The 230369-nt window shown below is 44.9% G+C and overlaps 2 protein-coding genes across 3 annotated transcripts; both read right to left on the reverse strand.

The window, feature by feature from the left end:
* Window positions 1-11666: 11666 nt before the first annotated feature.
* Window positions 11667-210058, reverse strand: LOC146866980 (caspase-7-like). Of its 2 annotated transcripts, none has more exons than XM_085603348.1 (7): window positions 209897-210058; window positions 168128-168225; window positions 148317-148465; window positions 86350-86478; window positions 34754-34929; window positions 29004-29142; window positions 11667-13201 (listed from the first exon to the last, which is right to left on the reverse strand). In XM_085603348.1, exons 1-7 carry the CDS (start codon window positions 209915-209917, stop codon window positions 12978-12980), a joined length of 936 nt encoding a protein of 311 aa, XP_085459474.1. In that variant the 5' UTR covers window positions 209918-210058; the 3' UTR covers window positions 11667-12977. The 2 variants fall into 2 exon arrangements, with proteins under 2 accessions (XP_085459474.1, XP_085459475.1); XM_085603349.1 differs by having other exon boundaries at window positions 148317-148462; window positions 209897-210010.
* On the reverse strand, window positions 177543-178602 carry LOC146866981 (gametocyte-specific factor 1-like). The gene has a single exon (XM_085614733.1). The coding sequence runs from the start codon at window positions 178548-178550 to the stop codon at window positions 177849-177851; it is 702 nt and encodes a 233-aa protein (XP_085470859.1). The 5' UTR covers window positions 178551-178602; the 3' UTR covers window positions 177543-177848.
* Window positions 210059-230369: the final 20311 nt, after the last annotated feature.

Below are 230369 nucleotides of genomic sequence, written 5' to 3' on the forward strand. Positions count from 1 at the left end.
ACAAACCCTGGGTACCTTTAGAATCCTCAGGATGTTGGAAGAAAAGGACACAAATTTGGCGTGGATACCGTATGTGAACAAAAAGGTATGGGGGGGCTAAGCCTGAACTACCCCAAATAGCCAAAAAAGGGCATGGCACGGGGCCTGGCAGCAAAAGGGTTAAACAAAGGGACCCAGAGTTTATGATCGGCGACCACCAGAACTAAACTCAGGCAGATCATGTCATCTATGGGGGTAGATCGGGACATTATTTTACATTTGGGTAACCACCACAGGGACAGTGCAGTGGTATTCTATTGAAAAGATGTGAAGTTCACCCGCCATTTTAAAATTCAAAGAGGGGTGCGGCAAGGTTGCATCCTGGCCTTATTCCTTTTTAATTTGCATGTTACTAACCTGGAGCAGGTCTTATCTGGCTCAAAAGTAAATTGTCCACAGGTGGGGCCCAAGTGTCTGATTGTGTTATTATTCGCCGGCGGCATGGCCCTTATGGCCAGAACCGCCAGGGACCTGCAGACCTTACTGAATTCCTTTGTTAATTTTATGGAGGAGCTGGATTTATCGGTAAACGATGAAAAATCTTTTGTGATGGTCGTAGGCCCCTGTTCCACCAAATTGCTTACTTTTAAAGTCGGGTCTTCCCCAGTGTTAAAGACCAGTGTTTTTTCTTATTAGGGTCTGTTGTTCAACTCTGCTATTTAATTTTGCAACACGATTGGGCACTAGACCCACTGGTGCTCTCTTACAGATTTACAGGGCTAAGTACACCTCCCAAGCAGTTTATGGGAGTGAAATCTGCGGATACACCACTCAGAATTAGTTGCAAATTGTTGAAAAAATATTTTGAGACATATTTTGTGTCCCTCAAGGTACCCCAACTTTCTCAGTGCAGGAAGAAATGGCAGTGGCTTCTCTCACTGGCATCACTGCCTTTCGCCCTCTCTCCCTTTGGATAAATATCTGGACCAGGCTGGGATCCAATTGAGCAAGTAGATTATATGGGATTGCCTGGCCTTGGATCACTTCCTTTATATTCCCTGGTTCAAATACATCAGGGATTGTTTTTTGAATTTAGGTAGGGGAGACTTATTTAGGAATCCAGATAGTATCTGTATGCAGGATCATAACTGGGTGAAAAACACTTTTTTAGAAGACGGCAGTTGGACAGGTAGGAGGGCGCTTTAATGAAGTCTAGTGTTTGTCGATATGTTATCTTGAAAACTGTGCCCTCTACTTAGCCTTACCTTTTGTGTGTGAAGAGTAGGCATGACCGCTTTTTATTAACTCGTTTTCAGTTGGACCTATTGCCCTTCTTGTTAGCCTACCCTCTTTGGGTGAACAGGGGTATTAATCTCACATCCTGCAGTTGAGACAGTAAGTCTCTGCAGGACACACTATATTTTACTATGTTTTGGAACTTTTAGATAATGCCTAGGAAACATTATAATCTCCCGGTATTGAAAAAGGCCAATTTTACTTGGGTTTACCCCACACTCATATACAGTGGCGGCTGGTGACATTTCAAAGTGGTGTGGCAAGCAAACAGGCTGTACAGAAACACCCAGGCTGGTGCTATTGAGGCAGGCTCCCTTTCTGCACGCACAATGCTTCCAAACCCTCCCGGATGTTTTAAAATCCACAACTCTCCGGTGTACATAAAATGGCCTACCTGCAGATCACCAAGTCATTCTCTGGCTCAAGGTGGTCATGCCTGTCTTGCTCGGTGCGCTCCCTCTACGTGCGGCGCAGTGACGCACCGGCCTATGGTGTCCTCCATCCACGGTCACATAGTCAGGGCCTATACCAAGTGAGTGTTGTTTCAGGACAGGAATGCGTGCGTGCTGTAAAATATTTCACTGTGGTTTTGATTTGCTGCAGAAATGGAGCAGTCATTGCTGCTCGAGATCACAATGCTGTAATGTGGGAAAGTCAGCACCGGAAATCCTGATCTTTGGGTTCACAGTCAGAAAATATCCCAATGCAGCTTCGTGTCTGCTATAGAAATATTGGCGAGCCCGTAGCTGGCCAAACTGCAGATATATTTCATTCACGATGTGATTTTTAAATTATGAAAAAGTACTTAGACATGGCAAATCACAGTCGCGGACATCATGACGGGCAGGTGGCGGGGGGGTTGGGGGTGGAAATAGGGTCGCAGGGGGGAGGCGGGAGGGCTTTAATTAAAAAATAAAATAAAACTTACCGTCCGGCGCCACTTTAGCTTCTGGATGGGTCCCTCTCCCGCCGTCCTGCGTTTTCTAATTCCCATTTCCTGCAGCTCTCATCGTCATCTCAGGAAAGGCAACCTTGTGATTGGTGAGGCGCAGCGGAGAGCTCCCCAGCCGGGCCATTTTCTCTATGTAGGCTGCTGCATGTAGCAGACTACATAGAGAAAAAGGGAGAGTGGGCGGTCCTGCTCGAGGGCAGGGGGGGAGTGGTTTGCCCACTGTTATGGATACTGACTGTTTGGTCGGCCCCAGGGCCGACCAAACAGTCAGTACCCACAACAGTCATCAAGCCACTCCCCCCCTGCCCTCGAGCAGGACCGCCCACCCCCAACCAGGCACTTCTGGTTTCTCGCAGTGCGAGAAGGAGAAACATAAATGGTGGTAGTTATTACCATTTATGTTTCTGCCTTCTCGCACTGCGATAAAGCAGTGGGGCTACGCCCCCCACACCCCAATGGGGGAGCCGCCACTGCCTATATACCTGCAAATGCTCTCGGGAGATATCTCTTCTTAATATTCTTAGCTTTTTAAAAGTTGCTGTTAGGCTGAGAAACAGCTGTGAATAAACCCCTTTGGTGTGCAGGATAGTCACCAACTTTTTAGATCTTTCGTAGAACTCTTAACTGTGTATTTATCTTTTTTTAATGTATTTTTAAATTGATTATATTGAGGATGACTTGTATCTGATGTGTATGTTATGACATGTATTACTTTTATGATTTTTATCTTAAAAACCGAATAAAGTTTATATCGATTGATTGACTGATAAAAAAATCACACTTCTGTTCTTTTCTCCCAATCAGATACATATTACCAGTGGAGAGTAACCCAAATATCGGCTTTCTGAGCACCTGATTGTGAAGAAAAAAAAGTTGTCAAACGCTTAGGGATGGAATACGATCGACTTGAGAAGAAATTTCCAAGGGTAATCTAGTCAAAACGAAATGAAGGGTTGTGACATGGGCTTGATGATTCTAAAGTTTCCTAACATGGCACAGAATATTATATCCATTTCGGAAGCAAAGAACTTCAAAATGCTGTTCTTCGGCTCAGTTATCAACCTTTGTATCAGTGGAATGTGACACCTGTTCTTGGGGTCTTAGACAGTCAGTGGTTGCCGTGCAGTATCAACTGTGTATATTATTGATTACCATTGGTGTCTGCTGCCCACCAGCTCTGGTGCACTCCAATTGAAGGACCAAGTTTCTTCCTTTGGGCAACTGATGCTCCAGGTGCTAAGGCTAGCACTAAATGCTTACCCAAGGTGGTGATAAGGGCAGGAAAGTCAGATAATCTACAGTAAATTTACAGTGAAGTCAGTGCTAGACCGTCAAAGAACAATAAGACATTATTTGTAGGTAGGTAAGATATGAAGGTTAAAACTGTAGTGCATACAAAAACAGTGCGAAAATCTTCTGTTGGTATGCTATGAACGTAAATACATTTACAGTATTTACAAGCTAAACATGACATTTTATTTAACAATGGAATTATCTAAAATCATTCTATGGAGAAGTTCTCAGTAACCTTTGGAACTCTACAGACCCCTGAAGAGTTTATTTACTTTAGCTAGTTATTTATGCTAGTGGCTTTGCTGAATACCAGGGCATCCTAGTCTTAATTCTACCTCCTGCCGCTTTCCTCCACCAACGAATAGTTCTAGTTTCTATAGCTGACACTTAGAGGCTCTTTTTCAAACCTGCTTTTTTTCTTTTATCAATTTTTATGTTCCTTCTTCTTTCTCCTTTTTCTGTCTTTCTCGCTCTTGCTCTGGGTCAATGTATAAATATGAAAAATAGGCTCCAGTCCCCAAAAATGAGTTCTGTGGCCTTCACCTGCACAGTTATGCGCTGTCTGTCAATCCCCAGGCATCCACCTAGCCCTGCATTCCTGGTTCTTTGTAGTAGCCATAAATGCGATATAATACCTCTCACAGATATTGGAAGTAACACCTGACAGTGACATAGATCAGGTGCATGTAATATTAGGCAAGCATAGTTATCGCGTTTTGTGGGCTGCCTTTCGTGTGCATATTGGTGTGGCCTTGAACTCCGTTGGCTGAGTGCCCATCTTGTAGTTTGTATGGTATGTGCCCATTCTTGAACAAGGTGGCCTGAACTCAAGTGCTGGAGTAGAGTAAAAGACAATGCACAATTTCCAGTCCTCCAAACATGAAGGAACTGAGATAGTGGAGAAGGTGAAGTATGTAGAGCCCAAAACAACATTAAGGGGCTTATTTTGATGTTGGGCCTTCTGCCCGACACCAACGTGGCCATGGGACCAACCAACACCTGGTCGGCGGTCCGACACACGGTCGGCAGCCCCGACGGACTAATTTCAATGCGACTGAACACTGTTCAGTCGCATGCTCCCTTTCCTCAATGGGAGCTCGTGTTATGGCCGTAAACTGTCCATAACACAAGCTCCTATTGAGGAAAGAGAGGTGCAGTTCTCCCTGCACCCTGTGGCGGGCACCTCAAGGTGCCTGCCACATGGGGCAGGGACCAACAGGAGGGCATCATATATTGACCCTCTGCCTCCAATCAGAGGCCATGTGCCAAAGGCTGCTGGTGGCCCTCAAACACGCTTTCTGACATGTCGGAAAAAGTGCATTGTTATCTCAAGGGCGGGTATGCGAGCCGGTCAGAATTGACCAGTTTACTTTCCGACCGCCTCTATCATAATGAGGTGGTCGGAAAGTAAACTGAGCGGCCCATTAACATGCAGTCCTAAAGGCGCTGACCAGAGGTCGGAGCTTTTAGGGGCTGCATCATAATCGGCTCCTAAATCAGAGGTGTATCACAGGCCCCCGCAGGCCCCACGGTGCGGGGGACCCTCACGCTCCAGGAGACCCCCTCAGCACAGCACTTTGGCTGCAGAGCTCCTGATTGGGGGCCCCTCCACGTGCCTTGCAGGGAGTCCCCCTCGAGTTTCACTACGCCAGTGCCCTAAATATACCTTTGAAAGAGGGGCACAGGAGAGGGTAAAGGGTTCTCTTTACACTGAAGAATGTCAGCATGAAGAAACCCAAAGAAGTGATAAGTATGTCTGTAACTTGATGCATCATTCTAAACTGATTCTTAGATGCTCTGCGTAGGGTTAAGCTGTTCATCCCTAGAATCACGCCCAGCTAGCTTATAAGGTTTGCAAGGTGGAGGAGTGGCCTAATTCATAGGAGAAGGAGGAGTCAGAAGTGGAGAAGAAACAGAAAGAAAAGAACGGAGAACCCTGCACTAAAGAAGAGTACGTTCAGGGTTGGCTGCATCAGTGGAGGGTGAAACTTTTTTTGTGTCTTGGTGGATGTCCACATTGTTGACTTAAATATTGAGGAAACACCGCCTTGTATCAAACAGTGCCAATGAATAAGGTGCACCTTGAACAATTAAAAGAGTAAGGGTGTTGGAGGCCCGACCTTCATATTCAAAATAGTGGATTTATAGGACAGAGAGAGAGAATGCCATATTTTCCTACTTAGCCTTTGAAACGATGAGGAGAGGGAGGTTGAACACAATCAAAATAGTTTTGCGAAGAAAGGTGTCTGTTCTGCTTGGGTTTTCGGATCAGATAGAACCCGCTCATCAGAGCCTCACTAACCCAGCCAGAACGTTACCCCCTCCCTAGAACCTATTTACAATAGTGCAACCACATATATCTATCACCTAAGGACAGGGAATTCCTACTATACATACCAAGACCTCTTATAATCGGCGGCCTCGCGATCCCATACGGATCCAGACCTCTCTACCCAGACGGTAGTCTCAGCACAATCGGCGGCCTCGCGATCCCATACGAATCCAGACCTCTCTGCCCATACGACAGTATCACAAGTGGCGGCCTCGCGATCCCATACGAATCCAGACCTCTCTACCCAGACGGCAGTCTCAGCACAATCGGCGGCCTCGCGATCCCATACGAATCCAGACCTCTCTGCCCATACGACAGTATCACAAGTGGCGGCCTCGCGATCCCCTACGAATCCAGACCTCTCTGCCCATACGACAGTATCACAAGTGGCGGCCTCGCGATCCTATACGAATCCAGACCTCTCTACCTAGACGGCAGTCTCATACGACAGTTCATCCTATGATCACCATAACATACAAAAAGGGAATCAGTCTCACTATTCATCAGATCACACAAGGATTGCCAGTTCGAGCATAGCCTGTTCTCAGGTTCGAGGGGCTCCTCTTTCCCTTATTCAGTTACCACTTACCTGATCAGGGTTAACATCTGTTCATGTAGCCGCAGCTGACTAGAAGAATAGGCTACCCTCTCATACAAGAACACGCAGCACATGTTGGTTCACTACAAACTGGGTACTTTATTACTCATTACATACACAATCACATAACATTACGATATAACACATAACCTGCAAAGAAAAGTGAAAGATTAAGTTGTACACTCTAATAAGAAAGGGTCGACATCACCTTAGTAGTATGTAGCCTGCACTCAGTGGTCATCTAGGTTCCCTTCTCGTCTGTGCCTCGGCTCGCCTGGAATCACCCTTCTCCGAGTCACTGGGACCTCTTCCTTATCGGCTACTCTCTCCTCTCTGGCTATTCTGCTAGGAGAGCATCTGTCTCTCGGTTCTTCTCCGCCTTCAAGATGGCGTCTGTCTTCCCTGGAATAAGTAGTAGCTTTACTGCTAACGGCTAGATGCCGCCTACGGACTGAACATGTAACTGTCTCAGACTTTCACTAATATAGAGGTGCGTTTCCTCATGGAAAATTCCGGCCCGTAACCTGCCGCCCACCAAATTCTTGTACCTCCCCGTACCAAGGACACGTTCCCAGCCGGCCGGCCTGATGTAGTGTCTTCGGCATGAAGAAAAATACAATCCTTCGATAAGGGCCGGCCTGAACCGGTTCTCTCCAAGCGAATAACACCTCATAACTAAAACATTACATTTGACCTAGAAGCATCCCAAGCTGCCGGAGCAGAAAGAAAGATGGAGTCTCTCCCGTTTGAGGCCTACCAGGCCTGAATTCAGCACAGCTCCATGAAATACCCTCACTACAGGACAGGTTATCCCTAATACTAACGAATCTATCCCCTAGACTATGTGTGCAAGCCCTGATATATGGGGAAGAGCACAGAATCATGTCGAAGTGCCTAGTAAATAGGCTCCATTCACTACTCTAACCCTTAGACTTGAATGATAAGAGACTGAAGTCACATTCCATCATTGTTCCTCACAAGAAGGCCGGGAAAATCGAGCAGAACAGTGTCCAAGTGCGACAATTCTGCCCAGCCAAGCTGGGTGTGTTCCGAAGAGAAAATGACCCTCTGTTGTGGAACCATGAGATGGTTTAAGGTTTGTTGAAGTATAATAGAAGAGGGAGTGAGACGAAGAGGGTTCTTGATTTATTCTATAAAATAAAATGGGTTATATATTTGAATCAGGGTTTACAAGTATCATGAGATGTTTGGCAGATGGGCAGGACCACCAGTATAAACAAGTGTATTGTAAGTAAATTGCAAACAATCTTCCCCTATCATTCCACTCAGTGTATTTTATAATGTGGATTAGCTAGCAGGACGCTAGTATTCTAAACTGTGATATTGTTGACCTGAGCTGTCTTAGCTGGGAGGATCTGTTTGGTTAAGAGTTTTTTCCCTATAAGTAGAAAATACAATAAAGATAATTTCAAAATATAAAGCAACATTGCCTAATTGACTACTTGCGAATTAGTTTACTTATTGGTTTCTTCGCAGTTCAACTGCTGAGATGGGTGCTTACCTTAACTCGTGTGACTGGCAGATGGAGCTAATACTCTGTATGTTTCTTAGACCTTGTATGTACCTGGGGACTGCTAAACACAAATAACATAACATGAAACAGCTCATTTTTATGGGTGAAAGCAGCATGGTTTGTTTGGACTTTAATGGTCAGAGGTGTGCTATGCTATGGACATGATTAATAAAAGGAACTAACATTCTCATGAAACATTATTTCAGACACGTAGTGTGTTATTTAATTGAGCTTTCATCTTGTCAGTGTTGACTTTTATCCTGTTGTATCAGGTGGGCATGATTAACATATTTGTTGCACTGTGTTTAAGATGGCTGACAATGGATTGGGAGCGAATTGGTTGTTACTGATTATCACGATGGGTAACAAATGTTCCAGGTGATGGAAGTCAATACTTATCTATCTTGGAGATTATCCAGGCTTGCAGTAGATGCCTATCATACTGGGTTGTAGATCACTCACATTTTGTATAGGTAGGATTTGGCGGATGCTAAAGAAAAGAAAAGGCTGCAGCAAGCCAATGTCATGAATATCATGACTATCCACTAACTTTTGCTTGCAAGTACTAATAAGAAAAGGAGGCTGAATTTGTCAGAAGCGTGAGTACAGTGAATGAATGAATGAAAGGAGATTTATAACGCGCAAACTAAGCCCAAAGGCATCAAGGCGCCTAACAATGTAAAATCAAATAGACACAGAACCAAAATCACGGATATGCCTTGACAAAAAGCCATGTCTTCAATGCCTTCCTAAAAAGAGAGACAGATTGTTGGGATTTAATTTCAGTAGGGAGGGCATTCCACAACATGGGGGCTAGAGAGGAGAAAGCCCTTCCTCCCCACTTGACTCTCTTGAAACGAGGCACTGATAGCAAGCTCTTTCTAGAGGAGCGAAGATTTCTACAGGGGGCATAGGGTGCCAACAGGTCCCTAACACCCCCCACTCCAAGACCAGATAACGCCCCGTAGGTCAGACAGAGGGTCTTAAAAGTAATCCTGGCATAGATTGGGAGCCAGTGCAGACTCTTCCTAGCAGCAGTAGCCGAGGAAAGCCTCGGGGCATCAAGCACAAATTTTGCTGCCGCATTCTGGGCGGTTTGCAGGCGTTGCCCAAGACCTTTATCTATGCCAGAATAAAGGGCGTTGCAATAGTCAAGCCGTGAGGCAACCAATGAAATCACAATTTGTTTGCGAGCCTGTGGGGCTAGGTAGTTTTTCATTTTCCTAAGGATGTTAATGATGCCCCAACAGGTGGCAACCGTCCTATTTACCTGCTGAGCCAAAGAAAGAAGGGGGTTGATCAGAACTCCTAAATTCTGGGCCGAGTCCGTAGAAATAGGACAAACTCCCAGAGTAGGAGGCCACCACTCAGAAGTCCAGATGTCCCTCCTACCACCAAAGACAAGAACCTCGGTTTTTTCCCCATTCAGCTTCAGTGAGTTATATATCACCCACTGAGAAACTGCCTCCATGCAATTCCTAAAGCTGAGGGCTGAGGAATTGTCCGAGTGTGAGAGGGACACCATGATCTGGGTGTCATCAGCGTAAGAAACCACCTCCATCCCGTAAGATCTAATTAACCTGGCAAGTGGGGCCACATAAATGTTGAAAAGGGTCGGGCTAAGTGCCGACCCCTGTGGGACCCCACATTGTACCGGCAGGGATGGAAATAGAAACTCGCCCAATTTGACCCTCTGTTCCCTCTGATCTAGGAAGGAGGCCAGAAGGCTCAAGGCCGAACCTTCCACCCCTATCTCCATAAGACGAGCTGTTAAAATCGAGGGGGATAGGGTGTCAAAGGCGGCTGTCAGGTCTAGCAGGACTAGAAGAGTAGTATGGCCCTGGTCAACCTCCGTACGAATGTTATCTAGCACAACCGTGAGAGCCGACTCCGTGCTGTGAAACCTCCGGAAACCGTGCTGGGACTGATCCAGGAGGCCCGAAGAGTCAAGGAAGGCCGACAGATGTTCATTCAGATGAGTCTCCAGCATTTTTGCAGGTGCAGGGAGCAATGAATAGGCCAAAAATTCTTAAGAGTTTCAGGGTCCAAGGTTGGCTTTTTTAAAAGCGGCTTGACCACAGCACTCTTCCATGGAGTGGGGAAGCTGCCCTCCTGCATTGCCCTGTTCATGATGTCCAGAAACAAGGGCAATAAGGTTTCCCTGCAATCCTTAAAAACTTTAAGAGGACAAGGGTCCAAAGGGGACCCCGACCTGGTGTTACTCAACAGCAAGTCCAGTTGATATAAGGAAAGCGGGGGAAAACTAGACAAGCTCGCCGCGGGAGTCAAGCTTCCGTTTGCTGGGGGGGATGTGACAGAAGTGGGAAGGCATCGATGCCCTTTGCAGTTCAAGGGCAGAATAAATGTCGGCTATTTTGGAATGGAAAAACTGGGCGATCCTATTACAAAAATCTTGGGAGCTAACAATAGGGTCGGGCACTTGCAAGGTGCACAAAGAATCAACAATTTTAAAGATATCTTTGGGAGAGGATAACGCATTAGTTAACTTAGAAAAGTCGGACGGGCGCAGACGGGCTGGACTCTGGCACGACTCCGGCGCGAATACAACGCGCCCGCTGCGCGCAAACACTGCGCGCTTGCATAATAGCCTTAAATAGAGGTCTAGCAAGTCAGCCTGCCTGCTATACCGCTACCCAAGATGGCGCCCGCTATCCGTCCCTTCCTACCCCCAAGATGGCGCTAGGTGTCAGTTTCACCGCGCTGGGGATCCGCTGAAGCCGCGGTGTGTATAATAGTTTTAATGTGCAGGTATGCGGATTTAAAATCAAGGAATAATGCAACTAAAAAATAAATGAAATAAAGCCAAACGGGGTACTTTTAAAAAGATCCAAATAAGGCACAGGACCTAAGGAATTAAAGCGCTCAATGCCGAGGGCACTAGCGTGATATGGTTACCTTGTCAAGGCTCACCCGCAAGCTTCACCGCCTTAAATACACTTCCAGCGAGTCAGCCTGCCTGCTATACCGCTACCCAAGATGGCGCCCGCTATCCGTCCCTTCCTACCCCCAAGATGGCGCTAGGTGTCAGTTTCACCGCGCTGGGGATCCGCTGAAGCCGCGGTGTGTATAATAGTTTTAATGTGCAGGTATGCGGATTTAAAATCAAGGAATAATGCAACTAAAAAATAAATGAAATACAGCCAAACGGGGTACTTTTAAAAAGATCCAAATAATGCACAGGACCTAAGGAATTAAAGCGCCCAATGCCGAGGGCACTAGCGTGATATGGTTACCTTGTCAAAAGGCAAAAGTGCAGGCATAGCTATAACATAAGCCTACAAAATGGCTGCGGTTAAACAAAATGGCATTTTCATTATACCCAACATGAATCAACATGAATCACTGAAAAAGGTAAAACTAGTTCACTAAAAACCACGGACACTAGTGTACAGATACAAATATATTGTATCCGGACCAGACACAAGCCATAGATTCAGTTCACCAATGAGGACTTCCTGAGTAGCGTTGGGGTATATAACTGTTTATCAGATGGACACAACATTTTAAATTATAAGAACTTGTCATACCACTGTCTCACTGACTTTATCCATGGGAGACAAATGTAATTCTCTTTGATGTCACCTTTGGTCACTGAAGTGTGCAATGACATACAATTACAGCTCGGTATTGCGCATAAATAACTTGTCACAAACAGCAGAAATCTTTAGAATCTTCAGTTTAATGCATAAGATTGTAAAGTATTCTCTTTTGTGAGCATTGACAAGACAAGGTTCTCAGATATTACATAACTTGTAGGTCAAAGCTAAACATACAGCTGCAAATACATGCACAGAAATTAATGGGTTGTAGAGCTTCTCCATATTAAAAACGTAATGTTGGGAATAGTTTAGAAAATAGGTAAGATTAGTCCAAATAACTATCCTTACATGCGTTGCAAATCATTATTGTAAACTCATGGGTTGTAAAACTACAGTTTTACAAAATGCCTTTAAAATGCAGAAAAGTGAACAGAATTGTGACAATCGATAATCAAGCATGGGTTGTCAAAGCCATTAAGTTTCGCCTTTGGGACCTATTGGCTTTGCCAGTGATGTTAGTGATGCTGTAACATAACGTGTATTTATGAAGCACACATTCACCCACGGGCATCTTGGCGATGAATAACAAATTTTTATTGTTACCCAACGGTCCTTATTTTATCGAACTCAGAAGGATGAAAGGCTGAGTGGACCCATGAGTTCGAACACAGGTCCCTACAGTGGACATATTAGTTAACTAAGTCACTAGATCCGGCCTTATGATGTACAGCATCCCCGATGCTTTGCAGCATGGCTAAAGAGGTGAAAAAAAGTCTTATGATGCGACTGGCTGCGATATTATGCAGGCATGAGCGCCATGCATGCACGCGCCCTACAAAATGACATGGGTGCTTTTTTTCTTCTTTTTATTTACTGATCAGAGTTGAATTGGTAAATTAAAAAAAGAACAAAAGCTTGTTTATTGAAAGCAGGTAGGGGACGGAGGCAACACAGAGGGTGTCGTTGGGGGTCAACACGGAGGGCAGGGGGGAAGCAAAAGACAGCCAAAAACAGCAACATGGAGCTGACGGCTTGAAGCCCACAAAGCTGAGTGCATAAAAGAGGGGGTGGGGGAGAAATATATGGCAAAAGGGAGCACAATGGAGTGTGATGGAGGAGGGAAGAGAAATGGACAAGGGAGACAGCCGGTATAAACATATGCACACTTGTGGAGCCCTTAACCAAAAAGAAAAAGTAAAAAGTGCCTGAAAAAGGAGCAGTGGAAGGACATAGGTAATACGTTCAAACGCCAGGGGAGAGATGAATAGAAGAAATAAGCCCACACAAGTTAACAAATAAAAAAAAGCAAATGAGAATGACATTAAAGCCAGCCAATGGTATGCAATCCGTGTGCTTTAAGTGCACTGTAAATTGACTTTTCTTAAACAAACATTTTACACTGACTGGCAGGAAAGACCTGCTCCATATTGAATTCATGTTTTTAAGTAAAGTTCTTTAGTCAGCATTGATGTAATACAAGGCACTTGCTTCTTTTTTTGGTAATCAGGGTGTTCAGACTCATAATCAGTGGCAACCATGCAGTTGACTCTGGTCAGGATCTGCATGATCTCCAGTTGTCTCCCATGTTCTGTGATGACTTTGCAAAGAGATTGAATGAACCAAGATCCACGTTGTTCATTCCTCCAAGCATAGTAACCTAAAAGAAACACAGTTTCAATGTAGTTAAATTACTTACTGATGTTTTCCACTTCCTCACAAAAGACATTTTTTTAATGAATATGGGCTTCCAAACAGTCAAGGAACTATCTGTCCTGGACATGTTGACTTTCTAGTCAACAAACAATATTCAAGACAGTAGAATGGCAAGTTTTCTCCAAGGTGATTATATGGCACTTTTATTAAATATTCTTTTTCATCCCAACTGTTAATCTAAAAGGGTTAATCATCTTGTTGAAACAAACGTCCACACTCATGAAGGCCTAAGATTACTAATGAATGTTCATATATAAGACAGTGTGGACTGAAGTGTCTCTTTGGCATTGTTCTCTTTTTTATTGATACCAGATAGAATACAATGTTCAGTTGATTTTGCTGGGATTTGAACATTATCTCCAACTTACTTTTCAATGGCCAGCATTCATTCATAAACTTTTAACAGTAATGTGACTCCTCAGCTGGATTTAGCATTTCGACTCTGGGTGCGGTTCTACAACCCAGTGGCAAATAACTTTATGTTAGAACTGTCTTTGATTTTCAGGGTTTGAGACATCTACTAGTGAAAGTCAGTGCACATACATAATAGAGCTAGCGTACATCTATCCGGTAAGAGGGACATTTGTAGAAACTTCCATGCGCGCTTTGTCTTTCCAAATTTACTACCATACCCAGAACACAACACATCAATGAGCATTCATATTATCAAGTGAGTATCTGTAACTGCAGTGTCTCAGCACATAGGACAGTCTGGTCAAACAAGTGCAAGCATAAAGCAGTAATGTAACCCTTGAGTACAGTTTAAACTGTAAATTTCAAACTGTATAATCCGTTGGGATTTGCATGAAACTGGCTTCCTGGCAGTATATCCCCTATTCATGTGGGTGGAAACAATGCTCAATAAAGCTGTAACTTTACTACTGAATAGAGCTATAGTTGTGGAAGTAGCAAGCAACAGGCTGTCAAGAGATCTCCCCTGAAACCACGAGGTGCCATAGTTGGATTATCTATGACCCCCACATTCACTCGTCTCCAGACCAAGGGGTAATAAATTAAAAGGCACAATACAGCCATGCCAAGGTTAAGTAAGCAGGCCCTGGGTCAGAAAAGAAAGGGCAGTACAATTTCTCAAAGGTCATTGTGTGAAGAATTTCCTTTGAGCATGATTGTATCTTCTTAGTACATATCCAACAGGATCCTTTCTGGGTACACAACTTGCAGAATGGTTTTACATTTACTCAATCTGAGGGTTTGCTTGAGCAGAGGCATTACTTATATAAATATCAAGAAAGTGCTGACTGTGCTGTTAATGAGCCCTACGTTTAGGTTATCCATTTCCTCAAAACATTTGCAAAAACAAAAGTGAAAATAAGTCTTGTCTATGCCCATTATACAAAGAGAGAAACTAGAAGTTGGTTGCAATATATTACTGTGAATAGTGATCCCTAGTGGGGCTAATAATCTCTTTTACATTATTGATGAAGTCAAATACCTTTCCCCAGAATACCTTGAGTGTTGGGCAATGAAAGATAAGGTGTGCTAGATCCCCCTTCACTTTGTTACAGTTCCAGCAGAGGGAGTCCTCCCTGAGTCCTAGTGTGTGTAGTTGGGGTGGGGTCCAGAAAGCTTTGCGGAGCAGCCAGAGTTTAGTTAATTCGCCTCCCTCACAACGGTGGTTATACACACGAATTTTAGCTCTGAGCGGGATAAAGATCTAATAGACCTTTTACTGACAGCAGCGGTTAAAGTGGTACTAACCAACTGGAAAGATACAAGCAAAACTAACTACAAAAGATGTATCAACTGGGTCACACACCTCAGAGGAGTGGACAGCATCGCGCTACAGCACTCACCCTGGAAAGCGTTCTCGAGGGGGTTGTGGGAAGCTCTGGACACGTACCTGGATCCTTATAAACCCCCATAAACAACTGGCCTCCACACTTAGCTGACCGATCCTCGAACCAAATGCGCAGACCACAACAGAGCTCATAGTCTCATAGACTCATAGTCCCTGAATATCTGAAAGTCGTAATGCAGTTTGTATAGCTTTCACCAATGTAATGCCAAGAGACTGTACCTCTCTATATGCCTGTCCTATCCCTCTTTTGCTTCACCTCTATTTTTTTCTGTCCTTTCCTCCTTACACCTCTTTCACTGTCAAAAGATAAGAAGTAAGGGGTAGCTACATATGCATCAATGTACAAACGATCTCTGCCACTCGTGGATAACCCTGCAACAGTACTTGTGATTGTATACTGTATATAAAAATAATAAAAAACATATAAATGAATAAAAATAAAAATCTCTTTACATGCCTGTGAACAAGGAGCTGCTGCTCCAAAATGCGTAAGGCTCAAGAAATAATTCCAAATGGAAAATGCTCACTTCGACTCAATAAGAAATCGATTGAATTCACCTGCCTTTGTGTGCGTCTTCGAATAGAGGATAAATTGCAAGCATTTTTTTCACAGTAGTCCAGCTGGGAAGACTGCACCCCCCACAATTGAACAGGGGACCACAGGACATGGAAATGTTCAGAGTCTGTCAGTGGAAAGGCAGACAGACATATACTATTTGAACACTTTTCATTTGGGAGGCCCACTGGAGGGCTAGGAAACAGTACGAACAACATGGGAAAAGCACAGAACCCACTGTTGGGTAACAATTTTTACAAAAGCACTACAGGACCTGCATGCAACATCTGTTGGACTCACCTGCAAAGCACACTTTGGCCAATTTAAACGAATCACATGCAGAGGGAAGTGCTTTTGAAACAACACTGCGCAATCTCTTTACATGCCTGTGAACAAGGAGCTGCTTCACCAAGGGAATGTTTACTATAACCAATGACCATCAAGGTGCTAGCCTAAGATGCATTCTTTTAGGAAAATATGGTAAAACTATGACAATTCAGACTACAATGTTTTGGTTATTGTTCTTCTTTGACCTTGAAATTGAGATAATCAAAGCACTTGTGCCAGGCTGATGTTGACTTGCGTGTCTTGTTGATGTCTATATCTAAATGACAACACTTTTATAGGTTCTTGGATAGATCAGGACAGACAACATCTCTGTCAATGGTAGACATTGATGATTCTGCAAAAATACAGAAAATGGAGTGTCGGCCTACTTAAAATGAAGTTACATTATATCAAATTCAGGGAGAATGTATGAATAGCCAAAGAACAGTCCTTTAAATTAATCTTGTTTGTCTTGTATTCTAAGAGATTCACTTTCTCCTTTGTCAAGTACTCTCTTTCTGGAGGCAAAATGCTCTTGGCAGGAAAATCCCAGGATGGCCCAAGGTGGACCGTCTTAAATCATATATTGCATACTTATTTCATTGTTCTCTCTAGCCTCCAAAATCAGTCTTGACCCTGCTCTGCATGGGAACAGTCCAGCCAGAACTGCCAGGCCAGGTTCTCCCTGGACCGGAAAAAAGCATTCTAGGACCGGTTTTGGGGAATCACCCCTCATCAGCCGTGCTAGCTTAAATCCAGTGGCACAGTGAGCACGGGACCCATGGAAGCCTATATTATGTCCTTTGATGACATTAGATAAGTGCACAAACACGTAAGTGGCACCATTCTAATTTTGTCATATCTGTTGGCAGCGTTTGACACTGTCAACCATCTAGTGGTCATAAAGAGGCTTCAAAATATGGATATTGTCTGTGCAGCACTCAAAGGAATGCAACCGTTATTAACTTTCACAAGCTAGCTATCGCTCTACTTTTAGATGGAATCTTAAACCTCTTACAACCGGAGTTCCACAGGGATTGTTTCTCAGTCTGTACCTTTCTAAGCATACGTAGCCCTCATTAAAATGTATGACTTCTGTTTGCCCCGGTGGATGCTATTTCTACAATCAGGCTGCATGCTGATGGACCTTCTTAAATCCATCTAACTCAAAACTACCAGCACTGTGAAAAGTCTTCAAACTTTGATCTTTTCTCTAGAATTCTGCTCCAGGAGTCACCAGGACAATCAAGGTGGTAACTGTGTGTTATCATATCGCAGCAAATTATTAATAAAACAATCAATAGGCCATATAAACTGAATCTTCTCGGAGGGTGTCCGTGATGATCTTGGATTGTTGATTGAAAAATTGCAACACTGAAGAGTCCTAGAAGAATAGTCAATAGATCTCATAGGTAGATAAAAATTGGAGGCAAGATTTGTGACACATACTTGGAGAGCTGGGCTGAAGTGCAACAACAAGAACTTGTATGGGTAGTACGTAATTTGTAAGGTCAAACTGAGAAACTGTCTGAAAGCCTGCTGGACCGGCAACAAACTAGTCTGTGTCCTGGCAGTTCTAAGAACACAACCAGTTGTTGGTATTAACAGGTGTGAGCACCTTAGCCAGTGTAAACATCTTAAGCTTTAGCAGGTTGAAATCAAACAGGTCCCCTTTCAGAGGGTGGGCAACTCTTTGTGGTCCCTAAAAGAAGAAGTCTTTTAGCTCTTCATCCAAAAGTTGATAATTATAACAGCAACTTCGAGTGCAGAGCTTAACTGATGCGAACCACAGAAAGGAAACTTCATTAGTAGTGGAAGTAGAAGTTGTACCATGACACCCTCTCTTTCCCATGCTGTACTTGTTGGAGATAGTGTTGTGTGGGAAATTGGGTTATTGGTCGAGGAGGGTGAAACCCTACTCAATCAACAGCCACAATCCTGGTCAGGGTGAACCACAAAAAGTCACTAAATTAATCTGTACTTAACCCTCTGATAGTTTGGCACAAAAGCATTCAGGATTAAGTCAGAGGCAATGTGTAAAGAATTTAGGCAGCACACAAACAGCAACAAAGTGAAAACACAACACAAGAAATTAAACACACCAATTAAAAAAAATAGAGTAAAATATAATAAAGTAAGGGCAAAACAACAAAAATCACATCAGTAAAACTGGCATTATGCAGTTTCACAGTTTTAGTGAAGATAGCGCTTAGAAGCAAATAGTGGTAATTATGATTATCTGGTTACGCTGAAGAGGGACAGAATTGCAAGTTCTGGCCAACAGCGATGGACCGCAGGCTGGGTACAGGACAAGGATTGCCCCACTGAGGTAGTACCTTATGTCCTTGGAATAAAGATACGAAGTGTGCATAGGCTTGCAGCACACTAATTCGGGGACCCGTCGAGCAGGAGCTGCGGTGAGTAGTTCCGCATTGAGATGCATTACGCTGGGTTGGTGCTGTCGAAGCCATTGATCAGAAGTTGCGATGCTGCCATCAAGATGTGTCATGCTGTGTCGGGGCAATGAAGCCACTGGTCAGGGGCTGCATTGCAGAGGCTCGCGTCAAGATTTGTTGCGTTGGTCCAGTGCTGGGTAGCCACTGATCAGGAGCTATGATGCGAGGTCCGGCATCGAGGTGTGGTGCCCAGCGTCAGTTCCATTGAAGTCACCGATCTGGAGCTGGTGATGCGAGGACTTGTGTCGCACTGCATCAGTTCTGATGAAGCCGTCGTCCTCAAACAGCTGGGAACTCCTCAGGCAGCAGAGCAAACCTTCTTCTTGTAGAGTCCACAGGTCCAGGAGAGTTCTGAAGAGTTGGTCTTAGGTTCCAATATTTATAACTGGTGCCAGCTTTGAAGTGAGAGAAACTTCTAGACGTCCCCCACATCTGGCTCTAGAATTTCCTTCCATCCCCTAACCAGGCCCCAAATTGTCTGGGGTGACAAAAGACTAGTATGAAGTTCTTTATTAGTTCAGGAGGCAGCCCCTATTGAAGTGCAAGTGTGGTTGTTGACAGCTTCACCCTCCCCTCCTCCCCCATCACGTCAGGATGGCCCATCCGTCAAGACCCATTCCCCCTTTGTGACACTCTCTGGGAGGAATACACAAAGGCCAACTACACCGAGGCATGTGACCCAGTGTGCAGGCTCCATGTACCAAATGGTTAGGGCAATAAAAGGCCAACTTACTAAAAGTGGCATTTTCTGAATTGTGACTAAAAATCAGATTTCACCATTAAAGAGGGTTTTAAATTACAAGAGACCAAACATGATATTTCCTGTCCCCAAGCAAAAGGTATCCCTTATTAAATGTAATAAGGTCACCCCATTTTATCCTTTGGGAGAGGTAAGCCTTGCAGTGGTGAAAAACAAAATTAAGAGTTTTTCACTACCAGGACATGTAAAACTCAAAAGTGCTTGTCCAACTTTTGAAATACAATGCACCCTGCCCTATGGGCAGGTTAGGCCCTACTCTAGGGGTGACTTACATGTATTAAAAGGAAAGGTTTAGGTCTGACAAAAGGTTTATTTTGCCAGGTCAATATGGTAATTTAAAACTGTATAAAGGCAGCAATACCTTAGCCTGAGACATGTTTAAAATGGCTACTTTAGTGGTTGGCAAAATATGTGCTGCAGGCCCACTAGTAGCTTTTAATTTACAGAGCCTGGGTACAAGTATTACCACTTGGGACCTGCAAGTAAATTAAAGGTGCCAATTGGGGGTAAGCCAATTTTACTGATTTTAAAGGAGAGAGCACAAGCACTTTTAGCAGTGGTAAACTGCACAGAGTCCTAAAATCAAACAAAAACAGGTTCCGAAACCAGGAGGGATAAAGGCAAAAAACATTGGTAGTAATCCTGCAGAGAAGGAAAACTCCAACATGTTGCTACAGTGACATTATTTGCAATTCTAGGCCTCATTAGTAGGCATGAGAGTGGGCTTTATTTTTTCCACTGAAGCACCTTCTTGAGGATTTCAAGATCAAGGCAGGTGAAGAGTAACCAACAACCAAATATTTTGTGTGAAAGGAATCCTTAACTTTAAAAGATTTGAATGCTAAAGGAGGTTTGAGATATGGCCTCTACCGACTGGATAAAACTCAGCAATTTAGTCATTACTTTACCCGTTTTGAACTGCAGGACCTCTTCAAGCATCAAGGGCAAACAAAATGTTCCCATCCAAGGTAAAATGATGACTCCATCCTGATCCCCTCCTTTAAGTCTGACGATTTCCACCATATTTGTCTGCATATGGAAAGACTGGGGTTCGTGGATCAGAAATATGTGTCAATGAAGGTGTTTCTTTTACTTGGCTACTTTCTTATCCACTTTGAACTTAAATCTATTCTTCACTATGTCATAAGCCAGCAGGAAGAATGTGTACCATTCAAAATAGTGCCAGAGCTGGACACCAGAGCTGGCCGTGATAGCAATAACATTAGTTAGATATCTAGCCTCCATGTCAATGTGAACATGTGATAAGGTGAAGCCTGGAGAGCTTGCATATGCCATCTGGCAAAATCCATGAGCAGAATGCAGAAGCCAACAGTCCCAGAAGCCTCAGAGCCATCCTCACTGAGGCACAGGACTGACTGGAAAATTTTGGGAGAATAAAGTTTATCAACTGATGAAAAAAGTAGGAGCTAGCTTTGGATCCGTGTACAGAAGTGCGGAAAGAAAGGAACTGACATTAGAGCACTCGGGACAGCTCCAGTTGTCATATAGTACAACAACAGTTATCATACCAGGTGAGCAGGACACAGGTCAAACGGATACAGTGATAATTTCATCCGGCGGACAAAAAGTGGTGGAAATACCGTGGAGTGCAGGCTCATTCCAACTGACCTAGCCAGTTCCCCCAGACCTGATCATGTCTCAGGGGCAGCGCCAGGCTTCGTATACAGGCTGCTCTTGCTGTGCGCAATAGTCCATGCCACGTCTTCATTGCGATATGGTGGGGTCAGGATTTTTCCATCGGGTGGCTATGTCACATTTGGCCACCATGAGAGCTGTACACAGGTACGCCCAGGGCTCCACTCGAGGCCCTGGAAACCTCCAAGACCCCCAGCAAGAGCATCACGGGGGAAAGGTCCACCTCCCATCCCAACACGTTAGTTAATTCCGCTAACACAGAAGACAAAAATTCTTGGATCTTGGGGCACAGCCACACCATATCAAAGAAATCAGCAGGGACATAGGTGCAGCAAGGGCAGGCTGGCTCAGAGGGAAACCCTGTCTGATGCAGCTTGGCCAGAGTGAGATAGGCACAGTAAAGGTAGTAGGTCTGAACCAGATGCAGCCTGGAGGACATGGTGATAACCCCAGGAGCCATCAGTGCATCACGCCAGTCGCCATCCTCAAGGGTACCCATCCAACTCTACCAGTGGGCCCGGAGGTGGTGCAGTGCGGCTAGGGAATTGATTTTTAATATTCAATATATTTGGGAGACACCACATTTACCTTGCGTGCCCATGAGCAGTTTATCCTCCAGTGGGCTGAACTCAGGGAGAGGGGCATCCTGAAGCACATGGATGTGAAGTGCATGCCGGAGCAGGAGGTATTTATTAAATGTTGTGGATGTAAGAGTATAGGTAGTTTAAAGGTCTTGAATGGACCGTATGTGGGTCCCAGACCACACATCGCCTAGCAGCATTATACCTATAAGATCCCATTTCCCAAAACCACCCAGTGCTGTCACTTCTCACAACCAGGTGCCCTGTCAGAGGGGAGTCTGCTGGGTAAGTCTCTTGTCCCAGTGAGTGTGGCAAAGTGCAGCCCTCCAGAGAAGGAAGACCACCCTGGTCAGTGCAGGAATGGCATTCAGAATTGGAGCAGCATAAAGTAGCACCAGATTTGGGGGAAAACCTAGCTGATAGGTTAGATCTGCCAATCCTCCATTAAGCCAATCATTAACCACCAATAGTTGGATGGCAACATAATACAAATTAATGTTGGTCATCCCCAGACCTCGGTCATATGGGCCTCACTGACAATGAGCCATGGTCAAGCAGGGCCTGGACCTATGCTAGAGGAAGGTGGTTGCAACTTTTTCTAGGGCACTGAGCCAAATCCACTGTGGAGGACCGGGAGTTTCTGAAAGACATGGAGGCATCTCGGCAAAATTATCATTTTACACAGGGCTATACAGCCCATCACATTCAGCGGAAGAGACTGCTATTTGTTGAGATCTTCTTTGGCCCTATGTGTCAGGGATACAAGGTTGAGGGACCAAGTGAGCTCCGGGTGAAGTGACACCCAGATACCCATATAGCAAAAGTTAAGATGGTGTAGTCTCGCCCCGGAGCCAGAGGCACCAACACTGACTTGGTCGGGTTCACTCGGAGACCTGAAACTGTCCTGAAAAGTAGCAGGATTTGAAGGCAGCTGAGTCCACTCCCCTCAGGGTCTGTAAGTTAAAGGAGGACATACAGCGCTATGCCGTCTTCATGTGCTTCAGGCCATCTCCATCCACGCAATTGGGTGTCACATTGGAGAAAACACTCCAGTGGTTCTATTGCCAGCGCGAAGGTTGAGGGGGGCTGCTTCTTCTGGATCACTGCAATAGTGGCTGCATCTAATTACGATGAAAAGTGCCACTTCATTATAAAGGGCAAGGAGCAGGGAGGGTCAGGGTTTCACTAAAGGTCTTGTAATAATCTGCGGGGAATCCTTTGTGTGTATTCTTGGAGGCCACCACAGAGATGGCCGCCCCCAACTTCTTCGGCCATGAGCAGTTCATCAAGCATCTGAATCTCGATGTGGGACAACCGAGGGAGGGACACTTCAGCAAGGATTTGGGAGGCATGACCAGGATCTACTAGGGCAGGTTGCCATATATAGGTGGCCGTAGTAGTTGGTGAATGTGCAAGCTATATCAGGGAGACTGGGGTGAGTGACACCAACGTCATCCATTCTTTCAGGCACTATGCCATTCACCAGTGGATGGGAGATCAACCAATATAATAGCTTCCCATTTTTATCCCCTATCAGACTCTAGCTGTGGCTATGGGCCACAGATGTTTCGCTACTTCTAGGGATTGGAGGCAGATTTCCTTGCGGACATGATTCAACAGTCAGGGCACCTCACCATGAAGGTCAGTCACGTGTCCTCTCTCTGGAGGGAGTGCATGAGCCTCTAGCTGAGTGATGTGGAGGGAAGGAGTCGCTCTTACGCCCAAACATGCCTACCCTCTGATGGTCATCACAGAGGGCCTGGGTGAAGGAGTCCTCTTGGAGGTACCACATGTTGAGATGCCACATGGGGTGAAGGCTTCTTCTGGGGGAGGGGGGGCAGGGTAAAAGAGAAGAGGGGCTTGATCTGATTTGCCATGAGGAACGATCTGGGTGCTCCAGACCGCTCAGCAGTCTGGGACCGGCATGAATATAAGGTTGATGCGAAAATGTTTATGATGGTCTGCCGAAGTGTGAGTGCATTAAAGCTGTGCAGGTTCTACACCCTCCAGACATCACACAGAATAAGAGCGGTAGCCCTATCAGAGAGATGGTGCACCTCGGCACGACGGGAGGTGGAGGGAGGGCCAGTAGCATCCATGTCTGGTGCATTGTAGTCTCCTCCAATTAGTGTCAGTCCATTTGAAAGGTCCCAGCACACAGTCTCAAAGGAGATATCAAGGGCTGTTGGGGGTGCATAGACGCACACAAGGTTAACAGGCTGACCCTCAACTGTGCTAGTGAGGGCAATGTATCGACCCTGAGGGTCTTTGACTTCTTGGGTGATGGCCTTAGGGAAAGAGCGACGGAATAGAATAGCTGCCACACAGAAACTCAGAATAAAGCCCCAATGAAAGACCCTGTCATACCCTTTGCATGCCAGGAAGGGACAACGATTCTCCTGGAGGCGAGTTTTATGGAACATCAGCACCTTGGGAAGGAAACGATGAGCACACCCCAGGACTGCAGTGTGTTTTACGTGGTCCAGCAGTCGGTTAACATTCCAGGAAAAGACTCGGAAGGATGCCATCACCGGGAACGGAAGTGTGTATAGGTAGAGGGAGGCAGGGGGTGTCGTACTCCACCAAGGAAGGCAGCTGGAGTGCGTGCCAGAGGTGCATGCTAATTGACCATTTACCTGAACCATACCGCTGAGGATAATATGTAAGTGTATGTTTGAATGCAGTGGACAACAAATAGATAAACAAACATTGCAAAGCTGACAGCAAAACAGTCTCCATCCCCACTGCAACCCCTCCTAACCCACACTTTCACCCCAGAAGCATGTCGCCCTAAAATCAATAACTAAGACCCAATACGACTTGAAATAGGGAACAGAGTGGTGGACCCCTCCATGTTGCAGGATCAATGGTAGCCATCAAGAAATCGCATGAAGCAATTTGTCAGGAATTATTGCTGCTGAACACTTTGCAGGGAGCAGTTTACAAAGGGTTAACCCTTTCAAAGCAAAGTGCCCATAGCTGGAGATTTAGATCTTGGGGCTCTGAGAAACATTGGCATCAGCCAGGAAATTAGCAGGAGGAGTAGAAGTTGTGGCAAGGAGATCCCCCTGGTTCGATGAGGGTGCCACCACATTGGTGGGTATAGTGGGGTATGACTGGGGATGTGGGCAGAACTCATGGTCAAGAAGATTGTGAGAAGGAGTTGGACCGTTTTGTGTTGCGCCCTCATCTAGAACAGGTGCAATTTCTCTTTGGCTTCGGAGCTGCAGCCGTCATGGCCCGTCCGGAGGGCCCCTCCACCAGATGGAGAGATCCGCTCAGTCCGGTGAGTGGACGATTCCATGCACTAGGGTATCCAAGATTACAGCTGACTAATAATATTATGTCCTCAAAAAGATTTTCTTAGGCAGCTAGCAATATACACGATCTATGAGCACTCTGGGGTGTTTGACCCTCAAAGCACAATGGGTTATTCTACCCTCTGTTAATAACACTGTTTCTAAGCAGACCATACACAAAGTAGCATCGTTACATCCTCTAGTTCACATCTCCAAAATTGACTAACTGAACAGCTTCTAATCTGCCTTATGCCCAAAATGCAGCACGGAAACACCAACCCTTGAAATCCTATTTGACATCCTACGAACATTTTAGAAGGTTGATGGATGTCTATTACTGCTGCTTGACTTGTCCTGAACAATTGTTTTTTTTATTTATTTTTGTCCTCATTTGCCTCTTTCACACCATTTCTCTTTTTCTCTTTTTATCTAGCCGAAATGCTCATAACCTCAAAATGCTGACATGAGTAGCTTGGGGGGAGTAGAGTCACATGTAAAAGCACCCTGAAATAGTGGCTCTCACCCCCCAAAGGACACCCAATATACACCGATTCTTTGGTGGAGGGGAAAGAAAACCTACCACCTTGAAACAGGTGCTTTTCAGCCGAGGGCAAGAGAGGCTTAATCATAGGACTCCTAATTCAATTAGTTAGTTGGTTAATTCCACCAACACAAAAGGGGTACCCAAAATCCATGCCTGCGGCCTCCGTTGACTGACATATCCAAATTTGCCACTCTCTTCACAGATAATCTCCAGTCCTCATACCTTGGTGGAGATTGAGATACCCAAAGTTTACAAATTTCTCTACGGGCCAGCAAAATTGTGTAAAAAATCAAATCTGCATTGTTTTTACTTGTTACTATTTGTCCGGAACAATTGTCCTCAAAATCTCTATCAGGATGGGAATGGACAAGCCTTGAAATTGTTTTATCCTTCCTATTGCCAGTGGTCGCCCCACTGCTTTCAAGCAGTGTGAGAAGAGGAAACATTAAATGATAATAACTTTTAGTTATTATCATTTTATGTTTCCTTCCTTTGTGGGCAGGCAGGTGGGCGGGGCTGCTCTGCTCATGGAGCAGTGCAGGGGAGGAGTGGTTTGCCCACTCCTATGTGCACAAGGACTGTTTGAACGGCCCTCTGGGGCCGCCCGAACTAGTTATGCGCACTTTCCCCGTTCTCCATGCAGGCTGCATTACAGCCTGCGTGGAGAACATGCCCAGGCCTCCATTCCCTGATTGAGCGTCAAAGCAGGATGCTCAAAACCAATCACAACGCTGCATTGCAGCATTGTGATTGGTCAGAGACGCCTGGGTGCCTACTAATCACAAAGCTGAATTGCAGTGTTGTGATTGGTCAGTGGGGCCTGGCTGTGCTTCCTGTTTCCTCAGGAGCAAAGACGGAGGACCCGGCGGGTAGGTAAGTAAATTGTTTTATTTTATTATGCGCATCCTCACACTACCCCCCTGTGCCCGCGACCACCCCCACGCACCCGCCACCCACGAGCCATGCCAGCCACCACTGCCTATTGCCAATATTAATTTGTAAAAATAGGCTTGTTTAGATCACCCGCCCTTTCACTAATTAGTGGAGTATCACATGGTTCTATACTTTTTCCCTCTCTATGCAATCTGGATGAGTTAATTCTTCCTAAAACTGATTCTGACCAAAATATAATTAATTTCCCTTACCAGAACTTTACACTTCATTCCAAAAATAGCCAGAGAAGCTATCAAATCTATGCATTTCCCCAACACTGGTTCCCTTTGCAAAAGTACTCAACGTCATCACTGATCAGAAGATAAGAAAATACCCCCCAGTGACCACACATCTCGCCAAACTGACAAATACGGTCTAGTTTTCAATTATTTCTTCTTGGACAATGCTAACCCCACTGATTTCAGAGTAACTGCCAAAGCACAAGTTGCATGCATAGCCAGTGACAATTCTCAAGATGACCTACCAATGCCTTCTCTAGCTTCTTTTCAGAGCTAATCTAACATCAACACACCAGACCAAAGTAGTAAAGAATCTGAAGCCAGAATCAACTTCAATCTGGGGTGCATCACAGCAAAGCTCTGTATATCAGCAAGCATAGCTACCTGAAAAACAAACTCCATATCAGGGTTTAAGGAACAACACTAGAAGCATCCAGTCGTTTTCTAGGAGTCATAAAAATAGAAAAAAATTAAAAACTCTGAATTAGTCTCTGTCATGTCAAACTCCTCCAAATTTGAATCACCTACTTGGAGAACTCAGGAACACACTGACTGGAACACACAAAACCCCTCTTCTTCAGGATGTACCTAATGAACTATGGGCCGTATTTAGAGTTAGGTGAACGTGGGACATCTGCCAAAAAATGGTGGATGCCATATCTGCCCCACATGTAGAAGGCATAGAGGTCCTATACACTAATAATAGGGCGGATGGGACATTTGCTTTTTTTTTTTGACAGATGTCCTGCAATCCATCAAACTCTAACTAAGGCATTAAGAATGTTCATGTCTGTACTAATCTTTATGCTAACGCTGGTTGATATATTTTATGACTAAATTGTCATTTGTGAAGTGGTCCTGCTGCCAATGAATCTAGATCCACGTAATGAATAAACAAATCAACAAATGACCACTATCCTATGTTTGTTGGAGGGAATTCCATTGGATGATTTTCTATCGGTGGTAATCCCACCTCCTTTACCAATCACATGATTGTTTGTTACCACTACACTCTACTTCAGGCCCCAGATGTAGTAACCATATATGAACAGTTTCCATTGTATTATGCATACACACACTTCTTCATATACACTTCTCCGTATCTCTCTTTTATGAACACAGCACTCTGCTGATCCTTCAAGCTATCCGTATAACAAATAAAAAAATAAAAATAAAGATGCTAATTCATTCTGTAATGGAATATATATAAACCACAGTAGTATATAAGGACTTCATCTTACATTTCACAACTTTATATTCACGTACTGAATCACCTGTGCTCCAGGGCACTGTTTTTTTATATATAAGTGTGGTTATGTTTCTCAGACATATGCCTCGAATATATCAGTGATCTGTTTAGAAAAGATGGTAGTGTGTCTCCTCAAAGTTCTTTCACATGATGTTAATAAAGACTAGATCCTATGCAATCTTCAAATAAATAACTCTATTTGTCTTTTAAAGGTGGAAGTTGCTGCGTTTACCTTCGACAGATGTTGCTTTGGCTTGTGTAGAGGACATGTTAGTGCTTGCCTACTACACTTCGTCTGGTCTTGGGCACATCTTAGAGTGTGGAAGTAGGCACTGTGCTGCATCTTAGATATTGGCTAAGAAATTGCAGCATTTGTGGATATCAATGGCCATTTCTATATGGCTGGTGCAATGATTTATTCTAACATATTATAATTTTACTTCTGTCTTCAGATTTTCAGAAGTTTTTACAAATGTAATTTCTGTAGTATTTGGTTTCCCAGGAATTAGCTTATAGTTCCCCCTATAGGCGTTGCCCAGCAGCTTGCTCATAATATTTAAAGTCAACTACAAATTAAGGAAGATATGACAGATGTGTTCAAGTGTAAAGTATCTGGCTTAAAGTTCTCAAGGAAAGAAAACGAAATAGTTTACAAATATTTTGTTCAACTGGTCTAGTCAGTCCTTACACATTTTCTGTAAATTAAGCTGCTTGATCAATGCTATAGAATATATTTAATAAATGTCTCAGACAAGCCATCCATGTTGCTGCGCATCTATACGGTATTTTAATGCTTGAGGGTGGCCGGAGATGACAATACTGAGTGACACTGCGAGGACACTACTTGCACCTGTTTGGAAGTGCAGTCTATCCAGCCACCATGATACAGCCCTAAAATTCCACTGGTTGGTAGAATCAACTTCGCTGCATTAGGTCTACTGCACAATAACCACAGTCCACTGCTCCTGGTCACTGGCCATGCACAAAGGGTTTTGCAGACTCTGGGGCCAGGTGCGGGGCATGACCAGAACCCATGCACTGTGCCTACAGCCTGCTGTGCACATCCTTAGGTTTTCCACAGCAGGTTCTGAGGGTACAGCGCTTGGCCCATGGCATGGCCAGCTCCTGGTCGAATTGTGTAAGACCAACTATGAGAGCTATAAGGGCTACCCCTGCTCTAAATGGATTAATGGTAGGTTATGCTTTTTTAATATGCTGAAATCCCACCAAAAACAGACACTTTCGAGAGAAGAAAAGACAAAAAACATCTCCCTGGACTTAAAACGATCAACAGGATATTTTTACACAGAGTAAAACCTGTAAATACCTTCCACAGTGCAATAAGCCAGCAAGAAATCAGCTTCAACGAGAATCTCGTTTTTAGGACTTGTTTCATCCTCCTCTGAGTCACTGGCAGACGCGGCATCAGCTTCTATCCCTGTATCCAATTGTGTTCCTCTGCAAGCCTGATCAATGAAAAAACAATAAGGCCAATCTTAATTGAGAGAAACATAATCAGTAGGTTGGATAACGAAGAAAAAGCATGCTACTTAGCTGAAGAAAAGGTTATTTACCTTCTATAATGATATTTCTGGGGGATCTGTAATCTTCACGTAGGTTCCTCACCTTTGACTATCCTTCAGACATTAGCCTTGCTCTGGAAACTTGTTCCCCAGCAATAGCTCTCCGCTATCGTCAGATTGCACCACGCTGCTTCAACTAGGGCTCCACTCACGGATTGTAAATACATTGGACTATAGAGTTGACAACTGGTCGACTAGCATCACTTTCTGGTACTTCTTTCTCACCCCATCAAGGTGTGTGGAGAGGAACCAGGAGAGCATCAGCACATCACATATCATGTTTCCATTGCTATGAATTTTATTAATCAATCTCTGCACTAGTTCACAGAAGAGGAGTAGGGGTGGGGAGGAATCCGCAGGAAGATTAAGGGCCTGATGTAGACTCTGGAGGACAGGTTACTCTGTAATAAATGTGACAGATATTCCACCCTCTTATTACAGGAACATTATATCCTATGGTACTTGTAGTAAGACAGACAGGATATTCGTCCACCAAGCTATAAATGAGGCCCTTTGCATCAAACAGAAATATCATTACAGAAAGTAAATACGTTTTTCTTTTGATGGGTACATGTTGCTGCAGATTTCATGTCAAGACCGGAGGCTAGCATTATGCATAACCCTTTATTGCCACTCCAAACTGCAGCACTTTAAAGCATATCACAAACCATACTTAAAATTCCAGGATTAGAACTCAACTACAGACTACAGTCTATATAAACCAAAGCCCAGCAGCCATTTTCCTCTTTTATTCGCTGCTCCTCTTCAGTTAAGTATCTGTTAGCATTTATTTATAATTATTTAAATGTCAGAAGTATTTTACTGATGGAAAGCTTTATTGTTATTGTCTAGATGTTTCATTACGAATCTTATAGTTCAGGATTGTTGTCTTTTGTTCGGATCTCAATTTATTGGATTTATTTAATTTTAATGGGCCTTGTGTTTTTCAATTTGTTGGGCTTCGTTGTGTTTATCTGTACAGCTTTATAGGTTTAATTTTAAAAGAATAGAAAGAAAGAATTCCCTCGTTCTCATATTGTGAAGCGAGGGGAGTTGAAAGGTAAGTTATTACGTTTCAAATTTTACCTCGAGGCAGCATAGTGGTACAGGGGCTTTGTTCCATTGTGTGGCTGTCGCCACATGAGTGCGAATACAGGCGGGCCTTCGTAGTGGATTGACGTGTGGCGTATGTGTACGTGATAGCGTCATTGCATTACGTGTGGCCATTTTTAGGTCTTGCCTGACCCAGCGCATGCGCTGGTCTGACGAGACTTTTTGTGAGGGCTCAAAAAAATGCTACCATGGCCAGCCTAGAGCTACAGTGCATGTGTGCGGGCGCGCGCTTAAGAGCAGAGGCTGGCAAACCTCGTCATGCTCATTAAGCGCCCGCGATCACTTTCACTTTCGCCCGCGATCACTTTCGCAGTGCCCCTTTGATGTTCTCGTTCAAAGAACATCAAACATCAAAGAACATGTTGTGTTAATGCTTTGCTGCGCCCTTTTGACTTACAATGTGCTTTCTCATTCCACAAACTCGATGTTTGTGTTCCTTTATTTTGAGATGCTTTTAGTATGACTGTTTTGTGACTTAAAGAACATTAAGGAAATGTTACTGTGAAACTGGACAACGTTCACAGTGTTTATTTCTGATAGCAGCGGCTGCTTCATGTCCGTTGCACCATTCAGGGAGTCCTTTCGTTGGCGCTTTCATGAGGACAGGATGAGGAAGCTGGAAACTTTTGGCACATTCTCTTTAAATGCACAGCATGTTGGCGACTGGTTAATCGATTAGACCTATGTAGTGCTTTAGATCTCAAAGCGCTATGGTGGGTGCAGCAGTTACAACTCATGAAATATGGGATGCAACTCACAAGGATGGGGCAGGTTTGAGTGCACATTGGCTGCAATCGAACTCTTAAGATGATGGACTGTGTGTATCCATTATCAGCACTCAGTCTTCGCTGAGTGATCTTGTTTGTTTTGTTGTTGTGGTAATGCTTTGCTGCGCCCGTTTGACTTACAACGTGCTTTCTCTTTCCACAAACTCGATGTTTGTGTTCCTTTATTTTGAGATGCTTTTAGTATTACTGTCACACCCACAACCACACACACAACCACAACCACACACACAACCACACAACCGCAACCACAACCACACATACCACCACACACACACACAACCACACACACATACACACAAACACACCCACACCCACACACACAACCACACCCATAACCACACCCACAACCACACCCACAACCACACACACACAACCACACTGAACCACACAACCACACACACAACCACACACACACACGTACAACCACACACCCACAACCACACACACACAACCCCAACCACACACACAACCGCAAACACACACACAACCACAACCACACACACAACCACACACACACAAACACACACAAACACACACACAAACACACACACAACCACACACACACAACCACACACACAACCACACACGACCACACACACACAACCACACATGCACAACCACACCCACAACCACACACACACACAACCACACACAACCACAGCCACACACAACCACACACACACAACCACAACCACACACAACCGCAGCCACACACAACCACAGCCACACACAACCACAACCACACACACAACCACACATACAACACACACAACCACACACACACAACCACACACACACAACCACACACACAACCACACACACAACCACACACACACAACCACACACAAATGTACAACCACACAACCACACCCACACACACAACCACACATACAACCACACACACACAACCACACACAACCACACACACACAACCACACACACAACCACACCCACACCCACAACCACACCCACAGCCACACACACACAACCACAGCCACACACACACACAACCACACACACACAACCACACACACACAACCAGACACACAACCACACACACACACACAACCACAACCACACACAACCACACACACAACCACACACACAACCACACACAAACGTACAACCACACAACCACACCCACAACCACACCCACCACACACACAACTACAACCACACATACAACCACACACACCCACACACAACCACACCCACACAACTACACACACACTTACACACAAACACACACAAACACACACAACCACAACCACACATACAACCACATACACACCCACACACAACCACACCCACACAACTACACATACACACAAACACACACCCACACCCACAACCACACACACAACCACACACACAACCACAACCACACATACAACCACACACAACTACACACACACACACACACACAAACACACACACAAACAACCACTCACACACGACACCCACAACCACACACACCACACCCACAACCACAACCACACCCAACCACACCCACACACAACCACAACCACACACACAACCACACACACAACCACACACACACAACCACACACCACACACACAACCACACACACACACACACACACAGCCACACACACAACCACACATACAGCCACACATACACAACCACACATACAACCACACACACACACAATCACACACAACCACACACACAGACACACAACCACACACAACCACACACACACAACCACACACACACAACCACACACAACCACACACACACACACACACAACCACCCACCCACAACCACACCCACAACCACACACATACAACCACACCAAGCATTAGCATAGCCAATAGGCCTTAGGGACCTTATAAGTGTTTAGCCACGCAACAGTTGATGTGGTTGCACCAAGGATATTGTGCTGCATAACTAAATACTTAGAAGGTCCCAAAAGTGAGACCTATTGGCTATGCCAATGCTTGTTGTGTTATGGGGTTGCTCTGAGACAAGGTTCTCAGCAGTCTCGTAAAGCGAAGTATCTATCGGCAATCTGTAGATTTGTGATGTTGCGCACGGTTTTCTACGCTGCAGCGTTGTAGGACCACGGACGGCCTTCTTGTATACAGGTTGCAATTGAGACAGAGGTCTTGGCAAACCTGAGACGAACGAAATTTCAGAGCGCTTAGATAATTACGGATGAAAGTGACATAAAAAAAATATATATACAGAGATTTATTACTTAGGAATTTGATATTAAAGAACTAATAATTAATTTTAGATATAGGTTTGTAAAAGTACAATTTAAAAAGGTTATTTTAAGTATACGGTGATATGTGTGAGGAAGGAGAGCAAATAGTTAAGGAGAATTATAGAGATCTAATGAAAAAAATGGTACAAGAGGAAGTAAGATCCTCAGTTAAGGAGTTTTTTGGATCAGTTCACAGAAAAAAGGAAGCCTACAGATATTTCTGAAGAATTTTGGTCTTTAGAAGAGGAAGAGAAGGAGCAGGCTAGAACTATTAGTGGGAAAAGGGAGATGAAGAAAATTGTTGAAAAAGAGGATGAAAGGTTTGTGGCCTGGCAAAAATATGGTCTTGGCACCACACAGAGAGAAGATGTCCAATGCGGCACAAAAGAGGGTGCAGCACAAATGTGATTCAGGAGGGTCCTGATGATGAAGATTTATACAACCGGTGGTGGTGTTGCATGGCTGAGTGGCTCTGCAGTGGCGACACCCATTTAGTGACCATGATGACAGCTGAAACTGTATTGCAATGAAATCTCATATTAGGATGACTATATAAAGTCATTTCTTCAGAAATTCCTTCTGTATGAAAATGTCATGATAACCATGAAGATCTTACAGAAAATGGAGAACATTTCCATGATTTCCTGGAACAAACTCCCAGTGTGTCAGGGACATTATGAATATAGGTCTTCTCAAGGGACGTTTCCAGGTTCCACATCGGTCCAGGAAATAGCAGTGGAAGGGACCACAGTGAGGTATCATGAAAAAAATGAAAAAACAAGAGACTCACTCAGAGAGTTGTCCATGTGGACGATACATCATCCCCATGGGCAAAATAGGCTGGAACCTGCCACGTAGATGTGTTTTTTAATGAATGTGGAACTCCTGTACAAGGATGGTTGTCAGCTTATGGCCGATGTAGTAGAAGTCTGTACTGCAATGGTGGTTTGGAAGATAGTTTGCCTAACTGCTTATGAGGGTGTTAGCGTCTAATGATCTGGAAAGCCTCCTAGCATATTACTCAATATACTGTTCTAAAGGCCTCACCAGGTTGGCACATGGATGATTATATAGTGGTCCAATACTGCAGTATAAATAGTTTTGTGCTTCATTTTGATCCCCAGTCTCTCACTAGTTATTACCTCAAATTCACAAACAACATTACCGCCAGACTGATAAAAGGGACAAAACAAATAAATAGTGTTTGTGTTGTGGCTAATTTCAGATGTAGTCCACTGTCCCATCTGAAAGTAGCAATCCACCAGAAAATGTTTGTTTACATTAGTTATTGATTATACATTTTCTGTCAAATAACGTAAAGTCACACACCAATAATGAATATTCATAGCATAAATAATTACCTGGATGAAGAAAAGCTTGGGTTTCCCAACAAGACTTGTACACCGGTCTCTTCTGAAAGGTGTAGTCAGATCCTTTATTGCAATCATTCCATCCGTCCCATAAATAAATCCCTCCTCGCCATGGCTTAACAGGACGCAAGCAAAGCAGGCATTATCACTGTGATCCTCTTCAGCAACTGCAAAGCAACAAGGTAAATATATTTCAAAGTTTAAATTAAAGTCTTGCATAAGTATGTTCCTGCACAGGGTTCGCAGAGCAGCTAGTCCAGGCATGCACAGTTATAAAATGTATAGAGGGCTACTGAGTAGAGGTGTGCATATTTATGCAAAGTTTTAGGGAAATTACCTGAAATTACATGAGCTGCAAACCTGGCATTTAGCACTATTTTTTAGTAAGGAATGCGTCTGCACATCTATTTTGGACATAAAGACGCATTTTGCACACATAAAACACTAAATTGCACATACTGTGAAAAGCAGTCATGCATTCAGTTTGTTCGTGTTGATCTGTGCTTCCCTCACAGGATTTTTCCCCGGACTGAACTTTAATCAATGTGGCATAATGGCATGATTTCAGACATTTCTAGTAATAAGCGCAACACAAAATGCTGGAAATTAGGGGGCGGATTCAAGGCGCCATGAACGGCTGAAGGCCGTAATGTGAGTGCCAAACCAGCTTATGATGACCTGCCCTGGCCTTAATTCATGCTCTCCCTGGGTGGGTGTGACAGAACCTGGTGCCAGAAGATGAGAGGACAGCAGAGGCGACCAGGAAGAATCATAAATGGTGAAATTTGGACCGGAATCAGGGAACCAGCATTGGTGGCTGTAAACCTAGATGGCAGTCGGCTGGTAAAGATGGACAGGGCCCATGGAGCAGGACTGCAACGGAGAGCCCTGTTGATTAAGCGGGTGGGAAGGGACCCCTTTGATGACAGTATATGGCCCCTGTTGAGGAGACACGTGAGTATACATTGCTGTTGAGCCATCATAGCACCATCATGTCAACACTCCCCACCCCCAAGCACATAGCATGCATGCAAAATAAGTACACACCACACAGATTTTGTTTTGGGAAAACTGCTCCAGGTTTATTACATACAACGTTATGTAATCTGGTGGGTTAGCTTACGGGCGATCCAAGGGCAGGCAGCCTTCTCGCCACCTGCCCGCCTGATGAGCCTAGCAGCACGGTGGTGAAACACCTTTGTACTGCACCTTCTGGTGATCCTCTTCCCGGATCACGTGACACATAGTCCCTTATTACTCACGCCCCTTTCAGGGCGGAGCGTAGCAATGCAAGCCCCCGGTTGTTCAGGCCCACAACCGCCCGAAGGACTAACGGGGCGCCGACACGGTTTTCCAGGAACCTCCCATGAGGCTCCTGGGCTTTGGCTCTGGCACCCCCAGTGGTGCCGCGCAGAGGTACCCTTCTGTACCCATTTGCTTCCAGATCGCCCTGTAACTCCGCCTGCAATGAAAGAAGTACAACACTACAACATTCTCACCATACTTCCTGCCACCAACCACGCCGGGAAAGCGGTAGGGTGGGAGATGGCGTGTCCAGCGAGGCAGCGACCACGGCGTGTCCGGTGCGACAAAGAGGCCGTCAGCGTGGTGGGGGGACCTATAAACCCCTCACCCCGCCTCGCGCACCGGACATGACGCAACTCTGCCTGCGCCCAGGAAGGGGACTCCGCCAGAGTCTCTGCCCCCTCGGGGGTAGTGAGGTGCCCGATGCCCCAGAGAGCTGCCCTCTTGAGTGGCCTCCTGCGGTGGCCTCGGGCAGCCGCATAGCAGCCTCATGGCAACACTTCCCACCCCTAAGCACATAGCATGCATGCAAAATAAGTACACACCACGCAGATTTGTTTGGGGGAAAACTGCTGCAGGTTTATTACATACAACGTTATGTAATCTGGTGGGTTAGCTTACCGGCGATCCAAGGGCAGGCAGCCTTCTCGCCACGTGCCCGCCTGATAAGCCTAGCAGCACAGTGGCGAAACTCCTCTTCCCGGATCACGTGAAACATAGTCCCTTATTACTCATGCCCCTTTCAGGGCGGAGCGTAGCAAGGCAAGCCCCCGGTTGTTCAGGCCCACAACCGCCTGAAGGACTAACAGGGCGCCGACAGGGTTTTCCAGGAACATCCCATGAGGCTCCTGGGCTTTGGCTCTGGCACCCCCTATGGTGCCGTGCAGAGGTACCCTTCTGTACCCATTTGCTTCAAGATCGCCCTGTAACTCCACCACAGCTCTGGAGGCAGCCACCGTCGCCGCCAGAGCCTCCCACCAAAACAGCTATAGTCTTGCCTGCAACCTCTCCTCTCTAGCGTCACCAGCAAATCTAGAGGAAAGGGATACATCCCTACCGGAGATAAATGAACCTCATCTATCTCACGATGGCCCTTGACATAGCCCGAATAAGCTTTGGCCTGTGACTTGTGCAATTGACTATTCACCCTTCAGCGTGAAAGTTCCACTGTCTCACATGACTCCACCCCGTGCCAACTGTGGGCGGAAAGCAATCAGACACTGTGGCACACATTGCCCCATCAGTTTGCTGATCTCACCAGCTGCCGCCCTTCGAGCACCGAGTGTGCCTGAACACCTGCGTGCCCCATATATGGGACAGCAGCCCACTTGCTAGGTGACCCCTCCCCCAACCCACCTGCCTTCTTTGGCTATATGGCGAGAAGGAATATACTTAACCCTAGAACAGTCCCTGTGCATGCTAGGTCATGACGCACAGGAGTGTTCATAGCTAGAAGTGTGTAACCCCTCAGATAATCTGTCTGATTTAGACAGTGTGCACTGACTGTAAATGGTGCCTAACATTGAGGATTGACTAAGTCCTACTTTACCCCACCTAGAATATTCCCAAATAGGGGGGAGGGGGAGTACCCTCTGCCACCCGGAGCATCCCTGGCGGGGAAAATTATCTGCTCCGTTCAAGTTTAGGTTTAGTTGAACACTGGACGTGCCAAGTGTTCTATAGACATAGTGGCCCATTGTGCCTGACACCTTGTTACACCGATTATTGGGACAGCAGCACACTGTTATATTATGTTATGTTATTTGCACTTATAGAGCGCGCGATTACCCTTGGGTGCCCTGGCGCTAAGTACTGGTTACCTGGGAAGCTGAGGAGCACTACTGCAGGAAAAGCCAAGTCTTCAAGCCCCTACGAAAGGACAGAAGATCCGGGGCAGTCTTAAGGGAGAAAGGAAGCTCATTCCAGGCTCGGGAGGCACAGAGAGTGAAACTCCTACCACCCCAATTAACTTTTTTAGCCTTGGGGATTTGCACTTGTTTAGCACTGGTAGAGCGTAACGTTCTGCCAGGTACATACCAGTGGAACTTTTGCTTAAGAAATTCAGGACCGATGCCATTAACGGCCTTAAAAACAATGCAGAGTGCCTTGAAGCGAACTCTTTGTTTTATCGAAAGCCAGTGTAGTTTCCTTAGTTCTCCTTTCACAGAAGTAAATTTAGGTGTTCCGGACAGCAGTCTAGCTGCTGTGTTTTGGACCAATTGGAGCCTATACATGTGCTGTTTTTGTATATTCAAATAAAGGCTATTACAATAGTCCAGACACGATGTTATGAGAGCCATGACTACTGTCTTGAGATTGCTCTCGGTCAAAAACGGTCTTAATTTTCCTAATGACTCTAAGAATCATAAAGCAGGCTGAGGTCACTAGGCTTACTTGATCGCCCAAAGTAAGTGTGTTATCAACTATCACCGCAAGGTTTTTAGCCTTCCTGGAGGGTATGGGGCAGGATCAAAGATCTTCCGGCCACCAATCCGGTGTCCATACAAGAGGATTGACCCCGAACTTTAGGACCTCAGTCTTGTTGGAATTGAGCTTCAAGCAATTAGAGGACATCCAGCAAGAAATGGAACTCATGCATTCAAAAAACCGGTCCCCAGTTTCTTTCTCATTTCCCTTAGCCAGTGACAACACTATTTGTGTGTCATCTGCATAGGAGGTGAGCTGAAAGCCAAAAGATCTCATAACTCCTGCCAGTGGTGCCACATAAATATTGAAAAGAGTTGGGCTAAGCGAGGATCCCTGAGGCACCCCGCATGGGAGTGTAAATGGTCTAGTTGAATGGCCGTCCAGCTCCACAGTTTGGGATCTGTCGGCTAGAAAAGATTGTAAGAGTTTCCAGGCTATGCCTTTGACACCAATCTCAGACAGCCGGTCCATTAATAACTTATTATGGACAGTGTCAAAGGCCGCGAACAGGTCCAATAAAATTAATACTGCACTACCTCCTCCATCAACGGCCTCTCTGATTTCCTCACTGGATTTCAGCAAAGCCAACTCAGTGCTGTGATCAGCCCTGAACCCATATTGTGAAGGGTCCAATGAGTTATTGCGATGAAGAAAAACACTGAGTTGGATGTTCATCTCTTTTTCCAGGACTTTGGCAGGAAAGGGGAACCGCGAGATTGGCCTGTAGTTGTTAGGGACCTTTGGATCCAAATTCTGTTTTTTCAAAAGTGGAAGGACAGATGCCTGCTTCCAGATACCAGGAAATATACCAGAGGAAAAAGCATCGTTTAACAAAGGGGTCAGAGCCTTTCCAATTACTTCAGGCCCTTGTTTAGTGATCCACGCAGGACAGGGGTTGGTAGGGGCTCCAGAGCGAATCGAGGTCAAGACCTTAATTGTCTTAGGTATCTCCAGTGATGAGAATTGGTCAAAATCCAGGGACGAATTAGTACTGCCAACTTTGATCATATTGGAGTTCAACTGAGCTATCTTATTAGCTTCCGTGAGGGAGGAGAATATGATTTCAACTTTAAAAAAGTCGGCAATTTTATCGCAAAATGTTAAACTGCTGTAACTCCTCGGGGCAGTTGGAATTGACAATTTTTTAATGATGCTAAAAAGTTCCTTCGAATTGGACTTGGCCAATGCTATCTGGGTAGATAAAAACTTTCTTTTCGCTTCCAATAGCAGTTGTTTATAAATAGTGATTCCTTGTTTATATTCTTTCTTATCTATTTCGCTATATTTTTTCCGCCAAGCCCTTTCTAGCAATTTACAATCTAGTTTTTTAGCTCTAAGATCTTCAGAATACCAGGGGGCCGACGGTGTCGCTAGTTTGGGAATCCAAAGTTTCCTAGGAGCTAATTTGTTACAGGAAGAGGCAAGCCATTGGTTATAAGCCACCGCGGCCTTGTCCACTCCCAAAGGGAGGGGCCGCATAGAGCTACTAAGGGAATTATTTAGTTTGTTAATATTCAGTTTTCCCCATGCTCTGGTTACAATCTCCTGTACTGGTTTAGTGTTATCTCGATGACTTCTACAATCATTCAGTTCAAACTGAATGGCAGAGTGATCCGACCAAGAAATAGGAAGGACTGAGGTGACGACAAGCTCATGGTTGTTTGAGTAAATACCATCGAGGGTATGACCTTTTTCATGCGTAGGGCTCTTAACCAGTTGTTGGAGGCCTCCGGCGCCCATTGTTTGCTCCAGCCGATTGGTATCCGAATCCAGGTGGTTTTCTAAGTGAAAATTAAAATCACCCAGTACTGTGTAGGATTCCAGACAGAGTCCCTCTTCAATCAAGGAGCCCACTGTCTCCACAAAACCGGTCTTCGGACCCGGTGGGCGATACAGTAGAATGCCTTTAAAAGTTCTAAAATTTACTGCATGAATATTGAAAGCTAGGGCTTCGCATGAGGTGTTAGAAATTGTGAGAAAGTTAGGCTCCAAGGAATCGACAGGCAAGCCCTCCCCCTTTTTTATGTGGCCTGTTTAGCGTATGGCAATGATACCTTTTTTATGTGGCCTGTTTAGCGTGTGGCCTGTTTAGCGTATGGCAATGATACCCAGCAGGGGTTGCTTTCACTAGGTCAGGTCCGGAGGTACTGTCTGTCCAAGATTCCGTGATAAAGGCCAACTTTACCTGAAGGTCCTCCAACAGTAATGCCCATTCCGTGCTGTGCTTAACTAGGGATCTAGCATTAAATAGGATGCACTTTAAGGCACCTCCACTAATTGAGTCCATCTTGTTACCTATCTGAGCACTGGGACCAAGCGCTGGTAAGTTAAAAATGGAGGGTAGTTGTAGTTGGCATCTAGGGCAGGGAACGCTCTCTATGCCTTTATCATTGTCAGTTGAAGGAAAAAAAGGGACAGCATGACCTGCCTTTAGCAGGGTTTAAACCATGTAGCTCCATGTTGGCTGCCCGCATCCCCACAAGCGTGGTAAGATTGTCAGAATCCCAGGTTCCCTGTACATGCTAGCTGTCGTACCCTTCCAGTGGAACCGCTGGGAGATACCACTAACCGCATTGGTCATGACAACCTTAAGAAGCACCCAATTTTCGCCTGGGCGTACCTCTAAATGGAGTTGGATTCACAAGCTGAAAGGCCAGAGACACACCTCTTAGACCTGTTTACTGGTTTATGCTACTTGGCACCCCTGTGGTTTAAGCTCTGTGTTTGTGCAGCGCGCGTGCCCCCGGGGCTCGATGTTGGTGAAGAGCCGGTGTCTGTTCCTACACGCTGACCTACTATCGCTAACTGCCCATGCTTAGATTGAAGGAAAGCTGGATCTTCCATAAGGCATGTAGACTTAATGCTCCCATCTAGTTTGACCCCAAAACGTAGGGAAAACCCAAGTAGTAATCAGGCCCTTCATGGTACAACTACCCCAGCGTTGACTATCAACGTGTTTGGGACACCGGGGCAGGGGATGCCACTTCAAGTCTCGGGTTCTAACCCATCGACGGATAAACCAGGGGGCAGACAAGTCTGTGTGAACCATACGGGAGCGTACAGAGCAAATAACTGCCCTTTCCTAAGTATTATAATGCCGAATGGTCAATAATACCCTGTCAACATTTGGCTCAAACAAAGCAATTACCGGACTATTTAGCACCATAGCATGCTTGTCAGCTGACCCCTACACCACCCGCCTGCTGCCCTCGCTAAAGTGCGGGTGAATACTTCTTAACTGAAGCGACCTGAAACCTGCCCTTGCTTGCAGAAGAATGCCCCCCAGTGTATATCTGTAACTGTTTCTAAATGGTGCCAGCAGGTGTTCCTCCCTAAAGGCCTAAGCTTTGGGTAGGTGCTAAGCTTAGTGTGCTGCCGGCTGACATTTTGCGGCTTCTGACATTGCCTCACGATATATAATACAAGGCCACGCTACACCTACCCTACAAAAACGCCAGTACCAGTCGCTTAACAATGCTTGTTATATTGTATCAGATAACTGGAGCCACAATTCTGGATTCGCTGCGTAGCATATTGAAAATGCATCCATTCTGAAAGGGTGGGACTGTCACCCTATGTGTTTGGACAAGCATTAAATGCCTCCCTTCAAAAAAAGGCAAGCTCCACCCTGGCTTGTGCAGCCACACTGCGTTGCCAAGCAATCGATATTATACTAAATAACGTGCCATGTAGGTAGAGCTGTGGACGAAATGGAGGTCTAAAGCATTAGTGCCAAATTAGAACCGCCAGGAAACCTCAGCATCATGCATGAACTGGCCAAAGGGCCACTTCCCCGAGAATCGGCCACGAACCAATATGATACCATGATATCGCATCCAGACATACACCCGGGAGGGCACACAGGCGACTCTTTAAAGGTGAAAGAACGTGCAAATTCAATCCTTGCCACCCGGGCATAATACTATGTTAGAACACCACATTGACATAATGCCAACAAACGGACAGCCGGACACAGCCGTGCCACCTCCCAGAAGAGCCTGCTACGGTTCAAAGCCCCCTGAGAGGAGAAGTACAGCTCCTGCCTACTTTAAAACCAACAAAACTTAAAAGAAGGTGGACCTCACTGGAGCGCCCCACCTTGTCCCCACTGACATTCACGAGTGCTAGTATAGGGCAGGCAAACCATGACCAACCGGGTGGCCACTCGCAACACCGATTCGGTTGATCGCCCAGGCAAAACTGATATTGAAACAATTGCAACCTACATGGGCCACGATTAACTCAGGCGCCATGAGACGGTCTTGAACAAGGACCAGTGCACAGCGAGTCAGCTGATAGTCAGTCAAATATTGATGCATTTGGGACAAAGGCACCATCCACTACTGAAGCAAAGTTGGCGAGAATAGTTCTATGGCGAAAAGCATTGAAAGAGTCGCTCCTCAAAGTAAAGGACATAACTACACGCTGAGGTCTACCTTGCTGGGAAGGATGGAGCGGTGCCCATTCTCGGAATTAGTGAATGAAGACATTATTCATTCATGAACAGCCAAATTGAGATAGACTGCCCCCAAAGTGGTCTTCCCGCTTAATGGCCCCCTGGCAGTACAAGTTGTTTAGAGCACCCATAATTAACCCCAACTGATATACTGATTTGCCCCACCCAGGGCACCCTGTCCGGTAACCACCAAAGCAGACGTACCGCAATGTCAACTGTAGGCAGAGTAAAACACAATTTCTGACCTTGGGATGTTCGCGGCGACACGTACATAGTGACGCCCGGAAATGCGCAAGACTAGGATCCGCATACGTGCGCGCTACATACATGCAAATCTGGAGGCAGACGTCATCCTTAAGCCTGGCTTTGGGGTGGGCCCAGTCTGCTGCACTCAGAGCGTTGTCCTAAGAGCTGCAACGGAGCTCTCTGAATATCCCTGGAATCCAATGACGTCACAGTGGAAAAGTCCCGAAACATGCAAATCGCGATAGAGGTTCATTGAAAATTCTGTGCGGTCACAATAGAGATCTCTAGGAACACAACTGCATCACGATAGCGCTCAGTGAAGTTCCGTTAATTATACAAATCTCTGGTGCCTCTGACGCAACACAATCGTAGCCGCTAAGAAGCCACTGTAATACCAAAGGCTTTAATTTCGAGGCCAGTGGGAACGCAACAGCATCGCAACAGCGATCGATGGGAACTTGGTGTGCTCTGAGGGGATAGGTGAAGGGACTCTTAATACAAATCTGAAAGCATCTCCAGTAATTTCACAGTTCTGACCTCAAACCTTGAGGATGCCGTGTCAGCGCCCTCCAATCGTGCTGAGAAAATAGCTGTGCCTTGCCCTTGCCTGGTATTTCGCCACTATGCCAGTGCATCCCTATATTTAATACAAAAGGAGCACTACACCTACAACAAGTTCATATTTTGGCTTAGTCCATGCATCTATTTGCATCAGATAAATGAGCCCAATTCTAACTCATTTGCATAGCCAACCAAGAGCTAGCCGCCCCCATCCATAGTTGCCCCTGATTCAGTTTGCTATGTGTGACACTTTCATCATTTCAGTGCAACTATGAGTGACATCTAAAGGACTATGACTGACACGTTCTTGCGAGCAAAATCAAACCATGAAGATGAGGGAGACATATCGATATCAGTAATTACACCCATTAGACCAACGCAAAACTCTGAGACCACCAAGGTTTAAGGCTGCTTTTGTGCGCATATCCGGGCTTGGAGGCGCCTGAGCGATGTACACATGTTCCATAACCCCTGGCAGCACAAGGACCTTGTTGGCCCAACAACGACAGGGGGGTTAGCTGCGTTTCTCAAACTAGCTGGATGTTGAGCTGACACCGAGTGTCGGACCGGGATTCCCCGTGCCAAAGTCAGCACTTTTGGCCATTATGCCACTACCTCTCCCAATGACTTTTACTAAAGCACTTAAAAGGGTACCCTTTCAAAGTGCCTATCAAGTTTGCAGGGCACCTGCAAACTTAAGCTCTGCAATTGTGCGCGCACACACGGGGATAGGAGGCAAGAAAGGTGCGCTGGAACGCTGGAATGTCTTCCTGGTCTGAGGATCACCCACGCGCCCTCTCTACCGGCACGGAAAGGCATGAATCCGGACTGTCCAGAAAAACCACGCCATTGTCAATCAAAGTAGGGGGTGATATCCCTGCAGTATCTCCTAGGGGACTTTCCTTTCCCTTACACTTCCTGTGCAAATGCCTGCTCATCGTCTGCCACACTTGGTGAGGCACACCGAGCCGTTTACTCTCTTCTTACCGCCCGGACACTCCAGATCCCGCTGCGGGAGGGAAGTCCTCTGGTAATTACTTGCAGTACACAAAGATGACCGCATGGCCTGGACAGTCAGATTGTAGCTCCAGGCCAGAAAGTCCATCATGCCCAAACAATAGTCCCGCCTACTGTGGTTTTCGTTCCAAAAGCAAGGGGTGGGGGGGAAAAAGAGATGCACATATATATATATTCACTTAAAAACCATAGGTTTCACACATGTTATAGTTAGGTGGACATTTCACTCGTGAAATGTCCACCTAACTATAACATGTGTGAAACCTATGGTTTTTTAAGTGAATTTGCAAGGTTTTTTAAATGCTAATTCCTAACTATAACGTGTGTGAAACCTATGGTTTTTTCAGTGAATTTGTACGGTTTTTTAAATGCTAAGTTATGTATGTATTATTATATTTGTGTATATATTTATTTTACAATAATCTACGTATTAACATTTAAAAAAAAATAAATTAAAATGTTTTTTCTGCCTTCGGGGTCCTTCAGGGACCCCCTGACAAAGGCTAGGGGGTCAGGAACTCTCTACCCTGCCCCCTTTTCACGTTCGCCCCCTTCCTTTTCCGCTATCTCCTTCGCTACTTTGCGAGTCTTTATGTTTCTTGAAAATTTCTGTGGCTGCCTCGCGTCGGGCCTCTTCATCGAACATATTATTAAAGCTTGTATTTGCTTTTACGTGTGTTGCGTTCTTTCGATCTGCCGAGAAAAGTTCAAAAGCTCAACTGAGCGTCCTCAGAACACATTTAATGTTGTCCCGCGCTTTCAGTCAATTTCCTCTTTGAAGCGCCAGCTGCTGCGTTTCCGATACAGCTTCTACGGACTCGATGATACAATGTTGCAACTTACAGTTCTCGGCGGTGAAGGGAATCGTTTATCATGCTCTCACTCCGTCTTTGTAAGGTCTTGTTTTTTGTTTAAAAAATGAGAGATCATTGGGTTAATTATTATGAAAACACATAATAGGATACAAGCCCATACAGGGCATGATTGTAATGTTTTCTGTTTTTCATGCATTTAATGACTATATTATGTTCTTTATATTTTGCAATTTGATTTAGCCCATCCAGGGCAAAATAGCTATGTTTATATAAGGCATAATGCATATAACTAACCCATTCAAAGATGGATGACACCTTCACTGAAGTAAGTGTAGGTGTCCCTTGTTGATGTCTCACAATGCAATGATACTTAAATCTGTGAGAAACTGGCGCCGGCCTCTATTGACAAAGGCGGCAAGCCGAAACGCGTCTAGTGTGTGTGTTAACCTTTCGAATAAATATCTGAAAGGTACGTTCTTACGAGTGCTGGTATTTTTTGCCGCGAGCTGGGGATTTGTAATCCGCACGGTTTCTGTCACCGTGCATGAAAGCACCCGATCGCGAGTGCAGGGACCAAGACGGAGTGAGAGCATGATATATATATATATATATATATATTATTATTATTATTTTTTTTATATACTGATTATGGCTTCTATTAACCCCGGTTTCCTGCCGCGGCCAATTCCTGTACTTTACAGAGCAGCATCGTGGATTGTCTTGAACTGCTACTCTATAAAGCGAGCGCACATATTGACACGCACATAAAGGCCCAGAGTCCCTTACCAAATACCATAACTCATGGCGGTCACCTCGATTAGTCGGAGAAGAAACTGTCTCTCCACTCGTCTCGGTCCTTGGGCAATTAACCCCCTCCTGAAGGCCCGGACGCCTGCGTCCGTTACCAGTTGATTTATAAAGGACAATAGCTAAATTAATACTAGAAAGGCCAAAATTCACTCGCGTTTGATACCTTTGTTCTTTTCCCGGGATCACCCCATGTCTGTATACTCATCCGTGGCATGGACAACGTGCCCTGGGTGAGCAACCCCACTTCCAAACTGTGAGCTGGAGGCTGAGGCGTAGGTAGTAACTTTGAACCCTGCACCCACCAAAAAGGTGACCTCATTATGGATGACATTCCCTCCCAGCTCTACGTTTGCGCATGCCGGAGGAAAAAGTGCTGGAAAGTGTGATGACTGTATCTAATCCCAACTTTATCTAGGATTTTCTTCACACTCCAGCAACCAATGGGAAACGAAAACTGTCAAGTTCCTGGCTGGTAACAGCATTCGCACTGTTGTGTAAAGGCGCCATCTTGTGGAATGCTTCCGAAGCAGAATAACCTGTTATTTTACCTTCGCTAAAAGGATGTTTGATAAACACACAAACCAATGATACGTTTATGGGGAGCTAAGGATAAGTTACCTGATATACTACAAAGTTGGCAGTACACAGTAAAGGCATACTTTTCCTTTGGATCGCATTGCCGACGTACTCCCCTGAATCCCTTATTCATGGCCTTATTCATGGGGGCTGTTTCCCAGACTACTTAGACCCCCGCTGCGTTACATTGCTCTGTAACCAGAGGCTCCCGATGGAAGTGGACTTGGCAGTTCGGGCTGGACTGTTCCCATGAGGCACAGGGTCAGACTGATTTGCCTATGGCCATGTCTGAACTGGGGTGGCAGAGTGGGCTAAAGAACGGTGATGGATCAAACCCGCATCTGTTGACTAGATGTGAGTGTTTGATTGGTTCTGATGCTCCGTCCATCACCACCCCCTTTTGTACCGCTTTGGTATTGAACCTAGGTCCTAATACATGCGAGGCATGCGCTCCACCACTGCTACATCCCCTCACAAGGACGGCAACTCCTTCGTTTGGGGCAAGGCTGCGCGGCCTGCAGCCGCGTAACCAGAACCCCCCCTAACCTGCCAGCTTCACAATCCCTCAACACAGCCCCGACCGCGGGCACAACCCGGCGGTCCTCCACGTGGTTGGGCCTGAAAATTGCCAGGGCTCCACCCGGGCCATGGCCAGCGTGATGAGGGCAACCCGCAGCACGACCAAACGAGGGCTATACAGGGGAACCAAACGAGGCACCAGGGTATGCCGCCTCGGAATGCGGCCGGGAGTTGGACCCCCCCCCGCCCCAGGTGCTGACTACAGCCGCCCCCAGCGGGACCAAGTCCCGGGACGCGCAACTTTGGCGGGGTCCCCCACTGCTCATGGCAGTATGGTGATACGGGGGAGAGGGGGTGACCATTAGAGGTATTGGGTTCACCTCAAATCAACTCCACTCGCCGTCCGCACGACCTCCGAAACTCGGAGAAGTAGTCCACAGCGGCTGCTAAAGGACAACAGCGAGACAGGCAGCAGTCAAGAGACGGCGTGTCCAGCGACCCCGGCGTGTCCGATGCGACAAAGAGGACGTCAGCGTGGTGGGGGGACCTATATACCCTTCACCCCGCCTCGCGCACCGGACATGACGCGGCACTACCCGCACCCAGGAAGGGGACTCCGCCAGAGTCCCTGCCCCCTCGGGAGGGTAGTGAGGTGCCCGATGCCACTAGAGGGCTGCCCTCTTGAGTGGCCTCCTGCGGTGGCCTCGGGCAGCCGCATATACTGGAGAGATCCTGTGTGTGGTCCAGTCACCTAACACCACGTGAGGCCTAAACTAATGGCAGACCAGAGAAGACAAGGATGTTGTGTTGAGGAGAGGTCTGATACACACTGGCTTAACACTGCGCTGACACTGGGGTGCCGATGCTCTGTGGCATGCGCAGGTAGGGCCTACAAGACACAGTAAATACGGCCACACGCAAAGTATAATAGACACTGCAGCGCGGGGTCCTCTAACTGAGAAACAAGCCAGCAAACCTTTATTTTACGTGCCCATGTAACATGGGGAAGCCAACATTTCATACGCCACGGGGTGAGCCGAAGCACACCCCTAGCTATACTAAAAGTTGTCGTCATTTCCCAACTAACGTATCGTGATGGACGATACTACATTCCTTCCAAAAAAATGAAAAACATTTCAGACATGCTTAACAACATGAACTATGAAGTATGCACTCTGACCACAATCCCTACAGGTCACTAAATACGGTACAGTTCCAATGTGCAGCAGACTTTGAGTGACCTTACACTGTGTCGACCTCGACTGTCGCCTGGCTCCGTGGTTCAAAGACAACCTTCTAGCAGCGGTAGTCTCTCAGTCTGCTTGACGGCTGAGGGTTGCTCCTCAGCCCATACCTTGTCTGTGGCACATGACTTGACTCAATCTGTGTCTCTGTGCTTGCAGGATTTTCTCGGGACTCCTTACTATTGAACCCTCCTCATCCCATCGCCACCCAGGGATGTCGTACCTCAGCAGGGATAGAATTTCTTGAATGCTGAGACGTTCCGCGTTATTGACTCTTGCCCCCTACGGGCCACGACTTGGGTTCCTCTCATAAATGGCAGCCTAAACATGCAGCCTGGATATCGATCTTGGACTAGCACAAGATCCCAAACTTTCAGATTGGAACTTTTTGCTCTGCGGTGATGACTGGCTTTGTCATTCGACCTCTTCCTCCGACTATACCCTTCTTGGTCATTAATGGCCACAGGGATCCACTTCGGGTGATGAGGGATGGAGTCTACAATTTCTCTCTATATGGAGAGATGACCCAGGGCTCAACCGGTGGTGGAATGAGAGTTTGTCTATAGTCCCTCAAGAATGAGTAAATGTCTTGTTCAGGGGACTCACCACTGGCAGTAGCAATTCTGATTACTTTATTCAAAGTCTTCATGAAGCGTTCAGCCTCCCCATTGGCTTTAGGCCACTTGGGAGTGATTTTCTTGTGGACGATCCCTAGCGAGGTGCAATAGAATACAATTTCCTGCCCTTGGAAGGGAGGTTCATTGTTGGCCCTCAGCTCTTTAATTAGCCCATGGGTGGCTATAATTTTTTCTAGCTTCGGTATGACTTTAGAGGCACTAAGGGAAGATAATACTTCTACCTCCGGATACTTAGAGTAGTCATCAATTACCACTAGAGTGTGTCTCCCATCCATGCTGACACATATCCAGGGGCCATGGGGACCTTGTTCTGTCAGTATGGGTGCTGAAAGGCTTGATTCCCCAGTGGCTTCACACCATGAACAGGACCCTACTGTTCCCTCTACTTTCTCATTGAAAAGAGGGAACCACACCTTGGTTCGGAGGTGTCCCTTAGTTTTCACCGTCTCTTGATGTCCAGCATGGGCCAGTTGGATTACTCGATTAGCCAACAAGGCAGGGATGACTAGGCGATGGCCTTGCAACAGGTAACCATTTTGATCCGCACTCAGTTCCTGTCGCATGTGGTACAAGCTTTGAAGCACAAGCCGTGCTTCTGGGGTGAGAAGAGCCCATTCACCTTTGAACTGATGTCACTTGTTTGTCTTTACTGCCTTCAGAGTTGTTTGCAGACACTCATCCTGAGAAGTGCTTGGCACAAGTCATCAAGCGAAATGGGCATCGCGCGGGAACGGTCCACCACATAAAGTGCATATTCCTCAGTCTCTTCCACATCCCCTTCTTCGTTGGGTATGGCCGCGCGAGGATGCCAGGACAGGTAGTCGGTGGGGTTGTTTGCTCCGGGGTGATACTTGACCCTGCAGTTGTACTCCTGCAGTTGAAGCATCCATTTCTCTATTTTGGGTGGAGGTTTCAACACAGTCCCCATGAATAGGGGAATCAAAGGCTTGTGATCAGTAGTGACCAGGAAGGGCTTTCCATACACATAAAGATGGAAGTGGCGACACCCCCAGTGGATTGCAAAGGCCTCCTTTTTGATCTGAGAATACCTCTGCTCGCGATGGGCACTGAAGCCCATACTTCCTCCTCGCCTGACCGCTGCATCAGAACTGCTCCCAGTACTCGAGGACCAGCATCAACTGCAATTAGGTTATTTTGCTGAGGATCAAAATATCGCAAGGTGGTGGAACAGGAGAGGACGTCTTTAGTGGTTAAGAACAAAACTTCTTTATGAACCAGCCACAGTAGTTGACCATGCCAAGCAAACTGCGCATCTCGGTCACATTGCTGGGTGCAGGGGCATCTTTGATATCTTTCACCTTCTACGGATCTGGGGCCACTCCCTCTGAGGAGAATATGTATCCAAAGAATTGTAGCTTCTGCTGGAGGAACTCGCATTAGTTTCAGTGGCGAGTGAGTCCCAAGTCCTGAATTCTTTGAAGCCCTTGTCATAGCCTGGTGTTGTGTTCTGGTATTGACTTTGCGTGGATCAGAATGTCATCGCTGACGTTGACCACTCCCAGAAGATCAGTGAGGAGCTCTTGGATGGTGTTCTGGAACACCTCTGTGGCACTCGACACTCCGAAGCTCAGCTGCCGATATCGCCTTAGGCCCACGTGTGTGGACAAGGTATTTATGTACTTTGACTCTTTATCAAGGACTAGCTGGTGATATTTTGAGTGGAGGTCAAGTTTGAAGAACCAGTTGGCGCCACTGAGCTCGCCAATGTGGTCATCAATGGTTGGAGTGAGATGCGATTCCATTTTAATCGGGGCATTAGGAAGGCGCATGTCCACGCAAATCCTTTAACCTGCTCTATGATGCCTGCTGCTTCCAAGTTGTTCAGTTCCTTTTCCACCAGAGGCCAGAGCTGAAATGCGCTGCGCCGGTGTTGTGGGGTAACTGGTTGTACTAAGAGGTCGATGTGCAGCTGTATCTGTTTTCCTCGTAGGCATCCAATGCCATTCAATACCTGGGGAAATTCATCATGGATTTGATTGATTTCCTCTTCGTGATAATCCGAAGGCGTATGTGACAATGCCCATGGGCTCTGCTGATAGGCACCTCAGAAGCATGTTGTGACCTTCTTCTGTCACATACACCTGAGACTCGATGGCATTTTGTTCATAAGCGAGGGTGGTCTTGAATCAGCTTCTGATGATAAGCGGTCATTTCTCCCCACATTCAAAAACTTTGATTTTTGCTGGGGCTAAGGACGGCGGCCAGTTCATCTCCCCATACACTTCTAAGGACATTATGTTAATGGTAGCCCCCGTGTCTACTACTGATGTGGAACGGTGTCCGCCCATTAGTATTTAGCATTGGGGTAAACACCTCGACGGCTGAGATGCCGTGCCAATGGTGAAAACTGAGTGGACGGGGTGTTCTTCACTGTCATCATCGTCCATGTCACTGCTTCTTTCTCCGGGATGTTGTTGATGGTTGATCGAGGGGTTCATCCTTTGCTGGCGCGGCATACCTTTATGAAGCAATTACATTTTTCACAAGCTGTGCACTCTTTACCCCCTTCCAGGCACTCAGATGGATGATCAGGGGGTACACCACAGTACCCACAAGACCGTGTTCTCTGGTTCCTCATCCTATTTGATTGCGACGGGTGCTAGTAGTGATTGCGTTGACTGGCTCCATCTTGACAGGCTTTTGAAGGGCAGGCTCCATGTGCGCTGCACGCGCTCTGGATAGTTTTTTGGTCCTGCCAAGGGTGAGGATGTCAGCTAGAGGGTTTCCTGACTCTTCCGGAATCCATTTTCACAGTTTAGCTGAGGCACACCCCTGACTTATCTGCCCCCTTAAATCTTCCTTTTCATCTTGAAAACCACACCTGCTTGCTAACTCTTTCAGGAGTACATGAAACACATCAAGGGATCCTTCTGGCTGTTGCCTCGCCTGCCTGAATATGAATCTTTCGCAGTCTTGATTGGCCATGGGTTAAAAATGAGCTGTTAGAGCTGCAATGAGGGTGAGGTGCGCCTGTGGAGCTCCTTTCTCAACTGTCTTGGATATTTTGTAAATGTCTCTTCCTACCAGAGGGAGCTGCATGGCTCGCTTTTGTGCATTATCAATTTTTGTGGTTTCAAAAAACAGAAGGACTCTCTCCACCAACTCCTTCCACTTCGGCGCTTGAGCTGATGGCGCCAGCCTCCACAATAAAAGGCTCAAGTGGAGGAATCTGGGTCATCTTAACTGATCTATAGTTACTGTCCCTTCGTGTGCTTTGCTTGACGTGGTTGTACACTGTGTAGCACTTACTCCAGATGTGGGTGTTCCTTCTTTATTTGGATAGCCTCTTTTGTTTTTGGAGTTTGCTCTATGCCCTTGTGTGTTACTCACAGTTGTGCGTCTATATCCTCTCATGGGTGTTTGTAGTGGTGTCACTACAGGCCCTGGTTCAATTGAGCTCCGTTCTGTTTATTCTCCCCGTGGTTGGGGCTTCCTGCACTGTGATCCGATTTGCTGTGCCGGTGAAAGGCCTGTCCTGAGGACGTAGACATTGCCTGAAACCCTTGGGGCTTGAGGGTGTGGTCCCCAACCGCAGCAGGAGCAACGCCCACACGTGCGGACTGCGCAGTCGCTATGGGACACAGAAAGTGATCCAAATCGCCCTTGTTGCTAATGTTGTGTTGAGGAGAGGTCTGATACACACTTGCTCAACACTTTGCTAACACCGAGAGTGCCGATGCTCTGTGGCATTCGCAGGTAGGGCCTACAAGACACAATGAATGAGGCCACAAGCAAAGTATATTGAACACTGCCTCGCGGGGTCCTCTAACTGAGAAACACACCCACGGCTGTAAACCTTTGTTTTACACGCCCACAAAACATGGGCTTAACCAACATTTTACACACCACGGGTTGAGCCGAAGCACAACCCTGGCTATACTAACCGTTGTGGTCTCGCAGAAAATAACATATCACGATGGACAATACTACAACGGGCAGATTCAGAAAATAAGCAGACGTGGGGAATTAACGCCGTACGAAGTCTGATACCCATGCTCTAGGGCAAATCTGATCTTGGGTGTGGATGTCATGCTGGGGACCACTGCCCGTCTGCTCGCTTATGCCATCATTCTTGACATCTGGAGGTATCGGAGGGACATTAGCACGCATACTCTGGGAGGGCCAGAAACCAGGACCTCAACGCCATAACCAGAAAAAGCCTCAGCATATGATGGGGTAAGATAATCTGAGAAAAACAGGCACAAACAAATAATATGGACAAATACGCCTTTAGGAGTAGGGCGGTGAGCAAAGCAGGGGAGATGCAGTCTATCCTGAAGCATGTTAGGCGAGTGCATGGAGGGATGTTTACAAATGAGAACCTTCACTCAGAGCGTGCTGTTAGCCGTCAAAGAAACCAGAACCCGCTGATTTCATTAGAATAATCAAAACAGAAGTTTGCCATCTTAAAAAGAGAGCACACAACCTACATGCTTGGGTAAAAGATAAGGAAGAGAGATTGAGGTGCAACAACATGTGCCTTGTGGTCATCTCTGAGGAAGCAGAAGGCACAGCGGTGGAGAGATTTGTCAAAGATTTTCAGCTTAACACAGTTAAGCTGAGTGACCTGTCATCTCACTGTGCCATAGAGAGGGCATACCTGGTACCTGGGACTCTGCTAAAACTTAGGGCTAGACCGAGACCACTCATTGCTTGCAACCTGAACTTCAGTGACTGCAACACCATCCTGCAAGTGACCAGCCAACATTTCTCACTGCAAATTGAAAATCAAACAATAGTGATATTTCCAGATTATACATAAGAGCTACAGGGCATCTTTTGATACTGTTAAGACAGGACCTTGGGAAACAAAATCAGCAGCACATGATGATTTCTCCAGAAAAATTGAGAATCTTGGCTTGAGGAAAATCCTGGTTCTTCATTTCCCTGTAAAATGACTGGGAGTGGACCGGGGAGTGTCTTGAGGAATCGTGGATGATGGGTGCAGGAACGCAGTAGTGTGCGTACGTTGCTGAGGAATGTGGATACAAAGGGACCAATAGTAATTGAAGAAGCATTGTCAGAACAAATCATGGAGAAGGAGACTGTGAAGTTGTCCCCGCTCCTCCTGATAAACCCTGGAGACCCCTCGCAACAGAAGTGGCTGATACAAATGACATACGACAATGCACTCAGGCAGAAAACAGGGCAAGACCATGCAACCATAAGAACTAAGTGGCACTCTTTCGCTCAGGCAATAGAAAGTCTGGAACATTAGAGTTCACAGACAGATTTGCTGAAAGGAATTGATGGGTGACAGACACCTCAGGCATTGAGGAAGTCGGTTATTTCAAACCTGATGCCTGAGGTAGTAGGGAAGTGGAAGTTTTCAAGGAGAGGGAAAATGCTGACATGACAAGACACATGCAGGGAGATGATCGAGTGTGATGCAAAGTGAAATACAACGCTTACAGTGATCATGATCACGCAGACATGAGATGCTAGGCTGTAACCAGGGCCCACCTTTGTATCTTGGAACATCATTGGCCTGGGAAACAGGCTGAAGAGAGTGGAGGTATTTCAATTCTTGTGTAGGCATAACATGGATATGATCCTACTGCAAGAGATCCAGTTAATAGGGAAGAATTGCAGATTCTTGGTACGGGGAAGATGTAGTGACTCGGCGTATGTGGGATTCACATTAGGTCATGAGGAGTCAGGATTTAAGACTGTAGGTCACTTACTCTGCAGGTCACCAAGAAATGAGTAGACCCAGGGGGCTGTTTTGCTGTGATACATGGGGCCTGGAATGGAAAGCAGTTGAAGTTGGCCTCTTGGTACTTTCCACCATGGTTACAATCACAGCTACTGATGGAGCTGGGGGACTGGCTTGTTTGGGTTCCCGACATGCCTACTATTATAGGGTAGATTTCAACCTCATGATGAGGAGATAATGGGATATGCTCATCAAGGGAAAACAAAAGGTAGTTGGAGACAAACGTATGCAGAATTTCACTGAGGCCATGGGATTGGTAGACCTAAGGAGGGAGGAACATCCGAACATCAAGCAGTATACCTATGTGTGGGGCATGGTGGGCTTGATGCCCCAGCTAGAATATTTCTTCATTCCCCAGACACAGGAGAGATGTTTCTGTGGCAACTGACATGGGGAATCTCCGATCACTCTCTGCTGAGTACACACCTCAGGCTACTGACCTTTTCAAGGATTCAAGAATGGAGATTGGACCCTGTGGAATTAACTGACTGGCACCCAAAAAACAATATTGGTGCAGATACTGAGCAGTATTTTAGAGAAAATGCTGAATTGGTTCAGTTTAGAATTATAGAAACATACAAGACGGCGATCATTCTCCTCTTGATAGTCCGCATTGTCGGGGAAAAAGAATGAAACTCAAAATGATAGCTGAGCTAATGGACAGACATAGCGTTTAGAACCAGAGAATATAGCGCAACCATCCCATGTCTTAATACACCAAATTGCAGTTGAAAGAGGCGACTATAGGAGGATTGTACCGGGTGAGGCAAGGGCACACTATAGAGTATAGAACTAAACAATATAACATCTATGAAGTAGGAAATAAGGCAGGCAAACTGCTGGTCTGACTAGCACAAAGAGAAGAGGGCCAATGTTGGATACATAGGGCCCTATTAGGATGGCGGGAGGATCGCCCCCGCCGGGCCAGCAGTAGCCATCGCTGGCCCGACGGAGGAGATCTGCCCGCCTTCCTTGCCTGATTGACCCCTGCCATATGGCAGGGGTCCGCGGCGGACGGAAAGACCGTCCGCCGCTTTTCCGCCGGTCGACTCGTCGACTGGGCGGAAAAAGGGCATAATATGGTGGCGGTGTCTGCAAGACACCGCCATCCATATTATGATGCAGGCGGTGACTCGCCTTTCGCCATGGAAAGGCATGCGGTCGTTGCTGTTGGGGGCCCGTAGCAGACCTCCAGGGTGTTGGGGGGTAGGGGGTGTACATGGGGGGTAACTATGGTACCCCCCTCATTGCCATGCACTACGTGGCAGGCACCACATGAACTACATGGCAATGCCGTGCACAGTCCATTTACATTGCGAGTGGGTCTGCAGCCAGCAGATCCAACCGCAATGTAAAGGGGCCAGGATGCACCTGCCAGTGTGGCGGGCGCATCCTAATATACATGGCGGGACTGCCACAACTTCGGCGGTGAGTCCCTGGCTCCCTTGCGATGGCGGGCGGACATTGTAATGGATCGCTTAGTGTAGAAATGGAATATGGCTCAGAGATGACATGGCTGAGAAGATAGCTGAGACTTTTGAGATGCATCTGGTTGACTTGTATCAGCCTAAAGTGAGGGAAATGCCAGAGGATCATCTGTGTTTTGTTAATGATATCCCAACCCCAGTTTTGGACAGTATAGACAGAAGATCCTAAACAGCAACGGATCACTGACAGAATATCGACGGACCAAATATTGACCTACAAGATTATAGAGTCTAGAATATCGATGGACAGATTATCGACATCCTATTTTTAAAAAGGTAAGTACAAAAATATCGAAACCAAAATATTGTTGTTTAAAATATCGTTGTACAAAATATATATTTTTTAAAATGTCTTAAAAATAATATAAAATTAACTAAATACTAAATATAATTGATAAAAACATTGTTAGAATTGTTTTTTAAATGATAAAAATGATAATGTTACATTAATAAAAATTAAATTAAATATACATTTTTTTAATAAATATTACCTTAATAATATTAATAAATAATTATTTTATTTAATTATACAGTGTTAGAAACATAAACATTATAAATATATATATATATATATATATATATATATATATATTACCTACTGGCGGTCGCCAGTAGGTAGTTATAGTTAGGACCACGTTTCCATAGGAAATCCGCAACATTCTATTTTGAATAACTTTTGCGCCGGTCGACGAATCCTCGCGAATTTTTCAAAATAGGTGGGGCGCTACGCTCCGCTCCTACCCTGAAAGTCTCAGGGGGATTCGTCAAGCGGGGGCTGAGATAAAAGGGGGGTCCCAAAACGCGTTTTTCCCATGCATTTTTCCATAGGACCTTTAGACACAGCTACAGCCCGAACGGCTGAACAGAATTACTTGAAATTTGGCAGAGAGGTAGTCCTCAGGTCAAGGAAGTGCCTTTTGTAGGTTTGGTGTAAATCTGTTCAGTAGATTCTGAGAAAATAGCCTTTAAATCAATATATATATCTGTGACAGCTTACGGTGCGCTTACCGTACGCGTACGGTGACGTGCGCGAGCGCGATTCTGATTGGCTCTTAGATCTTAGTAAACATTCGAATCGGCCGAAACCAGGAAGCTGCGGCCGCCATTTTCTCTCTCGCACTCTGAGTGGGGCAGCATAAATGAAGCCCAAAAATGTGTAAAGGGGCAGTATATTGAGATAATAATCACCCAGCAGTGATATACGGGCCCCCAAACAACCCCCGATTTTTTTTTCGAAAAATCACCGATTACGCTTACCGTACGCGTACGGTAAAAATTTTGTTAAAAAAAAAAAAATTATCCACACTCTCCCCACCCCATGTGCAAATGGTGCCCGAAGGGCACCTTTTGTGCATGGCATATAAAATCAATATAAAATCGATATAAAATCAAAGAAAATAATAAACAAAACATTTCACAACGATGCGCATAATATGTCCCCCATGTGCGCACGGTGCGCGAAGCGCATCGTGCATACATGGCCCATCCCGCATAATGTGGGCACGCGGTGCGCGCAGCGCACCGCGTGACCACCGTGCATGCATGGCACTAACTGCGTAAAGTGGGCGCGCGGTGCGCAAACCGCACCGCGTGCTCACTGTGCGCGCACGGTGCGCGCACGGAACGAACTGCGTTAACTGGGCGCGCACGCCACGAATGGCGTAAAGTAAGTTAGCATTTAAAAAAACGTACAAATTCACTGAAAAAAACATAGGTTTCACACACGTTATAGTTAGGAATTAGCATTTAAAAAAACCTTGCAAATTCACTGAAAAAACCATAGGTTTCACACATGTTATAGTTAGCTGTACATTTTACTGATAAAAAACCAATGAAATTCCCCCGTTATAGTTACTGTAGGCAACTATAACTCACGCGACCGTAATCCTCTGCTGATGACATATGTGTCTTTATGAAAAAAAAATATTTGTAATATATGTATAGCTAAAATTTAATGGAAGAAGACATGGGCAAATAAGTGTCTAAATACAGTATTAGCATCAGCAGAGGATTGCGGTCGCGTGAGTTATAGTTGCCTACAGTAACTATAACGGGGGAATTTCATTGGTTTTTTATCAGTAAAATGTACAGCTAACTATAACATGTGTGAAACCTATGGTTTTTTCAGTGAATATATATATATATATATATATATATATATATATATATATATATATATATATATATCCACCAAAAGATTGCAGGTAAACCGTGTCTCTCCAGACCGAGAGGGCGTGTCACAAAACCAGCACCTGCAAGCTGGTAAAACATGAAGCCCAGATTCTCTCTTACTGAAGAAAGAGAGTGACACAGCTCCGGGGGAATACACAACAGATTTATTGATTTTCCGCGCTGGCAATAGATGTCCCTGAAACGTTGGGCAGACGCGTTTCAGCCATAGATTGGCCTCCTCAGTGCCCGTCTCTGCTGCCTTCTCGCTGATCCCAGGGGTCCGTTATGGCGATGGTTAAATCTGTGGCCACTCCTGATCATGTGACCACTTGCCCCTCCTTAGCCCCACAGGTGTAAAGCATCTCGCGCTCTCCTTCAGTACCGTTGCATGCTGGGCGCTGAAGTCCTCCGTTAGAGCCCATACAGTGAAAGGACTACTAAAACACCAGGTGGTGCCTCCAAACGTGTTTGGTCGGTGCTTCCTCGCCACTGCAGCTGGATTTGAAGGTAAATCTGTTCTTTGTCCCCCTTATCAGGCAACGCACATTTGCCTCCTCTCTCCCCATGTGTTAGTCTCCTCCAAGTGGGAATCCAGCACCGGGGGGGCGACGCGTTTAACAATCCACCAAAAGATTGCAGGTAAACCGCGTCTCTCCAGACCGAGAGGGCGTGTCACAAAACCAGCACCTGCAAGCTGGTAAAACATGAAGCCCAGATTCTCTCTTACTGAAGAAAGAGAGTGACACAGCTCCGGGGGAATACACAACAGATTTATTGATTTTCCGCGCTGGCAATAGATGTCCCTGAAACGTTGGGCAGACGCGTTTCAGCCATAGATTGGCCTCCTCAGTGCCCGTCTCTGCTGCCTTCTCGCTGATCCCAGGGGTCCGTTATGACGATGTTTAAATCTGTGGCCACTCCTGTTCATGTGACCACTTGCCCCTCCTTAGCCCCACAGGTGTAAGGCATCTCGCGCTCTCCTTCAGTACCGTTGCATGCTGGGTGCTGAAGTCCTCCATTAGAGCCCATACAGTGAAAGGACTACTAAAACACCAGGTGGTGCCTCCAAACGTGTTTGGTCGGTGCTTCCTCGCCACTGCAGCCGGATTTGAAGGTAAATCTGTTCTTTGTCCCCCTTATCAGGCAACGCGCATTTGCCTCCTCTCTCCCCATGTGTTAGTCTCCTCCAAGTGGGAATCCAGCACCGGGGGGGCGACGCGTTTAACAATCCACCAAAAGATTGCAGGTAAACCACGTCTCTCCAGACCGAGAGGGCGTGTCACAAAACCAGCACCTGCAAGCTGGTAAAACATGAAGCCCAGATTATCTCTTACTGAAGAAAGAGAGTGACACAGCTCCGGGGGAATACACAACAGATTTATTGATTTTCCGCGCTGGCAATAGATGTCCCTGAAACGTTGGGCAGACGCGTTTCAGCCATAGATTGGCCTCCTCAGTGCCCGTCTCTGCTGCCTTCTCGCTGATCCCAGGGGTCCGTTATGGCGATGTTTAAATCTGTGGCCACTCCTGATCATGTGACCACTTGCCCCTCCTTAGTTAGTACACCTGTGGGGCTAAGGAAAATCAATAAATCTGTTGTGTATTCCCCCGGAGCTGTGTCACTCTCTTTCTTCAGTAAGAGAGAATCTGGGCTTCATATATATATATATATATATCAAGAATTAATACTTTGTTTACATCTCCCATTTGCTATTTTGAACATATTTATGAACCAGACCTAATATGAAATTTTATTTGGTTTGTGTTATGGGTTGAGGTTTTTAATGTTTGAAACATATTATATTTGTTTTAAATGTTTTTACCACATACATTGCTTTTAATAATATAGAATGGCTGATAACATTTATTTATTACCGTCTATTTTATTGAGCATTATTTAAAGAATTGTAAACTTGTTCTCTTGTTCATTTGTAAAAATTGCAGATGTTTTCTATATCTATGCCTTATGACGTGAGAAACTATGCATATGCACTGTCACTTTAAATTTGGGGAAGCACTCCACATGCGCGTCATGTGATCAAGGGCACTCTGCTGCCCGAAACGCGTCATGGCGGTGGTGCAGGGCGTTTACTACAAATAAATTAAATATTGCACCGAATTTGGGTCTGCGATCGTCATTTGGATGTTATGACAGCGATACCAGGCGAAGAAATAAACACATTTTACAGAGTCTGCTTCATTGGTATCCACAGACCCCTCCTTCAATCTGGGCAGGTCGGCAAGGAGCAACTTCCTGGTTCTTTCCGGGTGTGTACACAGCACTCCTGCAAGGAGTAGCCGCGGTAGCCCCCAGACGAGGCAAGAATCCTGCCGGTGGATCAAAGGACGAAGCCCGTATCGGAGGATACGTGTTACGCCGGGATTTTCAACCAAGGTAGGGAAACGCCAAATGTTTGGAGAAGGAGTGTGCGTGGTTTAGGCAAAGTTATTCAACAAGTGGCTTAAACACAAAACTAATTTCAGCAATAAGATCCGCCCACACGTCTGCACCATGTCAGCCGACGCGCTGAGGAGTCGCGAGGCGGCGGCCACAGATATGTTTAGTAACCTTCCCAGTGGGGAAACAATAATGGCATTGAACTCGAATTCGGCACCCATAGCCAACCAAAGTATTAAGGAACTGTTCAAGAAATTAGAGAAGCTCATGAGACAGGATCAATCAAAATGGTGGGAGCATAAATCACTTACCCTATACCTTGAAGTCGGAAGAGTCTCAAGGGGATTAAGAATAATGTTAGCCCCAAGTTATGAAAATCCAGACCCTCGAATGCTAGCAGAGTGGGCTGAAACTAATCTTGACTCTTCACGACGCCTGGTAGAAATCCTGGTAAAGTATACCGAAAGTGACCGATTAACTCTACAAACTAACATCGATGAGATCAATGAAGAAATTTCTAAGCTAGAACAAACGGAAATAATATCAAAACATCGTAATGAGATGCTTGTCAGATTACAGAAAGAAGAAGACATAATAAAAAAGCGAAAGACCTTTCAATTTTACCAGGATAAATGCGATTATGAACAGGGACGGGTGTTCACATTTGTGAAAAAATTTGACAATGTAAAAACGACCAACATCACAGTCCCAGTGAGAAATCCACAACCTAGTTATAGTGGCAATCCCGATTTACAATCTTCGACATCGGAGCTAAGCTCTGCCATTGATAGCGAATCTGATAATGATCAGGCAAGAGCATCAAAAACAATGGGGTTTCCAAAACCAACCCTGGCGCAGGAAGTCGATTACCTGCGCCAGGACAGACGACAAACCCTTAGATCAAATGTGCAACATGCAAGCACATCACGAACAGGAACCAAAAGTGGAGAGCAAGACGCCGATGTTGCATCATACGCAAAGCCAAGCAACAAGAAAAAAACTACCAAAAAATGGCAACGCACATAGCGGCGGATGATGCTAAACCAAGTACAATAATCAATCTGACCGATACCAAACTAAGCAATGATGAAATGAAAACTTTGTCACTGGGATTATTTTACAGCCCACAAGCAAATTTTGATTATGCAACCACAAGGATTGATGTATATAAGTTTGTGCGTAAACTCAAGCTGCGCAAATATCATACAATGCGAGGAAGCAATATAGAAATTCAAGCGGCTGTACAAATACCAACTATAGATAATCCAAATGAATTATCAACACAGGAAGATATGTTACTTAGAAACTTGGAGGAACTACATGCTGAAAGTAACGTGTGTATGTAATCACCCCATCATGATGATCCAGAAATAAGAAAAAGTGAACATTCCCCATTCACGCCCAAATCAACATTTTGCCCCATTATGCTGAGAGACAATTTGGACCTATTCAATGAAAAGTTTACAATGGAACTTAAATCCCTTTACTATAAAACAATGCACTCAGAGAGGAGATTTAACAAGCAAAATAATGATTATTACAGACTGATGAAAAAACTTCGAGCACAAAATAAATCATTATCCGACAGTCTGATAAAGGGGGCAAAATTGTATTATGGCCATATGAAATGTACATGGAGGAGGCGCTCAACCAACTAAATGATAGGGATTGCTACAAACGAAGTAACTCACAATCAGTAATTACAGCACGCAATGAATTCTACAAAAAGCTTGTGGCATGGAAATCAGCTGGTTTACTTTCTAATGATGAATTCAATTTTTTTTTAAATGACCACCCAAAAATTCCAGCAATTTACTTCATCCCGAAAGTTCACAAGTGCATCACCAAACCTCGGGCAGGCCAATTATATCGGCCTGCGGCGGTTTACTGGAGAATACCTCACTCTATGTAGACTTTTTCCAACAAAACCACGTTAAGAGTCTACGATCGTACATACAGGACACGGGAGACTTTTTGAGAAAATTAAGTGGTGTTGAATGGAAAGATGACTATCTATTAATAACTTTAGATGTTACAACACTCTATACCAGTATCAATCATCGCGATGGTATTAGGGCAGTGGAATACTATCTAAATACAAGATTAGAGGTTATGCACTTGCACAACAAAATGTTATCCACCATGAGTTTAACCTGTCTTGAAACCAATTTCTTTTTATTCAATAACCAGATTTTTAATCAAATCAGAGGTGGAGCAATGGGGGCCTGTTTTTCTCCCAGTTATGCGTGTCTCCATATGGGGTACTGGGAGGAACAGGTCCTGAGAACTGAATATTTGGAGATTTTAACAAGTCAGGTTTTATGTTGGTATAGATTTATTGATGACATTTTTTTGATCTGGAAGGGAAAAGAAGTAAGCGCTCAGAGATTTGTGAACAATATTAACTGTAACAATTTTAATCTAAGTTTTACAGCAAAAATGAGCAGAGATACAATGTGTTTTTTAGATGTGGAAATATACATTGCAGAGAATAAGGTGGAAACGAGATTACACAGAAAAGTAACTGCTGGAAACACAATTTTACATGCCACTAGCCATCATCCTGCCCATTTGATTACCAGCATCCCTTATGGGGAGATGCTTCGTATCCACAGGGTATGCAGCAATGATAATGAGTGCAGGATAGCTCAATTGCAGAGTAAGAATAGGTTCCTGGATAGGGGCTATTCAGAAAAGATACTTGATACTGCTATGGAAAAACTTCGATCTGCGATCGTCATTTGGATGGTATAACAGCGATACCAGGCAAAGAAATAAACATATATATATATATCTATATACATAAACGTGTCATATAAATATAAAAATTATATATATATATATAATAAATACACATATTTAAATTAATAATTATTTGTAAAACGATAATTTACAATACATCAACTATAACGGTAAATAAAATGTTGGATAGCGTAGGGGATAAAATTACTATTCCCACTCCAGAGAGTGCAACAGTAGGGAAATTGTTGGATAGCGAAGAGGAATAATTTACTATTCCCACTCCAGCAATTGCAACAGTAGGGAAAGCGTTGGATAGCGGAGGGGAATAATTAATTTACTATTCCCACTCCACTGAGTGTAACACTAGGGAAAGTGTTGGAAAGCAGAGGGGTTAAAATTACTATTCCCACTCTAGTAATTGCAACAGTAGGTAAAGTGTTGGATAGCGGGTGGGTCAATAAATGACTATTCCCACTCCAGCAAGTGCAGCAGTAGGGAAAGTGTTGGATAGTGGGTGGGTAAAAATTACTATTCCCACTCCAGCAAGTGCACCTGTAGGGAAAATGTTCCCACCCCAGTAAGTGAAACAGTAGGGGAAAGTGTTGGATAACGGGTGGATAAAAATTACTATTCCCACTCCAGTGAGTGCAACAGTAGGGAAAGTGTTGGATAGCGTGTGGGTAAAAATGACTATTCTCACTCCAGCGAGTGCAACAGTAGGGAAAGTGTTGGATAGCGGGTAGGTAAAAATTACTATTCTCACTCCAACAAATGGTACAGTAGGGAAAGTGTTGGATAGCAGAGGGGTAAAAATTACTATTCCCACTTCAGTAATTGCAACAGTAGGGAAAGTGTTGGATAGTGGGGCGGTAAAAATTTATATTCCCACTCCAGCAAGTGCAGCAGTAGGGAAAGTGTTGGATAGTGGGTGGGTAACAATTACTATTCCCACTCCAGGGAGTGCAACAGTAGAAAAAGTGTTGGATAGTGTAGGGGAATATTCAGTATTCCCACTCCAGCAAATACAACAGTAGAGAAAGTGTTGGATAGCGGAGGGGAATCATTTATTATTCCCTCTCCTGCAAAATAATTAATAAAATTACCAAATAATTAATTTTTCAAAAATATTTTACCTCCCACCATATTCCCCTATAAACGAGACCACCAATATTGTTAAATATTACACAATTAACATAATTAACTAACAATTAATTAATTAACTAATAACAATTAACAAGCAATTTAAAAACCATCAAAAATAAATTAGTTCACACAATTAACACTATAAAATAACTTTAAATAAATATTATATATAAACATTATTAAAAAATATTATTATAATTAAATTACTTCTAACCCGAAACCCCTATAAACCCACAGCCCACTCCTAAAACAATTACACAATTAACATATTTACCAATTAATTATCAGCAATTAATATCCAATTAATAACTAATTAATGAAACCAAATTACACAATTAATATAAAATATGAATGACATAAATATTAATTATTAAAAATATGAATTACTTATTTATAAGAAATTACTTCTCACCCTACTCCCCTATCAACCCACAACCCGACCCTAAAACAAATACATAATTAACATATTTACCAATTAATTATGAATAATTAATATCTAATTAATAACGTGTTTACCGCAATAAACAATATAAAATATTAATTACATAAATAGTAATTAATAAAAAATAAATTAACTAATTATAATTACATTACTTCCCACCCTACTCCCCTATCAACCCACAACCCGCTCCTAAAACAATTAAACAATCAACATATTTACCAATTAATTATTAATAACCAATTAATAACTAATTAATAAAAAAATAATGAACGCAATTAACAATATAAATTATTAAATACAAAAGTAGTAATTCATAAAATTATTATTTAATTAAATTACTTCCCACCCTATTCCCCTATTAACCCATAACCCGCTACGGACCTAAAACGCAAAAATTCTAACATACATTAAAAAATAAGCTATACTTTTAACACATATACTAATATACAGAACCTTATATTTACTAAGGATATTACTAACTTTGATATTCAGTAAAACGATATTTCTTACGTGCATGTCGATATTCTTGCAGGTCGATATTCTGTCATATCGAGATTTAAACATCGATATTTTGGTATATCGATATTTATAACTCAATATTATGACTGCATACCAACCGCAACATCAGGGTGGATGAGAGGCAGGGGTAATTCAAAAACTAAAAAAGGGGAAAGATCCGGGACCCAGTAAGTTTCTGTCTTAATTCTTTAAATGTCTGGGTAAGGGTCGGGAAACACTTAAAGATATGCTGTATGAGGCACAGAGAGTGGGGATGCCCAGAGATCTAAGGACAACAACAATCGTGCTCATCTGTAAGGAGGGCAAACCAGTATAGCAGTGCACCTCATACAGGCCATTCAGCTTACTCAACATAAACATAAAAATTATGGTGGTGAAGGGACTGGCAAATCGCCTCAACAAGGTTATCATCAAATTAATAGCCCCAGATCAATGGGGCTCCATGCCTATGAGATCCATACCACATACCCATAGGAGGTTATTTGGGTGCCTTACTAGGCATGACATTCTGTAACACTCAGCGAACCTGTTAGCCCAGAATGTCGAAAATGCATTTGATTCAGTGGTGTGCCACTTCCTACTGGCAACCCTGCAGAAGATTGGGCTTGGGCCTGTGTTTTTATCATATATTAGAATCTTTTATGCCAAACCCAAAACAGCGAGTAGAGCAAATGGATTAATGTGAAAGGAATTCAAGTTGGAGAGGAGGATAAGACAAGGGTGCCTGCTCTCATTTCTGTTGTTCAAGTTGGCACTGGAGCCACTGACAAACTGGGTGAGAGCATATGTCCACGGAAATGGGTTGAGGTGGGCACCATGCTGGAAGGATGTGATTTCCCTTTACACAGACGATCTGTTTCTCTATTTGGCAGATCTGAAGTGCTCAATTTCTAGAATCTTGGAAATATTAGACATATTTGGAAAGTAATCAGAAGTGCGCCTCAACTGGCATAAGTCAGTGGCATTTCCGATCATTCTGTGTCAGTCATTGTCAGGCTGAGAATTCTCATTATGGTGGACTCAGGAGGGATTTGTTTACCTGGTAATATATGTGACATTAAATCCAGCCAAGTTCCAGTGATGAAACCTGGGGAAGATCCTGGATGAATATAAAAAAAAAGTGGGATATTGCTGAAGGCTCCTTGTATCACAACTAGGTACAGCAGCCCTCTACAAATAATTGCATTGCCCAAATTCTTATATATTTTGAAAAATACTTTCTATAAGATTCGCAAAGAGTTTTTCCAGGTGTTGGACACAGTGATGCATGTGATTGCTGCTATGAGACGGACTCACCAAAATTAGCACTATTGACTCTGACAAGGAATCTCTATGACAGGGTAATGGCTTATCCAAAACAAAAGTTATCTTGTTTTGGCAGCAGAACTGCTGGAGGCAAATGAATGGGCCTTTACCACACTACAGGAGCCTGTTGTGCTAGAGAACAGATATAATATAGACATGGGAAGCTATTCTCCAAAGATAATATAGTAACAGTCGATCCGTCCAAAACCCAACCCGGCACAATCTGTGGTCAAAATATGGAAGAGGGTGACAAGAAAGCTGGAGTGGAAAGGAACGATGGAAATGCCACTGTGAGAATCAGACATTCTGGCAGACCTTAAATGGCTAAAAGGAAGGAGACAATGAGGCATGAGGGAAATTCTTACCTGGGGAATATATGGGGCTTCCATTTGAAGAGCAACAGCGGGAATATGGCCCAGCGGAATCCCAGCTATATACAAATATGCAGGTAAAGCATACCCCGGCAAGTTATAGGAATAGGCTAAAAGAAGCAGCTGAGGAGACGCCTTTAAAGTACAGACTACTGGAAGCTCCCTACATAAGCATGCAACATCACAGACTTATAGAACTCTTTTGAGTAACAGTCAACCTTCCCTAAATACACTGAAAGAAAAGTGGGAGAGGGAAATCAGAGTTCAGGAGGATGATGACTGGGGGAGGCATGCTGATACCCAAGGGAGGTTGTTATTAGAACAAGTTTCTGGCTGGTACAAATTAAAACACTGCACCAGGCGACCAGACTTCACTGGATGGGGAGGATAGATGATGATAAATGTTTGAGAAGCAGTGGGCAAACTGGCACATTACTTCATACCCTGTGGAACTGTCTGCATATAAGCACTTCTGTCTCAAGTGGGCTGTTGGATCGCAACAATCACTGGACAGGAACGGACACTCACCTCGCCACTGCCACACTGGGCATCTGGAGAGATCAGACCAAACCTAAGTATACACTACACCTCTGTAATATAGCCCCCATGTTGGGCAGAAGAGACATTATTAGATTGTGGGGTAACACAGATGTTCCAGTATTCGAGCTCGGTTTGGCAAACATAGACTGGTGCATGCAAGTGGAGAAATATTTATATAGAGCAATAGACATTTGAAAAACCATGGGCCCCATGAAGGGAGTTCAGTGATATAGATTGAACCTTCTGAAGATAGAGGAGGGGAAGGAGTGGCTATTCCATGATTTAAGTGCCACCTAATTGGATGATCTACAGTGGGTGACTTGGGGCATTTGTATTGAGCAAGTAAATCCTGCTGTTTAGGGGAGTCTTTTACATCAGTCTTGATTACTCCACTGAAAACAAGAATGTATACACAGGTACATGCATCAACCATTTTTGCGAGCGCAAACGGTGCGATTCGGCAAAAATCGGCCGTTTGCGCCCGCAAGGGCGTTTACGATGCATCAAGGTTCAAGGCACTCGCAATTTGAGATTTCACAATTAATTGCGATCTCTCAATTTGCAATTGCATTTAAGGAATTGCCCGCCATCGCAAGGGAGCCAGGGACCGACCACCGAAGATACGGCGGTCCCGCCAGTGGCATAAGGATGCGCCCGCCACACTGGCGGGCGCATGCCGCATATTTTACATTGCGACGGGCAGTGCTGCAAGCAGCACCCGCCGCAAGGTACAAAATGCATGTTTTGCATTTGAATGCACAATGTGACAGGCACCGCGCGGTGCCTGCCACCTTGTGCATGCAAATGTAGGGGGGTACACCCTCCACCCCCAACACCCCGGGGGCCCGCAACAGGCCCCCAATACAGAAGACCGCCATGGAAAGGCATATCCCAGCATGACAGAGTACCTCAGAAGTAATAGTGCACCCACTGGCCTTATAGTGACAAATGCCCCAAGGCTTTTCCTTTTAGATAAAGTATTTCTAAAAGACTGGTGACTAATCGTGTGGCGATTTACACGCAATTGGTTGATCTTAATCATTAGTATAGCATAAAGGGTGGCTGACGCCATACTTATTGAGATACAGACTCTGGAAGGTCAGATAAAAACAACAATATCAAGTGCTTTATACAAAAGGAATATGGAAGAAACAAATAAATCAAATAAAGAACATAAAGATACAATTCTCCTAACGAAGATTGAAATGTTCAAGAAAGATCTAGCACGTTTTTCACTAGAAAGAATATACTCAGTGATAAATATACTCCACCAGAGTTCAATAGGAAAGGCAAGAGATATGGTTCGAACTATTCCTCATCAGGATCAGACACCTACTCCAGTGACTCAGATATTTCCAGTTCGACCTTACCATCTAACAGGCCCACAGCATCACTCCAATCGGAGACGGGGTGCACAGAACCATTATCAACAACATGGTCCTTGGTGGCCCCCAGCTCCTTGGGGCTATCAGCATCCAGCATTTCCACAACCAATGCCTCATTTTGCACCTCAGCCACCCTTCTTTGATCAGCAGCCTTTTTTAGGACAGGGTCGAGGACGCAACAGAGGCAGGAGAAGAGGACAAGCTCAGGTGCATTGGGAGACAGAACAACCCCCACCCAATACTTGCAGCAGGAAAGGCTTACAACCAACAGGGATGAGTACAGACACAACGATCTAGTTGTTATTTAAGTACTCGAACCCTTACATCTGATGAACAGAAAGTTCTTAACAAAGGTTTAGGCTTTGTTCCGACTTATGCATGTGACAAATTTCAACTTAGATGTGAAGTCGCTAAATTCTTTAGGAAAATACGTTTACATTTTTTTTTCAAATCTAAAGAAATGACATTTGAAAATCCATCAAATGACGGCTATACTAGCAACACAGGTCTCAAGTTACCTTCAACTTTCAATCCACCTGCCCATTTAATACCAGCTCAAGTTATGGTCTTTGAACAAGCAGTAACCCATGACATCATGGCACTTAGTGCCAGAAGTGACAACGTCTATCAGAATCTATCTTCGGTTCAAAAACAAGCTTTAAAAACCCTGGCGAATGATGATACAATAACAATTAAACCCGCCGATAAGGGCGGAGCAATTGTTATTATGGATACAGAGGCATATAGCACGGAGTGTTTGAGACAATTGAATGACGCTAAGTCTTATAGTGCTCTATTGGAAGACCCCACTCCCAGATTAACTACTGAAATTCAGAATCTCGGAGATGAAGCAAAAGAAGCAGGTTGGATAACACCACAAGAGGCTGAATTTTTAACTACCAAGTACCCCATCATGCCATATTTTTACGTACTTCCTAAAATACACAAAACCCAAAGACCACCACCTGGATGGCCCATCATTTAAGGTATAGGGTCCTTGCTGGAACCTCTATCTACTTTTGTGGATTTCTTTCTACGACCTTTGGTTAAAGAAATGACTACTTACCTTCAGGACCCGAAAGATGTCCTTAGACTATTACCAGACATTACTTTTGATATCGAGACTGACCTCCTGGTTAGTTTCGATGTAGAATCTCTATACACCTGCATTCCACAAGAAGAGACTTTGGAAGCAATCAGTGGTCTTTTAGACACCAGGGACATGGACACTATCACACCAACACACTTTATAATGGAAGGTGCTAGATTGGCCATGATGGAAAACTTTTTTAGATTTGAAGAGACAATATATCTCCAAATCTCAGGAACATCAATGGGCAGTATTTTTGCGCCCAGCCTGGCCAATCTCTATGTCCATCTCTTTGAGCAAAACAGTGTACTCAACCACAACAATCCATTCCGGGATCGGATATTGTTGTGGAAGAGATACATAGATGATATCTTTGTTGTTTGGCACGGAACAGTTACTATACTTCTGGAGTTCCATGCATGGCTAAATACTAGGAACGTTTTTTTGAGATTTACAGTTGTATATGACAAAATGAAACTACTTTTTCTAGACATTGTGATTTGCCCCACACAGGGTAAACTTGGGAGCGAGCTGTATAAAAAACCCCAGGCAAAAAACTCGCTATTAAGCTTCGACAGTCATCACCCAAAGTCTCTCCATGAGAAATGACCTGTCGGGCAGTTTCTGCGCATACGGACAGAGAAATCTTTGACTATCATGCCGAAGAATTATCTAGGCAACTAAAAGACAGAAAATACCCCAAACGTCTGGTTAGACAGGCCTGGAAAAGAGCCTCTAATAATAATTGGGATGCTCTCCTAGAACCCCCTGTACCAAAGCCACCGCTTTCAAGAATGACTTTTGTCAATACCTTTAGCACATTATCTAATAATGTGGAAAAAACTGTGCGCAAACATTGGCGCATCCTCAATGTAGGCAATGTGGGTATTCCAACTCCACTTTTTTCATTCAAAAGAGGAACTAGCCTACGAGACAGTCTAGTACACACCAGACCCAGAACCAAACCTGGTACCATAACGAACCCATTATGGGACCTCCCACCAGTACAGGGACACTTTCCATGTGGATCTTGTTCAGCGTGTCCACAAACACAACAAACCAAAACAGTGGATATTGGGACAGGTACACCATGGATTTTGAAGAAACACACACATTGTAACACAGAAAGAGTTATCTACCTGATTACGTGTCCATGTTCCCTTAGATATGTAGGAATGACGATACGAAAGCTCAAAGTACGCATCAGTGAACACAAGAGCACTATTAGGCGAAACAAACAGGCAACGAGACTTACAACCGATTTCTTGACATTAAAACATAAACCTGAAGATTTGAGATGGTTAGTATTGGGACAACCCTTCCTTCCATCTCACATTGTGGATGTCAAAAAATGTTTGTTCATAAGGGAACAAAAATGGGTGTTTAAACTCCAGAGTGACCACCATGGACTCAACGATGAAATACCCTGGGCATCATTGTAAAGATGATCTAGATGTGTATTATCACAACGTTATCGTCATCATGAGGCAACCCCTTTCTTATATGAAAATCTTCCCCGCTTTTCAAATGCTTTTACAATCTAAAAACATCTAGACAAGACGTATAGAACATGTTCTGCACAACTATAACAACTTTATATAAAATTTATCTCCCTTCTTTCTGTATTAGAAACATTATAATAAAGTCAAAAAGTTTTTTTGCCGTTCTTAGGATTAGTACTGCATCGCGTTCCATTATTTTCACCATAAGTATGAGGGACGTATGATAAACCTAAATGTTAGATCACCTAAAGTACTCTTTTTAAAGGTTTTATAATCATTCCTATGCAATTAGTATCGCGTCCTATATACGCGCGTATTTCAATCTATCGCGTACTACATTTCCCATCAGTAAGACATTTGTTGTGGACATGTGATATGACGTGATGACGCCATCTCATAGCGCCATCGGCGTTCGCACATCCAACGCGAGTGGCGCCTTGTAAGTGGTGAACACGTTGTCGTCTATTTAGAATCAGGCTGCCTCTCCGTCGGATACCTCTCCTTCCAGCTCAGATACTGAGAGGGGTAATGACGGATAGGTACGTAAGGCGACTGACGTTTTCTTTCTCCGTTTGGTAACAGCCAGCTTCGGTCGGTATTTGAGGTGTTTTGCCGACTTCTGTGCTAAATTCTTGTTGGTATGACATATCTCTCCGTGTAATGTTTTCACGAGCTTGAGGGTAATGTTGTATTTGTTCCACGACCATGGAAGCGGATTTGCTCTTTCTGATAGCGATACGCTCCGCTAATTTCAACATAAACAGAGGTTGTCGTAGGTCATTTTTATTTCCGTTTTCTATTTTGGTGGACATATGTCCTTTAGCCATTATAAACAGGTGACACACTGAGAAAGCGCCCTTTCTTCATAACAGCTGTTATTACACGTTTACTTTTTTCACTTTAGAGGGCATAAAAGGTGAACATGCGACATACCGTTAAATAGCTCCATCATAAAAAGGATTCAGTTAGTACTAGTATATTGTACTGATTTCCACCGTGCAGCTATATATACTAGTACAGGGGCTCCTGTATCTCTTCTGCCTGTGGTTTTAAGTTGTGTGACTTGGATAAAACACAGTGTATGGTCACCATGATCAGATGAAGTGTTTCCTGATTTTTGGTGTATAAAACGTTTTTACACTGTAATTTTAGAGCGGTGCCTCACGTCCTGAGTGGATGCCAGGTGAGGCGAGGAGCGCACCCGCAGAAAGCCGGGTAAGTGCTTTAACTATTGCTAAACATCTGTTGTATAACATACTTGAAGGTGTTGGATACATTATAATGATCACATTATGACCAACTTAATCTAAACGTTTATATGACCATAATGAATGGTTCGAGGATTATCAACTAGATCTTATGTGAGTCTCTTTTGTTTTTATTAGGTATTTTTCTGGTACCACTGTCTGTAATTTCCCACTTTGGATTCACAGAAGTGCCCAGGTTGTATTGTTACCAACTTTTATCTTGTTTGTTTTTCTTGCACATTAGGACTAATGTTTTTGCAGTAGCTACAATCAAAGGTCCTGACGAAAGCTTGGATTCTAATATCCATAAGCTGAAACATGTAGACCTGGACATCTTACAGTTATTTGTTAAGCTGTATATGCACTGTTTTTACATTGACACCAAGACAGCGCCTAATAAAATTGTGTCTTGATAGTCAATTTTAAATCACTTTTTTTCACACATTGTCACCAGCACTGCAACCATCACCCTACAAATAGATACTATGCTTTTTTCAAGATGAAAAGTATACTGTTACTCACTTCTAGGGTACCTGTGTAACCACTACTCTCAATTTCATATGGGAACGTGGTTTACTGAAAGTTCCCAGATGATGAAGCAAGCCACCTTGGTGGGTGATGGGAACTTATACCTTTTTGTTAAGACTCCACTTAAACTCTAGTTCATCCTGTTGTTGTGTTAGGGTCATATACAACGATAGACCTACATTTTTTTCTTGTTTCATATATCCCAGCCTGCATCATGATATGGATGGCCATATCATGCCCTTTTTCTGCCCGGTCGACGAGTCGACCGGCGGAAAACCGGTGGACGATCTTTCCGTCCGCCGGGGTCCCCCCACCATCGTAATGTGGTGGGGGGGAAATGATAGGCGGGCGGTGGGAATTGGCAGGCAGATCGCCACCGCCATATGGGCAGTGGCAATCCGCCCGCCAACATAATTGACCCCATAGTTTTGTACAATTTCACTGAGCAACTATGCAATTTAAATCACATGACTACTTTTGCCTTCTAGCCATGTTGTTTTTTACTTGCTATCTGAACAAGAGAGGCCACAGCAGGCGAGGGGATTTATGGTTAAATGAGGAGTTAAACAGGAAGTATACAATTGCATATTAAGTAGTATATTTAGGAATCAAAACCAGACTGAAATACTCTAGGAACTATCATATCCACTATGCAGACCATCACTTCTATAAGGCAAGGTAAAGCTGTAGCTTTGGAAAACCACCTGTTGGTGGTGCCAAATAACTGAAAAAGGCTTGAAAATACATTCTTTTTTGTCAAGAGTATTGAAAGTCCTTGCATCTTTTCTACAAATCCAGGGAACTATTGTTGTCATTCGGAGTGAGAAAAATTAGGGTGCAATGTATGTACACAAAAAGAGTGCCATCCCTCTTACAGGATGACAACCTAAGTCAACACCCAGATATGTCTTAATGTCAAGGCAGCCATGCTAAACATCATGCTTACATTAGCTTTGTTTTCCATAGTTTTTATAGGGTAGGAAGTAAGCAGGCAATATCAACATGGAATAATCCATGTTCAACTTTATCACACACAAATACAACACTATTAATTGTTGTTTTTACCATATGAATTAGTAACTGCCTGGCCCTGCGGTAGCTATCGACTACTGAGCAACATTTTATAGTGCATCTCTCATTTACTACTGATGTCCCATTGCTTTAGGGACTGTTGCAAGGACTCTTCAGTCTCCAAGAGTAGAGTGGTTGAGTCGTCAACACTAACAGCAAGAGCTGATGAGGGTTAGGAGCTACTGTTACGACTTGCTCCCTGCGTCCAACACCAGGGGGCTGAACTGTGGGACTCTCCAGTGTTCTAATAAGCTTCCGGACCCTCCCCTTCATGTACATACTGACTTCCAGCCATTTGGACAGTATTTGGGAATTGACATCCATTCCCAATCCATGCCGGATTTTGTGGAAGCCATCCTGCTCATGCCTGAAAATCAATGACCTAGAATTCCCTGCTCACTGCTTTGTCTCTACCCCTGCAGGCCAAGGATGGGTGGAGGAATTCAGCTCACCTGTGGATAGCTGCTGCTAGCCTGCTCACACCTGATGCATGTGAGTACTGTGAGCTCTTTTAAGCCCCAGCTCCCTTCAGGCCAAGGTTGGTCATTGTAGCTGTATACAGGTGAGACCGATCCTTGTTTCCAGTGTTTCATGAGTCTTTGATATCCTTGTTTCCAGTGATTCCTGAGATTTAGTTAATCCTTGTTCCTTGATTCCTGAGCTATAGCTATTCCTTGTGCCTGAATTAGCACTGCCTGCAGTGCTACATTGTTTCCTGAGTTCTTAAGCTATAGTTATTATTTGTTCCAGTTCCTGAGCTTCAGCTATTTCCTGTTCCTGATTTGCACTGCTTGCAGTGCTCTCTTGAGTCCTTGTTTCCTGAGCTGTAGCTATTTCCTGTTTCCTTGAACTAGCACTGTCTGCAGTGCTACCTTGACTCCTGAGCTATAGTAATTTCCCTGTTCCTGAACTAGCACTGCCTGCAGTGCTACCTTGACTCTTGAGCCTTAGCATTCCTTGTTCCTGAACTGCAGCAGTTTCCCTTGTTCCTGAACTAGCACTGCTTGCAGTGCTACCTCGAGTCCTGAACCTTTGCTCAATTCTTGTTCCTGCCCCAACTCTGTCTTCTTTGCTACTTTGTTTTCTTGATTCCTTAACCTGCACTGTTCTAGTATACCCTTGTAGCCTCCCCTTCTGTATATCCTTCTCTAGTCCCCGCCTTTCTTCCCATTTCCTTGGTTTCAGTTCCTAGTTGGCTGTCTTTCTATTCTGCTGCCTTGCTTTTGTTGCCTTGTATGTTTGTTACCTGTTTTCTGTCAAGTGTGCACTGTGATTTCCTTCCTTACCTGTTAAGCACTCCTCCTTGCTAGCTTTTTGTCTATTGTGCTTGTGTTTAGTTCTACCCCCTTGCTGTTACTGCCTTGCGTGTTCCTGTTTGATCGCCAGGATCCGTGGGCACAGCTGACTAACTAGGTGATGTTTCTTGTTGACTGTGAGTATTGTCTTTGAGTTGCATTTATAACATCCCCATGGGTATAAGCTCCACAGACCCTGCCTTTGCATGTATATCCTATATGTGGGTATTTCCAGTCAGTATCTGTAACAGCAATTGTGGGTGAGAAACTTACTGAGCTTCAGTCTTACGGTGTGGAGCTCCTGAGTGCTTAACCCCACACTCCCCTTTATTGTAAATGTTGTTTCATATATATGTCTTGCGCATTTGTCCTGGGTGTAGTTATTCTTAATGCTAAATTACCTAGTGAGTGCCCTTCCTTTCTGAGTCTTATCCATCTTGTTTACTTGTAAAGGCTTCCCTTTGGATCTCTTTTTCTCCTTGTATGATCCTGGGCAACACTGTACTCCTCTTTCTGTGTACGTTTTCTACCAAGTTCCCAATCCTTGCCCAAGTCCCTGACTGTGTTCCCCACATAGTCCCGGACAGTCCCTGACAGCTACGGTGCAGCAATAAATAAGTTAAGAACAATCAAGGTCACAATCTAGACAGAACTAATTGTTCGAAAATGTTTACATTTGTATTTGTATGAATCATCAAAACATAGTAAAGTTACATTGAATACACTCAAAACACAGAATGTAGCAGACGTTTCTGGGGCTGATATATGACCCAAAATATTATTCTACATTGTTGATTGCTACAGTTAAATTCACATGGGGAACTGTGGGCATCTCCGCAATATTTGGTCGAATTTACACCATACTTTGCTTCACTGGTTGTAGTTACAGGAAGAGGACATTAGACAGATGGTTTCAATGTATCAAACTGACTATGAGGAACCTGGCCATTGTCCTAGTTGTTCTGCTTTCGGGAAGTAAGATGACTAGACAGAGCCAAGCATCTCTGCCAAACCCAACAAAGCTCTAAAAAAAATGGTCAACAAGCTTGTCACGCAAAAGTGATATGGGGATTCCAAAATCGCTTGTAGTGAGGAGTGGAATGTCACTGGTTGCAAAGGGGAAACTTGACAGCATCAGTAGTCACAAAGGGTGGCCTCATAATGGGGTTCCCATGCTCTGTTGCTCTAATAGAGGATTACCAAATAGAATGCAGAGGACCAGTCTGGGGCTCAAATTGGACTTTATCAAGCTCACCTTAGCAAGGTGTCTTGAAAAGTAGGATGGGACCTGTCAGGTGATAGCATGATGTTCTGCAATTGTATGTGTATGGGACCGTTTGCTAAAACTGGCCAATTGGTATCAAAATGTTTGTTGCAAAAAGTATTCAGAGGGTGGGTAGTACCAGCCAAGAGTGGGTGCACATTCTTAACCGCTACGAGGAGCTGAAACTAGTAACTGTGATAGCCCAGGCAGTAATAGTTGCTGGAAGGTTCCAGTGGTCCTATTTCAGTGTGCCTCAATAATATCACAGGTTCAAAGGTAGAATACCTTATGCTGTTAAAGATATACAGCTACCCCACAACATCATCAGGAGTGTAAGGATCTCTTTAAGGCCATACACCATCTACCATATGACACAAGTCCAAGTGCTTATTACCAGATTGTAGAATTGATATACAGGCACATAATAAGAGGGCATTGCAAGCTCGCCAGAATAGTAAGGTCCTTACTTCATTGTATCAGGTTTATACTTGTACATGATTCAAAGTCTAATATAAATTAGGTTCCTTTTCTTTGACTCATCCTCCACACAGGTCTCATTTCACTGGGTCGTGTCTCTGTCTTCCTTTGCTAAGGCCTCGCCTCCTCAGTCAGTTGAGGTCATCGTCCTACAAGTAATGGTACCAGATCCTGGGTTCAGGTATGCACTAGCTTTGGGAATTCGGGGGCACTGGAATGAAGCTTGCACCCAACCCAAAGGTTTGCCCCTTTCAACTTAAATATTCCCAGAATACCAGCAAACCAGGAAATAGAGCAATTGCGTGTGCCTGTTCCTGAGCTTCCTCCACTGGAGCAACCAGGGGGGAGCGGCAACAACTTAGACTTGACTGATCTTACCATGGACGGGGCGGATACATTATTTTCCTTGATAGATGGCTCAGACTCAGAGGACCCTAACTCATATCTCTTTGAAACTAGCAGCACTAACTCTTCAACTTCGGAGTCCAGTACACTGGAAGCACCTGAAACAGCGTTCAAGCGCCCAAAGCTCCAAAAGACCCGTAAAGGCAACACAGAACCGCAGAGTAAGAAAGCGAAAAATTTAACCAGCAGCAGCTTGAAATGGGATTACTCCCACACAAAGTTGCTTGGGACTCTGGATGAAGCACTAGCCCTGAACGAAATAGGTTCATCTGCCACGCAGTCAACTGTGACCATGTCTGCAAACCCTGAGTTAAGCTTAATTTTGGAGTCCATTAAAGAACATCAAACTGAGACACAGGCAGATAGGAAAAAGGCAAGACATGCTATGAAAAAATTGGAAGGTGCCATTTGGAAGGTGGGGAAGGCATGCTCTGTGATTGGGGAGCGCCTGAGCTGCATTGAGGATAGGACCACAACCTTGGAGGTAGTGGTCACAGAGGTGAAAGAGCAAGCCAAGAAGCATGAGTCACAATTAAAAGATGCGCAATGGAAGTTGGAGGACATGGAAAACCGACAGCGTAGGAATAATCTTCGGTTTCTTGGAATTGATGAAGGCCTTAAGGGGGTAATATATGCTCTTCCATGCTGGATCTCTTAAAGACTGCCTTTCCTGAATTGTCTGGATGGTCCTGGGCTACGGAAGTTCAGAGAGTATACCGGTTCCCGATGACCCGTAATAAATCATTCCAGGACGGTAAGAACACAAGACAACCACAGGCTATCTTAGTATTATTTGGCAACTTTTTGCTTCGCCAGGCTATTTTTGAGAAAGCCCGCCCGGATGCAAGACAGACATACCTATGATCAGCATTGTTCGTGCGCCCTGACTTTTGCCATACAATTGTAGAAAGCCGGTGCCGTCTGCCACAGGTGATCACACGATTCCAAGATGCTGGCTTCGAAATGAGTCAGGTCTCGGCGGGCAGTAGCAATGAATAAGTGCTGGGACCCTCTTCATGAACTGGCTTGATTACCGTAATATTACCGTAATATTATTTTCTTTTTGGTTTTCTTTTTCTCTCTTTTCTCACTGCGCACTGTTTTGAGGTGGGAGCGAGGGGGCTTACATCTGAGAGGGGGCAGGGGGAAGCCCCGCGCTGTTGTCCTCCGGTCTCCATCACACAGACCTGTCTGGTCTGTCTGCTTTCACTAGTGGGGTGGTGGTGGGAGGGGGGTTGAGGAGGGTCTGGGGGCTTATCAGGGAAGGGGAGGGTGTTGGGAAGGGGGTGGAGGCTGGTTGAATGACGGTGTGATAATCAACACACATCAAGTGGATGTAAATGTAATTGTGGTGATGTATTTTTCAGTTTCAAAAGAACAGCAGCACTATGAATATGGATATAGCCGGGAGAGTGTGTGGGCAGCATTTAGGTGTAAAGTAGACCCTGCACAAAATATAGGATGGGGTAGCAGCATGGTATTGCTTCATTGGGGTGGTATTTTTGGGTGGTTTTGACAGCCTCTAAGAACAATGGCTAGTTTGCGAATTGCCTCTATTAACATCTGGGTTTAAGTTTTTTAAGAGCAGATGTGTATTGTCTACAAGAAACCCACGTTGCCAGTAAGGACAGGGCTCTCCTGAACACCTTTGGATTGAAGGCTGTTTGCTATACGACACAAGAAACTAGGACCAGGGGGGTTGCGATTTTAGTGAATGGAAATTCTATTAACCCTGGACATAAAGTTGCAGACAAGCTAAGAAGATAGGCAATAATGGAATGCAAGCTGGGCAGTGGGTCTTTTACTTTATGTACAATTTATGCCCCAGTACTAGATGATCCTAGTTTGTTTCATTTCTTGGCAGCTGAACTCCCATCTTGTCCCAGGCCATTTGTTGATTGTGGGGATTTTAATCTAAATGGCTCAAGGGGGGGCTTTGTAGCACCGAAGAAAGTTATGCTGGGCACAAGCCGCAATCCTTGAAGTCCCTGGGTCGCTGACAGAAAGAACTAAGGCTGATTGATGTTTGGGCGTCGTTGAAGGCCCCTGACCCAGGATACACCTATTTGGCTCCCCAAGGCAACTTTGCCAGGCTGGACTATTTTTTTGCATCAACCGCATTGGCCAGAGGGGCACAGGTTGAACTATTTCCTAGAGCGGTGTTCGACCATAACCCAATTATCTTTGAGTTTTCTATAACAGGGCTGTCTTGTGTACCCAGAAAATGGACAATTGAGAGGGGATTGCTGCTGGATCCTGACAATGTCAAGCAAATGAAGTCTTGGATTGTGTCTATTTTTTTTAGCTGAATAAAGTAAGCGCCTATGCGGGAATAGTTTGGGACACATTTAAAGATGGGGCGAGAGGTGAAACCCTGAGTTAGCATTACCAAACAGAAGCAGGCGCTGGGTCGCAGCAGAGAGCTTTATCAAAAGCTAAGTAGTTTGGAAGCAGAACTAATCTGTGTTGTAAAAACCGGGAAAGATTCTGTCCCCGTTCTGAACCTGATTGCTATCACTAAGGCTTGTCTAAACAAACATTTTGCAGAGAAAACAGCTGGGAAGTATCTGTCCAAAGAACAAGACCGCTGCGAGTATAGTGAGCGCATTGGCAAGTTTCTTGCAACAGGGCATGGCAACAGAGTGTGGCCGGCTGTATTAGCAAAGTAAAAAATATGCAGGGAAATATAGTCTCGGACCCCTGTGAAATTAGAGAGGCTTTTAGGGGCTTTTATGCTGATCTGTATTGGGGGACGCCTGACTGTGGCCCCATGCTTTAAGATATTGGCATGGAAGATCAATCGAGCAGGATCACAGATGAGGCGGCTGTGTTTGCCTTACCATCTGGGAAAGCAGTTGGAGCAGACCACATCCCTCTTGAATTTTATAAGGTATTCTATACAGGAATACATCAGGAACTGCTGAGCCTGGTTAATGACTTTAATACTGGGGCCCCTCCCCACGGGTCATGGGGTATTGCCAATATATATTTTTTTAAAGGGAAGGACCCCACAGTTATGGGTTCATATAGACCAATCACATTACTTAACAGTGATGTGAATGTCTACTCTAAAATCTTTGCCACCCGGCTATCGGGCGTTATACACCGATTGGTGTCAGAGCGGCATCATGGGTTCATTCCCGGCAGAGGGACTACGGATCACGTTCAGAGGGTCATTTCTCCTGGCAAAACCTATGGGGGTGGCCTTATTGGATGCTGAAAAGGCCTTCGACCGGGTTTTGTGGGCTTTTTTGTGGAAAGTTCTGGAATAAAATGGTTTGGGGTGAGATTTCATTGGTGCAATTCGCTCAATGTATAACAAACCTATAGCCCGCTTACAAATAATGGGACATGAATCAGAGCCCTTAGAGATGGGCACGAGACAGGGCTGTTCTATCTCGCCTTTGTAATTCGCGTTATTTATTGACCCTTTTCTCAGGAGGTTGGAATCTTCGCCGGATATTGTGCCTGTCCGCTTACAGGGCTGGGAAACGAAAACCCTGGCCTATGCTGATGATGTGGCCATAATTACCAGCGACCCGGACAGAGCTCTGCGGGCTGTTGAGGAGATTGCAGAAGACTTTGGGTCCAGATCTGGATTGCTGCTAAATAAGGCTAAAACCCAAGTATTGATTTACACTCATACACTTGCCTCCAATAGTAGGATTACAAATTAAGTTATATATTTAGGAATATGTATCACTGCCAAGGAGGAGCGTATAATTGATCTAAACCTAACTGCCGTTTTTGAGAAAGCTAAGAAGGATTTTATACGGTAGGATAATCTGAGACTCTCTATAATGGGGAGATGTAACTTAGTGAAGATGATTTTCCTTCCTAAACTGTTATGTGTTTCGCACTGTCACATTGGAATTCAATAAGGAATGGTTTAAAAAAATTGATAGATTAGTGGCAGGCTTTATTTGGGCATATGGGAAAATTAGGAGAGCTAATGCTTTTATGTGCTTACCCAGAGAGAGGGAAGTGTGGGTGCTCCCCAATTTTAGATTATTTTATTTCACTGCTGCCATGCAGTGCTATAATATATTATTTAACTGCCGGGCAATAGAATGTCAAGCAATCGGTTATGTACCCTCCATTTATGAGCTTCTGATTGGCAAAGCAGTCCATAGATGTTTATTGAAGTTTTTTGAGCCAGGTTATTTCAAGGAACTCGCTTTAAGACTTTGTATGCTGCATTTCGAAAGCAGGCGGTTGTCCGAAAGGAACTGGGTGTGGGTAGGTATAGTAGATACACTCCTCTAATCCGGAATGAACAACTGCCCAGCATATTTCATGACAGCTGTTTCGCTAGGTGGGGATGTGGCAGGCTGGGCAGGATATTCTTTCTGGGAATCTGTTTGCACCCTATGAGGTGGTCTGCAGCAGATTTAATGCTGGGCCACGGGATTTTTTTAAATATCTACAGATTCAGGATTTTTTCATGAGAAAGACTGGGGGAATAGCTGGCTTTCCACAAATACCTTTGCTGGAAGTATTTGTGAAAAACACTACCCCTTCCATCTCACAGTTATATGGCTGTTTGTTGGAACTAGTCCCTAATGATTTGGAGAAACAGAATGGGAAATGGCGGGACAAACTTGATTTGGCTGATCACAGCTTTTTGAAATCACTGGAGATGGGAGGGGCAATCATGCGTGCCTCGAATCTACAGTCACAACACTACAAGATGTTGTCTGACCTATATATCACACCAGCAAAGATTGCGAAATGGGGTGGCGTGACGGGGACCAGGTGCCCTAGATGTCAGGCGATGAAGGCGGATTTGGCTCACATATTTTATTCTTGCCCTAGCTTAAAATTGCTTTAATTAGAAATCGTAGGCTTTTTGGGGGACGTTCTGAAATGTAAAATCATTCCATCACCACAACTTATGTTATTGGGGGTGGACGAGTTACATACGGGCCCTGGATTGGAAATAATTTTTATTACAATTACAGTTTTTAGGCTGTGTATCGCTTTATCTTTTCTGGATCCTTTGCCTCCGACCTTTCAGCAATGGAACAGTTGCTATTTGCGTGTTTATCAATTTGAAAAGGCACTGTACGCGCGTAAAGGCACGCATGCTAAAAGGAAAGGGGGGAGATATGGAGGGGTTTAACAACATGGCTGGATATGTTTTATTAAACAATATAGGTTAGGTCATTTTATTTCCTGAGTCGGTTTACAAATTGGAATGTACAGTGAATTAGTGCTGCTACTTTAGTTATTGAATGCAATTTATTTTGGCTAGCTTTATGGATCTTCATGTTCGCTATTTATGTACACTTGCTGGTATTGTATATGTAAAAGTGGACGGGAAAAAAACAATAAGAAATATTTTTTTTTAAAGAATTTCCTGTAAAGAGTTTATTGTAAAATGCATGCTTTGATCCTGGTTTTCCCCAAATCCTCTGGCTGTAAATCCTTTCAAACCGTACTAGTCAGGCTTGCTTATATCACTCCCTCACTCATGTAGTGCAGTCTGATGCAGCAACTACAGCCACCTTTAAAGTTCTCAGGCTGCATTGCTGTTCACATCGTTATTGCATCATTGGGTGGGTTCACTAAGGATCAATTCCCACCTTATTTGACACGCCTCACACATAAGGCTGGTAATTAAAGATCCTATGATTTTATGAATCCAGGTTACCCTGATAGTAGGCACCTGCAAAGGGAGGAAAAACTAAAGCAACTTTTAAAGAAGTTCTTTTTAACTCCCTGCTGACCAAATCAAGTGAAGCAAAATTCTAGAATTACATTTTTGGGTGATTGTTAAAGATGCAGGACTGGTCAAAAAGAACCATTTTTTCTCTACTCTTCATGGCCCCATTAAAGGAAGCGTCCAGTCAATGACGATGTAATAGGTGGCACAACCCCAACTGTCACTATCAAACAAAGGAACATTCCAGAAGGGCTATAGTAGGTGATTGTTAGGACTGGGCATAGGGGACGGTATATTTTTCTCTTCACTGGATGACCTCCTTTAAAGGGGGGCCACCCAGTCAATGATGATGCAACAGATCGCAAAAAACCCAGATGTCACTATCAAACAAAGGAATACTCTAGAACGCTTAATGTTGCTGATTGCTAGAGATTCAGGACTGGACAATAAAAACTATTGCTGGATATCTCCTTTAAAGGGGGTATTCAGTTGATGATATCACAGTAGATTTCAAACCTCAACTGACATCTTCTAACAAAGGAGCATTCTAGAACACCTATTGTTGTTGAATGGTATAGATGCTGGAGTGTGCAAGGAGAAATGTTTTTTTTTTCCACTACACTGTATAGCCCCTTGAAGATATGGAGCAAGTGGACTATACAATGCTTCACATGATGACCCCAAATCTATTCTTCTAGTTTGCACATAAGTATGTCATGAAAATAAATCAATTTGGTTTATTCTTACATTCTATAAGAATGTGATTCAACTCATAATCCACATTTATCTTGCATATGAAATATATTTCAAAGACTTCCCACCTAAAATGTTGGTTATGAAAATAAATTCAAAATTCTTGCAGACTTCTGCAATTAAAAAGCCAGAGTTAAATAAATACTTAAGCATTGATTGAATTATATACCGCTGATGGCCCTCATACAAATCCTTGAAGAAATATCAGTCTCAGCAAAATCACCCTTTGCCCTTGGATCCACAGTGACACTGATTCTCGACCAGTAGGCCGCTTTCTTAAGCTCACACACTGACAATGTAAGAGGCTGACCACCCTCCAGGGAGTACAGTTGGCCACATCATTGACACATTCAGTGCATATTAATTCTACTGTCATTAACACCCGTCTAAATTCTTTTCCAGAAAGTGCTCTGAGGTTATCATGAGTGGACAGGTGTTTGCTATCTACGTACAGCCAAATGAATAATACAAAAGTACAAAGAATGGTCAAGGCACCCAAGTCCTGCACTAGTCAAAACCGTAGTGGTAATAGAAAAAAGTTCAAATGTGGTGCAATGAACCAGAGACGTGACCCTCCTACGTCTCCGAAAAAGGGGAGAAGGATCCCCAAGGCAAAATTAAACACAAATGGTTCTTCACTCAACCACACAAATATGTTAATAGATCATTGATGTTATTGTCCATAGTCCATCACAAGAGTGAGCGAAATGGTATCTCCCAAATAAACCACTGTATAAGTCATTCTTTTCTTTGGAAGAGTTTATTTTATTCTTTATTCAATTGTCGTTTCTTAAAAACACAGCACACAATTGACAGCTGACGCTTTTCGTCCCAACTGGGATTTCTCCAGGGCTTAGCAAGTAAAAACAACCTGTCTCACACATTCTCCATGTCGGGCTCACAAATTATGTGATGTCGATAAGATGAGTGGATGGGGTAAAGTGTCTCCCAGCGTATACGGGTTGTTCCACCGGATGTCACATACCCTGGGAGACACTTTACCCCATCCACTCATCTTATCAACATCACATTATTATGTAAGCCCGACATGGAGAATGTGCGAGACATTTTCTTTTTACTTACTAAGCCCTGAAGAAGTCCCAGGTGGGACGAAATGCGTCTGCTGTCAATTGTGTGCTGTGTTTTTAAGAAACGACAGTTGAATAAAGAATTGAAGACTTTTTGAAAGAAAAGACTTTATGCAGTGGTCCATTTGGGAGATACTATTTCGCTCACTCTTGTGATGGACTATGGACAATAGCATCCATTACCTATTAACCTTTTTTGTGTGGTTGAGTGCAGAACCATTTGAGTTTAATTTTACCAAATAAATAAGTAAATGAGAGTAAATCGCTCCTAAATTGAATTAAAATGTTTAAAAAAATTATTTGGTCACATTTGCATCCATTTCTGTCACAAGTTGTCATACTCCTACCTTTCCTCAGTAGGGCTTCCATTTTCTCACAGGTCTGATCTTTTTTTTTGAAAACCTCAAATCCCAAGTTTTGAAAACAAATCTGAATGTCGTGGGCATCTTTGCTAGTCCCTCTGCGAGTACCCATACCTGTAGAAGAATAAAGCATACATTTAGACTTTCAATGACACATATGATGAAAACGTATGTAAACAATTAAAGACCTGTAAATCTTGCTATTGTACAATCACATGCCCTGTATTACATCCAACGGCTTCGGGATATTCCCATTCTGCAATCACACTGGAACTTCATGCAGGAGTCTGCCTTTGGACTTTTATGCTTTTTAGCTCTTGTGACTCTTTTACAGTCTTTGGCTCTTATGGACTATGTTAACGAGTCCTGATTTTTTTAGTTGACTAGCTATATTCACTCTTGTGAGCTAACTTTATAAAAGGTGTGCATGCAGCTTAGTACTCTTACAACGGTGTTTACTAGCCCTGGGTAAAATGTTCGTAAATTTCCTTTGCAGAAAAAACGCAAAATGCTCGAAAAATTACATTAAATTAATCGTTATTATTTTTCGAAATGCTGGCTTTGGCAGTTTGCACCACTTTTTAGCATGACATGAGTCTGCAGGTTCATTATGACGCAAGGGTGCATTTTCTGCCATTATGACAAGAAGCTCATGTTATAATGGTGGAATTTCAGGCATTTAACGGAACAATCGTTTTGAAAAGTGCCAGAGATTGCTCCAGATTGTGCCAGTGTAAATTAAATTTCGCTCGGTTTTAGTGTGTACTGCTATAATTTACACCAGCGTGTACAAGCACTCTTCCAAGTCCAGGTTCTTGCTGACTTGTCGTGGGCTGTTTTTAAGTTTTTTGCAGTATCACTCACTGCCTGGGCACAGCCGGCTGGTTTCTGACACCATCATTTATATAGTTGACGGCACATGCCGTCGTCTTTCGCTCATTGTGAGTTCATTCCACATGAGTGTGCAGTGGTTTTCCTTCATATTGAAAGATACTGCATCTAAGCCAAAAGATGCAGTTTTCTTCCGGTTCATGAATGTGCGGCTAATCACGGAAACCCAAGCTGTTAGATGTCAGCACGCATGTGCCAGTGCGTTTCTTTTTGTTTCTCTTGGAAGGAGGAATCTTACACCTTTATTTATTCCTCCTATAGTTGTCATGTGGCATTCCGTGTGTGTGGTTGCGGTGAATGGCACGGGCAGATCCTGACCAGAAAGTACTGAAGGGCAGCTGGATGGCAGCCACTGAGACATCCTGGCTGTTGGAGAATTCAATCAATCAGGATTTATAAAGTGCATGCTAATCACTCGAAGGGTATCTAGGCGCTTGCAGGTCATTCGAACAGCCAGGTCTTGAGGGCCCTTCGGAATTCTGAAAGTGAGGTGAGGGTCCGGAGTTGCACAGGGAAGCTGTTCCAGGTCTTTGCTGCGATGTGGTAGAAGAAGCGTCCTCCACTCCTGCTGTGGTAGATGCAAGAAGTATTGGTAAATAATAGTGAGGCAGAGCGTAGCTTTCTCGATAGTTGGTGGAAGTTCAGGTGGTGGTTAATGTAGACGGGTCCTTGGTTGTGTAGAGCCTTGTGTACGTGAGATAGCTGCTTAAATCGGCATCTCTTTTGTCTGGGGAGCCAGTGGAGTTGCCTGAGGTGGGGTGTGATGTGGGTCTGTCTGGGAAGGTTAAAGATGAGTGACTGCGGCGTTCTGTATGGCCTGAAGTCTCTGTAGAAGGTGTGCAGTGATTCCTACGTAGAAAGTGTTGCCCTAGTCCAGTCCGCTGGTGATGAGTGCCTGTGTCATGGTGAGTCTCATGTGCCGGGGTAGCCACTTGAAAATCTTATGTAGAATGCCCAGTGTGCAGAAGCAAGCAGAGGAGATGGCGTTGATTAGTGATTTCATGGTGCGCTTGTTGTCAATGATGATTCTGAGTTTCTGGCATGGTCGGTGGGAGTGGGTGTGGGTCCTAGGTGGGAACACCACCAGGAGTCGTTCCATGTGTTGATGCTGTTGCCAAAGATCAGTACTTCAGTCTAGTCTGTGTTCAGCTGCAGGCAGTTTTTCTTCATCCAAACGGCGACCCTTGTCATGCATCTGTGGAAGTTGGCTCTGGTGGTGGTGGGGTCCTTGGTGATTGAGAAGATGATATATTTGGGTGTCATCTACATAGGAAATTATGTTGAGACCGTGGGATCTGATGATGTTGGCCAGCAGGGTCATATATGCGTTGAAAAGTGTGGGGCTGAGGGGTGATCCGGAGGTGAACAGTGGGAGGTGGATTTTGTGGGTTCTTCCGGTGAGAAAGGAGGTGATTCATCTGAGCACTTCTCCTTGGATGCCGATATGGTGGAGCCTCTTGATCAGCGTGTGGCGGGATACGTTATTTAACAGCTGCTAAGAGGTTGATGAGGATCAGAGCTGCTGTTTCTCCTTGGTCGAGGAGGGTTTGGATGTCATCTATGGCTGCGATCCGGGCAGTCTTGGTGCTGTGATTGCTGCAGAAGCTGGATTAGGAGGCATCGAGTAGCTGGTTCTGCTTCAGAAGTAAACACAAGGTGTTGATAGACAGAGTGCTGAAACTTTTCAGACACTCACCCCCCGTCACAGATCTAGGTTGAATTCATCATCGTTCTTTAGCTCACTTCGCCACCCCAGTTCAGACCCAGCCATATGCAAATCAGTCTTGACCCTATTCCTCATGGAAACAGTCCAGCCCGAACTGTTTCAGAAGTGTCATGAGTTTAAAAAAAAATATATATTTATTTTATTTTATTTGATTGATTTTATGAAGATAAGCTCATACAATTTGAACAGTAACGGAAAAGTGAAACAAAAAAGAAAACCAGTCACAGCGTTCATGTATAAACATTCAAAAACGTTACTGGTAGGACAATGCAATATATATGTATAACTTCACCAGAGGGAAACATATACTCCTTGTGTGTCCATACTTCTCATAGGACTTTTTACAGAGTGTGCAAACAATCTGACCATTGCAACGTGTCCTGCTGTGGTGATGCCAGTCGTATTATGGGAAGGACATATCATACCAGAATGGAACCTGGGGCAGCATTCTCAACGTAAAACCTATAATAGCTGTGAAATCTACCCAAGCCAACTGACTTAGCATCAATTGAAATCTGGCTACTTGTTATTTCATTTCTTGCCGTCTAAAAAGCTCTTATATAAGTTCCAAAAGTTCTTGGGGCGGCCTTGGGGGGCAGTAGTTCGCTGTATATCTCAGTCTGCATATTACAGTATAACATATCTCTGGACCATTGTATCAGAGTTGGGGGGGACCACGCGCCAAATGGTTAGCCACTACCCGCTTTGCTACTAACAACCCCATATTCACCAAACGCCTTATATCTTTGCGTAACCATTTGGGAAAACCTAGAAGCGCCAACAGGGGGTCTGGGGTCATAAGTTCCTCGGTTATGGCGCTAAGTTTTTGAAATATTAAAGTCTAGAATTTCGCTATTGAGGGGCACAACCATGCTAAATGCAAAAATCCTGCTGGGTCTTTGCCACACCTTTCACATTTAGCTGTATCCCGTAAGCCGTATCTATTCAATCGAATTGGGGTATAGTAAACCCAATTGAGGTATTTAAACTGAATAAGTTGATGTCTACCATTTAGAGATATGCGTTGTGTGGATTTGCAACAGTACCGCCAGGTATCATCATCTAAGATGACATCAAGATCAGTCTGCCACTCTAACCTGGCGTTGGTGTAATGATTCTTTTGATAGTCTTACACCATGCTGCATATACGTGAGACGATCTTACACTGAGACTCTGAACACAGCATTAAAGAGAAAGGGAGAACTTCCGGTGGCTCCATTAATTCCTCACGCAACATCTCGCGAAGTGCATGATGAGCCTGAAAAAGCGGAACAACGTAAGAGGGGAAACATCCTGCTTTTCGGAGGTTAAATCTTCCCCGTCTTGCCCATTCCCATCAATGAATAGGTCGCCTATTACTGAGATATCTAGGCTGTTTAAAGCGCGCACCACCTCTGGTTCCATATGTGTCGGGAGCCAGGCACACCATTCGATCGGTGTTAGCGGGGAATACATGATAGAGGCAGCTTGTCTTTTTATTAAATTGTGCCAAGCATGTGTGGTGGCATTAATCGAAACTAACTCACCGGTACACCTCACAGGGGCACGGAATCAAAATGTGACCAAGTGAGAGGGCGCCGCTGCCACCCTTTCTTTATGAAGGTGGGGGAGGGGATTTCGGGTGTAGCCAATAGGAGGCATGCGAGCATTGCGCCACCCGGTAGTAGAGTTCCAAATCCGGGGCGCCAAGCCCACCCATGGAATATTTCTGAGCCATTTTGTGGTATTGTGCATGCACTCCTGGAATTGATCTAGGGAAACTGCCTGGTTTCCTTCTAAAGAGAACACCATTTGTGTGTCATCTGCATAGTTGACTAAATCAATGTCAAAGGACTTGATAATAGGGATCAGAGGACGCAGATAGATATTAAATAAGATTGGGCTTATTGCTGATCCCTGTGGTACCCCGTGGCGCACAGGGGTCTTAGGGGATGTAAAAGGTGGAATTGTCAGCGCCTGTTGCCTGCCCGTCAAATATGATTGCAGCCACTTCAGTGCCAGTCCTTTCACTCGGATGGTCTCTAGTCTTTTCAGCAAAATACTATGATTCACCATGTCGAATGCGGCCGACATATCCAATAGTACTGATACAGTTGGATTGCCATTGTCGGCTCGCATTTTTAGGTAATGAAGTACTGTCACTAGGGCCATTTCCGTTCCGTGCCCTGGCCGAAAGCCAAATTGAGCCTTATCTAACAAATAGTATTCTTCTAAATAGAGGGACAGGGATTTACTAACTGCCCGCTCCAAAATGTTTACTGGGTACGGCAGAAGGGAGATAGGTCTGAAGCTAGATGGACAGAGAGGGTCAAGTGAGGGTTTCTTAAGCAGCGGAGTCACCATTGCCTGGTTCCAGGCTTCTGGAACAGTTCACTTTTCTAGTGATTGGCAGCAGATCTGCCGCAACCGAGGTAATAATTCTGACTGAAATTCTTTCCATATCCCCTGCGGAAGAGGATCCAACGGTGAACCAGAGGATACACTTTGAGCTAAGTTATTAAATATGTCCTCTGTGGGAATTTGAAAGCACTCTAAAGCTGGTGACTGATTACTGTTAAATGCCTCTTTTTGTTGCTCTGTTGCTATTATCGTTGGTGATTCCTTTTCCGCATCCAAGCTGCTATTATTGTTTGAATTGAGGCCACCAACAATCTTATTGATCTTTTCATCAAAATAGACAACGATATCATTGCAAAGCTTTTGTGTCGCTCTAACCTTATTGCCCACACATGCTGGGTTGGATAGGTCCTTTATAATGGTAAAGAGAGTTTTCGTACTGTTAGGTGCCTGCAGGATGGTTTTGGCATAGTATTCAGCTTTTAACCTAGCAATTACTTCCTTATATGAGGCCTGTAGCAATTTCAGCACTTTTTTGTCTAATTCATCATAGGACCTTCTCCATTTTCTTTCAGCCTGTTTGCGTTCTTTCCGCATCCGTTTCAGCTCTTCACTATACCAAGGGGCAGAGGGCTTCTTTCTATTCTTTAGTCTTTTTACTGGAACAATCTGATCTAAAGTATAGTTTATTTGATCACAGAAGATTTGATAGTTTTCTTCCACCGATTTACAGGGTACAAATATATTCTGTTCTGAGAGTAGCGGTGACTGTCTATTTTTTAGTAACTTAGCCCATTCTCTTCCCTTGCGGAAGGTTACTGATTGATTCATGTTGTTAGTTAAACTGGGCAACGTTATCATAAAGTGAATAAAAAAATGATCGGTCCAGCATTGAGGTCATGCTTCAATCACCTCTGTCTCCCTATGGTTGGCAAATATTAGGTCTAGGATGTGACCTCCTTGATGAGTCAACTGGAGTGCCAGTTGGTGCAGATTGAGGCTCTCGCATGCTTGCACCAGATCTCTGAGTGGTGGGCCAGGATTCCCATTATCCCAGAGATTAAAATCGGCCCAATATAATCATCCTTGAGTGTGTTAAAGACATATTAGCAAAGGTGTCAATTAAAGCTTGGTATTGGGGGTTTGGTCCGGGAGGCCTATAACACACTATTCCTGACAACACTTGTCCTCTCGCCTCTTTCAATGTGAAGCCTAATAATTCTGTGCCCTCGACATCGTCAATGTGTAAGGGGGTGAATTCCCACTTTTCTTTAAAAATCACGTCAACCCCCCCCCCCCGCCTCTCCCCAGCGGCCTGGGTTTGTGGAAGATTTTATAACCTACTGGGCATGCAAGTCCTAGCTCTACAACAGAGTGGGCTCGGGTCCAAGTTTCAGTTAAAAACAAAACGTCTAAATCGAGACACTCCAACATAGTTGATACCTCTTGGTAGTGTTTAACTAAAGATCTACTGTTGCTCAGGCCACATTTCAATCTAGCAGAAGTGTGGTCAACTGTGACGGTGTTACCTTTGTTTGCCATATCTTCTTGTATCCCCCTGATATCCCTCTCACCTATGTGTATGAGTTGTTCCCTTGAATAACAGAGTCTGGCGTGCCCAGGGAGAAAACTGGCAGCAGGGCTTGCGCTGAGCATGGTCAGAGCTCTGGTGCGCCATCCCTGTGCTGAGCAGGGAACAACTAGAGCGCTGACCAAGATGGCATCGTCCCGGTGACCCGCTCTAACAGTCGGAAGTACACCAGCACATCTTGATCAGTAAAGAGCGAGAGCAAGAGAGAGGATGTTTTTCAGCAGCAAGTAAGTTAAAAAACACAGATTCCCAGTTCCCAGTTCCCAAATAGAAGCAGAGTAAAAAGTTTAAAAATGAATGTGCTTTAAAACAAAGACGTATGTACGTGAATTCCCAAGTATCGCACAGGGTCAGTAGACCAGGTCAGAGGGAACTCCAGTTCTATCGGCTCCATACTTGGAGTAAGGGGATAAATAGTAGATTTAGACCAATTGATTTTAAGCCCTGAAAATTCACCAAATCTTACAACCTCTCTTAACACTGTGGAGAGGTTAGAAGCCGGATCTCTAATGTACAGCATGGTGTCATCTGCGTAGGTGGAGATTATTAAATAATAGTTGGAGAAACAAAGCCCTCTATGGCTGTGGTATTCTCTTAGGGCACAAGCCAACAGTTCCGCCAACAGCGCATAAAGTAGTGGGGATAGCGGGCAACCCTGACGGGTGCCTTTAGAAATTGTGATAGAAGAAGTTATGATGTTTCCCACTCTCACCCTGGCCGTAGGGGAATCGTAGAGAACTTCCACTAGTTGAACAAATAGGTCACCTATACCCATACGTCTTAGCACCAGCAACATGAAGTTCCCCTCAACAGAATCAAAAGCCTTTTCGGCATCTAAAAAAATTGCAGCTGCTATGATCTCCGGCTTAATTTGTTGAATGGCTCCAAATACTGTACGTAGGTTAATGTGTTAATGTGTGCCCGGGGGACAAACCCTGCTTCATCAGTACTCACCAAATAAGGGGAGCCAACCGGTTCACCAGGACTTTGGAAACAATTTTGTATCCAAGTTTAATAGGGACAACAGCCTGTATGAGGAGCATTCGTGTGGAGATTTGCCTGGCTTCAGAAGCGTGATCAGCATAGATTCCTGCATCGTTGGTGGCATGATCCCGCATGATCCCGCTCTCCCCCATCTCTTCGAACAGGGTAATCAAATGAGGAACTAGCAGCTCCCTGAACTCTTTATAGAAAGATACCGATACCTCTTTCCCGGAGCACTATTGGCTCGCATGCTTTTGAGCGCTCTGGAGAACTTCCCAGGCCTCCAGAGGTCTCATAAGGTTCTCTTTAGGCTCGTCTGTGAGCCAGGGCAATTTAATGTGAGCTAGGTAGTCTAGCATAGCAGCGTCAGTAATATGCGATTTAGTTTGATATAATTCTGAATAGTAGTTCTTATAGCAGTCAGCGACAGAGTCAGGGTCACTTGGTCTATCCCCCATTGCTGAACTGATCTCCATAGGACATGTTGTCTCGCGCCTACCTTTCATTATGGCCGCCACAGAAGCACTAGGTCATTCCCCCTCACCATATGTTCTAGCTTGAGCGTACTTCCCCAGGAGTTTAACCTCCCTATCAGCTTCTTCATGGTACTCCTCCAGTGTGGCCTTGAGCTCGTCCATGACCTGGTCATTGCCACCATCAAATGCCTCCGGCTCCAAGTTGGCGAGTTTCCTATCAAATGTTTTTAAGCACTCTCTGATGGATCGTAACAGCCCGAGTGCTTGGATATTGCTATACCTCTAATGTAAACCTTAAAGGTTTCCCAAATAGTAGCAAATTGAGTTACTGATACTATATTAGTGTTGAAAAAGGTTTCAATGGCTTCTGAGATTTTGACCCGGAAAGCAGCATCTAAGAGTGCATATGGATGGAATCTCCATGGAATGGAGCAGGTTTTTTCTGAGGACATTCAAAGTCCAGTAAAATTGGTGAGTGGTCAGAATATGAGCGAGGAAATACCTCACAGCCCCGTATTGCGTGTTTTAGCGAGCCAGCTAGAAACCAGTAATCTATTCTAGTGTATGGATCATGTGGGACAGAGAAGTACGTGTATCCCCCCTCATCTCTAAAACGAGTTCACCAGACGTCAATCATGCCCAGCTCAGCAGTCTCGTCCTCAATCGCGTCAGCCGCCAATGACTGACGTCGGGCAGGGACCCCAGAGTGGTCAATGGCTGGGTTTAGTACACAGTTAAAATCCCCACCCCATATCTGCGGAAGCAATGGTAGCTGACATGCAATTTCTAGGAGTGATCGACAAAATTGTGGGTGATCAAAGTTAGGGCCAGAGACGTTTATGATAATGAACTCCATGCACTTCCACTTTGCATTTTGTGATTGTGTATCTGCGTCTGCGTGAAGGCCTTCTAGCGAAAGGCCTGCTCTTGGGTTTACCCATGTGAGCACCCCACGCGCATGGGTGGAAAAACCAGCCGCATGGAATGCACGATGCAACTTTCTGTATGTTAAAATTGGGTTGTCTAAGGGTAGGTGAGTTTCCTGTATCAGTGCAATATCTTTGTTATGCCTGTTGAGATACGCGATTACCTTCCTAGTTTTCCGAAAATCATTCAATTCTATGACGTTCCAGGTCAACAATCTCAGCCTATCACCTAGAGTCCATGGAAAGGGGAGTCGATTTACCGATAGGGTCCCTCAGGAATTATACCTATGCATTTACACCAGAACCGTCTTTTACCTCGGATCTCTCTTGACATATTTATCAAGTAACATACCGACACTTTGATCAAAACAAAACAAATAGAAAAAAACACCCACCCACGCCATGCAAACCCCAACTCCGCATAATCGAGGTCCCCCTTCCACAGCATTTCCCCCCTAGAAGTGAATGGCTATAAGCCATAAAGTGAGTAACACTCGGGCGGATGTTGCCAGGACAGCGCAAACTACACCAGTAAAACAGACAGTGTGCTATACCATCGGAACTAATAGGGCACACCTGAAGCAAACAATTCTAATATTTATATGCGTTGAGGGCGAGAAAAAACAATTGCCCCTCTATACATCCAATCCCAGTGACCTTCAGAAGGCTAATCTGTCCAGCCGCATCTAAACAGATACCCCATAATCCACTACAACAATATTATTAACAGTACTTGCATTTGTCCACACTACTTCGTGTCTCCTTTTCGATCATCGCAAAGTTGTCCAGGCAGCGTCACCCTGCAGGACACAACAGAGAGAGATCCCTAGGAGTGGCAGGTTCTCTGTTAAAACCAGGGCACAATGATGAATGAATGCGCCGAACAGGGGATATCTCAGTCTTGGTCGTCCGTGCCGCCGCCAGCTGCCGCCTCTTGACTCCTTGCCTCCGAGTTCCGCACCTCCGTCTTAGAGTCTTGTCATGAGTTGCTTGTTGATGATCTTTTTCGGTACCTTCACTGGGAATGGGAGCAGGGATGTTGGTTGGTAGTTTTTGAGTTCGCTGGGGTCAGCACTGTTTTTTTGAGTAGTGGTCTGACTTCAGCGTGTTTCCAAGTTTTGGGAAAAGCGGCTGAGGTGATGGAGGTGTTGAGCAGGGTGGTGAATTCCTGGCCGATCCTTTGTTTCCCGAGATTGAAGATGTGGCACGGGCATGGGGCTGTGGGAGCTCCTGCGTGGATGGATTTCATGGTGAAGGTGGCTTCCTGGGTGGAGGTGAGGTTACGGTGGTAAGTCTTTGCTTTGTGTCAGTTGTGGTGGTGGAGAATCTGTTGAGGAGGTTCATAGCTATGGTTTGGGGTTCAAAGTTTCTGTATATGGTTGCAATCTTGTTGAGGAAGAAGTCAGCGAGGTTGTCACACAGCTCCTGTGAGAGTGTGATGTTGTTTTTGCTGGCAGCTGGGTTGGCGAATTCCTTAACAATGTTAGAAAGTTCCTTGGCATTGTTGGTGCTGGTTTCAATGCTGGTGGCTAGGGCGGTCTTCTTTGTTGCGGTCAGTAGGTGGAGGTAGAGATTGAGGGAGGTCTTGAAGGTGGCTCTGTTGGAGATGTCCTTGCTGGTGCGCCATCTCCTCTCCAGTTGTTTGCTGTCACATTTCACTGGTCTCAGTTCTTGGGTGTAACAGCTGGTCTTTATTGAGGATTTTCTCTGGATGTTGCTCTTGATGGGGATGATGCTGTTGGTGCAACTGGTGATACAGGCGTTGAAGATCTTATCTCCCTGTTTGAGGTTGGTGGCAGTAGCGGAGTCGGAGGTGTTGAGGGTGTCGTCCAGCTGAGCTCTGAAATTTTGTTCCACCTATGGTGGAGGGCATTGGTCATCTTGGGGGTGATAGTACTGGGGCTGGAGATGTTGAAGTTGACAATGAAAAGATCGATCCATGTGAGTTCTGTGACTTGTATTTGAAGCATTTGCTGGAGGTGATGATGGGGTTCAGTGTGTGTCCTGCGGTGTGAGTGGGTTTGAAGACAATCTGGGTCATAGAAGTAGCACATATTCATTATTTAATGATAGTTTATGTGCAGAAAGGGTCACTTTCCTGCATATAAACAATCAATAATGGCAATTTGCTCTTTCTATATGTGTTCTGCAGAATGCTTAACTCCACTTTGTAAATCTGGTGCAGGGCACTGTGCCATGGGGCGTCAAGAAATGTGATGTTCCGGTGGCGTAATTCCCTTGTTAATATGCCCCTTTGCTTCTTCCATAAATTAGTGGGAAGAGGAGGTTAATGTGTGGAAAAACACCAGAGACAGCATCCGTCAATTTTCCGCACATTATCCCCACTTTTGACTCCAAAATAGCTCAACTTTTGGAGTTAAAAAAACGCACTTTTAGCACAACTGCAGAGTGGGTGAGAATATGAAGAAAAATTGCTATTCCAAACAGCATTTTTTCCTTTTATTCTCCAAGGGCCTCATGTAGGTAGCCAAATACCGGTCGGTAACGGCCGATTTTCGGTAAATATGCCGTTACCGACCGGTATTCAGACAAGTGAGATGTAGGAGTCCAAAAACCACCTTTCGGTAAATATGAGGCGGTAAATACCGAATCATATTTACCGAATTCTAAAATACCGAATCAGATTTACCGAATACATACTTAACGAATCGGTAAATATGAAGTGGTAAATATGAAGTGGTAAAAATTAAAATGACATGTAGGAGCACTCGGTAATTAAGAAATCCAAGAAAATCGGTAAATAAGAGTCGGTAATTAACACGGATTGAAAGCAGGTGGTAACCATCAACAGTGCATATTAGCAATCCCAAAATGCAACAGCGTGGACAACATGGCCGCTATGTATGTCATTGCAAGGCGCCTACGTCTCCAGCCAGCAGGACTGAGGGTTTGGCGACGGGAGGAACGCATCTACAGACAGCGCATCACACTATTCCAGCTGACTGATGCAGAGATACATGAGAGGTACAGGCTACACCCCGAAACCATCATGGACTAATTCAGGGACCTGCACCCACTCCTGGACCAGCCAATAAGAAGGGCGCACGCCATACCCCCACATGTGCAGGTGCTCTGCAGCCTACATCTGCTGGCATCCGGCAGGTAGCAGGTGGTGATAGCTGCGGTGGGTGGTGTATCCCAGAGTTGCCTGTCACGTGTCTTCAGGAAGTTCTTGGATGCCATGATGCAGAGAATGCACCACTACATCAGCTTCCCCAACACACAGGCTGCACTGCAGAAAACAAAAACAGACTTTCAACACATGGCACAGTTCCCCCATGTCATCGGCTGTATTGATGGTACACACATCCCAATCTGTCCACCAGCTGACACAGAGCACATCTACAGGAACAGGAAGTGCACCCACTCCATCAATGTGCATACCGATTTGAATGATTTTGTTAAGGGTCCTGTGGGTGGCAGAACCAAAAGGTGGGCGTATGCTATTTATTTGACAGGCGAGGAATGTACCACAACACCAGACCATTCCTTGGTATGTAGGCACATTCAATTACACGGCGCATGCAATGTACAAGCCCCGAATTTGGCGTGCGTCCTACGAGGTATCCCAGTGCCTGTGATTACACCTCCTTTCACGCTACTTGCAAACGGTAGTTATTCAATTTTGAATAATGAAGCTTGCTGCGGGATGTTAGTGGGAAACCTAACTGTCTCGCAGAAAGTTGTCTGCTGCATTAATGTTCTTTTCCACCCCCGCATGGGCGGCTGGATGTTTCCATCTGGCCTTCGATTCCAACCTTGAAAGCAGAGTTCAACAAGTTGAGCAGAAGAAGAGCGCTATTGTCCCACAAAGAGGTGCCTTTGACTTCCTCTCGTGAAACATTTGTCCTTCACGTTGCTAATACGCGCACTGAGGTACAGGCGCTTCTGAATACTGACCTCCCCCTACATTTCGGCTCTTTGATCCAAACTATTTCCAATGCCTCGGCCACGACCGGCCTGGCTCATTTTTTTTACTTGTGGGCTCGGGTCTCGTGACCTCTTTCCAAACTATTTTTGGTGTGATTCCGGCATTTTTTCATTCACTTTTCTCGAGCATCTTTGGAGGTGTCCCGCTGCTTCTGGCGCTAGTGGCAGGTGTGCTGCATTTCCTTTTTCTACTACGGAATGGCTGGTCCTTCTGTGCCACACGAGCACCTGTCCCGTCTGCATCTTCTTCGTGATAGGATGCTTGACTTTTATGGTACTTTGCCATTGGCGACTTTGAGCCTGGCTTATGGATTATCCTTCAGGTATTCCTACTTCACCTGCGTGCAACCTGTATTTCACTGCCTGGATTGTCCCTTTGAATGGCCTCTGGATTTGTGCCTGACCAACACGGTGTCTCCGGTGCCGGATTTCGATCGACTGATGAGGCCCTTAGTGTCTCACGAGTTGGCCTGTTCTGGTGTCCGGATTATGGCCTGTGGTGCGGCGCATGGTATCCTGGGTAATTGGGACATATCAACTGCTGGCTACGACTTCTTGGCTATGAGCTATTTGGAGGAACATTCCGGTTGCCCTCTGATTGTGCTAGAGGCTCCGATGGTTGGAGAACACGTATGTTCCTTTTCTTTACTTAATTGGATGGCTGAGACTTTTAGTGGCCCTGCAAACGATTTTTTGTTGGAAGCAGTGGCCACATATGCTGCCTATACATTCATGGATTAACTGGACTGTCGTCCATTGCGCCTGTGCTACTGGACAGCACCCTGGCGCAACATTTATTTCTTTTATTTATCTTTTTTCTCTTCCTGATGGTCGTTTGAGTTTTTTTATCTACTTGCTTTTTTTGATAGAATTCTATGATGCTATTTTATGTAGTTTCGGACTTTGGCACAGCATTGGTTACGCCTTGTTCTGCGCTGACTAAACTGAACTCTGCGTTCTCTCTTTTCTTGCCTATTAAATGGTGCTTCGATCAAGGGGCCGGGTAGTGAGTTCTCCCTGAATACGTACATACATTGTTCAGTTAGCATGACCACGTTAAATGTTTGCAAGCCATCTTTTTGTCTTTGCACACGACACTACGTTTACATGTTATTTCTTAAATAAACTGCTGACTCGAGACTTGCTTCACACGAGAGCAATCTGTTGTTCCCATCCCAAGCTCTGCGCAGCGACCTTGGTCTGTACATGGTGTGACAAACAGTCTGGAATATTACGCAATGCATGTTTTCCACTCTAGGTTGATCGACCCACTATTTAGCCATGACACACGCGCAGCTGCAAACACCTGAAAGTTGGTGCTTTTAATGTCACAGACATCATGTTTATTATTCAGACCGAAGACGAGCCTTCCTGCGAGAAGACTCCTGATGCTCCTGTGATGTGATTTCACTAAGCTGATCTTTGAGGTATGGGGTCCCCTATTCAAGCCTGAGAGACCTTCTATTGGCATGGTACTAATTTTAGCTTTAGTGAAGGGAAGGTGGTAGTATCCTCGGTATTTTCCGATTCGGTAAATACCACCTCGGTATTTACCGATTCGGTAAATACCACCTCGGTATTTTCCGATTCGGTAAATACCACCTCGGTATTTACCGATTCGGTGAATTCCGATTCGTGATTACCGAATGTTACCGAATCGGTAACTGTTACCGAATTTTTACCTACATATAACTTGCCGATTCTAATTTACCGATTCGGTACGGCTCGGTATTTAAGAATCGGTAAAATTTATTTACCTACATGAGGCCCTAAATGTTTAACACAAATGACCAGTGTATAAATGAGGGTGTGAGTGTTACTGAAGTTTGCTTGCAGGTGCTTGTGCAAGGTTGTTGTAATAATTTTGCACCTCCCTCTAACGTCAATTAGTTATACATTGTAGGGGTAGCCTTGTTTTAATTGTAATCTAAAATAACCTCAGCAATCACTTTATTCTGTTAGTTATTATATTTTTTTAAGTTCAGGGGCCAGATTACGGTTTTCCTAAAATATCTTTGTTCTTAGGGTTGTGTTTTACAAAGTGTGTATGAAGGGGCTCATGTAAATTGACCAGGGATATTGGTTCCAGGGAGAATAGAGAAGAATGGGATAACACAAGCATAAAACAAAACTCGCTGGCTCACGTGTCAGCATGATTCACAAGCTGGGAAGAGTCTGTAACACTGATGAATCCTATGAGAAAACTCTTTGGCAGGCTATGCATGTCAGGGGACAGGGAGCATAGTACTGAATCATTTTTGCACTAAGCTAGTCACAGGGCTCTCAATGAAATTTGAGATGTCATGAGTGATGTAATATGTGACATCATCAGCAGTGCATTATGGGGGCGCAAGTTATAGTTAGCTCTCTGGTTTTGTACAAGTGAAATGCCCAACTAACTGAAACCTGTGTTTTTTTCAGTGAACGTCAAAGGTTTTTTTAATGCTAATTTCTAACTATAACGTCCCTGAAACCTATGTTTTTTTCAGTGAATTTCAAAGGTTTCTTTAATGCTAATTTCTAACTATAACGTCCCTGAAACCTATGGTTTTTTCAGTGAATTTCAAAGGTTTTTTTAAATGCTAATTTCTAATTATAACGTCCCTATTAAGTACCCTTGAATCCTGAAGGTCCCTGGGGGCCAACTAGCTCACCAGGTACCTCAAGTAAGTGCCACAGAGCTGTGTTACAGAGAGGTGTTCCGGGGCCATGCCTCTTTTTACACCACACTGCAAACACGGCTTCTGGTGCACTGTTGCTCCGAGGATGAAGTTCACTTATGTCCTGAGCTCCTCAGGACACAAGATGACCTCATCGCCCCACCAGCAGTGCACCAGAAGTCACATTTGCAGAGTGGTGTAAAAAGGGGCGTGGCCTCGGACCATCTCTCTGCAACACAGCTCTGTGGCACTTACAGGAGGTACTTGGTGGGCTAGCTGGCCCCCCAGGGACCCTCAGGATTGAAGGGGACTTAGTCCCCCAATTTACAACACACCAGGGAGCGGTTAGCACACTTGTTATATCAGGCCCTGCTGCCTTCCTGTACCACTGTGCAAACGCGCCCCGTGGCGCGTTGTAACTTGGGGGATTAAGTCCCCTTCAATCCTAAGAGTCCCTGGGGGGCAACTAGCCCACCAGGTACTTCCAGTTTGTGCCACAGAGCTGCGTTGCAGAGAGGTGGTCCGAGGCCATCCCCCAGGGCCTGACCCATATTTTTAAAAAAATAAACAGAAAGGGGGCCACGTGGCCCTCCTCCTGAGGCCAATTTCAGCCCGGGGACCCCAACCCCCGGGGCATGGCCACATATTTATTTATTTAAAAAATATATTTTTTGAGGAGGGGGGCTGCGTGGCCCTCCTCCTGAGACCTCTATTAGCCCCGTGGACCCCATCCCCCGGGGTGTTTTTAAAAAAAAAATTGAGGGAGGGGGCCGCGTGGTCCCTCTCCCGGACCTTTTCGGGGCTGGTCCTTTGCGTTGGGGACTGTGGGGGAGCCCCAATGCCCCCACGGTCCTGCCAGCTCCCCGCCTCCTACGGGAGCCAGCATGGCTCTTGAGCAAGGGGAGCTGCTGACATGCAGCTCCCCTTGCTCAAAAGCAATTCTGCTTTGCTTTGTTGACGCGAGAGCAGGTTTCCCTGCTCTCGCTTTAATGAAGCAAAGCGTAGTTTGCTATGACAGGGCGGGAGCCATGCAGTGTCCCGGGGATGGGCACCTCAGGACACTGCAGGAGCCGGTCCTGGGGGGGGGGAGGTCCCCAGGGCCTTCGAGGGCTCCAGGGGGGCGCTACGGACCCCTGCATTTTTAATTAGCTATTGCCCCAGGGAGGTGGTTGTCCCCGGGGCATGTGGGGGGGCTCTTCCCCCCACACATCATTTTAATTTGGTTACAGAGTCCCGGGGATGTTGCAGTCCCTGGGGCTGCGGGGGGGGGGTCCTTTTTGGACCCCCTGAGCAGGCCTAGGGGATCAGGGTGATTCTACCCTGCCCACTTTTCTCCTTTTTCATGTTTTTTTTCTTTCTGATTTCTTGTGACTCGGTTACTGAGTCACAAGATGGCTGCCAAAACTTCCTGGTTAGGAATGTTGGCAGCCAATTAGAATTGAGCTCGTGCTCGGGAGGGGTCACGAATCCTCCTCGGTGCTCAGATATTGATATTTTTTCTTTTTTCGATTTCTCAGGAACTACTGAACAGATTCACACCATTTAACAAAAAGGGCTCTTTCTGAACCAGGACCTACCTTTTTTGCCAAATTTGGTGTAATTCTGTTCAGCAATTCGGGCTGTAGCTTGGTATAAAGTTTACTATGGAAATTTACATGGGGAAAACGCGTTTTGGGACCACCTTTTTTCTCAGCCCCCGCTTGATAAATCACCGCAAAACTTTCAAGACTGGAGCTGACCGGAGCACCCCACTAATTTTGAAAATTTCACGAAGATTCGTCAACCAGCACCAAAGATATTGGCAAAAGAAAAAACACTTTTTGAATAGAAACAAGGTCCTAACTATAACTACCTACTGGCGACCGCCAGTAGGTGATATATATATATATGTGTATGTATGTATGTATGTGTATATATATATATATATATATATATATATATATATGTATATATATATCACGCTCCTGGGGTGTCCAAAAATCGAGCCGCACTCTACGTGCGTGTGCCTTCCCCAAAGCATTTCATCTGGTATGGGGAGAGCCGTTGATTCGATCCTTTAAAAGCATCTGATTGGCCTGACGCGTTTCGCAGTTAGCTTCTTCAGCGGCCGTCAGAAGGAGTGCATGAAAGTGACTCGTTACCTTTCCTTAAAGCGATATAGTGCGCCCTGGATGGGCAGGTCATATGACTCAACACATTGCATTTTGGGAAACTGAGTCTTTTATTCAGTCCTGTATGGATGCACCACCCCGGAAGAGAAGAAGGGGGGACACGGGACTCTGAGAGAAGTGGGGTCCTGAAGGTGTAACGTCCGTGATGGATTGAGGGGAGCTGCCGCATTCGAGGCTCATGTGAGAGCTTGTGTACTGAGCAAAAATCTTGGGGTGCATCCATACAGGACTGAATAAAAGACTCAGTTTCCCAAAATGCTATGTGTTGAGTCATATGACCTGCCCATCCAGGGCGCACTATATCGCTTTAAGGAAAGGTAACGAGTCACTTTCATGCACTCCTTCTGACGGCCGCTGAAGAAGCTAATTGCGAAACGCGTCAGGCCAATCAGATGCTTTTAAAGGATCAAATCAACGGCTCTCCCCATACCAGATGAAATGCTTTGGGGAAGGCACACGCACGTAGAGTGCGGCTCGATTTTTGGACACCCCAGGAGCGTGATGTAATAAGCGGCTGTCCTGCCGCTGAGCCGCACCACCCCGGAAGAGAAGAAGGGGGGACACGGGACTCTGAGAGAAGTGGGGTCCTGAAGGTGTAACGTCCGTGATGGATTGAGGGGAGCTGCCGCATTCGAGGCTCATGTGAGAGCTTGTGTACTGAGCAAAAATCTTGGGGTGCATCCATACAGGACTGAATAAAAGACTCAGTTTCCCAAAATGCTATGTGTTGAGTCATATGACCTGCCCATCCAGGGCGCACTATATCGCTTTAAGGAAAGGTAACGAGTCACTTTCATGCACTCCTTCTGACGGCCGCTGAAGAAGCTAATTGCGAAACGCGTCAGGCCAATCAGATGCTTTTAAAGGATCGAATCAACGGCTCTCCCCATACCAGATGAAATGCTTTGGGGAAGGCACACGCACGTAGAGTGCGACTCGATTTTTGGACACCCCAGGAGCGTGATGTATATATATATATATATATATATAGAGAGAGAGAGAGAGAGAGATATACACACACGTAGGGAATTTTTTGGTCCTTGTATGATGAAATAAAGAGAATCATGTACCTTCACCCGTGAGTGCGATCTGACTTCCTTTTGAAGGATTTGTGGTTCATGTTTACATAGGAAAATAGTTTTTTGACTCACCTATATATTTAGTGCTGTTTGACAAATCTTCACAAAATTTTTAAGAAAAAAAGTAAATCTTGTTGTGCATGGAAAGTTTCAGGGTGATCTGTGAAGTGGGGGCTGAGAAAAAGGAGGGGTCAAAATAAGTGAGTGTCCCATGTTAATTCCCTTAGGACCTTTAGTCGAAACTGCTGCCCGAAGCACTACACCAAATTTGGCAGAAAGGAAGATTTAGCTGAGCCCCAACACAAAACATAAAAAAAGAAAAGGGGGCAAGGTAGGAATACCCTGACCCCCAAGCCTTGGTCTTAGGGTGACCCTGGAACCTGCCACGGTATAAAAGCCTTTATAAAAAAAATCTTTTTTTTAAATTTGATGCAAATTTACAAAGTTTGCAAGTTTGTGGCAAAAAAAACCAAGGAAGGGCTCTCGTCCTTGTTTTCAAAATGCTCCCCAGTTGGACCAGGTCCCTGGGGCATACCATAAAAATAGGAGGGTAAGCTCATAGGGACCCCCCTCCTAGGGCTTATGAAAGACCTGGGGACCATCACCTCACTGGGGCATTGCTTTTTCTGCATGCGGGGTGTGCCCATGTGGCACACCCTCGCCCTGGGGACCGCCACCACGCCAGGACAAATGTTTATTAAGTAATGGGGAGGGCCTGTGCAGCCCCCCACAGCACCAGGGACCGCCACCTCCTGGGGCTAAACATCAAGTTAATGCAGAAGTACCCCGGGGCACTTCCTGAGCCCAAGGGACCACCACCTCCCCAGGGCTAGGTACTGCAATGGAGGGCTTCCCTCCTGAAGCCATAGATGCCACTGGGGACTGCCACCCCCACAGCCAGCTCTTGCTGTGTCCTGGGGTGCCCACCACAGAACATAGCTGCTTGCTGTGTCTTGGTGGGAGCTTTAACCGCTTCCACCAAGTCACAGCAAACACATCGCTTTCAGCAAGAGAGAGCTGTGAAAATTGCTTGCTGGAAGCATTGCTTTTGTCTGTTTCCCTGCCCCCTGTCAAGCGAGCAGGGAAACATACAGATTGCTTTCACACAAAGGGAGCTGCATGTTTAGCAGCTTCCTGTGTGTGAAAGCAGAGCCAGCTCCCGCAGGAGGCAGGTAACCGGCAGGGACTGCAGGGGCAAACAAGCTCCCTCCATGGTCCCATTGCATGCTGGGTGCCCTGAGGGCACCAGGAAACCATGGCCAAGCCCCTAGGGATGGGGTACCCAGTGGCCCCCTCCCCCTTTGGAAAAAGGCTAAGCCCCGGGGGATGGGGTCCCCAGGGCCAAAACCAACCTGGAAGGGGGAATCACAGTGAGCAACAAGCAGAAAGAGCAAACTAAAGATGAGATTTGAACAGAATAAAGGTCTGCAATGAGCAGAAAGAGGCAAAATAAAGGTGAGCAACAAACTGAAAAAGCAAAATAAAGGCAGAAAATGAGCAGAAAGAGGCAGAATAAAGGTTAGCAATGAGCAGAAAGATGCAAAATAAAGGTGAGAAATGAGCAGAACGAGGCAGAATAATGATCACCAACAAGCAGAGAGAGGCAAAAAAAGGTAAGAAATGAGCAGAAAGCTGCAGAATAAAGGTCAGAAACAAGCAGAAAGGGGCAGAATAAAAGTCAGCAACGAGCAGAAAGAATCAAAACAAAGGTGAGCAATGAGCAGAAAAAGTAAAATAAAGGTCAGCACAGAGCAGAGAGAGGCAAAATAGAGGTGAGAAATGAGCAGAAAGAGGCAGAATAAAAGTGAAAAGGGTGCAGAAAGAGGCAGAATAAAGGTCAAAAACAACCAGAAAGAGGCAAAATAAAGGGGAGAAATGAACAGAAAGAGACAAAATAAAGGTGAAAAATGAGCAGAAGGAGGCAAAATAGAGGTCAGTAAGCAGTAGCAAGAGGAAAACTAAAGGTGAGAAACAAGCATAAAGAAACAGAATAACAGTCAGAAGGGAACAGGAAGAGGCAGAATAAAGGTCAAAACGTGAAGAAAAAGGCAAAATAGAGGCCAGAAACCTGCAGCAAGAGGCAAAAGAAAGGTGAGAAACAAGCAGAAAGAGGCACAAGAAAGGTCAGCAACTATCAGAAAGAGGCAAAGCAGAGGGCAGAAAAACAAGCAGAAAAGGCAGAACAGAGGCAAAAAACATGTAGGAAAGGCAAAAGAGGACAGAAAAACAAGCATAATAGGCAAAACAGAGCAGAAGAGGGGACAACAGAGTGCTCATACACTCACTAAAATACCCACTCAGACACTCTCACACCAACTCACAGACCCACTTATAGACTCACACACCCACTCACAGACTTACTGAGACACTCATGCACTCACACACTCACTGTCAAAGGTTAGTGGTTACATTTAGAATTTTTTTTTTAAAACCTTAGAAATTCACTTAAAAAAATTAAAGGTTACAGGGACGTTATAGTTAAGAAAAACATTTTTTTTAAATCTTAGAAATTCACTGAAGAAACCAAAGGTTACAGGGATCTTATAGTTAGGAAATAGAATGAAAAACCTTAAAAATCCAAAGAAATAAACAAAGGTTATAGGGATGTTGTAGTTAGGCTCAGATTTCACTCTCGGAAAACCAGTGAAATTCAGCAGTTATAGTTAGCTGAGCTTATGCCCCCGCAATGCACTGCTTATGACTTCAAATATTACGTCACTCATGACATGGTCCGTGACATCACTGATGACATCTAAAATGACATCACTGAGTGATATAATCTATTAACTGTAAGTATTTTCTAAGAGTTTATGATTGTTTAACATATATACTAACCTATTGCAAAAGTTAAATTAGTATACTAGGTGCATAACTACTGAGTGATACTATTTCTAATATATATTATGTAAGTGGCTGTGCGACTGTATGTATCATTGTGTGTTTGGGTGTATGAGTAGCTGTATGGGTGTATAAGTGGTTGTGAGAGTAGCTGTGGGTGAGAGTCATAAGCAGTGCATTGCGGATGCTTAAATTATAGTTAGTTCAGGTAAAAACTGCTAAATTTCTATGGTACCTCCTGGCACAGTACTAGTTGGGGGATTAAGTCCACTTTATTCCTGAGGGACTTTGGCGGCCAAGTAGCCCTCCTGGTACCTCCTGTAAGTCCTATGCAGTGGAATTCCTGAGCGCTGGTCAGAGGCCCAGGCCCCTTTCTGCACCACTCTGCAAACGCGACTACGACGTTATAGTTAGAAATTAGCATTTAAGAAACCTTAAAAATTCACTGAAAAGACCATAGGTTTCAGGGACGTTATAGTTAGAAATTAGCATTTAAAAAAACCTGAGAAATTTGCTGAAAAAACCATAGGTTTTAAGGACGTTATAGTTAGAAATTAGCACTTAATAAACCTTGGAATTTCACTGAAAAACCACAGGTTTCAGGGACGTTATAGTTAGGAATTAACATTAAAAAGACCTTAGAAATTCACTGAAAAAAGCATAGGCTTCAGGGACTTTATAGTTAGAAATTAGCATTTAAAAAACCTTGGAAATTCACTGAAAATAACACAGGTTTCAGGGACGTTATAGTTAGAAATTAGCATTTAAAAAAATCCTATGCTATTTACTGAAAAAAACCCAGGTTTCGGGGACGTTATAGTTAGTTGGACATTTCATTCATACAAAACCAGAGAAATTAGGCCATTATAGTTAGTTGAGCTAACTATAACTCGTGCCCTGCAATGCACTGCTGATGACGTCATATATTACATCACTCATGAGATGGTCAGTGACATCACTCATGACATCACTGATGACATCTCAAATGACATCACTGTTGACATCATCCACGTGAAAATCTGATGCACCTCCTCACACTATAATATAACCTATCTAATATCATATATTACATCACTCATGACATGGTCAGTGATATCAACTATGACATCTCAAATGACATCACTGTTGACATCATCCAAGAGAAAATATGATGCACCTCTTCACACTCTAATATAACCTTTGATACACCCACTGTAAAATAAAGACTACCATTTTCGAAACCATCGACACACCAATACCAGTTACTACATATGCCCTCACTGATTCCTAGGTCTACACACACATCCACTCATTTACCCATACAATCACTCATACATACAGTCAGTGATCAATACAACACTATCATATGCACTCAAACACCTTTACAGACACTCACATACCACCACTCATCCAGGGAGTTACTCACACACCTAGTCAGTCATGCGAAGAATCAATCACACTCCCATTTACTCACCTATACAGTTATACACACACTACCTCACTTATTCATACAGATAATAACGCATACTTACTCTCTTATACAATCACTGATACAAGTACACACTCATCCATACAGCCACTCTCACAATCACTGACTCTCACGTATAGTCATTTATATACTCCAACTCTCACATACACTGCCTTTTACATATGTAGTTACTTGGACATGTACCACTGAGACATCCATTCACTCACCAACACACCCATACACACACCCACCCATACAGCTATTTCCACATGCACTCTTGAACCCATACACCCAGTGAATCAACCACTCGCACATCTATTCACAGAGTCACACACTTCTCACCCACCCACTCACACACTCAGTCTCCCATACAAAAACTCAGGCAACCAATCAATAACCCATATAGACCCATATAGATACTCATATAGACACTCATGTAGCTACTGACCAACCCATGCAGCAGCTTACACAACAGACAGACTGATACAGACATTCACATAGTTTATTCACTAACCCATGCATTCAGTTAGACACATTTAATCACTCACTTATACAGTCAGTCACACACCTACTAAATCCTCCATCCAGACACTTATACACCCACTCATTCTTCAATACACATTGGCATATATATAAAACATATTTAAACTTTACAGAAACACATAGTCACTGGATGATGTCATCAGTGATGTCATTTGAGATGTCATCAGTGATGTCATCAGTGATGTCACTGACCATGTCATGAATGATCTAATATGTGATGTCATCAGCAGTGCATTGCGGGGGCGCGAGTTATAGTTAGCTGAACTAACTATAACAGTGGAATTTCTATGGTTTTGTAAGAGTGAAATGTCCAACTAACTATAACGTCCCTGAAACCAATGTTTTTTTCAGTGGATTTCTAAGTTTTTTTAAATGCTAATTTTTAACTATAACGTGCCTGAAACCTATGGGTTTTTCAGTGTATATATAGATATATAAGCACAACAGCGAACCAGTAATGTGTCAGCCGACACAAACGAGAGCACTCTCGAGAATTCGTGCGAATATTTTCTTTATTAGTGCAAAATTCCCCTGCACTGACAGACGCATTTCTCCACTCCGGCTTTTTCGATGTCAGTTAGTTTTTTACAACGACCACCATTTTAAGGGTGAAAAAAGTGCATATCAATAAAAAAAATTGGTAAACATAGAGGATGGCTTCATAGAATTCGTACATAAATGTATCTGTTTTGTGGCGGCCATCTTAAAACCTATCGCGGCACAGATTAAAACTATGATATCACATTAGATAAAGTCCTCATAATTGGGACATAAGACTATATAAAATGTAAAAATATATACATGTGTATAACAATTAATTAGTTTTGGGGACAGCACGTATCGTTCATGGAATTTTAACACAGATAATCAACAATATTTTAAAACCATCCAGCCCAACCATTTTATCGTCTCATGTGGCAATACCTCATGTTTTATGCATGCCAAACCTTCAGTACACGTTATGTAGCCCTGAATGGGCATGGCTCATTGGCATATCTCAAACCTTAAAACCAGAGCATGAAGGAGTACCTAAATACACAGACATCGGCAGCCTAAGATGCTATGTGATTGATATTCAAACACAACTTTGAATACAGCCGTGTATGGGCAAATCATATTAACAAATACAGATTGAAATGGTCGAGAAAAAGATTCTATTCAGAAGTTCTACCCATTGCACCTGCCATTTGCGCAATACAGAAGAGTAGATAAACATGTCTGACATTGTTATAGACTGTCACTCTAGATGGACCCACAGTTCCTCATCATTATTCAAACCTTGGGGCGCCTTTGTATCGAGCTCAATAATATATTTGGACTCCACTATCCGTAAATATCTGACCTTATCCCCACCTCTTTCATTTTGGAGGATTTGGTCAAGACAGTAGAACGTTAACAGATCTCGGTTACTATTGTGAGTGCTATCGAAATGGCGGGCCACAGGGTTGGTATTATCATTTTTGGTTATCACACGCATGTGCTCTAACACTCGCTTTTTAGTGGGATGGATTGTTATGCCTATATAGCATTTATACTAGCAAAACAAGCTTGGGTTTTGACTCAATGGCAGCAAGGCCAAGTCATATAAACTAAACAAAACAAAGAGAGTGCCAGTGCTGCACTAAACTTCCAAAAGAGTTTTAAACATGAACTGAATTAAACACGTCCACTTTTGACCATTTTTTGGTTGATTTTAATCAAAAATATTTTAATGCAAATTTTCTTATTATTTTGCACGGTTATATTGAAGTGATTAAAGCATATCACACATAATCAAAAAATACAAAAAAATACATTCCTAATATTTACACTACATTAACACATGTAAATAACATCACCACTAGCGTACCTCAATCACTCAGACAACAACAACATCTTCGCCTTTGGCCAATCATCTGCTAAAACAACTAAAAATAAGCGTTTAGAAGTACTGCAAGTGTTATTTGCTGATGGCCTGATGTATTTTGTACATATAAGTGTAAATTGTTTGTTTTATGGTGTATAGTCAGTATTTTGTGAACCTTGAGTGTTGTTGTTGTCTGAGTGATTGAGGTACGCTAGTGGTGATGTTATTTACATGTGTTAATGTAGTGTAAATATTAGGAATGTATTTTTTTGTATTTTTTGATTATGTGTGAAATGCTTTAATCACTTCAATATAACCGTGCAAAATAATAAGAAAATTTGCATTAAAATATTTTTGATTAAAATCAACCAAAAAATGGTCAAAAGTGGACGTGTTTAATTCAGTTCATGTTTAAAACTCTTTTGGAAGTTTAGTGCAGCACTGGCACTCTCTTTGTTTTATATAGCATCTATGGCAAGGGCGTCGGCGGTGACTCCTGTTCTTTGCATATATATATATATATATTGATTATGGGGTGGATTGGTTTCAGGGTAGTGGCGCCTCTAGGGAAAGTACACCTTATCCAATTGTCCTATGTCTTGTGTGTGGTGCTCGTAAGGTAGGGAGAACCACCCCTCTCCCTGTAGCATGGCCTACACCACTCTGTTAAAAGATAAAATTCCCCAGCACACACTAAGGGCCTCATGTAGGTAAATAAATTTTACCGGTTCTTAAATACCGAGCCGTACCGAATCGGTAAATTAGAATAGGTAAGTTATATGTAGGTAAAAATTCGGTAACAGTTACCGATTCGGTAACATTCGGTAATCACGAATCGGAATTCACCGAATCGGTAAATACCGAGGTGGTATTTACCGAATCGGTAAATACCGAGGTGGTATTTAGCGAATCGGAAAATACCGAGGATACTACCACCTTCCCTTAACCAAGTAGCCAATATCATAATCATGTCATAATAGAAGGTCTCTCAGGCTTGAATAGGGGACCCCATACCTCAAAAATCAGCTCAGTGAAACACATCACAGGAGCATCAGGAGCCGTCTCGCAGGAAGGCACGTCTTCGGTCTGAACAATAAACATGATGTCTGTGATATGAAAAGCACCAACTTTCAGGTAATTGCAGCTGCGCGTGTGTCATGGCTAAATAGTGGGTCGAACAACCTAGAGTGGAAAACATGCATCGTGTAAAATTCCAGACTGTGTGTCACAGCATGTACAGACCAAGGTCGCTGCGCAGAGCTTGGGATGGGAACAACAGAATGCACTCGTCTGAAGGAAGTCTCGAGTCAGCAGTTTATTCAAGAAAGAACATGTAAACGCAGTGTCGTGTGCAAAGACAAAAAGATGGCTACATAATATTCAACGTGGTTATGCTAACTGAACAATGTATGTACGTATTCAGGGAGAACTCACTACACGCCCCCTTGAGCGAAGCAACATGTAATAGGCAAGAAAAGAGAGAACGCAGAGTTCAGTTTCGTCAGAGCAGAACAAGGCGTAACCAATGCAGCGCCAAAGTCCTAAAGTCCAATTCATTGCAGCATAAAATTCCAAAAAACACAATGCAAGTATAGTAAAAAACTCAAGCCGACCATCAGGAAGAGAAAAACGAGAAATAAGAGAAATAAATGTTGCGCCAGGGTGCTGTCCAGTAGCACAGGCGCAATGGACGACAATCCAGTTAATCCATGAATGTATAGGCAGCATATGTGGCCACGGCTTCCAACAAAAAATCGTTTGCAGGGCCACTAAAAGTCTCAGCCATCCAATTAAGTAAAGAAAAGGAACATACGTGTTCTCCAACCAACGGAGCCTCTAGCACAATCAGAGGGCACCCGGAATGTTCCTCCAAATAGCTCATGGACAAGAAGTCGTAGGCTGCCGCTGAGATGTCCCAATTACCCAGGATACCATGCGCCGCACCACACGCCATGATCCGGACACCAGAACAGGACAACTCGTGAGACACTAAGGGCCTCATCAGTCGTTCGAAATCCGGCACCGGAGACACCATGTTGGTCAAGCACAAATCCAGAGGCCATTCAAAGGGACAATCCAGGCAGTGTAATACAGGTTGTACGCAGGTGAAGTAGGAATACCTGAAGGATAATCCATAAGCCAGGCTCACAGTCGCCAATGGCAAAGTACCATAGAAGTCAAGCATCCTATCACGAAGAAGATGCAGACGGGATAGGTGCTCGTGTGGCACAGAAGGAGCAGCCATTCCGGAGTACGAACAGGTAAAGCAGCACACCTGCCACTAGCGCCAGAAGCAGCGGAACACCTCCAAAGATGCTCGAGAAAAGTGAATGAACAAATGCCGGAATTACACCAAAAATAGTTATGAAAGAGGTCACGGGGCCCTGAGCCCACATGTTAAAAAAAATGAGCCAGGCTGGTCGTGGACGAGGCATTGATAATAGTTTGGATCAAAGAGCTGAAATGCAGGGGGAGGTCAGTGTTCAGAGGCGCCTGTACCTCAGTGCGCGTATTAGCAACGTGAAGGACAAATGTTTCACGAGAGGAAGTCAAAGGCACCTCTTTGTGGGACAATGGCGCTCTATTCTGCTCAACTTGTTGAACTCTGCTTTCAAGGTTGGAATCGAAGGCCAGATGGAAACATCCCGCCGCACATGCGGGGGTGGAAAAAGAACAGTATTGCAGCAGACAACTTTATGCGAGACAGTTATGTACGGGATTCCCACTCACATCCCGCAGCAAGCTTCATTAATCAAAATTAAATAAATACCGTTTGCAAGCAGAGTGAAAGAAGGTGTAATCACAGGCACTGGGATACCTCGTAGGACGCACGCCAAAATCGGGGCTTGTACATTGCATGCGCCGTGTACTTGCATGTGCCTATTGTCTCATGTATGAATCCTAGAAGTGAGAGTGCTAAAGCTATTATCTATGACGGCAAAAGCCTTCTCCATGTTTGCTTGGTCAATAGCTCTCAATCTGGAAGCCGCCTCACTGTGCGACAACTTGCAGACTTCGTTGTAAGTAGCATACGCCCACCTTTGGGTTCTGCCACCCACAGGACCATTCCCAAAATCATTCAATTCGGTATGCACATTGATGGAGTGGGTGGACTTCCTGATCCTGTAGATGTGCTCTGTGTCAGCTGGTGGACAGATTGGGATGTGTGTACCATCAATGCAGCCAATGAAATGGGGGAACTGTGCCATGTGAGAAATGTCTGTTTTTGTTTACTGCAGTGCAGCCTGTGTGTTGTGGAAGCTGATGTAGTGGTGCATTCTCTGCATCATGGCATCCAGGAAATTCCTGAGGGAACGGGACGGGCAACTCTGGGATACACCACCCACCGCAGCTGTCACCACCTGATAACTGCCGGATGCCAACACATGTGGGCTGCAGGGCACCTGCACATGTGGGGGTATGGCGTGCGCCCTTCTTATTGGCTGGTCCAGGAGTGGGTGCAGGTCCCTGATTGAGTCCATGATGGTTTCGGGGTGTAGCCTGTACCTCTCATGTATCACTGCATCAGTCAGCTGGACTAGTGTGATGCGCTGTCTGTAGATGCGTTCCTCCCGTCGCCAAACCCTCAGTCCTGCTGCCTGTAGATGTAGGCGCCTTGCAATGACGTACATAGCGGGCATGTTGTCCACGCTGTTGCATTTTGGGATTGCTTATCTGCACTGTTGATGGTTACCACCTGCTTTCAATCCGTGTTAATTACCGACTCTAATTTACCGATTTTCTTGGATTTCTTAATTACCGAGTGCTCCTACATGTCATTTTCATTTTTACCACTTCATATTTACCACTTCATATTTACCGATTCGTTAATTATGTATTCGGTAACTCTGAATCGGTATTTTGGAATTCGGTAAATATGAATCGGTATTTACCGCCTCATATTTACCGAAAAGTCGTTTTTGGACTCCTACATCTCACTTGTCTGAATACCGGTCGGTAACGGCATATTTACCGAAAATCGGCCGTTACCGACCGGTATTTGGCTACCTACATGAGGCCCTTAGTATCTTGCACATAGTAAATCACAAGTCCGTGTGGACAAAATATCAGTTTCACCAATTTCAGCCAACATGTGTTTCGTCGTTGTTTGTGTATCAAATCCCACGACTTCTTCAGGACTTCACTTACGTTGATGAATCCAACCCGTAGGCTATCACTCTGTAAGTGTCACTGCTTCACAAATATCACTGGTCCCCCAAGGCCATATGTATCGTGAGGTTGAGGGTGGTATTGCAGGAAATCACTCGAGGGCTACAAATCCCAGGAGGCCATTGTCATTATTCTACTGGAGGATGATAAAAGCAATCAATGACGTGGTTTGTGGTTTTCTCGTCACTGCCGACCTACAAAGCAGCCCGTGAACAAGGAGAAGGATCTCCGAAACGCGTTGGGCTAGGGAAATGCCCGGGAATGCATGCTTGTGTTGACCTAAATAAAGGCTCCTGATGGAAACAGAAGGGCTCTGCCTGTTTTTGAGTGCATCTTCACTTTTGGACCCTCTTTGATGAATATATATCATTGGCTGTCGAGTGCATTCTCAAACTTTTGTGCGTTGGTTGAATACTTTACCACACGGCTGCCCGCTTTCGGGTGTTTAGTGAATAATATCTATATATATATATCTATATCTATCTATCAGATATAGATATATATAGATATATATAGATATAGATATATCCCCAACAAAATCTCCGCTCGGCGTGTGGGAACGGAGCACACCACTTAATATCCAAAAATAACTCCCTTAAACCATCTGAAAAGGAGCACGCCAAACACGAACCTTCAATCATCAGGTGTTTAATTCCGCTTAACAAAAAGGAAAAGAACAGCGCTAGTAATTCCTGACGCGTTTCGGCATCAAAACTGCCTTGATCACAGGTAAGCCTTTGTTGTGTTGCTAATAACTTTGGCACCGTTTGACGAGTCTCCACAAAACATTCCCCAAAAAGTGCTTTACTTTATTAGTTTGTGCGCGGGACGTTTCATGGTAATCCCAAGCAGGGGCAGAGAAAAAGGGGGTTTCTCAAAACACAAAATCCCCACGCGTTTTCCATAGACTTTAAGAAGCTGAACGAATTACACTAAATTTAGCAGAAAGCTAGATCTTGGTCGGCTGATTGTGTTTTTTGTGAGCTGGTATAAATTCGTTCAGTTTTTTTTTAGAAATGATGGTTAAAAAATAATTCGATATCTGGATGGTTGGGTCCGTAAGAGACTTGAGAAAGTCTTGCAGGAGTGGCAATTTACAATTAGAGCACTCTGATTGGCCCAGGGAACTTTTTTCCCTTGGCCCATCTCACTCCTGCCGGAGTAAGACTCACACAGGAGTGAGTGCTCTGACTGGTTGCCAGCAGCATGGGAAAAATGTTGCTGGCAGCAATTACAGGACTTGAGAGTTAGCCCCCTGACCTGAAATAAACAAAAAGTAACATAAGGGAGTAGGAGAGGGATAACCTCCCCCTCCCCGGCCCCACAGAGGGACTCAGAGGGACACCCTTGGAGCCTAATATAAAATAATCCGCATTTTTTATTACATTCCCTCGAGACTCCTGCGGGATAAATAAAAGAAAATGGGTGGCGGCCCCTCTACCCTAGGCATATTCAGCTGAAGTAGGCCATGTGTTTAGTGTGTCTGCTCAGCCCCCCAGTACAAACCCTTCGGGTACAAGATTTGCACATTGATAACTCTTGTTAGCCCTCATAGTAAAGGGTTGAACGTTGTTTTGCCAACTGCAATTTTGGGTATATTTATACTTTACTAACTGTATGCCTGAGTGTTCCTTTGTGGGAAAGCTTATGCAGAATTCAGTAGGCTGGAGTTGGTTATTATGACAAGCTAATATAAAGGCTTGATTGGTTCTTTGGGAACATTTATGTCAGATGCTATAGGACTGATATGTTTATTATGAAAAGTTACATCAAAGTCTCTTAGCTTGAAACATTTATTGTTAACACTGTTTGTTAAAGCCAATATACCTTTAACCCCTCCCCTGCTCATGACGGAACCACTCCGTCATGAGCCACGGTCGCCGTGTGCTCATGACGGAGTGGTTCCATCATGCTGCAGCCGTTGGCGGCCGCTCCGCCCACGCGGCGCTAATTCCCCGCCTGTGCGGGCGATTAGCGCAGTGGGCGGAGTCATGACGGAACCACTCCGTCATGAGCACAGCTCAACCGTGGCTCATGACGGAGTGGCTCCGTCATGAGCACAGCGCCACCGCGCTGCCCCCAAACCCCCCCAGCGCTGCGGCGGAATTCCCGCCGCAGCGAAAGGGTTAAGGGTGTATTGTCAATACACTGTGTTAAAGGCCGGTGGCAGACATTTTGCTGTATGAAATCTCATGAATTATCATAATAGGTAAAGGTTTGATAAAGGTTACCCCATCTGACAAACATTTGAAGTTGAAGATTTGTAATGTGATTATCCATATCTGAAAGAAACAGTTAGTTATAGATTCCTTACCATGTAATTACCCCCAGGCATCAGACTGGATCTGGAAAGTTTTTCATCAGCAGTACCCTTGCGCGTCTAAAAGTGGCGTCGGTCGGCTCCGCGTTCGTCGTTGGCATCGTGGTTGCCGGGATGATGTCGTGGTAGCTACTTAGATGCCACCCTTGCGTGCTGACTTCAGTTCTTTCTTTTTCCACGCCAGCCAGCGCAGATCAGGAGAGAGTGGTACCTCAAGTAACTTTTTGACTGACTTTTTGCCGACTTTTGTCAAAGCTGATTTTGAATCTTCGACTCCAGGTGCACGTCGGGGATGCCCAGTTTCAAGGCTTGCGGCTTCTGCAGCCAACTGATGTTGGTAACGGATCTGCACTGTGTGTGCCTGTTTTGCCTGGAGCGTGACCATGACCCCAAGCCGTGTTCTGACTGCCGGGCCATGAATCCGAATTCTCGAGGCCCGGCAGTCGGCTCCACACTGTTCAAGGTCCCGGTCCCGTGGGAGGTCGAGGGACCGGTCACGGAGCCACCACCACCAGTCTTCTTTCAAGTCTTCGCACTCCTCGGGTAAGTTGAAGCACAAGAAGAAGTCGAAGAAGCACCGTCGCTCTTTGACTTCTCCCTGTTGGTCGGCCGACACGATGAGGGATGTGGGTGGTGCCCCTCATGCTCCTCAGCGTGCAGAGCCCCAAGGGTTGACTCGGAGTTTCCCCCCTTCCTGGGACACAGAGCGACCCCCTACCCAGCTTTGTACATTTTACGAAGTGATGCATGGGTTCTTTGGGCAGCCCGACTCCGCCGGCGTGCCTTCAGGCCCCGCGGACTCGGCTGGATCCGGATCGGTGCCGGTCGAACTGATTACACCTCCCCCGGCACCGATTCCACCGGCACCACGTCCGCAGCCGGTTGTGTCCTTAGCCGGCGTCAACCCTGGCCTCCACCCCGATATAGACACGGATCTGGATCGGCGTCAACCGATGCCAAATCCAGCGCTGGCGGGTACTTTTGTGCCCCTGTTCTACCCTGGCTCTTTGAGACCAGATTGGCAGCTAGTGGAGGGTGAGGAGGACTGGGAGGGGTCTGGAGACCCTTTCACTGATCAGCTAGGTTACCAACTGGACTGGAGAAAGGAACTGGGGGAAGCCAGTGGTCTGGATACCACACCAGACGTTGGCATGTTGTCTTCTCCTACAGTGGCTACGGAGGAGGGAGAGTCTTACGCCGTGGTGTTGAGTAGGGCGACCGAGGCTCTCAACCTCGAGCTACCCATGGTGGCAGTCAGGGCTAACCTCCTGACAGAGGTGCTTCAACCAGCAGCGAGTTCTTCGGAGCCCCTGCTACTGTTTAATAAAGTCCTCACTGACATCCTTTTGGGCACATGGTCCAGACCCAACACAGGGTCTCCTGTGGATAGGTTGATTGCCCGACGCCACCGCCTGGCTCCTGGGGACCTCACTTTCCTCTCCTAACATCCCACCCCTGACATCTTGGTGGTCCAAGCTTCCACATTCCCTAATGCACCACCTCATAGGGAATCCAATAAAGCTTAACCATATTGGGAAGAAGATGTTTTCTTCCTCCAGCTTGGGACTGAGGTCGGTAAATACCGCATGTCTGTTGAGCCGTTACACCCACTCCGTGTGGGATACGTTTGCGCAAGTGCTGCCCCAGTGCCCGGAAGTGGCTCGGGCATACTCTCCTTTGCAGGTGCTGAGGGGAGAGATGCAGCAAAGTTTACCATTCGCTGTGGACTGGATACTGCTGACTCGCTATGCAGGACGATTTCCATGTCGGCAGCCCTTCGAAGGTATGCCTGCCTGAGATCGACTGGCTTTTCTGGGGATGTCCAAGCTACCCTTACGGACATGCCCTTTGATGGCCGCGACCTATTCGGCAACAAGGCAGACAGCGCACTACAGCACTTCAAGGACTCATGTTCTACGGCCAAGTCCTTGGGCCTCTCCACCACTCGCCGTGCGCAATCTGCTTTTCGCCCCTTTCATAGCTACATAAGGGGTACTCCACCACGTTCCACCCAGGGCCACAGGCCGGTGCAAGCTGTTCAGCCCCTTTGCGGCCGGAATGTGGGAACCACCGTCGTGATTCTGGGGGCCAGCGAGCAGGCCAGTCCACCACCACCCCCTCTGCAGCAGCCTCCAAACCCTCCTAGTCTGACCTTCCAGGGCCACAAAATGCCAGTGGCCATCAGGAATCGCTATCACCTCCCCCACTGGCGCACCATCACGTCGGACAGGTGGGTTTTGCAAATAGTCCGAAGGGGCTACTCCCTCCCCTTTGAGACTACCCCCCCAGCCATGCCACCTCAGAACCATCGCATGTTGGAGGATCATCTGGCCTTTCTCCAACAGGAAGTTATGGCTCTCTTGGCCAAGGGAGCCATTGAGTGAGTTCCTGCCCCAGATGTAGGTTGTGGTTGCTACTCCCACTACTTTCTGATGCCCAAGAAGGACAAAGGCCAGCGCCCTACCTTGGATCTCAGGAATGTCAACCGCTTCCTCCGGAAGGAGAAGTTCAAAATGTTGACGTTAGCTCAGGTCCTGTCTGCCCTTGACCCTGGAGACTGAATGGTAGCGTTGGACTTGCAGGACGCCTATTTCCACATCCCTGTCCTGCCGGCCCACCGGCGTTACCTACGGTTCACGGTAGGCCACGAGCACTTTCAGTTTACCGTGCTCCCCTTTGGACTTAACAGCATTCCTCGGGTGTTCACGAAAGTGATGGCGGTAGTCGCAGCTCATCTGCGCACATCAGGGGTTCCAGTCTTCCCCTATCTCAACAACTGGCTGTTGAGGGCGAGCTTGCCCCAGGCTGTCGTCTCCCACCTCCAGACTACGGCCGACTTCCTGCATTCGCTGGGGTTCTCCATCAATGTGCTGAAGTCGCACCTGACTCCCTCTCAGAAGCGCCTATACATCGAAGCGGTTCTGAAAAAAACGACCCAGTTTTGGGTCTATCCTCCTGAACAGCGAGTTTGGGATATTCGGGCTATGATTCCGATCTTTCAGGCTCTATCCTGGGTTTCGGTCAGGATGACCCTCCTGCTACTGGTCCTGATGGCCTCCTGCATTCTGCTGGTGGACCATGCCAGATAGCATATGCAGGCTCTGCAGTGGGTCCTCAAGTTCCAGTGGGCACAACATCAGGGGAACCTGTCCGATTGCATCCAGATCTTGGAGGACACTGCATACCAATTGCAGTGGTGGCTAATGAACCAGGATTGGGTCGACGTCAGATCTCTCTCCCTCCCCGAACCAGAGTTCAAAGTGGTGACCGATGCATCACTTCTGGGATGGGGTGGCCACGTGGGGGAGGCAGAGATCAGAGGCCTTTGGTCTCCGGCAGAGTCCAGGCTCCACATCAACCTTCTGGAGCGGGTGATTCGTCTTGCACTAAAAGCATTCCTTCCCTCTGTCCGGGGAAGAGTAGTGCAGGTGTTCACAGACAACCCCATCGCCATGTGGTACTGCAACAAACAGGGCGGGTGGGGTCATGGACCCTATGTCAGGAGGCTCTATGTCTCTGGACATGGCTGGAACATCAGGGCATATCCCTGGTGGTTCAACATCTGGCAGGTTCGCTGAACGCCAGGGTGGACGAACTCAGCCGCAGGTGCATGGTGGATCACTAATGGCCTCTTCACTCGGAGTTATTGCAAGGTCTCATTCAACACTGGGGAGAGCCTTGGTTAGATCTATTCACCACAGAAGCGAGCGTGCAATGTCAGCTATTCTGCAGGTTGGAATTTCCAAGCTGGCACTCGCTCGGCACCGCTTTTCATCGCGAGTGGAGTTGCGATCTTCTAAACGCCTTTCCGCCTATACCACTTCTGCCCAGAGTGCTGAAGAAGATCAAGCTCGACTGGGCCCAAGTCATTCTTGTGGCTCCTGACTGGGAATGAAGAGTCTGGTATCCCGAGCTATTGCACATGGCCATCGATCCGCCGATCCGACTGCATCTTCAGGAGTATCTTCTGTCAGCAGCAGGGGACAGTCCTCCACCCGAACCTGTCTAGCCTCCACTCCTTGAGTGGAGATTGAGCAGCAACAGTTGACAGCTTTTGAACTTCCTCCCGAAGTCTGTGATGTGATCTTGACAGCCAGGCGTCCCTCCACTATGATGGTATATGCCTGCAGATGGAACAAATTTGTGGCATGGTGCACAGCAAAGGCTGAGGATCCCTCTGTCTGAGGTTCCCTTGTTCCTTCTTTCTGTGGCACAGCATGGCTTTGCTCTGGGCACTCTAAAAGGCTACCTCTCGGCCATTTCAGCCTTTCTTAGGCTCCCTGATCAGCCTTCTCTTTTCAAGACCCCTGTTGTAAATCGCTTCCTTAAGGACATTATTCATCTTTTTCCTCCTGTTCCTTTAAGTGCCCCAGTGGGCCTTGAATGTGGTTCTTACATATCTTATGTGTGCTTCCTTTGAGCCACTACATAACTCTCCTCTCAGGCTTCTGACTTTGAAAACTGCTTTTCTGGTGGCCATCACCTCTGCGCGCAGGGTGAGTGAGCTCTAAGCTCTTTCTTCTAAACCTCAAATCAAATCAAATCAGCTTTATTTGAAACATATAAAATATATCCATAAAGGCATGCTACATAAAAACAATTCATCATAATAAATAATTAATAAAATTGATTTCTTGTTTAAAAATAAGGCATACCGTACACATGATATTTAAAGAGCAATTCAAACAAGACAAAGTTATTGTTATAACATGGCATCACAGAACTTTCAGAAAATAAAGTAATTGGAGAATGAATAACAATTTCATCAAAATTAGTAACTATTCAGTTTCATAACGCAACAATTCCAAATGTGCAAGGGCCTTTCTTCGCTTTATAGCCAATTGAACAAAGATGATAACCATATTGCATGTTGTTATATTTTCCAAATTACATATATGATAAAAGGCAGATTTATAAGTAAACAATCTGTTATCAATAAAAAGGGGTCGTAAAATTGCTTTTCTGATGTCCCTATAAAATTTACAAAAAAGTAAAAAGTGCAGAGTGGACTGGGGCGTTTTACCGTCACATGGGCATTTGGGTAAATTAAAGCTCCACCTGCCCATCTTAGGGAAAGCGATCTGGAAGTGCAAAGTACTCAGCCTGAGCCTAGTTAAATAAAATCTATGTTGTGGATTTCTTATGGCTATAAGATATGGCTGGATACCTTCTGAAATTGGACCATCACAATAAGATCTAACAAGTGATTTTTTTCCTTGATTCCACCTCTCTTACAGATTCTCTGGATTCCAGTAATCTCTTTTTTAACTCCCCTTTAGTATAGTTCAAAATGGTGTTGGGGTCGCGAGGATCGATTACCACATTACACTCAGATAAAAGGCTATAAATGTACTTTAACCATGGTATCTTCCTATATTGATCAAGTGTAAGGCAATCCTTTATTATCTCTTTAGTAAAATATGTCTCATCTTTGGACCATATTCTGAACCACAGTGTGAGCGCAGCCATACTAATCAGATCACTAATGTAAGGAACGTTTAATTCCTTGTGAGCAATGAGGGTAGCCATTGTGTTTGGTACTGCTAGTACCCTCCTTAAAAACTTGATTTCAAGGGTTTGTAATGCAGTGGTATCTGTCCTACCCCATAGTGCTCCACCGTAACAAGCCCCAGTTATACATTTCCCTCCGTATAGTTTGAGGATTTCACGCACTGGCTTACTGCCTATTTTTTGAGAAAATCTAAAAATTGCCTCACTCGATCTTGTAAATTTTAATTTACATAAATTAATATGTGCGCTCCATGATCCATTACTATTAAAAAGAAGCCCCAGATATGAGAAAGTAGATGTTCGTTCGATGGGTACTCCATCAACATAATGTCTTCTATACTTAGTTTTGCTTTTTTCGCAGGTCATGACTAGTGTCTTGCTCAAGTTAATTTTTAGTTCTTTTCCAGTCATGAAGTCTGTAAAGTTGTCTATCAGACTTTGTAAGCCGCTTGCAGGCCTCGAGATTAGGACTGCATCATCTGCGTATAGTAAAACCGGGGTTATACGTTTTCCACCAACTGGGGCATCAGCCCTTATATTCTGTAATAAAGAGTCGATACCATTTATATATAGTGAGAATATATTTCTGACTGTTCATCCGACAAAGTTGTCCTTAGAACTCGTCTTTCCTTCCTTCCCAAAGTGGTTACTACTTTCCATATTGGACGACCATCACTTTGCCCACCTTCTTTCCGCCTCTGCATCCTTCCAAAGAAGAAGAGAGGCTCCACTGTCTGGATCCAAAGCGTGCGCTTTCCTTTTACTTGGATCGCACAAAACAATTCCGGGTGGATGACCAGCTCTTTGTTGGCTAGGTGGGCGCCAAAAAAGGTTGGGCTGTGCACAAATGGACTATTTCTAGATGGGAAGTTTTGTGCATCAAAACTTGTTATTCCTTGGCAAAGAAGGAGCCGCCATTGGGGTTGCATGCTCATTCCACCAGGGCAACGGCAGCTACCACTGATTTGGGACGTGGAGTCCCCCTTAATGACATCTGTCAGGCAGCTATGTGGACATCGCTGCACACATTCACAAAACACTACTGCCTGGACAGGCAAGTCCGGAGAGACGGCTTCTTTGGCCGTTCTGTTCTCCAGGACTTTCTGGTGTGAACTTGGTCCGCAGACCCACCTCCGGGGTTGGAATTGCGGGTATCTATTCTAAGGTAAGGAATCTATAACTAACTGTTTCTTTCAGATGAACAAGTTACTTACCTTCGGTAAACGATATATCTGTAAGAAACATAGGTTAGTTATAGATTCCTTACCGCCCACCCATCCTCCCTGTTCTGCAAATTGACTTCTAGGGTTAAGGATTTCCTTTCAGGACCCTAGTTTTGTGCACCAGTGGTCAGTGTCTTGCATGGCTCTGCGTTTCTGGTGTGGAAAGTTGTGTACAGAACTGATGTCAACGCGCGAGAGCAGCGTCCAAGTAGCTACTGCAACATCATCCCAGCGACCACGACGCCAACAACGAATGTGGAGCCGACCGACGCCACCTTTCGACGCGCAGGGATACTGCTGATAACTTTCTGGATCAAGTCTGACGCCTGGGGGTAAAAATAAGTTAAGGAATCTATAACTAACCTATGTTTCTTACAGATATATTGTTACCGAAGGTAAGTAACTTGTTCATTAGACCCTTTTCAAAGGGGTCGCATATTTTTTTGCCAACTGTATTTTTGTATATATTCATAATTGTATGACTGTGTTCCATAGGTTTACCTGCTCACGTGCAATACATGGAGCCTTAGTGGGCCCTGGTACCAAGCTAATGTTTAAGTCCATAGGTTTTATTGGTTCATTGGGAAAGGTTATGTTAGATGCCATACATTTGAGATGTTTATAATGGAAAATGATGACAGCATTATGCCTGACTTATTTATTGTGAAAATAATATGTTAAAGCCAATAGGCCTTTAAGGGTGGATTGATGTTATACTGTGTGAATGCCTAAAGATAGGCATTTTGTTACAAGGACTATCACAGATTACTCTAGTTAGCAAAGATTTGATTACTTCCTTTGACAAACCCAGGGTAGATAATTTGCTCTTGTGAGAATCCTTACTAGACCCTCATAGGAGGTCCTGGGAGGCATAGTTGTCTGTCAGGCCTTTGTAATTAAAAAAAAACTCTACATATGCTTATTACATAAAGGTTCTGTCCTCTTCTCTCTATTTAACTGTCAATCACAGTCTGCTTCTCCCTATAACTGCATACTGCCTGGGGTAATGGGTTACCCCATTTCTGCAACTGGCTTCATGAGTAATGCACATCCACCTGAAAATGAGTGTGCTTCAGTGTCTCAGCTGGTGGTCAGTCCTTTAGTTTTCAATCTTTCCTTTTAAATGCCCCCTTTAATTGTTTTCTGTCTAATTCTTCTATTTTACAGAGCACCCTGCGGTTCTCAATAGAGTCTTACTAGGCCACCGACTTGGCACTCATTTTATTTGCAGTATGCTGCATTCTCTGTCACCACTTTTTAGGTCTTGCCTGACCCAGCGCATGCGCTGGTCTGGCGAGACTTATTGAGAGGGCTCCAAAAAGTGCTACCAGGCCAGCCTAGAGCTACAGTGCATGTGCGCGGGCGCGTGCGCTGCGCTTTACCACGATTTCTTTCACTGCCGCTTTGATGTTTGATCATGATTGCGATCGCGATCACTTTCACTTTCGCGGCCGCTTTGCATAGCCAATAGGTCTCGCTTTTGGGACCTTATACGTATTTAGTTATGCAACTGTTACATAGCTAAACACTTATAAGGTCCCAAAGGCGAGACCTATTGGCTATGCCAATGCTTATTCTAAACTGAGCTTGGAAACTTGGAAGGGTACTGTCCTGAGAAACCGGATGTTGACCTCTCTTGATCAGTACAATATGTTATACACCTTAGTATTCGAAGATGGACACTCAGTGTGATGTTTACTGAGCACCCATCCACCTTGGAGTGATCTTGTACACAGTATATCATCTTTGTTTCACTTCATGATGGCTAACATGTTGCTTCTTAATGTGGCAGATATGCTGGAACTTTAAAACAACAATACATTTTGTACAACCCCACTGAAAGAGAGATGCCTGCTACTATTGTTACATTTTGTTTTTGATTGTAGTAAGTATTTGCCCATCAACTTTACTTGGCCCCATGTTTTCTTGTTTTCTACCTTTTTTCTTTGAATGTATCTTTCATGTGCTTGCTGAGTTTGTGTATCTGCTTTATTTCTTTTGAATAATTGGTGAATTCAAGAATGACTTAGTGGATGGATGAATAGATGTATTAGTGCAACAGTGAGTGACAAAGAGCATGATATATTGACTTACTGAGTGCCTAATCTCATCAGTGATTTAAGAGGCACTTTCTTTTATAATCCAGGCCTTTTGACATTGCCAATGCTTGTTCTGTATTTTACTTGTCTTTTCGATAGTATTAGATGCCAGCAGTAAGATATGCTTTGGTCACACAAAAACAACATGAAGCACATACGCTGCACTAAATAATCAAATGTACCTTTCACAGGAGAACGTGACTGGGCTCTCGTTCTATTCACTTGTTTGTTAATTGCAGTGAAGGACTGACATTTTTTTAATGTACCTGCACCTTCTTATGGCAGAAATGGGAATTGGGATGCTGAGAGGAAAAGTGATTTGCCTACGAATACTCAATCTGGTTAAGTGGTGAGCTGAGGATAGAACCCCAGTCAGATCACAATAACCAATTTACATGTGAGATTACCTAACAAGACGCTGAATGCCGGGAATTGAAAGAGATAGAAACGTGTTTTTATTGAGAAGTGCCTCAGTGAGCTTTCCATATTAGTCAGCCTCTTCCTAAAATAGCACCACTACCAATGGCATAGATTTGTGCACTTATGCAACTTTACTAGAGTTCTATAAAATCCTAATATATTGCTAACACAGACCACGTGAGAGAGTAGGTCCTACGATTACCCAGTGGGCTTGAACACTTCTGCTCAGAAGAGAGAGACAGAGAGAAAGAGCGGCAGAGAGAGAAAGAGCAACAAAGAGAAAGAAAGAGCAACTGAGAGAGAGAAAGCAAGAGCGACAAAGATATAGGTGCAGATTAATGTTTCCTGGCGCATCCCTGCAAATCAGCAGGGATGCTCCAGGAAAGATGCGTCACGCAAGTTTACCCTTGCGCCACAATAGATGCGCCGCATTTACAATGCAGCGCATCGTGGCGCAAGGATAAACAGATGCGTGAAGCATCTGATGGCGGAAGGTTGGCGCATTGCTGGAGTTGCGTCGCAAGCGCGACGCAGCTCCAGCAAGGCTCGGGGTGCCCTATTGTTACAATGCTGCGTCAATCCTTACGCCTGCTTCAAGCAGGCGCAGGGTTTTGACGCAGCATGGCCAGAAAAGTGACTGAGTGAAATCTTGTAGATTTCACTCAGCCACTTTTCGGAGGCGTTCCTGCGCCAGAACGCCCCCCCCCCTGTGCAGGTACGCCCACATGTGGCGCAAGCTTTACAACGTGATGCATCTCCCTAGATGCGTCACGTTGTAAATGGGGCGCAACATGGCGCAGGGTTTACGCTGCCGCTGCGTCACAAAAGTGACGCAACGGCGGCGTAAAAATGGCGCAAGTCCGATATAAATCTGCCCCATAGTGTGTGTGCACGTGTGTGTATGTGTATTTATATTGGTAAGACGTGTACTCGTATATCGATAGGACGTGTGTGTGTGTGTGAGTGTCACAGGTTTAAATGCAGGCAGGACAAATTCAACTGTTTACCTCTACAATATGGTCATAAAGGTTAATGTTACTTTACTCACACATCAAATAAGTAAGAGAGAACTGAAGTGAGTGCAGCGTCCAACACGAAGTAACTATGGCTGCCTAGCAACTGTTTTTGTCTATTAGTTTTGTAGTTTGTGCTATAATGCATTTGTAGAATAAATGGGTACAGTTAAAAGAGTATGGCTATGGGTGATCGTGTGTGGCTAGCAGTTCTCCAGAGGGAATGGAATCATCAAATATAGGTTTAAGGTAGATGGATAACATTCGTAGAGTATCGGGCGCTACATCTGAACTGCCCACGCATCACATATTGAAACATTTGTCCGTTTGCGCTATACACATGTCTCTAAATTCTGGAGGTTATCTGTGAGATGTTTTGTTAAACGAGGTTGAATTGCACTGGCTGTTGTTACCCTCTCCAATTTTCATGTCGGGGTAACATGTGGATAGGAGGGGAGCCCTATGCTGTTAAAATTCAAGGCAGGCTACAGCTGGTGCTCCACGTGTGTATCTTTCTGGGTGACTGGCAGCAGAAGACAACTCACCACTAGAGGAAGCCTTGTCCATACAGGAAATGAGGCAGCTATAAAACCAAAGAGAGGGTGAAGGACAACAAGGATGCCCGCAGCTGAATGGCATCCAATATTTGACCATCTGCCAATGCCTAAGCATATTATACAAACTAGACTTTTTACCAGGCACAAAGAGTGCAGCCACTGTTGTGCAACTTCCCAACACGACCAAGCTTTCCCAGTTATGGACCTCTTTCAGATCATTATTATTATTGGAATTATGAGTAAAATCCTCTCGGTTATTTGAAATGCCGTATTTTTGGTAATTGTTCAAACACATAGGCTGTATCCCACAGTGGTGAGCCAACATTAATTTCAGACATTATTTTCTCCACATGGATATTATGTCAACAGACAGCGCCTACTACGAGAATATCATATTTAAAAATATCACCCATTTCTAGTTAACAATAGAAGATTTATTCCCAATGTGGCAATACCTCTTAAAATTATATTTAGAACACAACATTTATGTCAGACAATATGTTTGTATACAATACGGTGACAGAAACCCTCAGACAGAGTTCCCAGTGGCATTATTAGACTCCCCCAAAAAATGCTTGACTTGATTGGTTATGAATACCTATTTAAAACACTTGGATTTATCAATGTTAGCCCGGTGATAATGGAATGGATATGTATGCCATGTAAGAGATAGAATGATGTCAGAGTCATAGAATACGTAAATAAGAACAGACAAGCATAACCTAGCTCCTCAATTTATTTTCCTTTATTATGCATGCATAAATGAGTCTGAATATCCACAAGACACACATTACCACTGTATGCTGATAAATTGTTGATATAAATGGACACATTTCTCAGATTCAGTGCTGTATCTGCTCCAACACTTTGGGTATTTCAGTGTTACCTCTGAATTTAGTTTCGATTAAGCAAGTCATGGCTGCTTCCAAACGAAGACACAAAAAGAAGGAATAATACAGGATTCTTTGGTATTACCATCACTCAGAAAGACAAGGTCTTGCGAGTTACCTAGCTAGACCAAAGGAAGGAGGGATTAAGATTCTGTAATTGACCAGGAGGTGTGTATCTCTCAATAAGGCATCAGGATTGCCATGACTGTGACTGCATTGGTTTCAGGCGTTGTCTTTGCATATAGAGCCTGTCTTTTATAAGGAACTGTAACTGATCAGAATGCACTCAGACGAAATGTATGAAGAGAATTCATAAGCTGCCATGTGAGACTGTAGGGATGTGTCAACCAGATGCAGTCCTAAAACATGGCAGAAGAGGAACAATATACAGTGCAGTGATGGCAAGGTGTCTTTCTGCTATACACCTCGTGTTGAATTTAATAAGCAGTTTAAATATTGTAGGCGTGTTTATGACAGACTCAAACCTTCTCTCTCTCATGCCCAACTCAACCATATGTGGCCATCACCTTTCATCCATTCAACTGAATGCACATCGAACTATTCAACCTGATTTTAGACGACCACCATCTTAATTTATTCAGTATCACAGAACCACAGCCACATGCACAGTCCTACTCCATCTTAGAACTTCTTGTCGAACAAAATATAATCTGCACATTATCTTTATGGCTAAAACTAACTACATTCGAGAGCAAAAAATGCTTTTCTCCAAATGCCACTTTTTTGTTGTTCTGGCACATAACACACTTCTCTCCCAGGAAGATCTCCTACTTATTTCCTCAAATGAAACATGGAAGGATCTCCTCAGTTTACTGAGAATATACAAATCATGAGAAATTTCAAGTATGAGAATATACATATTTATAAGACAAATTCAATATGAAAACCTGTTTTCAGTCTTCCCCATAAATTCACCAGCACATGGGATTCCTTCATTCTCATCTCAACTGCTGAACTGACAAAACCCATCAAACAACTAAAATCAAGGATTACTTCCATGACCCTATCCTGACTAAACATGTTTACCATTTTCCAAGACAAATGGCTTAACTTAATCAAGGCCTCCCTAGACCACGACGTATTCTGAAACTTATTGAAGACCACTCAACTCATTCCCAACAATTCTAGATCCTAGATAACCATCAAACTACCACTGTTTTTTAAACTTGCCATGACTGGGAATGAAACTGAGAGTATGATAGCCAACCAAATACATTTCATCATTCCAAAGGAGCACCTACCAATCTGGTTTCAGAGCTAGACTCAGTATGTAGAAGGCAACCTTGAAGTTACTTATTGATATCATATCCTAGATAAAGATAAAAAACGCTTAGTTTTCTTGCTATACTTATTTGCTGCCTTCGACATGATCAACCACAGCAGTCTGCTCCAATAATCAAATGCCTCATGGCTTCAGAAGCAAGGTTTTAAGCTGGTTACATCATTCCTTATCACCAGGCACCGAATGATGAAGATATATCACTTATCATTCAACATCAATATGGTATGTATTTTCTCTTAGGGCTCCATTCGAGCTCTCACTAATTTAACTTACACATGGCACCTCAAGGCCTGATTATCAATAACTCAGGCGTTGCTCTGCACCAATATGCTGATGAAATCTCTAGCTGTGTCGCCCTAGGTGGAAGACAGCTTGATTCATTTAAACTCTCAAATAGTTTACTTCCATTTCCTTGCAAACTCCACCAAGAGCACACTTGATACCTCCGTCCTGGACTCTGAAACTAGGTTAATTTACTCCCTGTGATCAAATCAGGATTACAGAGTCAGCTTGGGTATTCAGAATACTTTCTCTTTATTTTTTCACAGAGACATATTTGTATTAAGGACATCGTGTAAGTATATGACTTTTACAATTGTGATTTTCTCAACTATTAATTCACATACAGGTATTGTCTTTTTCTCATAGAATAGTCTTTCTAGTCCAGACTGTCTACTTCACAGTCATATTCAAGTAGGGATTAGCTGAATATTCCAGGATATATCCCACTGAATAGAAGTGACATGGACCCAGAGAGCTAGAGGTAAAACAGTTCCTTAAGGGGTCGTCTTTGTCCGATGGTGAATCCACTTTCACATTGGTAATGATGGGCTCAGAATGTGATAAAGAAAAGTGTGTGTGGTTAGGTTTCAGTACAGGTCGTCTTCATCTCATGCCCCTTTTATTAAATTTCCCTCTCATTACACACCTCCGTTTGTCCTTTCCCTGTCCCATCCTATCCCAATATGCTAGTAAGAAAAAGTGTGTGTGGTCAGATTAAGCTCCAGGTCTTCATCTTTTCTCCACTGGAAGATTCGCTGACATATCAAAAATACCTGATTGATGGAGTGCTGACTGACTCCTTTTTATTCCTGCTGAGCTGTATTGGCTGATGGTACGTCCGTCCTGGTCAATATGTTGTCCTCTTTAAATAGATCAACACTCCGCCTTTCTGGCATTGTCTCCGCTTTGTTGACTGGATTTTCCAACAGCAAGAGCCTCTCTCTGTTTCAGTGTTCCATACACCATTGAACCGTAAGACTGGATATCACTACTACACCGTCACAGCTCACAGTCCCAAGTTGGTTTCTGTCAGATGGGAAGTGTGAGCTAGAGTATGGCACGTTAGGGGTAGCAAGAAGACACTGGCTACTTATCCTGACCTGGTGCAGAACATATGGGATGTCAGGTGTGCAGGAAGACTCAGGCTACCTTCCTTGACCTGGTCCTGCATTTAGTCCTTCAACCATCCCCTCTTGAGAAGTTGATCATATGCACAATCAAACTGGGCCGCTTCACGTCCTGTGGAGGACACCACACAGGTGGGATGCTGTGACTTCTTTGACAGCTAGAGTTTGAACTGCATTTTTGCAGGATCACACCCCCCACACCCACTCTCTTGGATACATCTGTGGGGTACACACACTGGAGACTGCTATCACTTCTACCCTTCAAATGAAGAAGATGGCAGATGTAGGTAACACTCAGTTACATGAGCTTAAGAACATTTGCCAACTTAATTCTCCTGAACAACTCAAAGGAGCTGTCCAGGCACTGGTCATCATCAGACTAAAATAAAGGGATGTGTTTCTTGCAGACACACCCAAATACCCATCATCCCACTTACAGCTATTCACAAATCAAGAGCCATTTATGTCCACTTGGCTAGCAAATTTGACCATACCAATCCCATACTTTGAGACCACCACTAACTTCCCTTCATAGCTAGAATTCAATTTAACATCAGATATCTAGCCTATAAGACTATTTATGGCATTAATCCAGCTGGCACAAGAGGTTTCAGAAGCTAAATCCATATTTGTAAAGCGCCAACTACTCACCCTTACGGTCTCAAGGCGCTGGGGGCCATCATGGAAATTAAGTGAGCTACTGCCCAGAGTCACATGGTTCTGAGCTGAGCTGCCGCCAGAGCCGGGGATTGAACCGTGAACCTTGTGCTCCAAAGTCAGCTGCCCTGGCCGCTGCACCATACCTTTACTTTCAAAGTGCCCATGCTCAGAACCTCCACTGCATGTAATCAGCCCTTCCCTTGAACTGCCACCACAGACCGGATATAAAAACTGTACCCTTCAAATTAAGAAATCAGTTTTGAGAAACACTTCTCAAGACCCATCTAATTAGATAATTCCTAATCCAATGATGGGCCTCATGGTCACAAAGTTATGACTGACTTTGTTCACAAAATCACATATTTCCATTAGCTCTCAAGTGTTTTAAACCTGCCTCCCCACCTTTTATGCAGGCCAATTCTGTTTGCTGCTCATGTGCTATTTAAAGCACATGATACCCTAACTGTGTAGCCATGCTGTATAAACTGTTAAGTAGAATAAATGAATTGAATGCAATATAAAACATACACATTTTCAAATAGGCATGGCCAGATGCGTCTTTGGAGCAGAGTAGTCTTTTTTTTTTTTTGGGGGGGGGGGTTTATTTTTTTTTTGTCCTCATATGCCACCAAGGTTCTATATGCGCAATCGATCGGCTTACAAGCAATATGCTGACACAGTTCATACCAACTGGGAGGGATAGTCATGGAGCGGGGGCCTCGTCCCACAGCAATAGAGCTTGACATACCAGCGATCGCCATACCATAACCTCAGAAGTTCAGCCAGGGTGCTACCCAAGTGCTGAAAAAGGAATCAGAGCACCGCTTATACCAAGCAGTGGGATAGATGGCTCAATCATTGGACCTGGGGAAAAAAAAAAAAAACAGAGTCTCACTGATCCCATTTAAGAAGGTGCCAAAATGATCTTTTGTCTGGATTCCCAGCTCTAGCCAAATCAAACTTAGAAACATGCAGGGCAGAGGCGTACCAATCATTGATAGAGGGAGGTAAAGGGTACTTCCACTTTCTGCATATCTCCCTTCTAGCCAGTAGTATAGCGTAAAATACTAGCTTCTTCGCCGAGCTGGAGACCCCCTCTAAGATTCCGAAAATCACCAACTGGTGATGTACAGTTATTTTGGAGTCTATTGAAGACGACAGGATCTTACAAATGGCTTCCCAAAACTGAGACAGAAGGGGGCATTCATAAAACATGTGGATGTCAGAGGCTGCTAGGAGTCCACATCTAGCACACACCACCATATTCCCCTGAGTAAATTTAGAAAGTCGAAGGGGGGAATAATATGCTCTGTGGATAGTAAAGATGTGGTTCCTACGCAACCACGCCGGTTTCACCACATCCCACAGCAGTCTACAAGATGTTCTCCATAACTCTTGCAAATCAGTATTACTTATATCAGCCCCCCAGAGTTCATGTGGAAGCTTAAATACTCCGTCCATCTCATCCAAAATCAGATTGTACCAGGACGAGATCTCCTTCTTAGCAGGGGGTCTATCAATTAACAGAGTAATAAGGGTACTATAACCACCTACTGGGAATTTATTTTTTCGAGAGGGCTGTGCAGAATAGGAACGAGACCAGCTGGACATCTGGAGATATTTTAGCCTAGCTAGGCCAGGGCCAATCTTTCTACTCAAACACTCCCAGGAGAGCAGTTCCCCCTCAACAAATAGATCACCCCAGACCTCCACCCCTGCCTCTCTAATAGGTGCTGCAAGTGAGTTTCCCAACCAGGGTGGATTATCGGGGAGATCCCATAAGGGAGTTCTAGTGCTATAGTACCCTATTTTAATGGATTTTGAAACCTGGGCCAAAGTCCTTGCCATTCCCAATAGAATTTTCAATTTAATTTTTTTAAAGAACTTTGGATCTCCGAATTTCAGTAGGAACCCAGACTGGCTAACCCCCTCTCCCCTAAGCAGAGTGGTGTATAGAGCTCCCACCCCACACTCCAATGGTTTTTTTAGCAACACCCTAGCATGAGACAACTGGAATGCCCAGGCATAGACCTGGATGTCCGGGGCGGCCAGCCCCCCCTTTTCCCTGCGCCTCCTTAACTTTTTCCACGAAATTCTTGGAAGATGTTTATTCCAGATAAAAGTGTTGATCTCGGCCTGAAAAGTTTTAATATGGTTTGGATCAAAGTACAGAGGGATAGTATTGAAAAGAAAGGAAATCTTTGGCAAGACAGCCATCTTAACCAAGTTAGCCCTTCCTAATAAAGACAAAGGAAGATGGGACCAAGACTGAAGCAACTTATGGCAGTCCTTGGCTACCTTGTAAAAATTGATATTTACAATCTGATCTATATTTTCCACAATATCGAGGCCCAGGTATCTCAATTTATTTCCTGGCTGAATACCCGAGATACAAAAGCTCTTATCCATACCCCAGGTCAGCATCTTGGTTTTTGAAGCGTTGATCTCATACCCGGACACTACCCCAAATTCCGAGGCTAGCTTAACTATTTCCGGGAGAGCCGTACGGGCATCAGAGGTGAAAATAAGGATATCATCAGCGTACAGGGCCACTTTCCTTTCCCAACCCCTGTACGCGAACGCCTTGATGTCGACATTGTCTCTTAAATTTTGAGCGAATGGTTCAACGTAAAGATCGAAAAGAAGTGGGGAGAGTGGGCAGCCCTGTCGCGTACCCCTCGAGATGTTAAAGGGGTCAGACAAGATGCCATTAATCAGTACACAGTTGGAGCAGAGTAGTCTTGAGGAAAGTTGGTGGTAGTGGTGTGCTCATATGGAAGATCAGTGAGTGTCAGACAATATTAAAAGGAAACAGAGTAGAATACAATCCAGCCAAAATATGCCATGTTTTCTCCCACTTATAAAGAAGCATGGAGAAAAATTCAGAATAGACAAAACATAAACATTGACAAAGACCAAACATACATGTTAACTCTAATGCGTCAATATACAATGGTACATTGGAAAAACACACAATATAAGTATCAAGAGCAGTGGTGTGGCTTGCATAGCCAAGATGGTGGACACACTCCAATAAGGCTCTGTGGTCCAACCCCATTATCCGCAACATAGCCTGCCATCGCAATAGCTCGCTCTGCCTCGTCTGGAGCCTTTACTTCCTCCCCTACGAGGCCACGGCCGCTAGCTGTAAGTGATTGCGCCATGGCTCTACTGGGCCTGCTGCTGGGACTCAAGGCCTTGCATGGTGTTGCCCCTCATGTGGGTGCCCCACGGTACTGGTGGTACCCCGCACTTCTCACCTGCTGCGGCTGGCATCTGGGGGGGTCCCAGGCCCCAGGTCCCTGCTCGGGAGATGGCCCGGTTGGACTATGACTACTGGGTCTCTCTAGCACCGCGAGACCAGCAAGCCCACGAGATCCCAGTAAGACCTGTGAAGATCAGGGGAAACCAACTGGGATGGCACTGGCCCTGCACGGGTGCCTCCCTTCAGTGCCTGCCCTGCCTTGACGGGGCAGACTGTGTTTGGGGCCCAGCCCCGAGTAGGCTGCGGTTGTCCTGACTGCCTGGCTGGGGCCTGCCCTCCCGGCCCTGACCTCGTTCATTCCGCCCCTCCTCTCTCTAGGAACATTGTGGAACACTGCAGCTGGCACCGGGCGGACTGCAGTTTGGGTCTGGCTTGGTGGGAGGCGGATTCGGAGATTAATGCTACAGTGAGACTCTGCTCCCGCATGGCACCATAACCTCTCCCTTAACTGCGTCCATTCAGTCGGCTGAGGGCTGTTCTCCTATCTACAGGATACTGGGATAGGAGATGGCTGTTCAGGGCCCCCCTGGGGGATTGCTGCGGGGCACACTGCACTACAAAGGAGCTTTTCAGTATACTGTGCTTGCCCTCATTGGCCACTTTCCCCCTGTCTATCGGTGATCAACGCTACCACCCCAACCAGCTTGGCACACATGCAGGACTGTTGGGGGATGCATCCTCGCCCCCCTGTCTCTCACTCGGTGGGGTACCTCTGATGAGGGAAGTGCAGTGCAAAGACACCGGGACACATCGGGCTGCATGTGCTGCAGTGTCCCATTGCACTCAAAGGTGCCTGCAAGTGGGCTCTTTCACACAGTGGCCTGGTGGTGGTCTGTTGTGGCTGTGCTTCCACCGTACCACCCCTACACTAACCCTCTGCTGCCGGACTTGCCATATCCTGTGTGGCTGCCCCTACTGAGCAATGGGCACCCGATGCTTGCGGATGCACATCTCTGCCCGCTTCAATGCTACCTGTGCTGGCGCCTTTCTTTCTGAGCATTACCCTTTGGCAACACATGGACATACTGGGCTGTTTGTTCTGCGACGCCTGTGGAGGACCAAATGCGTCAGCAAGTGGGCCCATTGGGGTAATGACCTTGAACTCCCCTTCAGAGAATCCACGCATGTATTGGGGCAATGTGGGTCGCCAACGCTCGAGCACCCAGAACACACCATTGTGCCCATCTGATACTACGAATATGGCGGGAGGCAGTGCTGACACATCGGATCACCTCGGCCCCTCTGCATCCATTGAGGAATTGGGGAAAAACTGAACATCGTTCTGGAAGCTGTTAAAAGAACCAGGCGTACCTGGAGAGCACCTGTGCGTCCCTGGAAAGCAAGAGTGATAAAGTTGCAGCAGACCTTCCATTAGTTCACGCGGACCACCGTAAACTCGCTGACAAGGTCCATTCCTTGAAATGAACTCTTGCAGAACTGAAGTCCAGAGAGGTGTAATTTTCACTACAATCCCTAGTGTATTGTGTACACACTCGAATGCAGGGCAGAGGAAGCAGAGGGCTGCTCTAGGATAAACAATGCTCGCGTAGTTGGCCCACTGTGGTGTCAAGGGGCAAAATGAAATCGCCTATGTGGAGCGCTGGCTGCCTGACCTCCACCCTTCAGCTGTTCTCTCTCAGTACTTCTCAATTGAATGGGCCCATTGCAGTCCGACGCGTAAACCACCATCCGACTCCAACCCTAGACCACTGCTGTTCTGTCTGCTTCACTACTGTGACCAAGATACCATTCAACGTGAAAAGCAGAAAATTTGAGACATCACTGTAAAAAATGCCTGCATTATGTTCTTCCCGGACTATACCATTTCAGTTCAATGGCAAATTAACTCCTTCTTGACTGTCAAATGATGCTTACGGGACCTTGATATTCTCTGCATGCCTGTGGGTTGTCGCTGAGTGAGCAACACACTTTTTCGACTACCCTGGAGAGGCCTGGGACTGGCTGGAGTCCACCGAACTTGCACACCCTTGTCAAAGACACTTTGCCGCCCTGTTGAGGCTCACTGTCACGAATGTAGACCCCAATCACAAAGCTCCCCTCAGGTCAAAGTTGTCCTCAACCTGGAGCAAGTTAGGTAAGAGAGCCGTCGAGCTCTACAAATCACAGCTACGATCTATGAAACCACCCAGAGCTCAGAACTTGATGATGGATCCACCAAGTCCCTTAGCGATGGCGGCTCCTCAGCCGCATGGCCTTCTGGGACAGACTGTGCGATCCCCCCTGATGTGAAACTGCAGACTGCTGGCGACATTATTTGATATGCTCTCTGTGGAGCCTTTTCTCGCTAGCCTGATAGACCCGTAATACCTTATCTTTCATGTTGACTCACCTGCGTTTCTTCTAACCTCTATTCCTCTGCAGCTGGCATGAGTATGAACTGTTTCTGCAACTCTTTGTCAGGTCTTGCTAACACCATGTAGTTACTTTGGACCCCGCCACGCCACCCTGACAGGGAGCCACATACTCATCCTAGCCAATGCACGCATATTCTTAGCACATGGGGTGCCCCACCTTTGGTTGCTGCACCTTTCCTCCATGTCGCACTCCACTGTTGCTATTGCCTCTTTTGATTCACAAAGTTCAGCAGTTTGGGTGGACACATGTTGTCTCTCTGCTCCGATGGTATTCATTGTTATTTCTTGGTTATACTTTTCTGTTCTCTAGAATCCGATCCTGTCGCTCACACCTGCAAGATGCTAACACCATTCATGGGTTGGCTTTCCATCCATTGCGCAGTGGATAACCACGATACTCCGCTCCAATGAATACATGACCCACACTAACGTTATCACCTGGAATGTGCAGGGACTTCACCAACCCTTGCGCCATTATGCTGTCTACTCATATCTCAAATGATGCTCAACCCAAGTAGCACTCTTACAAGAAATGCATTTAACACACACTGAAGCAACAAAGCTCAGAAGGCAATGGTGCGGCTAGGTGTTTGCCACCAATTTCTCCTACTCACAGTGGATGACATTGTAGTAGACACAGAGGGCTGCCATGTACTTGTCAAAGGCCTCCTAGATGGTCACCATATCCTCGTAGGCACTATATATGCACCTAACTTCGAACAAGCCTCGTTCCTCTATAGCCTGTCTGAGACGCTGTCCCGTAGGAGAGGGGTCCCATGACTTATAGGGGGAGATTTCAACTGCGTCCTGACAATGATCTTGATCGTCACTCCCTCTGCTGCCTTGCACAACCACAACATCAAATGCCCAAGCACTACATGACTGATTTCAACTAGCAGCTAGTTGACATTTGTTGCTTATGCAACGCAAACACAAGAGTGTATTCCTTTTTTTCTTCGCCGCACCACCTACATGTCCGGATAGACAGGTTGATTGGTACACCCAACTTACTCCCCTCCATCACACACATCGATTACTTAGGATGCAACCACTCCAATCATAACCCCCCCATATTTGCAACTTTAATGGGACACAGCACCCCGTACCATTCCCACTTTGAGATTACAAACAGCGGCGTTAGAAAATCCCCCATCCACAACTCCATTACCACCGTTGTTGAGAATTGTTTTGAGCTAAACAGTAACACAGCCACCACCAGATTGGCCCAGTCGGACGTGTTCAAGGTGGCCATCAGATGCCAGTATCTAGTAATTAACTGGAATATATGAAGACAGCTCGAAAAAGATATATCACACATCTTAAGTAAACTCCTAGATTACAAAACTCAATTGGTACGCAACCTGGCGAACTCAAGACCCCTGGCTGTGCACCATGAACATGCCTTGCTAGTGGATAGGCTGCGCTGTCTTAACTATGCTGTTCACTCAGCTCAGACCCACGCTGCAGCTGACAGATCTGGCCTATTGCTGGCATGGCTGATACGCCAAGACCAACCAAGGCACCCCATCAAAATGTTACGCTCGGCTGCTGATGCTCTACTCTACACTCAGTGTGACATACATAACGAGCTGACACGCCACTTCACCTGGTTATACAAGTCAGTATCCAATGCCCATCCCAGTGATATCGGCTTCTTCCTCTCCATTTTGTTCCTGCCTTGTATCACGCTGTCTTGAAGCTCGATGACTCCATCACACTCTTTGAAATACAAGCAGCAATACAAGCCCTCACCCCAGTTAGGACACTGGGGCCGGATGGCCTACTTGCTGAATTCTACAAGGCTTATATCCCACTTCACTTCTTGCCTCTCATTTACAAACACTGAAAAAGGAAGCTGTCAACCTCATGCCTCCCTGGGTGAAGTGCTGCTCATCTCCCTGTCCAAGCCGGATAGAGATCCATCCTCGTTGGGCTCGCACAGGTCCTTGGCTCTGCCTAATATGGACTACAAAGTGCTGACCAAAATCCTAGTAGACCAGCCAGTACCCCTAGGCCCGGCACTGGTTCACCCAGACCAGAATGAGTTTGTCCTGGCCAATAACACCTCACTGAACCTACAACATTTCTTTTGTGTCCTGAGATACTCTCCGCACCAGAGAAGGCCTTTGATTCCCTGGAGTTGGCCTTCTTGTTTGAAGTGCTGCTGTGCTATGGTATCCGGAACCAATTTCTTTGATTGGTCAAATTGCTATATAACCAGCCACTCACCAGTGAAGCTAGGTCCAGTTTTACCATATAAATGCCTTAGGCCGATTCTGCCCCACACCTGAAGCATGAGACCCTCATATAGCCCCACCAGCCAGCATGTAGGAATCTGATAAATTAACCATGCTGTTTTCAATTGGTTTCTAAATATGGTAGGCCCTATGCCTCTCTGATAAAATCACAACACATCTCCTCTGTCAGCCCCATCTCTGTCTTCTTGGTAAACATAACTCACCAAGCCCCCACTCATTGGTTGTCCCCAGAGGGCAGCTCTCTTCTCACTAACACTGACCACAAAAATAAGAAACGTCTCTAGCTAAGAGGAACACACAGGGTGCACTGAGGTGGGGGCCAGGTGCAATCTGTCACTTTCTTCTATATTATTGTATTTTTGCTAGCTTCAAGTAACTCGAAGACAAGCTACATGGCGTGAGAATATGACCTTTACCCTTTTGTAATCTTCCGCTTTCTTATAAAAATTCCGTGAAGTGACGTACATCATTTTTGATAAATGTACACATTATGATATGATTGACAGCTAACACCTGTCATGTGACGGACTTGTGGTTAAGCTCTTCCTCATTAAAGCAGTATAAAAGAGCTGCCCACAGTCCACTCGACGGACCACCTTGCACCGTGAAACTACTTGAGTCAAGGGCTCTGTGATACCCGGTTAACCGTTCTCATTTTTAGAAGTCTTGTTAAGGTTGTGCGTTATGCATTCAAACGTATTTCTATCATAGCATTAGTATGATTTTAAGCCTAATTTAAATTGCATAGTGTTGCTCACCATTTTAAAATATGTCTTTAACACTTGGTCTTTGCTAAAACCAAATAGCTTTATAATTAAGTGACATTATTGTTTGGAATTGTGTCTCCAAATAAATTGTAAACAATCTTGATTCAGTTCCTGCCTCTCACATGTGTTTTTCCATATTTTAGATAGAGCACCCCAGCACAAATTAAGCTGGGGTACAAAACCACCCTTTAACATCAGGGTTAAAATGAGCCCCCTTATCTCGTAACCAATTGACATACACAGAGGCACCCGTTAGGGCTGTCCGCTCTCCCCGTTCCTTTTCTTCCCTCGCAATAGCTATTCGTGAGTAGGGTGTGGACTGGGGCATTCCCCTGGGTGATGGTACCCACTCCATCTCTCTTTATGTGGATGACCTGCTCCTTTATGTATGAGATGTGCACTAAATTCCTGATGCGCTCACTCTGATGCCCAATCATTTTGCTGATCTCACTGGCTTGAAAGTAAACTGGGCTCAATCCTGCCTGTTTCCCTTCACACCTGCACAGACTAACCCAGACTTTACTTAAAATGGGATTCCAATAACTTGGCAGCCCTCTACATTCCAGTACCTAGGAGTACGAGTCTATCATTCACTAGTGGATCTATTTGATGGCTGTCTCACACCTACTGCAACAGCCCTAAAGTCTCAGATGGCCTTTTGGCAAACACTACCACTATCTGTGGTGGGACGCATAGCCCTCCTCAAGATAGTTGTCCTTCCCTGCCTCCTCTAATATTTTGCTAACCTCTCCCTCTATATCGCTGACCTGTTCCTTCAAGAAGCTCATAACAGAATTCATCTGGAACAGCTCACGCTGTAGAGTAACACTTTTGAAACTTTACTTGCCCACAGATCAGGGAGGGCTCCCTATGCTGAACCTCGAACAGTACTACCTAGCTTCCCAACTCCAATGGTTGGCTAAATGGCTAGTGGGCTTACAGCCGGCTGACACTACCATGATGCAGCCCGCCTAGAACTTACCCTCCACTCTTCAATTGTTTCACCAATGCACCAGGGTGGCACTGCCTGACTCTGCTTCTGGGAGTGGCATACCGCTGCTTTTGCCAATGTCTTTACTTCACACGAGCGTCGACTCCTAGGCACCAGCAATAGCCCGGCTTGGCACGCCTAGGGGGCACAACATCACCTCATCGGGGGAACTCTCTGCCTGGCATGCAGCCAATATTCATAACCTGGGGGACCTTTACAGCAAAGGTGCTCTCATCCCATATGAGTCCTTGATGGGGGATGATGGCTTGACCCCTGGCCACTTCCTTTTATATAATTCGCTGAATATTACAGTAGGGAACAAATGGGATGATATGACACAAGAAGATCGGGCAGACCTCATTATACAATACTTTCATGTAATGGGACCAGGCAAACACCACACATGTTGGTTTGTGGACTCATTCACTGCACATTAATACTGCACCACAGCTTATGCCCTTGCCAATGCCATTGGGAGGGATACTTGGCTCACCCCTGTACTGGAAAGGAATGGGCTGCTTTATTGGAAAGTCCATTTCATATTCCAAACAACGCCCGTTTCCGACCTATCCAATTGTACATCATACACAGGTCCTACCTTACCCCAGTCAAAATAAATCGCTACTTCCATCGCACAGATGCAGCCTGCCCTCGCTGTCTTGGTTGATGCACACCTGTTCCACAAGCTGTGGGCCTGCCCATCTCTCCATCCCTACTGGCGAGGTGTCCCCTCGTACTTATCCACTAGCACAGGGCGCCCTGCCTGGCACACATGTGAAACATGCCTCTTAGGCCTCTATCACAGAGACAACAAGCATTGGCATAGCCAATGGGTCTCGCTTTTGGGGCCTTATAAGTATTTAGTTATGCAGCACAATATCCTTGGTGCAACAACATCAACTGTTGCATGGCTAAAAATTATAAGGTCCCAAAGGCGAGACCTATTGGCTATGCCAATGCTTGTTTTTTTACGAAAGGAATCGGTAAAGTGTAACATTAAAAACAAATAATTAAAAAACATAGGACTGAGGGGTGGGGGAATTGGAGGTGCAGTTGTGGGGGGAATGAGATGGGGAGGGTAAAAGTAGCACACAAGGGAGAGGAATACTGTGGGATCGGAAGGAGCATACAAACGAATGAGAACAACACGGAGCATGGGAGAGGAAGAGAAGCACTCAGGTGAGAGAGGGCAACATGGAGCTGCTCCCGTGCTATAGATTATTTGTGTGCATAAGGATTATCAGTGCACGCTGCAAATTGTGATACTTCCGTCAAGGAAGCTGGTGCGCCTACTGCTCATAATACAGCTGTTCTATGCAGGGAAGTTTGAATGGCACCTAAAGATGTTGCACCTCTTCTATTTGAAACATGGTTTTCAATTCCATTCATGTGCGCATAGCTCACCCAGTTGAGTTTTGTTTTTTGGTTCTTCTAGTTCTGAATTTACAAGGTAAAATATAGAACTACAATACAAAGAATGGAGAGAAAAAAGGATTGGTAACGTGAGGCCCCTAACAACGCAAAATTCGTACTTTTAATTACGCACAGCAGCTGAGAAGATGGAGAGTCTTCTCAGCGGCAGTGCGTAATTAAAATTACGAGTCAATAGAGTCAGTTGACTCGGCGTACGTCCGCGGTCGGCACTGGGCAAGGCTGAGGCACACACAGTGAGATAGGTGGGTCACAGCTGAGCCGGCAGCCAGGGTCGGGCGCTGTAGATTAGTTATTTAAAAACTATTACTACTCTCAGGCCAAATTAAATCATGAAAATGAAATCATGACCCGAAGCGGTCGCAATCGGCGCGCCGCTACAGTTTGTGGAATCTTTCTGCATCCTTTAAGTTTGTCTTTAAGAAAGTGACTTTCTTGTTTTGTTAGTTGAACTATACTTGAAGGTACAGAAAATGAGCTTTCCTTTATAAATTCCAGTATTCTAATTGGTCCAGTCCACTTAACAACATAATTATTCTTGCACAAAATGAAGTAAAATAAGCATTGGCCGCGCGCGCGCGCCTCAAAGCTAAAAAAAACAACAAAAATAAACCTGTGAGGCGCTCTGTGGTGGGGTAGGGGGAGGGGCATTGAAGCGAGGCACGCGCGCTTGGCCGAGCGAGAGGAAAGCCATATGGCGCCTCTGCTCGTGCCTGTGCACGTGAACGCAGGCAGAATGCCAGCAAAAAGTATGCGGTCCCCTTTTACCGCACACATGTCTCGCCGAGCAGCGCATGTGCTGGCTCAGGCGAGACCTAAAAAGTGAGCACGAGAGAAATGGATCAGATACAAAAAAGTAGGCATGAGCACAATAAATGGGTTGATAGAGGAAAGGACAGGAGGAGGAAGGACGAGTGATAAGAAAGTTAGAAAAAGGTAGGATGTAAAAGAAGAAAGGGTGAAGGAAAGAATGGATGGGAGGTAGAGAGGGTGAAAGGAAGTACAGATGGATAGGGACAGGATGAGTGGAAGTGTGAAAGGAACAATAGATTAAAGCAGGGCTTTAAGTGGGGTGAAAAAACTGGGGGGTCTCTCAAAGGGGCGTGGGCCGTGTAATTAAGGGCATGGTTTAAAAACACATAAGGTAAAAATCTGTGCTTAGCATAGTGTGCTGCCCGACTTGTATTTTTATGTTCCTGTCATTGCATCCAGATATATGATACATATAACATCATACCTACAACAAGTCAGGACTATTGGCTTTGTCAATGGCTGTTAGTTGCATAAGATAAATAAGCAGCAACTATGGCTTGTATATAATAGTGAAAAAGCTTCCACTTAAAGCCCTGGTGACATAACAACAATGTTGCTGCTCCTGAGTTTCACAAAGAGAAGGGAAATCCAGAGAGAAAATGACTCTCTTTAAAGGATTTCCCTTTCCCTACAACACTCACCTGGCGTGACATCATGCCGTCACTTCTCCACTAGTGAGAAGTGAGCAGTGTGAGCAGCGCACATCGATGTACCTGCTGTCCCTGCAGTCCGGAAAAAAAATGGACCGCCTGGGCCAGAGCACGAAACAAAACCCGATAGAGACCAGTTTCGAGGCCCCCTTTAAAAAACTGCTGGTGGTCAGCCCCGGTGAGACCCAGCCCACTTAAAGCCCTGGATTAAAGGGTTGAAAAATGGGAGGACACAAGAATTGTCAGATGGGTAAAATGATGAGTGGTTGGAATGATGGATGGCTAGATAAGTGAATGAATGGATGGAAAGCATAGTGGAAGAATGGACAGATGGGTGCATAAATTGATCAAAGGATGGATGCCGAGATAGATCGAAGGAGGATGAAAGGGTGAGGGGAACTATTCTAAGCAAGGTCGAGTTTGCTTGCTTGTGTGATAATGATTAGAGGTTTGGTTTAAGTGGGGGTTATTTTAGTTTTTCTGGCTACTTTCTTTCTGGCGCCCACCACCGACACAAATTAAGCACTGGGACAGGCAGAGTAGCAGAGATCACTCGAGGCGAGAAAGGCAAGGAAACAGAAAACAGACTCACTCTCTGTGTGACTGTGGAGCACTCAGGAGGCGTTGTGTCTGTCAAGTTGTCTGGGGATTTCATTTGCTCATCCTGAGGGTTTAAAATGTTTCCAAAATCGTGTTAAGTGAATCCGGGAGTAAGTACCCCAGCCTGTCGAACTAATCCTTGGGGGGTTTAATGGAGGCTTTTTAGTCACGTGATCACTTTCTAGGAGGCGGAGAGAAAGGAGCGAGGAAGAGAGCGAGCTGGAAGATGCGGGCTGGGAGGGGCTTGAGGAGAGCTACAAGGAGCCATGGAGAGAGAGAGACGGGAAGAAATAACAAGCAGTAGCAAAGACAATAGGTATCGCCTTTGGGACCTATTGACTTTAACAGTGTCTTTAGGCGATACTGTGCAGCATTGGTGAAAAACATTTTTTGCCAATGCTGTAATGCATTGGCAGAAAAAGGGTCAATGACATGGCTGCTACTGACCTCAGCGTTTTCATAGGCATGTTGAATGATGTGTGTGCAAGTTTTAGAAATGATGTGGGTGGCATTTTTTTTAAATTTACCAATCCAAGACGGTTCAGTAAAGTAGGTGTGTGAAAACACTGTTTTAAGGCATAGGATAGGCAACAATTTGCAACCTGACCCAATTAAAAGTAAAACAAAAATAAGACTACAAGAGTGGTGGTGTGGGGGGGTGCAGTGATAGAATACAATTAAAACCAGGTGTGCATGAGGTAGAAAGAGGCATGGGAAGAAGCATTTGCTAGAGAATCCAACAGGGAGCGAGGGGGGAAAGCAAACAAGGAAGAAAGCAACAGAGAGCTTGATGCTGGAGAAACAAGAGAGAGAAAGCTGGAAAACACGTGCACTCGCATGGGGTGTTTAACCGAAAAGAAACAAGCATTGGCCGCGCGAAAGTGAAAGTGATCGCGGACGCGATCAAGCATGGCGGAGGTAAGACACATGGCGGCTGCGCACGTGCATGCTCACGTGCACGCAAGCTTTAGGCCACAGGCAGCACTTGGAAAACCTGCATACAAAATGTCTCGGCCAGACCAGCGCATGCACTGGATCAGGCGAGACCTAAAAAAAAAGAGGGTCAGCTCCCAGCGCTAGCAGCCAGACGCAATCCCTCATCCCATGGGCTCAGGCAGAAATTGTTGCACTACATAGGGAGGACAGCTTAGGGCTGCACAAATTTCCCATCGCCACCATTTAGGACACTACACTAGCCTGACTGACCCCCAGACCGCCACACAGCACGCCACTGAAGCCCCAGGTGGCCCATCAGAGAGTGGGGATGGAGCAGCCGATGCTCAGGACCCTTCTTAACCATATGACATCCACGGGGCATTTAGCCTTTCCCTGTTCACCCTGTTTCAGGACCCAAACCTTGCATTTTGACTAGTGTAATCATGTGTTCTCCTGACTAACCATGATGGAATTGCAGAACGTTGGCCGCAGGTTTGGGCTTCTTTTCATGAATTGTTGTACTACTCAAAACTAGAATCGTTTGCCCACTTTCCGATGCACTTGTTGGCCCGCTTGATGGGCTACTGTGTACGTTCTGTATCTTCCTTCCTACAAACTAACTGACACCTTCATGCTGATGTACGGTTAAAACTCTGTCAGTACTGCCCTACTTTGTAAAGCACCATTTGGATTGTATCGTGGGGCTTTCTTGCCGCCCCACTGTCTGAATAACTGAAGCATGTCTTGCTGTTTGCACGAATTGTTATCAACCTGCAAAAAAATAATAAACAGATTCAAACAGAAAATGAGTATCAATAGCAGTACCTGTACTCTTCTGAAAGTTCTTGTTGTTGATAATGACACATTTGCCAACATGTGCATAGTTCATGTTATAAAGATAGGGTTGTTCAACAACTCGGTGCTCAATGTTAGTGGAGGAGGCTGGTGGCTGTTTCTTCTCCTTCTTCTTGCTGCTAAAACAGTTTACATGAGCCAGAGTTTAGCGTTTGTAAGTTTTGGCCACATTTTATAAACAAATATTCTCCAATAAGTTAACATTATTAACATGAGTAGATACCACATATATGTTATTATTAACCATGTTTTAGGTTTCATGGGAACGTTAAGGTGCAACAAAACAAAAATGGACATGCTGACACTTATAGGGAGCATGTTCATGTGCCATGCTTCAAGAAAACATGTTTCACATTCCAAACTTGCAAAACCAAATTCCAAGCATAATCACACTGAAAGGTGTTGAGAGCACGAACATGAATCATGCGTCAAGCAAACAAACTGCAAAGGCAGTTTGGAGAAACACAGAGAAAGGATGCCCACTGAAGATCAAAACATTGAAATACGATATAAATCAGCAAGCTTTAGACAGTTTGTAGGCCAGTTCCTCAGAACTGTCAACTTTTTCCTTTGTTGGGTCAGTATACAACCCACTGTACAGAACAGCTGTGTAGAATATTGTGAGCTGGACTTCATTTAAGAGCAAGAGAAACACCAATGTTCTGGTAAAAAAGAAGTCACAAAGGTCCTGGGATAAAAAGTTTGAAGACAAATCTTGTTTCTGTTTAAACTGCATAAGATTCAAAATAGAATCAACCTAGATGTTCCGTGTCCATCACAAGTTCAAAGGCTGTTATTAAAATATTTAACTTCGAAACCTAATTCTTCCCAGTTCTCCATAACGAGAATCAGAAGTGAATTCTCTTTTACACTATGATGAAATGGGGCATGGACATCAATTGGAGGTCTCCATAGGTTGCTAAGGCGACCCCTAGGCAATCTGTTGTGACCCCTGCCACTTTGTTCGAGACCCCCGGCCTAGCTCGTGGATCACAATCACATTCTACAGTATATATATCAGCAGATGTAGGTTAGATTTCATTTCACCTCAAAACAACGTTATGTAGTCCATGTGCTTTAGCATAAGACACTTACTTGCTTGCTGCCAGACAGAGACTGCCCAGTCGGTCTGCCTGGGCCTACCTTGCAGAAGAAGGAGAATAGGAGATATTACCAAGACCAGCCTGTGAGGTGCTGGAAACAAGGTGACAATTGCCCTTTCTACATGTTTGTACCAAGCCCCAGCAGCCCAAGCTGCATCTCTTACTTAATGTGAATGTGCAGGTAGGCTGTGGAGCTGGGGCCATGGATTGCGGTAGGGCAGGGGCTGAACGTGCATTAAAGTTCATAAAAGTAGCTAAAATAAAATACAGTTATGCTGTGCACACATTCTGCACAATGACGCCCTTTGCAGCTCTGTAAATGCTTGCAAATTCCAGGCTCTGATCCTTAAAGATTTAAGTGCGGCTTTTGACACTGTCTCCCATGCAATTCTACTATCACGCATTTCTGAATTTGGAGTACAGGGTAAAGGTCTGTCCTGGTTTGCCTCGTTCTTAAAAGAGTGGTAGTTTCAAGTGTTTCCCCTCCTTTTGTGTCACTCCATAGAGTACCGGTACACAGCGTCTCCTCACAGTTCGGCGCTTATCCCACCCTTTTTAACATTTATGTCAAACGACAGGCTGCGGTTGCGAAATCTCTTCAAACCTCACTAGTGTCGTATGATGATGACACTCAGCTGCTCATCTCCTGGTCAGAGGAATCACCCAGCGACTGTGCTAATTTTAAATACTGTCTGACAGAGTTGCTGGATGGATGCACGATAACTGCTTAAAACTTAATGCCATTTAAACGAAGATCCTCCTGCTGGGTAGGCATACTCATCTTTGGAGTGACCAAGGCTGGCCGGCAACATTGGGTTCCCTCCTGAACCTAAATCAGTGGCGGAAAATCTTGGGCTAGATATGGAAAAATCTTTATCCTTTGAAACCCAAGTCAAAACGCTACCCGTTCACTATTTTGGCATCCTTAGGAACCTTAAGCCATTCTGGGTTTCTTTCCCCAGCAAACACGCCGACTGATTGTGCAATCCTTGGTCATCTCACGACTTCATTACTGTAATATCCTCTAACTGTGATTAAAATAATCCATTCTGAATCGCTTGCAGGCGATTCAAAAAACTGTCGTGAGACTACTTTTTTCCCTCCCCAAATTCAGTTCTGCCTCCCCCATCTTCTTGTCAAGCTCCACTGGCTACCCATCAGAAAGCACACCAAATTCAAGGGCCTATGTACCTCTGAAACAATTCTATATCAGCAAGGCACCCCCAGCCTGCCTACTCTGAAACATTTCTACTTGCTCTCTGGAGCACTTTGCTCCGCTGACTTAAACCTGGCCTATATCTTGCACAACAACACAGCCAGAATGGGGGCTGCTCCTTTTGTGTCTAATCCCCGACCCCATGGAACTCTATGCCACTTAAGGTAAATTCAGGATCACTTACAATTCCGAAAACAGCCGAAATCCTGGTTGTTCTACAGCTAGGCTACTGTTCTCTGTCTTACTGCTTCCATGTCTCACCTGTGACTAGTGCCTGGTGGCCCCTTTGGGGGTATCTGGGTGCTTTAGAAATCTTTATAACATAAAACGATGAAATGATGAGTTCCCATGCCCTGGATTAGTGTTGAAATGTTAGGTCCCCACTAGTGGGCCCAGGTGCTGCATTAAGTGTTGAAATATTCGTTTGATGTGGGCCTAGTGCATTATAAATGTTGACATTCTGTGTGATATACATTTGCTCTATTCCTGTTTGTTGTAGCATCAGAAGCAGCGGCTCTGATCGCAGGTAGACTTTGTGCATACACTGAACCCCTAGCAGACAGGGAGAATTTAAAAATCTTTTTTTAAATCATTCTCATGTCGAACAGGGCCCTGAGTCGTCTCTGCTGCATGTCCTAGCCCTGCTCCTTTCAGGTGTCCTTGCCCTGCACCCCGGGGCTCCTCTCCTCCATTCCTCAATGACCCAGCCTCGACTCTTCTATAGGGAGCCTGCCATCAATTGAAGTACAGATCAAACATTTCATTACTATGGGGCACCTTTCAGTTCCAACTCAATTGGAGGTGTAAAGGCGTGCTTTATTTGCGTGTTCTTTAAATACGAGTCTCTCTACAGCCCAGGCAGCACAGACAGAAAGAAGCCTTCTGGGGAGGCTGGAATTGGGTACAAAGAAAAGGTGTAAAAGTCACCGAACCACACTGAAACATGTCTGTGGTAAGGGACGTAGTAGGACGTAGAGGGAGAACGTTTTCCTTCATCTCTCTGACAAAAGCAACTGCATCAGAATCCAGAGTCATTATAATAAGTGCATTTTTAGATAAATACATAGGGCCTTATGTAGGTGGCCTGGCATTTACCACTTCATAAATACCGAATCATACCGATTCGGTATTTATGAAGTGGTAAATGCTATGTAGGTATTCCTTCGGTAAAAATTACCGATTCGTAGAAATTCGGTAATTACCGAATCGGTATTTACCGATTCGGTGATGAGGCATACCTTCCCATTGATTGAATCAATGGGAAGGTATGCCTCATTACCGAATCGGTAAATACCGATTCGGTAATGGGGGGAGCACAATCAAGGGTGGCGGGGTGTCACATTGACACCCTGTTGCACCCCTGATTCCTGCATGTGTGCACATGTGGCACACATACATGCCCTAAGGGCATGTATATCTGCCACATTGCACACTTCTAAGCGCTTGAAAATGCATTTACAGAGCCATTCTTCATTTACCACCAACTATTAGTTGGTGGTAAATACCGACTCCACACGACACCCACACACTCCCCCTACATATCATTACAGGATTCGGTATTTACCGAATCGGTAAAATTACCGATTCGGTAAATTACCGAATCCTGTAATGTGCCCCCTACATTGCAAAAGCCTAAATACCAGTCGGTAACGGTATAATTACCGAAAATCGGCCGTTACCGACCGGTATTGGGCTATCTACATGAGGCCCATAGTGCCTGGAAAGCATTGATGTGAGCTATGGCCCGAATCTTTTATTTTGACAATTTAGAATATGCAAAGGGTAACTTGCAAATGTGGCACGAGTTTGAGCCACTCGTTTTCACAATATTGTGCATTATTTTGGTCAGACAGTATTCTAGTTAATACAATTAATAAACCAGCGGATATAATGCTGGATGGTTCTTCGCCGGCTTGAAGCATTTGGTGCCCTTGTGTTTTAGGGCAAATGGAGTATTCAAAATTAAGTAGATCCATGGTTTGAATTTAGAGTGTTCCAGTCTTTGGGATTTGTGCCCACCTGATTGGGTAATGCAAAAAACAACCACAGACTGTGGTAAAGTGGGCTTCTCGTGCCCGTGGTTCTCAGTGCCAGTGCACCTCCTGCATCATTGATCGCTATGCCCCTGAACCTGTGAGCTGGAACCGCAGGGGTCTGTGTCCTCTGCACCCAGCAGCACGGTCTTTGTTGCTCGTGTATAGCAACTTTTACTAAGTGTAGTGTACTGGAAATCTGAAATCCACAATGTGAAAATAGAAAACAATGGGTCATTTCCTCTCTTGACCAAATTGTATGATCCTATGCAATGATCTGATTTCACCATGCCTCCTATTCCTTTATCATCACTTTTCAAAACACCCTGAAATAAAAAAGGTTCAAAATATGTGCTGTACAAAACCTCTCCTGCATATTTTCAATGGATTTCAATGTTGCTCCATTTGTAATATCAATTTAGGCCACATAAAGGGTACATAAGACAACTGACATGACTCATGGTTCACTATTGCCATTGTCATCAGGGCAGAAGGGAAAGGGGCGTGGCATTTTCTAAGTTTGTGTTAAAACAAGCATTGGCATAGCCAATAGGTCTCGCTTTTGGGACCTTATAAGTATTTAGTTATGCAACTGTTGCATGGCTAAACACTTATAAGGTTCCCAAAGGTGAGACCTATTGGCTATGCCAATGCTTGTTTTCTTTCTAATCGCGGCACCGGTGCTTTACTTTTAACATTAAAAGTAAAGCGCGGGTGCCGCGATTATAGCAAAAGTAAAGAAATAGATGTTTGTTTCTATTTCTTTACTTTTGCTATAATCGTGGCACCAGCGCTTTACTTTTAATGTTAAAAGTAAAGCACCGGTGCAGCGATTAGCAAGCTAAAAATGCTACCGTTGGCCACAGCTTGCAGTGCATGTGCGCGCGCAGCAGTAATCACGCCATATTACGCCTCTGCTGAAGCGCGCGCCCGCGCACATGCACTGCAAGCTGTAGCCGGCGGTAGCATTTTTTAAAGCCCTTACTAAAGTCTCTCCGAGCAGCGCTTGCGCGCTGACTCAGTGAGACCTAAAAAGTATCAATTCTAATAAACGTTACTCAATGAACTGACACATTTTAGCGTACTGCACTGTTGAACAATATATAAAACGTTTCTAAGCTGATGCTGCATTACCTAAACCCTGGATCTCAAGATTCTGCCTCCTATGTGAGAGCATTTTCAATATAATTTGAATGACAATCATTCTTTATAGTGCATTTCATCTGCTTCGACTTCAGTTTTTCCAAACGCTTTGTTTGATGTAAATATTGGGCATCACTTCTGGAGGCAGCACCAGGCCAAAGAATGTGTGGTTTCACTTCCCGTGATGTCGAGGTGAGTATCTCAAAAGTCGCGCAATGTTACTTCCTGTGATGTCACCTAGTCAAAGATTTTGTGACATCACCTGCTGTGTCAAGTCTGGTGATGAACTTTCGCTACCCCTGGAGTTTTGATGAATTGATGTCCATAAAAAGGGGTGTATTTACAGTACTATTTACACTAATATAAATGGCCTGGCGTCAAACTCTCTTTTGTGAATAGCCAGCCGAAATCAAAACAAATCTGAAATGACATGGCACTCCTTACATTTCTGAACTTGCCGTACTTTAGAAGAAAAACACAGATTGAGGAGTGGACCAGTTGGGTAGGCAACCCTGAACTAAGCATACAGGCACTGACACATTAAGGACGCCAGAAGTCACCTGAAATTCAAAGTATACTGTACAAAAGATTGGACGTAAGTGGCAAAGGATGTGACAAAGACGAAGCCCGCAGCATTACGATACACACTTAAACACAGTAACTTGCGTTCATACTGTGTCTTTAATTAGCACTTCTTTAGATGACTTGGAAGTACTGGAGTCGCCATGATGCACAAGAAAGACATGATTTGGACTCAATATAAAATTGCCATAACTCTGCTGAACTTGGAAACTTTCAACCAGAAATTAAATTACAAAGTCAGTGAGGGGCAAATTAAAAAATAATAATCAACATAAAATTTGTTTGAGGGGGACACTCGGATTTTGGCCTCAATTTTTACCACTCTTTCTTTGGGACCAGACCATTTCTTATGCACGGTCTCTTTAGTTAGGCTATGTTTCTGCAGTTGTTGCAAGATGGCTTATTTGTGGGGGTTCAAGGGGCCCTGCTCAATAATTCCCATTCTCAGTGCTGCCGACAAGGATGTCCTGCTCCACCTTCAGGAGCTCTTTTTTTTTTTTTTTTTTTTTTTAGTTTTCAAAACCTTTATTGTGTCATCAAAGTGTACACTGCTATTTAGCCAACAACCCGGAGGCAGGCAGCTAATGCTCGTGGCGTCACGCCATCAGCGCGAATCAATGACATACACTGTCGAATTATGTTCATGGAGCAGTACATTGATCAAAACAACAAGAACAAACAACAACCTTGCCATGTAGCATCAGGAGCGTGGTGCATACAGCTCACCAGTCGGTGTCAGACAGGAAAAGGAAATATTGCAATCGTCGGCTTAACAATACCTAGATGGGGACCCCATATCACGCAACACAGTTCAGAAGCTCACAAGACCCTCATTCTCCGCATCAGCACCCAGATAGAGCAGCGCTGGAAGGAAACACGAATCGCCACCCAGGCTATGCAAACGGCACAGGCATCGCCCCCGCGGCCACACCTTCAGGAGCTCTTGAGAGGAAGGCGGCGCACACAAACAACAGGTCCAATCATATGGGACTTATCCTGCCACTCCTGAAGCCTCCTTTCTACTGCTGACAGTGATTACATTTATCTGGTGGGCCAGTGTTGCTAGGCCAAATGAACATTGCTGGCCATCTTTCTCCCACAGGATCTATTACTGACACAATTTACAGATGCAATCTGGTTGCTGAGCTACCAGGCTACTGCCAACACCACAAAAATTGCCGAATGCAAACTACTGCTAGGGGAGAGTGGCTCATTGACACATTGGACATGACTCTCCTTGGGTGATAGGTTAAATATGGGTCCTGAGATGGTGGTGATAGGGTTTGTATAGTGGTAGGTGTGGTCACCACTTCAAGTCTGCCCCCTGTAAACAATATATTTCGAACAAAAAATCACCAAATTCAGGCAACGCATGTGAGTGCGGCCTAAAACATTCTTCATCCATCAACAGCATAATGAAGAATTACTGAGAATGACTATTTCTAATGTTTCCATAATTTCTTTTACTTTTAAGAGAGAAATAGTGACTGCAACATACATGTATGTTTTCTGCAACTAATTATGCTGTTATATTATTTAAACTATGTATTATTTAGCATTGATCTTGAACATTTGAGGATCAGAAGCATGAAGTACGCATGCATGTTCATGAATCACAGGCACATTTGAAGCTGCTTATGGACTGCAGGAGTGGGCATGAGCCTTATCCGATCATCATTCTCAAATACCCATGTGCGTTCTCAAACTGGAAGTGCAATCCGATAATGCATGTTCTTAAAAATGAATTACAATTCTGCAGGTCATATGCTTGTTACTGACTAGCATTCGAAAGCGCACATTCCTGCTTGAGGGCGACCATTTGTTTTAAAATAAACATCTTTATTAACTTTTTCAAGACATAAACAAAGTGAAAGCACAACATATCAATCTAGATTCCACTGGGCTCCCAAGTTGATGAGCCAGATATTCTCTCCCTACTCCAAGCTTACAACTTCTCTCTTACGGTCATCCCAGTCCCCTCTGGAACTTCACAAACTGCCCCTTTAAACGCTCCCGGAGCGACTAACCCCAAGCAAGGCAACTCGGAGGCTATACAAAGCATCACATCTAACCAGCATAGAGCTCCCAGACTCAACACCAATGCCTTAAACATTAATAACCTCATGCAGATCCCCATTACACAGCCCTCTCTCACTGACCACAAATCACACCTGAAATGCATGTTACTCAACTGTAGATCAGCGGTGAAACATGCCACGGACCTTGCCGATCTCATCCTTGCTCAGGAACTTGACCACCTTATCCTCATCGAAACATGGCTCACGGACTCCTCAGATCCCATCCTTGACATTCTAGTCTCTCCGAGCCACAACATTATCAGACTCGATGAAGTTAAGAGAACGGGAGGTGGCATAGCCTGTATCTACCACAACTCTCTCTTAGCAAAACAGTCCCCTTCAGCAAATCTCTCATCCTGTGAATATTTATGCATAGACATCACTAGTAAATTCAGGGGTACATGCATCAAGAAATGCTTTTGTGAGTCCTTAATTGCGATTATTAAGGAATCGCAATTAGGGACTCTCAAAAGCCTATGCATGTAGAAATCGCTATTAAAATAAGAATTACTAAACATTCCTTAATTGCGACTCGCAAATTGCAAGTCTCAATGAAGGAATGGCTTCCCATTCATTCCTATGGGCCTACAGGCCAATAGGAATGAATGGGAAATTGCGTGCGCAATTTGCGAATACCAATAGGAACTCGCAAATTGCGCATGCAATTTCAAGGGTGCAAAGGTGTCAAAATGACACCCTGTTGCACCCCTGAAATTGTGATGTGCACCCATGTTGCACACACACATGCCCCAGGGCATGTGTGTGTAACCTGAAACCTTGAAAAATGCACTTTAGTGCATTTTTCAAGGTTTTTCCAAAATACAGACCAGAGTAATTTCTCTGTATTTTGTGCCCCAAATAGCGAATTGGCTATTTCTAAAGGGTACATGCATTGCATTTAAGGAATTGTAAATTGCGATTCCTTAAATGCAATCGCAATTTAAGAAATTGCAATAAATTGCGATTTCTTAAATTGAGAGTGCCTAACACCTTGATGCATCGCAAAAGGCCTTTTTGCGGGCGCAAATGCCGATTTTTGTGAATTGCGCCATTTGTGCTCGCAAAAAACGTAGATGCATGTGCCTGATAGACCCTTATGCAGCCTGCACATCTTCTACCACCCTCCAGGTGACAACCTCCCTCTAAATTAACAAACTATGGAAACCGTCTTCTCCAACCAGGGCCGACACTGCCCCGAGATCTTCCTTGGTAACTTCAATCTCCATTGGAATGACCCGCATGATCAGGTGGTTAACAGTCTCAAAAACTTTCTAACTGACATCTCCCAGACTCAGTTCTGTGACAGTCCCACCCACAACTTTTGCTTGACCCTCGATCTAATCATCTCCAATCCCAACTCCATTCAGCTCGAATCTATTCTCCCCTGTGACTGGTCGGACCATCACTATATCATCTTCCGTATCCTAGAAAATTTGAACTCCAAAAGATCACAACCACTAAAACAAAAACATTGGAAAAGAACACTCCAAAATACAAATGTAAATGAGCTCATATTTTGCTGCAATATCTCGCTACTGCCGCCTGCAAACAAGGCCGACATTCACGTCCTCCCTGAGCACCATAACAACTCCATGTTGTCTGCCCTGAATGCAACTGCCCCCCTTCAACTAAAAAGAAAATCCATCAAAGACTCCAAACCATGCTTCAATGACAGCCTAAATGCTGATAGACGCAGTCTGAGATTAGCAAAACGCGCTTGGAGATCCGCTCCATCCACTGGTCGACTAAAAACTCTAAGCCTAAAAAGGAGTAGATACAACAAACTCATCAGAACGGCGAAAGCAACCTTCTTCAAATCCCAACTTGAGAAAGCAAAAGATTGCCCGAAAAGGCTGTTTGACTTAAGTTGCAATCCAATAACACTCCTATCCAATCTCCTGCCCTCAGCCAAACTGCGATGCCGCTGCTGACTTCTTCCTTGAAAAGGCGAGTAAGATAGAATCAGATCTAAAGTCTGCCATGATCGATCTCTCACCTTCGCCTGACTCCTCCTTACCCTTGCCCTCTCTTATACCACCCTGTCTCTTCCCTAAAAACAATGCCTCTTAGAGTCAATTCACACCCCTCAACAACACTGCCATCTTCAGCATTCCTTCAACCCTGAAACCTTCAAATCACTTCAATGATCCCCTCCCCGCAACTTCTTTAAAGAAATGATAGGATCACTAGTCCCACTGTGGTACAAGATCATCAATGCTTCTCTTCTTCAAGGTGAGATCTCTGACTGCCTGAAGGTGGGCCTAGTTCTCCCTCTTCTCAAAAAACCCATGGCGGACCCTGAAGACCTGAATAACTATCGACCAATCACAAACATTCCTACCCTGGCAAAACTCCTTGAGAAATGTGTACATGAACAACTGCGTAAACACATTGAGCAATTCCAACTTCATAACCAATACCAATCAGGCTTCCGTCCCTGCCACAGCACTGAAACGACCATCACTCATATAGTGGATGACGCTCTCACTTTGCTTGACCAGAATGAATCTTGCCTACTAATATTACTCGATCTCTCATCTGCATTTGACACTGTCAAACATGACAATCTACTTAACCTTTTGGAATGTAGGATGGGACTCTCAGGCACTGTACTAAAATGATTTACCTCTTTTCTCAACAACAGAACACAGAGAGTCAAATCCAATCAAACTTTATTTAACTCCAGTCCCTGCACACTGGGTGTCCCCCAAGGGTCCTCGCTCTCCCCCACGCTCTTCGACCTTTTCATTGAACCACTTACTGTAATCCTCAAAGCATCTAACATCCAATATCACATGTATGTGGATGACACTCAACTGTACATGAAAATCTCTTCCCCTGAAGATATCAAGTCACTCAATGGAACCCTGCACAAAACCCTAAATTGGCTAACCTCCAACCGCCTCAAACTAAACGCCCTTAAAACGGAATTCCTCCTCATTTCACCCACTAGGCAAACCCCCATTGTTGAGAAATATCTAAAAAACCTCTCCGCCCTCAACTGCACCCCACACATCATTGATTCCACAAAATCACTGGGAATTGCGCTAGATAAGAACCTAAACATGCAAGATCACATCAAAGCATCTACCAAAGGAGCAAACGTCCAACTGAGCTTCCTAAAAAAACTCAAACCCTACCTTCCTCAAGATGACTTCAAATCTGCGGTGCAAGCACTAGTCATCTCTAGGCTAGAATACGGCAGTGCTACTCTATACGGGCTACCAAAACTCAGTTTAGCCCCCCTCAGAGCATCTCTGAATGCTGCGACTCGACTCATCACTGGTTCCAAGAAAACCAACAACATCTCTCTGGACCTAAAATCGCTCAACTAGCTTCCGTTTGAGTCAAGGATCCAGTTGAAAATTGCATGTATGACCCATAGAGCACTACACTTCAACACTCTTCTTTACCTGGCAAATAAGTTCAAACTATCGGGTGGCTCCAGGCCCTCAAGGTGCACCAGCACATTGCTGCTCAAGCCGAAGAAATTTAAAAAAATGAAAACCTACAATCGTACATTCTCTGGTATTGCCCTGATAATCTGGCACTCCCTACCTGTGAAAACAAGACTGATTCCTTTAACATTTGCCTTCAAAAGGAAAGTGGAAGCTCTCCTGATAAACACTGCGCTGAACTAGAAGCTTTTCTCCTTTTGTCTTCTATCTTGTTTTGCCGATTATTCTGCTACCTGGCATTTGCTACAGCCTCAGTGTCGCCCGCTAATATGTAATTGTGTACCTGATGTATATTTCTCTACTTTTCTCCCACAGCTATCTAACTTTGTCTTCCACCACTCGTATGTAAAGCGCTCTGATACCCGCCTGGGTCATGTTCAAGCTATACAAAACTTTAAATAAATAAAAATAGTGAAATTACGTTTGGGTAATGGCTCCACCCCCACCCCATGGGGACCATTCCTAGGTGCTAGATTATGAAGAAATGAAATGAAAGTTAGATTTGTAGAGTGCTCTACTACCCAAAGGTGTCTAAGCGCTGTGATTCGGAAACGAGGAGCATAGAAAATAAGAAGATGAGACCCGGAAAACCTGAACAGGAGAACAGCAGAAAAATCAGAAATCAGTAGGCCTATTTGCAGTGGCGTAGCAAGAGGGGGTGGGGGATTCTGCCTCAGGTGGCAAAAGTTTTAGGAGCGGCGGTCTCCCCCCGCACTTACATTTCACTATGGGCAGCAGAAGCAGGGCCCTCCCGGGAGGCAAGAGGCCTAGCTACGCCACTGCTATTTGTTAAACAGCCAAGTTTTTAAGGCTTTACAAAAAGCTACCAGGTCGCATTCTCTCTTTAGTGCATGTGGCAGATCATTCCAAAGCCATGCTGCACCAGTTGTGAAACTTCTGCCCCTCCATGTTGCTTTTCTGACCCTTGGTATCACAGATTAGCTGTGGAGGAGGACTGTAGGGATCATTCAGGTACATACCATTGAAAGAACTGCCTCAGAGATTCTGGACAATCATTGTTTAGTGCCTTAAATGCAGTACATAAAGAGTTGGACTCAACCCGTTTTTGACCAGAAGCCAGTGGAGTGCTGGAAGGACATGAGAAACAGATTGGTACTTAGGAATCACCAGGAGTAGCCGAGTGGCTGCTTTTTGAATAATCTGCAGCTTGTGTAGAAGGAGTTTCCCCGTGGAGGATTCAAGTGACCTAACAATGCTGATCCTTGGGATGCTCACGATTTGAGAACCACCATTGTACAATGCGGATGCACCTTTGAGAATCTCATGTGTTTTGGAGGACTCGTTGTGCATTAGTGCATTGTGATTTCAGACCATGCATACATTTTTTTTTTTTTTTTTTAGGAATAGTAAAAATTAGAGAGAGCGGGGGCGTGGCTACGGCGCCGGACGGAATGGTCGCCTGAGGCGAAAGCTCCGCCGTATCGGGACGCTTTCAGGCATGCTGGCGCATCTCCAGCGCCAGCCTCTCAAAGACGCTTACCTCTTCGTTCGCCGGAACAGGTCAGGATCCTGATGAGCTCATTCTCGGCATCGAGCGCTTCGTACACGGTGCGCTTTTACAGTTTCCTCCTGTCGTTGCTGCCTGCATTAGAGCGCCCGCCATTTTGAATATGCGCGCGCTTCCTCAAAGTCACCTCACAATGGAATTTATCCTAGCTGCACTACTGAAGCCTCGTTTGTTCTCTTGACAACTTCCTGATTGTTCTTAAAGCAACATACACTCATTTCTTAAATGTGAGGGAACCATGGAACCTGGCTTTTTCATCATATATTTTCTTTCAGGGTGCCCTCTCAGCTTACTCTTTTCAAGAGATAATTACCTCACATGCCCAGAACTGCAATATACCTCGTTATTGGGCAATTTTTCAAATATTTCCTGGAGGGTCTACCTGGTCATCGTCTGACTGGATAGGACTGGGAATCTTTCTTTTTGCCTACCTATTTATGAATTACAGGACTGTTTTTGTCTTTTTGTCTTCCTACCAGGCGACCAAGATGTCACCCTTTTTTATTTTATTTTTTTATTTTTTTACTTTATTGTAATTATAATTTTTGATTCTTATGCGCCAACGTGCTCCTTCTCATACTAGCTGCGGATGGTCTACCATTGACTGTTTCATCTGAAATTGCATTTTCATGGTCCCCTGCAAGGTGTAAACACCATTTTGAGGAGAGTTTCCACATTCAGGCGCCTTGTGAGGGGAAATATCTTACAGGGCCACAATGTTTCCTCTCACATATTTGTTATTCCATTTTACTTCTGCATGACCATGCTTGTTTTTGCTCCGACTAGGCTTTGTTTCGCCTTGTGGTGACTTCAGCCTGTCTTTGGCGTTTGCCTGTCTTCCTTGGACTCAGGTTTCCTGTATTTTCATCATTGACTTATTGCTTTCGTTCAACTGACTCTTAGACCCTTCATGGGAAAACTCCGGAATTTAAAGCTGGCTACTTCTTCTCAATTACCTGTGGACTCAGATTCGGATTCTCCACCTCAGGACATGGTAGACGCCACGGCACCAAAATCAGATCTACTACGAGGAGCCATCCCAAAAGCGCGCAACAAAGGAAAGCTGCCGTCCTCTCTGGCTTCCTCTAAGCGCCTGAAGAAGGATCCACCATCCCCAGGGAGTAACTCCTCGTCCGCTTCCATGGATCTCATCTTGGAAGAACTTTGTGCGTTCAAACCCTTTATGGAAGCTACCACAAAGAACATGCAGGCTATGCAGGAAAAATGGTCGTCTCTGGAGTCACGTGTTCAAACTTTGGACACTTCTACCTACAGACTCTTTGCAATCCTCTTGTTCCCAGATTCCGTCAATGGAGGCGGAGATACTTCTACTTAAACGTCTGACGGAGGATTTGGAAAATAGGAATCGTAGGAACAATCTACGCCTATATGGTCTTCCAGAACTTACAGAGGGGTCAAACCCCACCGTCTTCTTCCAATCCTTTCTTGCCAGGATCTTAGATGCACCGGCCTTATCTTCCATTAAAATCCAAAGAGCTCATCGCCTTGGCCCGAAGGTCACTAGTAAGCCTAGAGGTGTCATTATGTTGTTCCTGCAATTCACTGACCTCCTACAGGTCCTTTCAGCTGCCAAGTTAAAGAAGCAAATTATGTGGGAAGGTCATCGCCTCTATCTCTCGCAAGATGTCTCCAAGGCCACTGCAGATCGAAGGAAGAAGTTCTTGGATATGCAACCTCAACTACGGGCCCTGAATGCTAGATATGGACTTCTGCATCCTTGTCTCTTCAAGGTCACATATAAAGACAGAACAACCACATATGAAGACCCTGCAGCCCTGCAGGCGTTTCTCCAACGACAAGGCTCAGATGTTATGGATGTATCCAGACCTGGTTGACAAGACCTGCTATTTCTTTTTGGAACTCGTTGTGTTACGATTCCGTTGTTTCTCCATTATTGCTGATGTTGTGAATCCCCTACTGTCTCTTCTTCCGACAGTAGTTTCACTCTCATGTGTCCCCTCTGTGGTTCAATTGTGGTTCAATTGTGCTTTGCTTTTGTTTTTTTCAGTTTCCTTGTGACAAGTCTTTCCCTTCAATTGTATATCTCTCTTGTTTCTACAGACATCTCCTTCCTCCCTCCTACCCTGATGTGCCCTACTACTTTCTGTATGCTGCGTTTTTGGATCCATGGTATTTGAGGTTCGATGTCTGCTCTAGATGTTGTCGTCGATGTCTCCCGGCGCCACCTCCCCATCCTCGTTCTTGAGTTTTTCGTTCCGTAAGTATGTTTTTCAGTCGTTCGTTTCGAACGTGTACTGTCTTCTTGTTGGTTTTTGTTTCTGTCCTTTTTTCTATACCTGATTTCTTACCATTTGCTCTTTCCTCTCTTTTTTCAATTTCTTTCATCTCTCATTTCCCCTTCCTGTTCCTTCCTCTCCTTGGATTCAGTATTATATTCATAGTGGTTTCTTCCTTCTTTTCTTTTCCTTTTCTTCCTCTTTGCTTTCTCTCCTTCTGCCCTCTCTCCTTCATCAATTCGTCACAACTCTCTCAGTTTTCAAGTTATTTTTTCTGCAATAATAAGCATGTTGCTGTTAGCTGTTTTTCTTTGCTGTTCCATTCCGTGTTACATCGTGGAATGTTAAGGGTTTAAACAATCCCATTAAAAGGCAAAGGGTTTTATCACATTTAGCGAGACTTAAGTCTGATGTTGCCCTCCTTCAGGAGACTCATCTCTCTGAAACTGAGGCTTTGAAACTCAAGCGTTGTTGGGTGGGTCATGTTTTTTGCTCCCCCACAGTTTCCAAGAAAAATGGTGTCGTGATTTTATTACATAAAAAGTTAAATGTTTCCTCCATTTCTTCAGAATGTGATGTTGATGGTCGATGGGTTATTGTTACACTGCTTATAGATAATATTCCTATTACTCTTTTTAATGTGTATGCTCCAACAGGGATTGACAGATTATTTTGGCCCTCTATTTCAACTAAGCTGTCCTCCCTTTCTGGAGATTACATACTTCTTGGGGGAGATTGTAACCAAGTTGTTGATCCCTTCCTCGATCGTTATTCCAATGTTAAATTTGTCCCCTCTAGGATGCACTCTCAATTTGTTAACACCTTTCAAAATAATGCCTTGGTGGATATCTGGAGATTGTGTAATCCTGATCTTAGAGAATACAGTTTTTACTCCCCCCCACATCAATCACAATCCCGCATTGATCATATCTTCCTTAGTAAATCCCTATCCCAGCACGCTATACGCTCTGACATTGGCTCCATCCTAATCTCGGACCATGCTCCGGTTCATGTGGACCTTGACTTACTTCCTTTCTCCCCTCACTCTGGCAGATGGCGTTTCAACAATGCTTTGCTTTTGGAACCTACTTTTTGTTCTGAATTTAATGCCTTTGCCACTGAATTATTCCTTCTCAATCATACCCCTGATTCCTCTTTTGTTACTGTTTGGGATTCTTTTAAAGCAGCCTCTAGAGGTTTTATTATTAATTTTGTAGCCCGACGAAAGAAACTTCGAGTAGCCAAGTCTGAACGCATTTTAGCTAATATTAAGACTTTAGAGCTTGACTATCATGCTTCTAAATCTGAGATTTCTCTTAAAAAGCTTATTGATGCGAAAATTTCCTTCAATAAGTTTACAACTGATGCTGCCTCTAACCTTTTGCTAAAATGTAATTCCAGGTATTATGGGGGTAAGAACAAAATGGGGAAACTTTTGGCCAATTACTTAAAAATAAGAAAGGAGCGTACAAAGATTGAGTCCATTAAGACTTCCACTGGGAACTCTTGCTTTAAAGATAAAGACATTCTTTCTGAGTTTGTTAAATTCTATGAGAATCTTTATACCCCCGAACACATCCCAGAGACCACGGATCTTCTTTCATATTTTCATTCGCTTTCCTCCCCCTTGGCTTCTCACGTTGATTTTACTGCCCTAGAGCGGGATATTTCGCTTTCTGAAATCTCCCATACTGCACGGTAAGTCTCCAGGCCCTGATGGTTTCACTATTGAATTTTACAGCCACTTTGCCTCTCTGCTTCTCCCTAAACTGTTACTATTATTCCAATCCTTCCTTGCAGCAGGTTCTTCAAGCGGCTCCTTCCAACAGGCTTTAATCTGTTTAATTCCCAAAGAAGACAAGGACCACTCGTTATGCAAAAATTACAGACCTATTTCCTTGGTCAATACGGATTATAAAATTCTGGCTAAAATTCTGGCATTGCGTATGGATCCCCTTTTACCCGATCTCATTAGTCCTGAACAATCAGGCTTTGTCAAGGGCCGTCTCTCATCTGACAATTCTCGTGTTTTTCTTAATATACTTAGCAAGGCTTCCTCTCTGTTGCTTCCCTTTGCGGCTATTTCTTTAGACGCGGAGAAAGCCTTTGACAGGATTGGGTGGGATTTTATGTTTCAGGCCTTACGCTGGATCGGCTTTTCTTCCAAATTTATCTCTATTATTTCTTTACTCTATTCTAATCCCCAGGCTTCCATTTTTGTCAACCGGATGACCTCGGATTATTTCTCATTACATAGGGGAGTGCGACAAGGCTGTCCTCTATCCCCCCTACTTTTTGTTTTGGCCTTGGAACCCTTTCTTACCAAAATTCGTCTGGACAACAGTATTTCTGGTTTTAAATTTGGTTCGCGTCAGGTTAAACTCTCGGTCTATGCTGACGATATTCTTTTTTACTGCTCTGATCCTGTTTCCTCTATTCCCTCTTTTCTCCAGCAGGTGTCTTCTTTTTCCGCGGTCTCTGGTTATCGCCTAAATGCTGATAAGTGTGAGATTCTACCTTTAAACCCTATTTGTCAAAAGCACCTTTTTTCCCAAACTGGTTTCTCATGGCAACCATCTAAGATCAAATATCTAGGTGTTTGGTTCGCTCCTCTCTTGTCGGATACGCTCAAATTTAATTTTGATTATGTCTTCAAGAAAATGGACACAGCTATTCAACGTTGGAACCCGCTCTTTTTGTCCTGGTGGGGTCGGCTCAATTCTATAAAAATGATGTTATCCCCTCTTCTTCTTTATACCATTTCCATGCTTCCAGTACACATTCCAGTTTCCTTCTTTAAACGGATTGATTCCTTGCTGCTGAAATTCTTATGGAATGGTAAGCGGTCTCGGATAGCTTTGGCTTCGTTGCGCAAGGATAAGGCCCAGTCTGGTGTGCGCTTTCCGGATTTCAGAGAATATCATCGAGCTTTCTCTTTGAAACAATCGACTCGTTGGTTCTCTTCTGATCTTCCACACTATCCGCCTGTCTGGTTAAGTATGGAATCTTCCTTTCTGTCCCCCTTTACCTTTCGCGAGTTCTTATCCTTCACGTCTCCTTTAGTTCGCTTTCGTACGCCTTTTATTTCTCATTCCCGTACTCTCCTTCTCCCTTACCTAATATCATCTTATCCCTCCCTCCTTTCCACTCACGAACACCTGATATGGCTCTCTTTACAAAATTCGTAACCGCACCATATTTTGGAAGACATGGCATTCTCGAGGATTGTGTTGGATCTCTCAATTAATTTCCCAAGATACTCCTCTCTCATTCCAGGAACTTCAATCCTCTTTCTCATTGCCCTCTTCTGCTCGATCGCAATACAACGCCCTTCTCCCAGTTCTGATCTTATATCTTCGCTCCTTGGCGCCATCTACCGATATTCCTTTGGACCGCAAATCTACTTCTTTATTATTGGAGATGTCTCCCTCAGCCTCTGCTATTTATAACTCTTTCTGGTACTCCACTGACAGACTAAAATCTAAAATCGAGAATGCATGGGAATTGGATTTTTCTCAGGTTTGGCCAATACCTTTTTGGGCCAAAATATGGGCTAAGCTTCATAAAGCCTCTAGAGCTGCTAATACTACCCAAACCTTATATTTCATTTATAACAGAACTTTATGTACTCCACATGCTTTATCCCGTTTTTCACCTGACACATCCCCTATTTGTCGGTCCTGTTCCTGTCCCGTTGCAGATCACAAACACATGTTGTTTGAATGCCCTCCTATCTCCAAGTTCTGGCACCTAGTATGGACGCAAATACAAAAGATATTCCAACTTCCAATTCCCTTTTCCCCTTCGCTAGTTTTTCTAGGTTCCTTATCACCGAGACTCCCGCAATCTCCTTCCCATTATCTATTACTTGACCTTCTAGTTGCTGTGGCTTTCCATACCATTACTTCTAATTGGAAACAGGCTGCAAATGTCTCCTACCACTCTTGGTGGAATGCAGTTTGCTTCCATCACCGCCTAGATACTAATTACGTATCTCCCGTTTCCCTAGCAATTAAACGTGATCTGATTTGGCTCCCTTTGGTATCCTATCTCTCCTCCTTTGCTCCAGCACACGCCTCTCCAGACCCTGACACAGTTGAGGTGCGTAAGCCACCATGATTTTCTTGTTTCTTTAATGCCTTTATGCTATGATATTACGTTCTACTATTTTATATGGTATTTTTCATTCCTGTACGTAGGTTTTGTTCATGTAAACTTCATGCTTGTTATTTTTGCTTTTAATGAGAGTTTCTGTTGGAATGCTTATTCTTTGTATATGCTTATCATGATGATTATACCCCTTTCCCCTCCCTTCTCCTTCCCTTCTTTATTTCTTCAATAAACTCAAACTTAAAAAAAAAATTAGAGAGAGCATCACTCACTTCGTTATAACAGGACTCCTATTACACCTGTCTGGTCTGGCATCAGTTGTATCCCCTCCTTCCACATCAGGCACACAATCATCTTCAGAGGTTTCAATCTGTTGGACACATGAATAAAGATATGAACACAACTGTATCAGTGTTTACAGAGGTAATACACAGTGTTGCAAGAAACCTTTTTCATGGGACAGACTCAACTTAAGGTTTTATCACTGGTAATGCTATTAGTCTCTAGGCCTGAATACCGGATCTTTCTTTTCTTCCAATAGAACATGAAAATTTTGTTTTAGGCTGGCAGCAAGGCCAGAAAATAACCTCTCACTTGGTAAGAATTGACCTTTTATTGCAATTAATTATCTCTTAACTATAATAACAATACATGTCTTGCATTGTAGTACTTACCAAAATTCTGCAACATCAGGACTATTCCAATTCCAGTGTTTCATGGCACCAGTGGTTTGTATGATTTAATTTTGAATTTCAATATCCACTTTTACCACATACAACAGAATTAGGATTGTGTCTGCTGAGAGTACTCAGCATCCATTCACAAAGTAAAATTAATCTCTGAATTTTATCTACGTGAATGGTAATCACACAAGTTACATCCAGCCCTAGCGATATCACACTTATGGTTCATCTCTGGTTGACCAAGAACATGGACCAATAAGATTGTCACCGACATTTCATCCCTAGTGTATGTGTTTTGCACTTTGTGACTTTAGTCACCTTATTCTATATTTTTGTGTTTGTGGCAGCCATTTACAAAGAAAACTGTTTATATTCTTTGGGTATATGATTTTGAATATATAAAATAATTAATGGGTTTGTTGTGTGTTGCCTATTCCTTTCATTAATTGTACCATGGGGTGTTAAATTTTGGTTTATATTGCAAAGTCATCCTGTGCCCTGGGCACCGCCCAACTTTTTACTGACTGGTACTGGTTGTAACTGACTCTGACTGACCCTGGGCTCTGCCTAACCAGGCCCAAGGTCATTGCTATGAGGAAGACACACACTGAATATAGCGAAAACACCTACACACACTTGGATACACTATGGGTCCTCGCTCCTTCTGGTAGGAGAACTTGTAATTTGAGATTTGCTACTTAAGCCGACTGAGGCCCTGCAATATCCTGAGTGTTTCCAGAATACTTACCAGGAACACTGACTTAGTTAAGGGATCGCTTATTTGAATCCTACACGAAAGGTCACGTTGGAGCTAGGCCAAATTTACCTAGTATACCTGTGAAGTGCGTAATTCTCACCATTTTCTCTTTACATCAAAGGAATTATACTTGCCTACTGAACCCTGACGAAGTTCTCATCATGAGAACGAAACGCGTTGGCTGACTGTAAATTCTCCAATTCTTTGAGAACTAACTAATTGAAAATAAAGACTCATTTGAACAACTAAACATTGACTCCTTGGACTTCATCACCTGCGCACGCCCAACCCCTCAATTAAAAGTAGCCCTGTGTTGCAGGACTGCTTTTAACATGCAAATGCTGTCCAATCTCGACTTTTGTGTTTGAGGCACTTAACAATAAATAAACTACAATGTTGGGGCATGGTAGGTATCCCCAGGGTCTCCCCTAGGTGTTCAAGGGGTGGGGTGTCAGGTACTTATAAGGAGAATCTTTATAAAAAAGGTTTTTATATGCCCTGGGGTTAGTGAAATTGCACATTTCATCCCACATATTGTTGTAAAGTGCTTCGTAAAAGCGACTTTTATACTAGGAGCACTGTGAAATGAGGATCTGCAATATTTTGATATATTTAGAATGCCTAAAGTCTTTAGCCCTAAAGTCTTTCCTAGGTGTTACAGGGGTGGTGGGGGTCCTGTAGGTATAAGCAGGGTCCTTATAAAACCTGTTTTATAGGCCCAGGTATTTGAGAAATTGCCCAGTTTGTTTTTCCATTGCACACCTCCAGCCCATAGGTTAACATTGGAAAAGGTTATTAGTTACAAACTGGAGAAAGAAAAGCCCCAAAACTAGGATTAAAGGACTTAGAAGAATTATAATGATAAATTCAACAATATGGTATTGTTGAATTTCTTTTAAAATGTACAGGCAAGAAGTTATAAGACATTTTAGGTCTTGCCTAGGCAGCGCTTGCGCTGTCTCGTTGAGACATGCAGTATATACTATAGCGGGGAAGCTTCGTTTAGGCTCCGCCCATCTTTTGGATGGCTTAGATCCTAAATGCTGCCTTTTGATTGGTTTTAGGCTTGTTAGTCCCTCCTCCGGATGGCTGTGTTGTCATTTGTATCCTTCCCCGGCTATTGGCCCCTTTACTACAACATTATTTTCTTCCCTATCTCCCCCCGCCCCCCTCCTGCAGTCTGTGACTTCTCTGCCCCTCCCCCACTCCACTCCACTCCCGTTCGTGCCGCATGGTCCCCCGCACTCCCGTTTCCAATGCAATAGGTCTTGCGTAAATACGAATCCAATTGCATTGCAAATGCTTGTTTAAATTGTGAGCACCAGCACTATTTTCTCCCCGTGCCTCCCACAACTCCTCCCACCCCTCACAGCTTTTTTCTTAGCCCTCTGCTCCTTCAAACATGCAGTTTTACAGTAGGGCCTGAAATATTGAGCAATGCAGCGCCGTACATTGTTTAAAATGTACATAATTATTTTAATTAAGCAACTAATATTATTACATATTCACTGTCTAGTTAAATATCTAAAATCTGTCTGTTATAAGTAGAGAAGAGCAGGGAGATCGGTTTCTATTTTCAAACATATTCCTGGCAAAGGTGCAGATTATAATTAGGGCTCCCGGTTTTCCGTTTAAACGTATTTTTACATATAAATACAGACGGAAAACAAGTTTTCCTTTATCTGTATTTATATATAAAAACGGGAAAATACTAGTACGTTTTGTCATTGACCATCTGGTGTTTCCCCCTCCTTAGAGGGTTAAGATTTGTCAGCCCGGGCTGAGACAGCTTCCCAGGCACACTCTCAGCCGCACCCGAGTACTTCACAGGTCTTTCAAAGACTGTTTCCTTGTTAATGAGGCTTTGATGTTTTTCACCTTTAGCCTCTGCCGATTGCACCAGCATCCGTCTTTTCCTCGCAGACTGGGTTTTACAATATCCAAGGACTGTAGAGAAGGCTCGGCATTAGTGGCTGTTCGGGGACGGGCGGGGAGCAGAGAAGGAAAAGATCTCTGTCTCTTCCTTCCTGTCCAGACAAGACAAGGAAGGTGTCTGCTTCTGCTCTGCAGCTTGCAGCTGCCCCCCTCTCTTTCTTAGTCTTATTCCCTCTCTCTCTGTCTAACTCCTCCTCACTTACCGAAAACCGTGACTCAAGAAATGGTTCTCACCCTCTGTTTCTTCCTGACGTTCATTTGTTCCCCTGTGAAATGGATGCAAAAAAGAAAACCACTTTTGATGGAAATGCCGTTTTGACATTTTTCTATTCTAAAGTGCAGCCATGGAAGTAAAAGGTTCAAAATATGAAAAATCAATAACTAAATAAAGCAAGACGGAGTGTTCTTAAAGTGGCCGGATCAGTTTTATTCAAACCCCAAAAACATTAGTGTCACTTTACCGAGTTTGCAAGTGAAGCGCTGTTTTCCCCCGGTGGGGAAGTGCGCCAAACCTGGAGGTACAGCAATACCTGGTTGATGGGTGGATTGGAAAACAAAATGTGTACGGCGGCTTTGTGTTCATGAATGTGGTCTTTTTAAGCAATACTGTTTACGTTTTGTTAGCATATAAGCAGTGGACATTGAAATGGGTCCTTTCTGGGCCCTCTAGTTTTCTGGCATAAGCACTCAGTGATTTCTGAATAGTGAGTGTAAAAGCGTTAAGTTCACCATGTTGTTCCTGCTTATATTTCATTATTTAATCGTTCATTCCCTATGAATGTTTGCTTTTTCCAGGGTGTTGTTACTATTTCCTTTAGGGATCATATTGCTCTTCCCTAGTGCGTTATTTGAATTGAGGCACATCCAGGTGTTTATAGCAGATCAAATTGGATTGTAGTTGAAGGCAGTGTGAATTTCTCTCAGTGGGGCAGTAAGGTGTTCGGTGAGGGAGCGGATGTGGCACTCTACCTATGACAGAAACTGCAAGGCTCTGAGACAAATGGCTTGTGATAGCACTTTTAAGCATATTTGGGACATTCTGCAAATGGCAAAGTTTTCAGATGAATGTATAGGGTTGCCCAATAAAAAACCAAGCGCAAGTGTGCATTGTCAATTTAAATAAATGTGGAAAAATACTAGCTGTAGCGTCGTCTTTTGCTTGTGGCAAAAATAAATATGGATAAATACAGAAAAAATGACCAAAAAATAAATATGGATAAATACAGACGGAAATGGCAAAAAAATAAATACCATAAAACCGGGAGCCCTAATTATAATTCCGGTACATACTACAAGAAGCTTGCCTTTTAGAAATGGCTGTCGCTTTAACTTTGCCCGGTTACATCCTTTGTCTGTTTCTCTGACAGGAAGCTGGGTGTCTGGTCAGGCATTGACATATGAGCATTTCCTGTTGTTGCAACTAGCGACCAGAGTGGCGGCAGCAACATGGCAACAACAGTGGTGAGTATACATTTGTGTGTGAAATACTGTCTTTAGTGTATTAACTCCCTCTACGTGGGACTAAGACTTGGTGGCCATCCTTTTCGGGAGTTCCCTCCTCATTCTCCTGCTATCAGTGTAAGAAATGTGAGTGTCTTATTCAACAACTTCCTGTTTTTCATTCCTCAAAAGAACAAAGCGACCTCCATTTGCTTTTTGCTTTTGAAAACCCTTCTTAGTAATCTGCGTTATCCGACTCCCAAAGGCAAGAAACGTCATTCGTACTGCCATCTCTTCAAGGCAGTGGTGATGGCCTCTGCTTGAATCAGCCTAAACTGCTTATTCTTTGTCTTGTGTTGGTCTCATGTACATGGTTATCCATTTATGTTTATTTTCATCAGCATGTCCACCAAAATATTTGCACCACAGATGAACATGTAATCATTTGGCCCATGTCATTGTTTAAAAATATCAGCACGATGACCTGGGTGTGCCATGCACTTATATTCCTCTTCCAGCTCCTGTGATACCGGCTTGCCCCCAGTAACCGCACTAGGAGCGATAGATTGGGGGCTCCCTGGCCCACACACTGCAAGGTGCCACCAAATATTTCTAGCCACTTTCTCACAAAATGACCCTGTACATTTTACGCTAAATTAAGAGACATGCAGAATACTCCCACATTGTGGTCTTTTGCCTGTCGCCTACTATTTGTATACACTGGTGGGAATGCTAGGTTCAAATCTACGCTCGCCAATGACAAACTGGGGCCATCTGGCCCCTTTTTTTTTTTTTTTTTTGAGTTTTACAAGTTTATTTCAATCATGGTGTGAAACAACAAAATTGTTTGAACATATATTCAAGTGCAATAAGTTTGTACTGTATTTCTAAACAGGCAACTCATTTTTATCTTGCTTGTTTCACTAAACTCAAATAGTTGGTAGAAACAACACTGGAAAGCAGCTTACTAAAAGCAAAATAAAAAAATTGAACAAGCAGACTTTGAAGTTTCAATGTTTTGTAGTCACAGGAAAAGCACAGTGCACCATTGTCAACAGTTCAATTTTTAGATTGGGATTCTTCTTTATTCTATACGGCTCAGAATGTGGTACTAACACCGGACAACCAGAATGTATTTGCAAGACAACAAAATAATGCAACATGAAAACAGATTTTAGGACTACCGTAATCAATTAGAAAATGGTTTCCAAGAGTAGAGGCATGCTAATCTAAAATTGATTGTTAAGGAAAAAGCAAAGAATAAGTACTGATAATTGTATGTGGGAAAGAATAACAGAGATGAAAGTGGCAGCTCAAATTAAGGTGATTATTGAAGGGTTTTTGCAGCTTCTACAAAAGCCATCTGAGAAATGGCTCAATGTGGGCCTGAACGGTTATCATGGTGTCAAGATTCTTTGTTTTAGAAAGAACTATTCCACCTTTATCTAACACAACAGTACCCGCTGCTTGCAAAGGCATAAACACTATCTTTGCTGTAAGAAAACCCCCAACCAAATGTCAGAGGAAGCCAAGAAAAACAAAAAAACTATGGAAGCACTCTGAGTACGTTAAGACAGTTACTCAGTCCCAGGAGCCAGTAAAAAACAATTAGTAAATCAGTATTATCTTTACAGGAAGCTTTTGCTCAAAAGAAAAGAACAGGGAATGCAAAGGGGAAGGGGAGAATAAAGAGCTAATTCATCCCCACAACAAATACAGTAATGATAATTTACATGATTTAACCATCTAATTTACAATACTCCAATAAAGTGTGCATTAACTGGTACTTAATATTGTCACAGCTAAGTGAAGCAAATACTTTGTGATAAGACTAAGGTTTCATTTTATGAACCCGGTTTACCGATCCAATTTGCTCCAGAGGTCAGAGCCTGGAGGACTGATCTAACTTCTTTTGAGATATTAAAGGTTTTAATGTAAGCTTTATACAAGCCTCCCTCTCATTATGGGTCTTAGCTGTACAACTTACACTTTCCAAGCACCTAAAATATCCCCATAGCTACCATTTTGCTTACAACCACTACTACTTTTATTATCACAGTAATCTTCTGAAACTTGGTCCAACTAATCTGCTGTGTGACATGAAATGCTTACTCACATCTTTTTCCAAACACGTTTTAATGACATAAAATTTCCTAACTATTGGTCCAGTGGCTTGACAAGGAGCTCATCAAGTGTATCACCCTCCACACAACAATCAATGATAAGGCCAAACAATCGAGTATCCCATCTGTTAGTGCACATTTATTGGCATTAGTGCAGTACACTCCATTGCAAATGCTTAGAAAGCACTGCTTTTCAACTGAGTCTCCAAACAAAGTTATTAAGAACAATGATACAGGGCACCAAGGTGTTGCATACACATGTAAAGCAACTAATAAACATATTTTCTATATGGATTGGCTGACAGCACACAGATTATGTCACTACTAATGTTTACACTCCTGTTGCATCACAGGGCTTGGAGGATTACAAAACTCTGTACTATTGGATTGTGTTAAATAATATAGATTCATTCAGGAATACGAAGCCAAAGACACAGTGGCATATGGTTAAGCAAGGTTGGGGCATATTTTATCTAGTGATGAATGACATAATAAAGTGGTGGAAGATGAAGCAGATTTATGAGAATTCAATCAATGATGTACAGATGAATTATAGAAGGAGTAAAGAACAAGCACAGAAAAACTAAGTCGGACAGCTTTGTCAAGAAGGCTGAAAATAGAGGCAAAGTGTGGGGCTAGAGATATGTATTTTTTCAAAAAGCATAAAGCATGCCGAAGCAAACTATGCTGATTTTAAACACGTATTAATATACACTGAACAATATGCGTTAGTAAGAACAAGTTGTTTTACAGATGATGTTCCACAGCTAAATATAGAGCAGAAGGTTCATATGTGTTAATGCCCAACAGCTATAGTTCAGTTATTTACAAAGAAACACTCATCGACCAGATCAACAGAACTTCAAAGGCATTCTGTGACATCTAAAACCACATTTCTACAGATACAGTGGCAAATATGGCTTTAAATAACCTCAATTATGAACAAAGTTAACTGCTTAATTCCAACTCCCCCTGAGTCACTAAAAGTTCTTCCAAAACTGGGGCACTCAAATCAAATTGTGAGCAGTCTCAAATTTATAGGGAAGCCAATTTAGCATGGTTTTCATAAAACCTAAGAGGGTAGGCTTAGAGGTGCCAGGCACATCGTACAGTAACAATGGTGTTTTAATGTTCGAGCTGTGGCAGACAAATCCCCTTCTGTACATCATCTTTTAATTTTATTCACATTGGTATTTTTTTTTTAATGTGTTTAAATATGAAGCCCAAATAAGATAAAAGCTCAGCTTTAATGGAGTTTCTCAATGCAGTAGTTGGGGGCTTGCACTGCAAAATAACAAGTAACAAATGTAACACGTTTTAAGCAAGGAATCGTGTCCCCTATCTCTAGGCAATAGGACACAAATTGTGCTAATTCTGTCTTAAGAGACCAAGAGAAGCTGCAATCTTAGAAAAATATTGGGACTCTGACTCACAAACAACGGTTAGGAGTTCCTTGTAGGAAGCTATTGAAGGCTAATCGGGCAACAACACCGAATTCTGCTTCATATCGCATCTACTGGTATCGACAAAGCACCACAAATAAAAGTAAGACTTGTAAGTGAAAAATAAAGTAAATATTGCGAATAGGGCAGAGTGTCTGGTTGTGACATAAAATGTCTCAACATGCACTACTATATAACAGAACTCACTAAGGTCTGGCATACTAGCAGATTCATGTATGTGCATGCAGGTTAGAAGGATAACTCACTAGCTGGTTCTGTGCTGCCAAGAGAACAATGGCTTCCAGACATTAAAAACTTAACTTCTGCTTACTTTTCACTTACATAGAAACTTTGCTCAGATGAGTAGCCACAGTAAATGTGGACAGTTCTGGGCAAAACCTACATACTTGAAGGTCCTTGATTTGCATTATTTTAGTGTTTTCACCAAAAATTACATTCAAGTGCAACTGGCCAGCAACATTTTTACGTTGCTGTCAAAATAGAGTTTTTACAACTCTAAAAAAAAATGTCTGTTTAAGGTTAGCCTGCACAGAATCATTGCAATTCTGACATTAATTCACACGTATGCCAGGCATTTATGTCATTTTTATACACAAAGCCTGTATTTTGGCCATGAAAACAGACTTTGGAAATGGAGATCTATGTCAGTTTCATTATATTCTGAATGTGTGAATCATCACATTCCAGATACGTATGTAGTAATCATAGGACAGAGATACCAAATCTAGACTCTACGATGCACGTAATTCAGTTCAACAAGTCGACAATTTCAACAAAATAACTGATTTAACAGGTTAATGAAAAATAATTTTGCAATGAACAATTCTTTTTCAATTTAACTCTGGCACAAAACAGGTCAAAAATATTTCCCAATGAAAGTGCCAAGAAATATACAGTAATCAAAAGGAATCATTAGCCACAAAGATAAATGCACTTTTGGGCAAGTCGAATGAATACTGATCATGCTGAAAAGTTGCTGTGGCAATCTCAGCTTTCATTTGTCTTTCAGAAACAGACAAGCAAGCCAAGAGTCAGTAACTGGAAAAAATAATCAATGTCTCCAATTTGCATCTAGCTTTCTCCTTGAACATTAGGGAAATTTCTATTTTCCTGAGTTGAAAAAATTAGTGGCAGTAGCCAAGTAGTTATTAGGACGGGTCATCCGCCACTGTTGCATGGCAGTCCTATAGGTTACGGACTAAGGGTTGATGATGACAGAACCAGCAGAGGCTCCAACACTGGAAACCTGGCAGTTTGCCCACCTTTAAATTAGTTAAGGGGAGAAAATGTAGTTCACGGTAATTCTTTCCAAACTCTACATTAAACCCAAAGTCTAAATCAAAAGGGCAACAGAAGAACTTTTTTCGAGTACAAAGTCCCAAGTAAAGTTATGTTTCACTAAAATATTGAGATTTCTGATTGGGGATTATAAGCAGTTTCTTCACCTTGATTAAGTGCATCAGGGTTGTGTTTAGCTTCTTTCCATTTTTACAACAGGATTAACAATACAAAATGACAGCACTGCAGAGAATGATGCCGCGTCTTCTTCCAAGTTAACTCCCAAACCAATATCCAAACTGAATGAGATGAGTCTACTCGCGGATTGTTGAATTTGTTTTCCAAGGGAGCACATATGGCAGGGACTTTGGAGCCCGGATGGTAGAGCAGAGATTGCTTTTTTGCTCCAAAAGCTTATTCGGTCCAGTGCTGTTTACGGCACAATTCACGGTACCCCATATAAATGCTGGACAAGACTGTTGCTTTAAGTCCATATCCCAATCTTCGTCACAAGGTGGGGTCTGCCACGTGCTCAAATGGACCACTTCCTCCCGTCTACAGCTGCTAGATTGATTAACAATATCTTGCTCAATGCAGCTCTTGTCGTCACAGGAGGATATGTGGTGACTCATCTCTGCTCTCGGAACATGATGACGTGCATTAAAAGGGCATGTCGCCAGTTCTCTCGCTACATCAGGGTGATTCTTTCTGCACTTTATAATATGATATGGGAACCTGCAGGCCCTGATTTGATGATTAGCATCATATGGACATTGAATCAGTTGTTCCTTATCATAGGAATCCAAATAGTAGTCTTGTATAGGTTCAACTTTAGGCTCTTCTTTCAGTTCGACCGGACGCCAATTTGTTTTCTTCTTCGAAAGCCGAACATTTGGTGGAACAGCAGTTTCCTTTGGTTTAGGTTTATCCTTGCAAATCAACATATGCAGGCGGAACTCTGAGCCTTTGATTTGATGGTCAGGATTGAATGGGCAGATCATACCAATTGATGCCATATCGCCTGTCTCTTAAATGCCACAGATTCAAAATGTTCTCAGTCACAATTGAAATTAGCTTCCACCTGCTTTGGTTATCCGACGGTTATTCTCTGGCCCCTTTTTTAAATATAAATGCAGACTACCTCTTGTTAAATAGTTCATGAACATGACTTGGGCAATTATGCACAGTGAGCAAGGTTCCAGCGGTGAGAGAATGTTAGTGTATGACCCTAATCTGACCACTAACTCGCAAGGGGTATTAATTGGACTCTACCTTATGTATCTCTTTGACTGCTGCAATTCTAACACACCTGCTGCAACAATCACTGCACTTCAATATAAACTTTATTGAATGAGGAATTTAGACACATTTGTTTTTCGAGTTTCTCGCTTACATAGTGTTGAACTGGTCTCTGCCTCCCTTTTTATGCTTGTTGCTAACACTATGTTTCCAGAATTGCTTCTAACGCCACAACCGTTACCGGGTAGGTTGGAGTTGCCTTTACACCTTAGGCAATCTTGCCAAGGACAAATTGGGCACTATGCCTGACTACTATCTATCCCTTCACTATCCTTCGCAATCCAAATAATCTGACTAACATACCCACCACTCAAATTACTTTCATAATTTTTGCTATACTAGTTCATCACTAATCCCTTATGGGTTCTGAAGTAGCGTGCTACTCACCGAAAAACAAAAAACAAAAACTTTAACCCCCATCAAAGGTAGCAAGCGCTATATACCTAATGTACTACATAGCTAAATACTTATAAGGTCCAAAAAGCAAGACCGTTTGTATTGCAAATGCTTGTTTTTTGTCTGTAAGCCAAAATTCAACGCTGTACTGCTCTGCTCTGATTGGATTAGCCTGGCTGCTTTGAAGAGGTGATAAATGACCCGTAGTGTTAGGAAACCTCTCGGGGAGGAGAGGTTGCTGGGCACAGGAATGCCAGAGCCTGGGGGAGGGGTAGTAAATAATGCTCTTCAAGGGAAGGAAGAGAAAAGCTAAACACATCAGTTTCATTTACAACTTTCCTCTTTTAACCTAGACAGATGCTAGGCTTCAGAAAGGAATGCGCACGCTGATTGTTCTTTATTTGTTTTCTTGCTTAAATAAAAAGATTTTCTTTTTTTTTTAAAGAAAGTAATGTGCAGATGCAAGGGGGGGAGACTATGGAGATAAGCCATCCTAGGGGTGTGTTTAGCCAGCTCTTTTCCCTCTGCTGAAAATTCTGACATATTGAATTTTGGAAGAATAGTGGTTTCTGGGTTAGCATTTTGCCACACTTTGGAGGAAGTGGTCATGCCCCCGGGTGTTGCCCCGCATCTCATTGGACATTAGTGCTTCCTGCTAGACCCCAGAGAACACTGAATAAGTATCTGAGAGGGGCAGTGCCTCTTAGATCTGCTTTTGAAACCTAAGAGAATCAGAAGGGCCCACGCTGAAGAGTTTGATGTGCGCTCACTAGGCCTGCACTCAGAAGACTGCACCATCTGAAACTACAGGCCTGGGGATCAAACCTGCTTCAAAAGAACTAAAGAGTGGACTCCGTGCAAGCTACATGTTAACAGAGCTCACCTGGACCATCACCACAAAGAATCCCCAGCCTGGAGTAATACCAGTGGATTTGTAAGGGTTTTATCCAAGTAGATTGTGGGAATTTAAATATAACACTTTCAAGGACCCTCTTGGAGATTCCAGAACCTTGGCTTGTGTGTGGAACAACTTGGACCCGCAAAAAGAACTACAGGAAGGAGTTCTAAAAGGATCAAGCCTGCTGGAGGGTGCTGCATGAGGCTGGTGAGAGATCCTCCAGAAACATTTCTAAATGTGAATGTGTCCCTGTCAGAGGCAACAAAATGACCAAAAGTGGCACTGTTGGTTTCTACGCACTAGAAAGTGACTAATCTCTGGTTCCCTATAGTGGATTTTTTTCATTTTGGTGTCATTTAAAAAAGAAAAAAATATTGCCTATTTTCACAAAGTGGTGTTGGATTTTTATTGTGCGTTGTGTCTTAATTATTTACTGAATTGGTGTTTTTAAATGCTTTACATACCTGTCTTTGAAATTAAGTCTGCCTCCTCGCAGCCAAGCGACCAAGGGTTAAGCATGGAAATAATTTTCTAAGACCTATTCTGAGCCCTAGATTGTGTCAATGGTATTATTGCCAGTGGTAAATGCATCCCTGCCACTACTACTAAGCCACTTTCCATCAGTTTAATATAGGGCCACACTCTATTTAAGTTGTGTCTATTGTTTAAGTATTTTCCCGACATCACTTTGATCTTCATACATTTGTTATATATTCTACACCCCATCTTTTTTACGCAAAGCAATTGCGACACCCAACAGAACACATTGCAGCCCATATCATTATATACCCAGGTTCTGAGGGACACAGGGCAACCCCATTATTTTTGTATTGATCTCTGAATGGTTGCAGTTAAATACTCTGGAATCCCTCAACCCTGATGCCCAATGCTCTCTCCATATCATCAGAGAAAGTTTTGACAGAGGCAGTCAGCCTTGGTGCACGAAGTAGAAATGGTGATAGTGCGATTCTCCACAGGGGTGACTGAGCCATGGACCTCACAAATAGATGCCATATTCTGCAAAGCCAAAAGTGTAGAACTGCTATCACCTCTGCTGCTACCACCTAAATCTTTAGAAGCAGCCAAATGATAAGAGAAAAAGAAACAATAGCATAAAGAAGATGAGAAATGTAAAGTGCAAATAGAAAGTCTACTTAACAACCGCCTGGAACTGGAACTCGAGAGAAGAATCTTAGATGGTGAGTGTCTTCTTGTGAAAGTAACAACTGAAGAAAGGCTTCCTCGAACATATTATATAAAACTTCAGTGGAGTTACTGGCAGCTCCTCCATTATGGCGGAGGAGCATTGCCCCGCCTGCTGTGAGTGCAGCAGGCACACACATTAATAAAATGGTAATCAATACAATTTCATTAATGTGTTCAAGGCTCACACTGTTACAGCGCGATGACAGGGGCGGGGCTGATCAGTGCGATTGCACTAGTAATGCAGCCCCCTGCCAGTGCGCAGGTCAGATTGGCCAGCTGCCTACAGCCCACCAGGCCGACCCTGCGCATTTCAGAGCCTGCAATCCCAAGGCTGAGAAACAGCCAAGGAATTGCAGTTGCAGGCCCAGAGCCTCAAAATGAGCGCTGGGTTAACCTGCTTCTGCCAATCCTGGAGCTGTGCTGCAGCTCCAGGATTGGTTGGTTTCACGTTGTCCTAGGGCAGAAAACCTTCCCTTTCTGCCCAAGAGCACCAGAAGGATGGAGACAACATCCTGAGCCTGATGCAGCGAGGACACAGAAATTAGCGTCGGGCGGTAGGTAAGTTCTTTGTGTTTTTTTTATATGTGTTGTCTGTTTTCCCCCCTCCTCCCCGTCGTCCTACACCTGCCCTGCCACTCCGTCCCCACCCCAGCTGCTACCGTTGAGATGAAAGAAAAACTCTATTCTAGTTGTCTGCTGCCAAATTGTCATTCCCAGCTGCTTTCAGAGAGGAGACAATGTTCTGCCCATATTCCAATCTTCATTACAATCAGATTGAGGGTTGAAGATTTGTTCCTACTTGTCTGTTTATATAAGAGACTGTCGCCCTATTGTCTGTCCACACAAATATGTGTTGTTGAGACTGTGACGACTGGAAGTGCAGCAATGCTTGATGTACTGCTGCCCAAACTCTCCAGTTTGAAGATTTTGCTTTCTTCTTGTTCATCTATCTGTCTTGAACTGACATATCCAGTAGTGTTTCTCCCCACCTTTTCAAGTTGCCATCTGTTATTATTATTTTAGGTGGTCCCGAATGAAGCAGAGTTCCTCTAGTCATTGAAACTGGATTAAACCAACCATCCAGATATAACCCAACAATTTTCGTTACTGGAATGGAATCTCCTCCAAACTCATGAAAGCAGGCTTCCAATACTTCAGGAGAGGCATATGAAGAGGCCTTGGATACAGTCTGGCCCAGGAAAACCTATGAGGACATGTGTCCCTGTATTTCTAAACATAGATGTGCTGGAGCTTCACTTAGAGACAGTAGATCAGACAGTAAAGATCCTAATTTGACTTCTCTTCATAGGGGAAGGAACACAATCCAGATGTGTGCCTAAATTAGTCAATAAAGCAAAAAAAAAACAACTCCTGAAAAGAAAGGGTGCACATCCACAGCGGCTGCCTGCCTCAGTCACTATTCATGCATTATAAACAGACAATGATCTCCTCCTCACAAGCACACCAGCAAAGCGAAAAGGACACTGATCCACTAGTCTGGGCGTTGCTCTTAAAGCGTGGAAAATTAACCTTACCTGATTGACTTGCTCACTCATTAAGTCTCATTAGGACTTTGTGAAAAGACTATACAAGCCTCGGAATAGGAGTTCTTACTCTCAACCTGCACCGGCAGAGGCCTGAGACAGGTTTGAAAAGCTACTGTGGTAGGTGGCGCACTCAGTGCTGCAAGCCCACTAGTAGCATTTAATTTACATGCCCTGGGTATATGGAATACCACTGTACAAGAGACTTACAGCTACATTAAATATGCCAAAGAGGTGTACCAAGTTTACATGAGAGAGCACATGCACTTTAGCACTGATCAGCAGTGGTAAAGTGCCCAGAGTCAAAAAACCAACAAAAACAGGTCAGAAAAAATACAGGAAGGCAAAATGTTTGGGGATGACCCTGCAAAAAGGCCAGTTCCAACAGTAGGTTTTTGACTTTGTTCCACCCCTCTACCCCCATGTAAGAGATGAATATACACTGTAAGAATGCAAGATGTATCTGAGGGTATGATTAATTCAACATACATTGAATTAAATGGAACCTAGTAATTTGTTTTTATTTAATTATTTTATAGCACTACTCATCCCAGTGTAGGGCACCAGACCTCTTTATATCACACACAGAGGCACAATAGTATGAATCAATGTACAGAAAATTTTACATAGGACAATGAGGTTGATAATGGGTAGGAATCATATAAAGGTAGACATTTAGTGGGTGATTCCGATCTGGGTCGGAAAGTTCTCCGACCGAACCGGAGTGTTTTCTGACCGAGCCGGACTCCTGCAGTCCGCCCAAGCGAGTACGATGCGGCCACATGCTGCCGGACTCAGTTCGGTCGGAATCCCATAGAAGTCAATGGGAGCCGGTCGTATGGAGCGTACATGGGCTCCCATTGACTGAATGGGTACGTCTCGCACAAGGGCGCCCCCTACAGTGGGTACACGTCAGTGCCATCCACACCATACATGCCTGTGTTGGAGAGACCCTTGGGTCTCCCCCTGTGTCTCAGTCGTAAGGCTGCGGGTGACGGGGGCTCTGACGCCGACCCCCAAAGGCAGCTTCCCAGATGTTTTGCAAGCCAGAAATTTCGGCTCGATTCGTCCGTCAGACGCGTGCATTGTGCTGGCTCGGTCGGAAATCGCATCCATTGCATGGCACGGTTTGCTTACGGACAAGACGTACGGAGCGGTTCGGACCCGGAAACGACTCGGTCGGTGAATTTCGTGTTGCTCGCCTCGTACTTGCTCGCTCGTACAACTGTATGAGTCGGGCGGAGAACATGTGTACGGCTCGACTTCCGAGCGAGATTGGAGTCGGCCCCTTTGTGTTAAGAGTGAATCGTCAGGAGAAACACAAAGTCAAGGTATCAAATGTAACACAGTGATTGCGCTTGTCTGTGCTAACAAGACTTTATTACTTCCCAAAGGATTCCATTTTACAAAAAATCTTAGAATAACAAGAAATTAAGAAACAAGCATTTGCAATGCAAGAGGTCTCGCATTCACTTGAGTTTGAGCTATTGGCATTGTAAATGACAATGCCTTTTGTTTATGTTTTGGGTTTTAAAACATAAATAAAAGGCATTGTCATTTACAATACTAATAGCTTAAACTCTCGCAAATGTGAGACCTATTGCATTGCAATTAAGGGCCTTCTCGACCCCTTGTTAGATTGTAAATATCAGAGGAAGAGACCAGCCTTCAACATCTTCAAAGTAGTGATCAATAGTGCAGTGAAGAAGATGTGTAAGTGTTGTAAATTACCCAGACAGAAATTGTGAAGGGAGAGTTACATATGATCTTAGCTATAAACATTAACAAAGCATTACAACACCTTTCGCTCTGTGATTACACTGTCGTGGCTCAGGAAGAAGAGCCGGAGAGGGTGCTATTCCGTGCCCTCTCCGTGATTTGAGTGTGCAGTGCGGCATTGTGTAATGTGATTGCTATCTTTGGCCTAATAAAAAACACCCTAACTGTAGTAGAGCCCTGGCTTCACCTCCTGGTGCAAGGCGGGCTGTGCTTTATGGCAGGCTTGGAGGGAGGGAGGGAGGGTAGGAGGGATAGTCTCGGCTGCAGCTCAAGTCCTGTATAGTGCCCCTGCTATTACTAGTGAGTGAGAGGTGCTGAGGTGGTGGTATTGGTCGTGGTGGTATTGGTGGTGATATTGGTGGTGGTGGTATTGATGGTGTTGGTATTGATGGTGCTGGTATTGGTGGTAGATTGGTGGTGGTGGTGGTGGTATTGTTGGTGATGGAGATATTGGTGGTATTCATAGTATTGGTGGTGGGGGTATTGGTGGTGGTATTGGTGGTGGTGGTATTGGTGGTGGTGGTGGTATTGGTGGTGGTGGTATTGTTATTGGTGGTGGTATTGTTGTTGGTGGTGGTATTGTTGGTGGTGATATTATTATTGGTGGTGGTATTGGTGTTGGTGGTGGTATTGTTATTGGTGGTATTGGTGGTGGTATTGGTGGTGGTGGTATTGCTATTGGTGGTGGTATTGGTGTTGTTGGTATTTTTATTGGTGGTACTGGTGGTGGTATTGGTAGTGGTAGTATTAGTGGTGGTGGGATTGGTGGATTGGTGGTATTGGGGTGGTGGTATTGGTGATGGTATTGAAGGTGGTGGTATTGGTGGTTTTTGTGGTGGTGGTATTGTTGGTGGTGGTATTGGTGGTGGTGTTCTTGGTGGTGGCATTGGTGGTGGTGGTAGTGGTGGTGGTGGTATTGGTGGTGGTGGTAGGATTTGTGGTGGTGTTATTGGTGGTGGTGGTATTAGTGGTGGTGGTATTGGTGATGGTATTGGTGTTGGTGGTAGTGGTGGTGGTGGTATTGGTATTGGTAGTGGTATTGGTGATGGTGGGATTTGTATTGGTGGTGGTGGTATTGGTGGTGTGGTGGTATTGGTGGTGGTGGTATTGGTGGTGGTGGTATTGGTGGTGGTATTGTGGTATTGGTGGTGGTATGGGTGGTATTGGCTGTGGTATTGGTGGTGGTGATGGTGGTATTGGTGGTGGTATTGGTGATATTGGTGGTGGTGGTATTGTGTATTGCTGATGGTATTGGTGGTGGTATTGGTGGTGGTATTGGTGGTGGTATTGATGGTGATATTGATGGTGGTGGTGGTATTGGTGTTGGTGGTGGTATTGGTGGTGATGGAGGTATTGGTGGTATTGTTAGTATTGATGTAGGGGTATTGGTGGTGGTATTGGTGTTGGTATTGTTATTGGTGTTGCTGGTGGTATTGTTATTGGTGGTATTGGTGGTGGTGGTATTGTTATTGGTGGTGGTATTGGTGTTGTTGGTGGTATTGTTATTGGTGGTACTGGTGGTGGTATTGGTAGTGGTAGTATTGGTGGTGGTGGTATTGGTGGGGGTGGTGGTATTGGGGTGGTGGTGATGGTATTGGAGGTGGTGGTGGTGGTATTGGTGGTTTTGGTGGTATTGCTGGTGGTGGTATTGGTGGTGGTGTTATTGGTGGTGGTGGTAGTGGTGGTATTGGTGGTGGTGGTATTAGTGGTGGTATTGGTGGTGGTGGTATTGGTGGTATTTGTGGTGGTGTTATTGGTGGTGGTGGTATTAGTGGTGGTGGTATTGGTGATGGTATTGGTGGTGTTGGTGTTGGTGGTAGTGGGGGTGGTGGTATTGGTGGTGTGGTGGTATTGGTGGTGGTGATATTGGTGGTGGTGGTGGTATTGGTAGTTGTGGTATTGGCGGTATTGGTGGTGGTATTGGTGATATTGGTGGTGGTGGTATTGGTGGTGGTGATATTGGTTGTGGTATTGGTGGTGATGGTATTGTGGTATTGGTGATGGTATTGGTGGTGGTATTGGTGGTGGTGGTAGTATTGGTGGTGGTATTGGTGGTGGTATCGGTGGTGGTATTGGTAGTATTGGTGGTGGTGATATTGGTGGCGGTATTGGTGGTGGTGGTATTAGTGGGGGTGGTGGTGGTATTTGTGGTGGTGGTGATATTGGTGGTGGTATTGGTGGTGGGGGTTTTGGTGGTGGTACTATAGGATTGGTGGTAGTGGTGGTGGTATTGGTGGTGGTGTTAGTGGTGAAATTGGTGGTGGCAGTATTGGTGGTTGTCAGGAATCAAGTGAATACAATATTGTGTAGAGAGAAAGAATGCAAGAGACGCAGGGTCCTTGTAAAACCCTCTAGCGTCAATCTGTGAAAAGATTTGTAGAAGGCTTGACTAGTCATAAGATGGCCGCCACGTTAGTTATGAGTTTACAGATGGATTGTGCAGATTTGTGAAGTCTCGCGAGATTTGAGTTCTCAAGCCGCGAGAATGCGTTTACAACTGCGCACTTCAACTTCTACTCAGTGAAGAGAAGACCTGTTTTGTGAAGCCCCTCGAATCTAGTTTAATTCGAGTTGTGCTTCTCCTTGTAGTTTCAGAAGAAGTTAGACCTAATTTCGGAGATACTTGTATCCAGTAATCTCGCCTTTCCCCTGTAATTACTAGATATTCTCCCCGCTTGTAGAATTCCTTGTTGTGCAGACTAGGCTTCTGGAAGGAATCTCCTTTGAGAATAGCTGATGCTTGAACTGCTGTTTTCGGCTCCGACTTCGTACCTAAGGAGTTCCAGAGTCCAGCGCTCCAGAAGGTGAAACGGCAAATATAAGCCCCAGGGTAAAAGCGAGAAGCCCCTGAGCGGGACATCGACCTCATTGAACTCACGTAAGCTAAAACTTATCAAATTCAAGCTGCGCCAGCCAGGAGCCATCATTTGATTTCAGCGCGGATAAAGCCGGCACTCCTGCGCCTCGCTTCACGTTCCTTGCCTCCTTGCGTTCCTTCCTTCATTTTCCTCCCTCTTTCTCCTTCCTTGTTCTTTTTGCCGGTTCACCAGTGAAGCTGAGTAGCCTGGGAATCTTCAGATATCCGCATCATAGTTCTGTGAGGAATAATTCTAAGAAACTGTGACATTTGAAAACTAGTGACTTCGAGTAAAACAAATACAGAAAGATACAATCTATTACAAAGGTTATTGTTTATAAACTGTATTGAAAAGATTGGTACAGCTGACTAAATAGGTAGGAATAAGTAAAGAAATTATTAGTCTACTGGAGGAAGTAGGAAGGAAAGTGTTTAACCTTGAAGATTTATTTCCCTTTGTGAATTAGGTATCTTCAGCTTAAAGAAACTCTGAAGCTGACGTTAAAAGATAGAAAAAGAAGAGGAGCAAAGACTCTTGCAGAATCTGGTAGGGGGAGAGCAAAGGTGTAGTTTAAGTATATTGGTTACAGTGTAGGAAAAGAAAGATATCCAAATAACTTTGTCTCCATCTGTGCATTAGGAACTTTCCATACCAGCCAAGTAGAGTTCTAAAGAAAGACTCCCAAGAAGAGAGAGAGAGTCCAGGTCCAGCCAGAGTGTCTCTTCTCTGCCCCCAACCCTTTCCCCCCAACATGAAGCAGCTGTGTTTACAGGCAGTGTGTTCCGGGAGGTGGGCATTGGGATTTAGCTGTGTTCTGCCTCCGTGGAGTGTTCAGTGCCTTCACAGTGGTGGTGGTATTGGAGGGTGGTGGTGGTGGTATTGGTGGTGGTGAAATTGGTGGTAGTAGTATTGGTGGTGGTGGTGATATTGGTGGTGGTGGTATTGGTGGTGATGGTATTGGTGGTGATGGTGATGGTATTGGTGGTTGTATTGGTGGTGGTGGTATTGGTAGTGGTGTTGTTGTTGTTACTAAAACAGGCTTTTGAAAACAACCCGTCAGGTAGCTTTAGTGCAGATGACATGTAACACAGATGTGCTGTTGTCAGCTTCAGCCCATTAGCACATGATTATGTGCTACCTGGAATTCACATGACTTAATTTGCTAATCATTTCTAAATCCATGTTGGGGGGTTGAAACAGACACAGGATAATGCCGGGTTAAAGTGATTGAAAGCTTAAAAAAACACAAGCGGTTTCAGCTGAAGCAGTGCATGTCCAACCTGCAGTAATAGAAACTCAATAAATTATATAGTGCTTACAGGCTAAATAACAGGTCCCCTGTAACAACCAAAGTAAAGGCGCCAGTAACCATGGGAGGTTACAAATGAAGAAAAGGCTGTAATAAGGAGGGACCAACAAGCCTAATAAGGAATCCGAAGGCACCATTTATGAAAGACAATGGCACAAGCAAATGAAAAATATGGGCGTAGAGTGGGCGCGGCTTCTCTCCCACACTCTACTACAGCAGTCTCGCAGAACGAGCAGTGCATGTGCGCTACCGCTAGGCTCGACCTAAAAAACTATAAGGATCTAAACTCATGACTTAAAATTTGAACGCAGCTCCTTGATGCTGGTAATCAGATCACTGTGCTATATTAGAAGGCTTACAACATATGAACTGGAAGTAACAAAGTGATCTCATTCTCAAAAGCAGTAGTGCACATACCTAACTATATAAAATTGTGATCACCATGTTACACGATGTGCTTTGCAGCAGGCACATTAACCCTCCATACTACTGTTGGACTTGGCACTTTTTGCAGGGTCATCCCTGAACTTTTTGCCTTCCTCCTGTATTTTGTCTGACCTGTTTGTGTTCGTTTTATGACTCTGGGCACTTTACCACTGCTTATCAGTGCTAAAGTGCATATGCTCTCCCTATGGTAAATTGATGTATGGATTAGTGACTCCATGATTGGCTGATTTGGTTTACTTGTCAGACCCTAGTACAGTGCACTGAGTGTGCCCAGGGCTTGTAAATCAAATGCTGCTGGTGGGCTTGCAGCACTGGTTGTGCCACCCACATAAGCAGCTTGTAAAGTGTGTCTCAGGTCTACCATTGCAGAGCCTGTGTGCAGTCTGGTACTGCCCTGCTGACTGGGCAAGTGCACCCACTTGCCAGTCCCTAAACCTTCCCTTTTCTGCATATTAGTCACCCCTATGGTAGGCCCAAGGACAGGGTGCATTGTAGGTAAAAGGTAGGACATGCCCTGATGTGTGTGGCATGTCCTAATAGTGAATTACAGCCATTTTCGTGTTTCACTATTACAAGGCTACCTGTTCCCCATAGGCCAGTATGGGCAGTTTGATTATTACATCTTGTGAGAAGTTGGCCTGGCATATGCTGCCTCCTAGTTATAGGGACACCTTGCACCAGTCCAATTGGACTCTTATTGATGATAGGTTTAAGACAACCTTTAAAGAAAGCTATCCTAGTGGTAGCTGTGGAGAGCAGCCTTCAGGCTAAGTCTTGAAGGGTTGTTAAGCTTATTGTTTTACCATAATAACCTCTTGAATAACCAAATGAAAGAGTAGCCCACACAGGTATATATATAAAATATATGTATTTATTCTAGACAGAATCCCACAGTCTCTTTATGAAGCTGTGGCAAAGTTACAATATCAAAACAAGCATTGATAGACACAATAAATAGCACTATTAACATTGGGCCCCGGGGGAGGACCAAACCATATACTAAAAAAGTGGTATAAGAACCACGACAATTCTACAGGCAATGCCTAGGGCATTCAGGATCGCTGGCCCCTTAAGAATCCACCCCAGGTTATGAGGAAGGGGACCCACGGGAGGCGCGTGCAGTGCAAGTAGCTGCTATCGGGATCTCTATTACAGCCTATGGAGAATGTCGCGGTTGGAAATAAACAGTTTAAAAATACTTCTAGCAGGAGTACAAAGTTAAAACTTCAGACTTAAGCTTTTGAAGAGCCCACTACCACGAGAGTACCAAAGTACCACTGTTACCTGCCCCAGGGAAGCCGGGTGCATAGGTCGTTTCTGCTGTCGGGTCGCGGGCTGATTTTCAATGGGAAAATAGTCAAAAGTTCTGCTAGCCAAAAGCGTCGATGATGCCGTGAAGATCAAAGATGTGAAGATTGTAGAGAAGAACCTGAAAGCAGAGGGGACAGAGTCTGGGTCACGGCAAAGTGACCAGGAGGCTCAAAGCAAAGAGCCCTTCGATGTCGGGTGCTTCAGGTGGAAAGTGGTGTAGCTTGGATCTCCAGCCACGGGCTCCGGGAGGCTTCAAGGAAGGCCAGCTTCAGGAGGGCGACTGTCCCACGTCGGATGAGGGTCGCTGCGGTGTTAGTGTCCGGATTGGATCCACTAAGCCTTGGCAACCGCAACCCACGAAGAATAAACAAATCTGCTACAGTGCAGACCCACAAGGTCTGGGAGAGGTTTCCTTCGAGGAGACTGTAGACCAGGCCTGGAGCAACCAGGGGAACTCTTGATTGTAAAGATAGACCTCCGCTAGGGCCCACAAGTCGAGAGACAAGGGACCGCGGGAGGCGGCAATTTGGCGTGCGTAAAAGGGCACCCACGGGCCACCGGAGGGGGCTAGGGCGCTGGTCTTTGGCACAATTACTGTAAAGTGGTTGGCTCGAAAACGGGCCAAAGCACAACTTCCCCACTGGTCAGGGTCGTGTGCTATGCAAGAGGTGGCCGGTGGCTTGGGGTATTGGGGATCTCGGCACCCACGCAGTCCACGGTGCCCAAACTCGTTGAGCACACTCACTGGCCTCTGGGATGCGCTGGAAACCCACCTCAAGGTTTCTGGAAGTCGTCGAAGTTCGTGAGAGCAGCGAAGTTCCAACCGGGTTACTTGCAGTGTTTCAGGTGCCTGCCAAGCAGGGGGATAACTCCTTTATCCCAAAGGAGATTTCTTCCATCAGCTGGGCAGCAGCAAGTCGAAGGTCAAGACTGTAAAGTTCAAGATTAATCTGAGGCTCTGGGGCCACGTTATTCACCTTTATCCCCACGATTAGGGGAGTGTCCAGAGTAGTGTCCACCAATGGTAGGTGAGGTGGGAAAGGGTGGCTACACCCTCTCCCCTTTGTGTGTTTCCCGCCTGGGCGAGGGGCAGGATGCCCCTGAACCGGTTCCAAGCGGTGTATGCAGAATGAGGCTTCTGCAGCTGCCTACGTGCAACTCTGAAAGGACTTTTGGTGCACCCACCCTGTTCCAATCCACATTATCCTGTCTGGGGAGATGCTAGCACCTCCCTGCCACAGGAGCCCTATTGTCCAGCTGGCGAGGCTGGGGTTTTCCCCAGCAACAGCCAGCCAGGGTCGTGTAGGTGGCGGGTAGTAGCCATTTTGTGAACTTTTAAATTGGTGTCTAAATTCTGCCGCTTTTCCCATATCGCCCCTCTAGCAGGGGGGAATCGTACCCTCATGCCCATGGCTGGACTGGGGGTATGATTCCTACATGTTTGACACAAAACACGATATGGTTCTGTGTAGCCATTCTCAAGTTATCGCGATATCGCAATAGACTTATAATGCGGTTAAGAGTATATGGTATGGCTACACTACAAACAACCCAGCAATGATTTTACGAAGGTTGCAGAGAGGCCCTACTCATGTAGGGGTCCCCCCTCACACATACCTCAGCACCCTGCCTTGTAGGATTACCAAGGCCTGCTATAGGGGTGACCTATGAGAGTATATGTGTTGTAATGGGGTGGGATATAGGATACCTATATCCCTGTAAGGGGTGCCAGCACCACCTTACCCAGACTACAGTAGTGGTCTGGTGGTGTCAGTTTGTATGGCTGTCCCAGGGTGGCACAATAAGTGCTGCAGCCCTGGTAGGCCTACTGAGGGACCCATGCCCTGGGTACCTAGGGTACCATCTACAAGGGACTGTCAGGGCATCCTCAGCCTCCAATTGGGTTGTACCTAGGGTACTCACATCGTTTAACAGAGGAAGCAGATAGGCTGGGGTCCTGGATAGCAGGGCCACAGCCTGGCTAGAGTCATAAAACAGCAAAAACATCAGCAAAAAGTTGGGGGCAACTATGCAGTCGATGCCACTCTCCTACATAACCCCCCCCCCCCAAACGCAGGGACATTAAACTAACCTTGACCAGTTGAGTCTTCATGTTCTAAGTGGAAATATCTGGAGAGGCCATCTGCATTGGCATGGTTGCTCCCAGGTCTATGTTCCACTGTATAGTCCATCCCCTGTAGGGAAATGGACCACCTGAGTAGTTTGGGGTTTTCACCCTTCATCTGTTTTAGCCATAGGAGGGGCGTATGGTCTGTTTGAACAATGAAGTGAGTGCCAAACAAGTATGGCCTCAGCTTCTTCAAGGCCCAGACCACAGCAAAGGCCTCCCTCTCTATAGCTGACCAACGTTTCTCTCTGGGGGTCAACCTTCTGCTAATAAAAGCTACTGGTTGATCCTGGCCCTCCTCATTCAGTTGTGATAACACAGCACCTACCCCCACCTCTGAAGCATCAGTTTGAACTATGAATTCTTTGGAGTAGTTGGGGCTTTGGAGCACTGGAGCAGAGCACATTGCCTGTTTTAGGTCATCAAAAGCTTTCTGACAGCTGACAGTCCACTGAACCTTTTTGGGCATCCTCTTGGAGGTGAGGTCATTCAAGGGGGTCACAATGGATCCATATCCCTTTACAAACCTCCTATAATAACCAGTCAGGCCCAAGAAAGCTCGAACCTGAGTCTGGGTGGTTGGAGCAACCCAGTCCATTATGGTCTGGATTTTGCTCTGAAGTGGTTGAACCTGGCCTCCACCTACAAGGTGACCCAGGTACACAACCTGACTCTGCCCTATCTGGCACTTAGTAGCCTTGATAGTGAGCCCAGCCTTTTGCAGGGCTTCCAAAACTTTCCTCAGGTGGATCAGGTGATCCTCCCAGGTGGAGCTAAAGACAGCAATATCATCTAGATATGCTGCACTAAAGTCTTCCAGGCCTGAGAGGACTTGATTCACCAACCTTTGAAAAGTGGCAGGTGCATTTTTCAAACCAAAGGGCATCACAATAAATTGATAATGCCCACTAGGGGTAGAAAATGCTGTTTTGGCTTTTGCAGACTCAGCTAACCTTATATGCCAGTAGCCAGCTGTCAGATCAAATGTGCTCAGATATTTGGCTGAGGCCAATCTATCTATGAGCTCATCTGCTCTGGGAATTGGATGAGCATCAGTCTTAGTGACTGCATTGAGTCCCCTGTAGTCGACACAGAACCTCATCTCTCTCTTACCACCCTGGGTGTGAGGTTTTGGTACTAGGACTACTGGGCTAGCCCAAGGGCTATCTGAGGGCTCAATCACTCCCAACTCCAACATCTTTTAGACTTCTGCCCTTATGCAGTCCCTGACATGATCAGGTTGCCTGTAGATTTTATTCTTGACAGGCAGACTGTCCCCAGTATCCACTTCATGAGTGCACCAGGTGGTCTGACTTGGAGTCAGAGAAAACATATGTCTATAAGACTGAAGAACTTGTCTACAGTCAGCTTGCTGCTGGTCAGTGAGGCTGCCTGCCAAGGCTTCTCCATCAACTGACCCATCGTCAGGGTTCTGAGAGAGCAGGTCTGGGAGAGGGTCACTCTCTTCCTCCTGTCCCTCATCTGTTGCCATGAGCAAGCCCATGTCAGCCCTGTCCACATATGCTTTCAACCTATTAACATGAAGTACCCTGTGGGGACTTCTGGGAGTGCCAAGGTCTACCAAATAGGTAACCTCTCCCTTTTTCTCCAAAATGGTATGGGGTCCACTCCACTTATCCTGGAGAGCTGCTGGGGCCACTGGCTCCAACACCCATACCTTCTATCCTGGCTGGTACACCACCAAGACAGCCTTTTGGTCATGCCAGGCTCTCTGTAATTCCTGACTTGCCTCCAGGTTTTTAGTTGCCTTCTTCATGTACTCAGCCATCCGGGAGCGGAGACCAAGTACATAGTCCACAATATCCTGTTTAGGGGGTTTGAGAGGTTGCTCCCATCCCTCCTTCACTAGACAAAGTGTCCCTCTAACAGGATGGCCAAACAAAAGTTCAAAGGGGCTATAACCAACCCCCTTTTGTGGCACCTCCCTGTATGAAAAGAGAAGGCAGGGCAGAAGAACATCCCATTTTCGCCTAAACTTTTCTGGGAGTCCTTTGATCATACCCTTTAAGGTTTTGTTGAATCTCTCAACAAGACCATTGCATTGTGGGTGGTAAGGGGTGGTGAACTTATAGTTAACCCCACACTCCTTCCACATTGCCTTCAGGTAACTACTCATAAAGTTTGTACCTCTGTCAGACAATACCTCCTTAGGAAACCCCACCCTGGAAAAGACTCACAGGAGGGCTCTTGCCACCACAGGTGCTGTGATGGTCCTAAGGGGAATAGCTTCTGGGTATCTAGTGGCATGAGCCACTACCACTAGAATGAACCTGTGCCCAGATGCTGTTGGTGGGTCCAGGGGACCAACTATGTCAATCCCCACCCGCTCAAAGGGCACCCCCACCACAGGTAATGGTATCAGGGGGGCCTTTGTGGATTTACCTGCTTTGCCACTTGCTTGGCAGGTAATGCAAGAGCTGCAAAAGCTCATACAGTCTTCACTCATCTGGGGCCAATGAAAGTGAGGGACAATTCTGTCCCAAGTCTTGTTTTTGCCCAGGTGTCCTGCTAAGGGAATATCATGGACCAGTGTGAGCAGGAAGCCCCTAAACTTTTGAGGTATGACCAACCTCCTGGCTGCACCAGGCTTGGGGTCTCAACCCTCTGAGTAAAGGAGCCCTTCATCCCAATAAATCTTATGGGTCCCACTGGCATTCCTTGCAGCCTCAGCAGCAGCTTGCTGTCTGAGGGGTTCAAGAGTGGGGCAGCTCTGCTGCTCCAGGCTCAAGTCTGCCCTAGAAGGTCCCCCTGCCCCCAAGAACTCAACCTGATCAGGTTCCAGTTCCTCTGGGGCAGTTCCTTCTTCAGGAGATAGATCCTCTTCTGCTAAAAGAGTTTCTACAGACTGTTCCTGGGGGGAAGGCTCTGCCTTACCCCTGCTACTCCTCCACTTGGAAGGTCCTTGGTCCATTCTTCCAGGATCCAAGGCCTGTTCAGTTCCTGTCAGCTTTGCTTTTGACCTTGTCAGGGCAATCACTTCTGCTGGTATACCCAACATTGCTGCATGGGTAGTTAGCTCCACCTCAGCCCATGCTGAGGTCTCCAAATCATTCCCTAGTAAACATTCAACAGGTAGGTCTGCACTCACCACAACTTTCTTGAGGCCAGTTACCCCTCCCCAGGAGAAGTTCACAACTGCTAGAGCATGGTCTGTACTAACGTTGCTTGCATTGGTCACTTGGTAAATCTCACCAAGTATGATCTGGTTAGGGTCCACAAGGTCCTTAGTCACCATGGTGACACTGGCCCCTGTATCCCTGTAAGCTAGTGACTCCCTTCCATTAATGGTTGGCTGTTGTCTGTATTTGCCCAGACCACTGGGGCTCACAAACAGGGACAGGTCCCCATCACAAACTAGAACAGCCTGAGTAGGAGTTCTGACTAGGCCAGAGTCCTCTCCAGATCCCAGGGTCAACCCTACTATGCCCTTGTTCTGTGTACCACCACCTATGGTTGCACTAGGGGGAGCAGCTGCCTTAGGGGCAGGTGGAGTGGTACTTGTGGAGTCTTTGGCCTTATTACAATCTGAAGTCCAATGGGTCTTCTGCTTACAGAACTTACACCATGGCTTCCTTGGTTGTTTAGCTTTATTAGCTTGGGTTTTCTCAGATGCAGATTTTTGGGGGCCTGGTGAAGACTGCTGGTCTTTTCCCTTCTCCCCACCCTTATCTGAGCTTTTGGCATCTTCCTTTTTAGTTGCACCCGCCAAGGGCTGGACCTTCTGCTTAATCCTGGTTCTGACCCATTTGTCTGCCTTCTTTCCCAATTCTTGGGGAGAGGTCAGATCAGAGTCTACCAGGTGCTGATGTAAAAGCTGGTTCTGACAATTATTAAGAATCTGCTCCCTCATTATGAGATTATACAATCCTTGGTAATCATTCACCTTACAGCCAGTTAACCAACCTTCCAGTGCCTTGGTAGCACAATCTACAAAATCTACCCAATCCTGATTCTGTGCTTTTTTAAGTCTGTATTGATCAGTGGTTAAGCCAAACCCATCTATTAAAGCATCTCTCAGGATATAATAATCATCAGCATCCTCTTCTCTAACATAGAGGAGCTTGTCTCTACCTTTGTCTGCAAAGGAGAGCCACAGTATTGCTGCCCACTGCTCTACTGGGACCCTCTGTACTTTACAGGCCCTCTCAAGAGCAGATATCCATTTGTGGATGACATCCCCTGTATGATAGGGGGGCACAATCTTGTGGAGGTTCCTATTGTCAGGGACTTTCTCTCTAACTCTAGGGGTTTCATTACTGCCACCAGGGATCTCTAGACCCCACTTTCTTGAAGCTCTCTGAAGCTCCAGGGACTCCCTGTCTAATGCTAACTGCTCTTTCCTTATTTGTAGCTTTGCCTGCTCAAACTGGAGCAATCTGCATGTCCTCTCTTGGGAGGATTCTCTCCTCTGAGGAGAGGCAGAGGTCCTTTTGGATCTCCTAGAATGGTTGGACCCCACTGAGGGGGATCTGTTCCTTCTGGGATCCACCACTCTCCCTTTAGGGATGGAGAGAGTGCCTTTTGGGCCATCACCTCCATGTTGTGAGTGGTTTTCTTCTTCCAGGTCAGGATCTTCATCCTCTTCCTGGTCCTCATCAGAGTCCTCTCTTGGAGGATCCTCTTCTGATGGATGCCCACCCAACCTGTCTACCCCACCAGACCCTAAAGTCTGCATAAAGTCTGCTATGAGCAGGATTTCCCTGAGACGTTGGGTATTGGCACCTTTGTTTGCCTTAAGTTTCCTAAGGGTGCACATCTCCCTGAGATCAGCAAAGGAGAGATGATCATACTTGTCGACTGGGACCCTTTGGGGTCCTTCCAGAGCCTTATGGGCACCTGAACCTAAAGACATTTCTAGTGTAGTGATAGTGGTGTATCTACCTACACTAAGTGTGGCCTACTGAACCCTTTCTTGAGTTGTAGTCAAGGTGTGCTAAATCCTCTACACACAACTCCTAAGTTCAGTAGAACTTATTGTATTCTAATCTTGCATTTATATGTACCTCTGGTACCTAGTAGCTTTCACTTTAGAAATTCAATTTGTTATCTGGTAAAACAATGGCAAGCTTGAATCCAACCGCTGCACACCAATGTGAGAAGTTGGCCTGGCATATGCTGTCTCCTAGTTATAGGGACACCTTGCACCAGTCCAATTCGACTCTTATTGATGATAGGTTTAAGACAACCTTTAAAGAAAGCTATCCTAGTGGTAGCTGTGGAGAGCAGCCTTCAGGCTAAGTCTTGAAGGAGTGTTAAGCTTATTGTTTTACCATAATAACCTCTTGAATAACCAAATGAAAGAGTAGCCCACACAGGTATATATATAAAATATATGTATTTATTCTAGACAGAATCCCACAGTCTCTTTATGAAGCTGTGGCAAAGTTACAATATCAAACAAGCATTGATAGACACAATAAATAGCACTATTAACATTGGGCCCCAGGGGGGACCAAACCATATACTAAAAAAGTGGTATAAGAACCACGACAATTCTACAGTTAATGCCTAGGGCATTCAGGATCGCTGGCCCCTTAAGAATCCACCCCAGGTTATGAGGAAGGGGATACACGGGAGGCGCGTGCAGTGCAAGTAGCTGCTATCGGGATCTCTATTACAGCCTATGGAGAATGTCGCGGTTGGAAATAAACAGTTTAAAAATACTTCTAGCAGGAGTACAAAGTTAAAACGTCAGACTTAAGCTTTTGAAGAGCCCACTACCACGAGAGTACCGAGGTACCACTGTTACCTGCCCCAGGGAAGCCGGGTGCATAGGTCGTTTCTGCTGTCGGGTCGCGGGCTGATTTTCAATGGGAAAATAGTCAAAAGTTCTGCTAGCCAAAAGCGTCGATGATGCCGTGAAGATCAAAGATGTGAAGATTGTAGAGAAGAACCTGAAAGCAGAGGGGACAGAGTCTGGGTCACGGCAAAGTGACCAGGAGGCTCAAAGCAAAGAACCCTTCGATGTCGGGTGCTTCAGGTGGAAAGTGGTGTAGCTTGGATCTGCAGCCACGGGCTCCAAGAGGCTTCAAGGAAGGCCAGTTTCAGGAGGGCGACTGTCCCACGTCGGATGAGGCTCGCTGCGGTGTTAGTGTCCGGATTGGATCCTCTAAGCCTTGGCAACCGCAACCCACAAAGAATAAACAAATCTGCTACAGTGCAGACCCACGAGGTCTGGGAGAGGTCTCCTTCGAGGAGACTGTAGAGCAGGCCTGGAGCAACCAGGGGAACTCTTGATTGTAAAGATAGACCTCCGCTAGGGCCCAAAAGTCGAGAGACAAGGGACCGCGGGAGGCAGCAATTTGGCGTGCGTAAAAGGGCACCTATGGGCCACCAGAGGGGGCTAGGGTGCTGGTCTTTGGGACAATTGCTGTAAAGTGGTTGGCTCAAAAACAGGCCAAAGCACAACTTCCCCACTGGTCAGGGTCGTGTGCTATGCAAGAGGTGGCCGGTGGCTCGGGGTATTGGGGATCTCGGCACCCACGCGGTCCACGGTGCCCAAACTCGTTGAGCACACTCACTGGCCTCTGGGATGCGCTGGAAACCCACCTCAAGGTTTCTGGAAGTCGTCGAAGTTCGTGAGAGCAGCGAAGTTCCAACCGGGTTACTTGCAGTGTTTCAGGTGCCTGCCAAGCAGGGGGATAACTCCTTTATCCCAAAGGAGATTTCTTCCATCAGCTGGGCAGCAGCAAGTCGAAGGTCAAGACTGTAAAGTTCAAGATTAATCTGAGGCTCTGGGGCCACGTTATTCACCTTTATCCCCACGATTAGGGGAGTGTCCAGAGTAGTGTCCACCAATGGTAGGTGATGCGGGAAAGGGTGGCTACACCCTCTCCCTTTTGTGTGTTTCCCACCTGGGCGAGGGGCAGGATGCCCCTGAACCGGTTCCAAGCGGTGTATGCAGAATGAGGCTTCTGCAGCTGCCTACGTGCAACTCTGAAAGGACTTTTGGTGCACCCACCCTGTTCCAATCCACATTATCCTGTCTGGGGAGATGCTAGCACCTCCCTGCCACAGGAGCCCTATTGTCCAGCTGGCGAGGCTGGGGTTTTCCCCAGCAACAGCCAGCCAGGGTCGTGTAGGTGGCGGGTAGTAGCTATTTTGTGAAACTTGTGCACTTTTAAATTGGTGTCTAAATTCTGCCGCTTTTCCCATATCGCCCCTCTAGCAGGGGGGAATCGTACCCTCATGCCCATGGCTGGACTGGGGGTATGATTCCTACATGTTTGACACCAAACACAATATGGTTCTGTGTAGCCATTCTCAAGTTATCGCGATATCGCAATAGACTTATAATGCGGTTAAGAGTATATGGTATGGCTACACTACAAACAACCCAGCAATGATTTTACGAAGGTTGCAGAGAGGCCCTTCTCATGTAGGGGTCCCCCCTCACACATACCTCAGCACCCTGCCTTGTAGGATTACCAAGGCCTGCTATAGGGGTGACCTATGAGAGTATATGTGTTGTAATGGGGTGGGATATAGGATACCTATATCCCTGTAAGGGGTGCCAGCACCACCTTACCCAGACTACAGTAGTGGTCTGGTGGTGTCAGTTTGTATGGCTGTCCCAGGGTGGCACAATAAGTGCTGCAGCCCTGGTAGGCCTACTGAGGGACCCATGCCCTGGGTACCTAGGGTACCATCTACAAGGGACTGTCAGGGCATCCTCAGCATCCAATTGGGTTGTACCTAGGGTACTCACATCGTTTAACAGAGGAAGCAGATAGGCTGGGGTCCTGGATAGCAGGGCCACAGCCTGGCTAAGAGTCATAAAACAGCAAAAACATCAGCAAAACGTTGGGGGCAACTATGCAGTCGATGCCACTCTCCTACACATCTTATAATCCTAACTGACCTAATGCATCTTTTAGTGAAGTTGGTTTTAACATTCTGTGTTTGAAAATACCACTTTTAGAAAGTAGGTATTTTCTTGTCTAACCATCCAAGCCTGCCTCTGCTAGGTTGTGTATTCCTTGTCTGGAGTTTGAGTGACAGGGGATGGGGGATTCCAGGAGACAGGGTGAGTCAGCACAGGGCTGAATAGAGAGATCTGCATGTAGATGGGTGGGAGGTGTTGCACCTGGGACCTGAATAGGACTTTGCCTTCCCTCCACAATGCTGGCTCCACCTCCTGTGGTGCGTCTGATGTCCTGGCCTGCACTGTGAAAGGAAAGAAGGAGTCTTGTCAACAAAGAGCTCCAGGACTGACCAGAACCGGTTTGGACTAGGCAAAGGCCTCTCTGCCTTCAGAGAACAAAGAGAAAATGAGGATAAACAGGGGGCCTAGACCCCAGAACTTTAGATCACTTTTGGGAAACAAGAAGAAACCTTTGCTGAGGAGAGAAACCAGAGAAACTGGGGAGGAGACTATCCCTAAGCTGAGTGCTGTTTGGGGGATTGGCCTGCAGTGGTTGCCTGACTGCCAAAGAAAGGAGAAAGGACTTTTGTGCTACTTTCATTCAACTTGTGATGGATCTCCAAGGGATTGAGATAGAGCTTGCCTCCTGCTGAAGTCTCAGGGACAGTTAGCAATGGGGCAACCCAGTGTCCCTCAGACCCTGGGCATGGATATGTAAAGAAAGACAGTGGTTCTGTCGGGTGTAAAAGCTATTTCTTAAACAATAGAACAATTCAGTGAGTTATTCATCAAGCTACTCCACTTTAAATTCAAGGAATACATATAAAGCACAAAAACAACATGAATTGGTGGGCATCGGGTTATTTTATATAAATTGCGTCATTTATAAATACCCAAAGCGATTTTAGAAGATGTCAAACACAAGGTGAAATATAATGTGATGTGTGACCAAGTGACATATTGTGCACAGTGATACAAAAGTGGTGTGTATTATGTACAAGGTGACTAAAATATGTACAAAGGAAACAGAAGTCCAGAAGCAAAGAATTATTGGCTCTGCAGCTTAAACAAATTAATCTTTTCCACGCAAAGCCTTAATCTGGACCAGGGAATATTGTCGAGGTTTAACCCATGATCTGCACTATTATGTAGTCAACGCGGGTCTTCATCAGGACAAGGGTGGGGGAGGGATGACAGCCTGCGAATGGGAAGGTGCATGAATCAGGTGTATTCCATATCTATACACTAAAGTTGTGTAGTCGGTGACTCAAATGGTGGCAGAAAACTCACCTACATAGGCTTTAGGAGCGCATAGGCATGTGCGCAACCTCATCCCCGTTGTGGCAATTCTAAAAACAAAGGAGGAGAAGAACGGAGTAGTTTTAAGAAAATTCCCTTAGTTATCTGCCAGTGATTGGGTGTGTTAGGTGGTTGTAGAATTCACCGAAGTCCGTACGCGGATAGGACGTGATCATTTTCAAAAGCGCACTCGGACGCTTACAACAAGCCAATGCGGATCACGGGCTGATTCTATGTAAATTAGAGGGAGGAGACAGAACCGCGGGGATTAGAATAAATCCTCCGGTTTAACAAAGGAACATATTTAGGGCTGTGTGGCTAGAAGACTCACCAAGTTACGGGTTTTAGTCAAAGATATAAATTGGTTTGTTCGTTAAAAAATGCTCGCGCTTTGGAGCTTTCTTGTGGCAAGTTGTTTGGATCTGTGGGAAAACCGGGAGGGGGAATAAAGTTAGACCCACTTGGTCAAACATCAACTCCTGATGCGCTCACCTCTAGTAATGATTTGTAGCACCTTCAATAGTTGGTGGTGTGCTCAGTCGTGAGTCCTGGCATGCCGGTATAATTCTACACAGAGCCTACATATCAAGCCACTGATATGCCAACACATAATTGACATGCACGTGTGCGTCGCCTCGTGTGGAGCAGCAGCAGAATGCTGACTCTTTCGGTTGCCCAGCAACCTAATGCCGTAGGGAGCATGTCCCAGTGGTATGTGCGTATGTGGCGTCATCTGGTTGCTTAGCAACCTGATCAACAAGCTGTATGTGGGGCACGATAGCTGCAGAGCTCAAACCTCGGGTTTAGAATCTAGTTGGTATAAAGGCGTTTTGGAGTGTGGATTGCCAAAAAGCTAAATGGGACAATTGTAATTCATACATTGGCGATTACACATTAACACACATTTCTGAGCTGGTTAAAACAAGATTGCATGCACAATAATGGCAGTTATACATTAACACACCGTCATACGCTGGTTATTAAGCGATGCACATTCATATGAACATGCAGTATGCATATTGTCATATATTAGAACAGAAGGCAAGTCGTCCAGACTGTCATGAAGTCAATAGGAACATCATTTAAACACAGAAATTATTTACATTGTAGTTAGGTTAACTACAAGAACAAGGTGCTTGTGCAACATGTATTGTAGTACAATGCACATCTCTGCTCCCACATGGTTAAACACCACAGAAATTAATATTGACATTGTCATTAGGGTAACTACGAAAACAAGGTATTTGTGTAACATGTATTGTGGTATTGTGGTACAATGCACCTCTCTGCTCCTACCACAAAGCGCAGAACCACAAGCCAGGTAGTCATACTCAAATTGTAATTACGCAGATGTACTGTATGTAACATTAGCTCACCTTCACATTAAACGATCATTGATCCTCTTAAATTATACGCCTGATTTAGTCACATCAACCGTATATTATGTAGTGTGGTTTGTGCCCCTCAGATGTTAAAGCTGGCCCATTTGTCTTGAGGTCTCCTCTAGCTCATTGAGCCCCTCCTGTACCGTGTTAAGAAAGTGAATCCACCTAGATTCCTTGTAGTTGAGAGCCATTGAAATGGACCCGCCTCTTAGATGGACACTGATTTTCTCTATGACCCACCAACGTATGCTGTCTGGGGGGTGGTTGTGTGTCACAAAATGCTCAACCAAAGGAGCGCCCTGTACCTTGCACCTTACTCTACTCATGTGCTGTAGTATTCTTGCTTTTACTTTCTGGGCGGTCTGTCCCACATAAAGTAGACCACACGGACAACGGATTGAGTATATCACGTTGGTGCTATTGCAATTGGAAAAGTGTGGTAGCTTGTATGTTCTGTTGTTATGTGTGAAAGTGGAACCTTCATTACACAGGGGGCACGCTTTGCATTGGCCGCATTTGTGATGTCCAGTTATGGGTGGTAGGCCTAGATGGCTCCTGAGGTCTAGCAGTTTCGGGGGTTCAAGATATGCCCTGACCACATTATCTTTGATGTTCCTGCCCCTTTTAAAGGCAAAGACGAGGTCTTCATTGGTGTTAAGTTCACTTGCAACCAAATTCCAATACTTCTTCACAACCTTTTTTATGCCATTGCTTTTAGTATCGAATGTTGTCACGCATACAATGTTTTCTGTCTTTGTAGCTCTCTCTTTCACCTGTAGTACCAGGTGCGTTTGCGTGCACGTTTCAATAGTCCTGTAGGGTACCCCCTCTCCTTTAGACGACTCGTAAGGGTTTCTGTTTCTTTGAAGAAGTCTGTCCTTCTAGTACAGTTCCTTCTGAGCCTGAGGTACTGGCCATACGGTAAGTTATCCTTCAGACTTCGGGGGTGATGTGATTCGTACTTGAGCAGTGTGTTTCTTTCAGTGGGTTTACGGTAAAGATCACAATATAAAAGGCCATCTTCAACTCGAAAGGTCAGATCCAAGAAGTCTATGGCCTCAGTGTTGCTTCTCATGGTGATTTGGATGTCCCTTGTTCTGGTGTTGAGCCAGTTCTGGAATTCCTTTAGCTCGTTGGCATTACCCGACCAAATCATTATGATATTGTCTACGTAGCGTTTCCATACTGTGATCTGGTTTATGTATGGATTGTCATGGCTGTATAGATGGTCCTCCTCATAATTATCCATGAAGATGTTGGCCAGGCTCGGTGTGTAAGTAGCACCCATCGCAACTCCCTTGCACTGGTAGCAAAATTGATTCTTGAAAATTAAGTAATTCTTCTTCATGGCAATTTCCAGCAAAGATATCAGAAAGTCAGTTGGTATCCAATGCGGTCTGGGATGTTATCCAGTGTGATTCGGACTACGTCCAGTGCCTTGTATTGGGGGATAGACGTATACAGTGAGGACACATCAAGAGTCACTAGGAGTTGAGTCTGGACATCATATGGTTGACCCTCCAATAGTTGTATGATGTGCATTGTGTCTCTCACAAAAGATTTGGTCTCAGGGACCCAGGGTTGCAGGAAATAATCAATGAACTGGTTGAGTGGCTCCAATATAGACCCGCAACCAGAAACAATGGGTCTCCCTAGTGGCTTCTCTATCCGCTTGTGTACCTTGGATAGTGTATATATCATGGGGATGCTTGGTTCTTTTTTTATTCAAGAAATCACATTCTGGTTGGCTCAGAAATCCTTCTGACAGTCCATACTGGGTTAGCTTCTCTATCAGGGATTTCAGTTCAGCAGTAGGGTCCCTATGGGTACGGTGGTAACTTTCCAGGACCCCCAATTGCAATTCCATTTCCTCCACGTAGTCGGCAGTGTTCTGTAGGACTACCGCACCACCCTTGTCTGCTGCTTTGATAACAATGGAAGCATTGGTGCCCAGGGATCGTAGCGCCACTCTTTCATCCTTGCTGATGTTGTGCTTTATATATTTTCTTTCCTCCAACAGTTGCATGGTTTCTTAGAGGACGATCTTCTCGTAGGCTAGTATTTTCTCACTCATCAGGTATGCTCCTGGTGTAAAGGTGGATGGAGGTCTGAAGTTTGTGGCAGCCGCTGTGGGGTTATAGGTATTTTTACTGAAGTAGTACTTCAGTCTGATTTTTCTGAAGAATCTCTGCAGCTCAAGTTTAGCATAGAAGGAATCCGGTATCGCTGTGGGCACAAATGATAGCCCTTACGAAAGAACCTCTCTCTCAGCTGGAGACATAGTATGGGTTGATTATTGGGTCCATGCAGTTGTGATTATTTTCGTGTTGCACGTCCTGGATCAAGTTTAATGCCTTGTTGGTATTGGTGCTTTGTTGTGTGCCATCAATTGACATCAATTCCGAGTTAGTCATTGTCTGTGTGTCGCTAGCTGCAAGGTCAGTAGATAATGTGGAGTCAGTGGGTAACGTGTGTTCCCTCAATAACTGAATGTCACTGCTGTTCTCGGGGGGGGGGGGGTTCTCACCCTCTGTATGTTTGTCTGCGTGTTGAGATCTCCCCATGTGTTTCTGGTTGGTAAAAGCAGACACGTGAGGTTCCCCGCTGGGTGCTCCTGCCCTTGTTCCAACTTCTTGGCAGTTCCCAATTCTGAGACGTCCCACCACCCCTGTTGGATTGGTGATAACCTTCCCCTAAAAAATGAGGGCCCTGGTTACCCTGATGGCTAGTGGACGGTCTCTCAGAGTTGGAATCAGAACCACTCCCTACTGAGGAATCTGAGAAGGTATTATACCTCCTGGGTCTCTGCCTGCTTCTGTTTGAGAAGAAGCCTTGGCTGTCCTGCTGATAGTAATCGTCAGCCAAGTATGGATAAGTTAGCTTCTTATCGTAGTTTCTTATATCTTTCGATATTTGTCTAACTTTCTGTTCAATGTTACTGTGTTGAAGTCTGCGAGTGTTTTTTCCACTTGCTCTAGGGCTTCCCTTGCATTGGAGAGGGCACTACCCTCAAGGAATTCCTTCTTAAGGTCAGCGATTTCCTGAGTGAGTTTTTTCACGTATTCAATTGCGGTCTTTACTCCAGGCACCATCCAGTGCCTGGAGCAATTATTGGCAACGTGACTAAACCCCTCCCTAAATTTGGGGACGTCTATGAAGATAGCAGGCTCGTTCCGAACCTGTAGGCCTTTCGGAATTATGTTTGATTGCAGATACTTAGTTAAGACATGTCCATGAAGGCGGGATCAAATCCGTTTTTTCTCCAACCTTGGCTAATTTTTCATCCAGGCTAGCATCAACCGATACTCTGTCTGATCCTAGCAGGAAGTTTGATGCGCCCTGCTCTTGTATCAACCAAGTTATATACTCTTCACTGTAGGATAATGTTTCCTTATCCGACATGCTCCGGAAGATATATGCATACAAAAAAAATAAATGAGAGAAAAAGAACCCTCGCAGGTTAGAACCTGCACTAATTCAAGTCTAGTTAGCAATGGGGCAACCCAGTGTCCCTCAGAACCTGGGCATGGACATGTAAAGAAAGATAGTGGTCCTGTCGGGTGTAAAAACTATTTCTTAAACAATAGAACAATTCAGTGAGTTATTCATCAAACTACTCCACTTTAAATTCAAGGAACACATATAAAGCCCAAAAACAACACAAATTGGTGGGTATCAGGTTATTGTATTTAAATTGCGTCATTTATAAATACCCAAAGCGATTTTAAAAGCTGTCAAACACAAGATGAAATACAACATATTGTGCACAGTGATACAAAAGTGGTGGGTAAATGAGGATAAAAAGGTGTACCCAGACCCCAGAACTTTAGATCACTTTTGGGAAACAAGAAGAAACCTTTGCTGAGGAGAGCAACCAGAGAGACTGAGGAGGAGACTATCCCTAAGCTGAGTGCTGTTTGGGGGATTGGCCTGCAGTGGTTGCCTGACTGCCAAAGAAAGGAGAAAGGACTTTTGTGCTACTTTTATTCAACTTGTGAAGGATCTCCAAGGGCTTGAGATAGAGCTTGCCTCCTGCTGAAGTGTCAGGGATAACAGACTTCACCAACCAGCTCCCAAAGAGTTCTTTGGAAGTGCCTGCTGTTGTGTTGGGCCTTCTGAGGGACTGCGTGTCACAACAAGCTGGAAGCGCGACTCACGAAGAAGAAGTGTGTCGCCGCCACAGTCGCTGTCATCGCATCGCTGAAGAAGGGTGTCGCCGCTGCCGCTGTTGCTTCACAACGCAGAAGCGCCTCGCATCGCAGGAGAAGAGGATCGACGTCTCATCAGATGCCACCGCATCATCGGAGAAGCGTGTCACCGCTGCTGTCGTCGCAGCGCTGAAGAAGGGTGTCACCGCTGCAGCTGTCGCATCACATTGCCGAAGTGCCTTGCATCACCGGAGAAGAGGATCGACGTCGCATCAGACGCTGCTGCATCACCGGAGAAGCGTTTTGCAGGGCCTGTCGTGGCTCAGAAGAATTGCTGAGTCGCCGCACGGCCGTCGGGTGTGCAAGCATCGTGTCACATCAAGAAGAAGACGCCATCTTTGTTTCATTGCACCGGATCTTCATCGCATCACAGTTTTTGCTGGTCGCATCGCCACGGAAGGGCAGTAAGAAACCGATGCATCACCTTCCCACACCGAGACGAACCAACGCATCCCCTATGCATCAGTAGGGACCCGACGCATCACCGTTCTTGCATGTAAGGAACCGACGTATCACCTTCCCTGCAACACTTTCGTTGTATAGCGTTACGCATCCAAAGGTACATTGAACTCAAAGTGTCGCATTTGAAGTACAGTATTGTGGATTTTTGTCGTTTGTGGTCTTGTGTTAAATCTATATAAAGAATACTTATTTTTAATATACAACTGGTGTGGTGTCCATCTGTAGTGTCGTCACTGGGTTACAGTATGTGTTCACAAATGCTTTACACACTGCCTCTGAGATAAGCCTCTCTGCTCATGCCAAGCTACCAAGGGGGTGAGCAGGGGTTATTTTAGGAGTGTACCCCTTACCCTGACTAGACACAAGGGTCCCTATTTGGTCAAAGGTACCTACCTGTACCAACTAGAGACCCCCAGATCTAACAACTACTTTATGATTCAAACCTGTGACTGGGCAATAAACAGAACTCTCTCAGAACTGTGTTAATCACTTGAGTTATTTTACCACTATTGTAATTCTCTCACAATTGCTGGGTAGACAATTATCTCTGCAGCAGGTGTCTTAACCTTGTAAGGTATTTTAGGATGAAGCCATTTTGTGACTAAGTAAGTAATCTAGAACAGATTTACTGTCCCATTTGTCCTTGTTACCAATTTCTGTGCAGCAGACATTTTAAACAGAAATGCATATGTTGACTATTAGTCAGCTATGCCCTTTGTGATTGATAACACCCACTTTCCTCTGTCACATTTTGTCCCCCAAATGTAAAGATTCCCCGAGTTACTCGTTTCCAATTCCGGCACTGCTCAAAAGTAATAGGCCATGGGCGAGGGACGCAGTGCTTAATAATTTGGAACATAAAGAGTGCCGGTGCCCAAAGCACTGCCCACGCGGCCGGCTCTATTAAATGCTCTATTAAATGTCGGCATAACCAAGGCTGCGTAGTCCTGAACCCAACTCTTATATACTGGCAGGCACTCCCTACCCCTTTTATCTCACTCTTGCAGGTTACTGCCTCTCCCTTTGTGCCTGTTATTCCCTTTTCTCTTCATCCTCCTTTCCCGTTTGGAGAGTTAACCCTTTCTTGTTCTCTGGAAACCTCTGATGAGGAAAATAAATGCGGGTCCCGCATTGGACCATAGGGATGTAAGATGCTACACAACGTGCTTTTCTCATTGGCTGCTGGATCTGCAGCAGTTGTTGTAATGGCATCACAACTCTTAAAAGATGACGTGCACGAAGATTGCAATTTGGGACAGGGAAACAAAGCACTCTTTTCTGAGTATGTGCCAAACCAATGATGAAAAATAATATTTTGTTTTAAAGAAACCGAAGGCAGCCCACCCTACTATCACTTTCCAAATTAAGGGGCATATTAACAAGCCAGGCGATAAAATTATCGCCGCTAAAACGGCGATAATGGGCTTGATAATATGCTCTGTGGAATTCCAATTGAAGCCCATGTTAGATGTCGTTCACATTTAACATGGGCTTCAATTGGAATTCCATAGAGCACATTATCAAGCCCATTATCGCCGTTTTATCGCCTGGCTTGTTAATATGCCCCCAGATGTTTAAACAACGCTGAAACAGGTACGAAGCTCTGTGCTGTAGGATTCTGATGACGCACCTGCAACCGAAAGTGAAAGTCGCCTGCTTGTCCACTGCATAGAGTTTCATGTGCTTCAGCTGCCTTTGACCCGCTGGCATTCATTTCCTAAGACTCGTGACAAACACGCTTTCCTTTCGGTATAAGGTGTCATGGCTTAAAGTTTAGTTGCATCAGCTCTTCACATAGTCAAAATCTGACGAAAAACGCGCTTTAACCCCCGATGGGGCGGGCGCTGAAACCCAGCGAAGGTGAAAGATGGGCGAAACAATACACTCTCTGCCAAACACACAAACAAAGACAGACTGACATACATGAATTATGAATAGCAAGCTTTACCGTGTCGAGTGCAGAGTCCATGGCGAGAGAAAAGCCGCAGGTCCCCTCAGTAACAACTGTCGACTAACTGGGAATAGGTAGAGAGGCGGACACGCCCCCAGCCGCACCTTTACTGCCGGTAAAACAGGTCCTCCGGCCTTTTATTACGTTCGGTTCCTTCAGGATCTTACTTTCACTTTTCGGGAAGTCACGGGGTTCGGTCCTAGTCGCCATGTAGCGCTTGGTTGTTTAGAAGCTTGCACAGAGTGACACGATTTAACAAACATGCCAATAATTTAAAATGGAAAGTGAGACATTTGTAAATCAAAATCCGGGAATGAACTTTCCACATTAATTTATATTGAATCACAGACATATTTAGACGGAAGAGAGCTAAAATAAAGCATTTTTTTCCTTAAAAACTCCCGAGTCTCCTGCCTGAATGGGTCTATTGGCATGTATGTGACTATCACTTTGACTTGGCATGACAAAATGCGCAGCTTTGTAAATGTAAACTTGAGACATTAGTTACTTATTTTTCACAACTTTCAGCATTGTATTGAGGGAGTCTCTGAAAATTGAGAAAGCTTGGGCATTCAGTGCTACTTCGCATACTGCCCTTTCCCTAAGATCCCTGTTCAACAACTGACCAGCGGTGGGTACTTAAATCAAACAACATGAATCTCGTCATTTGTTTCATTAATGCTGTCCGGGCAAAAACGCCACTCCATAGTGCCAATATCGGCAACACTCACCATCCCCCCATACAGCAATCTCTCAGCGAAATAACCAGACAAGACACCTTCTTTGTGGAGAAAATTGCTGCAGGTTTATTAGCATTACACATTGCCAAGATTGGTGGGTTAGCTTACGGGCGATCCCAAGGCAGGCAGCCCCTCGCCGCCTGCCACCTGATGAGCCAAATTACACTGTGGCCAATCCAATCGGTGTCAGTCAGATTTGGGGGAGGGGTGACCCCTCCCACCGGTGGACCGCCAGTCCACTCCCTTGCTCATGCCCCAGAGGGGGGCAGAGCCTTCCAGGCAACCCCCGGTTGCTCAGGTCCTCAACCGACCGTAGGACTAACGGGGCGTCGTCGCTCCTCCAGGGTCCAACGCGAGGACCTCCCTGTGGATATTTGGCTTTAGCACCCTTACTGTGCTCGTGCAGAGGGTACCCTTCTATACCTTACAGCCTCTGGATCGCCCTGTAACTACGCCACAGCTCTGGGTGTGGCCACCGCCACCCCAGAGCCCCCAACCAAGATAGGCTTCCTTACTTACACCCTGCTGTCCTTGAGGCCTCACCCTATACAAGTAAGAACAGGTCCAAACCCATTCTGGACAGGTGTACCCCATCTTCATCAAAACACCTTGTGGCCTTAGTGTGCAGTAAACCATGACGGATGAAGGCAAACCCCCTTAGCTCAGAGAATTTCCTCATGGCGCTGTTACCTTCCTGCAAGAGACCTCCCTGGCTTCCCATGATTGTGCGCCCCGCCACACCTGCCGGGGCGTTATCTCAGCCCTCCATATCTCACAGGTCCCCAGCCGGATGCTCAACTTACACATGGTGACTGTCAATGCTTGAAGCAGTGCCCTTCTCCCCAGAGATGCCAGATTATTCCCTTGCAGGTGTATGACCAGCACAATAGGAGGAGGAACCCCCCCCCCAAGACTCTGTTGTGGCTTCTTCATCAAGCCGGTCCAGCGCATTCCTGGGTATCCGAGCCAAATAAAGTCTACTCTGAACAGTGAATTTCCGCATGACACGGTTAGCTCATTTGCGCGAGGCTTCCTGGCCTCCCTAGACCGGGCTCCTTGCTTCACTAAGCAAGGGGTTATCCTTGACCCCTATAACTCACATGTCCCTCAATAGTTGCTTTCTTACGCATGGAGGACGTCATTTCTTACAGCAGTGCCTGCCTACCCAGAAAAGACAACTCATAGCCCCTTACGTGTATGTCCCGCTGTTAGGAGGGGTGACACCCCCCGGTCTGTGCCGCAGCTATCCTCAGCAAGCTGTCCCAGCGCTAGCCTAGGCCCCCAAACCGAATTAACTCAGTGGTGAAAACAACACTTGTCTCCTGCATTCCGCCCCTCGTGCCACCTTGAAGACGCACAAAAGACCATATACCCAACCATTGGTCCTGGCAAAATAAAGAAATGCTGGCTTGCTTAACACCCTTAATTGAGCACTGCACACCTTTCTATACACTCCAGTTTGCACCTAAGCCTGCTTTCTCGAGCCCCTCTCCAGGTCCAGCAAACCTGTCCATGCCCCCTCTAACAAGGGTAGGCATCTTGACCTACATCCAGCTGATACCTGGGCCTCTCCCCGGTCCAGCAAACAAGTCCAAGGCCACCTTTAGCAGGTGAAACTAGGTTGCTAACACCCTTATTGACAACCGCACACCAGTATAAACAACTACTCCAGCTGGTACATAGTTGCACAATAACACTGCACCCCATCAAATCTCTGGTGCTTCACAGTGTGCCTTTGGAATGCTCCAAGTTTGCCCTCACATGATACCTTAACCTATCTTCCAGCCACTCCCCGGGGTGGCTGCGTACAGACGTACCTTATAAAACATTGGGATTCCCATAGTCCGCCCTGCCTGATGCGCTCCACTGCTGATTGCCCATAGCTAGCTTCAGAGATCACGCGGTTCCTGGCACTGTACCCATCTGCCCTTGCATGGCCCAGTAATGCCATGGCATCGCACCTGACCCCCACTGTTGGCGACACCTCTCCCTTTCGTGTAGTGCCAACTTATGCAGTGCACCCCGCTTTCTTAACTGCCCTCAAACAGATGCCAGTACCTGCTAACCATCTGAACCTGGATGCTAAAACCCGTAAGAGTGTCGGGATCCCAGATTCCCAGTCACAGTACATCTACAATGGATCCGCTGGGAGATACCACAAACCGCAAAGGTCATGAGAACCTTAAAAAGCACCCAATTTCCACCTAGGCATACCTCTAAATGAGACTGGCTCCACACAGCTGTAAGGCCAGAGGCACATATTAAACCTATTTCCTGGTTTTTGCCACTTGGCACCCTTCTGGATGAAAACAGATGCAGAGAGGTGCGTGTGCCCCTAGGGCATGAAGTCGCTGAATAACCAGTGCATGTTATCCACTTTCTAATACTATGTAAGCTAACTGCCCTACTGGATCGACCGCATGTCGAATTGCTTCCTAAGGACTGTAGACTTGCTGCTCCAACCCAATTTGACCACAAAGCTTTGGGACAACCTCAGTAACCATGCCCTTATGGAACATCTACCCCAGCGTAGACTACTGACATATTTGGGACACAGGTCGCTGAAGATGCTCCTTTCAGTACTAGCCCAAGGAAGGATATCCCTGGGGCAGACAAGTCTGTGGAAACTGGAAGGGAATAATATGTGCAAGAAACGGCCCTTGTCTGGATATTGATAATGCCAAATGGTCTCTAATACCTTGTCGTCTTATGTCCTCTAATGACGTATTTACCAACTTTTGCCTTGCAGTCCACTTCTAGATGACTTCTACCAAAACCCACCTGCTGCCCTGGCTAAAGCGCGGGTGAATATGCCTAGCTGAGGCGACCAGTGACATGCCCATGTTGCCTGACGACTGTGCCCCGTGCGGCGGCCCCACTCTATGGCCCGCCCCGTCTACCACCATGAGGTGGTGTAGAGCGCCCGGCAAGCCATGGCGTTTCTTTCCATTCATGCACAAAATCTCTGCCCCAACCGGTATTACTCCGGCTCAAACCCAATTGCCAGCGCATAACCACTGGAACTGGAACAATATGGCAGCAAGAAGATGAAGGCAAGGCAAACCACAAGAAGCAGCCCTGAAATAATCCCCGCTGAAGGAGGGTGCGGGATGTTACTGATAAAGCAAAGGGGGTGGGACTGGCCCGGGTCTCCATGCCCAGAACCCTCCCCGCACCCCCCTCAAGACAATTCAAAGTTATTGCTCTCATAGACCTGAGAGAAGAAGGTCGCACTGGCCAGTCCTTGGACCAACAGACCCCAAACAGGTGCCCACATCACAACAACTCCGAAGTTGCCCATATGGCCCCTCCCCCCGCATTCACAAAACAAGACTGCTGGGGGCGCATGCCACGAGCTTCGCCGACCCCAGGAGACAGGACAGGCCGTGCCCTTGCGCAACAACTAACCAACCACACATGGCACACCTCAGTCTACTTTACCCTAAACAATAATTCACTGCCCGTCACTTGGGGTGTTCTCTACGACTTCATCAGGGCTTTCTTTCTTGAAAATTTCTTGGCAATATCTTCTCAGAAGCCATACTCGGTGGGGGACCGGAGCATACAGGACTAGGATTGGCGGCCTCTTAGATGTCAGATACACGGGTCATGCAAGGAATCTGAGTGACAAATGGGATCGATATATACATAGGAGACATCAAATGAGATGCTACATAAGTTGAGACATAAAACTTAACAGGACACTCAGAAGTTCTTGCCAGGACGGAAATAGAACCGTCTTGGAGATATTGCCAAGAGATTTTCAAGAAAGAAAGCCCTGATGAAGTTGTGGGGAGTACCCCAAGCAACAAAACACGAGTTGGCTGGTGGGGCAAAAGAGGAAGAAAGTTAAAGGCAAAGAATGAATACAAATACTGTGTCAAAATATTTGACTTGTTTGATTAAGCTGAGTGTGTGCTTGGGCAGAAAATATTAGTTGTTAGAACTGCTGTGCACATGCAGCATGTATTGTGATGTGAAAGGTGATTTGATAATGCAGGCAGATAATTCCCTAGTTAGTGTGTAGCTCCATCCTCCTACATGGCAATATATTTAGTCAGTTTGTACATTTACCCTTCGTGGGCAAAATATAAACCATTGTGTACTGTGTCGTGGCTTGTGCACTAACTGCTCTTTAGAATATGCTTTGCACTGTGTGTCGTGGTATACCATGTGCACATTCTACTCCACAGATTGTGCTTTACACAGCAAGTCCAGTGCCATTTTGTGAACAATCTGCTTCATTGTGCGCTTTAGACATTGTGTCCTGGGCAAGACATGCAAATCTGCTGAAAGATGTGTGCTGTGCATGCATGTCCAGTGGCCTGACATTTGTATAGTATATCTCCTAGAATGTCTTTTGCAGTTGGCTTGGTCCACGCTTGTGCCCTGAAGCCTGTCTTTTGAACAGAGTGTTTCTCAACCATACCGGTCCTTTTGCATTGTGTATGCGAGCTCTGTTTTTGCACAGCCATTTTTCCTTTCTGTCTTTTTGTGCAGTTCACTTTGCACTCTTGCACTCTTTTCGACTATTGCATTAGATAAATAGAAACAAGCAGCACAGACAAAGCAAAATCAACTTGTGAATAACTCAAACTAACAAACATTGGCAATCCAAACAGGTCTCGCCAATGCAAGAGCGGGTTTGCCAATGGGTCTTAGCGATATTGTGCACCAGCGTGGCTGCTGTTCAGCATGGCTAAAGGTTTGTGTCATAGAGCAGAATAGCATGGAGTAGAGTGGTGTAGAGTGGAGTAGGGTGTCATAGAGTAGAGTGGTGTGGAGTGTTGTAGAGTGGCATAGAGTGTTGTAAAGTGGAGTGTTGTGGCGTGGACTGTTGTAGAGTAGAGTAGAGTGAAGTGGAGTGGTGTAGAGTGGAGTGATGTAGAGTGTCATAGGATTGCGTAGACTGGAGGGTTGTAAAGTGGCATAGAGTGGAGGCATAGAGTGGAGGGGCATAGAGTGGAGTAGATGGACATGAAGTGTCATGTCACAGAGTGGTGTAAAGTGCTATAGAGTGGAAGGGTGTGAAGTGGTGTAGCAGGGAGTGGAGTAAAGTGTCATAGAGAGGTGTAAAGTGACGTAAAGTGGAGTTGAGTGTCATAGAGTGAAGTTGCAGAGAGTGGCATAGGGTGTCATAGAGTGGAGTGATGTACAGTGGAGAGGCATAACACAGAGTGGAGTAAAGTGTTATAGAGTGCAGTGGAGTGGAGTGCTGCAGATTGGAATAGAGTGGAGTGGCATAGCTCAGAGTTCAGTAAAGTGTCATAGAGTGGAGTGGCATAGCGTGGAGTGGCACAGAGTAGAGTAAAGTGGCGTAGATTGGAGTGGCATAGAGTGGGGTAGAGTGTGGTAGAGTGGAGTGGCGTGGAGCGGGGTAGCATGCAGTGTAGTGTTGTAGGGTGTAGTGTCATACAGTAGAGTGGAGTAGAGTGTTGTGGAGGGTCATAGAGTGAAGAGTCATAGAGTGGAGGGTTGTAGTGTCATACAGTGGAGTAGAGTGACCTAAAGTGAAGTGGCGAAGAGTGTCATAGAGTGTTTTTAGAGTGGAGTGCATAAAGTGGACTAAAATGTTGTAGATTTAATGCAGAGTGGAATAGAGTAGAGAGTGATGGAGTGGAGTGCCGTACAGTGAAGTGTCGTAGAGTGGAGTACAGTTAGCCTAGAGTGAAGTGGCATAGAGTGTAGTGGCATAGAGTGTAGTAGAGAGTTGTAGAATGGAGTTGAGTGGAGTGGAGTGGCATAGAGTGGCGTGGCTTAGAGTGGAGAGGCGTAGAGTGGAGTAGAATGAAGTGGTGTAGAGTGGCATAGAGTAGAGCAGAGTGTCATTGAGTGTTGTGGAGTGTCATAGAGAGGAGAGGTGTAGAGTGGCATAGCATAGAGTGGAGTAAAGTGTCAAAGAATGAAGTAGAATGGAATGACATAGAGTGGAGTAAAGTGTCATAAAGTGGAGTGGTATAGCGTGCTGTGGAGTTGAGTGGAGTAAAGTGGCGAAGAGTGTCGTAGGGTGGAGTGTTGTGGAGTGTCGTGGAGTGTCGTAGAGTGGAGTGTCGTAGAGTGGAGTGTCGTGGAGTGGATTGTCGTAGAGTGGAGTGTCGTAGAGTGGAGTGTCGTAGAGTGGAGTGTCGTAGAGTGGAGTGTCGTACAGTGGAGTGTCATAGAGTGTTGTAACATGTAGTAGAGCATTGTTAAGGTAGACTGGGGTGGCGTAGGGTGTTGTAACATGTAGTAGAGCATTGTAGAGGTAGAGTGGGGTGGCATAGAGTGTTGTAGCATGGAGTGGCACAGAGTGGAGTAGAGTGGAGTAGAATGGAATAGATTGGAATGGAGTAGAGTGTCATAGAATGGAGTATCGTGGAGTGGTGTGTCATAGAGTGGAGTACAGTGGCCTAAAGTGAAGTGGTATAGAGTGGTGTAGAGTTTCATAGAACGGCATAAAGTGGAGTGGCATAGACTGGAATAGAGATAAGGGGCGTAGAGTGTCGTAGAGTAGAATATTTTAGAGTGGAGTATCGTAGAGTGGAGCGGCATAGAGGGGAGTGGCATAAAGTGGAGTAGTGTAGTGACTTCTAGATTGGAGTGGCATAAAGTGGCATAGAGTAGGTGGTGTAGAGTGGAGTAGAGTAGGGTGTTGTAGTTTGGAGTAGAGTTGCATAGAATGGAGCAGACTCAAGTAGAGTGGAGTGGCATAGAGTGGAGTAGCGCAGAATGGAGTGGCGTAGAGTGAAGGGGAGTATGGTGCCGTAGTGTGACTTCCAGATGTATAAACCTTAATTATGTGTGAGTGAATAAACAAAAAACATGTTGCCAGAGTAAGAACGTCCGAGGGATAAATTAACTAAAGCAGGGTCGTACAATGTTTAGCCACAATAATACCAACGCAGATTTGTAAAATATCTACCAGCGATAAACTTGTATACAAAAAATCTAAACACAAAACATTACCATATTATTGATTTATTTATAAGGTGCCCTCTACAATATTAAGTGTCTTAATAGTCCATCTCCAATTGAAAAGGCAATTAAGCATGAACAATTACGTGGAATAAAATGTAATGATTAGCATGACACAGGATAGGGTTGATACACTGATGTCAAGGGACGAGGAGTTTCAGGACAGGGGACCCAAAATTGAAAACCTCTGCTTTGCTCACTGTTGAAAAGCGACCTTCAGAGCAGAGAGGATACCCATATTGAAGGATCTCAGGGTGAGAAATTGGCACAGGCATGAAATCATTTAATCTTGTAAAGCGGAACAATACCATGCACACACTTGAATGTCAGACAGTACACCAGTATGAAGGTCATACATTTGGTGAGTGGAAGCCAGTGCAATCTTGGAGAAGCTGGTAAATTAATTGACCATAGCACCAACTGTGCTGGAGCATTCTGTGCATATGATGTTGAGTCAAGTGATACACTGGCACTGGCACCCTCCAAGTCGAGCATAGTCTAGCTTCTAATTGATTAGGGACATTACAACACACCATGGCGGTGAACCGAATTGCTGTAAAGCAGCACTTGTTTCAACTGCCAAATACACTGAAAGGTAAACTGTATCATTTAGCTAATGTGCGCTTCAAACTTAATTTCAGCATCGCAAATAACCCACAAAATTCTTTGCTTAAATCTCGCAGTGTATGGAAAGGCCGAAAATAACCCCGAAAATAGCAGCTGGCAGGGCCTTAGCATAAGTAACTTGGTTTGGGAGCCACTCAATTTATATCCTCCATGCTTCTTTTGAGTCGGCAGAATGTGTGCAATGGGTATTGGGTATGAACTCCAATGTACTATGCCCAAAACTAGGTTACATTAGCACCAGTGGGTGCATTTTCAGATTGTCTCCTGTCTCCTTACTTCACTAAACGTGGCTGTCAATCCAACAGTTGTATTCTCTGGGGACACAGGTGTCTTTGGCATGGAATGCATGGCAGTTCCCTCCAACAATGTCCTCACGCATGGCAGCCATCTTGAATTGGGAGAGTAGCCTTTCCTAAGCATTAATTTACGAAGGCAGAGAAAAATAATTTCTACTTCTGTCTCAGGGAACGCTGGGACACCATACGGATGACTTCCCCATTCAGTATGCACCTCATGCAGTCTGTGTTAAGGGGCTATTAGTGTGCTCTTGGCACATGCCCCTTCCCATAGCTGTGCCCTTTCTTTGTTTACTTTGTTTTCTTAGTCGGGTTACATTTTAGTATAGTTTGTTCCTTTGTCTTTGTTTACTCTCCATGGAGTCCTGTATCTGGAACTGTCCTGCCGCCTCTGGAGACAATCTCCTCTTTGCCCTACATCATGCTACAGAGCTCTCCACAGATTGGGGGCAGAAGGCCATTTAACTTTCCCTATACTTTCACTGTTTTGTTTGCCTGCTTCCAATCAGTTCTAGGTGCAAGGCAAACTGGGAGGTTAAGGGTCAGAAGCAGTGCATTAGTTCCTAATACCTTCTCCTACTGCATGAAACCCTTCATAGATGCTACCGACATGCAGCCATGTCTATTGTTATGAGTAAAACAGAAGTCCTCTGACTCGTGACATCCTTAAGATTGGTTTCATAAGAGGTTGAAAAGCATCAACTGCTACCTTTATACAGTACGTCCTATTTGCCCAAAAAAATAGAGCCACTTTGAGGCTGGTCCTAGGTCTCCCACTTGATGTGGCTTAGCATAAGATCAAAGGCCATAGCTCCGAATACTGCAGATGGATCATGTAAGACGAGGAGTTAGAGCCTTCCCTAGTTGGCAGCATCAATGACATTGCTCAGCAAGGAGACTAGAATTTTCTTTCCCTCATGCTGGTGGCAGAAGGCTGAACAGTGGCATTCCAGGAGGTGATGCTGGTCAAATCAACTCTATTGCAGGTCATCTACACATGCCTTTAGACAGTTATCCTGTAGGTTGCCGGTATATAAAACGGACGTTTTGTTAACAGGCAGGTAAGAGATAATGTTTTTAGCCACTGAGAACATATATATACTTTAGTAGCAAATTGATCACAAGGACCCTGAGCTTTTTGACCAGCTGCACTACATCTTTTTTGCCTACTTCTGAAAAAGACTGGCCCAGAGTCAGTATCTCTATCAGTTTTGGTGAAATTAAAAGGTCTTCGATTTGAACCTAAAAAATAGAGTCTTGGATGTCTTCGACTTTCATAATGAAGAAACGGCCACCACTCTTTCTGAGATAGGAGGCACATGTGGCATTACACTGAAATAGAATACATATTTGAATGATTTCCAGCAATTTTCCTGTTGCTAATAAGAACTTTTTTCACAGTGAAGATCTTTTTGTGTTTGATTAGAGCTGCCTTAAACTGCAAATGATCCATCTTTAATTTAGATATACACCATTTAGTTTCTCGTTTACGGCAAACCTGTTTTAAATCAGCTCAAAAGGACTTATAACATTGCTGATCAAATGCGGTGCGAGTCTCATATTTTTTAATTGGGACAATATAATCACTCAGTCATGATTAGCTTGGTTTAAGGCTGCAAAGGCAATATATTTTTGAAGTTTGACTGTTTTCCCATGTTCCCCTATGAGGTGTAAGAATTAGTAATATCAATCAGAAAGGGGAAACATCTAGAACAATGAGGCCAGAGCCACGTGTTCTGGAAGCCCGCAAGCCGAACAACGACTTGCCTGAATAACGACTTTGCCTTAACCATTCATGTGTGTGGTTAAGGCAACGTCGGTCTAGTGTTCGGGATGGGCGGGGAGAGAGGAGCGTCGGAAAGAGAAGTTGACAGGGAAGAGAGGTTCGTGGTAGTTTTTAGGAGGTGGGGAGTTTGGGTAGTTTTTAGTGGGTGGAGGGATTGGGGTAGTTTTTGTGTGAAAATGTAGGGGTTGGCTCCCCTAAATGGGTATTATAATGCCCCCACCTCTCCCAAAATAGGCACAGTCTTTCTCCCCTCCCCTGGAGTGCAGATGAGGGCAATAGCCCCCGGTCTAGCCCCCTGGGCCGAAAGGACACTAGGTACCAGGGATTATTGTTTTTTCACATATAATAGAGGGATAGAGGCTGCCCACAATGGGCATGCCAATGCACCCACACCCAACACAAAAGGGACAGTCTTTCTGTCCCCCAGCAGGTGGGATTGGAAAGCCCACTAGACACCAGGGTTTTTTTTTCTAAAAGAGGGGTGGGGGCAGCCCAAAATGAGCATGCTAATGTTCCCATCCCCCAAACCAAAAGGGACCGTCTTACTGCCCCCCTAGAAGCAGGTGGGGGTCTAGGTTCCCCTAGATGGCCGCCGAGCCAAAACGCAGGTGCCCCAGTCTATCACAAAACAACCTATTTTTGCAAAGGGGGCACCTGCATTTTTGGGCCTGGGCTCGGTGGCCATCTTGGGAAACCTACCAAACCCAGACATTTCTGAAAACTAGACATCTGGGGGAGTCCAGGGAGGTGTGGCTTTTGTTGATCCCCAAAGTTTTTAACCCAGAATTCCCTGCAAACCTAAATTTTAGCAAAAAAAGTAATGTTTTCCTCACTTTCTGTGTGAGAAAGTTGTGGAATCAACGAGCCCACACAAATCCCCCCCCCCACCCAGCATTCACCAACGTCATCTGATAAAAATGCCACCTTGCTTGTGTGAGTGGGCGAAGTGCCTGCAACAGGTAAGGGCCCAAAACATATTGTGGAGGCCTCAAAATTATCAATTACAAAAGTACCTGGTTTTGCAAGGGGGTCACCTGCGTTTTTGGCCTCAGTTTCAGTGGCCATGTAGAGAAACCTACCAAACCCAGCTATTTCTAGAAACTAGATATCCAGGGGAGTTTAGGGAGGTGTGGCTTGCGTGGATGCTCCAATGTTTTCTTACCCAGACTCCCCTGTAAATCTCACATTTTGCCCAAAAAACACATTTTCCTCACATTTCTGTGTGGGAAAGTTGTGGTATCACTGGGCCGACACACATTTCCTACCACCCAGCATTCCCCCAGGTCTACTGATAAAAATGGTACCTCACTTGTGTGGGTGGGCCAAGTAGCTGCTACAGGGAAGGGCCCAAAACCTATTTTGGAGACGTCAAAATGATCTATCACAAAACAACCTGGTTTTGCAAGGGGGCACCTGCGTTTTTCGTCCTGGCCTCAGTGACCATGTAAATGAAACCTACCAAACCCAGCTATTTCTGAGAACTAGACACCCGGGGAATTGAGGAAGGTGTGGCTTGCATGGATGCCCCAATATTTTCTTATCCAGAATCCCCTGCAAATCCCACATTTTGCTAAAAAGATCACATTTTCCTCATATGTCTGTGTGGGATAGTTGTGGGATCACCGGGCCATTACAAATTTCCTACCAACCAGCATTCCCCAAGTCTTTCGATAAAAATGGTACCTCACTTGTGTAGGTAGGCCTAGTGCCCGCAACAGGAAACGTCCCAAAACACAACGTGGACCCATCACATTCTTCCACAGAAAACGGATCCTTTTTTTGCAGTGTCTAGCTGTGAATGTTGGGCACTATCTCAGCCGGCACCTAGGGAAACCTAGCAAACTTGCACATTGTTTAAATCTAGACAACCAGGGGATTCCAGGATGGGGTGACTTGTATGGCTCTCACCAGGTACTGTTACCCAGAATCACTTGCCAAGCTCCAACGTTGGAAAAAAATAAATAAATACATTCCTCACATCTCTGTGATAGAAGGTTCTGGATTCTTTGGGAGCCACAAACTTCCATCCAACCAGCATTCTCCCAAGTCTCCCAATAAAAATGATACCCCAGTTGTGTGGGTAGGCCTAGCGCCCGCAACAGGAAACAGCCCAGAATGCAACATGGACCCATCAAATTTTGAGGTATCATTTTACTCTGGAGACCGAGTGGAACACTAGGGGGTAGGAAATATTTGCCGGCAAGGTGATTCCAGACAGAAATGTAAGGAGAATGTGATTTTTTTCACTAAATTTGAGCTTTGAAGGGGATTCTGGGTAAGAAAACGTTGGGGGATCCATGCAAACCCCGGTTGTCTATTTTTCAGAAATGTCTGGGTTGGTTAGGGTTCCCTAGTTGGCCGCAGAGCCCGGAACCCCCCAAAAAGGTGCCCCCCCTTGCAAAAACAGGTTGTTTTGTGATAGATACTTTTGATGTCTCCAAAATACATTTTGAGCCCTTCCATGTAGCAGGCACTTGGCCCACCTACACAATTGAGGTACCATTTTTATCGAAAGACCGGGGAAATGCTGGTTAGTAGGAAATTTGTAACTGCCCGGTGATCCCACAACTTTCCCACCCAGAAATGTGAGTAAAATGCAATTCTTTCAGAAAATGTGGGATTTGCAGGGGATCCTGGATTCCCCTGTGTGTCTAGATTTTAAAAATGTACAGGTTTGCTAGGTTCCTCTAGGTGCTGGCTGAGCCAGGGTTCAAAGTCCACAACTAGGCTCATTGCAAACAATGGTCAGTTTTCAGTGGAAAAATGTGATGTGTCCATATTGTGTTTTGACCTGATTCCTGTCGCAGGCACTAGGGGAACACAGAATAGTAGAAGAAGTGTTATTACTAATTGTCTTTCTATGCATTTCTACCTTCCAAATGTAAGACAGTGTGTAAAAAAGAAGACATTTTGAATAATGCCCTCTAATTCACATGCTAGTATGGCTTCCCACAAATTCAGAGATGTGTAAATAACCACTACTTCTAAACTCCATATCTTGATTGCATATCTTAAATACATAGGTTTCCTTGGTTCCTAAGTTCCATTCTTTATATTTCACCGAATGAATTGCTGTATACCTGGTACACAATGAAAAACCGTTGCAAGGTGCAGCTCAATTATTGGCTCTGGGTACCTTGGGTTCTTGGTGAACCTACAAACACTGTATATCCCCGCAACCAGACTGGTCTCATGAACGGAACAGTAAATTGCTTTCAAAAATCTGCCATAGCTAGAAGAAGGTACAGGTGAAAATGTAGGCACAAATGGCTGTTTTTTCCAAATTAATTTCACTATTTTTTATTTGAAACCTTGAAGGATCTACACAAATGACCCCTTGCTGAATTCAGATTTTTATCTACTTTTCAGAAATGCATAGATCTCTGGTATCCATTATTGGTTTCACACCCATTTCTACCACTAACTCGAAGTGAAAGCACAAAAAGTAGGAAAATAGGCTATGTCCCAGTAAAATGCCAAAACTCTGTAGACAATTTTGGTTTTCTGACAAAGGTCTGCCTGTTCCTGAAAGCTGGAAAAACTGTGAATTTAGCACCACAAACCCTTCTTTAATACCATTTGCAGGGAAAAAACAGATGCTTTCTTCTGCAGCACTTCCCCCCCCCCCCCCACAAAAAAAACAAATGAAGCTGTATTTTGTCTAATTTCTCTGGCCCCTCTAGGGAAATCCACAAACCCTGGGTACCTTTAGAATCCTCAGGATGTTGGAAGAAAAGGACACAAATTTGGCGTGGATACCTTATGTGAACAAGAAGGTATGGGGGGGCTAAGCCTGAACTACCCAAATAGCCAAAAAAGGGCATGGCTCGGGGGCCTGGCAGCAAAAGGGTTAAACAAAGGGACCCAGAGTTTATGATCGGCGACCACCAGAACTAAACTCTGGCAGATCATGTCATCTATGGGGGTAGATCGGGACATTATTTTACATTTGGGTAAACACCACAGGGACAGTGCAGTGGTACTCTATTGAAAAGATGTGAAGTTCACCCGCCATTTTAAAATTCAAAGAGGGGTGCGGCAAGGTTGCATCCTGGCCTTATTCCTTTTTAACTTGCATGTTCGTAACCTGGTGCAGGTCTTATCTGGCTCAAAAGTAAATTGTCCACAGGTGGGGCCCCAGTGTCTGATTGTGTTATTATTCGCCGGCGGCATGGCCCTTATGGCCAGAACCGCCAGGGACCTGCAGACCTTTCTGAATTCCTTTGATAATTTTATTGAGGAGCTGGATTTATCGGTAAACGATGAAAAATCTTTTGTGATGGTCGTAGGCCCCTGTTCCACCAAATTGCTTACTTTTAAAGTCGGGTCTTCCCCAGTGTTAAAGACCAGTGTTTTTTCTTATTAGGGTCTGTTGTTCAACTCTGCTATTTAATTTTGCAATACGATTGGGCACTAGACCCACTGGTGCTCTCTTACAGATTTACAGGGCTAAGTACACCTCCCAAGCAGTTTATGGGAGTGAAATCTGCGGACACACCACTCAGAATTAGTTGCAAATTGTTGAAAAAATATTTTGAGACATGTTTTGTGTCCCTCAAGGTACCACAACTTTCTCAGTGCAGGAAGAAATGGCAGTGGCCTCTCTCACTGGCATCACTGCCTTTCGCCCTCTCTCCCTCTGGATAAATATCTGGACCAGGCTGGGATCCAATTGAGCAAGTAGATTATATGGGATTGCCTGGCCTTGGATCACTTCCTTTATATTCCCTGGTTCAAATACATCAGGGATTGTTTTTTGAATTTAGGTAGGGGAGACTTATTTAGGAATCCAGATAGTATCTGTAAGCAGGATCATAACTGGGTGAAAAACACTTTTTTAGAAGACGGCAATTGGACAGGTAGGAGGGCGCTTTAATGAAGTCTAGTGTTTGTCGATACGTTATCTTGAAAACTGTGCCCTCTACTTAGCCTTACCTTTTGTGTGTGAAGAGTAGGCATGACCGCTTTTTATTAACTCGTTTTCAGTTGGACCTATTGCCCTTCCTGTTAGCCTACCCTCTTTGGGTGAACAGGGGTATTAATCTCACATCCTGCAGTTGAGACAGTAAGTCTCTGCAGGACACACTATATTTTACTATGTTTTGGAACTTTTAGATAGTGCCTAGGAAACATTATATTCTCCCGGTATTGAAAAGGGCCAATTTTACTTGGGTTTGCCCCACACTCATATACAGTGGCGGCTGGTGACATTTCAAAGTGGTGTGGCAAGCAAACAGGCTGTACAGAAACACCCAGGCTGGTGCTGTTGAGGCAGGCTCCCTTTCTGCACGCACAATGCTTCCAAACCCTCCCGGATGTTTTAAAATCCACAACTCTCCGGTGTACATAAAATGGCCTACCTGCAGATCACCAAGTCATTCTCTGGCTCAAGGTGGTCATGCCTGTCTTGCTCGGTGCGCTCCCTCTACGTGCGGCGCAGTGACGCACCGGCCTATGGTGTCCTCCATCCACGGTCACATTTTCAGGACCTATAACAAGTGAGTGTTGTTGCAGGACAGGAATGCGTGCGTGCTGTAAAATATTTCACTGTGGTTTTGATTTGCTGCAGAAATGGAGCAGTCATTGCTGCTCGAGATCACAATGCTGTAATGTGGGAAAGTCAGCACCGGAAATCCTGATCTTTGGGTTCACAGTCAGAAAATATCCCAATGCACTTTCGTGTCTGCTATAGAAATATTGGCGAGCCCGTAGCTGGCCAAACTGCAGATATTTTTCATTCACGATGTGATTTTTAAATTATGAAAAAGTACTTAGACATGGCAAATCACAGTCGCGGCCGTCATGACGGGCAGGTGGCGGGGGGGCTGGGGGTGGAAATGGGGTCGTCGCGGGGGGGGAGGAGGCGGGAGGGCTTTAATTAAAAAATAAAATAAAACTTACCGTCCCGCGCCACCTTAGCTTCTGGATGGGTCCCTCTCCCGCCGTCCTGCGTTTTCGAATTCCCATTTCCTGCAGCTCTCATCGTCATCTCAGAAAAGGCAACCTCCCGCCCTCCCCTCCGCCAATCACAATGCTGCAATGGCAGCCTTGTGATTGGTGAGGGCAGCGGAGAGCTCCCCAGCCGGGCCATTTTCTCTATGTAGGCTGCTGCATGTAGCAGACTACATAGAGAAAAAGGGAGAGTGGGCGGTCCTGCTCGAGGGCAGGGGGGGGGAGTGGTTTGCCCGCTGTTATGGGTACTGACTGTTTGGTCGGCCCCAGGGCAGACCAAACAGTCAGTACCCACAACTGTCATCAAGCCACTCCCCCCCCCTGCCCTCGAGCAGGACCGCCCACCCCCAACCAGGCACTTCTGGTTTCTCGCAGTGCGAGAAGGAGAAACATAAATGGTGGTAGTTATTACCATTTATGTTTCTGCCTTCTCGCACTGCGATAAAGCAGTGGGGTGACGCTCCCCACGCCCCAATGGGGGAGCCGCCACTGCCTATATACCTGCAAATGCTCTCGGGAGATATCATTCTTAATGTTCTTAGCTTTTTAAAAGTTGCTGTTAGGCTGAGAAACAGCTGTGAATAAACCCCTTTGGTGTGCAGGATAGTCACCATCTTTTTAGATCTTTCGTAGGACTCTTAACTGTGTATTTATCTTTTTTTTAATGTATTTTTAAATTGATTATATTGAGGATGACTTGTATCTGATGTGTATGTTATGACATGTATTACTTTTATGATTTTTATCTTAAAATCCGAATAAAGTTTATATCGATTGATTGACTGATAAAAAATCACACTTCTGTTCTTTTCTCCCAATCAGATACATATTACCAGTGGAGAGTAACCCAAATATCGGCTTTCTGAGCACCTGATTGTGAAGAAAAAAAAGTTGTCAATTGCTTAGGGATGGAACACGATCGACTTGAGAAGAAATCTCCAAGGGTAATCTAGTCAAAACGAAATGAAGGGGTGTGACATGGGTTTGATGTTTCTAAAGTTTCCTAACATGGCACCGAATATTATGTCCATTTCAGAAGCAAAGAAATTCAAAATACTGTTCTTCGGCTCAGTTATCAACCTTTGTATCAGTGGAATGTGACACCTGTTCTTGGGGTCTTAAACAGTCAGTGGTTGCCGTGCAGTATCAACTGTGTATATTATTCATTACCATTTATTGTCTGCTGCCCACCAGCTCTGGTGCACTCCAATTGAAGGACCAAGTTTCTTCCTTTGAGCAACTGATGCTCCAGGTGCTAAGGCTAGCACTAAATGCTTACCCAAGGTGGTGATAAGGGAAGGAAAGTCAGATAATCTACAATAAATTTATAATAATGAAGTCAGTGCTAGACCGTCAAAGAACAATAAGACATTATTTGTAGGTAGGTAAGATATGAAGGTTAAAACTGTAGTGCATACAAAAACAGTGCGAAAATCTTCTGCTGGTATGCTATGAACGTAAATACATTTATAGTATTTACAAGCAAAACATGACATTTTATTTAACAATGGAGTTATCTAAAATCCTTCTATGGAGAAGTTCTCAGTAACCTTTGGAACTCTACAGACCCCTGAAGAGTTTATTTACTTTAGCTAGGTATTTATGCTAGTGGCTTCGCTGAATACCAGGGCATCCTAGTCTTAATTCTACCTCCTGCCGCTTTCCTCCACCAACGAATAGTTCTAGTTTCTATAGCTGACACTTAGAGCTTCTTTTTCAAACCTGCTTTTTTCTTTTATCAATTTGTATGTTCCTTCTTCTTTCTCCTTTTTCTGTGTTTCTCGCTCTTGCTCCGGGTCAATGTATAAATATGAAAAATAGGCTCCGGTCCCCAAAAATGAGTTCTGTGGCCTTCACCTGCACAGTTATGCGCTGTCTGTCAATCCCCAGGCATCCACCTAGCCCTGCATTCCTGGTTCTTTGTAGTAGCCATAAATGCGATATAATACCTCTCACAGATATTGGAAGTAACACCTGACAGTGACATAGATCAGGTGCATGTAATATTAGGCAAGCATAGTTATCGCGTTTTGTGGGCTGCCTTTCGTGTGCATATTGGTGTGGCCTTGAACTCCGTTGGCTGAGTGCCCATCTTGTAGTTTGTATGGTATGTGCCCATTCTTGAACAAGGTGGCCTGAACTCAAGTGCTGGAGTAGAGTAAAAGACAATGCACAATTTCCAGTCCTCCAAACATGAAGGAACTGAGATAGTGGAGAAGGTGAAGTATGTAGAGCCCAAAACAACATTAAGGGGCTTATTTTGATGTTGGGCCTTCTGCCCGACACCAACGTGGCCATGGGACCAACCAACACCAGGTCGGTGGTCCGACACACGGTCGGCGGCCCCGACGGACTCATTTCAATGCGACTGAACACTGTTCAGTTGCATGCTCCCTTTCCTCAATGGGAGCTCGTGTTATGGCCGTAAACTGCCCATAACACAAGCTCCTATTGAGGAAAGGGAGGTGCAGTTCTCCCTGCACCCTGTGGCGGGCACCTCAAGGTGCCTGACACAAGGGGCAGGGACCAACAGGAGGGCATCATATATTGACCCTCTGCCTCCAATCAGAGGCCATGTGCCAAAGGCTGCTGGTGGCCCTCAAACACGCTTTCTGACATGGTTTACATGTCAGACAGGCCGGCATGGAAACCATGTTGGAAAAAGTGCATTGTTATCTCAAGGGCGGGTATGCCCGCCCTTGAGGTTACTGGCCGGATTCCGACTGGAGGACGGGCTCTCCGAGCCGGTCAGAATTGACCAGTTTACTTTCCGACCGCCTCTATCATAATGAGGTGGTCGGAAAGTAAACTGAGCGGCCCATTAACATGCAGTCCTAAAGGCGCTGACCAGAGGTCGGAGCTTTTAGGGGCTGCATCATAATCGGCCCCTAAATCAGAGGTGTATCACAGGCCCCCGCAGGCCCCGCGGTGCGGGGGACCCTGAAGCTCCAGGGGACCCCCTCAGCACAGCACTTTGGCTGCAGAGCTCCTGATTGAGCCCGGAGGGGCCCCTCCACGTTCCTTGCAGGGAGTCCCCCTCGAGTTTCACTACGCCAGTGCCCTAAATATACCTTTGAAAGAGGGGCACAGGAGAGGGTAAAGGGTTCTCTTTACCCTGAAGAATGTCAGCATGAAGAAACCCAAAGAAGTGATAAGTAGGTCTGTAACTTGATGCATCATTCTAAACTGATTCTTAGATGCTCTGCGTACGGTTAAGCTGTTCATCCCTAGAATCAAGCCCAGCTAGCTTATAAGGTTTGCAAGGTGGAGGAGTGGCCTAATTCATAGGAGAAGGAGGAGTCAGAAGTGGAGAAGAAACAGAAAGAAAAGAACGGAGAACCCTGCACTAAAGAAGAGTACGTTCAGGGTTGGCTGCATCAGTGGAGGGTGAAACTTTTTTTGTGTCTTGGTGGATGTCCACATTGTTGACTTAAATATTGAGGAAACACCGCCTTGTATCAAACAGTGCCAATGAATTAGGTGCACCTTGAACAATTAAAAGAGTAAGGAGGTTGGAGGCCCGACCTTCCTATTCAAAATAGTGGATTTATAGGACAGAGAGAGAGAATGCTGCGAGCAGCCATGGATCAGGCACCTTTAAGTACAGTGAGAAACACAGAAACCATATTTTCCTACTTAGCCTTTGAAACGATAAGGAGAGGGAGGTTGAACTCAATCAAAACAGTTTTGTGAAGAAAGGTGTCCAAGTGTGACAATTCTGCCCAGCCAAGCTGGTTGTGTTCCGGAGGAAAAATGACCCTCTGTTGTGGAACCATGAGATGGTTTAAGGCTTAGTGAAGTATAATAGCAGAGGGAGTGAGACGAAGAGGGTACTTGATGGATTCTATCAAATAAAATGGTTTATATATTTGAATCAGGACTTACAAGTATCATGAGATGTTTGGCAGATGGGTAGGACCACCAGTATAATCAAGTGTATTGTAAGTAAATTGCAAACAATCTTCCCCTATCATTCCACTCAGTGTAGTTTATAATGTGGATTAGCTAGCAGGACGCTAGTATTCTAAACTGTGATGTTGTTGACCTGAGCTGTCCTAGCTGGGAGGATCTCTTTGGTTAAGAGTTTTTTCCCTATAAGTAGAAAATACAATAAA

This window comes from Triturus cristatus, chromosome 1_2 (genome assembly GCF_964204655.1).
Source record: "Triturus cristatus chromosome 1_2, aTriCri1.1, whole genome shotgun sequence".
Taxonomy (NCBI): Eukaryota; Metazoa; Chordata; class Amphibia; order Caudata; family Salamandridae; genus Triturus; species Triturus cristatus.

What these genes read in the sequence shown, in the direction of transcription:
- LOC146866981 (XM_085614733.1), bottom strand. Translation starts at nt 178,550, where the DNA reads ATGGCATCAATTGGTATGATCTGCCCATTCAATCCTGACCATCAAATC.
- LOC146866980 (XM_085603348.1), bottom strand. Translation starts at nt 209,917, where the DNA reads ATGGACTCTGCACTCGACACG. An exon ending in GGAAGCCCTACTGAGGAAAG is followed by an intron (nt 34,930 to 86,349) that starts GTAGGAGTATGA and finishes GTTGCTTTGCAG; the next exon opens with TTGCTGAAGAGGATCACAGT. An exon ending in GGCTTATTGCACTGTGGAAG is followed by an intron (nt 13,202 to 29,003) that starts GTATTTACAGGT and finishes TGTTTCTTTTAG; the next exon opens with GTTACTATGCTTGGAGGAAT.